We start from the raw sequence: 247,458 nt of genomic DNA, 5'->3' as shown, positions 1-247,458 counted from the left end.
AAAGCAGCAGCGAGCCCTCGCCCCTCTTGGCAGGGGCTACAGATGCTTCTTGTTCTCATCTAGCGTGTTTCAGACAGGTAAGGTACTATATTGACCTGACTATAGGCCCCACTTCCACAAAATATTCGCATTAATATAGCAGGTAAAGGCCGGGGGAGGGGTGTGCTTCGAAAGGAGAAGGGTGGCGATTGGAGAAGGACGCTTGTTATTCTTCGCTGCTCCTCTTAGGCTTAAGGGTTTCGGTTTTTCTCTTGTCCGGGAGCGAGCAGAGGAGGCGCCCTGACAGGGAGGGAGGGCAGGCAAGGCCAGGCCTCCACTTTTGTGCTTCAGAAACAAGCATGCGAACTCAGCAGGAAGACTCCTCTGCGCCCCCCCCCCCCATTTTCTGCCCATTTCCACAGCTTTGCAAAAAGCCTTTCAGCAGCAGCAGCCTGTCTTTCCCGCCTCCCCGCCCTTTTCCCTTGGGTTCGGTCTACTCGCGGAGGCGTGCTGCATTTCTGCGCCTGCGCGCGGATCTGGAAGTTCTCGGGGCGCCAGCCCCTTGCCGCTCTCTTGTGGGCCGTTTTAGCTTAGCAGCTCCCATTTTGGTGCTCAGTTACTAAATCAATCTTGACTACACCCGTAATTGCTTCTTTCCCTCCGCCAGTCCTTATTCGGTTGATTGCCAGCTCAACTAATTGCTCTTCGCTTATTGCAGTCAAGCTGTTAAGTTTGTCTCGCTCTTCCCAACTAGGGTTGCCACCTGTCCTATATAATACAGGATCGTCCCATATTTCAATGTAAAATGCTGCGTCCTGTATTGTTGGGAACTACTGAACTATAGAATTTTTGATTCCCATTTCTCATAGGATTCTAATATATGGCCCTCTGTATAGGGTAGCATTTCTAGTTCATTGTTGTTTGCATTTGATTCAGCGTTAGACTGTTGATATCCATAAACCACAATCCAGTAACATTTCATAGGCAGAATTCCAAGTATATAGTTCTCATTGATTTTAACAGGACAGGATCACTGGCCATTTAAAAAATGTTCTAATAAATAAGCAACACTTTGCATATATTTGTAAGAATGTTACTGCAAAGGTGCCAGTGGCTTTTTACGTATTTGTTAACATCCGGGAACTTCTTTGACCAAAGATGGTCAATTAAACTATTCAAAAAGAGTTCTGGCCACTTTTATTTCATTTATTTTAGAGAGTTATATGTCACATCTTTATCAAAATGATGCCAGGGTGATTTACAATAATTAAAATAAAATTATTAGGAAAATAAATTTAAACATAAATTATTAATCTCTTATGGTTCTTCACTCCCCCCCCCAGGAGTCATGGTTCTGGAAATGAAATCTCTTCATTGATGGGACTTTCCTTGACTTAAAAACAAATAAACATCGGCATTGTGTTATAAAGTGCTTAGAAAACAGAACTCAAAAGAGGCAGTCAAAAATTACCACAAAACCAATATCTGGAATTCAAACATTACACTCCTAATGCTTTGCTGGTTAAGCTTAACATGTTGTGAACCCCCTAGAGAACAGGCAGTTGAATAGGTGATATAAAAGTATGAACAAAAAAACCCAAACAGTTTTTAGTTTCGAAGTATTTAATCTTTATTTGAACAGTACTTGTAAACAGTACCTTGCAGCATGTTGCATTTGAATCCGGCTTCCCATCCATATTCTCATACAACTAGCCAGGTGTTACTACTTTTTTTGAAGTGCAGTGAGAGAGGAATCATGGCACTTCAACATTTGACATTTCAAAATTTTCAGAGTAATTGAAAAAAGGTGGAGCATTTGTCTTATGTAGAGAAACTAGACTAAAGGAAAAACAATTGAAAGCCATTTCCCCCTCAAACTGAGGACTGAAATCAGTGCTTCAGAAAGAGTGATGATGGCTCTGCTACTGTATGGAAACTCAATACAAATGGAAGACTGTGATCCATAATTTACTACCACACAAGCAGCGGTGGAGAAATTACAGTGGGGAAGAGAACTTGGAAGATATGGTTCAACATTGCCAAAATACACAGAACTATTGGCACCAGAAACAACATCAGATGAGAAGTGTGTGCTTTCCACAGGAGGTCATCTAAGGATGAGATAATACAATTTTAGAAGCTACAGAAACAAGTAAAAATATTATTCCAGTAAAGCAAACATAGTCTTGATAAGAACTTGGAACCACAAAACCCCTAATTCACTGTGCAATTATAATTGTACATTATGTGACGTGCAGAACTCCTTTTCTAACCAATGGGATGAATTCCATGTTAAAGTTACAAATTTAAAAGCTGTACAAGAAGAAGGAATGAAAATCAGCAACAGAGAACAGATGATTTATAGCTGGCAAATCTGACCCTGTCTAATACGGCCTCTGCCATCCTGGTGCCCTCCAGATGTTTTGGTTACAACCCCCATCATCCCCAGTTAGGTGGTAGTACAAAACATCTGGAGAGCATCAGGTTGGAGAAGGCTGGTCTAATACATAAGTGATCAGAGGACTTGATGACTGTAGAATCCACTGCAGACTACAATACAGTGTTTGTGACTTGCCTGCTTCTTGTCTATTTGCCCCAAGCTCCCTAGACCTCCATCCAGGTTGCTATAAAAATGTACACCTGCTCAAGGCCCAGGACTTTGCTTTTCTACAGCTATGAACATCCAATAACTGATGAGATGCAAACCGTTTTTAGAATGCACTGATGATGAAAAGAAACCATCCAATGATGTGTCACAGGTGACAAGGGTATTGAGATGAAGGTCTCATCCAGTTCACAATTGTAGGACAAGATTACAAGTTTGTAGATAAGGAGGACTAGAAGAGTTGGCTTACAGAGTCTCTGTGTTTATTCACTTCCTACTTTGTGCATATAGGACCAAAAGCATGTTGGAAGCCTACTATGTGCAAGTAGCATACAGCAATATGTGATTTAGTTAGTATAAAATTTAAAGTGGAGTACACACATAAAACCACGTGGTGTCACCCTAGTTTACAATATAGAAGCCAGAAGCTGCAAGGCAGGAGGTATCTAGTAGTGCCAAAGGCAGGATCTAATATTTGGCCTGCGTGTATTTTAACTTCTTGTTTTTGTGGGGGTGAAGGCATCAGACTTAATACGTTTGATAGAAAACCCCCCCACTATTGCTAAAAGCTGTTGAAGCTGTAGCAATTCAACATGAATAAATATATTTTAGCAGTAGTCACACTTAAAGCCTGCCTTTCTCTCAAGGTGGTATTTAAGACAGTTTACAACATTTAAAAACATAAAATACAAAATAATAAAAGCAAGCTGCTTAAAAACAATACTTAAAATACATCAAAACACATTTTAAGCATCATTGAAATACAGTTTGCCCTGACAGCAGCCAATGTCTGCAACTTACGTAGTTTCCAAAGGCTTGTCTGAATAAAGACAGTAGTTCTGGACTACCAGTTACATAACTGAGCAAAACCAGTGGCGTAGCGTGGGGGGTGCAGGGGGGGCCGGCCGCACCGGGCGCAACATCTGGGGGTTAGGGTTAGGGGGCGCAAATCCACGGGTTAGGGGGCGCAAATTACTTGCCTTGCCCCGGGTGCTGACAACCCACGCTACACCACTGAGCAAAACAGATGCTTAAAAACACAGTATCACCTCTGCAAAGTGTGAAGCTCTGCTCACACAGCTATGCCAGGAGAGTGCTGTAGCTCAGTGGTAGAGCATCTGCTTTGCATTTAGAAAGCTCTTGGTTCCACCTTCAGCATCTCCCAGCAAGGCTGGGAATGGTCCCCCATCTTACACCTGAAGAGCTACTACCAGTAAGCAAAGACAATACTGAGCTAGATTGACCAATGGTCTGTGTCTGTGTAAGGCAGAAACCTACGTGGCTTAAATATATAGCAGTTCTCAGATAGACCATCTGCATGCTAGGAGATACTCCATTGTGTGCAAACTAAGCATTAATGAGTTTAGATGAAACTATTTTTAAAGAGAACATGGTTGCTGTGGCCCTTGCATGCTAAATTAGTGCTAGAGGATTACGTGCGATGAAAGGGATTTTCTGTCAAAGGTGCAGATCAGTCATCTAAAATGGCTCTGGATCTAGACATATTCCTGGAAGTACACGTCATAGAGCAGGTAGCTACTCAGACTTTCTGTAAGGGAAGCAGGTGGCGCTGTGGGTTAAACCACAGAGCCTAGGGCTTGCCAATCAGAAGGTCGGCGGTTCGAATCCCCGCGACTGGGTGAGCTCCCGTTGCTCGGTCCCTGCTCCTGTCAACCTAGCAGTTCGAAAACACGTCAAAGTGCAAGTAGATAAATAGGTACCGCTCTGGCGGGAAGGTAAACAGCATTTCCGTGCACTGCTCTGGCTCATCAGAAGCGGTTTAGTCATGCTGGCCACATGACCCGGAAGCTGTCTGTGGACAAACGCTGGCTCCCTTGGCCTATGGAGTGAGATGAGCATGCAACCCCAGAGTCGTCCATGACTGGACCTAATGGTAAGGGGTACCTTTACCTTTACCTATTTGTGAATGGCCACTATATTTATCCATCTGTTATTATGCCATCCTTCAATTATATTCCTAGAATGGCTTACAAAAATATATATAAATTAAAATTTTAATCTAATAAACCAAGAGGCCACAAAATCATAAAAGCCACACAGAACATTCAGCAGGGTTAAAAAACAATGATGTTGGGATGGTGCCAAAAAGATGATAAGGAAGATGTGAGGCCAATCTCTCTGAAGAGAGCATCCCACAGTGTGCAGTGGGACTCCTGTTCTGTTTTGCTTGCTCTAGCGCTGCAGTGACCCCAGTGCAGTGCTGTGGCACCTTCCCATTAATTTAAGCAGGGTGAACAGGTAAAGAAAAAGACTGGCAAAACCACGTTCACTGTCAAGTAGCATGTGAAACAGCCCTTGGTTTGTATCTGCAGAAAAGAAGCTTCTGACAGAAGCTAATCTTGGGAGAAAGTGGGTTATTAAGTTTTGGAGATGGCCCAAGACATTTTGTTGGCTGATGATGGTGTCCCCACCTCATTCCCCATACAAGAGGGTACCAGACAGGCAGCTGATTTTTACTTCAACTCTTGAAATGCCAGTGTCCTTATACCACACGTAAAGTAGTGGCTGCATGACAGGCTACATGGTACATTTACCTTACTGATGCTCCCCATTCGGCAGAAACTGCCTAACTGTAGGATCTGATTCACTTTATTGAATAAACCAATCACATGAGATTATGAAAATAAATGGGCAAAAAGCACAGCGAGCCACCTCAAGCTAGACCCATCTCCTGGTTTACTGTTGTATGGAATTGGTGATCCTGATCTTAAGCCACACCAGTCTTTGAACTGGAACTGCAGGTTGTAGTTTTCTTGGGGTAGAGTGGGAAGTAGCATGGAGCCAAGGCGTTCCCAGGTTCCGAGAGCCAGGAATTTGAATGTGTCCCCCCCCCCACCTCTCCTTTCCCAGCCTCTCAGCTGGCTGATCTGGCAGCAAGGGAATGCAAGGCCAGGTTTTCTTTGGCGGTCCTACCTCAGTCAGAAACAGATGGTGCCAACATGGAGGGGAGGGGAGGCCAGAGTTAGTGTTGACACTCCACAGCCAGAAATATCAGCCTGGCACCTGGAAGAAACACCTCCCTCCCTCTTCTTGCACAGGCATTCCCAAAGCCTGAAAATCTTTGAAAACACATTTCAAATGCTATATAAAACAATGTATATACCCTTTGAAGACAATGGCTACAGTCATGTGCCTACTTAAAGGGAAGCAGGGGTTCAGCTGGGCTTACCTTTCAGAGTAAAGAAACAGAGGACTAGGCTATGAGAAGCCTAAGAAGACCAAATTAACTATTTGCCAAGTGCAACAATTTGACAAACTTCAATGTGTAAGCTAATTTAAAAAAATAAACAAACAAGCCATTCTACAAATAAATTGTGTGTTTCAAACACTAGTATGAATAGCAAACTAAATAAAGTTTAAACTAAACTTTAATAAACTAAATTCAGGAAGTGACACCCATTTGGGACTTCTGCTTGCCTCATGGGACTTCCCCTTCTCCTCCCCTTTGCACCCCCTCAGAGGGTTGAGGAAAAGATCTGGGAGGTTGCAGGGGATAAAAGCGTATGTTGGTACTTACTGTGATAAGTTCCTTCTCTGTAGGGAGAAATACAATCCTGTGTGGGTTATCACTGCCCATCTCACCACTGACAGGAAGTAACTTTTTTTTTTAAAGCATATACCTGGGGCTGGGACAACCCATTTATCTGCAGTTCAATTTGTGCTTAAACAAGTAACTGCAGTCAGGAATGAACAGAAGGAAACCAAATAGTTAGAAGCAGGAAATTCAGCGGTCCCAGTGGGGCATGCCTCTCTCTTCCCTGGACCCCCGTCCCAAGCTTGCCCTAATGGCCCCTTTAGATAGTACAGGTGAAGGGGAGAAGGGGGGACCCCCCGTTATGTGCTAAAGAGCAAGAGGGGCACGGAGATAGGAAACACCCCGAACATTGGGGGAAGGCATGTCTGGCCCCCTGGGCAACCCCCCTATGCTCTGTGTCTGATGACCTCTCCCATGCACACAGCAGTACCTGGGAGGGCCGGATCATATTTCTTCCTACAGAGAAGGAACTTTCATGGTAAGTACCAAGGTACATGTCTGCAGGGAGGGAAATACGATTCTGTGTGGGATGTATCTCAGCAGTTCTCAAATCGAGTGAGAGTCGCTGTGGGCCCTACCTCTTTGGTGTTAAACACTTGTTGAACCACTTGTCTCCCAACGATACCTCTGCTGAGGAGTAAGTATCTAGCTTGTAATGACTCACAAAGGTGGAAGGCGAAGGTCAAATCGTCGCCCTGCCACCATAGGTAGCTCCTGCAAGGTTTAAGCCAAGGGTCCACCACTGATAGAGCCATGAGTTCTGCAAACCATGTCCTCCTTAACCAGAAGGGACCCCCTACAATGATCTGCCCTGGGGTCAATCTGACCCACTTGACAAATCTCTGAATAGGTACTGTGTTAGTAAAGGCTTACAGTCCCGTCCCCCCCACTGACCAGGTAGGAGTCAGGGAACCCTAGCCCATTGCTCCACCTTTTGGTTCTCTGGACTTGCCAACAGGACCTTGGAGGGTCGAAGCGATCTACCATTTGCTTGAGTGCCTGTGGAATTCCATTCCACCCGACAGAGCAACAGCTGAGCCCAACTGCTCAAGTGTTGGAGGCTGTGCTGTGCTCTGCTGACAGGGATTCTGGGTGTTTACCCACCCAAGGCAGAAGAATGGTGGCCTCCTACATGAGGGTCTGAGCCTTGCTGCCACCCTCCTTGCATCTATATGCCTTGGTTGTCAGGGCAGATAGGCATCAGCCTCCTGAAGTGGTGGAAGACCTGTCTGATCACTCTGAGCACCAGCCAGTTGATGGGTTGGATGGCTTCCTCCTTGAACCAGGTCCCTTGAGCCTACTGGGCCTCTGTGTACCCACCCCATGGCTGCTTTCCTGTGGCCCTTCACCTGCTGTTGCCCCTGGTGAAGGGGCCCTGATGGGCCTGTGGCAGGCAGAGGAAGGCTGTGGGGCTGCAGGTAAGCCCAGAACCTGCCCCAGACAGGTCAGCCCTTCAAGAGCAAAAGGGGGGCATCCTGCAAGGGGTGGACAGGCATGAGTGGTCCCCTTCCCCCTTTTCCCGGCTTACCAGAACCTCTGGGAGTGCTGGAGCAGGCTTTTCAGGTCCCTCATACCTGCGTGGCTGAGGAACTCGCTGCTACTGGAGTCGGGGTGATCGCAGGAGCTCTTACTCAGGCACCCAGTGACTCCATCTCCAAAAACAACTCTTCTCCTGAGAGAAGACCTTTTCATCCGTTTAAGCTCTTTCCAATGCTCCCCACCCCTCACCCCACCAAGAACATCCAGAAAGCCTCCCAGGCTGTAGGCCCAAAACAAAAGGCCCAGACAATGGATGCCATGCAGGAGGAGATCTATAGAGCCTGGAGAAAACAAAAACCCTGTAGGAGTAGCAGAAGGAAGCGGAAGTAGGATCAAGGAGTAAACAAAAGAAAAATCCCTTCCAATATGGCATTCCTGCCTCTTCTCTTTTGCTGTGCCTAGAGAAGCTGGAACTGGAGATAAAGGGGTTGTCCCTGCCCCAGGTATACACTCTCTCAAAAAAGTTATTTTCTGCCAGTGGCGAGATGGGCAGGGACAACCCACACAAGACTGTATTTCCCTCCCTACAGAAGGGAAAATCCACTCACAGCAGGTAGAATTCACAGAAACATCATTTGACACAAGATGTAAACTTTCAGTGCATTAGCAGTGCCATTACAACATTTCATTCACAATACTCCCAAATGCTTTTAGTTTAGGCAGTTATATTGTCCATATAAGCTACATGTTTGCAATTCTCTTGAGCTTCTTCTCAGCACTTGAAAATCACGCTAATTAGGACTCTGCTAGCACTTACCACAAGGCTGGGCCTGACCCTGTCTGAGGAAAATCCTTGCCTACATGAAACACCACTATTTTGCACAGAAAGGCTTTTGGATACCCATGCATATATGTTTGTGCTGTAAAAGTTGGCAACTCCAAAGATAAACAGAGTCCAGATTGAAGGATCAATGGTGAGCCAAAGGATTATCTTGGGGTTTGTTCAGGATGTCCATTTGCATCAGTTTGCTACCCTCAGTTACACAAAGCAGCAGTTCATTTTGCACCAGATTCAGTTGTTTAGTGTACCACTTCTATTTTTTTTTTAAGAAACATGGAGATTTGTGCTTCATTTTAAAAGCGCTAAAACTCCTGAAGTGGTTTGGACAAACCTCACTATGGGTCGTATAGTAGAACTGATTTGAAACTGCAAGTTAAAAGTGTCATTCCAGATTCTAGCATTAAAGGGCAATATTACCTAATATCCATAGGAAAGCTTAAGGGATTGCAGTAGAAAAACTGAAAATCTTGCATTGGTCATAAATAGTCTATAAATTCTTTGAAGAAAAGCAACAGCTGTCTCATCATCATCTATGCATTCCTCTTCTCAGAAGCAGAAATGTTAAGTGTATCTCAGAGGTTCCTATCTTCACAAGATGTTTACACTCTTCAATTATTATTTGGCTGAATTTATAGCTGGACTACTAGGTTAAAAAGACACAAAACCATAGGTTACAATATATTTTTTTTAATTTTTATAAATAACTTATCTGTTACAAAGACAGTTTACCCAGCTAAATCACAAAACCATCAACTCAAGATATCCAAATTAGGTTTTATTAATAAAACAGGTAAAAATTGATTTGTCAATCTTCACATAGAACTGCAGATGAAGCTGAAAAACAAGGCTTCTTTTTTTAATAAACAAAATGCATTCAATGCAAGTACTTTGGTTCTACTGACTAATTACTTGGGACAGTCATTTTATTCCCATATTTTAAAAAATTCAAAGCCTTTAAAACAAAGGCCTTTGTATTCATAGATCACTTGTAAAATTCCTGTTAAAAATGTCCACTGGAAATTATTTACAGTGGGTGACAGTCTACTTTGTCTCTTGCTACATTTAAGCACTCTCTCCTGTCTTATCCTAAGAGATGCTACATCTTTTTTGTGGTATGCAAGAGAGCATTAAAAAAACCATTTGTGGTTTCAGTTATGTGCTCCTTGTCACCTGAATGCTTTCCTTTAGATCAAAGAGCAAGGACTATGAAAATAAGAGAGATGCTTAGTATTGCTTCAGTGTTCAAGTCTGCTTGATTTCTCTTTTCCTGTATTTCACACTATTGCTATTCTCTACCAAATCGGGTTTAGAAACTGGCTGCCAAGATATTGATAGCATTGATGTTTTATGCTACTGCTACTGTTTTGTGTACTGTATGTACTTCCCCAGTAATAATCCCTTAAAGAATTTGCAAGATATCCAGCAGATGAAGCAAGCATATTAAGATGCTGATCCATTGGTGGGTTGAACATACTTTAAACTTCTGTTTCCTTGTGCCAGACAAAAATATTACATTGTGTCACCCACCGTAAAAATCAGTGTACAGAGTGAACTATATGCATATACTCCAACTTTTCCTGCATTTTCACCATGCTGCATCTGCAGATCTTCACAGATCATCAGCATTTACAAGAGCAACGTACAGAACAGGCAGTGGAGAGCTATTTGTGCATTGTTTATTATTGCTCTTATTTTAAGGCACCGCTTCTCTCAGATCAAAAGCTTTTTAAAAAAAGGGTCATGATCGTGCATAATCACTTAAAGGGAAAAAGAAAGTTAACAAAAACTATTACACTATACATTAAGAAGTACAAGAAATAATAAAAGGTGAAGAAAAGAAAGGCACTTAAAGCAGCTCTAGAGCTATGTACAGTAGGAAAAGCTTTGGGGGTATTCACTGTGAGTATTGTACAGACAAAGCATGCAGTTTCTTTTTCATCTTCAGACATGATTGTACTGATTTGCGTCTTCACAGAGCAGAGCTGTGTTTTTGCTGGGAAGACAAGGCGAAGAGTACCACTGATTTGTGAAGTTCTACAATTCACGATCCCTATGCGGCAGCAAACAGTTTAACACACTTTCAGCTTGTTCCTTTCCATTTCCTCGGTGAATGTAGTGTTTCACTGAAAGCTTTACAAACAACCCAAAAGCCATCAATCTAATCCCTTCCCCTGTCAAAATTCAGTAGTGACATCTGTGGAGGAAGGCGGTTGGGGAACACCCAAGCACTGAACATGATGAGAGTTACTCTTACTGGGGTTCTGGTAATACTGTACATGATTCAGGCAGCTGGCAACCAAGTCTTTCAGGAGATTACCTTCCAGCTGATGAATTTCAGCTGCCTGCAGCACAACACTGAGGTATTATCTCTGTAGCATGACATTTAACATTAGTAATAAACCTTGTCACACGTTCAGTTTTACAAAATCCTATGCATAAATGATTATTTATCCCAAGGAAATGACACAATAGTCAAAAGGTTGGATTTACAGAAGATAAGTGAGCCTCCCTGGCTCAGAAATGCCTGGGCATTTCACACTGTTCACAACGGTTTAAGGCTGGGTGATTTAAAAAAGTACAAGCAGTACAACTCCAATGATTTCCTTCGTATTCCTCCGCATCAGGTACAGTCTTTGGTGTTTTGACAATGGACCTCTGATCTGCTGAAGAGAAAGAGAACAATTTTTAAATACAAACAACAGGAGAGATGAAATTCTGTGAAGCTTTTCCCACCCACCCCCTGCAGTATTACCGGTATTACACAGTAGAATGAGTTGATTATTTCCACTGCTGTGTTATTAAAAGTTCAGTCTACTACTCAATTGCAAAAAAGGCCTCATCTTCCATATACTTAAAGCTAGACAATCCTCTCAGTCTCTAAAAATGAACAAAAATTAAGCAATTTCAGCACATGGACAGAGCAGAACTGATCCACCTGTCTGCATGCAACAGAGAACAGTAAATGGATACGGTGATTACATGTACGCTGCAGACCTCAAATAACTTTATGATGAAGAACTGACAGTATATATTACAATAAATGGGCTCAATGTTTCGATTTCAGGGATGCTAACAGATAGAAAATTTAGCAGCAGTACCTTTAGGCTTTGGTGCCACAGGACCTAGAAATCCAATATTATCATAAAAATTATGAATGGCACTGGGATTAAAATGTGGTCCTGGAAAACAGGAAAAAAACACAACACAATGAAAGAAAGAGTTAGTACAAAAAGGCAGCTAAAGCAGAAGCATTACAGAATGTGTAAGACAAGATCTTCACTGATGTTGAAGGAAAAATTCTGAGGTCACCTAATGCAATCTACCAATTTTGTGCCTCCATATAGGGCTCACTAAAAAGCATTCAAAGGTGGCATTTTCTAATTGAAAATATGGAGTGGGGGCAGGGAAAGCTGAAGACAGTCAAAACAGTCCAATGGAAAGATGAGCAAGCCAGGCTGCAGCAACCTTCAGCTTTTACATTAAACCTCAGGTGAAGCATCAATAATATTAGGTTTTGCTTTTCTAAATCAAGACAATAAACATGTTTTGGATATCACCAAAAGTACACCCACTGAAATCAATGGACTTAAGTTCATTGGTTTTAGTGGGCCTATTCAGACATAACTAACATTGAAGTTCACCAATAGAATAAGACAAACTAAACTAAAATATGTTTGTGTTCATGTAGAATATTGTGGATTTTATCACAGAACCATAGAATTGTATAACTAGATTAAAACAAGCTTGGAGCTCTCTAAATAATCCAGAATATAGATATAGTAATAGGAAGTCTTACCCTAAGTGTCTTGTTTGTCTTATTCAGGTTTAATTTAGTCTACTGATTTTAAGAATTTTTTTTTTCAAATAATGTTTACCTGGTGAGAGCTCAGCTGGATATTCAGAACTGTTTGTAATCCCTGAACCATGTATTTTTTTTGTATTATTTTGAACTGCAAATATGAAAAACACCAAGCTAATGTTTGTCTATTTGTGCTCCGATTGCTAAAATGATAAGAACAAGTCTGTTAACATGTCCTTTTTTTCAAACCTAGCCCTGCCCTATTCTTCTGAAGAACTAAACATAGCTTTTAGGCTTTGAAGAAGAGGAAATGGAATAACAGCCACCACCACCCCTGCCATTCTGAATCAGGAATGGGGGAAAGGGCTGATTTTGCATTGTCTTCCTGCTTTCTATTCTATGCTAAACTTATTTTATTTGCAGGGTGAGAGAGTAACTTTAGAAATTATATTTTGTATGTAAGCTTATCTAAATCCTTGTTTTATTTTCATCATTATCTGAAAATATGTAGACTTGATCTTTTACAAACAAAGAATCCCAGATAAACAGTGACAAGGTTGGGCATTTTGTTTGTTATGAAAATGCTCAATAAAATGTTAGCAACAACTGAATTACATAATGCATTAATCAATTATTTACATGTTCTATAAACCTCAAACCTTCAATGTTTAGCTAAATGGGCAAAATTATTATTTATACTGATAGTACAGTACCTCTTGCTTGAAAAAGATCAATCTCTTTGGTTAGGCAATCTATGTCTATCTGAAGTTGTCTGTTACAACTTCTTAACTGTTGCATTTCTTCAAGCTGAAAAACACAGAACAATGCTGTCTATTAGATTACTAACTTTATACGTGGGACAACAAAACTTAGTGATGACTGTGATATAAGCGTAATCATGCCATCTTCAACCAAAAACTGTTAAAGAACAATCCCATCAGATCTTGAGAGGAGGGTATTTATTCCCATGAGGTGTCTAGTCACTGAATTTTGAATTCAGATTATTACTGAAATTACAAAAGCACCAGCTGATACACAGAAATCAGTGATAACTTTTCCTTGTTGACAGTCCTAAAAAAATCATTTTGGAAATACTTTTGGAAGTATTTTTTCTTTCACATCACAAAATAATTCTAAGTGTATCACATAAGCACAGTCAAGCAAATAACTGGCTTGCCAGAGTCAGTACTTCTCCTTTAGACCATTCAGAACAGATGACTGAAAATGCGACTGTGTTTTTAAAGTTGTCTTCTCGGTCTCCTGGTTCATGCATCATGGTAAGCTAAATGGGTTCACATTGTTCCTCCCTGGCTTTTTGTTTTTACTTCTGTGCCACACTGAGCTAAGCCAAAGTTTTATACAAACCTGGGCTCATGGTTAAGTCCTGGTTACAGCTTGTGGTTTAGAGAGGAGATAATGTAACCACGAGCTCAGGTTTGGAAACACAAAAACGAACTTTATCTTAGCTCAGTACAGGGAGGAGCAAAGTGGCTGTAAGCTCACTTCCATGAGCCTGCACATTTCCAGTGAGCCATAGTTTGCCTTTCCATGATGTATGAACCAGGTGACAGGTAAGCAAAGTATATTTTACATATCATTACCATTTTTAAACTGAAATTCTATTTCAGACTTATCATACATGTTTAAAACCTCCAGAAATTATGACTTACTGAAGGAATTTGGGAAGCAGAATTTGATCTTTTCAGGCGCCTTCGTGTTAGATTATTCTCCATTTCATTGACTTCTGTTTTTAGTTTATCTAGCTTTTTCTTCTGAATCTCAAGTTCTCGTTGAAGCCGTTCCATTCTAGCCTTCTGATGTACTAGCAAAGCTGAAGGACATAAAGGTATCTCTTTAATCAGTGTATTGTTCTCTTCACAGCATCATTTGATATAATGCAGGGCACCCCTAGGTCAAACAATTTCATGAGAATTCCCACTTTACCAAAACTGAATTATATACAGATTGTGTGTACCATACAGTTGCTTTGAAATATGAATGATAATTCAGATGATTGCCTATAATAGTCATACCTGTATGATAATTACAGATGTGCAGCTAAAGGTCTGAAAATTGACATGTGAAGTTTAGACGCCTCCCATGTGGCCTCCTTAGTTCACTTCCTGGCTCAAAATTACCATACCTCCCCACTCCCTAGGTCAAGGACTCCCCATCATCCCTGACCATTGGCCATACTGACTGAGGCTGATGGGAACTGTAGCCCACAACATCTTTAAGGAACCACACAAGCTACAATTGCCTTATCTTCTGATAATCAGCCAGTGTTAGAAACTGAAAGATGAAAGCTAGAATCTAAATGGCACCTCAAACCTAGGTTATGGGCGCACAATGGAATGTCTAGCCTTGCTTTTTTATAACAAGAATACAAAGCTGAAAATGCATTCATTGCAGCTACTGCAGCTAAAATATTATGTTCATTTTACACATGGTCTAGTCCTTCCTTTGCTCACCCCCCTAATATTCTTAAGAGGGTCTCTTCTCAAGTTTTCAGAGAGTAGCTGCAAGTGGGGAGGCAAAAGAAGCTGCTCCTTTCCTTCCTCTCGGAGTTTTAGTTGGAAATATTAGGCGCAGTACTGCGCCGAGCTCAGAAACTGCTTGCACTAATCAAATTCCCTGTCGCAAAATGAGCCTAGAATGGGAGTTTCAAACACTGTAATCAGCCTGCGTAAGTCCTCTTTCTCTACACCCCTCTTATTTTCTTAAACTCCTGACATTCCTTTCAGTTTTCTGCATCTTCCACCCTTGCTTCCTTATTCAGTTTCTGAGTCTATTCACTCTTCATGGACCCAATGTCTCTTAACTATACCATCTAATGGTGTTCCCACTATGTTTCTAAGCCTACAATCTCTCCTCCCCCCCCCCCACCTGCCCAATCCCAATCTTATCCACAGTGCAGAACTGTTTTTGCTGCTATGTCTTGTGCAAAGCTCTCTCAGTCAAAATGGCCTATGAATTCTGCATACAAAAATAAAACTGATTTTCAATAATCTTACACTCTTCCCGTAAGCCGTCACAGATTTAGTTACAGCCAAAGGTGGCATTGCAGGTGACAGGTTGTTCTTAAACTTATTACATGTAGACACTATTTTCTTGTGCTGTTCTTACATTATATATGGTAAGATGTTCAGCAAATTCATTCATTTGGTGGAACGGAGAGATTTAAAGGAAAACAATTTATTCAAAACCATGTTAAATTAGTTTCAAAGAAATACTGGCATTCAGTTTTAAACTGCTTCTGGTTTAAAGCATCAGTCCAAGCCTGGGGTGAACAACAGACAGCTTTGAGAATCATATCCTAGTTAAGGCTTCAGAATTAGACCTATCAAAAGCTTTCAATCACAGATCTAGACAATTTAAAATTCAATTATATTAAAGTTTGAAATAATCCAAAACAAATTGGTATGTCAACTCATTAGTTCAACGGGATAGTTGGGGTTTCATTTTTTTAAATGAAACCTGATAATTTTTTATTCAACTGAATGGTTGTTGCTTTTGACTTCAAATGTCATTTCAGAATATATTGTAAAAATAACTGTATACACAAACCAAGTTTAGAATAGATAACATCATAATTATAGATATAAAACTTGGTTATTCAGCAATTATGGCTCAATGAAGAAAATCTGAAGCCCAAATTGCAACTAGCTGGAATCTGGCCAGAATCTTATAAAGACATGTATGGTAGACACAGCACATTCTGATTGCTTTGTATGCCATGGTTCAGAATCATGGCCATACAAATCAAGATGCAGTGTAGTAGGGGAAGAAGTTCCAAGAGATATACCGAAAGTCAAACCTGTACTAAACACACATACCAGATTACTAAATAAAGCTTTGAAAATGTTTTATACAGCTTTCTGCATAATTTAAGACCCCATTAGCAATCAAGTCTATTTGAGACATACATTTTCTTTAAGTGGCATAAATAACAACATGCTTAAGGAAGATATTTTATTGGTCCTATGTCCACAACTTATTTTAAAGCTAATCTAAATACCTCAGTTAAACAGGAAACACATTGCTCAAGCCTTTCTGTACCAGAAATACTGCCACAGGCACTTCAATGCAGTTAAAAAGCTCATTAAAATGTCTGTCCTTCTCAACTTTTATTTGAATAAATAAACATTCTTGCTCTTACAGATACATAGAAGCATACAGAGCTTGAAAATAAGATGGGAAAGTTCTTAAGACTCAAATATGTCTGGTCTGATAGATTTTAAAGCTTTCTCATGATTTTTGATAGGATGCTATAGAATTTAGGGTTAGGTCTCAACCACTGGGAATTGGGTTGACATCAATGCCAGAATCAATATCTGGAATTAAATTGGGATGGGAGAGAAAAGATAGGATTAAAAAAAACCTGGGAGCATTTTTTATGTAAGGGGAAGATGCATTTCTTTAAAAAAAAAATAATGGAAGGCTTATTGCTGGCTTCAAGGCAGGACAAGGCCCTCTTACTCTCTTTTTTTAATTAAAATTTGACAGACCTCCTTTCAGCAGGTGCCTGTTTCCTTCACTAGGACACCTCGGATGCAGTACAGTTCTGTGCTGGGAGCATTATGGAAAGCCTGAAAAATGCTTGGGGCATTCTAGAGAAATGGTGGCCACTGAGAGAAAACCATCCTAATAGAAGTATTTTAAAAGAATGAAAAGCCACTACTGTGCATGGGTGGCCACCACCCCGTTGTCAGCTAATGAATCCTTTGAAGAAGAAAAAATTGCCTCTGAAAAATCACCAAAATGGCTTTCCAAACTACCCACAAATGGAGTGTCAAGCAGGCATTTTCTTTCAACACAGGCATCGCCCCCCCTCACCCCAAGTCCAAACTTATGCACAACCACATATACATACAGCCCCAGGAAATCAATCAATTGGCCGCTTCTACCTGCGGATCAGATCCCCGCTGACAGCACTGTGGGCTGCATGTCTTTCCCACCACATGCCAGTCTGGTCCCAGCTGCAAGCAGGCAGTCAGTCAGCGTCACCATCCCCTGTGTGCACTCACCCATGCGCTGTGCAAGCCATGCATCCCTGCCCAGGCTACCACCACTGCTGGGTTGCTCAGCCTCAGACAAGAGATAGGCAGGCAGAAGGGACCGGAGCATATGGGATCAGTACCTGCCTGCTGTGCTGCTGGGTCCTGAAGCAACTCTCAAGGGCACACTAGAGGATGAGCGACCCAGTGCCTTACTAGCTATGCCGCCCAGGGCCAGTGGGAGAGGTGCAAATACATCTCCAAGTAAGGTGGGGCCAGAGTGCAAAAGAGAAGGGGGGGGCAGAGGGAGAGTGCAAATAGTTGAGTCAATCAGGTAGGCTGAGGGCAACAAGAGCAGATGGGTGAAAATGTGAAGGGGAGGGAAGGAGGAAATCAAAGAAAGTGAACTACTGCTGCCTGGAAGTTGTTTGGGGCCGTTGCTCGAGAGGCATTGGAGAGAAGGTGTGGCAGAAAGCAGCCCTGGTGCACATGAGTCTCCCTCCCTCCCTCCCTCACCAGATATTCTATTATGCTCCCAATGTTACATGATTTCACTTATGTTCGTAGATGCCTGGAATGTAACCCCTGCGCAAGTGTGGTGGGGGGCACCTGTACTATCTAGAACAACTGGCTCACTATAACAGATTGTTTCATATACTTTGGCATTGTGAACATTATTGAGCAAGTGCACATTTTCATAGCTCAAGTGTCGCGATAGTGACCCCTCCAAAAACACCCTATCCATTTCTCATCTCCCACAAAAAAACTGCAGAAGTTAAACCCAAGAAGTGCATCATGTCCTTTGGAGCAGAGTAGCTCAACTGAGATTTCTTCAGAAATTATTAAGGATACCTAAATAAGAAAAATTCAGCAATAAAAATTCAGTTGTCAAGTTGCCTTGAAAAGAAAACTTGCCGAGCACCACCAATCTTGCTCTGCAATGTGCACAGTTTTAGTATGTTACACTCAGTTCATACGAGGCAACAGTGAAATTCAGCACATCAGAACAATCAGTGCATTCCATGAGTATGCTGCGGAATCCTTTGTGTGATGCTTGATACTTCTGGCAGTCAAGTCAAGTGGAAACTTCTCATTGAAAACAGAAAGCCTGAAAATCACTGTTTAGAATTATTTATTATATCCAAGTGAGAATTATGTAATGAGACTAATTATATTAATAATTATATCCATATGATGTTTTCAACTTGTAGAACTGGCCCTTTACAAGGTGCCACATGACATTTATTTTGTACTTTCCAGGAATCTATCCTGCAGTGTGGCAGTATTTTCTCTATGGAACTCTCTGCCTATTTGTTGTATTGTTTTCAGCAACTGCTAAGAACCGTTTTTATTTAGATAAACCTACCCAGACATGCCCACTGAAATTCTGAAATATGGGACCAAGTTCCAGATCTATTTTTAGAATTTCATCACAAAATGACCATGACTTCCCAAAGCTTCTTCCACAACTACAAGGGGTAGCAACTTGTGCTTCCCCTACCCTTCTAATAAAAGCAGTTATTCTCAAGGGGCTAGATTCCTTGCTAGAAGCAGCAGTCTTGTGCACAATAATCTTTCCTAAAGGAAGAGGGAAATTTTCAAAAGCACATATAGTGTTGGGGGTGGGGGTCAAAAAATTCCACACAGCCAGCAGCGTGAGTCTAAGTAGCATTTTGCACCCTGACATTTGCCTCCTACTTAAGGTAAGCAGGAAAGACAACTCTGAAAATGAACTATTAGCAACAGCATTCAGAAAGAACATAGATTCCCACTTCCTGCTTTTGAATGGATTTGGTTAATTCAATTATTCTTTTTTGTCATGGCTATTATTTTTTATCTTACCCTTCCCTTGGTGTCAAAGAGAAATATAATCTTTTTAAAAATATGCTAATTGATCAACATTTCAGTTTATTCAAACACAACGCTTTGGTCGTTCTTCAGCCCTCAGTTTTGTGCGATCACGCATTTGTAAGTCGCCTTTTTGTTACTTTTAAATTTCTATTATTGTGATAATCATTCTTAGTGTTACTATATGTGTAGATATGTAAATATATGAAAACTTGTAATTAAAATATATTTAAAAAACAGCATTCATAAAGAAAATGGCAACTCAACTACACTCTCTTCTGAAACATATTTTGATTAACATCCACATCAAAGTATGAGGTCCATAAATGCACTCATCAGGTTACCAGTAGCATGTGTATATGTATATGTATATGTATATATATATGTATATGTGTGAGCCCAGTATATGTACAGTGGTGAGCCCAGTAAGTTGAATCCAGAATTATTGCCCTGGGTTTCAAAGGCACTAATGAGAAATTGCTTCTGAAGCACTGCACAATATCAGAGAAGACTCCACCCATTTGACACATAAATGATGATGAGTTTGGCAGCTACAAGTTGGCCTGCCAAAACTTGTGCAACTTTGATCAGATCAGAACTCATCTGCTGATTTAATTACATTTATTTTAATAAGCTAATAAATGAATAAAGCAGTTCAAGGAAAAAAAGGTATTATCGCATTGCTGACGCATCAACGTATTTATGGTTAACCTAATTTGCAAGACAACCTCCAATCAATATGGCGCTGAACAAAATGGAGGGTTCATATTCAACAGCCAAATTACTTAAGGCTTTGCTATCAATGGGAGAGAATAGCCATGTGCTGTTCATCTATCCTAGCTTCCTTAATGTACTCAAAAGAAAACAATCTATTCACTGTTCTTTATCCAGCAACAGACTTGAAAAGAATTTTACAGAAAATCCAGTTTCAAATATAGCCCTTTGTTGTTGTTTTTGATGGAAACTCATATCCCTCACATTGTACTTTTCTAGTACTTGGAGCATCTGTTTCTTATTAACAAGTAATCTGAAGCTGACAGAGTATATCAACTGTCATCGGTAAATCTGAAGATGTCTTCTAAGCCTCAAGAAATGTGAGGATATTTGCCAGCTGTCACACCTGCCTGTATTCAGCACATGCCACACAGTGCAGAAGTTGCAATCTGTGCTACAGATTAAATCCCTATTAAATCATTTTGAGTCCTGATGGTTGCACTGAAGAGACTATATGAAGGCATTCAGTACATCTGTGTAAGGTTCAAACAACACAGTTCTACACATCTTCCATACATGAGCTGCTGTCTGCTATCAGCTTTGTTAGGCAATTCTCATCTCTGACATTTTCATTATCAGGGCTCTCCAATAACAACATTATCAAGTTAAATCTTTACACGGTGCTGAGAACCCCCATTGTGAGTTTAAATTAGGTGACTGTAAAAGAAACAAAACAAAAAACCCAGCAACAACTGGTTAACATTCTAAGTAAAAGAGCGTCTTTTAAGAAACAGTATACTAAGCAGGCTTCTACACGGCTGCTTGAAAAGTACACCTAACATCTTGCTAGCACAAGGGATGGTATGGTACAAAGGTTTAGAATGAACCTCAGATTAAAGCTTAGTTTATTTGTGATATTGAGTGGTAGTCTTGGGCAAATAATTATTTCCAATGCCATATCCTAATGTAAGGGACTCGGGTGGCGCTGTGGGTTAAACCACAGAGCCTAGGACTTGCCGATCAGAAGGCCGGCAGTTCGAATCCCTGCGATGGGGTGAGCTCCCATTCTTCAGTCCCTGCTCCTGCCAACCTAGCAGTTTGAAAGCACGTCAAAGTGCAAGTAGATAAATAGGTACCGCTCCGGTGGGAAGGTAAACGGCGTTTCCGTGCGCTGCTCTGGTTCGCCAGAAGCAGCTTAGTCATGCTGGCCACATGACCCGGAAGCTGTATGCCGGCTCCCTCGGCCAATAAAGCGAGATGAGCACCGCAACCCCAGAGTCGGTCATAACTGGACCTAATGGCCAGGGGTCCCTTTACCTTTACTATCCTAATGTGAAATGACAATAGTTACCTCAATCACTCAATTACAAGGGTGTGCAATAAAGAAATGGCTTGTCATATCTTGATATCCAAGGGCAGAGGGTATACATAAATATAATCAAACACGCATGAGGATATACCAATGTCTTATTTGAGATAATAGGGCAAGGTAAACATGCACCTAAATTACCAGAGAAAATGCCAGAGAAAGCAATTTTAACTTTCTTAGCTGAGCTCTACAGCCAGCAATTTCCTCAACTCTGCTTCCCTATCCTAGCCTTTGATGGCCATAAAATGGCTAGGATGCTGTCAGAGCTGCCCAAGGTCCCAGCTCACAAAGGACCAATGCTGCTTCGTTGTTAAGTACAAAAGTCTTTATTGAAGTTCAGTTTCACTTCCAGAGCCGCAGCGCACAGCTCTACGTCTCACTGTCAGACCGCTGATGATCCCTCTGAATCTCCTCCCCCTGTACACCAGTTTAAGACCCTCGCCTTGCTCCACCTTTTCCGCTGCTCTTTCCTCCTCTGGGTCTGCCTGCCCGCCAGGGTCTCACCCTTTCTAGCCTCTTCTGATGCTGATTCCCCTGAGCCTTCTCCCTCCCTCCGGCGGGCTTTAGGAGCTGGTTCCCCATCCGGGTCTCCTGCTGTCCCCCGCGCCTGCACATTTGAACTTGGCGCGTGCGCCCAGCCAGCAGCTTTCCTCCTGACCGTTTCACTGCTGCTGTCACTGCTTCCCCCTTCGGGGGGGCTAGCTGCAACTGACCTCCCCTCCATTCCCCCACTCTCCGATGGAGGCGTGGTCAGCCCTGACTCACCTCCTCTGCCGGCTGGAGGGGACGCTGGCCCTGACACATGTGACTCTTCCCCCCCACTACGCTCTGGTGGGGAAACTGGTCCCGATCCTCCACTGCTGCTTTGGGGTTCCCCTCTGGCTCCTTGTTTCTGGTGCATCCCCTCTGGGACCCCCCTTGCTCTGACCATCGGCGCCCCCTTCTGGGAATCTTCTGATTCGCTGGAGAAGCTCATGGAATCTCTCGGGCCACTGTCATACTCCCCTACGCTTCCCTCGGATTCTTCCCCTTCGCTCTCCAATTCCTCTCTCCCCAGTGCTCCTGCTCCTGATTCCCTGACAGATGCATATATTATCCCAAGAGCAGCAATTCATTGGCATAATGTAAAACCAAATGACATTTCAGGATTTATACTTAATACAGTTCAGTTTTGAATTTCTTATGGCTATTCTGTATTTTAAATAGGCACATTAACTCTTACAATTTTCAGTTTATTGTTCAGTATAAATATACTACTAGAGATGGGAATTTCCTTAATATATATAGTTGTCAAACTATCTTCTGGCAGCTCTAATACACTTTTGATAGTACTCGACCGTCTTATGTTTTATTGTTACGCATCAATTCAGCTCTCATGGGATATCCAACTAAGTCATACTCAGAGGAGACCCGTTAAAATAAATGGACAAGCAGACCATTGTAATGGCTCTACTCTGAGTATGACTAACACTGGACAACCATGCTTAAAATTGAAGGTTGTGAATTTTCAAGGATGGGAATACTGAATACTGAATGCATAATCTGACTGACTAAATTATGAATTGTTCTGAAAACCATGGTAGTGAATACATTAGAAACTGCAAACGACTACTCTTTTTATATTAAACATAAATGCATACACTGACTGAAAAACAACTTCCAAAACCCAACCAGGAATTTAGATACCTATTAGAAAAGAGGTTAACTTAACAGAATTACTTTAATAACACAAATCTACCTTCACACTAATAAATTTTGCTGGAGGCATAGAAGGACAGTGAAAGTGAAAGTTTAAACATTTAGGATGATAAACCGATAGCATGGAAGTTCCATAAGTATCTCACAGCTAATTCCTTGTGGTTATTTCAGTTTTTAAGTCTTAGGCTGAACTCCTTGGCACCCTTAGGATACGCAGGAGAAGGCTGCTGAAAAGAGATGTCTAGAGCAACAGGATGTAGGGGCCGCTGAGAAACTAAAAGGAAGCACTATTTTAAAACCCTTCAACATTTTGGTCCACAATGGGGCAGATATGTCAACTACACAATCCGGTTACAGAATGACTACCTTGATTGGTAAGAAATGTGATGGAAAAAATGTAGAGTGCTTGAAATCAAAGTAGTATGTTTCCCCCTGTCCATAAGAGTTGAACAATGTGCTTTCCTACTGCATCAGTTCTGCAATCCTCTCAGTCCCTGGATTCTTTAAGAGATCTTTGCACTAGATTTCCACTTGCTACCATTCTCCTCTCCTACAAAACCATTTCCAGAGTGCTAAAAAGGAAATAATCATTTGTTAGTTCCACATGTTTCAAGTCTTTTATATTTAACCTATTGTCCTAGCAAATTAAATCCTCATCAATCCACGTGAATCAAGTGACTTTTTAAAAATTGTGCTAACCTCTTTGGCATAAATACCCTATTATGTGTTTACAAAAGGAACACACATTTTTTAAAAAATCATTTACTCTAAGACATGCATAAGGCACTGTGACTTAAAAGGATAAATTTCCAAAGCAAGTCTTCTTCATCAAATGGCAACAGAGTATTACTAAGATGTACCTGTCCATTATTTGTTTACTGCCCATTCTGACATACTTAAAATAAATAAAAGTGTAGAAGCCACCACTATTTCAGTATTGTGTTCGTTAATTCATGGACCAAAACAAGGCAGAAATCTCTACAACTTACATAAAAATATTACCTTGTGTATAGGCAGCATCATCAGATCCCATACTCAGTTTTCGCGCCTCACTAATCCTATCGACATGTGGGTACTGAACAGGGTCAGTAAGGTGTTGGATACCTTCCGTCTCTGCAAAGTGATCTGGAAGGTTTAGAAGATTTGTAGGTTCAAAGGTTGGGGACACCACACCAGGTGAAACCGCAGGGGGTTTATTTGGAGAAACAGTAATTTTAAAAGTGTATTTTGTGTTAGGCTGTGTAACAACCACTCGGGGAGAGGTGGCAGCGGCATTGTTGCCCACTGTTCTGCTCTTGGGAGGGTGGTGGTGAATAAACGCAGGTCCCATGCTTACTTGACCAGACATATTCCTAGACGTGGCAGTAACTCCTGGATTTGTTGATATGAAGAGTGTGGGTTGATTCCGAACAAGTTGTTCATCTCCTGTAGAAGGATTGGCTGAAATGTAGACCTTAGGCTGACTTCGGGTGGTCATTTCATCAGTATTTGGTGGACTGGCAGCTATGTAAACAGTGGGCTGACTTCTACTTAGAGTCTGACTGTTGAGGGAAGAGGAGTTAGAGGATGAGCGGGGGCCAGTTGAACGCAGTTTCGACGAACTGTTTCTTTGTGGTGGTTCAAGTTTGATTTCAATTTGGTTTTTACGAGGTCCTGTAGAGATATTTTGAATATTGTATTGGCTCTGGGTGGAAGAAGATTGCGAGCTACCAGATGAATGAATTGTAGGTGCTTGTGGAGTAGTAGGAGAACTTATGGGCATATAGACATGGGAGGTCTGATGGCCTTGCTGGTTTGGCTGTGTTGATTGTTGCGATGAGGTATGCGACGAGGAACTGGTTGTGGGAAGGGTTGTCCAGGGATTTGTATGTGAAGGCTGGTAGTTTTGTTGAGAATGCATAGGATTATACTGAGACGTCCAGCCTGGATTTTGCTGAGTTTGGCGAGCTGTACCACTTGGATTTGTGATATAAGGCCTAATATAGATAGAATTGCCTTGTGGACTATTTATTGGAGGTACACCATGTATGTGCAAAGATGTAGGGGTATTCCGTCCGGGCTGAATATTTGGGGCTAAAGTTACCATAATGGGGTTGAATCTAGGTGTTTGCTGAGCCAAGCCAGGTGTTCCTTTGCTGCCCAAGTGAAATCCAAAATGCTGCCCTGGATTAGAAGTACTAACAGTATTAGATATGCCAAAGAATCCCTGTGGAACCTGGACTGGAGCTGTCTGTGGTTCCTGATGAAACAGTTCACTGTTGGACTGGCTGGTTTGAAGGTGCCCATCACTAATGCTATGAGCTAAAGTCCTACTTCCATTCATTCTACTTCCTTCTCTTCCATGGAGAATCACATTCTGAGACTGCAAATCCAAATTAAGGGATGTCATGTGATTTCGCAGACCAGGAATCCCAGAATCATCTGAAAAACCAATGTCTCCTTCACCGTAGAGATATTTTGTGCTCTCTTTAGAGAGAACTGCGCAACAGGCATCCAGGTTATTATTATTCTATAAGAAATTACAAAAATGGGTATCAATAAAAATAATATGGTTTCATCACATTTAATTTAACAACTTAATTAAACACTGGCTTTCACAAATATTGTGCTGTGTGAAAAAGGAATAAAAAACCGGATAGAATGCAATACAAAATTAAAAGTAGGTTCTACTTTGCTGGTTAGCATTAAAAGAGAATTCTGAACCTAAAAATACTTAAGACTATGAAATGTATTATGTAGGGTGTTTCTTAAAATTTTGTTTTAATGCCCAATATCAATATTACTGAAATGATTAATCAGCAATGAAATCCCAAACAACTGTTTGTATTTGAGAGGTATCATTTGATAAGGCTTTGCAGCCAACTGTCTTTGCTGAGGAAAGGAAGAGGGAAGATAGGGTGGACCTGGCATGAATCTGCAAGACAAATATGTTGTTGGTTATCAAATGAGAAAAGTGCTCCAGGGCATGTATCTTCAAAACCCAGTAACTCTTCCTCCAATTCCTTTCAGAATGAAAGGACAGTTCCTTGCTTGGAGGATAGAAAAATGGACTCAGAGGATACATGCAACAGGGTATACTTGGGTCACCTTTCAGTAGTGAAAGGAAAGAATACTTCGATGTTCAAAAAAACCTAGTAGGCTGAGATCTGTGTTTGGAATATGTGTTATCCTCAGAGGTCAATCTCCCTTCCCACATTTTTTCAGTGGCAAAGGAACTACAAAGAGCTTATCCACTAAGCCCAATTACCTCCTCCATTATGTAACTGTTTCTTCTTGGTTTTGTATACTTAGGCAGATTTTGAAGGTGATCAATGAAACCAAAATATCCATTTTCTGTGAGGATGTTAGGTTAACAGAGGAAGCAGGATAGCATCATTAAACCTTTGCACTATGTAATATAGTATAGAAAAAATTGTTTAGCAATTGCATGTTACTGGAAGGAAGTGTTTTGAACACACCTGGCTCTGGCCAGCTAATGAATGCCAGTTAGGTTAGAAGCAGCCAAGAGGTTTCTGAAACTTAGCTTTTGAGTTTACTCATGGGACCCAGAGCAGACAAAATGCTGCCTGACTCAGAGTCAGGAAGCACTGAGCACCCTATAGATCTAATACTTCTCTCCTGCTGAGTGCATAGGATTGCAGTTTTAGAATTGAAGTAAGCAATTCAGTTTATTATCCTTGTATGTATACAAAAAGAACAAGCGAAACTTTGTATCTTGTACCATATGGACAACTCTGAAGTGCTACAAGACCAAAAGATATATTGCAAACCAATACACTTTATTCCAAAAACAAGTTAGTTTAATAACCAACACTAATAACTAGTTTCCATCCAGTCTATCCTATCCTAACCACCCATTCCATCCTTCTATATCTATCCTTCCATCCCACCCATCCAATCTATATTTGTGTATGTACTGGAAGTACTGCAAGTTATGTAGTTAATGTGCATGATAACCAGCCACTGTGCATACTTCTCCATCAATATGCATACTTCCCAACAGGCCTTGGGAAATGTGCATACCTCCTGCATTTTGTACACTCTCTGGGCAACATGCACATTCTCCATCTGTATACTTAAATGTTCAGAATAATGCAATTTGTGGTCTCCTGCCTAATCTTACATGGCCCACAAAACATCTTCCCACTGATCAGCCAAGCAGAGGAGGAAAAGGTGGCTCCAGATAAAGATTATTTCCCCCTGCTGCAGTCCAGCCTCCTTTTCTCCACTCTCAGCAATTCCTCAGTCAGCTGAGCAGCACAGGGGTAGCAAAGGGAGAGGAGTATTTATTCATTCCCTCCTCCTTCCATAATCCTGATAAACATTATCCTCCATGTTGCTCAATGGCAGCATGAGATCAGTCATATTAGAGTTGTGGAAAGGGAAAGGGAAACAAACTGAGGAATCAGAGAAAATCAGGCTGGGAGAGAAACAGTGTGATGGTCCCAACCACTGCCATTTTTTTACCACATCCACTGTAGACAGATTACCTCCAAGGCAATTTGGTTCTGGAAGTAATAAGGGTTGCCCACTGACGTAGTCTTTTCAAGACTCTAGGATTAGATGATATAGAAATGAATCCATGTAATAAAATTTGAACTTTGTGCAAAAATGTTCAAGGCACCTACCCATTGTTCCTGTTGTGGTGTGGGCAGTGGGAATGTGACCACTGCTTTACCCAAAGGCAGCCTCACTAAGCCACTTCAAAAGCCTCATGTGTGGTATACAATGATGTTTTACTCAGAGCAGATCCATTGAAATTAATAGACCTAACTTAGTCTTGTTCTTTAATTTTGATGTGTCTAGCTCGAGTAAAATTTAGTTGAATACCACCATATATTATCCAACCAAGTGGCAGCTATAAGAAATGAGAGTTAATTTGAAATGCCTCTTAAAATCCCCATTTCCCTGGCAGATTAGGACACCGCAAGTACAATACAATCAAGTGATGGAAGTGATAACAGCTTTATATGAAATCCTTATAAAAGTAATACGCTTTAAACCTTAAACTGAGGATATGACAAGTTAAGATTCAAAAGGTTAGGCAACATGGAAAGGGAAAAACTGCAATATCTAAAAGCAAATTAAAAGAAAAGAAAAAATAGCAAAAAAACTGGGATGGGGAAGGGTCTACTAGAGGAAATCTACACTTAAGTAGGTTAGTGGGGAAAGACTTTGTAAGTACTTTTAATTATTGGCACTAAAGTGCCTACGTAAACAGAAACAACATAGCACTGACCTGTAACATGCATCTGGACACAACAACTTCAGGTACCTCAGGAAATTTTTGGCGCAGGTCATGTAAAACCTGAAAATTTATTTGTTGGCTTCCTTGGGCCATTCGTATGTTGCCTGGTCAGGACTTTTGTTCAATAGGCAGTTCCAAGCCTTAGTGCAAATGAACAATCATCTCTTCTGCCTCAGCATCCTGTGGTAGACAAGATTTAAAAAGTCAGCTACAATAAATTGATCACATGCTTTCGAATACAGTTTTTTTAAATACAAGATTAGTGACATTTTCTTTTAAAACATATTGCTTAATGCTCCCTTCATCACAGCCTCTAAAGATATCTCTCTTCACTCTACAAAGTGTATAAGCCCATTTTCAGGGTGCGTGCTTTAGGACAAATTTTAATAGGAACTGTTTACGGGCTTAAAGCCTACCAAGAATTGCATATTCACAACAACAGTATAAAGCAGGGGTAGTCATCTGTATCCATCCCCTAAAGAGGCTTTTTGTCCCCCTCCCAAAAAGAAGCTAAAAACTCTGTAATTTATTTTTTTAATGACTTTTTAAAGTTTTTTTTTTGTTTAAATGCCCACTGTTATGGGTCTCATGCTGTACTGCAATGATGCAAGGTTTTCTGTGCCTGCCAAATTTGCCATTAATTCTTTAAATAAATTAAAAAGCTGACTGATCCTATACATACCCCACTATGGTACCAAAAGGTTTTGTGTCCCCCATAAATAAATAAATAAATAAATAAATTGTCCTTTTGGGGGAAAAATGGCCATACCTTCACACTTCAGCTAAATCTACCTTGATAAAGGGCCCCTGGAGGGTTGACCATGGGTCAACATGGTTCTTCTATAAGCCAGTATAGCCTATACATTTAGTTATGATTTCCGAGATTGAGATAGTTTTAAAGATAGCTGTCATGATTATTGCAATTGCAGTAGCCATATAATAGGCCCAACATGGATTCATATCCTTGGATGTCCTGCTGAGCATTCCAGCAGCATTGCAGTATCTGAGAAGAAATTGTTTTAAGTGCTTCCAAGAGTCCATTGAATAAGACCAATGTGCATCTAAGTTCAATTTGAAACAAGTCAACACTTCTGCCAATTAATACATTGTGGAACAACTCTGCTATGAACCAAAAACTCACCACAATGAAGTTTCAGGATAAAATAAGAAAGCATATCTGCATATTGTTTTACACATTTCTCTGTGTGGGGCAGGCATACAACTAAAGCACTAAAACTCTGTGTACCACACATTCCGTACCATATATTATCCTCTAATTGACAACAAAATTACTTCCAGCTGTCATATCACTGTTCCAAGCTAGCTACCCCATCCTATACATATGGTTTCTACTGACAATGAATTTTATAGTATTCTTTCTTTACCTAGGAGCAATTTTATTATCCCAAGTAGTTTCTGCATATCTTTTCCTTTTTTATAATATTTTTAAATTAATTTTAACATATAAATTATAAAATGTACCACAAAACTTATCACTTATACAATCTTTTTAGACTTCCATCAGCACCTCTGATGATCCACCATTTTAACCACTTCTTATGCATTTCTTAACTTTATATTGCCTTTACATCTCTTAACAAATCATCCTCCCCCTTGTCCATTTTTACAATACTTCTAATAATACTCCTCACAAAACTTCTTGCAACCCTACAAACTGTTCTTCACAGTTACTTTTCAAATAGTCCGTAAATTTACTCCGCATATCTTTTCCAATGATCTTAGCAAAGGCCAATTGAATGGCTTACTGGGGAATGGATAGCCTTGAGCAGCACAAATTCAGGACAGATCTCCACATTTAGGAAGACAGAACTTACACCTTCCACTTTAGCAACAACTGAAACACAATTACATTTTTATAGATATGACAATGCATGTTAGACCTGTGACCTACAATATACAACATAAAATAAATATCAACTACCGTATTTTTCGCCCCATAGGACGCACCAGCCCATAGGACGCACCAAGTTTTTTGGGGGGGAAATAAAGAAAAAAAATTATTCCGCCCCCCAGGCGCTTGTGGGGCCGGCAGCGGGGAGACGCACTGTGCCTCCCAGCTGCCCTCGGAGCTTGCGGGGTAGGCAGCGGGGAGAAGCGCTCTTCTCCCCACTGCCCGCCTGCAGACCAGGTCCGGGGACAGCGGGAAGACGCGCTGCGCCTCCCAGCTGTCCCCGGAGCTTGTGGGGCAGGAAGCGGGGAGAAGCGCTCTTCTCCCCACCGCCCGCCTGCAGACCAGGTCCGGGGACAGCGGGAAGACGCGCTGCGCCTCCCAGCTGTCCCCGGAGCTTGTGGGGCAGGAAGCGGGGAGAAGCGCTCTTCTCCCCACCGCCCGCCTGCAGACCAGGTCCGGGGACAGCGGGAAGACGCGCTGCGCCTCCCAGCTGTCCCCGGAACTTGCGGGGCAGGCAGCGGGGAGAAGCGCTCTTCTCCCTGCCGTCCGCCTGCAGACCAGGTCCAGGGACAGCGGGAAGACGCGCTGCGCCTCCCAGCTGTCCCCGGAGCTTGCGGAGCAGGCAGCGGGGAGAAGCGCTCTTCTCCCCGCCGCCCACCTGCAGACCAGGTCCGGGGACAGCGGGAAGACGCGCTGCGCCTCCCCACTGTCCCCGGAGCTTGTGGGGCTGGCGGCGGGGAGAAGCACGCGTCTCCCCGCCGTCAGCCTCCAAACCACATCAGGAGACAGCGGGATGGCGGCGTTCCGCCTCCCCGCTGTCCCCCGACCTTGTGGGGCTGGCGCTGCGGCTCTCCTGAAGCCTGGAGAGCGAGAGGGGTCGGTGCACACCAACCCCTCTCGCTCTCCAGGCTTCAGCGAAAGCCTGCATTCGCCCCATAGGACGCACACACATTTCCCCTTCATTTTTGGAGGGGAAAAGTGCGTCCTATAGGGCGAAAAATACGGTAAGTGACTAGGCAAGGACTGAGAAAGCATTGTTTTCCTCATCAGCAGTTCTGACTTCTTACCTCTAAGAATATAAGCACGCATTCCCCCTTTAATATATAATAATGCCTTAGGCAAAACTATCCTACTCTACGCCCACCAACCGACCCACACCCTGCAAAAGAATTAGAAAAAACTATGTAGACCATTTTGGAATCTTAAAAGACAAAAGCATTAATATTATAGCCATTTCATGATATAATCCAGAATTACCCTATTTCCTTGAAGAAGGTTAGGAACTATCTGATATTCAAATGCCATGCAACATGGAATTACACTTTGCAACTTTTATGCTTTAATTCTTAAATTGCAAAAGAAGTGTAGCTGGACAAAAATGAAACTCAACCAAACTGAAACAAAAATATTAAAATAAACTGAAATCTAAGCAAAAAAAGTCTTTTAGAAATAAGAAATGTTTGAGAACTATATAACTTAGTTAAATGGGTCAAACCAAGAAAAGGCAGCTGTCACATTCTGTGACTGGACAAATCATAGAGATGAAGACTGAGCAGGGATTAATAGCCAGCAAGTATTTGTTGTCACACTGACTCCTGCAGCCAAAGAAAAGAGAAAGAAACCACGCCTTCCTTAATTTTGCAGGTGCAGAGAATTCAGGAAGAGAAGGGTTTTCTCAGTCTTCATGATGGGCTTTTCTAGAAAGTACAGGTAGTGCCACACTGCTTATGCAAAAGCCAGTGAAAACGAAGAAGCTACCTTTTACATCCCCAAGTCCTTGAACTTGGGAGGCATCTGTGTTGTAGTAACCCAACCCTTCTCCAATCAGAGACAGGATGCCAATGGAAACCCACTGAGTAAATTTCTAGAACTGTAAAACTGAGTGAAACTTGTCTTGCCAATGGGGAAATGAGTACTTCCACAAATTTCGATAGCACTTAATTGCATCAACTTTCAGTGCCACTGAGCAATCAATTTTCTCATTATCAGTATCTGGAGTGCATTTCAAGGTTCTAATCTATCCTGGAGGACAGGTCTCTGAAGATAGTATTACACATTTCTGTTTGTCCACATGAGAGTTGACTTCTGAGGTCCTGCAGGGGAGCTCATCACAGCCTATTCCCCCTGCCCCCAGCAGCTTTTAAATCTCACTTTAAGTAACCCGTGAAGCTCTTGTATTTGAAATCAGTGAAAGGCTGGACATGGGCCAACAAACTGAAGCTTAATCCAAATAAGATGAAGGTAGTGAGGACAGCAGACCCTATGACAACCTGTTCTAGAGTCGGAGGAGCAGGTACATCATCTGGGAGTATTGAAGTGGTGGCTTTGGTCAAGACAGCTTTTGACCAACTTTATTGGTTCTCGTAACAAATTAACATATACCGAGTTTGGGTACAAAGACACATAAATCATTTTTCTGAAGGTATCTTACTAAATTTCTAATTCATGGTGTTTTATATTTTATACCACTTTGATATTCTTTATGATTAACCACATACAAATTTGCACAAATAAATAAATGTTCACTCTGCTGTCATTTGGTTTTTGTGCTGCTGTTGCAATATTGTTAATTTATTAAATCTGCTTACTGTTTCAATATATTTACTGAAAGCTGCTGCAGGTATAAACACAATGCAGATATATCAATAAATGTGTAACAAATTGTGTACTGGACACCACAGAGCTAGTGTGGCATGTCTCCAAAGGAAGAAAAGACACAGGGGCAAATACAACAACTATGCGCGCAGACATAACTTTGCTTTCTCCTTTTGCTGCAGTATGAAGCACTGCCAAAAAGAGATTAGCTGAAGAAGCAATTTGTCTTTTCAATACCGAGAACTGCTGCAGTAAAACAAGGTCTGGCCAGGTATGCAGGGGGTTTTTCCTGCATCACATGCATCTTTGCTGGATTTTTCCGGCCTCAGATTTCTAGGTGTCTATATGATAGAAATGTATGGACTTCACACAAATAAAATGCAACTATTTATATAACCTTGTAATAAAACATAAGATAGAATATTCTAAGTCCATGGCTCAGTTATACATTTGATTTTTTTAGACTTTATCACCCATAGAAAAGACTGGCCAATAACAGCAGCAACAACTATAAAAAGGGATGGGTGGGGAGAACTACTCTTGGCAACAATACCATTCATGACAAATTGTTATACAAATTGTTCAGCAACTTTTAAAATGTAAACTTTTTGCGGAATTGCTTACGAATATAAAAATTATAGCACAACCGTGTTGTAGCAAATGTTTTAATTTCCAAGAAGCCCTGTTTGTGAGGTCACAGATAGGGACAATTGTAAATTTACCGTAAACAACAACAAGAAGAACAGAACACATAGTTCTTCAGTTGTACCAATCTCTGAAATTCAGTAAAGAGAAATGTTTGTTCTTGGATAATTTAAACTTCCCCAAACCACCAATAAGTAATATGAATAAGTGTGCTGATCTTTTTACCATATTCTTATTCATATTCATATTCTTATTCCAGATTCTAATGTGCCCATAATTGCACCAACCTGTTCAGATTCTGTTAAATAAATTCACCGTCTAAAATCTCATAAATATCTGCATGTTTTTCACAAAGCACTCAATATACTCACTTTTTCTAAATGCTAGGCAATTGAGCAGATACGAATTGACTGTCTTCATGCTGAATGAACCATTAGCGAAGTCATGCATAGTGTAAGCATGGTGTTAAGTATGTTCTATGTTTGCAGGAGACTATATTCATCGTTCCCTTATTTAATGGCCCTGTTCAGGAGAACTTGCAACACAGCTTAGCTCAGGCAGTCTACAACTGTCATTTGCTGCACAATTCTATTCCTTGATTGAAGACGCATTTGGGTAGCTGAAAAGGATAGATTATCTGCATGTCATACTGGTCTATTTCAATTAAGCATGCCAAACCTGTGCAAAACTGCACAATCTGACCACATACCTTGCCCTGCCTCCACCTCTTAAGGACATGCAGCAACATGTTCCATGTGTGTAGATTAAGCCCTGAGCCAGAAGTGACCATACAGTCTGGCAGTACCAGCTACCAAAAAAAAAAGTTTCTTCACTCCAAAACTAGCCTGTCCCTATCAACATGTGTGTGCACTAATGACTTTTATCTGAAGTGGGGGGAAATGTTAATTCCACTCACCATCCAATCAAGGGATATAATTTCTTATTGGCAAAGGAACAGTAACAGGAAGGATACACCTGAGGGCAATGTAAGCTTGGCATCAGTATTTTCAGAACCAGAAGGCTTAAATTGTTTCTCTCTGTGTATTTAACAGTCCTTATTTTTATCTGTAAGCTACCTTTAGGTAGGGTACAACAACAACAGCATGGTTTCTAAAGAGCTAATGGGTATGTGCCATTAGGTACCTTAAATGTAGGTTACGGTCACTACACGGAATGTTTATTCGTCAGGGGTTGGACTACATGATCTTCAGGGTACCTTCCAAGGCTACAATTCTTCGATATGAACTACATTGCTTGACTGTATCTTGCTCTTGCAACAATTCACTTGTCCCAGTATGCAAGGAGGAGAAACACACACAGTGGGAATGGAACTGGTTTAACTACGGACTAAGGCAGAGGTTTTTAAATTGTGGTCGCCAACTTGGCGCCCAGAAATCTTCACATAGTCACAATTGGGCCCATGCCAGTAGCAAAACGTGCTAGGCTAATTTCTAACAATGGCTTGCTGATGAGTAAGCTAGTGTGTGTGCCCCTTATTCCCTGCTTTGTTTTTTAGTTTTCTGAATAATCTTTCAGTTAGGAAACAGTATTGAAGGGGATGGGGAAGAAGGAAAAAACTGCATGTTAAGAAGAGAGGAACTAATGTCTTTTTTCTGCATTTGCTGGTATGAATCTTTATATTAACTTTCTTAACCTGCCACTTTTGGAGAAAGAAGTTTGAAAATACAGCCAACTAATTAAATGACAAATTAGAAATAAAACTGTATGAACAATTTGTATTTGTTCACTTGGTATCTATTATAAAACTTTTTACAGTGCTCAACCATTTCCAGGCCTCAAACTGCAAACACTGCTGCTTGAAGCAGCCTCCAGAAGTTGGTGGAAAATATGAGAATGAATTGTGTGTTTGTTTTTTGTTCTTATTCTACATGTCCTTTCAGAATGTAGTCAAACAATACTGCGACCTACCCAAGCTTCCTGCAAACTAGATTTTCACAATTTCAGAATATTCAGTATGCAAGTTTAGGCCAGTAAGATATTCCCACAACGCCTACTTCTGTTTCTTTTCACATGTCCTACTTGGGGATATACAACTCACATCATAATCTTCAGTGTTTTACTATTCATTCAGGATTATTAAGATTGTGATAGTTTGCCCAACTCCCCTCCTATACAAAGGTACAAGCGTCTTAAAAGATGCAGTGTTCAATTTTATTTTCAATATCACCTATGCAATTTTTCATAAATGAAAACCAGAATTAAAAAGTACAGTATGATCACATCTTGCATTGGGCTTATATTCCAGGGATGGTGCATATAAACAAAAATGTATGTACCCAATGCATGTACCTTGGAACTGCCCCCACATGACCATCCTCACCTTCGGCTCTGGAATGCTCTAACACAGGGGTCTCCAAGCTTTCCTTGCCTCGGGCCGGAGGGTGAGGGAGCGTGTGCCTGTACGCGCGCGCGCACACACACATGCTATTTTCGGTGCACATCCAGATCGGAGGAGGCCCGTGTGCATGTGCAAGCTATTTCCGGTGCTCCTCTGACCTGGAAATGGGTCCCCACACTACACCACACTGCATCGGTAAGAGCGGGCGGCAGTCGCTGCAGGCTGGATAAACGAGTCCCTCCGGCCTTATCCGACCCCTGGGCCATAGGCTGGTGACCCCTGCTCTACCAAGATTTCATGGGGCTGTCTGAGTTCCTGCAAGATCTTACAAGAGCATCCCTGAGCCTGGTAAGCAAGGAAAACCTGGTCCTCTGTCTTGCATGCAATGACAGCTTTCAACTGTGCATGGTTGAAATTGCACAAGTTAACTGCATGCAATATGTGATTGTACTGTATAGTACTATATTATACTAAATAAAAGAAGAAAGATAAATCCTACACTGATTGTAGCCAAGGATCTGGTTTTTATTTTGCTAGCCTTGGTAACTAGCCAAACTTTGGTTATCAGGAACCATTGAATGCCATCACACTGAGCTTCAGAGGTGGTGAGTGCTTCTAAGGCATGACACAAGGTTAGGAACAATTCCTTTCCCCATCTCTAATTTCAGGAAGAGAACTGGAGCACATGTTTGTTGTACTGTACTTCCAAGGTCTATTGGTGTGACTCTAAAACACAGCCCAACTCAGACTAAGTCCAGCCTTTCACCTAAATCTGGAATGAATGGGGAACTTGTAGCCGGGCTGTTCTTAGAGGGTGCTCCAAGCAACCTCAAATACAGTGGTACCTCGGTTTAAGAACAGTCCGGTTTAAGAACAATTCGGTTTACAAGCTCTGCGAAACCGGAAATAGTGTCCCAGTTTGAGAATTTTACCTCGGTCTAAGAACGGAATCCGAACAGTGGAAGGGCACCAGCAGTGGGAGACCTCATTAGGGAAAGTGTTCCTTGCTTTAAGAACAGTTTTGGTTTAAGAACGGACTTCCAGAACATTCGTAAACCGAGGTACCACTGTACAGCATAACGCAGACAAACTGCACCACTCCTTCTGAACCAGGAGGTGGCAGTGAGAATAGTCATACACACTTAAGAGGCAGGAAGGACCAGCACCATGGTCATTGTCAACAGCATTGACACCTAATCATATCCCTATTGTCCACAAATACAACACTTTTTAATACATCTCTTTTTCAGGAGCAGTATCTGTTTTCTATACTATAGAAAAAGCAGTGTTCCAAATTTCATTATTGTTTCATATTATATGTTGCTTTCAGCTGCAGTGTGCTTTTTCTTGAGCTACTCTATTTGCACATGTATTCGCAAATACATTTTAAAAAGCCTGGACACTTCAGTATTTGTGAAGTTACTTAAATATTGCTTAATCTGAAATGCTGCAGGTGAAAAACAAGAAACTTACAGCAGAAATTGCTTATGCCTCTCTCACACAGCAAGTCACAGAAACAGCCTACAGCCCTGCCAAGTGGGCTGCAGTTTCTTCCAACCTGGATGCATGCTGGAGGACTACCCATTGACTGCACAGGCTGCAGAAAGAAACAATATCACAGTATTTACTCACAGATCTAAAACATTTGTCCATGTAGCCCTCAGATAGGAAGGCATACCCCCTCTTCTTACATTGGAGATGCTAAAACCATGGGAATATCACTCAGACTTATGAAACCCCAAGCAAACATACTTGAGGGAACAACAAGAGAACAGTCCTATCTTCAAATACAGATCATCTGCACTGTTTCTTCCAACATGCAGAGCCAAAACAGTTGTGATGTTGAAATGCGTGAGGTGAAATGTTGCTCCTTTGTAATCCTTATAGTCCCTCCAAAAGTATCCCCTTGAAAGGATATTAGTCTTGGTTGGGAGAGATGCTTCCATTGGTACCAAATAAACTTCCTTCCAGGGCTAATAGCAGTGTCAGGGTGTTTAGTGGAATCACAAGGTGGAGGTGGTAAAAAGATTTAACACCTCTCCTCATTGTTCCTTTGCTACTCACTCACTTCCCACAGTGTCTACTGTTAAAAGGTTGAAAAAAAATGATCTGTGAATGCATTAGCCTTCTAGTACACTAGTCTCTTGTAACTCCCGATTCTTTTTAGAAGAGGTTGTTGTTGTTTAGTCGTTTAGTCGTGTCCGACTCTTTGTGATCCCATGGACCAGAGCACGCCAGGCACTCCTGTCTTCCACTGCCTCCCGCAGTTTGGTCAGACTCATGTTTGTAGCTTCAATGACACTGTCCAACCATCTTGTCCTCTGTCGTCCCCTTCTCCTTGTGCCCTCTATCTTTCCCAACATCAGGGTCTTTTCCAGGGAGTCTTCTCTTCTCATGAGGTGGCCAAAGTATTGGAGCCTCAGCTTCACGATCTGTCCTTCCATTTAGAAGAGGTAGTATATATCAAAAAACCTTTGATGGAGGAAATGTGATAAGGCAGGGGTGTCACTTTTTCCCAAATCCACCAAGCTAGTACAGTGAGAAGAAATTCACAAGACAATTTTTCAAGATCATTTGGGAATTTGGGTGGGCTTTATATTCAAATGAAATGCTCCCGTACATTAGGCTAGGGGTCAGCAAACTTTTTCAGCAGGGGGCCAGTTCACTGTGTCCCTCAGACCGTGTGGGGGGCCGGAATATATTTTGGGTGGGGAAATGAACAAATTCCTATGCCCCACAAATAACCCAGAGATGTATTTTAAATAAAAGCACACATTCTACTCATGTAAAAACGCCAGGCAGTCCCCACAAATAACCCAGAGATGCATTTTAAATAAAAGGACATATTCTACTCATGTAAAAACACGCTGATTCCCAGACCGTCTGTGGGCCAGATTTAGAAGGTGATTGGGCCAGATCCGGCCCCCGGGCCGGTTTGCCTACCCATGGATTAGGCAGCAACAGTCATGCTAAGTAGCAGCGGGTAGTAGGAAATATTTTGAATACTTACATTCTACAGAAGATTTTGAGAAACCATTTTATTGAAACATTTCAACAAGAAGAGCAAGTTAAGACCAACAAACATTATCAGATCACAGTGAGAACGAGTTTACGGGTCATTAATCCTGCCTAACAATTTGAAATGAAGAGGGGAAAATAAACTACATATCTGGTATAGTGTTTTTCTGTTAACAGTAGAACTTAATGTATTCACAAAACTAGTATTTACCAAACGTGGCTCATAGATCAAGTTATACTTTCTCTGGCTTCTCAACAAGCAGAAATACAGAATGCACGTGTTCCAATATAAGAAGCCACAAGGGTTCTTATAATAGTTTGAAAGAAAAATCACATCCTCTCTTTACTCACAATTTTAAAAAATACCCTTTAAAACTCACTAGGTTGTTTGTTTGCTTTTTACCCAAAGGTCTTGAATTGCTTTGGGAAGATGCCTGGCTTTGGTTTTAGGCATGTCACCAATGGGAACATAGCCTACATTTTGGGGCAACCACCAAGAATGTCTTTCCACTTCTTTGTCATATGAACTTGGCAGAGATGGTATAGGTCAAAAGCATACATGCTGCTGATCTTGGAAATTAAAGCAGCAAACAAGGAAGAGAGAGTTATTGTAGGCACACAGTGCCCAAGCTACTTAATGCTTTGCACACCAAAATCAGCACCCTGAGTTGTAACTTTAAGTCTGAAAAGCCAATGGCTGGAGAACATTTTTGTCAACATGATTCTAAGAACCCACCTCTGACAGAGGAAGTAACACTGCATTCAGTATCAGCTGTGGCATCCAAAAAGCACACTAGGGGAGATCCTATCTAAGGGCATGAGAAAGGGTTGTCAGCTCTGAACCTGAAAGGAAGGATCAAAAGCAGCTTTCTTCTTGCATTGCTTTAAAAAAAACACTTCTTACCACTCTAAATTTTAAGTGTAGTTGCTCCATTATATAGCAGTTGTCATTTTAATGGTCAAAATTGCTCTTTCTATATTAGCACCCCTTACGCATCTGGCCATTGCCTTTTTCCAAAAAGCAAAGAGGCCTTGACTGAAGAGGGTGTCTGGGACCACTGTTATAGTGCTAGAGTTTGAAGTGTTGGTGCTCTGCACTGCAACCCTTCAATAGCCATGACCACTTCTAAAATTATACAACAAAAGGGAATTTTTGTCAGGTGCATTCTCTCCCTACCCCCTTTGTTTGACATTCATCCTGGGGGATTCAAAAGTTATCATTTTGTGGCATTCTGGTTGGTCATAATAAAATGATTTTTGACTTTTCAAAACAAAAGTAGTAGTTAATATAATCTGCCTCGGCCTGGTTTGTTGTTGGTTTCTCATGCTGAGAAATGGCAAAAAGCACCCAGGAGATGATATCATTAACTGCTTTAAAAAGTGGCAGCACATCACCCTTGTTTATCCTTGCTCTTGCTATACCACTGTCTGGGAGAAAGTGAACTAATAGCCAGGATCAATTCACTGCTCCATAGGTTTATTCAGGTAATCAGGAGAGGTCTATTTGGCATTAGTGTTTTGGAATAATTTAATATAGTGAAACCTCACAGCTCTTGTAATTAATTGATACAGTGGTACCTCAGGTTAAGTACTTAATTCGTTCCAGAAGTCTGTACTTAACCTGAAACTGTTCTTAACCTGAAGCACCACTTTAGCTAATGGGGCCTCCTGCTGCACGATTTCTGTTCTTAACCTGAAGCACTATTTCTGGGTTAGTGGAGTCTGTAACCTGAAGCGTATGTAACCTGAAGCGTATGTAACCCAAGGTACCACTGTAGTAGGTTGCAATTACTGACTATTGGAAACTGTAGTCTTGTGACAAGATCAGGAAATTTTTGTAATATCCAAATGAAAATATGTGTGCCCATTTTACCAGATTCATTAAAATGAAGTACTCTTTTAATCCACTCAGCAGGAAGTCTATCTAAAAATGTAAAAGGATATACCAAGAAGATTCTAGCCAGGGAGAAACTATCAGAATCTTTATTCTGTATAACATCCACTAATGTGTTCAGCCTGTAACTGTCCAACCATGTTCTTTGACATAGGTTGCTTCCAGACAACTTGTTTAGTAAGCATTCATCCTGATTTGTTTGAAAAGACATTAGATGATATTTTCTATTTAATGAGTATGCATCCTAGTTTGTCTGAGGGACAAACTCCATTGCATCAAAGCAAGTCTTATCACACACTTTCCAATGAAGTTCCACATCTCTTTCCTTATTATAAAAAGTCCAGTCTTCTGTGGAAGTGGATGCAGGAGCTCCAAGTCAAGTTAACTGCACAACCTGAATCTGCCAGTATGTGACAAAATCCCATCCGAAAACAACAACAGACTGGAATCACTATTATCTAACATGCAATTCTGCATTGTCTTTTTAATTGTAAACCATATTGAGGAATTTTTTACAAGCTTGTGTGATATGAATATGAGAATGAAATGAAAAACGACATTTTGAAACAGAATGACACCCCATTGGTTATTAAACACCCATAGCAGTAAATGCAGAAACAGTTGTAATTGGATAGAAAAATAAATTTCAATCAGTAACAGTAAAACAGAAGTTTTATTAGAAACAACCAAAATTCAAGCAGTTTGTGAGTTTTTGAATTCCACAGAACACTACTTCCACTAGGAAGGGAAAGGGAAAATAAATATTTCTGTAGAGAGCCATAAAAGTAATCTACATGGGGCAAGTAATCCACACTGTTTCTGGCAACAACATTCCAAGCTACACAATGTTGAGGTAGACTTAAAAATTTCATTTCCTATCCTCTTTCCCTTTTAAAGTAAATCTCTTTCCAATAAGGAATGAAAATTGCTATTCTTTCCATAAAATAAGTCACCACCATGTTGAAAATGAACAGTTGGTTACATTAAATGAGGTGGTATAGTTAATTCCTGGTGTGGAAAGAAATTATTTCAAACATTTGAAATACTGTGGTTTTCTTTATCCGACAAAGCTTTGAGAGTCTACACTGGCTCATCTAGAAGAAAACTAGCAAATGAACAAGCTTAAGATCTGCACACAAAACACCTCTAACTTCAAATTGACAGGCACTAAAGATTTCAAGCAGGAAGCTCACTTGCATGTAAAATGTAAAATGCTAACTTTGCACTAACATGATTTCATCCAATCATTCCTTCTGTACAAATGTAACTTTCCACTTGAAAACACTATAACCATAGTTCCAGAGTACCATTTTACAAGCAGAAAGAACTATAATGGAGCTTCAATAATTTACTCTCTCTAAAACTTAGCTACCACAGATTTGTGCATTTTGATTTTCACTGGCAAAGTTTTGAATTAAGACTGCACTTGGCTGTTGCACCATATGTTTCCATATGTTCCTTGAGAGGAGACCAGGAAAGAGAATATACGCCCATTTCCCAGCAAGCAAAGCAAAATTACCTTGTAATGTGGGCAGTTTTCATGTTTCACCAATGTGAATATATATTGACCTTAAGGGCCCTCCCTCCCATGGCGGCATTAGAGAACATCTGATGAGGTCCCTGCACCAAATTCTGTTTTATGGTGATGTTAGGCAAATACTCAGTGACACAACTAGGAAATGGGTTAATCTACCCATCTGCCCTGATGATATCAGGGTTTGCTGCTTCTCAGCTCATGTTGAAACCTGTGTACTTTGTCCCACTGAACTTAATAGATGACCCTGAGACTCGAGCCAGCCTCTACCTGCAAAATTCTGCACTGGATTCTGATTTTGAGTCATGCCTGATTGTGATGTGATGAAATAAATCAAGTATTGTTATTTCTTCTGTATAACTATGTATCTACATATAAATCTAAAAGCCAGCTTCCAATATTCGCCTACTCCCAAAACAATCATATACTGTATAAACCGAATTCTAATAATCTGACAAAGTGTACAGTGAATACATCTGCAAACCGTCCACAAGATCTTTCTACATCTAAAGGTCTGTTAAACTGTTAACTACAGCTTTCTTGCATGATTTGGTAAACGCTTCTGGCAATGGCATGAATTGTATCTGGCAAGAAGAAAAGACATATTCCAAATGGTAATTGCGAATCCAGAAGAAGTGCCAAGATGTGCAACTTACATAGGTCATCAGGAAACTGTGCATGCTACTGAACACCAGTCTGCCAAACAATTTCAACAGTCACCATTGTAGCAAAACATTGTTCATTTTTATTTTCAAAAACTTTATTTATAAAAGTAGAAAATGAGGTAGAAAACAAAACAAATGGAACAAAACTAAGTGCATGAAAAACAAAACATAGTTCTTGATGCAGATGTACTATTTTTACAATCATGATAAACACAGCTTAACTTTTTTATCACTCTGTGGCACCAATGTTCATGGTTGTTGAAGAAAACAAAACAATGGAGAAGCAGTAGGGGTTAAAAGGCACAGAAAACAGCGTCTGGACAAGAGGCTTGTGGGGACCCAGATAAGCTTTTATAAAGGTTTGTTTTAAGCATTCATGACTAAAAAAAAATTGGAAAACATGGTTGCAAAACCAGATAAAAACATTTAGTTTTCTGAAACTCTCCAGTTAAGTCCAAATGGACTTCATCTAGCCCATGGTATGCACAGTTCTCCTGTCCTCAGGGACCCCGTAATAGAGCCCAGTTTTCCCAATCCCCATTTGGTGGGTGCACTTTTGACAGTTGCCACCAAGCTGCTACAACTTGTGTGTATGGTCCAAATGCCTACTCATGGCACTCCAAGAGGAATGCAAGGCTAAAGAAGAAGCCCATTACATTAAAAAAACCCCATGCTTTAGGGTAACAATTTCAAAGGAAGAGATTTAAAAACAGTAACTGTCGTGCTCTCAACCCCCTTCCCAGTTCCAGTCCTTGGACACACACAGAAGAAGAGAAGGTGCTCAGACTTTCATGTTAGGCCTTGCTTTACAGACACTTGGAAGTAGAAGCAAGGTGCTTCCAAGGTGCTTTACAGCACATTGTGGCCCAAATCATTTGACACATTCTAAAAGATTCAAGGGGAGGTTATGGTTCTATCTGCACTTTGTCTCAGCTTTGGTGTGGTCAGAAGCAGTAAGAATATCTCTCACCACTTCTAACAACCCTCAAAATCCAAAGTGATCTAAAAGAATAATTCCACTCTTCAGAAAAAGTGGCAGGGCCATTCACTCACTTTGCACCAGGCTTCACAGTCGCTTCAACACAGTAAGTATTATTCCATGTCTGGCCATAAATTACAGCACAAAACTGAGGTTATTTTGCTAGCTGCTGAGGGCAACAACTCCTAAATTAGGTACTTACTTGGTTTCTGATTTAAATGCAAAATTAAAACATTACTGCTGAATATAAAATAGGATATACCGTATTTTTCGCTCTATAACACGCAGCCGACCATAACATGCACATAGTTTTTAGAGGAGGAAAACAAGAAAAAAAATATTCTAAACGAAACAGCGGATGTATGATTTTTGTGGTTCATGCTGTGGCCACAGACATGTGATCTGACGGTGAGTTTGGGGTAGCCCAATGCAAAAATCCTGAGAATCCATGTGGATCCATGCTTTGTAACCACGTTTTTGCACCACTGCGGCCCCAGGCAACAGTGGGTGCGTGATTTTTTTGGTGCAAGCTGTAGCCATGGACATACTATGTGATCTGATGGTGAATTTGGGGTGACCCAGTGCAAAAATCCTGAGGATCCATGTGGATCTGTGCTTTGTAACCACGTTTTAAGTGGGGAGGGAAGGAAAAGCACTCAAGGGACAAGGGACACGCATGGGGTGGGTGGAGAAGGATGCTGTTAATAATGCAGAAGAGGGGTATAAGAGGAGAAGGCTCCTCTCCTCTCCCGCTTTGCTCCTTTAAAGCAAGCAGGCTCTCTGTCCCTCTCTCCTCCCCACTCAGCTGCTCTTCTCCCGCTTTGCTGTTTCAAAGTGAGCCACGGAGGAGGGAAGGAAGGGGAACCATGGATCCTCTGCTCACGACTGCAGCAGATCGCCCCGCCATCCGTAGGCATTCGCTCCATAACACGCACAGACATTTCCCCTTACTTTCTAGGAGGAAAAAAGTGAGTGTTGTGGTGCAAAAAATACGGTATGTATTTCCAAGTGATGAACACTACTAATACCATGCACTACAACTCTTCTGCATTTCCCGTGGTTTATACATTAACATTAAACCATGGCTAATGATAAATGTAGTTAACATTAACCATGGTTAACAAGCCATGGTTAAATCTGAGGCATCTGGCAGATGATATTTAAACCTTTGTTTATTACATCATAGGATAGTTAGAACTACTTGCAAGAGCAGCAGAACTTTGTGGGTGGTTTGAATTTTCTACTGATCTTCATTTGCACCTCTATATTTTTGGGTGGTGATGGCTTCTTAACCATAGTCTAGATTCAAAGGTAACACTAAGATATGGTCAACATTAACAAAGATAAATAAACCAACTATAAACCTTGGTTACTGAGCAACCTTTAACCATAGTTAAACTCCTGGGCGGGATTCACACATAACATTAAGCCATGGTTTAATTAATGTCATATGCAAACCAGACGACTGAATGTGAGGAAAGTGTGCAAGGAAGCTCTCTGCTGACAATGATTATGCTTCGCAATCTGAACAAAATACTACCTTGCTCACAACTCCTAGTCTATCACAATGAAATGCTGGCTCCTTAAACTATGAGAAAGAACAGTATCACAATCGATATGAAAGTCTTATTACACAAAATGGAAAATGACACAAGCCAGCAAAAGTGACCATCAAGCTTCTAGCTCTATTTTCCATCCACATTGAGACTTCATTGGACATTACATGAACAAACCTTGCAATTTGTATATTCCAGCCACCCTTCCTACCCTTCCGTTTTTATCTCTCAGCAAGCCATTGTTTGCTATTACAACCAAACTCGTCAAACTATGAGTTGTGCAAACCAAAGTTTGCCTAGATCACCTTTAATGGCAAACCATGGAACTGAGCTCCTTATGCTTCAAACTATGACTTGGAGACACAACAACATTATGTCTATATAAATGCTTAGCCTGTGGTTTGGTTTAAAAGGCTTAATAATGTAGCCACGTAAACATGCACTACTCCCAAGCTTTTCAGCAGTACCTTCGGCTTGAATTCAGAAACAGAATATCTACCCAATATATACAAGGTATTCTGAGATAATGATGATACACCAACAGAAATGCAGGGAAATAATCTTCTTTGCAAAATGCATCAGGACAAGGGAAACTACTTACCAGTTTTCTGCACCCTACCTGTACCCACAACTGCTGCCAGTTGCTGAAGCTATCTGCCCCCATATGAAAAAGTAATTAGTGTGCAACTGAAAGTTGTGCAAGTGTGTATATAACATAACAGTAATGACAGGGAGTGGTATTCAATGATGTTTTACTCAGAGAAGACCTAATGGGCTACCAATTTCAAGTGGGTCTACTCTGAGTAAAATTTAGTTGAACACCACCCAAGTTAAGAAATTTTCAACAATTTAAAAGTTTGGTTTAATATAAGTTTTTCCAATCCTTTCATGAACCCCATGAATCCTTTCATGAACTTCAGCTATCAAAGGATTTCATGAATCCTTTCATGAACTTCAGCTATCAAAGGATTTCATGAATCCTTTCATGAACTTCAGCTATCAAAGTAGAAGTAGTAGCAATTTTATTTGTTTAGCTATAAACCACAGCAAGGATAACAAACACTCAAAGATGAGCCACAAATATGACTCTTCAATTTCCTAGGAGCTAGCACAACAGACACAAGGTAACGCAATTTAAACTTTCTCTAACAGCAAAAAGCACACAAACTCACTTGGTGTAACAAAATTATTTCTGTGAGTAAACTCACAGCAAGTATTCTTCATCAGGATCTTACATAGAGGGCACTGAGTAATATGGTGAACAACCTCCTCAATGCTATTTTACACCTCACACAGAAATGCTGTTCCAAGGAGAATTTCTCCCAGCTGCCATCCAAAAAGGCAGAGCATAAAACACCAAGTCTTAATTCCGTAAAAGCAATTTTATGGGGAGCCAGAGTAATTAACTCCAAATAGATAGCTTTTGCATGGTCTACCTTGAAACATGGATCCAGTCTAAAAAATCTCAAAGAAAGGATAGTTAACACATCAGTCAAAGAAGCTCTCTCATATGCAAGGAAATTCAACAGAGATTGATATATGTCACTGGATTGTAGGTGTAAAGCAGAATTTAAGGGGGTGAGCCATAAACTATAGAAACCAAGTGTGAAGATGGCATAGTTAGCATTCTCTTCTGAAAATTTAAGAGCTGAACTGGCTTTTTTGCCTGATCAGAAGGCCAACCCACTTCTGCATGGATATACGCAATAGGAATACCAGCAGGGAGGGCCAATACTTTCTTTAGAAAATAATTTTGAACATTCTGCAACTCCTGGACTAATGGTCAGTTGAGACCCCAAAGTTCTAAATCGTGTAACATGCAGAAAACAATCTCAGTCAAGAAAAATATAGGGAATAATAATAATAATAATAATAATAATAATAATAAGCCACCCATCTGACTGGGTTCCCCCGGCCACTCTGGGTGGCTTCCAACAAATTAAAACACAATACAACATCAAATATTAAAAACTTCCCTAGCTCAGGGTTGGAGTGCTATCGAAATATATTTCTTCAATTTATAACTGCCTATTTTGCACATGGTTATACATGGTCATTTCTGATTAAACACCTGTGAAAAGTTACAGTCAACATTTTAAAATACATCATTTCCAGGGGAAAATCTGAAGTCACAAACAAAGGCCAAATGTCTGAAAAATGGATGATATACTGAGTGTACGCTGGAAGTTTGGGGTGTATGGGGTGTTAGGGGAGGGGTAGTACCCCTGGCAGGAGACAAGTCATATTCCTTCTGTGGTAGTTTGTCCACCTTTGGTTCCCACCCTGCACTCAGCTCTCAGCTCTGGCTCCTAAAAACTGTCAGCATGTGACAGCAGCCACAGCCTGGAAATGGCCTTGAATAGCTGCCTGAACCATGAGAGGGTAGCTGACGGCTCTCCTAAGGGTTGGAGGGCTTAAAGAGGAAGCTTGGGATATGGCTCAGAAGCTACACTGCAAAGGAGGAACTGGAGAAAAATCAGCCACAAATAGGCTCAGAACTATAGGCTGAAACATACATATTATATACACCACCATGTCAGAAAGAAAATTGACAGTCACCTTTGTGAAGAGCCCTAAGTAATTTTTAGAGGAGATAAGCTGTAGAGAATGTTTATTCTCTACAGATAAGCTGTAGAGAGAACTATTATTCTATCTCAAACACAAGGTTAACATTCCAAATCTCACCAATTCCAATTTCCTAATGCTTTCCCAGCAAAAATACTAAATTGTGGGTTTTAAAAGGACCAATTTAAAAATGCAGATGTGGGCTTTTCCACAGAAACTGGCAAAAATAAAACTACAGCTTCAAGACAAAATTTTCTATAGTAAAAAGGAGAACAACTATAGACCCTTAAGAGTATCTGTGCTGGATCAAAGAAAAGCTCCACTTAGCCCCAACATCCTGTTTGCCTACAGTGGCCAATCACATCCCTCTAGAAAGCCCACAAGAAGGATTTGAAAACAGTAACCATATCCCCCTGCTGCTCCCCCTGCAAGTGGTACGAAGATACACATTGCCTCTACAGCTCAAGTTCAATAGATTTATCAGTATTGACAGACTTATCCTAATCACTTGATCCATATCATGCATAATTTTATAACCTCTGCCGTGTCTCATTCCCCTTTAACCAGCTTTTGAACTAAAATGCCCAAATGTTGTTGCTTTTCCTTACAATTATCCAAGGCTAACTCAGCCAGTCATCCCAATGTTGCACTCTGATGAAAGATGCTAGTGTCTTTCCTCAGAGTGGAGTGGGGGCACTAAGACAGCTGAACCCCTCCACAATTTTTTCCCATACTCTAACAGATCTCAAAGATCGCCATTCTTTAGAATGCTGAAGGAGGAGCACTGCAGCGCACCATATATACAAACCAACTGTAACAACCCCTGCTTTAAAGAAAAAGAATCCTGTCTTAGGCCATGATCACCCACAACCAAGTGAGAATTTTTACTTAGATATCCCACATCAAAGCCCAACCCTTTAGTTTCCATTATGTTTTTGACTTATAAAAAAACCACCCGTGGCCAGGCTAGAGCTGAAGAAGAAACTGGCAACGTCTGCCATAGAGCAAGAGAAGGCGTGGGCCTGAGATTTCTAGAATGCAAATGAAGAACAGGAAGTTAATAAAAAATACAGAGCACACTGCTAGACTAGATGAGAACCCACTCATCAAATATGGTTCTAGGCCAGGCATCCCCAACCTTCGGCCCTCCAGATGTTTTGGACTACAATTCCCATCATCCCTGACCACTGGTCCTGCTAGCTAGGGATCATGGGAGTTGTAGGCCAAAACATCTGGAGGGCTGCAGGTTGGGGATGGAAGTCCACTCACATGGAAGGAAGTCCAATTGAACTTACAAGTGCACATGCACATATTGTGGATATCCAAAGAAAGCAAAGCTTTGTCTGAATAACAGCAAAAGAGATATGGGAAAGAACTTCTTCTTTGGTGATTACTAGAAACACAACAAAATGTTTAGAATTTACTAAAATGGTATAAATTTATGTAGCCTTAGTATCATTAAACTAAGGCAGTAGCCCTAAACAGTACTGCATACATTCACCTCTCCCTTAACCCCACTAGATCTGCCTGTGTGCATTACAGACAAGATTGCAATTTCACAGATTAAACAAACTAAATTCAAAGGAAGCATCACTGATTCTATTTTAACTGATCTGCATAAGAAAAAGGCATGTTCCTTTATAGATATATGAATCTGGAAATGTTAAATACACATTTCAATCTGGAAATGTTAAATACATATTAGCAGTTAATGTAGAAGTTAGAACTTGAATGTTGTCTTTTATCGCTGACTTTTTAAAAAGGATGCCATGCCCTGCAGCTCCAAAACAGAAGTTTTACTCTCAACTACTAAGCACAACAACAGACGTACTGTTCTGAAGCATTTATTTCCTTGCAGTAAAAGCTGACTGAATTCCACACATGCTCTTAACAGGATTGAGTAAGTTTTAAATTGCTTATCACTAAAGAAAGTGAAATTTGATCTGTATGCATGCTCAGAATAGTATGGGTACAATTTTCCATATTCCCATAAAAAATGACCATGCACAGCCATTTTATAGAAGGGCCATGTTTATCACAAAGTGACTTTCCTTGTATCTGACTTAATTATTTCTAGAACTGTTAAAACACTGTGTCCTGCAAGAAAAACATCCCCCCCATACCCCATTCAGATTTTCTGGTGGGAAACTTTATACAGGTACAGCAACAAAACATTCTCTAGAAATCATTTCATCAATTGTCGGGGACATAGTCACTGAAAACTGAATTTTAATGGAATTGTACCTTGCATTTCATATTTTTCAAAAATAATAATATATTTAGTTGCCTAGGTTTATTTTTCTGCCATAAAATATATGAAGTATGGATTAACTTGATTTTTCAAGATCTTCGCTGACTTTGCTTTTTTTACAACAAATTTACTGAAGTAATTATTATATGTAACATAGATAGTACCAATGAAGTAATAAAAGTTTCAAAGAAAGTTTATGCTTTGCTGAAAGAAACAAATTTCAGTTTGGCTATTTAAATATTTGTACTTTGAGTACAACTGAAAATAACAAACTTTGAATCAATATGTATTTCTTTCTTGTAAAAAAGAAAAAGGAACTACTATGACAACGACGACAGTGATTGAATGTTAAATGCTGCTGAAACATTCAAAGGAGTTGGATTGCTCAGCCATGAATTTGTAGAGAGTTCAGAAACTCTACTTTATTTGGAATGCAGACTCTTTCCATTATTCTTAACCACAATGCTTGATGGCAGATGGTACCCTATGTATTCAGTTATTTAGACTTCTGCCTTAAAAATACTCTCTCTTTACCAAAGTTTTACTTCACTATCACAAAATGGAAACTGGACTTCTAAAAAATGTAAGTCATACTCAGAGTAGATCTATAGAAATCAATCAGCTTTAAGCATCTCACAACTAACTTAATCCGTTCATACGAATGGGTCTTTTCTAAATATGACTGGGGCTGCAACCCTCTTCCTGGGGGTCAGCCCCATTGAATTCAACAGGAGTTATGTCTGAGTATACATGGTTACTGTTGCATTGTCAAATAGATGCAATTTACCCTTTTCCACTGACAAATATTTAATAAAGTAGGCTTAAATATCCCAGCAATGATTTTCCAGGCCAAAAACCACTTACGGGAGATGGGAGGCCTCCCAATTTCTAGGACAATTTTCTGATCCACACCTATCACCAAAGTAGTATTGCAGTGAAATTCCTTGCAAGGTGCTCTCTATTAGCCCTAACAATAAATTAATCTTATGGATCAGCTAGAACTAGATATGACAAATAGAAATCTCTCCACTTAAAGTGGCTCTTGCTGATGAATATGAAGGGGAAACAGAATATTCTCAGCACAAAAGAGTAACAGAGTAAACACTACATTCTACTTCTGAAATATCGGCATAACTGGATATCTTTCCTCTAACTAATATTAAAGTTAGGATGGGTTACACTACACTTTTCCAACAAAATGTGGTCTGGACAGGTACAACTTCTTTATGTGTGTCATTTTTGTATGTAGGGTTCATTCCCATATAGGGAAATGCTATGTATGAAACAGCGGCTAGATCATCTCCATGTAGAGAAAAGGCAAATATGAAGAACTTGTACCGCTCCAGCGTACGGTTTATGGCGGAAGTGTAGATTATTTATGTGAAAAAAATCGATCTCTAGTTCCAAGGAGACCCTAAATAACAACAAACAAAATACTTAAACCCCCAACATACATTCAAGTTATTAACAGCATAGCACATTAACAACAGCATGTGGGGGAAACACCACATGTAAAGCATGCACATATACAAAGAAACAATGAATGTCCAAGAACCAACATAGTGCCATGTCACTTGTGGGCTGTTTTTTTCTTTTTAATTTTTTAAAGATAAAGAGATATAACAACTATCTATAATAACATCATAAAACACCCCAGTAAAAATGGTAATTTACCCCACCCCCAAGAACTACAGCTTTTTTATAAAAGTGCATGCTGATAGCTTTCATTATGACAAAGACACATTTGAAAGCATGATAGCTAAGATGCTAAAAGAAATGGGGAAAAGGAGGTATACAAAAGGACAAAAAAAATCACTTTTTAAAACTATTATATCTGTAAGATTTTTGAAAAACAATTAACAGTATATTTCAAAAACTAAATGTATTTCAGCTACAGTGCAGTACTGACCAAGATCAGAAAGTGATACAATGACATTATATACAGAGATCAAATTCTCCAGAAAGCGACAGATTCTGACTTGAAAACTTATCCTAAAATGTAGAAACTGGCTGCAAGAATTCAATACCAAGAAAAATATGCTATGTACATCCTCAAAGGTATTGTTTATACTGTTTCACATGTTCTAGGTATATAGGTAAAACTTGGGAGGGCTTCTGCAGGTCCACATACTCACTCAAACTAAGGCCTGAAATTAGCTTATGACAGATTTCTGGGGTGCCCCACAGAGTACAGTAAGGGGCACACTTCTTTGCTAGCCCTAATCTAAACCTATGACAGCTAAGAGTTGAAACGTTTGCCCCTTCCAGTGTCAATACTCAACTACTTAACTCATTCAGTAAAATAGTAAAATTTACACTGAGCAAATGAGGCTGAACCATGTACATTAAGTGATGACAATTTAAACTTTTCATCATATCATCATTGAAGAAAGATATGAAATGCAGCTGAGGCAACAATTAATTTTTTATAGACTCAAGATAGCCATACTACATTTCCATTCGAAATTCAGAACGTAAGATGCTTTGCCTTTTTGATAAGTATTACTTAAATGAAAATTGACAGCAACTAATTAAAATGATTTCTGACGTTTCAGCAACTGAGTGTAATGGAAGGTACTAAGGTTTCTATGAAAATTCAAAATATTGTTATTGAACTCTTAACAACTGTATTAAAATTATTACTTTAACAGCAATCCCAGCTGTCAAGTGCTGACAGGATTAGAACCAAAACAGCACCAATTAGAAAAAGTGGGAGCTATCAGAGTGCTCGGCGGAAACCCAAGGTTTGTAGACACACAAACAATATTTAGGAAAAAATGCTAAGACGCAAGACATGAACATGCTCTGTGGCCACAGAATGCTGAGTATCAGGTGAAGGGGTATGGCAAAGTCAGAGAAAGGAAGATGGCTGTGGAAAAAGGGCTTAACTCTCTGAACTGGAGCACTCTACACTGCAACATTTTCAAGCAGATCTCACCTGTTGCTATTACTCAATACAGTATACATATTAAAGTATTATCCAATGCTTTTGTATTTCATATTTCTACCACCAAATGCCTAGAGCTCCAGCAGTTATTGCATGTCTACTCAACAAACATTCCACTAGTGGCACTAACTTTTTGAAGATTATAAATGTAGATGACACACATTATATTCTTAGTTAACACCCAATATTTGCATGCCATAGCCAATATGCACTAGACCAGGATCTAAACATTGCTTTACAGTGTGTACAGCCTCAAAGGGCTGGATTCACCACATCAGCCCCATCAGGGGAATCCCGGTGCAAGAATTTCTGCTTACACAACAGGGCTCCCTTTCCCCTCCAAGAAATGGCTCTTGGAGATTGGGAGAAATCCCAGAGCAGCACATGGGACCGGGGAGAGGGTGGATCATTCCACAGAATCATAGAATCATAGAGTTGGAAGAGACCACAAGGGCCATCGAGTCCAACCCACTGCCAAGCAGGAAACACCATCAGAGCACTCCTGACATATGGTTGTCAAGCCTCTGCTTAAAGACCTCCAAAGAAGGAGACTCCACCACACTCCTTGGCAGCAAATTCCACTGTCGAACAGCTCTTACTGTCAGGAATTTCTTCCTAATGTTTAGGTGGAATCTTCTTTCTTGTAGTTTGGATCCATTGCTCCGTGTCCGCTTCTCTGGAGCAGCAGAAAACAACCTTTCTCCCTCCTCTATGTGACATCCTTTTATATATTTGAACATGGCTATCATATCACCCCTTAACCTCCTCTTCTCCAGGCTAAACATGCCCAGCTCCCTTAGCCGTTCCTCATAAGGCATCGCTTCCAGGCCTTTGACCATTTTGGTTGCCCTCCTCTGGACACGTTCCATCTAGCAAGCTGCAGTGCTTGTGCAGACAGAACAATTTTAAGAGCACAACACTGAATTCTATTCGAAGAGTACAGCATTCACTACTGCTTCCTTCATAAAATTCTGTCCCTTAGTAAAGTGACTTCCAAATACTTGCACAGTTTAGAAAAAGAAAACTAGTGTTCACTCTTTATCAATGGCAGTCCCAGTTTTACCCATCCTGTCTCAAACTCAAAAAGGGATATCTTAACTATGGTTCATCAAAAGTAACTGTTGAGAAGTTTACTTATATGGCTTTTAACAACTGCTGAGCTCTTCCAAAAAATACACTTGATCTAGCAGCATGATAAAAGCAGCAAACCAGCTGTTCCAACAAACAGAAATTGCTTTTAGCTAACTAAAATTAACCCAAACAAAAGAAAATACTATCATCCAAAAATATAGGCACAAACCCAATATATATTTGCAGCAAAGCTTTTTACTCTTAAGTACCACTGCCAAATTTGGTAAATACACAATGAAGGATTTCATACAATGGAGCATCTCCTACCCTAGACCTACTCCCCCCCCCCCCAATACCATAAACTCTTTTCTCATTGTTCTGAGATTTAACAAGGTGAGGGAGAGTTGTCCAATGCTGCTGGCTGCAAACCTTTTAAAAAAACTAGTTAGTACATAGATTTAATGGGCTACTTCACATGTGACACAAGGATGGTTTAACACTATGTGCAAGAGCTAATGTGAGTCACAGCAAAGCCTCAGGCTTGCTTACACATACACACTTGCTCTCACACGACAAGAAGAAACCTTGAAGTTTCATTTTCAAATAATCCTTGCTTGGTATTATATACAAACCAGAGGTTGTGGCTTAAAACAAACTGATTTAAAAAGCCAGCTTCATTAACCATGGCTTGAAGTTGGTTTATCTGGAAACTGGTAGCAGCCTTGATGATGATGATGATGATGATGATGGTATTTTTTATATGCCTCCTATCTGAATCGGTTGTCCCAGTCACTCTGGGCGGCTTCCAACAAAATATTAAAACATTAAAAACTTCAAACATGTAAAACTTCCCCGTATAAGGCTGCCTTCAGATGTCTTCTAAAAGCCAGATAGATATTTATTTCCTTGGCATCTGATGGGAGAGCATTCCTCCCATCTTTGAAAGTGAACATTACTGAAGCCCTTCTCCTGGCAAAATGGGTAGAGGAAAGGGAAGGGAACGCCATGTTAGCCAGACACCTCAACACAGCTCATTCTAACTCATACACATAGAACTAAAGCAAGTTTATCTTTATGAAAACCCATTGAAAAGAAGGAAAAAACCTGCTATATATTGGACAGAGGAAGCACAACATTCTGGGTTTCACGGGACCTCTCAGTTGCTTTCAGTACCATGACTGTGGTATCATTCTCTACTGTCAGGATGGAGCGGGACCTGGGACACAATTTTCTGGTAGTCCTAGTCCTCATTGACAGTAGGTTCCAGGTGGTGGTACAGGGTGGGGGAACAAATGCTCAGCCCCATTACTTCCATTCTGTAAGATTCAGAAGAGTTCCATTCTGCCCTCTATAGTATTTAACATCTACATTAAACTGCTAGGAAGAGTTATTCAGGAATTTGGGGGCACCGTTGCTGTGATGACACCCAATTCTATATCTCCTTTTGGTTCCAAGTCCAAGGAACCCGTGGAGGCTCTTAGCTGGTGTTTAGCAGTAAATGAATGCGTATGATCTAATAAGAGGGATTGCTACTGGTCAATAGGAGAGCTGATCCAAGAATAGGAATATAACCTGGACAGGGTTTTGCTCCTCTTAAAAAAAAATAAGTGCCAAAGTTATTTGCTCCTGGATGCCAATATAGCAATCATGGCCAACAATGCTTTTGCTCAGGTTAGGTTCCTGGGAAAAGATGGTCTGGCAAGGGTCACACGTGTCTTAGTGACATCCAGCTTGGATGACTGAAACACTCTACACAGGGCAGCCCTTGAACAGTGCTTGCAACCTTTAGTTTGTGCAGAATGCAACAGTAAGAATTTTTACTATGGAAAGTGCTAGAGACTATGTGACCACTATTAGCTTCCGCTGTTTTGGCTGGTTCATTTAACATGACAATTTAAGATGCTGATCATTACCTCTAAAGTTCAGTGAATTAGAACCAGAAGTACATCTAGTGGGAACCTGGAAACGAGCCTTTCCACTGTTCAGTGGTGTTCAGACATTGGAATTCCCTGCTTGTATGCCCCCATCCTTGATGACTTTCCAGGGCTTAATAAATACTATTCTGTTTTGCAGAATTTTAGGCTATGACTAAATACTGTCCAAATTAGTTGTCTGAATCTTTTAATTTTTGTACTGTATTTGCTTTTTAAATAATCTATCATTGTTTTAATTGAAATATTATTACACAACTTGAATGCTCTTTCAAAGGAACGGGAAATGTGGAATATAAATATTTTAATAAATAACTAACCCAAACTTTCTAGATCAAATCCAGATAGTGGAAGTCAATGGAAGGAACTGTTTGTTGCAAAAGAAAGGGGAAAACACATCAAGCATTAACTAAAAAAGACCTTCAAGTTCATGAAGGGAAAGTTTTCTATCACCTCTCCAAGAACTCCTCAGTGGCTGGTCCGAGTACATGCCTTCATACATGGCAAGTAACTCCAATATTACATCCTCTGAAAGGGTTCTGGATTCTAGACTGAAGTGCAAATCCCAGCTCATCCACAAACAGATTAGGTGGCCAAGCTCAAGCCTCCCCTCTTCATTTACATCTCACCACATATCACACACTGAGGCAGTGACATATATTTTTCAGTACAGGTCAACCAATATTTCATGTACTGTTGGTCACACTTTTGAACCCTTTTAGTAATTGTACCATCTCTTTGATTTCTGGGGGTTTTCTCCTCAGAGAAGCCTGTGGTTAATATTGAGCAGAGAGCAAATCACAAATCACTGTTATGTTTGCATTTTCTTACAAAAAATGGTCTTTCTATCACTTTCTTGATTTCTGTAACTTTCACTACCACCTTTCCTCCTGTCACTGGCTGGTGCTTTTTTATTTACCTACCTGCTTGCACATTTTGTCCACCACCACCTGTCATTCCTTTATTTTTCTCTCCACTGACCTTATGCCTTATTATTGTCTCCTCCATCCACTTTTTTAGTCCTTTCTCGGTTACTTGTTCTCATCTCATCCTCTTTTACAATCCTTTCTATCACCAGCTAATCCACCTTCTTCCACATTCTCTTCACCTTCTCAAACATCTCTATCCTTCCCTGCTCACCTTCCTTCTATTTCCTTTCACCTGCTGGTGTTGCCTCTGTCTCCCTCTCACTTCCCTTTTTATGCTGTTCACTTTCTTCCACCTTGCGTCACCTTCTCTGTCACTTCAATCCACTTCTCTAACTCTTCCTCCTTCCTAATGTCAACTTGCCTGAAATCAAAATGAAGAGGATTTGGGGGAAAGGTTCAGCACCCTCAGAACCTAATATAGGCAGCAGTTCTTCTTTGTTGCCCCGTTGTTGATGAAGTTTGAAGAAACTCCCTAGATTTGCCCACACTGAAGCAACATAGAGTAGTAGTTCTAAAGTGAATAGCTTTCTTTCTTTTTAATTTGCAAAGTCTTGTCATTTTACTTTTTTTTTAAACTAAATAAAACTAATGTTCATTCCAAATCGACACTGAAACATAAAAGTTCCAGTGTTGTGCATACTTACTTGAGAGTTAATCCCATTAAAATAAGTGGGCCTTGCTTCTAAATAGAAATCCATAGGATTTGCTTATTAATTTAATTAAGGTTAACTAAGGTTCTCCCTCTCTGAGCAGCCAAATCTCCTCTTCCTTTTGTGCAGTTTCCCCCCTTTTCTGTTATCTTCTATGGATGTTTTTCTTTCCATCTCACACCAGTTTATCGGCCCTCTCCTTGTGTCCACTTGCCTGAAATCTAATGTATAGAAAATAAATCTGAAGTTTCAGTATCATCAGAACCTTATATGGGCATCAATTGTTTGCTGGTGTCCAAACCCACTTAATTTTGAGTAAGCTTCATTTAAATGAATGGACCCTACTTCTGACTACGTCTTCTAAGCAATGGAGTTACAGACCTGAGCAAACAGGATTGCTGGGTGTTCAGTGTGTAAACATGCATCATAGCATAACTCTAACCATGTCTAACCAGAAGGAAGTCCTACTTAGTTCAATGTGGCTTACTCCCAGGTAAATGGGATTAGGACTGGAATCCTGCTCCTGAATGAAAAAAAAATATTTCACTGAAAAGCTGCAATAATCCTCTGAGACTCATAGCAATCCCAAGCACACATCTACCTACAAGTAAAACCACATTTATGGTTGAACCCAATGAAACTTACTCCCAATGAAGAATACAAAGGTTTAGGCATTAAAGTTGCCACAATCCCACCAGGAACATTTACCTGGTCTCATAACTGAATAATGGCACAACACCTATGCACATACCGTACTTTAAGTAAGAAGGAAAAAAGCTGTCCTATATGGCTAACCCAAAGAATCCTTACTCTTCCAGTAAACCTGGAATATAACAGAACAGAAGTAACAGTAACAGAAGTCCTATTCACACCAGTAATCAGAGGAATAGAGGCAGAGGTATAAAAACCCCAAGGGGGCTGGACCAAGAGAGACACCACAACTCCACCTCTATTTAAGGCACGTTTGCACATTAAGTTCAACAGGGATTACCCCACCACGACCACTGCCCTTCTATTCCAAGTGAAGTGTGTACTGGAATTGTAGTCCTTACTCGTGAATAAACCCTCACCTTGTGAGGCTTACTCTGCAGATCTGAGAGGGCGCCTGGATCCGCTGCCCGCGTTCCTGCGCCCCACCAGCAGCAAAAGTGACCCCATCCCTCGTTTCCATGGAGAGGAGAGATGCCCCCTGACTTGTAGGCCTCCCGCCACAACCCGCTCCCCGTGACACAGTGGCACACGTGATCCAGGGAGACCACCGAGATCGGATGGATAGCCTCTTCCCAAGACCAGCAGCAGCGTGATCCCGTCAGGGGGTTGGTGGGGAGGAGGCAGCAGCCGCCAGGCTGGGCTGGGCCAAAGGGGGAAGGAAACCCTCTCGCGTAAGAAAAGGGAATAAAAAAGTCGCAGCCTCCGGGCTCAGCTGGGGAGTTCGCGTGGTGGTGACAGCTTTGCCTGGGGGGATCCTGACCCTGGGGCTGAACACACACCTCTGCCTGGCTCAGCACCGCACTGCCAGCAAAGGCACTCTGCAGAAGCGACCCCGCAGGGCTGTCACCCCTCGGAAAAGGAGGCTGACTGGAGTTGTTCCCGCCTGTAACCTCCGGATTCTCCGGCCGCCTCTTCCCTCCGCCGGGGGGGCTGAAAGAAGAAGGCCGGAGTGGGCCCGAGCAGGGGAGGGGGATGCCCAGTCCCTCTCAGGCCTCTGAGGGCCGAGCGTTTTGCAGGAAAAAGGAGCCAGTCGACGCCAGGCCCGCTCCGGCCGCGGAGTCCAGTCTTACCCTTCTTCGACACCGGCTCCGCCTCCGCCTCCCACAGCCGCCGCCACTACCGCCCGCGCTGCCGCCGCCGCCTCCAACCGGCGAGGCGGACACCTCCGAGCCCCTCCTGAGCCGCCGCCGCCGCCTCCTCCTCCCGCCGCCACCGGGGGAGGGAGGAAGGGGGGTTCCGTGACTGGTGCTGCTGTGGCGGCGGGCAGAGGAAGGGAGGGCTCGGCTGGGCGGGTGGGTGGGTGTCTTGCAGGCGCCGCTCCCGACCTCGCTTGGAACGGTTCCGGCTTCCCAGTCGCTCCCGTCCCTCCCCCCTCGTCCACCTCCTTCTTCTCTCGCTGCGCGTCTCAGCCAGCCGAGTCCAAATCAAAATAGTGTCACACAATATGGCGGCCACTCCAGTTGGCAAGCATCGCGAGATCTTGCCCCGAGTGCTAACGGGATAGCAGTGGGAGAGGAGGAGGAGCGAGATGCGAGATGCGAGGCGAAAAAAAGAAGGGAAGGGCAGGCGGGGGCGGGGAATCTCCTCTCGTTGCCTAGGCGACGGCTAGTAATGCTGAGCAGAGCAGAGGTCAGTTTGACAGAAGTGTGGCCTCTTGCAGCCATCGGCTTCAACTGCCCACTCTGTTCCTCACTAGGAGCAGCGCAAAAGTGCCAAAGCTGAGCGCTTCTTGCAAGAGAAATGAGGAGAAACGTGTTTTCTTCCCACTTCACTGTTCTGTGAACTCTCATGGCTTTACCAGAAATCTTTCTCTGTCTTTTAATTTATCTGCTTTCCCCCAGTTCCTCCTCCTGGCCAAATTCGCATTTGCTCTTCAAGTAATTGAAATCTAGAGTGTAAAGGATGTGGAGCTTGAATAACTTCAGCAGAGTGTGCTTCATAAAAACAAAATCAGCAAAAATAGAATCATACATCTGTAAAGTTGGAAGGGACCCCGGGGTCATCTAGTCCAATCCCCTGCCGTGCAGGAATTTGAACTAAAGGATCCATGACAGATGGCCATCCACCTTCCTTTGGAGACCACTGTACTGCCAAACAGTACTACCAACAAAAAGTTCTTTGTGATGTTTAGTCGGCATCTCCTTTCTTGTAACTTGAACTCATAGTTCAGGTCCTAGCCTCCAGAGCAGGAGAAAACAAGCTTGCTCCCCCACATTTGAGAGCCCTTTAGATATTTGAAGATGGCTATGTCTCCTCTCAGTTTCTTCTTTTCCAGGCTAAACGTACCCAGTTTCCTCAACTGTTCCTCATAAAGCTTAGCTTCCAGACTCTTTATCTTCTTGGTCATCCGCCTCTGCACATATTCCAGCTTGTCAATATCCTTCTTAAACTGTGGCACCTAGAACTGGACACAGTACTCCAGGCGTGGTCTGACTAAGGCAGAATAGAGCAGGGTTATTACTTCCCTTGACCAGGACACAAGATTTCTGTTGATGCCGCCTCAGATAGCATTAGCTTTCTTGCTGCTGTTAAGCTTGTGGTCTATTAAGACCCCTCAATCCTTTTCAAATTTACTACTCACAATCCACGTGTCTTCCATCTTATATTTGTACATCTGGTTCTTCTTGCCTAAGTGCAGAACCTTACATTTGTCCCTATTGAAATTTATTTTGTTAGTTTTGACTCAGTTCTCCAATCCTGATCCTGTCTTCTGCAGTATTGACTACTCCTCCCAGTTTGGTGTCATCTGCAGATTTGATGAGCATCCCCTCAATACACTCATCCAAGTGTCCAACAACTTGCATACTCACAGGCACACTTGCTTTGTTTGAAGTAAATAAGGAATTCACAAGTATGATAGAGCAAACCCATTGAGATAAGGAGGAAGCCATTTCCAGGTTCTTCCAAGTAATTTTTGACAGCTTTAAATAAACATTTATTTTCAAGTATTTCTGAAATATTTAGTATTGGCACAAACTAAAATGAAGAGCAGAGAAGGACCATTGGTTTAAAAAATAATTATTATCATACATCATTTATATGTTGCCCAGTAATTAACCTGCCTTTTGAGTATAAGTCTCTGCGACACCTATCAAGACATACTCAAATCATATAAACAAATTTTTAAAAGCACAATAAATACTAATTATGAACAATAACAATCATTCTCTGCAATCTCAATGCACCATGTAAAATTTTACATTATTCTTATGGAGGTGAGGATAAAAATATGAAATCCAGAGCTCTGCTAAGAGAGAGATAGCACTCAGCCACTCTGAGTCATCTCCGGGTATCACAGATTGACTGCCAACTTGGTTGTGCACACACCATATCTGTAAAGCACATTCAAAGCTGATTATTTCCCTCCAAGAATTCCGGGCACTGTAGTTTACCCCTCAGAGTTATAATTTTCATAAGCCCTTAAGAAACTTCAATGCCCAGAATTATTTGAGGAAAATAATGTGCTTTGGATGTGCTTTAAAGGTGTAGTGTGTAACAGCTGAAATCAGTTGGAAGAAAACCCAGAGCCTTCTGGTAACCTTGAGGATACACCTGCTATTAGCCTAAACCTCAACAGAGAACTGGCAAGGCAATCAATGTAAAATCCCTCATTTGCAGACTACCATCTTCCCACCCAATCAATAAAACCAAGTCTAATGTGCACTCTGCCACATGTATTGGGCCAATTACAGCCTCATGGGACAGCCTCATGGTGGTGATGCTGATCACGACGTCCTGAGCTGCCCCCCAACCTGGTGTCCTTTGCATGGATATTGACATCTTCCACTGCTAAGAATGTGGGGCTCCTAAACACCATATCTAAGACCATATTGATCAGCTCAGATAGGGAGACTGCTGGGCAGCAGGGGATTGCCAGTACACCAGCAGAATCTTTTATCTGTCCCACTTAGCCAACACAATTTGCAAACACCCTAGACATGTACAGTACTTGTCTAGACAAGGAGACTGGAAAGAGAGACTGAATTCCTAACACACACCCTTCTGATTTCACTCTGATGCTGGCTTGGATTATGACATTAAAGGAACAGAGAAATTGTGGTCACTTTATTGCTATGAAAGATTTGCTCCTAGCTCTTTGAGTTGCACACTGTTAGTGACAGGAGAGAGTTTAAGCAGGAAATACAACTATTCCTGATAGCAGATGAATTGACTTGATAAGCCACATCTGCTAAGTACACAACTTTTGCTGAACATAGTTACTTAAATTAGTTTACATGTTTGTGATTCCTTCGAGCCATCTTCCAAAGAAAGAATCAGCTATCTCCCAAATAAAGAATTGGTTACTGATACAACAATTTCAGACTTTGAGGAGAGCACTTTGAATGGAAATGTACCTATTTGGATCCCAATGTCAGGGGAAGGAGATTAATTTTTGGAATGTTACTGTCAAAGTTGGAAGTCATGGCATTTGCATAACAGCACCGCTATAAAAGTGGAAGGGATGATGGGATAACCTGCACATATTGTGCAGAACAGGTGCACATGGCAATGCAATCAGCCCTGAAGACTAAAATGTTATTGCAGGGCTAGCAAGGGGTCATGTGTGGGAATGTCTGAGAAACAAACTATCACAACCTGAGTCCAAAGTACTACCCAAATACTGTGCTCCCATGGTAACTTTTGCCTTGTGCCCCTCAAGTTTATTTTCAATATGAGAGGGACCTTGCAAAGTGCAGTTTGTGATGTGGCACAGCAGGCTGCTTCTGTTCAGGAAAGAGAAGAAGTCTAAAATTGTACCCAGCTCTTTGGGTCCTGGCCCATATTACCAGGGCAAAAGTGCAGAATTACAATGTCAGATATATATTTGGAGTACACTTTTTATACTTTTTCTAATATTATTATTTCATCTACCATATCCACTGCGTTTGAAGTAAAGTCTTTTGTTAAAAGCTTTGTAGCTATTGTTTAGCTGACCCCAAATAGAAGGCAGGGCAAAACAAGACTTGCTAATACAGTATTTCATTCAAAATGGTTTCAGATTTAGAACTAGCCAGGCCATTTCCCCTCTAAAGTTTTGTTATTATTCTACAGTGGCCTTCAAGTGGAAACATATGCTTATTTAACTGTCATATCATATAGCATCAATTACAATTTTTTATGAAAGCGATTTTACTGGGCAAAACCTGCATTATGAGACTTTGAAAGTTATACTTGTTGCACCAAGTTTAACTTGCAGGATTAGACTTCTGTACCTTTGATTATAGTTGATTGATGTAGAAATGTCAGCAACGCTGCAATTTCAGGATCCTAAATCACATATTAATAGTGTAATACTAGAAACGTTTACTCAGAATTAAATCCCATTTAGTGGAATGGGAAGTTCTTTCCAGCGTTATGGGTTTGCAGGGGGCAAGGATCCCTAAAATTCCTGGGTGCCAAGTTCTCTTCATAGTTTATGAAATTAGTAAATGTGGGGTTTGATCAATGGATTTAGCAAGGCCTTAAAAAGGCAGTTTCCTCAGAAGAGTGCCATAGAGAGGTGCTATGAAAGTACAAAGGTGATGGGAGCTTCCGGGTCGGCGCCAACGACGAATGGCAGAGTTCCTCCGATCGGAGGAACGGGCTCTGTGGAAATTGGGTCTTCCCGACGCGGCGAAGGCGGGGGCCCGCTAGAAATCCCAGGCGGAGAAGCCTGGGAACGTGGGGTTCGGCAGAGCACCAAGAGCGCCTCCCCTACTCACGAGGAAACCCCTTTTCGGGGCTCCGGAGTGAAGCGGGGTGAGCAGCGCGGTGCTGCGAACCGATCGCTATTTCCATGGAGGGAAGCCGCGCAGCCATCGCTGGAGAGCGCTGACTTTCTCCTGATGACATTTGGACTCTAAATCAAGTACCTGTGAGTAAAAACGGAGAATTGGATTAAGAAATTTGCAAAACTTATGAATTAGACACGAAGCGGGAAGGTTTAAACAGGACGTCCACCTTCCGCTTTTTGTATATAGACTGAAGCAAAGACCTTGCAACCTAATAGCCTGGAAAACTGCTTTAAAGTTGGAAATTTCCTGCATCCACAACCAATAAAACCCCCTTGGAAGCAGGAGAAAAGGGGGGGGGATTTGACTGTTTAATCCTGCAAGAGGAGAGTAAAGGAATTTAAGTTTCCATCGTCCCAAACCTGGGGACGGGGTGTCGGGACAGAAATTGTTTGAGACGTCCATTGATTGAAAGCGGAGTACTTTTGACAGATAGTTAAAAAAAAGAGAAACAAATTAACTTCAATGCTACTTTCTGCATTTTTGCATTTCAAAGAAACAAAGTATCTGAAAATCGAAAGGATTTGAAATCGAAAGTAATCTCCTTTGTTGGATACATTTAAAAAATGGATACAAATAGAAATTGTGTCCCCTAGAGGGAGCCTGTCAGTTTGTTGTTGCAGCTTACTGGAAGACTCTACAGCTGCGAGATTTGGATCGTGGGACCAGCCGTTTGACTTTGACAGAAATGTGTTGGAAGGAAGGTTTGGTGTCTGCCCTTGGCATGACAAATGTTTTGCTGGAGCAGCTGCATGAGAAAATGAACTTGATGCATGAAAAATTGGACTTGATGAGTGCTGTGGCCAGTGAATATGATTTAACAGAGAATAAGGATAAAGAAGTTATACAGCGATCAATTCAGGAATCTGGTTTAACAAGGCAAGACCAAGGGCAGATGAAGAAGGAAGAGGCAGTGATTACTCCTCAAACAACACAAATGGAGAGATCCAAAGTCCTGCAGGAACAAAAGCCACTGCGTTGGAAGATTGAACTTGGAGAGTGCTGAGAAGTGTTTGAAGTCAAGGAAGCTTTTAACTCTAGTGGGACTATGAAACAGGTGAATAACTATCTTTTGGATAAATATTTTTTGGATTACAAAGATGACGACGGGGAGTGGGACGGGGGGGGGAGGGGCCAGTCTGACGAAGGAAAATGGAAACTATTACCTGATGGAACCCTCCGGAGACCCACTCCCCAAGAAACCAACAATAGACAAAGAAGTGCATAAGCAGAAACAAGAACAAGAAAATTTGCAGAAGGGGCCTAGAAGAGATTTAAGGGCCTCGGACATAAGAACACCAGATTGATGGACTGGATGTAATGGACAGAAAGGACTGACATAACCCGAAACCAGGAAGAAGGGACGTTGGATAAAAATTAGAGATATCAAGGGAAATTCTTTTGTTAATTTTGGAATTAGTGCAACATTAATGAAATATCAGGGAATATGCTGGAAAGGAACTAAATTGGCTTTAGCAGAAATGATTTAAGGAGATATGTATGAATATGATGTAAACTTTGAAATTTTAAGATTTTTAAGATAAGATAAGGTTAAAGAGATTAAGGTAAATTGAATAACAGATTATATTAAAAGATGGAAAGGTTATGCTGAATCAATAAATAAGATAGATTGTGAAGATTAATCATTTAAATTAAAATTGAGAAACATGGGAAGAATTTGCTGGAATAACAAATTAAACTAGAATACAAAAAGGGAGGTGTGAGGAGGTTCAAGAAATAAGCAAATGAAAAGTTGTAATCTGAGATTTGTATTTTTCTTCTTTCTTTTTTGGTTTTTTCTTTTTGTTTTATTTTTTTGCTGTATTTTTCTGTTTTTCTTGTTGTTGTTTTTTGTGTTTATGTATTGATGAAATTTTGAATAAATATAATTTAAAAAAAACAACCAAAAATAAATAGTTTCAACTTACAACTGGTGCCATATACTACAATAAAGTCTTGTGAAACTAATCATCACAAAAAAGAAAGAAAGTACAAAGGTGATAGCAGGGTCACCATCAGACAAGAAGTGGGGTGTGTGTGAGAGAGAAGTTCCTCCTGAGGCTGTGTGTTAGTTAGCAAAAGGCAATTGAAGATGTGAGGGGAAAGTTGCAAGGGTAACTGGGTGTGTGGTGTCACCACAGGAAAAATGTGTCTTTTGCAAGAGGCTTTTGAAACAGAGGTTGTCAAGGGGACACTGGGGATGATGTAATGGATGGAGGAGTTGTGTTTGGCAAGGGGTTCTGGGGGAAAGCAGCAGGAAGTGGAGGAGGAAGTCTCCATGAGGGGACTGAAGGGCGGCAGCCATATTGGCTGGCTGGAGCGGGCTGTTACAGAGGCACGGGGATGATGCTTAGGATGCATCTGAGTCCAGTGCTGTGCTGCTGGGAAGGACAAGCCCACTTGCTGTGAATGCCCTCTCCATCTGAACTCAGGTGTAAATATGCATAAATAAACAGTATTTAGAAGACACTGCAGACACCCTGGGTGAACACCTGGAATCCCTGGAATCATGCTACCACTCAGCAGAGGTTGTGGGTGGCGTGGAACTCTAGTTATGTAAGTACTTGGTATAAGGCTGCATATACACAAAGCCATTTGCAGCACAAAAATTAAGTTTTCCTCAATCCCAAATTGTTGATGATCGTCCTGAACATGGTGCTTCAATCTAGATCCATCTGCCATCCACACAGGTGGCTATGCTTACTTGAAAGCTTTTCTCTTGAGTAGGTTATCCATGCCATTCCCCCCCTGCACATGCCCCAGGTGAATGAAGAAATAATAATAATAATAATAATAATAATAATAATTTATTTATACTCCCGCCCATCTGGCTGAGTTTCCCCAGCCACTCTGGGTGGCTTCCAATCAAGTGTTAAAAACAATACACCATTAAATATTAAAAACTTCGCTAAACTGGGAAAGAAAGAAGTAGTGATGGCGATGTTAGTGTATACAGTATACCCACCCAGAATGTAATAGGGCAGCTGTGGACACTCCCCAACCCCATTGCCACGGCTGCCTACATCTGTTTTAACCTGTTTTCAAATGGACATACTGCAGGGTAATGCAGAATCAATCTGCAGTAAATTTCTATTCTTTAAATGAAACCGGTTTCTCAAGTACTTTTCAGTGGCAAAAAATATGCAGTAGAACTAGATTGTGCATAGAATAAAATGCTGTGTGTATGCAACCTAAGTCACTTTCCTTCTTATTAGAGATTTCAGTTTACAAAACATCATATAAACACAAGCTAAGTTCATATGTATTTATTGTACCCCAACCAGCATGAGCATGTTGTTTAGTCGTTCAGTCGTGTCCGACTCTTCGTGACCCCATGGACCAGAGCACGCCAGGCACTCCTGTCTTCCACTGCCTCCCGCAGTTTGGTCAAACTCATGTTTGTAGCTTCGAGAACACTGTCCAACCATCTCGTCCTCTGTCGTCCCCTTCTCCTTGTGCCCTCCATCTTTCCCAACATCAGGGTCTTTTCCAGGGAGTCTTCTCTTCTCATGAGGTGGCCAAAGTATTGGAGCCTCAGCTTCACGATCTGTCCTTCCAGTGAGCACTCAGGGCTGATTTCCTTAAGAATGGATAGGTTTGATCTTCTTGCAGTCCATGGGACTCTCAAGAGTCTCCTCCAGCACCATAATTCAAAAGCATCAATTCTTCGGCGACCAGCCTTCTTTATGGTCCAGCTCTCACTTCCATACATCACTACTGGGAAAACCATAGCTTTTACTATATGGACCTTTGTTGGCAAGGTGATGTCTCTCCTTTTTAAGATGCTGTCTAGGTTTGTCATTGGTTTTCTCCCATAAAGCAGGCGTCTTTTAATTTCGTGGCTGCTGTCACCATGAGCATATATTGTTAAAAAAAATTTTTTTAATTGATTTTTTATGCACAGGTTCAAAATCTTTTGATAGTTAAAATCTGTGAGACATTGCAAAAACTGCCAAATCTTTTGAAACAATTTATAAAGGCCCATCCATCAGATAGCACTGTTTGTGTGCCTGGCTGTTGTTAACCTGTAGGTGTGGTAGTGTATATTCCAGTAACATGTACATCTGCAAATAGGAAAGGATGAAAGTTCTGTGGAACTGGGGTAAGGCAGACCTGTGGGGAGAAAAGAGAACAGATCAGACACAAAGTACTTTTCCAACTACGTATGCAGTATTCTACTAGTATTTGGGTCCGTCCCCCCCCCGCAGTGTGTTGTTTTGGCAACGGTTAGGAAACATATTGAACAATTATTCGGAACAGCACAAATAAAATACAAACTTACTGGCACAGAACTAAGTTTACAGCTTTATGTCTAGAAAGAGCAATGGAATAATTTAGAGCAATTTCGACACTATCAAGTGACACATTATTTTTAGATTTTAATATTGTGGGTTTTGACCCAAATGCAGTAAAATATATTCTCTAAACTTGGATGTACCATACAAAGAGCCATCAGGACCAGACATTATAAACTAGGATTGGCATATAATTTCAGGGAGAAGAGACTGTAATGGAGACGGTATTGTTGCCTACTTTTATGAGGAGAATGAAGTGTTATAAATGCTGAAGATCCTTTCAACTAGAACTGAACATACTTCAAAAATATTCCCAATTTCTTGATATGCCATAATCAATATAAGAATTCTTTATTGGCAAAAAGAATGTTTTCCCTGCACGTTACCTATTTATTCCAATATTAGATCCATACCTGCTTTTAAATCAGATGATTAATGTAATGTGCAGCTAGCAATTGCAGATTTAATGAGCGCATTTCCCACATGTTATGAATGATGCCACCTCTTTTCAGCAAGGAGTTGTTTTGTTACTTTATCGGTGTGACATCTGCATGACATCTGTTTTATTTTGGTACCGGAGGCTCCTGCTATCTACTCAAATACTCAGCAAGAGAAAGTTCTATGAATAAATCCCAAACTCCCTTCTGCCTACCCTAGAACTAGCCCGATTTAAAATGCAAATTAAGAAAACTAAGAGAAGCAACCCCTGTTAATCTAGCATATGCTATTGCCCGGTGTGGGATCTTTGAGGATGAGAAAGTGCAATTTTCCAAAACCACTCAATGAGTCAATTGCCAGGGGTTCCTAACTGAGCATGAAAACTTGTAATTCCATTAAGATGGGGAAAACAGTGGGTCTGGCTGGATCACTAGGATGTCTGTGAGGGAAGAAGACGGAACGGGGAAAGTCAATGACTCCCAGCAACAAATCTTCTGCTGCATAGTCTACATACACATTAGTGGCTTAAAATGCAGCAAGGCCATTTCCCCCCACTGTGTTTCATGTGGCATTTGCACCCTATTCTACACACACACCAGAGAGGGGTAGGGGAAGCCTTCACCCAATGCACATTAACTGTTATCTGTGCCTGGCACTGTCATCCATATACAGTATGTGCAAAGGCTGTCTCAAACGTACATACCTCAGCTAAAATGCATCGTGAATGTGGCTGAAGTTTTACTTCCTGACTGAAGTTGATTTGAGAGAAAACGTTTCAAGCAGCGATATTTCTCGAGAAACTACAGGATAGTTCTGCATTGTGGGCAACGTTGGGCGTACATGGATTCAAAAAGCCAGAGGTGGGAGTGCATTGGGGCCAGAGTAAATGGTAATGTGTACAGAGCCATTTCCCTGTGTGGAGTGGAAAGGCTTGAAAGCCAATTTAGCTGGGAAGGGAGATGCCCAGTTCTGTGTTGGTTCAATGAAGAAATATTGAAAGGAGAATTCCCAGATGCTAAGAGGCAAGTTTGGGGCACGAATTATTTGGTGAGAGAACCCTAGCAGAAATTTAAAATCACGAAATAGGCAGCAAATACAGTCTGTTAGACCTTTAAAATATGCCCTTTACAGTGAATTCCAAAGTTTCTCTCTTACCCAGCATAGAAAAAGACCACACATTTGGTAAATAAAAAAATAATTTACTTACAAACTCTTCAAAGGTCAGGTTCATGCGCTTCAGAAAGTTGCACAGGCAGTAAAACTTAGCTTAATTACAAAATGTTGAAAGTTCCTAAATTATTGGTATAGGAATTCAAGAGTGACCTATGCTAAGCCTCTCAGGACAGCTTATTCTGTGGTATTATCCCCTTCATGCATTCATTAGACTTAACCATGCTGGTTATATGAGACTTGTTATCCCACATTCTGAAGGTCAAGCCACATCCTGGTCTTCCCACTCCAACTCAGGTCAAGTCCACATGCTACCTGGGCTGTTTCAAAACAGTGTCACAAACTCAGATACCACCACTTATTTGGACCTTGCCCTTCACAGTTCTGTTAGTGCTCATGGATGCCCTGAACACCTAAAATATTTTTCACAGGGAGAGAGAAAGAAAGAAAGAAAGAAAGAAAGAAAGAAAGAAAGAAAGAAAGAAAGAAAGAAAGGGATTCTCTCTCTCTCTCTCTCTCTCTCTCACACACACACACACACACACACACACAGAGAGAGAGAGAGAGAGAGGGAACCAACCAGCTACTGAACTGTTGAGGGTGGGGGAAAAACAACTTTTATTTCAGAAATCTAACCTGACCCCATCCAATGTTCATAGGAGAAGAAAGAACACTCAGCTTCAGCTGCCGGTTGCCCTGGGACTTGAGAACAGAAGAGAAGCACCCTGTGGCTTCTGCCATCAGCCAGGTGACTGGGTTGTTTGTGTTTAGGGTTTGTGCATATGGATCTGTGTGTATTTATTATAATCTGTTGTAAGCTACTCTGAGGATCATTCAGTCAAAAGGGTGGAGGAGATACAGAATCTTCTGAATTAGTAAAATAAATAAAAAATCTGAACATATGGAAAGCTTAGTGACCACTGCTGTATGAGAAGAGATAAGGCCCCCAAGAGCTAGAAGAATACAGTGTTTTAATGTGAGGAAAGGCTTCAGCACCATCATCGTTATCTTTTTGGTAGTGATGTTTGTTTTTTAAAGGAGTGGGTGTGGGTGCAGAGCAAAATCAATCCTTACTCCAGAAGCAAGGGAAATAATTGGAAAGTAAGTTGCATTTGTGTATTGCAGGAGCTGATTCTGAGTCTCCAACAGGTTCAGGCCATAGGAACATTGCTAAATATAGCAACCACTTTACTGAATGATGAGCCAACAGTTTTGCAAGATAATAGAAATACAGCTAGCTTCCTTTTTGCCATCCAAAATTCTTGCCTGCGATGCACAAAATGTATCTCATTCATTATCTTGTCTCCCAGAGCCCTTGGCTCAGTCGGCTTGTTCTACTCGCTACAGTTACAAGAACTAAGTAAATTTAAATCCCAGGGATCATGTACTGTACATACACGGTGAAAAGAGCACATCGTTGTCCTTTTGGGGTGTGGGGGAGGGTTGTGATGGTGGTGAAAGCTGGGCTTCCTCCAAAGGACACTTCTACATATCTTGCTACAATTAGACTATTTGGAGCCAAGCAATGTGGAGCCTTAACTAATTTCAGAATTCACTTCTGCTAAATTATTTACGACGCTTTCCATGCAGGCTCTGGCTTTTTAAAAAAGCCACACACACGCCTAATGCTCTATGTTAGGTTCCATATGAAAATAAAGGACTAATTCTGCATCCAGTGTCCAACTAGTACAGTAGTTTAAAACACAGTAACTGATGCTTAAGCCAAGCATTTGATATATTCAAAGAGACCAGAATGGAATTTCTGCCATGTACAGAGCTACTAAATCATGTTCATTAACGATGAGAATGCTTAATGTTTTCACATAAGCAGCTGAAACAACATTAGAAACATTTAATAAAAATACAGCCAGCCACTCCTATCAAAAACTCAGACACCTCAAATATAAAACAATGAAGATTTTAGAAACAGAGAAAGTCCCTCTGTTTTGCAACTGCAGAGTCAGCATTATACATCTATTGAAACTGTTTGCTGGGGGAATCTTCAGCCTGAACTTTGTAAAAGTGAAAATACAGAAAGGTAAAATAGATGGTTTGATAGTTTCTTCTCTTTCTTTTTTGGAAAAATTACAATGGACCAATGCATCTCAGACTTTTAAAAGTGGGGCCAACCTATTCAGTCCTTTTTGGGCCAATTTTAATCTAACGCTCTGCACATTGCTGGCTTAAAATGCAGCTAAGTTTTTCTTTGTCTCAGTTTGGATCAAAGCTGGTTTGGGGAGAACAATGTTAAATAAGAAATCACAGAATAGATACAGGATAGATATGGATTGTGGTTAATGCCATGCAAAACCAGCTGTGGGGAGCACGCTGTATGCAGACTAAATGGGAGTGTGTACACAGCCTGACACCACCTTTCAAGCCATACCTCTCTCTATAACAGGAAGCACAAAAATATCACACCAGTATTTAGCTATGAATCTTTTGTTTTTCTGTGTAAATATAGATATAGGCGACATGTATTTGAGTTGAATTAAAGCATAATTAGGGAGGGAGGGAGGGAGACTTTAAGTCATCACACTAACACATCACATCACACTGACAAGAATGGTGTGCTGTGAGCCTTGTAAAAGTCCCTCAAAATGTGTGTGTGTGTTGTGCAACCCACCCAGAAACACATTGTTACCCACGGTTTGAGAAGCTCTGCAGTAGGCAAAGTAAAGAGCAAAACACGCAGGTTTTGGGAAATTAGAGAACAAATAACTTCACTGATCAGTAGGTTGCCAAAATCAACAGCCGCAGAAACAGGGAATACAGAGGGAGACTTGTCACTGAATTCTATCCAAACCAAGAAAGGGAATTTTGTAGGTTCTTGTTTGGGTACTACATTAAAAAAATAATAATAGTTCAAGGATTGGGGGAGTTTTAATAAGAGTCGATCTAGACATGATGTGCGAGATCCATGCATCAAGAATCTCCCACAATTAAAAAGCTAAAAGGAGCCAGAAAGGAAAACTATGGTGTCAAGGGAGGAGTTTTCAGAGGTTTTAGCACAATCCTATGCATATTTATCTGCTGGGGCTTATATAGGTTATGTAGAATTATAGGCCAAAATCATTGACCACCTGAAAGATATAGGTACCATTATGATTTCCCTGGCTAAACAAATAGCTGATTTATATTGGGAAAATAGTGCAGCCCCAAACTGACCCTTACCCCCATACACACATACATACCAGTGGCTGCTTTTAACTTTTAAAAACAATAATAAGATCCTGATCTCAGATGTCCCATAGCTCACCTCGTTGCACTCTTAAGAGAGCTTTCAGACCTTCACTATTTTTGCATGAGATTCAGTCACATCCTGGCAAATTCAGGCTGCAGAATCAAAGTTGAACTGGAGCTCTTGCAAAGCAAACCTATTTTCCCCAAAGATCAGGCATCTTGCGATGAGGAAAGTGACCAGAAAATGCACTGGAAAGTGTGGGATAGCACTTGCTTTGATGCAGTGTGGTCCTTTTTGTTAAAGGGTTCGGCTGGAAGCAACCTAAGAAATGGGGTCCACACATCCCTATGTTGCTGCTGAATTTTGCTTGAGGAAAAAGGTCCAAGAAATCTAGACAGAATAAGAACCTCTCAGGCTAGTAGCCAGAGGGGGGATATGCATATCTTTATTCACATATTAGCTGCTTCTCTTCTTATGAAAAACTGATGTAAAATGAAAACTATTCACACACATTATATGCACATATAAAATTGTGTGCAATTTTTTATATTTGAGTCCTATATGCTTCATGTTTTATTTTAAAATGTGATCTTTTTAATATGGGCCTTGTGATTTATCGCACTTTTCCAAGCAAGCATAAGCAATTACGGTACTATTTTAAAAAATCCTGCAGGAATGGTAACACAACTCTCCTGTTCATTATCTACAAATCCCATTAAAAACTACTCCAAACAAGCCTAAGGAGACTCACAAATCATGAAGGGTTGCCATGGGGAGGATAAGAATCTCTTCTTCTCCTTACATAGCATAGTCAAGAGAAGAGATAAAAGTTCAAATGGCAACTCAAATGAGTTTGTCTTGATGTTAGGAATAAACTTTTTACTATATAAGTAATGCTGAACATTGAAACAGGTCGGCTAAAAATGCAGCGGCTTCTACAAAACTGGAGGCATCCAGAGTAGTTTAAACTATATATTACACTGAATGCATATCTGAATCTAATGTTGCAGGTTTTAAAAACTGCAGTAGCATCAGCTGGGGTGGTTTGATAATTAATAGTATCAGAGTAGGTGTGGAAAGGGAAAAGTCCTCCCTGTCCTCTACTGCAGTCCTGAGGAAAACATCTCTTCTGAAGCTAGTATTGTTTTGAAGGGAAATTCCCTCATTGGTGTCAGCCTTTCTCAACCTTGGCTCCCCAGATGTTTTTGGCCTACAACTCCCATCATCCCTGACCACTGGTCCTGTGAGCTAGGGATCATGGGAGTTGTAGGCCAAAAACATCTGGGGACCCAAGGTAGATATACAATAAATACAAATACTTTATAATGTCACTTTTAATTTGATCCACATTTTTATGGCACCACTTTTCATAGGAGGGATGTGTGTTTATATTTTGTTGTATGTACAGATTGCTTTCTCTTTTTGTTCCTTTTTGCATTGTAACCAGAGAATAAACACTGCAAATTACATTAAAAGAAGACCCATAGCAGCTAAAATCATAAGGAAAAATACTGTAGTCAATATCAGGAAAAAAAATCCGTATAACAATTTAGTTAAAAAGTGATTAAAAAATAACTAAGCAGTGTTATTATCTTGCATTAATATAAGCAATTCATACACTACAATGCAGCCAAGCAAACACAAGATGCAGACAGAAGACAAACCTTTTCACAGCCCTAAATGTGCACAGTGTGATACTGCAAAGCTGATTCTCTAAAGCTTCACGTTAAATTTGAAAAGTGAATTAGAAAGCAATTGCTCAGAAACATAAAGTCTTGCAAAATGTTATAGAATGTTTCCAATCTGCAGACCTGGCGTTTAATGATCTGTTTGTATAATCCCTTTATGCCATAAAGCAACAGAACCCTCCATAATTTTAATAGCTTGTCAATTACCTGTTTTTTTAAAAATGCAGTGGGTGGGAGAATAATCTAGAAACTTGAATGAATGGTGCTTCCACAGTGGTTGAATGGAGCTATAAATCATACAAAAATTAAGCAACAGTTTCTAGGATAATACTCCAAATTTACCTTGCATTTATTTCCATGATTGTAACAGGATTTCCCATGTCAATAATATCTCATCTTGGTAAGAAACAGCAGCTCAGTTTGATTGCCTCTGCTTCCATATCCAAGATGTGGATGCAAACTGAGCTTGATGTTGTTCAATAGCATTCTGGGAGACATAATTTATGGCATTATAATCGAATCATAGAGCTGTAGAGTTGGAAAGGGCAGCAAGGGTCATTTAGTGCAACCCCCTGCAATGCAGGAATCTTTTGCCCAACATGGGGCTTGAACACATGACCCTGAGATTAAAAGTCTCATGCTCTACTGCAGGGGTCAGCAAACTTTTTCCACAGTGGGCTGGCCCACTGTCCCTCAGACCTATATCTATCTATCTATCTATCTATCTATCTATCTATCTATCTATCTATGACGAATTCCTATGCACACTGCTGGGGGGGGGGCAAGTAGTCCTCCCCACCCACCCCCTGCCCCAGTCGCCTTCTTGGTTTGCCGCCTGCCTCATTCGCTGAAGGGCTGGTGGTGCGAAACGGGCTTCTTCCCTGCCTAGAGAAAGAAGGCACTGCGCTTACCTTCCCAGGGGCTGCCACCACCACCACCGCTGCTGCGGTGATGATGCAGGTAATTGTGAAGCAGGTAAGCAGAGCAAGCTCATCCGCTCCACTCTCTAGCCCACAGGAGCACCAGGGTGGCAGCGGCGGGAGGAAGAGGCCGAGCAGCGGTGGCTCTGTCAATCAAATGCCGCTGAGGTAAACCAGGCACGGCATTTGATTGGCAGAGACGTCCCCGTGCTGCGCTGAGGTAAACCAGGCGTGGCATTTGATTGGCAGAGCCGCCACCACTCGGCCTCTTCCTCCCGTCGCCATCGCCGGGAGTCTTGGCTTTGCGGTGGGTTCTGGCTTCGTGGTGCAGAGCGAGGTGAGCCTGATCTGGCCCAGGGGCCTTAGTTTGCCTACCCCTGCTCTACCGACTGAGCTATCCCAGGAAACACTGGCATTGGGTATACAGTATATTGCTAATCAACCAACAACCTATGTCCATTAACTGCTTTGAAGAATTTAGCAGAAAACCTAAATCTTTCACCCACCACATGTTATTCTTCCATTCAACTTGCAGCTTTATGTACAACATTAGCTTCTTCTCCTTCACAAGTATGGCATTATCTTGTCCAGTAGTGGATTTATAAGTATGTATGTATAGCATACTGTTGAGGAGGCCCCAGGTTATTAGTATATGCTGTTAACTGAGAGCATACCTCTGAAACTTGACTACAGAAAATGAACTGCCATTGTTGAATTCCAGCATTTTAGTTTGTTTCCACTCTTCATCTCTTCTGCTCCTTGTTTCAAGTCAGTGGATGGAGCTCCATAAAAGTGGGGGTCACCAAACCAGTGTCCGTGAAGGCCTTCACTGGTACTCTCAAATAGACATTTTATGTAACATAAGTTATTGAGTATTATTTTTAGCACAAAAGGGAAAAAAATATTTGCACCATCTCAGACTGCCAGTGTTTTCCATTTTAGTCTGAAGGGATGAGTATGGAAGTACATAGGTAGGATTCCCTCCGTACGATGGTTCAATGTGTTTTTTAAAAATGCATTTTCAGTCATGGCTAGCTAGCTTGCTGGGTCTTTCATCTAGATACCCCAAGCTATTTAAGTAACAGTTTTTGCTTTCCACATAGTATAGAAAAATGTGTAACACAATAGCAGAACCCAAAATATCACAAATTATTTTTGCTGTTGAAATCTGGTAATTGTAATGTTGAAAATCTTCAGGTAATGAAATGCACATGTACGCTTTAGAGGAAATCCAAAATAATCTGTGTCACATTAGAATTATCTCACTGATAAGATCACCTTTTCAAACCTTAACTCACACAGCATGCAATGTCTGGATTTAACCACACAATGTTATGCAGGTCACTCATAAACATTTCACTAGAGGGTCCATTTGTACAGGGACCTCCCTGTTCTGTACTCAGCTGTGCTATCGGTACTGAAATGTCAACAGGCCAAACTAGGTCTTTTGAAATTCAGCAAAGCTCCTTGGCCACATATATCTTAACTACAAATCATTACATGTAAAAGTGTAAGTTTTTCTCTTGATATTATTAAAATGCTAATAATGTTGGCCTTGCGGGCAGACAATATACCGTATTTTTCCGTGTATAAGACTAGGGTTTTTTTAACCAAAAAAATAGGTTTAAAACTGGGGCTTGTCTTATACAAGGGTAGTGCTGAGGGATGTTTTCTTAATTTGGAGTTCCCAAAAATAGGAGGCGTCTTATACAAAGGGGGGGGGGCTTATAAACGGAAAAATACGGTATTTTGCATTAATTACTCTCTCACTTAGCTCTACTTGGCATACGTTATCAAGGTTGCTTTGTGCACAGGGTGAGTTTGTTCACATTTTAACATGTTTTATTCTTATTCTTTTTACTCCACTGCAGCCAAAAAGGCTCCCAGAGCAGGTTACATAAGATCTTTTTAAAAGCAAGACAGTCCCTGCCTGGAGGCTGCTTTCTAAAAGTCGCAACACAAAAGGGATTGAGGGGAGGGGGAAGGGGAGCGAAACAAGCAGATTCTCATAGTAACCAGCTGCAGTTTACCCCTCACAGAACTATAGTTCCCAGAACACTTACCATATTACAGTACAGTGTCCAGTGTCTTTGGGGCATAGTAGCGGGGTGTTCTTTAAATGCATGGTGTGTATGCACCTTAGGCAGACAGAGACAGCAGCTTCAGGTAGCAAATGGGGAAGTGTTGGATGGTAGAGCTGTGAGTGCCATCATATGGTGTACTCTGTGCCTCCTAAAGTTGTCTGTTCCCCATTATGTGGTGGATACTGTATTGTCACCAGTACTGAAGTTACACTTTCAGTCCAGTTGTCTTCTGTATGTGGAATGGGGTTGGGCATCATGTCACCTCTTGCTTCAGGCAGCAAAATGTCTTAGGCCAGCAAAATGTCTGATTGGCAGTGGATCTCTGAGTGTCAAGCAAAAGACTCAGCACTTAATAACTGATCCTTCTCACTTTCTAGCAACTCTTCTGCCAACTGCCTCTGGGAGAATGACTCAGTCAAAAGTACTTGGAAGGATAGATGAGGTAAAACCTTTTTAATTGGAGATGCTGGAAACTAAACCTGGTCATTCAGAAATGTAACTATGATATTTAGAGGTGAAGTTGCTTACAGAGAATTAAGAAGTTGGCAAAAATAATAAGCATTATTGAATGGGCAGGATAATGCCTGAAGAGTAAAGCATCAACAATAAAATGTAGATGCACTGCCAAATTACAAAAGAGGGTTAGTAAATCTAGGTCTTTATGATACTCTGAGGCAGCCCAGATTTATTGGGTAGGCGATGGATGTTCCATGAGAAGTCAAACATTTGGTACAAACTGAAACAAGAGCTATTGGAATTTCCCAAGGATATCTTCCATTGGGGAGGTAAAAACCAAAAGCAAAGCTTTTAGACAGAGGGTAATTCCATGGCAGTCACAGAAATCACGAGAAAATACAGAAATAGATTGAGTCTGGGAATTTCAGAATTAGATTCAGTCAGGAGAGATTAAAAAAAATAAGCCTGGGAGGTAAATGAGATATGATATCACACAGAGACACACACACACAGAGAGACAGAAATGTTCATGTTTTAAACCATAAGATTATTTAGGCTTGTGGAAAGATTGACCAACACATGGAGAAAAGCAGGAGAAAATATGCCTTAAAGACTTTTGCGAGGGATCACTATACAGATGCTGAATAATTAACTTGTTCTCAGGCTCCTACACTTGCCATAAGGTACGCTGGGGCCGTGTAATTGCTTGCCAAGTCCTTAAGGCAATCACACTTCATGACACTCCCAAGGAAGATGCCAGATGCTGACGGAATGTTCTGAAGTTCCTATTTCAGCCTATACAAATTTTTCAAATAGTTCTAACTACAGATTTAGGCTGCCAATGTTCATTTATGTACACCATGCAATATAAGCCATGAGCCAAATTAGAAATTTCAGATCTTTCTGCTCTTGGAAGTAAAATATAGAATAAAATGTAACCCCCCCCCCAAAAAAAAGAAATCCTCTGCTGATTCTTAAATGAAACCACAAGTGTCGCAAATGCAAAACAATCCTTCAATTATTATAGAGCATCAGCAAGTGTTGATGAGTGGTTTAGAGGGATTTTGATGTTCAGTAAGGTATTTGAGCTTAGCAAAGAAAATAAACAGAACTTCTATTAACTGCCTTGTGAGTGGGCTAGAAGCACACATTGAATTTGTAGGCAAGGTTAATTATCTCCCTCCATAGCAAGTGATTAGTGCCTGCTGCGTCATTTAAAAAAAAGCCCAGCTGATGCTCCTTGGGTATTATATCCCAAATGTCTGAGACATATTTGGGTACTTAGGGTGAGCGGTCATAAGGTAAGCCTACACAAAGTCCATTATACAACTTATAGAGCCAGAAAAGGACTTTGTTCCAGTATCTGACATTTGGTTTAATGAGAGTTACTCTCAACTAATTGTGTATAAGATTGTACTTTGTAGTTGAATTGGCCAACTGTTCCCTCTCTTGGCTATAATATTTTGATGGTTACCACTTTCTGTCAAGCAGAATGATGTTCAGAATCCCACAAAGCCTTTCTATACGCACTTGTGACTGAGAGCAGGTGAAAAGGTCTGCTAGTGTAAGAAGAAAGGTGTGTTTGATCAAGAGGCAGATACAGAAGGGGTTTTTATATTGGGTATATTTTCTTTCATTTTTCTGAGGGAGGCAAATGGACCTTAGTGCCAGCATGATCTATGTATAAAAGGAACTAAAAATAAATACTATTGGGAACAGTCTGTGTTAGAAAAAGAACCTTGATATACATTCAGATGCAAAGCCTAAGATGTGAAAACTTACATGTCATTATTCAGATTCCACCTGTGTTCTAGTTTACATCTGTTGTATTTATAGGAAATCATCGGAAATTCAAAATATTTGTTTGCTTATATATGCAAACTAAAAAAAAGAATAAAATGAAAATACATCCTCAGCTGTGACGTAATCAAAATGACCAACCCTTCTTTTCTAGGTTCTCTTACAGCACATAAATAAGGAACCGACTGTATAGGAACATACACAAATAGAAAAAATGGGTTCGGGCCAGCATACAAAGACACAAAATATGGCAAGCAAAGTACAATGAATGTATTTGTCACAACGTACCCGCTATTACAAGGCATACAGTACATGCAAGCGGTACTCCAGAACCATCAAATGAGTACAGTATTAGAATTTATTATATATTTTCATTATCTTTGACGCAAGGGAGATGGCAGAGCAGCTGTAGCAAACAGGGCTGGAGCCCGGTGATCCCAGTTTCCAAGAGAAACTTCTTATTCAGCTGACAATATAAAAGAAAATGGTAGCAGCCCAAGCCAAACAATATAGTGTAAACTTTTCCAGACTGTGAGCAGGCTGACTCACCCTGTGAAGTTAACAAGGTCCCACATTGGGTACAAGCAGAGGCAACTGCTGTGTGCTGGCTAGCGGAAAACAGAGGAAGCCCACTAGGGGACATTTATGAGTAGAGGCTGTGAAACACCGAGGGTTTCTTAAAGAGGTACTACAAGAAACAGCCCAAATCAAAAGAAGTATTCAACCTATGGGGTGTGACTGTATTATGAAGATGTATAAACTTCATTTCTTGTCTCAAGAGTACCTTCTCAGTATTAATTCTGTTGTATGGGTCCCTGTCCTGTAGTATGAGGACTTTCTTTTATTTTCTTTCTTTTTTAAAAACCAGGGGAGGGAAACGCACTGTGTGAATATTCAGTTTTGCTTAAAAAAAGTAAATCATTAAGCTGACTCAAATAGTAGCCTGGAAAGAAGAAGCACACCTTCCATGAGTAGCACCAGGACATCAAGGGGTAAATAAAACAGGGAAATAGTTGTTGGCAGAGGGCATATTTTTAAGCTGGGGAAAACCCTTTTTCAGCCTGAGGGACACATTGCTTTCCAGGTAACTCTCCAAGGGCACTTTGCTAGTAAGTAGTGGGTGGGGCTAGAGGCAAAAGTGGGTGGAGCAACACATGTAAATTTTACCTTTTATACATGCACTCCACTCTCTCTATCCTCCATCCAGGCAAGCAAGAGGCATTATCAGAGTTCAAGGACAAGTTCCAGCCAGGCAAAAACATATGAGGCAAAAACAGCTCTAGTGAGTTGTATGGCCTGGGGAGAGTTCCAGGGCCCAGATAGACAGGTGTTGGGTGCCAGCTTGGCCCTGCAACTGTGGGTGCCCAAGGCTGTGGGGGCCATGCAACGTGCATGGCCCTGGCACCGAAATTTGTGGGTGTCTGGCCCCTTCATGGGGAATTTGGTGGGTCCTCGGGCACCCAGGGCCCCAGGGAGTTGGCACCTATGACAGGCATAGAGGGCCGCATTTGGCTTCCAGGCTGGAGGTTTCTCCTGCCTTCAGTGAAGAGTTTTATAGACTAAGGAAGCAGTAAGGCAGCAGCAGTAAAAATGCATGTGCCTTTTCATCAAGTCTTCTTTTTCTACTTAGCAGTTAACCGTTCAATTTTTCTCCCCCATGTCATATTTGAACGTGAAATATTCCCTGGAACCTTTCACTGCAATACAAATAGATATTCAGCTTTAGCAAAATAGCCAGTAGCTGTAGTGCAGAAAGTCTATTATTTGGAATTTAGATAAACCCCCAAAGCAAAAATAACTGTGAGGATTTAACCAAGGAGGAATTGGAATCTGACAGTTTAGCCAATCAAAACTCCTGAGTGTTGACATTAGGAAAAGACTTGCATATCCTGTTCTGCAACATGCTTGTATCTCCAGTCAGCACGAGTCTAATGCAAATGGATCCATTCATAAAAACCGTTTTCATGCTGCTTGCTCTTGCACTGCGTGCAAAATAACATGTTGCAAGACAATGTGCTGAGCCTGTAAATAGTACCTCCTCACCCCCTTAATGTTTACAGACCTTTTTTTTTTGTCTAGAAACCTTGCATTCTTTGCCAGACCCTTGTGAAAATGATACAGTGTGTGTAGTTCTCACTCTCTATCTCCTTAATTTTAAAGAGAGGGTGCCACTCAAAGTTAAGGGGGAATGGCTGGGCTATAGAAGAGAGTAGCTTTACATCTGTTTCCCTTCAAACATTTTCTGCCCCCACTTCCCTGTACTTTGAGTGGCATTAATTCTCCTTGGCACCCGCTTCTTACCCACAAAGAGAGAGAGACAGAGAGAGAAAGTGAGGAGGTGAATCTGAGTGAGGACGACATAAAGTGTTCCACTCTGTGATTTGGAGTTCCAGAATACAGTATTCAATTTTACACCAAGGTCACCAGTACGCTACAAAGCAAAAGTTCAAGTATATACTTGGCTCTGCTTCTCCCACCCCCCCTTAAAAAAGAATTTTGCATTGTTGAATTATTATAGAAAAGAATTACGGTCTCACTGTTTGTGTTAGCCAATCTGATTAAACCTGCATAAGAGAAAATCCATGCAAGTGACTTTTCTTACTGAGGGAGAGCCATTTTCTCGTAATGTCCCCATATCAGATTTTGTAGGAGATGGATGAAAAGGAAATGTTGGCAGAATAGAAATCCTATTAAAAAGTATCATTGCACGTGCAAGCCAGTACTGCCAGGCATGGAAAACTGGAGAGCCATTTCTGTTGACTCTGAATTGTGATTTTCTTCTGGATGTAGTTGCTGTATGATAGCTGTGTGTCGTGTGCTTCAGCATGTGAGCATTTAACTGCAAGCTACATCCTTTTGCTTGTAACCAAAATCCGACAGCTCTTTTTTGGGGGGAAAGCTGCTTTGGCAAGGGGAAGATTTAGGGCAGAGAGCAACATGGAGTAGCAGGGCTCAGGGCTGGCTCTGTCATGAAGCAAAATGAGGGAGCTGACAAATTTGCACCTCCAGGCCCCTTACCTCTCTGGTCGACACAACCATGCACCCATTCAAGACATTTAAACACAGGCTGTCTCATGGGCCACCCTGCCCAGAACGCCTCTCTCTGAAGGACACCTGGCTCTTGCACAGTGCCAGACAGCAGGGAGGGAAAGCCAGAAACTGAGGCCCAAGCATGGCTGGTGCAATTGACAAGTAAACTTGGGGAGGGGGTGTGAAGAGGTAGCTATGCTGAGGGTTATTAATCCTTTTCCCTTCGACCACATCTCTGCTCCCAGTTGCACCTATGTGCATTCAGCATAACAGTGGTCCAGAGCCTACATGCGCACAAATCATGCACATGATAAAGGAATTCATTTTTGCAAGCTTTCTTCTTGTGCAGGTTCATCTTCACCACACATTCAAAGCACAATTAGGAGACTTTAAATAGCCATGGCTTTCCCCCAAGAAATCCTGGGAACTGTATTTTGTTAATGGTGCAGACACCCCTATTCCCCTTGCAAAACTGCAATTCCCAGAGTTCCCTGGAAAGTGGGCTGTTTGTTAAACCACTCTGGGAAGTCATCATGCTGATGCTACGCTTAATGTGCTTGGGTAGAAAATAGGAGGAGGATGGCTTGACCCTGCTCTTCCTCATACATGTTCCACTGCTTACATGCAGATAACTTTTTACAGCACTTCTCTTTTGGGCGATGACCTTTGTGTTTCTAGACATTCAAGCTCATGGTCAGGTGTAAGTTCCACAGTAAAATGCTAAAGTAGTTATACCAACTGAGTAGACAGGTGGGTTTACACACACAGTTGTGGGCTCCTGCGTGCTGTTTCCCACTATGCACATCTGAACGAGTTATATGTGTTAATTTCAAGCAATGCAGTTATAAGCAACGCTGTATCCAGGTACAGGCCTGCCTGTATTTTGAGGAGTACCACACAAATTCAATCTCAGATTGCATGTGTGAATTCATCCACATATGCTACATAGCTTGGGTGGCTTTCAGATACTCAGAGTAAACCCAATGGAATTAATAGATCTAACCCATGCACATTCATTTCGATGGGTCTCCTCTGAGTAAAACTTAGTTGAATACCACCCCTTGTTTGGCGTTCTCTAATGAACGGAGGGGAATCTTGTCTTGATAACCCTAAAGTGTTTCTAATCTGTTGCTTATGGGTACTTCACAACCCTGACAAGAGTGGCAGAGTTTACTTGCTAAGAATAACTTCTTTTCTTTTTAGGTCAAAGGGAAATCTAAAGAGATTTGAACTTCCTTTGGGCATCCTAAAACCAAGGGGGGTGGGGAACAGAGCCCTGGCTCAGTGTGAAATAAATAAATAAATAAATAAATAGTAAACTCTGTCTAAGATGCCAATCAGATTAATGCAGTCCCTTTCATGTAAAATAATGGCAGGGTTCTGAACCTTGTTTTGAGGAAAGCAGATAACTGCAGATAAGATCAGAAAGCTCTGGCATTCAGTCAAAACAGGCAAGAGGGAGCTGAGCTAAGGAATGTGCTGTGCCTGGGGAAAGCACCCTGCAAGCTAAACAGTCTAGGACACACCTCTTCTCAGGGCATAAGCTTCATGGGTGGTACAGCTCACAAGCATCAGGAACTTGGGAAAGAGGGCTTGAGCCTTGCTTTTGAAATATTTTCTTTCCCCTTTCCCTTCTGCAGCCCTCTTCCACTTTGCTCCATTTCCTTAGGACAGCTCTACTTACACTGAGTAGACAACAGAGCATATGTTTGAACTAATGTAATATTCACAAGTGCAACTTAATTATTTTCCCCCATCATGTATTTTTTTTAAAAAAGAAAGTCTTTATATCCCTCCTCTTCCAAAAGGTTCAAGGCAGGATACCAGCATTTTAGAAACACATACGCATACACAGTTTTAAATTAGTAACTCTTAAGGCTAAAGCAGTTATCATCATCATCATTATTGTAAGGTAAAGGTAAAGGTACCCCTGCCCATACGGGCCAGTCGTGTCCGACTCTGGGGTTGCGCGCCCATCTCGATTAAGAGGCAGGGGGCCAGCGCTGTCCGAAGACACTTCCGGGTCATGTGGCCAGCGTGACAAGCTGCATCTGGCGAGCCAGCGCAGCACACGGAAACGCCGTTTACCTTCCCGCTAGTAAGCGGTCCCTATTTATCTACTTGCACCCGAAGGTGCTTTCGAACTGCTAGGTTGGCAGGCGCTGGGACTGAGCAACGGGAGCGCACCCCGCCGCGGGGAGTCGAACCGCTGACCTGACGATCGGCAAGTCCTAGGCGCTGAGGTTTTACCCACAGCGCCACCCGCGTCCCTATCATTATTGTAGCAACTCATAATACTTAAATGTGTTTAATTCTTACCAAGCTCCCTGGAACTCAGTTTGAATACTTAAAAGTTCCGATTCTGGAGATTGCATTGTAGAGTCTAAACTAGAGATAGTTGATCCATGGCCTGTGGGTCACATGTAGCCCCCGATATATTTTTTAGTGACGCCTCTAAGATCCCCCAAAATTCATAATTAAAAATTGTATATACGTATACACATACATATAATGTGTACTACTCCTATGAGTCCCCTGCTGTAATGCCATAATACCAGAAGTTTCAGTCACTTTCATTTGGGTTTCCAGTGGACTTTGGTTTATTGACACTTGGAATTCCAGATGTACATAGAATTTTCAGCAACCACATAGCAGAGACTTTATCACTACTTAATCCTCATAATGGAAAAGCAGCTCGGAAATTAAGAGCTTACTAAGCCTTTGAAAGGTATTTAGGCAATTTCTTGTGCAAGCAGCTATTGCCAACCATGCACAGAGGGTATGATAGGCTAAACTACATCCTGTGCTCTTGTTAAGCATGTGTGTTTGTGTGCCTATGTGTACAAACTCCCCCTGCATTGGCCTAGATGAGTGAGGTGTTGCTGAACCTTGTCCTGGACATGGTGCCATGCTTCTTTCTTCCTTAGAATAGTTACAACATAATCAGAAATGGTAGTGACTAGCCATGTAAAATACCTTGCCATCACATGGACGCCTCAGTTAAATAGTGAACTCAGTATGAAAAAGGTGCAGAAGGTACATTCTATGCTAGCAATTATAAGGAACTTAATAAAATTGCCAGAATATAAGTATGGCCATTATACAGGTCTATGATCTAGCCATACTTACATTCTAAGCAAACTGCTTTGGTGGCCCCATCTCCAAAAGAATATCGTCTATCTAGAAAAGATGCCAGAAAGAGCAAGCAAAATGACCAGAGAGCAGGATTCCCTTCCTGTATAATAATATGCTAAAGTGTTAGGAATTTTTAGTTTAGAAAAAAAGGTGATGGGGTTGCAGGCGGGGCTTACATACTATATATGGAGTGTAGAAAGTGATTGGATGTTTTTAAACCTCTCATATGATACAAGCATGCTGTATTCTCTCTCTCTCTCTCTCTCTCTCTCTCTCACTCACACACACACACACACTGATGCTGTTGCTTTCTCATAACAAACAGGGGGCATTATTCAGTACCAGGAAAAATATGCACAATTCTCATTCCACAGAAATAGCTTTCTTAGACAGTACCTGCACACTTTGTTTTTTAAAAAAATGAAAGCTCAGAGTTTGCGCACCTTGGGAAGCCTTCATGGACATCATGGCATGACATCATAGTGACCCAATTATAACATTACAAAATGAGATGGTATTGTAGAGAGGAACTGTAGTTTACCCCTCACAGAGCTACAGTTCCCAGCACCCTTAAGCTACTGTTCTCAGGATTCTTTGAGGAAAGCCATGTGCCTTTAATGTGTGGTGTGGTGTGACAACATCTACATTAAAGCATCAGTTAATAGATGCTCTAAGGCGGAGCAGAATGGGGAATCCGCAGCCATCCAGGTGTTGTTGGACTTCAACTCCCATCAGCCTCAGCATGACCAATATAGTCACATCTGATCACAGCTTCCCCATCCTTGCTCTGAGACAACACATACAGTGGTACCTCGGGTTACAGACGCTTCAGGTTACAGACTCCACTAACCCAGAAATATTACCTCGGGTTAAGAACTTTGCTTCAGGATGAGAACAGAAATCGTGCGGTGGCAGTGCGGCGGCAGCGGGATGCCCCATTAGCTAAAGTGGTGCTTCAGGTTAAGAACAGTTTCAGGTTAAGAACATACCTCCAGAACGAATTAAGTTCTTAACCCGAGGTACCACTGTACAGTATTGATTCATTGTGTACTCAGACCAGCCTCCTCAGAGAGGGGAATCCTTTTTAAATTTAAAGATTTTTTCCCCCTAGAACCTCTTGCCCTCTTCACCTTTTTTTTGTGTCTCAGGGCAGGGTCCTGGTTTATGTCTTCGGTTTCTGCCTCCCCCTCCTCCTGCTGCGCTCTCTCTCTCTCTCTCTCTCTCTCTCTCTCCAGACTCTGCAATTTTCCCTCACTATCAAACTTCTTCCCAATGTGACTTCTCAGAAAATATGGAAAAAGCTTGATGGTGAATTGCTTATTCTTTCTCTTTCTTTTGTTCATTTTTTCTTTCTTTCTTTTAAAAACCAAAGGAAGTGGAAGATAGTTATGCATAAAGCAATTTTCCTTAACTAGTCAATAGATTCTAGCTACTGCAATCTAGTTTCACTAGAATGGACTACTGGATAGCATTAATTAAAATACAATACAGAACTGGATAACATGGATTAAATTGCTATTCCAGCTGGTATCTCTCAGACATCTTACGAATAAAACAGTGACTTAATTCAGGAGGAACTACTCCAGAGAACTATGTTTGGTCTAATTTTTCTCTTTGTGGCAAAGGATAGATATTTTCCATCACAGTACTTCCCAAATATGTTCTTTGACAGCAGTTTGTGGTCTTTTGCTACTATATGGCCTTTAGTACTGCCAGAGTTTAGCTGTATATATTTAGCTCGGAATATTAGCACACAGTAGCAGCGCTACCACCACCAGGTTTTTGTCCTAAGTGGGAGACCTCTGGTCTCTCACAGATATGCACAGGTAGCTTTTCTCTCCTTCCTATGTGTGGGACAGCAGCAGCATCCTTTATGGTGGGCTCAGACAGAGGGCAAAGGAGTTGAGGCCAGTTCTAATTCCTGCAGGGCTGGGAATCAGTGCCCAATACCTGCACAGAAAAGAGGCCTCACACAACTGCTCCGACAACCACCAGCAATTTCTCAGCAGTTGCTGGGTTACATGCGACATAGCCTTGATCAACCAGGCACTCAGTCATCATCTAGGTGGTGGAGATGGAGATAACTCTTCATGTTAATGTAGGGTCATAATGTCCGGTGAGACTGATGGCTAGGACAAGGGAAAGCTCTCCCAGTGCAGCAGGCATCCATGGCACTGGGCAAGGAGCTGGAGGCAGAGACAAAAGGAAGATGTGCTACAAATAATTCCTGCCTGTTAAACTCAGGCCACTAACATGGGATCTATGAGCACAAAGGCACATCTTGCTTCAGCCCCACTTGGCTAGCCTCAGAGACATTTGATCCAGCCAGGATGTTCTGTGCCAGATTGCTCTTACTGTGTCACATAGGGGTGATAGGGATGGTGCAGTCAGGCTGAGTCATTCTGGGAGATTGTGTCTGTGGTAGCCAACCTCAAGAGCCAAGTTATCTCACAGCACATCTCAAACTTATTGCAGGAGGAAGCAAGCTCAGTGTTGGTTCCAATCAGTTAGCAGCTAGCTATCTGCCAGAGCAGCCAGTCTAGTCATGGCGATCTCTGAGGCTGGAGGGCAGGCCAGCCATTTGCAGGGCCAAACACAGTGCAGCTGTCATAAGCCAAGAAAAGCAAGAGACACTGCTCTACAAGTTGCCACACCAGTCTCAATGTTGGGTAGCAAGAGGTGGGGGGGGATGCACACAGGGCAGCACCTTCCCATTTTGCTTCAGGCAGCAAAACAGGACAGGCTGCTTCTGGCTGGAATGAGGCATTGGAGGGTAATTTATGAAGACAGCAGGTACAGAAAGACAGAAATTCCTAGAAGTAGCCCATCTCAATGACAAGATCATAGCCATGCCGGCAAGGTCCTGAGCCAAATAGAGCAGGAAGCTGATCAACATACACCAGAACTGAGTAAGCATACCTCTGCCAGGTAGCAACATTTATTCACATTTAACTTGCGATTCCCAAGAGGGAAAGACAGGCCAGACAGAATACATAAATTTTCTTCCTGTGTATGACAGACAGGAAATTAAGCAACTGCCCATACCAGTTAGGAATGAGTGTTTTGCTAGGCTTTCTTTTGCCCATATCCAAGTGGAATCTGTCAAATGACAGGAGCAGTGTCAAGCCCCACAGGTTCATTTTATGCTCTGCATCATTAAGCATGAGGCCTATAAAATTATTGTTTTTTCCCCTGCCCCTGATTGCTAGAACTTTTATTGTAACAAATGGCAGAGTGAATACTTTTGCTACCCCATTAGAGTAAAAACCAGCCAATCCCCAAATTGCCCCTTTTATGGTTGTTGTAGCCATCTATTCTTAAAACATAGTTGTTCAAATCTGCTATATTTTGGCGTAGAGTTAGTGAATTTATGACACAGTGGGAATATTGATAATCTGAGACAAAAGACAATTTCAATACCTCAAGAGATAATGAAAACCTTAAAATCTGTAAAGCTTAAATATGTTGAGGGTTTTTTTAAAAAAACAAATGAACATCCTCCTTTAAGATTCTTCCTTATGTTACTCTAATTAAGTAAGGGTGGCACTGATTACTTTTATTTTAATATGCAAATACTGTTTCATTTAATCCATGTACCTCCTAAAATTTAATTTCATTTAATCCATGTACCTCCTAAAATAAGGGACCCGGGTGGCGCTGTGGGTAAAACCTCAGCACCTAGGATTTGCCGATCGCATGGTCGGCGGTTCGAATCCCCGCGGTGGGGTGCGCTCCTGCTGCTCGGTCCCAGCGCCTGCCAACCTAGCAGTTCGAAAGCACCCCCGGGTGCAAGTAGATAAATAGGGACCGCTTACCAGCGGGAAGGTAAACGGCGTTCCGTGTGCTGTGCTGGCTCGCCAGATGCAGCTTGTCACGCTGGCCACGTGACCCGGAAGTGTCTGCGGACAGTGCTGGCTCCCGGCCTATAGAGTGAGATGAGCGCACAACCCTAGAGTCTGGCAAGACTGGCCCGTACGGGCAGGGGTACCTTTACCTTTACCTTTACCTCCTAAAATATCACCAATCTCTGTTCCATAACAGACATTCCTTGAGGTTGCTAAAAACTGAAAATAAGGTAGAACTTTGAGTCGCTATCTGTTCCAAACTCCACAGATCGCTCAGACTATGTCTGGATTGTCTCTTCCCATGCATTCTTTTTAGAGGTACCTGTGCACTGACATAAGAGGAAAAAATAAATTACTGTGCAAATGGTAGAATTTGATGATCAGGACAATCTAGAGCAACACATGCACTACAACACACTGATGCTCAACTACTCACAGATTTCTCTATTCACTACAATTGAAGAAAAAAATAGCTCTGTACCACCATTTCTTCGCATGCCTGGGATTTATCCTTCAATAAGCTTCTGTATGCATGTATGAACCCACTGTGTATGAACCCACATACTTTAAACGGATCAGTGGAATTATAGGAAAGGAAATTAATGTATTTGCATATTTGCATATTTAAGAAACTCTAGCATGTCTTATTTTTAGAAAATAAAATGTTTCAGTCTTAGTTTTACCACTTTTCCTATTAAATTAGAAACAAGTTATGCCTATAAATTTGGATCTTGCTGTTTGTCCTGATTCAAATTCCTTTTGGTTTTTCTGTTCAAGTTACTTTTGCAGTCCTTGTAGTATAGGAATCTTAAAAGCTGTTTACCCCGTATCCTCTTCTGTACGCTCCAGAAACTCTTTTAGACTGGAAAAATGACAAAGTGGAATCATCATTCCAGATGCATTTATTTCATAAAGTCTTCCTGCTCGAACAGAGAAGATGGTTCCCAGGGCCCTTGAACAATACAGTGGGATCCTTCCTGCTTTGCCTTTGAAGAGGAACAGCATGTGTCTTTTGGCTTTTGTGGGCCCACAGAACACAGCATACTTAACATTCAGAGAAACACATTGTGGGTCTAGCCTCATCCTGGAGCTGGCTGGCAGTTCTGTCACCCTGAGTGTCCCCAGAATAAGTGGAATGCTCAAAACTAATTTTGTGTTATTTTAAGATGTTTTCTTAAAACACAAACAGAAATATAAACTGGCTGTTGAGCAGCAGACTTCAGTTAACTTGCTGAGAGACACTCTGTGTGGGTTTGGCTTCACTTTGCGAATATGGATGAACTTTTGAGAACATCTGCATCATAAAGCAAACTACTTTGAACTTGAGGAGTAACAAGCCTCTCTAGTACAGACTTCTACTTCAGTAGTTTGTTAAGATCATGAGTATACTTGCAGATATCTATCTACCTACTTTTATACATATACAGTACTTTATGTACACATACAGACGCACACTTTATAAAAACGAAGTGTCATGGGGTAAAAATGTCAGTCTTTTTTGTTCCACGCTTACCTTTGGTCAAATGGGCTTTTGAAATACACTGGACTGTAAAGCCCATTTTCCAAAGGAGAAAGTTGTTTGACACTAAAAGCAGCACTCTTTCATTCAAACATCCCTCAATTATCTGAACAAATAATATTGTTTATGTCCATACAGAAATTTCTCCAGAGAGCTGCAGGGCTCTCTGCTATTTACCTGTATAGCCATTGTGAAGGTTGCCAGGATGTGTGTTTTCATAACTGCTTTAGATGGAGAGGTTTCTGTGAATTCTCAAATTGCTGACAATCATAGGGACACAATGGGAAAACGCTTTGCTTCAAATTGCAATCCACAAACCATGTGTAAAAGGCAATCTCATCAGCTGATACTCTATTTCCTAATAGACTGAGGTTTCTTTTCAGGCAAACTGAATTGCTTTGTCAAACCAAACCAAAGAGGCATTTTATTCAGTCCTCTTTTCTTCAGGAGTGGCCTGTCAAATGGTCCTTGTGAAGTTCAAAGGCAAAGCATTGTGAAGACTGCTGTGGACATAGTGTATCTAGATTTCAGTAATAATAAATAATATTTTAAAATTTTATATCCCGCCCATCTTGCTGGGTTTCCCCAGCCACTCTGGGCGGCTTACAACATATATAAAAACACAACAAAGCATCAAACATTAATAATCAAAATATCCCATACAAGCAACAAACAAACCAGTAAATCAATAGAAACCAATAATAGCAACAACAACAATAAATAGTTTGCAGTTATAACCACCAACCCCAACTAAACATTTAACCAACATCAGCCTGACAAAAACAAAACAAAGGAACCAAAATTAGAACTGTTTAAAACATTTTAAAACATTTTAGCCAGTTCCCCCAACCCAAGAGTTGTTCCAGCAATGTCCCTCCAGCCTCCCAGGAGCCTCTTTTGGGAAGGACAAAAAGTGGCTTCCAATCAGTGTGAAAGTAAGTACAAATATGCATCCATGAATACAAGGGAATAATAGAAAAATACAATTAAACAACAGTGTCAATGTAAAAAAAAAATGTACTGTGTATTTTGGGTTTATGGACCACAGTAAAGTTCTGTATGTGTGTGTAAATAAAAATACAGTGCCATTCATTTTAGCATAATAGGATGGTGGATTTTTACTGTGACCCTTATTGCTAACATAAAAAATAAGTGAGTGCAAAGACAAAACAATTTTTTTAAAAAATAGCATGAAGAAATATCATTTTGAGTCACTATTTCCATGAGGGCTAAATATCACACCTGTAGTCCAATGGCACACATTATAAGTCTCTCCAGTGTTTGGGCAATGTCAACCTGGCTGCAATGAACAAGCGGCCAATTAATCATTTAGCTTTAATTTTTGATTTCAGTATCCAAGTGCTGTTAGCTTGCTTGGACAAAGGGAAGTGAATGCTTCAGTAAATGGAAAGCCAGATGATTATCCCAGACAAAGCCACTAAAAGAACAAACTTAGTTGATAAACTTTAAAAGATACTAAATTTAAAAGATAGAAAACAAATCTTGTATGTATTGGTAACCTTGGAAGGCGTCGGGAGAAGGAAAGACATCACTTTGCTGCCAACTTTGGTAATCTTCAGGCGACATTTGTACAGTGGTACCTCAGGTTAAGTACTTAATTCGTTCCGGAGGTCCGTACTTAACCTGAAACTGTTCTTAACCTGAAGCACCACTTTAGCTAATGGGGCCTCCTGCTGCTGCTGCCATGCCACCGGAGCCTGATTTCTGTTCTCATCCTGAAGCAAAGTTTCTGGGTTAGCGGAGTCTGTAACCTGAAGCGTATGTAACCTGAAGCGTATGTAACCTGAGGTACCACTGTACTGTGTTTGCAGCTTGATAATCCCCATTGGCAGTCTGGCTCCTTTGTTCTGAAAAAAGGCTTTTGAAAGTAAGGCTTTTGACAAAGTCACCCTTGATATTCTTGCAGAGAATCTTTGCTTCTGGCCAGCCCAGGACCTCCATATACATTGCCTAGGCCTGTGTTCCCGGGAGGTCACTTCAGTGCTGCTAACACAGAGTTTGGCTTCACCCCCAGAGGCACACTCCATTGTCTCTCGAGACAGATGCCAGCAATAATACTATACAATATTAGTAATAGCCCCAGTTCTTTGAGCACTCTCTCTAGTTGAACATGCAGCTATCATAGATCCTCACTGATGTTCCAGAGAATGACGAAAGTTTATATGGGAAGAGACTCCTTCCTGCTCCAATTGGCTACTGTTAGTTCAACAAAATCAAACAAAGCATCCGAAATATATTCCTCAGATTCTCCATCACATTCCAGTTCTTAACTGCCAGTGTGTTTCAGGGGGAAGAACTCCAAAAATTATGTTGTTCTAATAGTCAAATTTTTGATCTGGCTTCTCAGTTTAAACCAGTAGCCAATCTCAATTTTCAGCTAATAGATATCCTGTAGCTTGTTTTATTTATTGTCTTTTTTTAGCCAAAATAGCTTGCTTCTCTTAGCTCTTCCTCATTTGATTTCTCCCCACCCCCTGCATTCCACTCATGGCCTTACAGATCTGTGTGTTTATAAATTGTAAGGGTGTTCATATTCTGCTTTCTGCTGCATTCTTTATATTTTTTATAAAGAATTTAACTTATTTATATGGTTAAGCCTGAGCATATTTTTCTGCTTTAGCATGTTCCAATGGTTCATATAGTAGAGTATTAAATTGCCACGAGCGGCATTAAACGTAACAGCTATGTTAAACTTGAATGAAGCAATGCAAATCGAGAACAGATTTCTGAAATGGGCAAGCAAACTTTCTTTGCCGAATCAGACATTCCATTGCAAGAACCAGTCATGTGGCGTTTAAAGCTACTGATAATTTAAAAAATTCTCTTGAAACTACTCACCCAGAAACATAAAAAGAGCTATGATTTCCCTCTTCCCCTCAGGCTGCAGAATTAAAAATCACATCAATATATTTCTGGTGAAGGAGCATTCCAGTAGGGAATTGTAGGACCGCAAGAAGTTGTCCCAGTTGCATTTGTACATAAAGACATTTAAGCACATTCCATGCATTTCAGATTTGAGGGTCCAAAAGGGCATCTGGCTACACTGGCTTTAGAATGAGCCTATTCATTTTGTGGGCCTCCTTTCATTCTGAGTGGCTATTCAGCCCTACCAGCTACCAGTGAGCAAGCAAGCTGCTCAAGGATCTCAAAGTCAGGAAGTACTTGTCAATATCTTCATCCAGCAACAGATCAGGAGTCACAATTTTGATTCAGACACTTCCCGATTTGTCACTTCTCCTGTAAATACCACCATTGCAAAAGAAACACAATAAACATTCCTTTTTGTATGCAGCAACCTTGTGGCGCTCATCAACAATGTCCCTCCCTCAGTTCATATTTCACCCCACTTTCTACATCTGTTGGATTAAAAGTGCACATTCATGAAAACTCTGAAGTAAAGCTGCAATATTACTTATATTCCTCCCATCCCATGTTTGTTCATGTATCTGAGCATATGTTCTTTCCCTTGTAAATAAACAGAATTAAAAGCAAAACACAAAATCAAAGATGTTCTGTGCATTTGCTCCTGCTTTCCCTCATATCACAAAACTGTAAGGAAGAAAAAATTTCTTAGCCTTTTCCAGTTCTGGTTTTCTTCAGCAAACAGAGTAATGGAGATTTATAGTGTCTAAAAATCCAATTATTTACACAACTACATGTTTAGAAGGAACAGCTAATTAGATTGTAAGGCTGCTGTGTTACCCCTTTGTTTATACCTAACTATTTTATCTTTTTATACCTTTTAGGACACTCCGTATTATATAGTGTTACTTCCCAAAAGCAAATCAGCAATGCAAAGAGTGTTCAAAACTGTTCTTGCCAAATCAGTTTAAAATGTACAGGTTTCTTTTCCATAGGCTCACGTGCTGCAGACCCCACGTTTTGAGTTCCAGGAAATACTGTACATGCCATACAGTTAGTTAGCAAAACGAATTTGGAGGGTTCCTTATCTAAGACAAATGCCCACTTCTTTGACTTGGGGTTGATATTATTCATCCATGTGTGTCACCTAGAATAATGAGTGACTTCCATTGCTCTTTGATGCCAGGGGTTAGCCTGCCTATGATACCAAATAGTAATAAACTACCTTGCATGTGATTCTCATCTGTGCAGGTGCCAAGACTTCCACTGCTGGCTGAGAAAGGTAGATATGCCTGTGAGCACAAGGGAGTGTTTTCCCTTTCCGTTATAAGCACTGCAATAGCCCTTGTCAGCTGCATCGCTGGATTACCAAAATAGTTACATTTACACTCGAGTAGAATTATATTCTCCATCCCAAATGGCTGTTCATAACATCTCATTAGGAAAATAGAGTTGCAAGAGGAAAATGTGGTTATCCTTATTAGGTTGCTTAATGATCAGGCAGAATAGTGTTAGTGTCAGCTGGAAATAGGGATGGATGAATCTGTCAGTTTCAGTTTCTCAGTCCCTAATTGTTCAAGTCTTAAACTCAGCTCTCCAGATTTCTGTTTCATAGAAAAATAGAATTGTAGTTTGTGATTATTAGTTTTAAGTCCTCATGAAAATATGTCAGCATTTTAGTGTACATTTGTACGGACGTATGCAACTTTGCCTAATATATACATATGTTCTTTTCTGAAATAGGCATTTTATGTGCACTTTCCCCTAATACAGATTTGGGCTGGGGTAGTGTTTGTTGTGGGGGAGGTTGTTGCTGTTACAGTACTGATAACGCTTTTTATCTTTATTTTAGATCTTATTCTAATTAATGTGGAAATTGCTTAATTTGGTTGTGTACTTTTTGATGTCTTTCTTATTTATTATTTATGACTACTTTTGTTACTTTTTGTAATGACATAGTGTGTTTTTTAATGTTGCAAGCCTCCTTGAGCATGGTTTGAACTATGGAAAGGCGGTATACAAATAAAATGCATGCGTACACACTATTTAGAGAATTTCATATCTCAAAGGAGACGTGCATTTCCATTCATGCAGTGAACTGGATTTCTCCCCATTGCTAGTTAGAAGTAACCGTTTAGCTAAAATTTAAGTACAGCCACCCTATCATGCCTTTCTTGTGATCACTTTCTCCCCTCAGCCACAACAAACTTAAATCGCCACAGGTGTAGAAAGCAGCTGGAAAGGATTACCTAGTAATCTGTGAAGAATGTAGTACTGTGGCATGCATTCATTCAACTTGCTCTCATTTGTGCCACAAAACAAGAGCTTAGAAAGTCGTAGTGTTGCTGCGTTCTATCGTAAATGATTGAATAAAAATACATAGTCTCTTGTAGGTGATCATTCTCCCACCTGATGTCACGTGGCAGTAAATTCACTTGCAGCATTTCAGCGTCACTTCCAAATTTCCAACAGTCATTTCACATCCATTTTGGTTCAGCGCCCCACCCCCCCCAGGTTCTGTCAACCTGTGGTCACTGTCAAATGTACCAGAAATTTTGGGTCACTGTGTGCATTAATGGATGCTCAGTGGCTGGGCAAACTAAATAGGCTCAAAGTAGATAGTTTATGCTAAATGTGTTGCATCCCAAAGTGATCTGGGTACATGAGCCATTCAACATAAATTAGTTGCAATCCAGATGGAGAGGGGTGGGGAAGCACTGGCCAACTTTGACAGGTGGGTGGAGCTATTTGTCCATCATCTGATATGAGTTGTCCTGCAATTGGGCGCTGCAGCACAAAGTGCTTTGCTGCTCCAACAACACCAAGCAGATTTCATTGAAACTAATAATAATAATAATAATAATAATAATAATAATAATAATAATAATTTATTATTTATACCGCGCCCATCTGGCTGAGTTTCCCCAGCCACTCTGGGCAGCTTCCAACAAAGCATTAAAATACAGTGGTCTGTTAAACATTAAAAGCTTCCCTAAACAGGGCTGCCTTCAGATGTCTTCTAAAAGGCTGGTAGTTGTTCTTCTCTTTGACATCTGGTGGGAGGGCGTTCTACAGGGTGGGTGCCACTACCGAGAAGGCCCTCTGCCTGGTTCCCTGTAACTTGGCTTCTCGCAGTGAGGGAACTGCCAGAAGGCCCTCGGCACTGGACCTCAGTGTCTGGGCAGAATGATGGGGGTGGAGATACTCCTTCAGGTATACTGGACTGAGGCCGTTTAGAGCTTTAAAGGTCAGCACCAACACTTTGAATTGTGCTAGGAAACATACAAATTGTGCTAGCCCCTTTGGAATGGAAACCTCTTGGTGTTATTCGAGAAGTAAGGCACGCTGGAGTGGACCACATTCACCTTAAGCTCCTGATGGTTCCTGTTCAGCCATGTACCTACTTTCCATATGACATCAGGTGTGGGGCAGGTGGCTGTGGTTTGGGGGAAATGAACTTGGGCGCCAAACAGGGTAGCCTGATGAGCTAAATTTGTGCAGCCACCCCTGCACTAAACAACATATTCTAATCACTCTGATGGCAGGTGATTCACTGATAACCTGTACCCAGTGAAACAACGTACACTAAGCAGTGGTGCAGCTAGCAATGTCAGACCCTGGATTTACCACCCAGCAAGAAATAGCCTCCTGGTTCCAGTGTTGCTGCCGCTTATCGGGATGGGTGAAATGGGGACGAGATTGCAGACGTGCAGGCACACCGCACAAGACAACCCAGGGGTCCTGTCGGTGTTCGTGTGCAGCGCTGGCCGCCTTGTCACCTCTCTCCCCACCCCAGGCATTAGCGACACCATTGCTGGGAGGCTGTTGCTATGGCTCCCAAAGATGCTACCTTCATTTTCTCTCCCCCCCCCCCCACCTGCAACCATTCCATGCTTAACAATTGCCCTTGCAGTCCTGGTATGTGAGGAAACTTTCTTTTTTTGCCAACGCTCACAAAAAGAAGAAACACTCTAATCACATGCAGGTCCAGATTCTGAACTCAAATCATAGCACCACCACCACTAAAGAAATAAAACAGGGCTGCTGCCGCTGATGCTAACTGCATAAGCTTATCAATAAACACCATTTTAATGTAGAAGAAAAATAAAATTAGCCTCTGTAACCATGAACAAATTTGGTTGTCCCTCCCCTTACTGTAAAATGTGTTTAAAAGTAAGCAAAATGCAAGGATGCTGTGGCAACCAGTTCCAGCCCCGGTGTGCCTTGGCGTGCCCATGCCAGCCCAGGGGCTTGTGGTGAGCCTGTTTGCTGCTGCCCCCATCATCTGCAGCTGGGCATGGGGGTAATCTGGGGAACCCCTGGGCTGCAGGACCTGGATTTTGGCCTGAGATCCAGTCCTAGCTTCACCACTGACTGTAAATAGGCAGTGAATCACCCTCTTGAGGCCTGTGTCGGCAGTGTGAGCAGAGTAGTAGCTACTATTTCCGAAGTCATTGTAAAGAAGCTGGGCCATTTTATTTTTATTTTATTTTTAATTGAGTCAGCCAACAGTCTGAACTCCGTTATGGAAAGGATTTTACACATTCTTTTCTAGTTTCCCTGACTTTATGTATCTTTAAAAATAAACTGTGGTGTAACATTACATGCATACTCATCAAGACACTTTTTCCATTCTTGTCCCTTCCAGCAAGATATATTCTTTCTGTGATTTTTTCAGCAACAGATCCATTGCTGCTGCTTTGTTTTGTCTACTCTTCTTTCTCAGAATTATCCCTCAGCTTCATCCTCTTACTTTAACACATACACATACCTGTCTCTACCTCTTTCACTGGATGTGGGCAAGACTGCAGACCACAATTGTACCATTAACTTCTTCCCTATTCGTCCATATGACTTCAAATCTGATAACCTTATTTTTTTCCACTGACCAAAACGAGCTCCATGGTTGTTCGTTCTTATTTTTTACTGAGGGGGTGAATCTCTGTTTGCCTTGCTCTTTGTGACTCAATCTCAGGTGACCCTGAAAAGGTCACCTGTAGTCACACTGTAACTTAGAATTGCAATCAGCCCCCACTGGGTATCTCAGTTAAATTCACATTCCTAAGATTTCCTACTCTCTTTCTGCCTAGAGCTGCCTGTCATATTAAATACACAATTCCTTTCAAAAAAACAAACAAATCTGTCATTCCTTCCCTGTAATGCCCTAGTTTATTTATTTCATTTCATTTAGTAATTGCTTTCCATTAAACGTGCTGAAGCTTTTCAACAATAAAACCCATGAACAGTAAAACCAGATATAAAAATAATGCCAAGTCCAATACAGATACAGACTGAATAGAAGGGCAGTAGTCAAAGTAGGACTAAGTCATCAATTGTGTAAACACAAGGATTTCCCATCAGCAGAAATCCTGCCCCTCTTAACTCCCTACATCTGTTCTAGGGGTTTCCCCAAACTCCAGAGCAGATTTGGAGCCAGCACATGCAGGAGAAAGAGAGGGCGGGGAAGTCTTGTTCTGTTAACCACAGCTATTCACTTCAACACCACCCTGTATCTCCACTTAAAAGGAAAGGAATATCTAGTTGTGTCCCAACATCATAGTAGGGTGCTTTTGTTCACTCTCTGCCAGTGTCCTGGCCCTTATTGCTGGATGAACTGAACTCCCAGTTTGGTTTAATTCATAAATCAGAGTGGTTCTTAGGCAAGGCAGATTGTAAAATGCAGCACATGGCTAATATGTTGCTCCAATAAGTGTCATGCCCCCTGCACCTTCCTTTCGAAGGATGGCATGTAGCCAGAGTCCTGGGACTGGGCAAGGAAACAGGCACTCTCCAAGCTCATCCCATTCCTCCTCAGGATCCAATCACCTCCTCCAAGACACCTTCATAGGACTAATGACAGCCAGTTATTTATAATGTCCTGCCATATTATAGGTAAGTTGTCCTAGACATTAGGGGACAAGCGAGTGGCGCTGTGGTCTAAACCACAGAGCCTAGGACTTGCCGATCAGAAGGTCAGCAGTTCAAATCCCCACGACGGGGTGAGCTCCCGTTGCTCGGTCCCAGCTCCTGCCAACCTAGCAGTTCGAAAGCACGTCAAAATGTAAGTAGATAAATAGGTGGGAAGGTAAACGGCGTTTCCGTATGCTGCTCTGGTTCACCAGAAGCAGCTTAGTCATGTTGGCCACATGACCCAGAAGCTGTACACCGGCTCCCTCGGCCAATAAAGCAAGATGAGCGCCACACCCAAGAGTCGGTCATGACTGGACCTAATGGTCAGGGGTCCCTTTACCTTTACTAACTCGTGGTTGCTGGTTTCAGTGGTGGCCATATAATGTAACATGCAATTTCACCTTCACACTCAAGACTATGTACACACATACCTTTAAAACCCATTCCTTCCCTCAAATAATTCTGGACAATGTCATTTGTCAAAGGTTTCTGGGAATTGTCACTCTGTGAGGGGTAAACTACAATGCCCAGAATTCTTTGAGGGAAATGATGTGTTTTCAATGTGCTTTAAAGGTATAGTGTGTACACGGCGCAAGCTACTCTACTGTTACATAAGGTACAACTTTGACCAAGAGGCTTTCATTATCATAAGGGAAAATTTGTATTTATCTAACTCATGAGTAGGCAAACTAAGGCCTGAGGGCCGGATCCAGCCCAATCGCCTTCTAAATCCGGCCAACGGGCGGTCTGGGAATCAGTGTGTTTTTACATGAGTAGAATGTGTGCTTTTATTTAAAATGCATCTCTGGGTTATTTGTGGGGCATAGGAATTCGTTCATTCCCCCCCCCTCCTCCAAGATATAGTCCAGCCCCACACAAGGTCTGAGGGACAGTGGACCGGCCCCCTGCTGAAAAAGTTTGCTGACCCCTGACTTAACTACTCTCTTCAGTGCCCTTCAATTCATCAGATTTAACCTCAACACCAGTCATCACTTGCAACCATGATTCCTGCTATCTTCTGTCCTTACAAAAGGAGAAAGAACAAGTTATGGTTTGGAACGGGGAGAAAGTTGTTGAGCCACTTCAAGCATCCTTGAACATTATCAGCTTTCTGAACTCCTGGCCAAATTTGGTACAGAAACCCTGATTGTCCTACTGGAAGATTAACATAAGAATTTTTGTTTTGCTTTATAACTTACAATACACACAGAAGGAGACATGGAGATAGAGACTGCCTTGTTTCCTATGTCCCATCACAAACGAAGTTCAACCAATAAAGCTTCCTTCAGGCCAAATTAGATGTGCAGGCAGCTATGTCCCTTGTTTTTCTTTAGCTAACTAGGAGAACCCAATTCTCACCACAAAGGCAGCATGCAGGTAGAGGAGCCTTATCTCTTCACTCCCCTGCCACAGTTGGAACTTAGTTTAGGTATTAGCTGCCTGGGGCCCCAATATTTGTTCTGATGGTGGTGGGTGAGTGAAAAGCCTTCCCTCCCAGTGCTGCCTTTGCAGTCAGAATCGGGCTCTCCCATGCCTGTAATTAGCTGAGGAAAAACAAGATACATGCTACATCCATATTAAACAAAAGTCTAGTTTGGCCCTTGGTTCCTCACCCAGCCACTGTGTTCATAAAAGTACAGAACACAAGAGGCAATGACTTGTGGGAGCCCATTCATGGTCAAGATTTAATCCTCTGCACGAGGACTGTAAGACAATACGATAGGAGCTCTCTCTTGGTGGCTGGGGTGTTTTCCTAAGCAACTGTGGAGTTTTAATTTGTTATACCAGCCTAGAGCCTTCAGGGAAGGTGGGGCAGAAATGAAAAGAAATCAAATGTCACAATTAAGCAGCAGGCTATGGGGCAAGCCAATTTTCTCATTAAATAAATGTAGTAATTTCCTAATTAAAATTTATCAGTGCTTATGAAGACATAAAGAGTGCTGTTTGCAGAGTTTCTGAAATATGTTTTCAATTATTGTTGTGATCAGGGCTCCCTCTAGTGTGCACAAAACCAGTTTAATATTTTTTAAAAAGGGAATTCTCATAATAAAATCAACATCTGTTTGATTTTTGACAGTCAAATGTACCTTATGTGCACTGTTCCCATCCACATCCTTCCCCCCACTCTCTGTATCCACTACATTAACAAACATTGTTGTGTGCAGTAGGCATTGTACAGATCAGAGAGTCATTTTTTCTTGACCAGAAAGACAATCTACATAGATCACAACTAAAGGTTGGGGAGATCAAGAGCAGGAAATGTAGGTGGGTTACAGAAGACCGCTCTGTGGTTACCAGTGAAAGGCTCTGTGGAAATATTTTAGAGGGCAAGTGTTTCAGGCTGGAAAAGAAGTTTACATTGATCAGAATCTCTAGAGATAAGAGCTTTGCAACATGGATCTGAAATGATGTACTTAGACTGGAATTCATAGTATCTGCTGCTGACATTAAACAAAAAGCTCTAAGATATGTTTGGTATATGACTGTGAAATAACTTGGTACTATATTGACACTGACAGTACATTATTTTCCAACAGTTCCATTTTTGGAAATAAATACAGTATGTGAATACATAACGGCAAAATAAAAATGGAGAAGGGATGAATTGTTCCCTTAGCCATCTTGCTGAAAATAATTGCTTCCCCTCTTAACAATCAAAGCCTCTGTGACCCATATTTGGGATGATCCTGCCTCCCCTCTGTACAGGATGTTGGAACACCAAGGGGTAATATAAACATACACTTCTCTTGAACTTTTGTACAGCATTTTCATGGAATGAAAATTCAGACTCTTAATTCTGAGATTGTATACCAAAGGTGGGAATGTGCATGGCAGGAGAAAGAAGAGCCCATCTTTAGGAGAGAGAAAAAAAGAAATAACATAATGACTACAGATCCCCCCCCCCAATGATTTAAAGTCATGGCAGTGGCTGAATTTTACTGCTCACTGTAAACACAGTGATCAAAGACAGAATTGCAAACTGCCATGTGGCTACGAAGACTCAAGAGCCCCTTTGTCTTTCATACTTGGCTACTGATTTGAGATAATGGGCACAATCCAGGCTTCACACCACAGTGCTGGGCTGTGCAGATGTGCACTAGCCCACATGCCAAACAAACCATAATCCCTAGTTACACAAGTTTATCCAACTTTGCACATTCACTGTAAACCATTAACTATGGTTTCCCGTGATGTGTGAATGCCATGCACTATGGCATGGTATAGAGAGCACTATTAGTTTGCATACAGTTTAACAGAAATCTACTTCCGTGTAATTACAATGCAATCCAAAGTTACTATAAAGTATTTGTTGCAAAATGTATATTTATTGTTAATACAAAACATTTCAGAAGGAAAATTGGACATTATTTAGGGAAATTAAAGACCTTAGCTATTTTCCTTTGACTCGAAGAGTATTGTTTTGGAAAAAGAGAGTTGGCTGGACAATTATTCCTTCTGCCTCCATGATGAGGAGACATATGCAATGCTGTTTGACACTGTGATATTTGTAAGACAAAGTTAAGGTCAAAGTTGCTGAAAAGTTTCCAAATTCCAGTGTGGTTTATCATAAAGAGCCTACTGCTGCTGAGGCTTTAGTCAGTTCAAGCTTCTGTCTCAGATCCATGAATCCAGTCATACACCCACACATATACACTCATTTGCCAATAAAATAAAAATCCAGAATATTTTTCAGGTTTTTAAAAAATGAAATAAAAGGTTTCTAACAAGTTATTCCTTTATATATAATCAATTTTCATCCCTACAAGGGACATGACTTTGGAACCATAAGCTCTACCATAGTTTTCAGGACAAATACATAAAGATAAATTTAAGACCATGCCCGAAAGGGAGATTGGCACCCATACTTTATTACTTCCCCCATTGCTCTTCAAGACGGCAGTGCTGTCTTCTGGGCTGAGCATAGAATTTGTTGCCAAGTTTGTTCTATTCTGTGTCCCACAGGGCTATATTCTTGATTAGGTTTATGCAAGGGGATTTCCTTTTTGTTTTTATACTGTTTGTACTGACATTCAGGTATTTGGAAAACCGTTCAATGGAAAGATTAGCAGAAATATCCATGGGTCACCAAGAAGCTTCCCTTTACTCCATCTCCTCTTTCACCCACTAATATCATCTCCCACTCCTTGCACTATAGGGACCTGGTCTGCTTGATTTCAGAAACTTATACTGTACTAAGACTGGGAATACTACAACTAGTGACAATTTAGCAATGTAAGAATTCTCAAACCAGATAAAAAGCAAACACAGACGTACCCCATTATTTATTTGCATTCTGAATGCAGGAATTAGTTTGTCTGCACAAACTCTGTGTCATATTTGAATAATCAATTACATTCAACAAAGATGCAGTTGTCTGTATTATATTTTTAAGTAAGGTGGTTTAAGCTATGTGTTATAATCAACAATTCATACACAAATTCTAATATCATGCAGCAGAGGAGCTGTTTTTTGAATGAATTTGAGTGTGCTGTGATAATTTCTATGAATAGAGGTGCACATGTTTATATTATAGATTGTGTTCAGGAGGAACATTTTTAGTTGAGAGTGCCCAAATGTTGACATTAATTGAAATGATATCTTCAGATGTTGAAGGGAATTAAAGCTCATTACAAATAAATTGAAAGAAGATAAAATGATTTTTAATTAAAACGAAGTCATAAAAAAAAAATCATACCCAGCAATTCTTGCATTATTCTTATTTCAAACAGATTACTGTAATTATTCTCCAGTGAATGGATCCATTTTTACTATTTAAGGCGTTTTGGGATTGGGATTACCTCCTTTGATGGTGTTGCCAATATAGTTTTACATGATGGATCAAACATGGGGTTTTTTTAAGTGATAAAAAGTGATTTATCACATGCATATCGAGTTGCCTATAAACATTTAGCCACTAATCTACACTTGCTCTGAAACTGGGCATTTTGCATCACTAAAAGCTGAAATAGCACATGTACCAGCTGAAGTCGCTAGAGAAAAATTCCTCAGGTACCAGAAACATCTGCCTGTACCTGTGAACCCTCAAAACCATTTCCTCCTTGAGTGCAGGCTGGTACAATATTGAAAAGTTATTTTGAATGTAGGTCAAGGCCAACTTAAGAGATGTTAGCAAGACTTGAACGCAAAAAGAATTATTTAACTATATAAAATTTCTAAAACTATTCATCAGCCACTCAGATTAAGACACAAACTAAGAAAACTTGTCATGTGTACTCCCACTGTTTTCATATTAAATCACCACGCAGGGTACGGTATTTAAAGACTGAAGAACTGATCATACAACTCTCATATTATAGAAAGACAAACACAAACAGAAGGAGAGAATGCACCATTCAACCTTGCATATTACAGGCCTTTATTAGTTTTCATGGCATTTAATTATTTTCAAATGTAATTTTGTAGGCAATAGGCAACAGTACAAGCCTAAATTCAATGTAGATTCTCGTTGCAAAAAAGGAATATGTATTACTCCTTTAAAAAATGCTGGAAGCCTGTCTTAACTGCTTTTATCAGTTGGAACCTGTTTATCTTTAAAGAGTACAGTTTTGATTTCTGGCCTGAGTTATTAAATTCTACCACAAATTAATGTAATTCATCACAAAAGCCATGTGGCACTCAAGACACTCATATAAACTAAAGTATTTCAGATGTACCTTTAAAAGAAACAAGGACATTCATGGGTTCACAAAGTGAGTGCATTTTGGAAAACTGCAATGCTATTGTATCTCTTCAAAATAAACATAAATAAATTACACAAAATGTACCATTTATTAATGTGATTTTGGAATTCAAAGGCATTTTACCACCATTACAGCATGTTATTTCTTGTGTGTTTGTGGTTTGACGCACACACTTCTTTAAAGTTTAGCAAGTTGCCTGAGAACTGTGGACAAGGGGAGCATTGAGCCTGGATATCAAATATCACCACACCCATGTCTATGTTAACTAGTAAAAAGCAATGCTTGGGTCAAAGCTGTTACCACTATGCATTAAAAATTATTCCACAACAGCAATAAAGCACATTGCCAGTGCAGTTCCAAATATTCACTGTAATTCTCATATAATTAGAAAAGGTTAACTTTTGGTGCCTTGTGCCTCAAAGTAATTCAAGGTGTAGCATAGTAATCTCAAAATAGCTTGCTTAAAGTAAGTGTGGCCTTCACCAATAAACAGTGCTTTATAAAATAATCTTTTCTAGGGCGATTCAAATGGAAAATGCTTTAACCTTTACATCCAGAAAAAAACCCCCACAGAAGGATTACTGGTTTTGTGAAGAACAGCACAGGTTCCAAATGGAAATATTGGTGGACTAAAAATAAAAAAAAAGTTTAGATGGATGTCTTATGGTTTAATATCAAAACGTCAGTGAATAAGTTAATGAATATTTAATTCAAACCCTGGTTGCTTTCATTTACAACTAACCTAATGTACATATATGCTCTGTTTTTTTCACATGTGCCCTGAACTGACCTTTTCTCTCTCACAGAGATTAACAAACAAGTATGGTGCTTCCTAAAAGGGTGTCATGGGCTGAAGGCTTTATAACAGTGATTTCATTCTAAAAAGAAAAAGAAAGAACCATCAAAATAAAATCATTTAAATGAACTCCTTTCCTGAGCAACTTAGAATTTGGAATGTGCTGAAAAGTCACAATAAATAAGTCAAACGATTAACAAACTTAAAGTGTGCTTTTAAGTCATTTAAAGTAAATTATAAAATCTATTTCATGACAGATAAATGACCTGTTGTGTTAGGAATCTTAAAAGCTTATGTGCCAAATAAATTTATGAAGTACCTTTCTGGGAGTAGAGGCCAAGTTGCTTTGTACAAAAAATATACAACACTGAAACCTAGCAAGTAAATTACCCGACAGCCTGTTCTTTTTAACATTGCAAAGTATTCATGAAGAAAAATATTAAATAGAACGATAAAAATAGATTTAAGCAGCAGTGAAATTGCAGAGAAAGTGAACATGTTAAGTGACCCAGGACTCTAGAGACACGGATAAAATCTGATCTTTTCTTTTTAAAAAAGATAAAAAAGAAACCCAATATGTGAATATTAATTTGCTTTTTTAAAAAAGAAAAGAAATCCACAGTGTGTAAACTAATCATTACTCTTTAAATGTAATTTCATAGAAACCACTTAAAATATACAATGCAGCATCTTGGTTAATTATTATTTACTGTATTTCTTGCTCCCACTGTGTTCCTTCAGAGTAGTGCACTGGAACCACAAAATTAGGACATAACTAGCAACAAGATAATTCATCCATGTTGTCATTGAGCCTTAACACAATTATGTTTGTTCAAATCCTGATAGAAGTAGTATAGTAAACAACAGAATGCAATAGATAATGGTGATTTACAATATTAGTTGATGCTCACAAGCTCTGAGAAGGGAATTTGAAAGATAAAACACTAGAAAAGAAGTAGAGCTCCTGGTAAACCAACAAACCAGTTCCATCCTATTTCATCCCAGCTCCCTATCAGAGATGCTGACTGTACTACTCTGGCCAGCACACATTTGAGTATGACCAAGACAACAGCAATTCCTTGCTCCTTTGCTTTAAGTCAGGCATGGCCAAACTTGGCCCTCCAGATGTTTTGGGACTACAACTCCCATCATCCCTAGCTAACAGGACCAGTGGTCAGGGATGATGGGAACTGTAGTCCCAAAACATCTGGAGGGCCGAGTTTGGCCATGCCTGCCTTAAGTTAAAGGAGAACCTGCCCATGCCTAGACAGTTGTTACTGTGAAACGGGGTCAGGGGTTAGAGTGGAATACACTTTGTAGGGAATGCAGTAAACTTTCTTCTGTATCTCTTCAATAAATGCATCATGGAATACACCCCAAATGTATTATGTACTATCTTATTTTCAACCGTCCAGAAGATATGAGGCACATTGAACAGAGACTTCTAACTTCAGCAAGAATCTCTCTCAGCTGGAACCAAATCATGCATTTATGACATAGCACGAATGTTCTTTCAACTAGAACAGCCCACATTTTTGAAAAGATGCCTGACTATTTGTGTTCCCCTCCTTTAGGGTCTCTGTGTAATAAAAGGACTGGGAATAATACACTAAGAAGGATTTCTCTTTCCAAAATCTGGAGTAAAGTTAAGTGCCTTCCCTGCAGCCTAGCTTCCTCTGTGAAACAAACACCAAATTCTGCAAACATCTGCCCTCCTAACTTTCATCAGTTTCAAAAGGTGTTGAACTTTGGTGTACCCATACATTTAACAAGATAAGCTTAATTTCCCCTGCAATTCTACTTGGTTTGTCAACAATGCCCTTATTAATTTCCATGGGGAAAACATAGCCTAAATAGTATCCAGAGTTAGTGTAGCGGTAATGCATTTCTTTCTTCTTTTAGCACAACAGAATTCCCTGTTCAGATGATAATACAAACCTCCAATACCCTGCTCTTAATTCCAAGTGATCAAATGTGACTGTAAAATATTCGGTATAAATGCTAACAAAGAAAAACAGGTTTTGAGAAAACTGCAGATGACCTATGCTGTGATCTACATCACTCTGCCAAATAGGTACCATATACAGCAATATTTTACAGTGACAACGTACTGTAATTTGTAATGAAATGGCACATTTAAAAGTATGTCCTAGCTACTATGATCCTATGGAGCCAAGGGAAACAAATATAAATTTAAAGAAATAGACCCTCTGAAAAAGAGGTCTCACAATCAGTTCATCCTGGGGGAAATGTCTTTTAAATGCTGTTGTGCAGTAACTCACTTCCTTGAGGATTTTTCTTAATAGTTTATGAAAAATCTGGGTGCTTCAGCCAGTAGAGAAGGTGATGTTTGCATCACCTTCTATAGATATCTTCCAACCACTTTTCATCATCTTGCTCCTCATCTTCTGTTACTGGCTCTTCAGTTTCCAAAGGAGAAGGAATGACAAATTCTGGTCTAGGAGAAGAGTTACTATTTGAAGATCGTAGTCCAAACTTGCGCTTTAATAGATGAAACTGCTCTTTGATGTAGTAGTAAAACTCATATTCATATCTCATGCGCTGGTACAGGATCTGAAGAGATTCTGGAGAAGGGACTGTCTTTTTCACTGTCACAGTTAGATTGCCGAGTTTCCTATGTTCTGTAAGAGAGTTACATAAAGAAGAATTTGGTCAAATATAGTCAGTTGAAATGTAAATACCCGTATATACTCGAGTATAAGCCGACCCGAATATAAGTCGAGGCACCTAATTTTACCACAAAAAACTGGGGAAACTTATTGACTCGAGTATAAGCCGGTTCACCACACCACAAACCTCCTGGTGGGCTGGAGTGTGCGCGCGCGCATGCACACATGGAAGAGGGGGCTTCTCTCTCCCCCCAGCCCCTCCAGTCCCCCTGCCTACCTAGGGTGCTGCCGAGAGGCAGAGGCTGATGGCGGCAGCGGAGGAGGAGGAAGGAGCAGCCCAAAAGGGCTGCTTTCGGGCTGCTCATTCCTCCTCCTCTGCCGCCGCTGGAAATGTGCTCAGCTGGGACCCTCACTCGAGTATAAGCCAAGGGGGGCCTTTTCAGCATTAAAAATGTGCTGAAAAAGTCGGCTTATACACGAGTACACACAGTAAGTTGTAAAAGCGTTTTATTTTTTTCATTATTATTTTTTTGAATTGCCAAAACTTCCTACCAGTTGCCTTCTCCTGGTCATAAATGTAGGCTCTCAAAACAAATAGCTAAGTATTCAATAGACTATGGATGCTTTGAAACTGAAATTTTGGCTTTGGCTACTGAATATAAGAAAGCAAGTACAGTGGTACCTCGGGTTAAGTACTTAATTTGTTCCGGAGGTCCGTTCTTAACCTGAAACTGTTCTTAACCTGAAGCACCACTTTAGTTAATGAGGACTCCTGCTGCCACCACGCCGCCAGAGCACAATTTCTGTTCTCATCCTGAAGCAAAGTTCTTAACCCGAGGTACCACTGTACTGAACCCAATGAGAGGATGAATTTAAGATGGTGGCTTGAAGAATCATTGGAGTGGGAAAGGCCCAAGAGCAGCAGAGCAGAAATACTGTAGCAGGTGTGCAGGGTTTGTCACTAGGCTTTGTTTGTTGAACTAATAAATGGCTCATTTTAACAGAACTACGGGTGTGACTCCCTTTCTTGAGGAAAAGCAGTATGCAGTTTTGTGACATGGATTATCACTGGATAGAAGAGTCCCACTGAAATCAATCTGAAAAGTTAATAATGATAACTTAACTGATATTAATAGGAACTAAGTGCAACTTACTTAATCTGGATCCGGCCAATAGTGGGAGTTGAGGGGAGATGGGGGAGATGATGGCCGGGTTTGTTGGCATTGTCTTGGGAGTCTCTATAGTTTGAGCATGCACTCTTTTTCTTTGAAGGCTGGCAAATTTTAGCAAAAAAGCCTGTATGAAGTGATTGGGAAATCCTTTCAATGCAGCAAACTGGACAAAGCTGGCATACACATTGGGGCTTTTCACCATGCGTGTTTAGCACATAGATTTCTATGTCCAACACCTGAATGTTTTGTGGTCCAAAGTTGAGAGATGTTATCTGATTTGCCAATGACATTTCCTTTCCTTAAAGGTAACACCGCAGAGAAAGGAGGGCATGAGGATCAAGGTTGTGCTTTTCTCCACACTGTTTCCACAGTTTAAGTCAAACTGTGCCCCCACCCCTGGATTTACAATAGAGTGGGGGCGTTTGTGATCTGGGGGAAAAGTACAAGGGAAAAGGCAAAACTTTACTTCCTCCAGAGCTGCAGCTCAATCCAAATTGCACAGCAAAGTGACTGTTTTTTTTACAAAAAGACAGGCAATGAGAGATCTGATCATGGATCCACTGTGCCATATCTAGTTTGGCCCTAGCTTTTTGCCACTGTGTGCAAGATTTTAAAGAAATAGCCTGTGTGGCATGGAAAGAGAGAGGAGACACGATGCCCCCACTGCAATTCTGTTTGGAATTCCAAACTCCTTTGCTCCCCTGCAACTTGCAATGGGAGGAAAGTTTCCATTGGCAGGCATGAGGTCCGATTCTGATTGGTAAGGGCAAAGGGTTAAAGTCCTTCCTCCTTCCACATTTTGGATCTGGTTTGACCCCCCTCCCTATTTATTATTCACTACACATGAATGTCATCAGCTAGTTGGGCCCTAAAATATTTCCATGGGAGCCATTTGAGAAATGAACTCTATATGACCATTTCCATGAAGTCTTTCCAATGAAAAGTTTCATTCCATTTTAATTATTAAGGGACATTTTAGCTCCCTCCCATTTTCCTCCAATTCATTCTCAATATTGATACCAATTTTTAAAAATTCCAACCCTCTCTTGAAGAATCAGGAGAACAATCAATATATAGGCAAACCTATATAGTTTATTTATTTTAAGAAAAAGTCAAAACTACACCCCCCTTAAGAAAAAACTCCCTGAACTGTGGGCAACATTCACTTGCCATTAGAGATCTAGTCATACCTTGTGGCCTTTTTATTTTGTTTACATTACTTTATATTCTCTTAAAAGACTCTTTTAATAAAAATCCAAAGTAACTCACAAATTTGCTCCTCCAAGTTACCACCCCCTGCTCCTCATCTATCAAATGCACATAATGGAAAAATTATGCATGGCTGGCTCTGGGCCAGACCAAACACTCGGAAAATGCTGTGTAAACCCAGCTGTTCCCCTAGAAAAAGGCTGGGCTGGGGGTGGGAGAAGAGAGAAGAACCACACTTTATGACCTTCTAGCCAGTGAGCCATATGGAGGGCAACAAACTGCACTATTTACTTTTGGAGATTTTGTTTTACAGTGTTTGCTTTGGCTTTGAGATTACTTAGGGAAAAGTATACTGTAGTACAGTGATCAGGAGGTCCTTAAAACCAACTGAAGCACAGTTTGTTTTTGTTTGTTTGTTTGTTTGTTTGTTGGAAACCAAGCCAAAAACAGGGGAGTGGGAAAAAATAAATAAAGCAGGATGGTGACAAACATTTGTCATGCAAAGCCAAACACAAACCTTCCTTTTCTATGTTACTAAAGTGCAAAACCGAAATTTATGCTATATTATATGCTATATATTTTGTCGAAAATGCAGCTAACTAAATGAACTTTGTAGAACTTTCCACAGCATGAGGGACTTTGCTTTAAGATTGGAGTGTCAGTGGGCTTCAATTTTATTTACTTTAATACCAAAGACATGCAATGGTGTGTGCTGCCATCAGGATAGTTCATCTTGTGCATTTATTGGTGCAGTCAGCACTTATGAGATAAAGGGAAGTTGCAGAAGCCTCACATTTATACAGGATTCCCAATGTTTATAGATGCTCTACTCTCAAGATGGGCAATCTTGCAAGAAACCTGTTTTGAGAGGGCAGAGAAAATCCAGTCGCTGAGCCTCACAGAAAAGCAGAATTATACAAAAAACATTTGTATAGCTGCCTTGCAAGATATCATCAGGAGAAGAAAATACTAAGGAGTAAACCCTATACAAATCCAGAATGGAGTCCCTAAGACAGTTGGATGGTGCCTCGCATGCCTTCTTCTGGCAACTCCTGCAGCCATGGTGGTGCCAAACGTATTGCTCTGCTTTAGATCACATCAGTGAGGCCGAGAGGGGGGTCTTGTTGCCTGGACAGCCCAGGATCTCCATACACACTGCCCTGGCCTATGCCCAGGGAGGTCACTTTGGTGCTGCTAACACAACAGTTTGGCTTCACCCCATCGTCTCTTGAGACAGACACATGCCACCAAAAGAACTTTATGGAAGAAGAGTTTAATTGACAATGCATCAATATCTAACTTGTTCAGAATGAATATTGGATATATCTATTCAGTATAAAGAAATTGCCCTGACCTTTCTAGTACTGTACATCAAAACTGGCATTCTGCTACAAAATACTGAATGTCATTTTCGATCTAGACAGGTGACTTGTGTTCCTTCAGGTTGCTTCAAAACTCCAAGAATTCTGCATTGTTGTGGCTAACCTAATCTGATGTTTTACTTTGGATTTGAAGAACTGAATATCTGGCCTGTTTTATCAGAAATCAAATGGAAGTGGGCATTCTAAACCGTTAAGTAGCTAATTACATCACTAGTTAGAGCTTATCTTCTTCTCTGACAACCTTGACCATAAACTGAATGTGAAACTGAACTCACCGTAACCCATTCCAATCTGTGGTGTAATAATGAATAAAATAGATGTTTAAAATACGGTCTTTGCTTCAAACAATGCCTGATAGTTTGGGCTAACATTTTAAGGCATTGCATTGCCTTGGATTTCCCAAGAAGGTAATACAGTGGTACCTCAGGTTAAGAACTTAATTCGTTCTGGAGGTCTGTTCTTAACCTGAAACTGTTCTTAACCTGAAGCACCGCTTTAGCTAATGGGGCCTCCTGCTGCTGCACTGCCGCACGATTTCTGCTCTCATCCTGAAGCAAAGTTCTTAACCCAAGGTAATATTTCTGGGTTAATGGAGTCTGTAACCTGAAGCGTATGTAACCTGAAGTGTATGTAACCTGAGGTACCACTGTATACCGGTTCATTTAGATTTAAAGAAATGTTCCTTTTTCACATGACTGTGTGAGCTAGAATTGTCTATGTGAAATACCTGAAGATGAAACAAATCCCAAAATTAAGTGAGTGTTTTGGAAAACTTTGGGATCTAACCATGCTGAGTAAACTTTATTCGATTATTATTATTTGATTTATTCAAGTCAAGTATTTTTAAAATTTATATCCCAGCCTTCCTCCCAAATATATCCAGGACAGCAAACTAGTGATTAAACAATAAAAATATCTTTAAAATACACACACAGACTGGTAAAGATCCCCACTTAAGAGGCTTGATAAAAGAGAAAGGTCTTCAAGCAGGTGCCGAAAATACACAAGAAATTATACCTGTCTAACACTCAAGAAGGAATTCTGAAGGGTAGGAGCCACAACACTACATTGTGCAGAACAGACCTCCTGATTGTTGGACTACAACGTTGTAGTCCCAACAATATCTAACTGGGGACTCAAGGTTGAGAAAGTCTGATCTATACAGTAACCTTCCAGTTATGTAATAAAAACAGGAAACAAATATATCAAGCAGTAAAATAAAGACAATTTATCAGGTGGAATTAGCTTAAAGCAGCAAACCATTGAACATAAGCAGTATGGGTAAGGGTTATCACTTTATGGCAAAGCATGTACTTTGCATGCAGAAGGTCCCCGGTTCAATCTTTGGCACCTCTCAGTAGGGCTGGAAGAAACTCTTGCCTGACACCTTGAGCCACAGCCAACAACTGTTGACAATATTGAGCTACAAAGCCCAATGCTACAAAGCAGCTTCCTACGTACCTAATCTGCAAATACAGTGGCCTGGTTTGCATGCTGTTGTAAATCATAGTTAGGCTAAACTATTATTTGAATGTGAAGGCAAATGTGCAGAATCCTTGTGCATGCTGCTGAAATCATGGGTGTTTTGCTCCTTCCTCCACTCCTGCCACCTAAAACAAATCTCAGTGGGTTGCAAAAACGAAACCCACAAGCCTGGGTTTGGATGTAGGACTAAGACAGACTATGGCTTACATCTCAGCAGCAGTACAGCAAGAAGAAGAGCGTAGGAGCAACGTGGCTGTGATTTCAGGTGCCTGCACCAGCAAGCTGCATGTTCACATTTAAAAAAGCATTTAGTGCATGCTCTAGTTATCTCTCGCTTGGACTACTGCAATGCGCTCTATGTGGGGCTACCTTTGAAGGTGACCCGGAAACTACAACTAATCCAGAATGCGGCAGCTAGACTGGTGACTGGGAGCGGCCGCCGAGACCACATAACACTGGTCTTGATAGACCTACATTGGCTCCCAGTACGTTTCCGGGCACAATTTAAAGTGTTGGTGCTGACCTGAAGGAGCGTCTCCACCCCCATCGTTCCGCCCGGACACTGCGGTCCAGTGACAAGGGCCTTCTAGTGGTTCCCTCGCTGTGAGAAGCCAAATTACAGGGAACGAGTCAGAGGGCCTTCTCGGTAGTTGCACCCACCTTGTGGAATGCCCTCTCCCCTGATGTCAAAGAGAAAAACAACTACCAGACTTTTAGAAGACACCTGAAGGCAGCCATGTTTAGGGAGACATTTAATGTTTGATGCACTGTTGTATTTTAATATTTTGTTGGAAGCAGCCCAGTGGCTGGGGAGGCCCAAATGGGGTGTTAATAAATTATTATTATTATTATTAGTTTAGCTATCATTTAAAGTAACATGGATTTGTTTTGCTGCTGGCAAATATATTGGCCCTGAAGATAAACCCAAGTGAACTCAAAAGAAACCTTATATTAGCATTGTAACAGAAAGATTACAGCTTGAAGTAAGTTTTAGATAGCAAAATTACCACTGTATCAAACAAAAAAAATTAGATGGCATATTTCTATAAAATACTGGTTTATAATATGAATAAATTAGTAGGAAAAACCCCTGACAAGTCAGCATTTGTTCAATTCTTTCACACATAAAAAACCTCTTGAGACGATCATGGCAGCAGGAGTTAATTTTCAACACAGAAACTACAGAATCCCCAAATCTCTTTATAAAGGGCTTGCAACTTCCAGGTCACCAGGGCAAGGCTCCTTCTGCCAGTTTTTTTGTTCAGCATCACAATACCATGGCGATGTAAGGCAGGACACCAAATTAATCACATGCTTTTATTTTGTTTTTCTCTTGTAAGTTCAGTGATTAACAGTAACATTACTGACAGTTACACATTAGGAAAAAAGCTCCCATTTCCCCTTCACTCAAGTTTGAACATTTCACAGCACTTATTATATATACTAAGTCTGAGGGTGGTCAAAGGCTGGGGACATCTGGCATTTTAAAAAGGAAAGGAGACAGACAGACAAAAGAATATCAGAATGGGAAATGAAACACTGTCTCTTTAAAGTACACTGCTTTTGACACGGAGCCTGACTGTTCTGGCCAACAGCCAAAAAGTTAGAATAAAGGCTTTCCTCAAACCAACCCTACAGGGAAAGAGTATCTACTGCTAAAAACTAAGGCGTGCTTCAGAAAAGTAAAGTAAGCAAACAAAACGAAAAGAGGTGGGGGGCGGGGAGATCCCAAAGTTTCAAAATTCCCAAGTGAAATCATTGCAGCTTTTTCCCAGGCTTCCTATGTCTTTTGGAAAGGGGATCCTTGGCTCCATTCCTCACCTAGACTAAGATGAAATAGGGAAAAGAGGATGGTGATGGTGTGTGTGTTTGGGTGTGTGTGTTTGTGTGTGTGCGAGAGAGAGAGAGAGATCACCAGAGTTCTCATAGTCTTTGTACATCTCCAATGCTCTCTCTAGACTGGTGACTTTCCTAATAGGAAGGAAAATTGGGTTTTATGAATTACCTTTACACAGATCTTTCCAAAGAAGAGAAGCTGCTGAATTGCAACTCATTACCAAACTTAAAACCATGGAGAGACCTGGTCTGAACAAAGACATTGGATTCTTATCTCATTATACATCACAAAGCCATTTTTCACCTTCTCACCCCTTGCTTTTTCCTGTAAGACCTATTGCAGTCGTTAAGAGTCGTCAACAGGCTCATCACAGCTATCTGCCAATCACCCATTCCCATCACCCTTCTGAGTAATACCCCTCCCACCTTCTCACTATATAGAAGGATCTGGCAACTTCTGTTTCAGTGTATCTGAAGAAGTGTGCATGCACACGAAAGCTCATACCAAGAACTAACTTAGTTGGTCTTTAAGGTGCTACTGGAAGGAAATTTTTTTTTTGTTTTGACAGATCTTTCCAGCCAGTAGTGTTAACTCCTATTCCAGCCACTCCTATATCTGGCCAGTAGGAGGCAAGTTTCTTTTTAAAAAACAACCCTAGGAGATGTTGCTTCTTGACACAATGGTGAAATTACAAATTTCCTTTCATAGCACACACATTGCCTTTGTTCATTTTAGTTGCAGGGCTAAACCATGTTTACAGTAATCATTAGAGAGGGCTGCTGAAAACACATCACTATCGGTGAGCACATCTACAGCCTATGCTTGGGCTTTGTACTGTGTGGGCTACCACCATTGCGAATCTTCACATCCAGGCAAACAGCCTCCGTCAATGTGAAGTGTGTGGATTGAGAGAGATACAAAAATATTCAGAAGTGACAATCTGAATATGGACAAGAAAGCTGGGGGGAGGGGTCGTCCATACAGCCAGTGCTTTGTTTCTGATCAACAGCTTGGATGGTGATGTCAATGGGCATTAAGACAGGAGTTTAACAAAATATTACTGTGGGGAGAAACCTTCATTTGACTGAGGAAGTTGTTAAGGGTTGGGGGTGATATACCCTTTGATCTGTACTATTTCAATCATCTCCTATCCCTGGTATTTGCTCTATGGCGGAGGGGAGACTAGAGGGGCCTGTATTTTTTACACCCATGTTACAAATGGGTGTGGCTATGTAGGGTGTGTGTGATTTAGATTAGTACATAAAGTGTGTATGATGGGAGTTTGAGAGAGACAATTGATCCCTAATGCCCCAACAGCTAAATCAAATTAGCAGCTCAATACTGCAGCTGTATTTAATTTTTAAAATGCAAAATGTTGTTGGCCCTTAGTCGGCTTTTCTATGGCTCACAGTTGTTTCTGGCAAAAATTGCTATGTGTAAGCTGGATGAAGCGATCATGTTGTGAATGCCTAGAACCTCTTCGGTAACTCTTACACAGTGTTAGAAACTGAGATATGAAAGCTAGGAGCTAAATGGCAACTTAAATCTAGGCTATGGGCACATTCTTATAACGAGAACACAAAGCTAAAAATGAATGAACTGCAGCTAAAATATAATGTTCATTTTTCTCATAGTCTAGTCCTTCCCCTGCCCACCCCCCTAATATTCTTAAGAGGGTCTCTTCTCCAGTCTTCAGAGAGTAGCTGGAAGTGAAGAGGCAGAAAAAGGTTCTCCTTTTCTTCCACTCTAAGTTTTAATTTGAAATCTTAGGCGCAGTACTGTGCCCAGAGCTCAGAAACTGCTTGCGCTAATCAAATTCCCTGTCACAAAATGTGTCTAGAACAATGGGAGTTTCGAACACTGCTCATACAGAGTTGAATCCAAAATTCCAAAGAATCCAGCTCCATAAACTGGGTGTAACATCTATGCCAGCCACCTTTTACATTTCTACGCATCAAGTTAATCGCACTCAGGAAGATGAATTAGTGCTGCCTTGACCCCACAGCAGGACTACCTGGAATTGAACCTGTCCATTGGATTTGCACAGCTAGCCCTCCCAACTACACACAGGTATATTGGAACTCAGTTGTTTATGTCCTCTATCCTTGCCTCCACAATAGCATTGTTATGTACTACTGAAAACCAGACGAAGAGAATCTACCCTTAGTTGGCTGCCATACAAGAAGAAACAACTTTTATTATTTCCAAATAAAAGGACTCTGGCCATTGGCCATAAAGTTTCTCAGACTAAACTTCTTGAGGTGGCTGTCGTTTGTCTGCAATGTTGCTGACCCAGTCAAAACTAGGTGAGACAAAAGATTAGTAGCATGAACAAAGGCATCAAGCCAAACTTGGGGCAGCGGGTGGGTGGGGGGAGAATAGCCAACAAGTTGCTGGTTGAACACATGGCTCTGCTTTAGTCATGCACTATTAACATGAGAAGGAAAAGTCAGACTAGAAAGCATCAGAGCTTCTTCCTGATACAAGGCATCAGCTTATTTGAGTTATTCCAAGGCACTGCGTACCAACAGCTTAAATGTATCCCATTTATGCACAAGACGCACAATAGTAGAGATCAACTATTCCAACAAGAGTGGATTTCCAAGCAGCTGATTATTTCAGAATAAAATTAATTTAAAGTGACATCCAATGATGTCCATCGGCTCACGCAACAGAAATCTGGTTGTGCAATGGGACTTCTATTTTTTATTTTATTAAAACAAAAAACATTTTCTCCTCAGCCCGCTGTACCCCAATCCTCCAAAGCATGTTTTGGGACATATAGTGGGCTGCAGGGGTAGTGAAGGAAAAACAAGGCCTGTTGTGTGAGTGGCTGGGTGCCTGCTTGTACTATATTACATCTCAGACTTTTTGCCACCTGCTGAAAATTCAGATAAAAAGTTAACCTAAGCTCACAATGAAGTGTTTTGAAAAGCCTGCATAGCTCTGTTGGTTAGAGTGTGATGCTGATGATGCCAAGGTTGCAGGTTTGGTCCCTGTATGGGACGGCTGCATATTCCTGCACTGCAGGAGGTTGGACTATGAATAATCTAGGAAGCTATTCTGAATCTCAAGCATGATATTCTGCAATCTCATATCACTGAAACATCACCTTGATTATATCATAAACAATAGCCAACAGTCAACTATAGTAGTCCATAAGCTTATTTGTTCTTAAACTTCATCCTACCTCCAGTCCCAATTACAACATATTAGCTAGAAATCAAGTACTGTAACTTGCCTACCAGTTGACTCACTCCAACTGCTTCCTTTTTGGCTGAGTAACACATCAAATGATATAAACTGCAAGCCCCTCCACAAGTCTTGTAGAGAATGGGCACATTTAGAAGCCATAAAGACAGCCCAAGTACAGCAACCAACGCAAAGATAAAGTACAAGATCCAGAAAACCCAATGCCAACAGCCACAGTCTCTCCAGAGCGACTATGAAGGAGGAAACAGAAAGAACAGGAACATAGGCTAGGAAGCATGGAAAAGTGACTGGACTACATAACCAGGTAGGCTAGTACATACCAGGATTAGAAATGTATTTGCAAAATGGATTGATCTTATCCCTTTCTTGTCAAGCCAAAATTTGTAGTTGCCTGCCTCCCCCACCTGGGGCATTTCCCGTGTGGTTGGGATCATGCTGCCTGAAGGCACGCTGCTTGTCACATAGGCACATGGGGCAGCCCATGTTCCCTCCCTGGCTTTCCCCAAGGGAACATGTGCTGTGTTGTGTGCTGCTGCCTTGAGAACATGACAACCAGCATTCCCCACTTGTTTGACTCTCCTTGGGCAAAGTGCTTTGGGCACCTTGGCTATGCAGCTGCCAAACAATCCCCAACCTTTCTCCCTACTTTGGAGCCAAATAGGTGGCAGGGATCACTGGGCAATACAATTCCACCTCAGCAGCTTCAAAATTGGGGAAAAGGCTGGGTGCTCATCATGCTTACTAGAGAATAGGACCACACCTGCTGCAGCAAACAGATTTATTTGTTAAAGCCTGATTGCTTATTATTAGCACCAATGTCAATGTAATACTAAACCATGATTAAAGCCAACAAAGGAATGAGAAAATCTGCACAAGATGGGTTGGAGAAGGAGTGCTCTGGCTCCCAATTTACAAAGTACAATTTGAGAGACCCAGGATTACATCTGCAAAGCCCCCAGGAAGCTAAATATTAACCCATCACCAGCATTAAGAGAAGTTTCACCTATTTCATTTCTGCATGCCAAACTGCTGTTAAAAAGCGTAGAGAAGGGTCAGGTTTTTAATAAAAATGTTAGCCGTACTAATTTGTCCCATGAGCAAATTTCCAAGCCCAGTAGCCTCGAAAAAACACATTCACATCAAATTTAAATGAAGGCCCCCATTAAGCTTACAGCAGGGGGGAAACAGAGTGCTTTTGCCTGTGCAATATTCATTAGTTGTGTGGAGATTGCACTTCTCCCTTTTTTAACAAAAGGGAGATCGAAACAAATACTCTCTACACACTACACCTTTAAAGCACATTTGAAGTGTATTTCCCATCCTTCGGAGAATTCTTGATATTGTTAGTTTGTGAAGAATTGTAACTCTGCGAAGAGTAAACTACAGGGCTCAGAATTCTTTGAGGGAAAGAATGTGCTTTAAAGGTGTGTATATGCAGCCATGTATGTATGGGCAGCGGTGACTAACCTGTGGCCTGCATCAGGCACACCATAGGTTTTTTATCTGTGTCCCTACTACCCACCCCAATTTGTTATTTAATTTTAAAAAATACTTTAAAAGTTTTACTGACTTCTCCTGTAGCTTCTGTCTTGTAGGTCCTGCACTGTGATACTTCAGTGCCAAGAAGGCTCCCCCCAAATAAATTTGTCACTTAAAAAAATAATAATACAGTGGAACCTTGGTTCTCGAGCAGTTTAGTTGATGAACAAATCGGCTCCCGAACACTGAAAGCCTGGAAGTAAGTGTTAGTGTTCTAGTTTTTGAACGTTTTTTGGAAGCCGAACGTCCGACAGTTTCTGCCTGAGTGCAGGAAGCTCCTGCAGCCAATTGGAAGCCGTGCCTTGGATTTTGAACATTCTGGGAGTCAAATGAACTTCCGGAACGGATTAAGTTCGAGAACCAAGGTACCACTGTACATATATTTACTGACTGCTTCTACAGGTCCCCTTTTGGAAAGCACCCTTGAAGACTGCAGTTCTCACCATACTTTACGCTTCAGCCATACCCACTTTTGATGTGTGTCCTCTATAGAGAGTTGGCCACAGGTCCAAAAGAGAGGTTAGTCATCCTTGATGTATGGTGTGGATACTAAAACATTAGATCTACTGGTATTTAGAAGATGACAAGGACATGTACCACATTTATTATCTCAATGAAGTTGAAATATAACCTTCCATAGGCAAGTTATCAAAATTATTTATATGTTTATATTTTATTATTAAATTTGTTTCTAGAAGCTGCCTTGAATATTGTGAATGAGGTGACACATTAAAAAAATACAAAATTAGATGCTTGTTTCAGCAATTCTAAGAGCCAGAAGTGACATCTGATTTCTACAATGTTTCTTTGTGCTTTGATTTATTACTTAATACCATAATTTGATGCTTTATAAAATAACGAGACATCTGCAACATGGAGAAATGAGGCATAATCATAAGAAGAAAATGCACCCATTCAAGTTAACTACAAAAAAGCTGAAGAATTCAAAGGACCAAAAATCAAAGGGGAGTGAGTTACATTAGAAAAGCAGTCACAAATACTTTTAGGACACTCCAGCTGTTCTTGCAGGGGGAAAAAGATTTGAACTTCTGGAATTTATTAAGCTTGGTAAGCTTATTGGAACAGGAAAAATGCCTAGGTATTTGCTTTTGCCAAATGAAATTTAAAGCAACTCTGAAACTATAAATCTGTTTTCAAGTCTTATTTTTTTCAAACTGTAATCCTAGACGTTCACATTTTAATATTTTAAAATAGAACTTCTCAGAACAATTTTAACCAAACAAACTAATGACAAGACTGAGAAAGTGGTCTGCCTCAGTATTTATCCAGTAAAGATCAGCATAATGTACTAGTGTGAACTTCAGTTTTGCTGTTTGTGCAATATCTAAATAAGGTAAACGTGTCAATCTCAGTTTGTAGGATACTAGTACTCTAGTATTCCTAACAGTTACCTAAGGTTCAAACATTTACCAATGACTCCTCCATTATGGGTGATCCAACTACTTTACATTTTATTTGGTGCAGAGTGGGCAGAGGGAGTACCGTATTTTTCCATCTATAAGATGCCCCCATGTATAAGGGGGACTCCGATTTAAGAAAATGAGGGAGATCTATCCATGTATAAGATGCCCCCAAATTCTGGACATTATTTTTAGGGGGGGAAACCTAGTCTTATACATGGAAAAATACGGTAATTAAAATGGCTGCCTGGAAACCACAAGATAAGGCGGTCCAACACGTAGCCCTCAACACCATTTTTGGCAGCCCTCAACAACACCGAAGCCTCCCCTCCCTGCAAGCCCTTGTGCTGCCTTCCCAAAGCTGGGTAAGGAGGCACTGGGCTTTGAGAAGGAGACAATGAAGGCTCTGACATGGTCCTAGAGTCCTCCCGCCTAGCAAGTGCTTTCTCAGGTTTAGGAAGGAGGTGAGAGGGTTCTAGGACCCTGTCATAGGACTGGGGGGAGTGTCAAATTTTGGCTGCCCCACCCCCAAAGTGTGCAGCCCATGGGTTCCATGTCAAAGTACTCTTGTGGTCCACTTGGTATGAAAAGTTGGAGTAATGTACTCCTCAGTTGTTTCACCACTGTAGAATGATAAAGGGCTAGTAACAGAGAGGCAGGAAGAGCCATTCCACCCTGCTTCCTAAAAATGAAATGCTTTAATAGGTCCTAAGTTTGTTGTAAAATCCTGTCCCAACTGCCCAAGTTATTAAAATATAGCAAGTTTGCAGCTAACCCACTACTTGGCTGCAAAAGAGAGACGGTATCATCAGTGCAACTTTAAGTCACCTGAATTGAAGTTTGAACAAAACACACAATGGGAAAAAATAGCTGAAGCCACCAAAGTTTGAACTGTCTCAAGTTACAACCATGAAAAATCTGCTGAGTATGATTTCTAACAAAACACTAACATGTGGAGAGGGAGTTTGCTTGCAATTCAGCTCAGATTTGCAAACACCAGCAAGCTTTTGGTGAATCACAATGGAGACTCAGACTTATGAAAATATTTTAAACCATTACAGCTTTGTACAGATTTAATGGTTATTTAATAGGTTGTTGAATGTTTATAAACCTGAGTTCTTCTCTGATCGCATAAAGTGATAACACAAGCATGAATAACTGAGTTTTCAATACCACATGACTATTAATGTACGAGGAAGAGAGGGGTCATACAGACACATCCTGTCTGTACTGATGCACTCTGTGTCAGCCCCTTTCCAAGGCTCTCCTGCAATAGGACAGCCTACCAAAAACGCCTAGGCTGTCCCTGTAAGCTGGGACCCTGATCTCATTTGGCAGGCTTCCTTACTGCAGACATTCCTCCAACCCCAGGGAGCCTTGAAGAGGAGCTGGAATGGGATGCAGGAGCACACATGGATAAACATATGCAGTCCTGCTCTCCTGCCTGGCACATGGTCCTGGAGGCCCAAATAGTGCTACAGGCTACAATCCAAAACATAAATACCTTAAAACAATAAAATGCAAATAACAACCAGAACTAACACTGCAGCTCACAGTTGATCTCATCTAGATTAACCCCCTTCAAAGGGTTGGGTGAAGAGGACTTCAAAAACCAGTTAGCAAAAGTGCCAGTTGTATCTTGGAGGGAAGTTCTATAAATGAGGTGTCACCACAAAGAAGGCCCTACCTTGTGTCACTGTAGGCTTTACCCAGCGGTTAGACAACAGAAGGACCTCTCCTGCAGATCTCAATACAGAGGTGCTCCTTTAAGTATTTGGGTCCCACGTTATTTAGAGCCTTAAACTGTAATCCTAATCTCAATTACCTGGGAGTAAATCTAAGATAGCAGCAGTCTCCTGAAATACAACACCTAAAAAAAACCCCAACCATATTTTTAAGCATGTCTTGGGGCATCTTTGAAAGAAAAATCACAAAGAACCCCCTTTGGTCTTCAACAGGAATACGATGCAACCTCAAGTGCCTACAGCTGGGGATGTAATTTATGTTTTCATTGTCTATTCTGTACTTGGTATCTATTCCTCCTTTTGTTATACAAATAGTTTATTTATTTGATAAGAAACTCTGGCAACTACTGTTGACTCTCAAAACTGCTAAAACCAATTCCTCCTGAAAATGATGCTTGAAGCTTAAAATCCTACATCTCCTATGCACTAATTTCCATCTCACATTTTGGAATAAGTTATGTTCATACATCATTTTCTCCACAATAATTTCCTCACTTTGTCCTTTATCTGCTGCACAAACCACCTTAGAATTCCTAATATAGAAATCCAATAGTTTAAGGGAAGAACTGTGTTACGTGTAGATGTTGTTCCACCCTTTAATTGTATTTTTTCAGAAAAGAAACATTCCCTTCCCCCTGGTGTCTATGATATATTAGCACAAGCTACTTAATGAACAGAGGAAATAGGCAAGAGAATGGGGGGTGGGATGGGACTTTCGGGTGTCAAACTTTTACAGGTTAACTTCTTTTCCCAAAATGATAGTAAAAAGACTCTACTGTATGTTTACTTTACATATTAGAATACATGGAGACACATTGCAGTGATTAATATGTTCCCAAATGTCTTTTCATGCTTGCCCTGGTTTGCTCCTAAATGAGGTTTAACCCCCAATGGAATTCAAGTATTCCAGAACTTTTTTGAGTCTGCTTGCATAAAGAAGCATTCTAAAGAGCGTATTTGAACTCTGCTTCAAAGCCAACCCCTTGTGCTGAAATTCATATACAGAAGTTATTCTTAGGAATTCATTTCTAGGTATTCATTCGTTCTTCCTTCACCAATTACAAACCAAAACATTAATCTGCCATTATCAAATGCTAGCAAAATATACCAAAGTACTGTGTGGCATCTGTCTGTGAATTACTGAAAGGCACGTAATATACGGCATATGCAAGTTCTTCTCTGCACAGGAGAAAAAATTGCTTTGTGCTCGTTTCAGATTAATGTATTAAAATTATTTTTCTTTAACAAGTGGAATATGCAATAGCATACAGCGAGATCAACACATCTCTTCTCTGAAATATACTTATTTTATACTAAATTAGAACTTGCCAGAGATTTCATTCTGTAAACTCCTTTGAAAAGAACAAACAAATGCTTCACCTCTGCTGATGGAAAGCAATACTATCCCCCTCGACTTTCTGCTAAAAAGCTGCTATGTAGAGAGTTGGGGGCTCCTCCAGAGTAGATTTGGAAGTGAGGGTGTAGGAGGAGATGGGGTTACCAAAAATGGTCTGCCTCTTCCATTTCACTGACAGGTTCAGTGAAAGGGAAGTGTTAGTTATCACGCAGGGTTTTTTGTTCCTGCAGAATAAAACCATTATTAAAATGAGTAGAAGACTTACAAGTTGTGCTACAAGTTAAAGAGAACTCACAACACTGAGATTTCACGAAGAGAACATGCTATATGCCATCAGTCAATTCCTAAAACAGGCAAAATTTGTGCTGGAATTTCTTTTATTAAAAGCACAAAGAGTGCTTGCTAAAGAGTGTATTAAAATTTCAGTCAATAGAGCATAACTGGCCAAACTGATGCAAACTCATGGATAATCCTTCTATAAATCTTAATTTGTACAACAGAATGTTCAACATTTATTGAAGTCTATCATCTTGATCCTGAGTGTATTTAGCCCAAACCAGAATTTTATTGTGTTACTGAAATAAGATTTCACTCCTTTTCCAACATCTCTAGCAACTGATTCATACAGCTTTTTTCTGATTTCAACTTCTTTTTGTCAACCTGGTTTAACAGTTGCATGACTGCCATGAAAACAAGTTTGACAAACACTTATGCTCACTAATGCACTCAGTGTCATCAGGTTGCAGTATGTGAAACACTGCATAGCCATTGATAGGTTTGCTGGCATAATCAGTGCTTAATTTCTAGGAAGAAAGATACCAGGGTCAAGTTGGGCTGCAGAAGTCACCCTCTGATCTGGAAGTCTGTTCCCTTCTTCTTGTTGTGTGTGAACTCTCTGTAATTATGCACAGGTAAAGGAAATGAATTCTGCACCCCCTCAAGAGAACATGAGGTTTTAGTAGTGAAAGCAGATGCCCAATGCTGACCGTGGAACAAATTAAGACATGACCATAGCAAATTTATCAACACAACCAACAATTTTGAACAAATAAACCCTAGTTTAAAACGAGTCCCCCAAGGCCATGTTTAGACATCTTAATAAACTGTAAACAAGCCTAAGTGAGCCTTGGGCACATATGGCTGAGGGAAGAATTCAGAAGCTTTAGTGTCCATTGACACTTTACCATAGTTTATTGTTTCATCAAAGAAGAATAAGAGTTTGGATTTGATATCCCGCTTTATCACTACCCGAAGGAGTCTCAAAGCGGCTAACATCCTACTTTCCCTTCCTCTCCCACAACAAACACTCTGTGAGGTGAGTGGGGCTGAGAGATTTCAGAGAAGTGTGACTGGTCCAAGGTCACCCAGCAGCTGCATGTGGAGGAGCGGAGACGCGAACCTGGTTCCCCAGATTACGAGACTACTGCTCTTAACCACTACACCACACTGGCTCTCAGCAACGAATGATACTTAATGCCTGAAAAAAACATGAAACCATAAGCCAGGGGTGGAGAACCCACCCATAGGCCAATCCTGGCCTGCCAAGGCATCCAGTTTGGCTCACAAGGCTTTCCCCCAAAAAACTATGCCCAGACCCATCAACTGATGTTAACAGGATGGGAGGACAGGGTTTAATTCTGAATTGGCTACATGATCTTGTTCCCAGGAACAAGACTAAACAGCCAAGGCAACACAATTTGCATCACATTCATCAGCTGAGTGACAATTAAATCCCTAAAATTCATTTCAAAATAGGTGTCTCATGCAATCTTCTTCAGAGAGGCTTTAAAACTGCTCAAACAGAAGCGTGAGGCCTGTTTAAAGCCTTTTGCAAGTTTCCCCCTTCATTCTTGGAGGCTTAAATTGGAAGAGAGACTTGGTACAGGCTTTGTGACTCTCCTCCTGCTCCTCTTTTAAGCCTCCAAGATCAGGGACTTAAAGGGGGAAGACTTGGAGAACCCTTTGCTAGTTTCACTATATTCCCTTTTTGAAGCCTCTTGAGAATGGGGGACTTAAAAAAGGCGCACAAGGAGACTTGAAGCACAAAAGATTTTGATAGGTGGGTGGCCTCATGGGGCAGATCCTGATAATGGTATTATGGCCCACGGAGCCAAAACGTTTTCCCACTCCTACCATAGGCTAAACCTTTTGGCACTGACCAAGCAGGCTGGCAATTACTACTTTTATCTGTTGAAATAGCTGCTCACCCTATAATTGGGCCATGCTGGAATGAAACACTGATACTTTATGTATCTTGTGTACAGGCTTGCAATTTATCATATTTCTTGCAAGAGACACAGACCAAGATTACCTACAAAGGTCTTTACAACAGGCATCACATGGCTTTAAAATAATGCATGCACATACCTGTACTTTTGCTCACCTTGCACCTACATTTTATATGCAGTTATAATTTCATACTTTGTACCAGTTTCAGCTGGTGAATCAAAAACATCTTGGGGGCAAGTCAAGGAGAAATCAACAGACAAGGCCCTGGTACTCATACGGAATGTATTTCGAGAACTGGGGTGGCGGGGGGAGAACGACTCACATTGAACAGCTATGTTATTTTAAATTGGTTTTATGTTTTATGCGTACAAGGCAGTGCTGGAATTTCAAAGTTGGCTTTTGCTTGCATTCATCATAAAACATGTTATATGAGGAGCTGCTGCTGCTGCTACCACTAGCAAAACAGCTGCTGCTAGAAAATAAGAGGCCAGTGGTCTTAACAATTTATTTTTCCTCTGGTAAGTATGCCTGATAAATGGGGTTCAGTATTTTATGGAAAAATTAACATTGTTTTCAGTCATTCTGCAGACGCAGGCTTTTGAAACAGACTTCTGAAATCTATTTTTATATTTTAAAATCCTGCTGATGTGTTCATTGTATCTAGAGATGGTGTCAATAGCTGGATAATGCCTTTTTGTTTGCTAAGAGATTGCCCTTATTTTGATGAATGACAGCTAAGAACTTGAAATTCAAAACAACAATCTATTCCTGCTTCTTAGACTTTTGCAAAGTGAAAAGCCACATTTGGCACCGATCAATACCAAATTCTTTGCCACAGGCCATGCACTATTAGGCTTTGGTAATTGAGTGGGACATTACTTCTCGAAACAGAAGCAATTAACAGACCTACCATTTCCTGGCAAAGCCCTTGTAGGGTTGCACTCAGGTTTTTTTGTGTGTACTTGGCTATGATACCTGAGTACAAAATACATGAGCTGCACATCAGCTATGAAGTGTATTACATGAATTGTGTGCCTTGTTTCTTTACAATACAGTATATGCAAATAGACACCTGATCTTATTCACTTTGCTTTTGAGTTATGTTTTGATACACAAGCTTTGGCCTAGCTGTTGAATGAAGTCCTGATTCACACCAAAAAAAGAATGAATAATCATCCATTTGTTTTCTCTCAAACTTTAAAAAACAGAAACAGGAATGGAGAATTTGTCACTGTTACAGAATACAGGTGAAAAACAGTGTTGATTACCATTAAATCTGGATACAGTTTGGCCATGAGCCCATCCTCAGAGTGAAATGAGTCCATTATATCACTTACAAGCATCCTTTCAGCAGGGCAGAGGGAGGTAAAAGGAACAAGCAGGCAGGTCTCTATCCTGTCACCAGGGAAGAGACCCTGACAAAAACCTAGGACACAAGTGCTCTGCAAGCTGTGGATACCTTGGGAACATTACTCAGTGCAACATAAGACCTCTCCCCTGTTGCTCTCCTAAGCAGCACATCAAGAAAGTGTCGGGGAGGGGTTGTGTGGTTTTTCCTGCTTCCTCCAAAAGCTAAAATGAAACTCCATCTCCTTCCAGAACTTCTTTAACATATATGTAGAATGGAAAAGAGCAAGGTTGGTGATGGCCACAAAAAACTGGGAGGGAAATGGCTTAGGCTTGGGATCCCTTTTGATGGTCATCTGTGGCTTAGGTGTTAATCCCAGGAAGCTTCTTTCTCCTGTGATCTCATTCCGGCTGGCTGGTCAGTAGGGAGATTGGAGCTCTCTAATTCTGGCGGAAAGCAAGCCAGAGGTTCTCAAGGTTCTCTACTGTTTCTGATGATTCCATCTTACGCAGGCTCCCTACAGCTGTTTATAAGCTCAAGAGAGATGTGCAGAGACCACAATCAACTTGGGAGTATGTTCAGATTAAAACAAACAAACAAAAACCTCTGTGCTCAGAGGCCTTTCTGCTTATTAGGAAAAAGTTGTCATCACAGTTGAGCATAGTTGAGCTTCTTAAGAATAATCTTCTGGCACATGAATGAATATATATATATATATATATATATATATATATATATATATATATACACACACACACACACACACACACACACACACACATATACATACATACATACATACATACATACAGAGAGAGAGAGATACTGGATGTAAGATGTTAGCTTGCTGATCCCTTGTGAATCTAGGGACTCACATACATTTCTTTTACTACATTTGAGCATAAAATTTCATCTATGTAACTTTATTATTTAGATTTCTTAGTGATTTTTGTGGAAAGCAAGCTGTGCATACCATACAATTTAAAAGGTGAAGTCAAACAGAAGACATATTTTACATATTGTCATAACACAGGGAAAATAAAAACTTTAACTTCTTATATTTTTATGCATGGTTTTAAACACCTAATAGGTGGATTGAGGAAGATTTACAGTATCTTTCGCCCTATACGGTGCACTGGCCCATAGGGCGCACCTAGTTTTTTGGGGGGGAAATAAAAAAAATATATTTCCCCCCCAGCCGCGGGACTGGGGTGGGGGAAGCCCGAGCTTCCCCCGACCCCAGCCCCCAGAACAGGCTGCTGCCCGCAAGCCTTGCAAGGACTTGCAAGGCTTGCAGACATCTGCCCGAAGCACGGGGCGTGCTCTGGAGCGCTTCCCGTGCTTTGGGCTGCAGGCTGCCGCCCGCAAGCCTTGCGCGCCCGGCAGGACCTCTCGCCGGGCTCGCTAGGCTTGCGGATAGCTTCCTGAAGCCTGGAGAGCAAGAGGGGTCGGTGCGCACTGACGCCTCTTGCTCTCCAGGCTTCAGCGAAAGCCTGCATTCGCCCCATAGGACGCACACACATTTCCCCTTCATTTTTGGAGGGGAAAAAGTGCGTCATATAGGGTGAAAAATACGGTACCAATTCACTATGGAGTAGTTGAGGCTTGAGTACAGCAAGGAAGTGTGTGAACTTGTTTCTGGCAATAATGGAGATGCAGTAGCACGTATATGGCTGCAGATACTAATCAAATTCATGCATCAGATCATTCCTTGCTTTTTCTGCTCTAAGGGGAGATCAACCTTTTTCTCTGTAAGCAGCTGAAAAATGAGTTTGAAAGCAAGTCCAGGGAATGAATATGGTGGAAGAGAAACAAAGCAGCCCATCAGCAAGCTGACCCCAAGAGAGGCTCCCTAAACTAACGCTGTAACAAAGTAACTGCTGTGCCAAGAAACCAGATGTGATCACTGAAAGAACAGCTCCACAGCTTGGTGCCCTCAAAAGACTATAAAATGTCAACAACATAATGCAAAGTCAAGGAGAAATAAAGTAAGCCTATCTAACATCTGAAATTAAGGCTAAAATCCTATGTGGAATGCACATCTCTAATAATGCGTAACACATTGGATGCAACATTGTGTGAGTGCAAGTTCATTCCCCTATCTCACAGGCAATTTGCATCTCTTAAATATTTGTATTTGGGAAATGAGCGTTTTACTGCAGAGTCTTTTACCTCTTTAGTTTTTGGTTTTATTCAAAGCTGGTTTATCCTCAGATTCAGGATAGTCATACAGCTACTGAACTCAGCTGCAAGCAACAGAGATCAGCTGTGGGTATTGTAAAGCTATATTTCCACCTACAAAGTTACTGGAGAAAGAGCCTGTGCAACTAGGAAAGATAATGGATTAATTCTGCCTCCCAAATGTTCAGAATGTGGTGTGGCCCAATCATTTTATGATATCTACGGCAGAGAAAAGTATGTTTGATTTAAATAATTAAATGATTTTATGAGGGAAAAAACAACCCACACTCTCAGCTTGGAACCTATACTGTTTGTTTTGTGCTCCATCTGCTAGTACTTTATAGAATTTCAACCAAACACAACTCATCATTTATTTGCCAAAGAAAAGCCAGTTCAAGAGCAGAAACTGGTAACACCAAGAAATTGGCTCTCTGGTCTAGCTCACTCTGCATTCCAGACTCAGCTTCTGACTCTACTAGTAGCCGTGGTCTAAACCATTGAGATCAGAAGGTCAGCGGTTCGAATCCCCGCAATGGGGTGAGCTCCCGTTGCTCTGTCCCAGTTCCTGTCAACCTAGCAGTTCAAAAGCACACCAGTGCAAGTAGATAAACAAGTACTGCTGCGGTAGGAAGGGAAACAGCATTTCCGTGCGCTCTGGTTTCTGTCAGGGTGTTCCGTTGCACCAGAAGCGGTTTAGCCCTGCTGGCCACATGACCTGGAAAGCTGTCTGTGGACAAACGCCAGCTCCCTCGGCCGGAAAGCGAGATGAGCGCTGCAACCCCATAGTCGCCTTTGAGTGGCCTTAACCCTCCAGGGGTGTCCTTTTCCTTTTTTACCTTTACACTGCACTGATTTTCTGATTTCAACTAAGCTCCCTCTATCTACACAACTGCTTATATTTCCAGACAAGGAATGGGCTCTGTTTATATCTACAGTTTTGAGCAACCAATGTGAAGAAGGCTGTGTGTGCTCAGGAGAGCCTCTTGCACCCGTTTTCTTGTCCTACAGTGCTGTCAGTCAGGTCTTACTGCCTGGTAGTTGCTGCCACCACCCTTCCACTCACTCTCACAGCCCAGATGGGAACCCGATGATGCATTAAAACACCTTGAGCTTGTGCATCCTGCATTCCTTGGTACAACCTGCTCACAACTTGTTTGGGGAAGCGAGGCTAGCTTTCAGGGGGCTTGTTCTGCCCAAGATCAAAGCAGCTTGCTTGGTTCCCTGGCAGATCTCCCTCAGCTTCCTAAAACCCAGGCCAGGAACTCTGAAACCCATGCACATTGCATTTCCCAGGGGGTAGAGGCAGCCCATGCTCCCCTAGTCTTTCCCAGTGTTCCGAAGAACACACTGGTCTCTTAGGACTCTGATCCTAAACTTTCAGTAAAATGGATTCCAAAATGTCTATTTGTCGGGATCCCAGATTCTCCTTCGTCTCTCAGTTGCCTTCCAGACCATCAGCCATGGTATCCCTTCTGGAGTGGCACTACTTGCATTTGAATAGTTGATTCACTCATGATTATCCAACTCTTGGTAATTCTGCTGCCCCTGAACATTTGTGTGTATGTGTGTTTGTGACCTAGGAGAGGGCATTCTTTGTGGCAGTTGCTAAGCTGTGGAATTCCCTTTTAGAAAGGCGTTTTAGAAAGGGGAGGCTTTTTGAGTAATTTTAATTTTTACTTGCTGTGCTATTTTTGGTGTCTTACTGTTTTCTGCTGCTATTTTAATGTTTTCATGCTTTTGTATTAAATCAAAAGTGACATTTTGAATTGTTAAGTTGTGGTTTTATTTTTGCTGCTAGGTGCCTTGAGCTTTTTTGAGGAAAGGCAGGCTATAATAAACAAAATAAATGATAAATAATTGTGAGAGTGGAGACAGATGATTGCTGCTTTCCATGGATTACCAGCTGAGGTGTGGCAGATTTTCAAGCAATCATTGCACTGTTAGTGGTTGTCTGCTTCAGTCCACAGATTGCAAAAATATAGCCTATAGGCTTGCTCTTGGGCCCAGGCGAGCTGTACGCCAGCACGGTCCTAGACTATGTGCAGCCATCACAGGGAAGAGGTGATCATCCTACAAATGCCTGTTAACTAATCTGTGAATTGGATCTTAGCTCAAGACACCTTTTTCATGCTTCAGGTTGAGATGTGATGGGACAAACCTTTCTGCTTCTGTCCTTGATTCACAGAACCCTCATTTTAGGGAACATAAAATTATTTTCAATCTGAACATCTTCAAAATAATCCTTGAAATGCAAAAGTCCACCAGAAAGTCCATTCCCATGATAAAAATACATATGGTGGGATTCACCTAATAAGTACCAACAGGAGACATTCAGTGGGGCTTGCCTCCCTCTACCCCTAAAACTGACTTGGAATAACCCTCTGAATGATGCATAGCAGGAGGAGAAGGGGGATAGGCCTGTCTGGGAAGACTCACCTTAGCACAGTGCTGAATTCCTCCTATATAAATCTAAATATTTTTTGTATAAGTTAAAAGTGAATGGTTATATATTGCAAACCTTCTCCAAAGATTACTATGACCATCATAAATTATACATTTATTTTAGAAGGCAAACTTCATATATAACACACAAAAACTATCAGTTTTAGGCACACTTGTTTAAGCAGTGGTTTATAAAACATGGTTCTGTTCCAATCAAAGCATTTTTCAGAGTAGATCTGAATCTTACAGGCTCAAGATGGTTTTGCCTACTAATTCTCTCTTCACTGATCAGAATATAAAATGTGAGCAGTTGAGAGACAGAATGTATGTAACTGTTCTTTCAAGTTTCATGTTTTATAATTGTATGAGAAAATAAGAGGGACAATGCCATCTTCTGGCCAAATCAAGTTAGCATGGAATAAAGATATTAATTAACTTCCATACTTAATACATGTTTGGCTCTTCAAAGTTTAAATTTCCCTTTCTCATGAGTTTTGGCATTATATGAAAAGAAATGTGCTTATTTACCAGAAGCAGAAGCTTACTCTTAAAATGAAAATAATTAACATAGCATTTGTCTCACTGACTGTTACACAAAAAGATTTAGCATTATTTATGCTAGATTTAGTTGAAACCAGGACCAAGCAGAAAAAAAGAAAGAAAAAACATTTCTTGTTATTGCACATGCAGACTTTTCTTCAGGAGAAGAGGCATAAGACAAATAAAAAAATCTATGATCCAAATTCAGAGGTGTATCCAGCCAGGTCACTCATCTGACAGAATGGGGAAGGGGATTTAGAGAGGAGACAGATTAGCTTCCCTCCCCATTCTTCTGATAGAAGCCTTACCATCAGCTGAGTGACACTGTTGATACAACCCATTGCAAGTTTGCAGCAGAAGCTAGCTGTGGGTGGCACTAACTGACAAGACCCTCTGATGTCTCCAAGAACTGCCCCCCCCCCAAAGATACCAAGCAAAATCTTTCATGTATAAAAAGAGCATTTCCTTGAAAAATGATGACAGTAAAGAAACAACAGGAAAATGTACATTGGTGTTGTGCTTCTAAAAAGAAAAAAGACCGCCAACCTACGTATATAGTGGGAGGGGTAAGCTGGCATTCACTGGGCACCTGGCATTTCAGCTGCAGAGCTGCGAGGAAGCCTTGCTTATTCCGCAGCTAAGGGATGTGCTAGGAGTTATCTTTTTATGTTACATCTGTTTTCCCCTGTTTTAGAAGTGGGTTCTGTTGGTAACTGGATCAATGAGGAAGCCTCTTCTGAGACATATGCTCTCCCTGCCACTTCTCTGTTAGCTACAGCAGGACACTCCAAACATCTCTAAATCATAGTTTCCATACTGTGTTTCTGGGGGGCCTTAGTTACTTGAAAGCAATAGCTGAACAGAAGGTGCAAAGAATATGGAAACATTTTTTTTGCATTTTAATCCAATGAACGCACTTTTAAAAAGAAGAGTGAACACCAGAGTTACAGCTGTCTTATTGCTTCTTCAGCATTTAATATGTGACATTTAAGAATATTACATTTATTTATTTATTAAAAAAGAAAAACCAATCAGGGATATATCAGAAGACATTTACCTGGGTTTTTGTAGATACTGAGTACATCCTTGAAATAATGAGGTAAAAATCTTTCTAGTAAAAGCAGCACATCCTCCAATTCCTCCAGAATCCCCACAAGTAGGAAATTTTCATTCACATTCACTTTTGCTCTTTCAAGGGCCCATTCCCCAGGCTCCCTTCAAGAACATAAAAGAAAAGAATCTTTAAACTGAATTTGCAAACAAAAGTTTTACTCTGTAATAAAAACTGAGTTTAGAACAATTCACAGTATTAAGGCTGCTAGGCAGCTAGAATATTTCACCAACTGCAGAATATCAATCATTTTTTAATGTTTGCTATCTAAGTTTCTGTGACATATTTTAAGTCTTTCAAATAATCTTGTTTATAAGCCATCAATATACCAAGAAGCTGACATATGACTTGCCCTGCACAGCACAGCCCAGCTTTCACTAACCTCATGCCCTCCAGAGGTTTGGACTATAACTCCCATCAGCCTCAGACAGCACCTGAGTTGTAATCTAAAATTTCTGGACCGCACCAGGTGAGTAAAAGGTAGCATAACCTCGTTAGGTTTAGCAACTTAAAGCAACAAAGGATCTGCCTAATCAAGGGATCGAAGCCGTCAATAGTGGCCTATTTCTGGTTGGGAATGTTATATGGGCAGCAGGCCAAATCCTTATCTTCCCTACCCAAATTAGACAGCACTCACCCATCAATCACTTGGTGTCACTATGACACCAGGAGATGGTCACTGGAATTCAAGGCAACATGCAAGGTTTCCAAAGAGCCTTTGCGTGGTAGTTTAAAGTGAAATCACCACATATCAGCTGATAGACAGTGACTTCAAGTCTACTTCTGGCAGGGAATTGGCTGTGTCATCAGGTTCAGTTGCATCTCCACCTGCCCCACATCTGATGTCACAGATGGGGCAGGTGTCTATATTCTGGCAAAACCTGGATATTGAATTCTGGATATATTGGTGCTTTTTGAGGTGTGAAAAGAAGAGGCTTATTAGAGCCATCTTATTTTTGCATTCCTACTATTCAGTATTTTAGAAAGGAAAGGTTGATTGATCTGTCCTCTCCTTTTTTTGGCCAGTCCTTTAGCATTTGGCACAGCTTGCTTTCTAATGCAATCTGTGAACTGGTATTCTGCACAACTCTTTGACTTTCAGATTAATTACCAGCATGATGCATTTTGGGCTCTCTGCTGTTTTCTGTGGAACATTCCAAAACTGAAATCACCCCAGCTCCAGTAGGTGGTAAGAAATAACTTTGAAAAGGGAGATAACATAGTTACCTGCATCTTGGATGCTGTCCACAAAAATATGGAATAATATAAAATAACCTGGGATTGGAACATTCAGGGTAGTTCTCAAGAATGCATACGTTAATATCCTAAAAGAAGGGGAGGGGGGAAGAAAAGAAAATGTTGTAAATGAACTATGAAGTTCTCTGTTGTCTTCCAGTGATGGAGCACAGATCTAAGGCCCGAATTGTCGAACAAACCGTTGCATCAACATGATTTACTACATTCAGAAGGGAATCCTCATGTTTTACTTATATTTCTTTTGAAACTTACAGGTGTATGGGTGTGCATATGCCCTTTAAAAACAAAACAAGATCCACTTATATCTGCTTCCTTGCGTAACAGAAATCTGTTTGTGCAATGGAACTTCTTATTTCTTTTCTCCCCTTTCCAGCCACACCTGCAATCCCAAAATCTGATATGGAGGATCTCTCCAAACTTTTGAAGCAGATTTGGGATGTACGGGCAGCTGCAGGGAGATGGAGAAGGAAAGGCACCGCTGTGCGAGCAGACAGCTGCTCACGCTACACTGAATCTCACCCATAATTTTAAGCTCAGCACGAGTATTGGAAATATCAGTTCCTTTACAAAATATTCAGCTACAAGTTATCCAACTACAGAAAGATTTGTCAAGTTATGCATCCCTTCAAAATGCAATGTTTTATAGTATACACTTATGCAGCTAGAGAGGCTGAAATCTGGAACTTGTCCAGTGAACACCTTTCCACCATACCCTCAAATTGGCTGGGAAGGTTCTGGGAGTAAACCTGTGGGGGTGGGGAAGCCATTATTGTTTTTGAAATTTTCCCGCATGCAAGTTAACAGTTCCTTCAGCTCATGAATATAGTCTTTAAAATGGACAAAATGAATATAGATAGTGGGTTAGTGATAATTTATCAAGAACCTGATTAAATTTCCAAAAGTGAGTAACAATGCATTTAGTCTCAGACCAGAAATTATACAGATGTATGTCAGAGGCACAGTTTGCTGCAACAAATCTTCTCAAGTTTGTTTTTTTCCTTTTAAATCTTTAACTGTTTCAAAATCAAATGTATAAATCTGGCACGGTCTTCACATTCATGTAACAATTCCAATAGCACACACTGTGCTGAACAAATTTGTGGAGGTATTCCAAAAATGAAGCATAAATATTCACAACCATATTTGAGGAATTATGTATTAGCAAATTAGAATACAGTGGTACCTCAGGTTACAGACGCTTCAGGTTACAGACTCCACTAACCCAGAAATAGTACCTTGGGTTAAGAACTTTGCTTCAGGATGAGAACAGAAATCGCGCGGCGGCAACAGGAGGCCCCATTAGCTAAAGTGGTACCTCAGGTTAAGAACAGTTTCAGGTTAAGAACGGACCTCTAGAATGAATTACCATAAGTTCTTAACCCGAGGTACCACTGTACTGTGTTTGTAAAATGTGTTAAGGCTAAACCTTAAATGGAAAAAGTTTTAAATACCACTAATCTAATGGCTCCAACAATGCACACTTAAAAGCATATTACTCAACAGTGCATATTTGTGTAATCCTTACTACAGAACTAAAATAATTATATTGTTTTTAAAAGCATGAATCTTAATTTAATTGATTTCAGCTCTGATATGTTGTTGTTGAAGGAATGTTAGCAAGCTATTGACTACAAAACCTTATCCCCTCAAATGTTTGTCCCAGTATTTTGCCTGCTCAACCCTTTAAAGCCTAGGGGCTTCTCTCAGCTAATGAAAATCTACTTTATCTTCTGGCTTTGGTTAAGAAAACTAAGCTTTAAGAAGACCTGTTAAAATCTGCGTTTGCATAACATATTTTGAAAACTACTAAGAGGATTAAAAAAAAAAAGCTAAAAATTATAAGCCTTAAAGCAGAAAGGTTTATATAAGAGCATATTCAAGTATAAGCTATCACAATGTATACTAAAATCATCTGCAATTGCATATTACTTCCCATGCTAACTGATGATATTCAGGTTGCCATCTAATAAACTGGAAGTATCACATGAATAATATAAATGCATGTGTACACCATCAGCATGGCAACTGAAGACAGAACTACAAATGGACATTTTTCTGGACCTTTTCTGCTTTTTCAAATGAAATAAGCTATTAAAGTTTCTATAAAATTTGTAAGTCAGAGGACGCATCTAGAAGTTCTTATAAATCATAATACAGGAAATAATAATATCTTGATATGCATGATTTCCTGGTCCAGTGCCTACAGATATTACAATGGATGTAAGCATACAAACCTGCACCACCCTTTCAGAGAAATGGATTTTGTTAAAACAGAAGAGCCAGGCTTTAGGTACATCATAAGATTTCAAATTAGATACCATTCCATTCCCTAAATAGCTTGATGTTAGAACTGAAGATAAACAAGGGCAATCCTCTCTCTACATGTCTATTTAGAAGTATGCCCACCTCAGCTCAATATGAATTATTCAGAGGGAAGCAAGTATAGGATTGTAGCCTGATTCTTTTAGAGAGCCAGGGTTCTGATTTGTGGACCATAGCTTTCCCACTATAAATAGTGTGTGTTTAACACCACCAATTTTAGTGCAGTTATAAGGAAATATCATGGAGAGAGCACATACGAAAATAACTTCTGAATCCTGACCCCATTTATATTAACAGACAGTACTTGCATCTACAAATTTAAGTACTGTCCCTCCCAACAGAAATGCATCTGAAGTAATATATACAAAATGTGATATATAAAACAGTGTTCGAAACTCCCATTGTTCTAGGCACATTTTGCGACAGGGAATTTCATTAGCACGAGCAGTTTCTGAGCTCTGGGCGCAGTACTGCACCTAAGATTTCAGATTAAAACCGCAGAGTGGAAGGAAAGGAGGACCTCTTTCTGCCTCCCCACTTCCAGCTGCTCCCTGAAGACTGCAGAAGAGACCCTTTTAAGAATATTTGGAGGGTGGACAGGGGAAGGACTAGACTATGAGAAAAATGAACATAATATTTTAGCTGCAGTTCATTCATTTTCACTTTGTATTCTTGTTATAGAAAAGTGCACCTAGACAGTCCATTGTTGCACCCATAACCTCAATTTAAGCTGCCATTTAGTTCCTAGCTTTCATATCTCAGTTTCTAACACTGATATAAAATGCTCACATACAGCATTTTTGTACTGTCCTTAATGCACCTGTATGGTTTGAAATAAAATCACACAAAGTTAAAAACAGTCGCAATACAGAAATGGCTAATAAAAGCAACAGATTAAAAGCAGGGTTAAAAAGAGAGAGCTGTAGTAGCTCTTACTTGTTCTTAGCCTTTTAAGCACTTAATCATGCATTTCCAGATACTAGCCAAATCTAGTTCATCATTATTAAACAATATAACCAAAGGCATCTCATTTTTTTCACCAAATATTTTGCCCTAGCTTTCCATTAGATTTAATTGGTTTTTCTACTTTCATATATATTCCCTAATGAAGATGAAGAGAGATGTCAACTGAAATCATATCACAAGAGCTGCAGAGGAAGTGGTGAACTAAATGAATGGTTTTCAACTAGAAAACAAAACTAAAAAGAAGAAAATGAATTAAAAATATGAAAAAATCAATGTGTGAGCCTAGTGAGGGGTGAACTCTCCTTCTAGAAGGGTTTCCCTTTCTAACATAACAGCTTGTGTCAACAGTGCTCATCATTGAAAGCCAAAGAAAATTTCCTTGCTCTAGTGAGAATCCTCAAAACCACTTGCCAAACTTCTAATACTCCCCCACCCCCAAAATGCTTATTTACATTACATTATTATTTACAAACAGAGCAAGCTGGTCGTCATACAGGAAACTAGACTTCTTCCATCCTGTCTGGCATGACCCCAGACCACCTTCTCTCCTCTGCATTTATGGCTAAATTTATCATTCATTTCCAGTCTACACTTCTGAACCATCTTCCTCTAGATTTTTAAAGAAACCAAAGAGCTGATAGGAAAACAAACAAAGCTAAAAGGCAAAGCACATGACCCAAACAGACTTTGGAAAATTAAGACCCCATTAAAGTCTACATAGATATCTGAAAAAAACTATTATATTTTACACCATATTTCTGCTCATTAGGGCTCTCAATAATACAGTCACTTAGGTGCTTCTCTCTTCTGCTCATTTTAAAGTGGAGAGAGGAGTGTTGAATCCCATTATCTATAGGGAACCATTATCAAAATTAAGTTAAACAGATCTGAAGCCTGCTTGTCCAGCTACCTTATTTAGGAGTCATGATGGCTTGAGCAGAGTGGCACATCTGGAAGTTTCTTGACCAAGAAGGCACTATAAGACTGTAACAAAATTATCTGTGGAAATTACTCAAATAGCCCAGAGCATGAGTCAAAAACAGTTCTGCTTATAAGGGGAAGGGGTTGCTGGTACTATCCCGATATTTAGGAATACACTTGGAGGGAAAGGAAGGGAAGCTGGGGTGAAGATTCCTGTTGAATGCCTCCATTTAATATTTACAAACATACCTGTTAAAAATGAAATCAACAAACATACTCTTAGGTTACCTTCATCATCAACCATATATAAGATGAGGGACATCTGGCTTGCCAGCAGTACATGTAAAAACGATCTAGGGGTTTTAGTAGATGACAAGCTTAACATGAGTCAATAGTGTGATGCAGCAGCAAAAAAACCTAATGCTAGTCTTGGCTGCATCAACCAAAGTTTAAGGTCCAGATCAAAGGAAGTAATAGTACTGCTCTATTCTGCCTTGGTCAGACCAACCTAAGTTCTGGGCACCAAAATTTAAGGAGGGCATTGACAAGCTGGAACATGTGCAGAGGAGGGCAACCAAGATGATCAAGGGTCTGGAAACCAAGTCTTATGAAGGACAGTTAGGGGAGTTGGGCATGTTTAGCCTGGATAAGAGGAGATGGGAGGGGAGATATGATAGCCATCTTCAAATATTTCAAGGGCTGTCATATGGAAGATGGAGCAAGCTGGTTTTCTCCTGCTCCAGAAGGCAGGACCCAAACCAATAAATCAAGTTATGAGAAAGGGGATTCTGACTAAAAATCAGGAAGAACTTTCTGAATGTAAGAGTTGTTTGACAGTGGAACAGACTCCCTCGGAAGCTGGTGGACTCTCCTTCCTTGGAGGTTTTTAAGCAGAGGTTGGATGCCCAACCTCTTGCATTGCAGGGGGTTGGACTAGATGACCCTTGGGGTCCCTTCCAACGCCACAATCCTCTGATTCTATGATATATAAAAATGCATTATTAAAACATTTTCCAGAGAAGTACATTATCAGCTTGTTTAAATTTCCATTTTTTAATGTTAGTAGAACTTGATCTTGCTTATGAATGCAGGGGGATGGCTAAAGGAAACCATATGCTTAGCAGATGTGGTGCAAAACTGCATGCACAGGCTGCCAATGCTATTTGAGCCAAAGGTTTGCAGCCAATACTATTCCACCATGGGGCCCGTTGCAAGGAGATGTGCCAGTGATAATGCACTATGCCAGATTGTGTGGGTGTTTCAAGAAAGGGTAAGAGTCCACCAGAGACTACAATAAGGCCAACAGCATTATTTCAATGTCCACACAAGACTGCTGGGGTAACAAGCTACAGTTTCCAGTCCATAAACCTATGCATGGCCACAGTTACCGCCAAAGGAAAAATGATTTAATCAAAAACAAAACAAAACAAAACAAAAAAACCCAGAATCCTCTTACTCCTCTTTATCTTCCAGAAATTGGTAACATGATGAAGGATTCCAAGGAACAAGATTACTGTCACAGGAAGCAATGTGACTCATGAGTCAGGACTGGACAAAAAAATTGTTGCAAGCGTGTTGTGCTAGCTATGAAGTACATCATAAAATTGGATAGTAGCAAAGCCATGATAAATCTGTGATTGTCAGGAAAGAGGGAGGCCACTTTTACACATTAGGAGGGAAAAGTATAGTAAGGAGATGCACCTTTGCCTTTGTCCCCACTCATCATGAGTTAAGCATGGACAGGGGTGAAACTAGGCTTTTTTTCACCCAGGTCAAAGACCCAGTTTGGCAACACCCCCATGTCCATTTGCGCGCGCACACACACACAGACTGGGAGCCTCAATGGCACCCCTCTGGAGGCTTCACCTGGGGCAAAAAAACTGTCTAGCCCCCACCCCCTGTAGCTATGGCTCTGAGCATGGATACTGAAGTGGGAAAGCCATTGTGCACAGAACTTTGTGGAATCAGGGTTCCAGGATCTATTGAAAGTCTACAGACAGAGAGGTATACCCATGCAGGCTTCCCTAGCTCAGTGGTCTATGCTAATGTATGTGCGCTGGGGAATCAGGTGTAGTCCTATGACAGAGGTGTGGTCATGCAGCCCATTTCTACACCATGCCATAACTAATGTGAGAGGGGGGCTGGAGTGTTGACTGAAAGGTGCTATTAGTCACGCTGATGGGCTCATTTCTCTGGGACGATTGCAGAGCATACCGCTGAAAGGGACTCAAGTGGAGGTTAACATTGGGTAGCTCTTCACTACAGGAAAGAGGCTGCAGACACACCTTGGGATCATGTGCTCACAGTGTGCAAACCCTTCCTTCCTCAGAGCAAATACCAGCTTTAATCATAGTTAAGTGATACATCATAACTGAAAAGGCAGTAAACGTCCCAGGGTAGAAGTATAGAAATATAAGCCCCCTCTCCCTGCCTGCTTTAACAGCATAGTATGCCATAGGAGAAGCAGCCAGAAAAACGGATGGACGTTCTCTAACTGGAGAAGAACACATTTTTAAAAGGGAAGCATACCAAGTTGCTAAGTTCATTTGCTGAACCAAGGAATTATGAGGCATATTTCTAACTCACAGCCAGACCTCAGTAATAAGCCTGCAAACTGTAGCTGTTCCCAAAGAACAAATATTGCCCCTTTGACAAATATTTTCACATAATCTGTCTTCTTCATGCAGTTGTAGTGCTGCATCCAAAGATCTTTGGCTACTGTACAGTTTTTGCTGCTGGGATGACTTTACTGAAATCACATTATTTAGTTGCTAATGCACATTTCCCCCAAACCAGCTAGCACCAGTATATGTAAGCATTTCAAGCAAACACCAGATACCGTGTCTGTGATGTGACCGGTTACAAGTGCCACAACTCACCCAGATTTATTGAGTGCATGTCCCTTCAGTTTCCAGAAGGCACAATTGATTGCAAAATCTTCATGCAACCTAGTGCATTCTGACTTGATTATGTCTTCCTTGGCTTAGCCTTTTAATCCATAGGCTTGAGAGACAATTTACTGCTATGAACCACACTCTGTTTTCAATGGATTTTTAATACTATATAAACATTTATCTAGAAGGCATGGAGCCCTCCCTTGAAGGACTTCACGGTCTGCATTCAGATTGGTTTTCATTGTGCTGTACTTATTTGCTGTAAAAAATGCAAACTGCATTTTAAAATGCATAAAATTGAATCAATGCATTTTCAGTTCTAAATGTGCTTTTGTGTGTGTGTGTGCTGTAAGCTATTGATGCAAAACATTTTATTCCAGCTGGGTATCCATATCCATATTTTCCTTATTAGATCAGTTTATACTAGTTTGCCTTAACTTTAGGCCTTTAAGAAATTTAAATTCCTAATTTTAAAATGTCTCTGGCATTTATCATAGACTTAAGGACTATATTTTTGCATTTTTAATGCATTTGCTGTAGCAAGCAGTTTCTTGTGTACCTTCAGGCAGTTGTTCAAAGACTATGATCAATAATTTGCAAATTAGTCTCTTCTTCAAACACATCAGAAGAAGCAATGTTCTTCTGCCTTTGATTTTCTCTGATCAATGTTTTCAACAGAGATCTCTAAAGTGGTGCTGTATCATGAGTTCTTATTGACAACCTGCCAATACCTAGTTGAAAGTCATGCTGAAGCTGCCAATTTTCATGCTTCCAATGGGAAATTGAGAAATCAGCACGCTCTCCCTATAATGGCCAAATAAAATGGCATGAAGACTAATTTACAGTAAATCTCTTACTCTGTTGCCTTGAAGCTAGGTTTGAAATAAAAGATTCTATCCAGGGCTCACACAAAGGTGCTCATGCCTGGGGAATTCTCCACCCTTCCTCCAAAGCTAGGCACATTTTCTGGAGCTAACCTACAATAAAAGGGCAGTGGAAAGTGGCCCTAGAACAGCGTGTTTCAGTAACTTGTCAATTAACCAACAACTTCACCAGCTTCCATGACAGCATCTCACCTGGAACATTTTAGTGGGTGGAGCTAAAAGGTCCTTGTCCTTATTTTACAATAAGCAACAGCAAATTGTGTTACATGCAATCTGTATTTAGCTGACTTAGCCCATATTACCTTGAATCTGTTCAAATGAAGGGCAATAATTCATTGGGGAAGAGCATGGCATTTACACATAACCACAGCAGCCCATGCGATGGTACAATGCAGACTGCCAAATCACACTGGGAGAGAACCTGGTTTACTTTCCTATTTCTATTTGTACTTGTAATTTATATTTTCCAAACACTTGACTGTAGGTAACTTTTTTTGTTAAATAAAAGTGAGGAAAGTCTTTTTCCATCTCTCTATTATTTTGGAATAGTAACAAGTTGTTTTATTAGTTTATCCTGCCAAAAGCTTCCATGGTATTTACATTCTACTATGAATAGTTACAATAAGTTTCCTTTATTTTAATATTTCTAGCAATATCAGAGTTCTCTGGGAGTGTTCATAAGCAAGTAGAGAGGGATGATCTGGTAGACACCAAATTCCATGGACTTGCAAAAGTTTGTCACAAAGTCCCTCACTGCAGGTTCCCGAGTAAAGTTTGTAGTTGTTGGGAAAGAGACAGGTCCTCTTGTAGATCAGCATCTGGATAAAGAAGGAGTAGTAGAGAGCAGGAATGGCCAGTTATCACAATGAAGAGTTGTAAGAAGTGGGGTCCTGCAAGGACCTGTAGTGGTCATAAATGATCTGGAGTTAGGGATGGATCAGTGAGGCAGCCAAGTCTGCTGAAATCCAAATCACATATACTTCACATATACACTGTGGGGGTCTGAGTTGGCAGTGACTGACCAGGAGAGAGATCTTGGTATCATGATATATAAAGATATGAGCTATGATGGTCATGTACTACCCTCCACTGTCAGAGCCAGTATGTTTGTGAAGACCTGGGGAATTCCAGATGGATGGCTTCACATAGGCATCTGGTTGGCTACTGTGAGAACAGGTTGCTGAATTAAAAGGTCTGAGACGTTAAGAGCTCTTCTTGTGTTTTTATGGATAGCAGATTGATGGTGTTGACCCAGTGTATAATAACTGTGAGAAGGATGAATCCCATAGAGAACATGAGGAAAGGGGTAGAAATTTATGGTGCAAGCACATAAATTTCAGTTCCTGCATCTTGAAAAGGTTACTAGAAAGCTGGAAAACATGCAGAAAATGGCAACAAAAATGACCAAGGGGCAAAGGGCTGGTACTGACTTATAAAGCAGCCTGTTTTAATTTCAGTAGCTGGGAGATAGAAAGGCAGACAGCACTTTAACTTTTCCCAATGTCAATTCAAGTAGCAAAGTTGTGCACACACCATGCAGCAGCTGCTTATACTGTATCTGGCTTTGGATAAAAGACTTGCTGGCTTTAAGTAAAGTCTTGATAAACACAGACATTCACCAAAACACTTAAAACAGCTTATCCAACATTTTGTACAAATTGCTGTTTTCTTTGGAGCAGGCTCAAGGCATGAAGCTATATTTACACTAAGATTCCAAATGGTCAGTGGAATTTTCCACAAACATTTTTGATATTTCAAAGGCCAAAACCTTGGTACTTTGAGGCAGTAGCACATCACATTTGGTAACATAGTCACTGGTGAGAAGTTTAATCCTTTGTTTCTTACAGAGCACAGGGGGCAAGCATAAGGAGACAATGAACATTTTGATAGGTCAAAAAGCTAAAACACAGCTCTGAAGTTTAAGTTATACCTCAAGGGTGAAGTTAACAGCCCCCAAGAATTTCACTTATTAAGCTTACATCTTCACATAGGTGCCAAGAGGTCCATTTGGCTCTAACAAACCAAACAATATCTACAACAACCCAATAAATAATTGTAGTTCTGTATTTTTAAAAAAATCAAGAATAAACCTTTCCTCCTAGCAGCCATGCTTACAGCTGTCATTTTCAGAAACTAAAAAGACCTGATCTAAACTACTTCCTGTGAATGTTTGAAATAGTTTTATTATCTACTACCAGTTTCCCATGAAATTTTCGTGCTATTATATTGGTGGGCACGTACTCCAACCTGAGCAAGGAGAAGTTCTGAAACTTTGTGTTTTGCCTTCAGTTTTAAACTAGTGGCTACAAAGTTTATTTTCCTTGCTGTTTCAAAGTAAGGTATGATTTTATAATTTAGTTGCATTTTGTTTGGTTGTAAATTTTCTATTATTTAAACCCTGTAAGCTATCCAGAGACCTGTCATTATATAGGGTGGCTATAAACATTTGTGTGGAAGACATTACACTGCAAAGGGTGTTGTTACCACTAGAAAGTCCAGTTCTATGTTACTATGCTTCTCACTACTGAAGAATCGAGTGTTTGGAGCAAGGCTCCCCTGATGTTCTTAAGAATAGCAGGGTATGTTTGTTTCAGTAACATTGTTCACATATAAAAGACAGAGAACACAATCAAAAGACCACATGGGTTTACCATCAAATATATGGGATGTTCTTCAACAAACATAAAGCTGTATGAAGCTGACATGCCAAGATCATCTAATCAAGTGGGTCCCAGATATATGGAGCAGAATACGAACAGAAACTAGCACAGTGTCTAGCATTAATACAGCATGACCTATTCACTTCCCCTGTCAAAAAGGGCAGGTTGCCATGTTTTGCACCAGCTGCAACCTTGAACAATCTTCAAGGGGAGTGTCACAAAACATGTAGCATAGTGGCAGCCTTCGTTTTCCTCATAGTTGGTTGAAACAACCAATTCACAACTGGATCTGCTTTAATATATCTTTTGCACTGCAAAGAACATTTGGTTGGAAATCACGACCATTGGGGCGGGGGGAAACCCACACCAAAAAAAAGCACACACATCTTTACCATTGAGAACAACTGACTTGTTGTAACACATTTTATTGGCAGCCAGCCAGTACTTTCCTCAAATACAAATAACAGTGTTCTTTGAGGAGGACAACTGTCAAGCAAAGACTGCCAAAAAAGACGATAATCCAAGAAAACGATTAGGCCTTTCTATACAAAACAGAAGAAACAGTAAGTGTTTATAATGAGAAAGCTTTCAGTTCACCCAACAATATTTTAGGCCACAGGGCTATCTTAAAGATATTTAAATCCACTATGTTGTAACTGAACATAGTTCTGAAGTTACGCACAATAGGTAACCTCAAAGACTTTAAAACTAGCCTGGAAGGCCTAAATGCTACCTAGTTTTTCATTTTCAAGAGAACACTTGAGAGACAGCCAGCACTTGACTCCTACGTCACATGAAAGCAGAGCGCATGAAACACTTAGCAAAAGTCTTGAGGTACAAAGTGTACTAGAAACGTTTCACATTTTCTACAGTGATGTTCCCAAAGACTTTGGCATAAATACGCTTTTCCATACTCTTCTGTCTCCTGCACATATCAAAGAACATAAACACATGCAAACCGCACACATAATGGAAAGCTATTAATATGCTCTCAGAAAAAGCTCGCATTAAAATTCCCTGTCCCAACAGACTCTTTAAAATATATACTGTGACATTCAGAAATATTTACAATGAGTTTGTAATTATTAAGTAGATGGAACACAAGTTTAAAGGAATTGGTGTAACAGGCCTAACAGAATATCCAGTCAACTAATCTACATTTATTTACTGGCAAACAAGTGTTATACCAAATATAAACTATGATTGTTCATAAGATTCCTAGTTTATAATAGACAGAGGCGGAGGAGAGATGGAGAAACAACTGCTTTCGGACAAAGCAGAAATGGCAGCAACGCTCTAAGAAAATAGATGTTCTATCAGGCCAAAGACCCATCTAGACCAGCATCCTGTTCTCACATGGGCCATCCAGATGCCTGTGGGAAACTCACAAGAAGCATTAGAACACAACAGCACTCTGCCCTCCAGTGGTTTCCAGCAAGTGGCATTCAGAAGCATGACTAACTGTGGAGGCAGAGCACAGTTATCATGGCCACAGCTATCCTAGCTCTCTCCTCCATAAATTTGTCAATGCTATTTTGAAATTATGCAAGTTGGTGGCCACTACTGCTTCCTGTGGGAGTGAGTTCCATAGTTTAACTATGTGTCGTGTGAATAAGTACTTTCTTTTATCTGTCCTGAATCTTCCAATGTTCACCTTTATGCTGAATGTCCAAGAGTTCTAGTAGACAATGAGACATTCAGTTCACTGAAGCCTGCTAATTTCATTAAGCTATAGGTTGTAAACATAAGCAATCATAAACATAATGGAACTCACTTCTGAGTAAATCTGTTTAGAATTGCATTGTAAATTTGTGGTATGTGGCCACAAAGGAGGATTCTTCTGTCAAAAGATTCTGCCATCTATCTATCATCCATCTATCTATCTATCTATCTATCTATCTATCTATCTATCATCTATCTATCTATCTAATGCACATACTGTAATGAATAACAAAAGGAATAAACTACAGAACTGCGGGCAAATGACTATTAATTTTCACTTTTACAAACTCAAGATATATTTTTATTTAAATTAGATATTGATTTACTTCCCTTTTTATGTTCAAGACAGCTTGTATCAAAAATACCACAAGCTAAAAACAAAACAAATGCAACTAGAAAAGGCCAAACCACTAAAAACATTCAGCCACCAAAAAAATTCCATAGCCTCATCAAATCAGCATCCAAAAGCCATTTAAACCAGCAAGTCTTACAGTCTCAATGGAAATCTGGCGTAATTGCAACAAATGGTCTGCTTCCAGGTTACTTGAGAGAGCACCTTATCCTTTATATAACTAGTAGTTCACTGTGGTCTGCAAGAGATTTTCTTCTAAGGTTCAAAACTGATCACAAACTAACTCCACAGTAATACAGAGCAGAGCTTGTAGTGTGGCTGCCCCTGCTCTACGAAACAGTGTTTCTGCCATATGACATAGACATCCACTACCTGCATTTTCCAGAAAGAATTGAAGACATTTTGTTCTGGCAAGCTTTCCTGGCTGGAAGCACAGGTCTCTGTCACAGTTCCCTCCTTTTATTGTTTTTCAGTTCATTTGCTGTTATTTTCTATGCTGTTTCAATTTTTTTTATATTGCGTGCATCACCTTGAAACATATATGTGGAAGGCTACTGATTAATCATTATTATCTCCATTGCAACTGAACTGGAATGTTTTACACATAAGCATTTCATTTTTTAAAAAAACTCATTATAACATTTTATGCCTGTTGTTAGATTTCTATCTAAATATTTAGAAATTTTGCAACATGCCAGCATTGAGGTAATTTTCTTTCCCAATAAATTATGTGCATTTCCTGGGCCAAAGTAAGCATATAGTGCAAGGGGCAGAGTAGCCTAAACATCAACATATCATTAAGGGGTTCCTAGAAATGGTCCCTCATTGTAACCACATAATCCTGTGAAGTAGGTTGGGAAGAGAGATAGTAGCCAGCCCAAGATGACTCTGGCTGAGTAGGGATTGGAGTGTGCGTCTCCTTGCTTCAACTCCCATATTCTAAGAATGCTTTGACTATACAGTGGTACCTCGGGTTACAGATGCTTCAGGTTACAGACTCCACTAACCCAGAAATAGTACCTCGGGTTAAGAACTTTGCTTCAGGGTGAGAACAGAAATCGCGCAGCAGCGGGAGGCCCCATTAGCTAAAGTGGTACCTCAGGTTAAGAACAGCATCAGGTTAAGAACGGACCTCCAGAATGAATTAAATTCTTAACCCAAGGTAGCACTGTATGTCCAGTTACTATATGTCCTTAGCTGATTTACGGTATAGTAATGCAGCCCAAGTACCACTATGTGTTATTTTAGAAACCACTTGATACTCCATATTCAAAATCTACTAAAACAGAGATTGGGATGGGTCAGAGAAATCAAGACTGTTAAACCACAACTACCCAAATGCTTCTGAACAACTTTGTCTCACTTTAAATGCCAGGGTTAACTAATTCATTTCTGACTTAACACATCTACAGTGGTACCTCTGGTTACCTACAGTGGAACGCTCTGGTTACGAGCTCCGCTAACCCAGAAGTAGCTGCTCCTGGTTGGGAACTTTGCCCAAGGATGCGAATGGAAATCTCGTGCTAGGGGCACACGTGCGCGCAACAGGAGACTCCATTAGCGAAAGCGCACCTCAGGTTAAGAACGGTTTTGTGTTAAGAACGGACCTCCAGAACGAATTAAGTTCGTAACCAGAAGTATCACTGCATTTGTATTTACAGTGGTACCTCAGGTTACAGACGCTTCAGGTTACAGACTCCGCTAACCCAGAAATAGTACCTCGGGTTAATAACTTTGCTTCAGGATAAGAACAGAAATTGTGCGGTGGTGGTGCAGCGGCAGCGGGAGGCCTCATTAGCTAAAGTGGTGCTTCAGGTTAAGAACAGTTTCAGGTTAAGAACGGACCTTCAGAACGAATTACGTTCTTAACCCGACGTACCACTGTATTTTGAATGCTTATATCCAGCTTTATAGCCTGAGTGGCTCCCAAAGATTATAAAAATAAAAATCACACCTAAATCTAGTACAGGAACATAAATTATATGGTGTTCACAGAGAAACAGGATTATTCAGGCAGCATTTTGCATCCTGCTCTTCCAGGCAACTCCTATCAAAGTCTGCTGGCACAAAGGATCTCGTTCAGCAGTCTGGCCTTTCTGGTAGATGCCAGGCAAGAGCTTTCACCAAGGGCCTCTGAGAAGGTAGTGGGGCAGAGCCACTTAGGAACAAAATGTCATCAAAACATAAACATAAAATGTAACATCCAGCTCCAGGTAAGAGAATGTGGAAGTACAATATATCTGCAGAGAGTCTGAAATCTGGCAGAAGCAAAGCTATGAAGTTCAATAGATTGACTTTATGAAAGACTTAAGAATTCAGAACTTACTAAGTATCTCTCTTCTTGTCTCATGCTTGGGGTGCGGATCATGTGGTTCTGCTCCCCTCTCCAATCTCCAAAGCGGCGGAAAAAGTAGTTGGATAAAAAACGGTTGATGGGATCTCTAATAATATTGATGTATACTGGTTGGTCTCCTCCAAACCTGGACAACAGAAACAAAGAAAAATCAAATCACAGACAGCCATGTCAAAAAATGTAAAACTTCAGTGTCTGAGGAGGTTGTTTCTTGCATTTTTTTTAAAAAATGAAAATTACAACTACAATATTATTTCTGAAGCCACAAGTATAAGGCTTTTCTGTCCCTTAAAGCATGGGTTAAATATTACACATTAGAAAAAGCACACTGTAATCTGGCATCTTAGTATTAGAAAAGCACACTGTAATCAACAAAATTTATTTTACTGAAGCTTACTAGGGAATCTCATCTTACTGATGATAAATCACATGGTTGTCAGTTTGACTTTAATCAAGTTTCTGTGTACCTCATATTATACAGCAGTATTCAAAGGCACTATCTATTTTATTTTTAAAACTGTACATCAAAGAAAGTGTTTACTGTATTTATATTCTGCTTTTATGTAGGACTCCCAGTGGTTTTGATAGTCAGGTCCATCCACATCTACTTAGTTTCAATAATAATACTGTGTCTGGCATTCCTAGACCATCCACCAGGCTTGTAGTGACAATAGTTAAAATCACAAGTGTGTTTCATTGAAAAATGGGAGGGAGGTTGTTAATGCTTGTGCTTTCAAAGAAAGTATTTTCCTTATCCTTTTGTGTGTTGGAAGAATAAATGTACTTTTCAATGAACCAGTTCTAGTTGAAGGGAATCATTGAACTGTTAGCACGAAGAATTGTCAGCATTCCTCCTCCTAAAAAACAGCAGCCCATATGCATCAAGATAAAATATAAGGAAACGGCTAAGAATGAGAGCAATATTGAAATCCCAAGACCTGAGACATCCTGCAGAATATGACAATAAAATCTCAAACTGCTGAAAATCTCAAGTTCAATATCACACTTAAGCCAGGACAGCGACAGTCTGAAAATATAACACCAATTCTGGCACAACTGCACTGGCTACCAATTGGTTCCCAAGCTCCATGCAAAGTGCTGGTTTTGACCTTATTATCATCTGTACTAAAAGGATAAGGCTGCAATCTAGGGCTATCATATTACAAGACCAACCTTGGTTTCTCCATTCCCAGTTATGGAGTATAAACACTTCCCTGTGAGCATACAAGACTTTCCCACCCTGCACCCAGCACTGGGAACCCCACAGATGCATAGGACACCATTCAATTTAATTTTCACATCTGTTTTCTGTCCACCAGGAGCACTTCATACTGTTATTCCATCACAACAATGTCACGAGGAAAGTTAGCTGGAGAGCCATGACTTCCCCAGTACAGGAAGCATCATATATGTTATGCCTATGGCTATCATGCATTTAAACCAGCCAACCAGGTTTGGACGATAGCTTAGTCGTTCCATAGCTAGAGATGGGAAGAAGGAACATGGATTTGCTCTACAATTCCTTGTTTTGTTTTCCTAGGCCTGCTGCTGCTATGCCCAGTTCTTCTCTTCTCACACTTTTTCAGCCAAGCTCACCGCTTCCAAGCTGAGTCACATACTTGCTTCTCCACTAAAGCAGTCTGTGTAGCAAAGAGGTATAGACCTTGTGTCCACATAATTCAGCACCTTGGCAGGGCTTTACAAGTAATGATGGGTGTGCAAACCACTATTTTAAGTTTTCCACCATGTTCCAGAGCAACTCCCTGCTGGTGATATTGTGGGAAGCTTATGATGGCAGCTTTGTAGCTACTTGCAGCTGCTACTACTAGGCATGCTTACTAACTGATGTAGGAAAGGGCTCACCAGAGGGCACTTTCCCATGGGAATACTCAAACCTAGAGCCAAGAAGAGTGATCCCTATCTGTAGAAGATTTCCATACAAACCTGCAGCACCCTGTGGCCTTCAATGAAGCTTATTCCAAATTTATGTGCTGCATTTGCAGCTGACTTAGAACCATGTACTGTAGTAGCACACCCCTAAATGAAATGGTAGCAATATGTGTGGGTTTTTTTAAAAAAGAGTACTGATCACTAGTTAATCTGCTTTTCTTCAAACAGCGAAACTATTTTAAGAAGGCTGGAGCATTAGTTAAACATTGCACAGGTGTGACAAGTTATCCTTGGAAAGAAAGTCTTAAGTGCAACCCAAGAATTCTTATTTATTTGAATGGAAGCACTGTTAAAATTTAGCCACAATATCCAAATTACAGTACCAATTAAATGAGTGAAAAGTAACACAGTGCTGGTTTGCTTGTATTTTCCACAAAGGGCGACTCCTTTACCCACTAAGTAAAGTGTTTTTTCTTGTAGTGAAATTAAAAAATAACTTGTGGGAACTAACTCAGCCAATGTATGTACATTTTGTATGCAAGACCAAGAACTGAAGTTAAGCAAAAACAACTTAACTTAGTTTTTGCAGCCAAATGTGTCCTTAAGATAAAACAATTTGCACTCTAATTTGTCTATTGGGTTATGCTTTAAATGATTTTAATGTAAACTATATGTTTACCTGTACAAAACCACAAAAAATGAAAAACACACACCCATATGTGGCCAAATTCACTAGTTTGGCTCCCCTCTCCTCCTTTTGTATACTACAAGAGTAGGTTCAAAGCATCCACTTTCATATGCAGGCTACAATTTCCTATGACATATGGACTGTAGGTGCTATGGTATTTTAAAATTATCCTTAGTGATCACAAGTCAGGATCAAACTGCTTCTTCAGATCTTGGTTGTTTTTACTAACTGTAGTTTAAACAAACTATAATTCTTGAGTTTGATAATCTCAGGATACTACAGTGAGTTTAAAATGGAAAGAAAGTGCTTTCCATCTCTGTTCACATAGCAGAAAACAATGGTTTTCCCTTGTGCCTGAACCCAGCCCACTAAGTGATACTTAGTGATTTTTTAAAAGGATGATCAGAACCGTTTTTTTGGCTTTGTTTTACCAATAATTAAAAATGTTAACATGCTTACTAGAAAATGCCCTGTAGACTGAATTAAATTGAACCATGAGAGGTAACTGAACTAATTGATGTGAAAGTGCTCTTCTTCCTGCCTTGTTGAAGTCAATTGCTGCAATAAACTGAGTTGATTAACTTAGCAGAAAAATCTAATGAAGGCAATCCTACAATTTTACAACACTAGCAATATACAAGATGTGCTTTATAGTGCTAAACCTCTATTTTTGGCAAAGTACCACATCTCCCAACCCAACAGAACCAAAGGGGTAGAAGAATTCGCCTGTAGTGTTATGCCAAGGACACACCCCAGAGGATTCTATTTCTACATTCCAGAAGATTAAGTAATTCTTCTGAGCACAACAACACAGCATATTTATCTTAAGACTGACATTTGACATGAACTAAAGTAGGGTACCTTGGTTAATATAATTTTATTTTATTTCATGTCAATGGTATTGATAACACCCCAATGATTGCACTTACTGGTTGGACTAAGCTATCATGAAGTAACATAGTAAATGTCCACTTTGCTTACATCAAACTAAGAGCCTTGGTACTGACTCCTGCAGTATCCATATTTCCAGAGTAGAGCCTTCCCCTCAGTGGGGGGCAGAGTTCCATGGTAGAGTTTATCCTCTGAATGCAGAAGGGGCATGAATTAAAAACCCCAACAACTCCAATGAAACTGATATCAGGAACAGGACACAGATACACCTCTGCTGAAAACTTTGGAAAGCTGCTGCCAGTGAGGATGGACAGTGCTGGACTGGGTGGACAAATGGACCAATTCAGCATGAAGCATTCCTCATTCTTCATGTTTGAGGCCCTTCCTGAAGGTTCACTTGAGGACTGCTTCACTCCAGATGTGGCTACCCATGCAGGTCTTCAGTAGAGGGCATTGTTTTGGTGCCCCTACTATCAAAAGTGAGGACAGTGGCTACAAAGGTGAGAGGGCTTCTCAGTGGTGAAGTTCCATTTGTGGAATGCTCTCAACTGAGAGACTAACCTAGCACCAAGTTTTAAAATATGAATTCATTTCTCTTGAAAATTTTACGTTGCTTCGAGATCCTCTGCTGTTAGTTCTCATGTTAATTTAACAATGCTGCTACATTTCTCTATTTTTAGTTACCTGATCATCTTTGAACGGACTGACCCAACGTTGTGTTCCTGAAAAGCTCAAAGTCCGGCTTCTTTTCAATTCCTTCACATGCCCAGATTCCCCATTTCCACCTAAACATTTCTCCCTTCTCTCCATATCCTTATGCATTATTGTTAATTTTTATTGTTAACACTTCTATCCTGTTTTGGTCCTGTCAGGGCTTAGTCACACTTCCTCTTGTCCCACTGCAGTACCCCAGGGAAAGCCGCTCTTTAGCATTCAATTAGAGCAAATGAAAATTCTGGTTTCCCCAAATGGATTGCCGTTTGTTCCATTTTTTCCTCTAAAGAGCAAGTTTTCCCTTGGAAAGGAATGGGTCAAGGGGAAAACCGCTCAGATCTATGCCTAGAAAGCGCGGGTCAAGTGGCAAACCGTTTGGACCCTTGCTTTCTAGGCATGGCACAAGTGAAAGAGTAGATGATCCCTAAGTCACTCTCTTCAGTTGCTCCTTCTACCTATCACAGGCACTATAAATATTGCTGTCCCCCTGCAGCAAAATAGGCTTCAGCGTGATCATTATGCATTCCAATGTACACATGCTGGGTGTTTTTTCACCCAAGCATTAATGCTCGATAAAATTAAAGCATTTATTATGTTTGAAAGTTCTCACTTCTTGCAATCCAAAAACCTCTAGGCTCTCTGAAGTAATTTGAAGAACATAATTGATTTAGGATACACATATGTAGTTACATCAATCATCTCTACACACCACAAAAACTGGGATAATTTAGTTCAAAGTCTCTATCCCCAAAGCACTGCTTAAAGTATGGCTCCAAAATTTGGAAGAGGGGAAATAGAGGTTCCCATATTAGTATATGCTGCTTATTCCCCTCTTAAATTCAAAACGCCTAGTGTTAAAAAAAAAGAAAAGCCAAAATGGTAGCCCTTCTACCCCTTCTATATGCTGTGTTGTTACCTAATGTGGCTCAAATTATGTCAGGTTCAAAACTGAGGCAAGTTTTTAAAAGTCCTTTACATAGCTTAGTGTCTGCTGAACTAAGTAAGGGGATGAGGAAGTTTGCCCAAATCTTTGGTAAATGCAAAACTTAGCTGATGGTGGAAAGAGCAATACTGGCTGCAGTAGAGTCAGTGACAAGCCTCCCATTGGCATAAAGGGGATTAGAATTTCATTGACAGTGAGCAATGAGCCCAGGAGTTCTAAACATCTTTCCAGAGCATACATCATTTTATCATGACACATTCAGATTGTATTGTAGGCACCTCCACCCTTCTCCTATTTACATTTACATAACATGGTAACTAAAGCAACTGCCTAAGCTAAAAAGTATTTATTGTATTCCCCTCCCCCCAAAGGCCAAACAACGTTTAAGACCATTTAAACAGCTGGGGGAAGTTGAGAGCTAGAATCTTTCTTTCTAAAGCTTAGGGCACATAAGCCGTACCTCAACTGCACATACCCTGACATTTCAGTTGATGGTTTAGTCAGGTACAGGCCCATTGCCAAGGAAATGAATCATGGGAAGGTTAAATGCCTTACTTATGAATTTCTTTTCCCCTCCCATAATTTCTCTACTCCATAGTTTGAATTTTGCTCCTTTGAGGACAAGCCTTTCTTAGTGCCTATTTGTTGAAGGGTTAACTTTCCTTTCTGTTTAAAAATGGCAAACATTTTTAAAATTATTGTTCTTGTTATTGTTCTTTAACAATGCAAAACCATCTTTATTAGGCTAACTAGTAAATGTGTGGCCTCTCAATTGCTGCATAGAATTCTTCCTCAGGCAAAATGGAAAGTGTCAGTTTATAGAATGCAGGGCTGATTAAAAGGTCAGAAACTTTTATTCATCTGAGCTATATAGCTGCTTAATTAGGGTGGGGGATAATCGAGGGGGGGGGAGTGTGCTTCAAATAAGTAATTGAATATGAGCTATAAATTATTATAATGACCCAATGATCCACTGCAGCAAACTGAAATGTGGAATTTTAAAGATTATACTTTCCATCTATGTAGCTCTCTCACATAAGAACTCAGACCGCATTACTGCCATTCTTTTGTGCATCCACTGCATAAGTGTAGTATCATTGTGGTGTCAGGTTCTACCTACAATCTTACATATCAACTAAACACCCATAGTAGTTCCCTGCACATAAAGCTACAGTGGTACCTCGGGTTAAGTACTTAATTCGTTCCGGAGGTCCGTTCTTAACCTGAAACTGTTCTTAACCTGAAGCACCACTTTAGCTAATGCGGCCTCCTGCTGCTGCCGTGCCGCCGGAGCACGATTTCTGTTCTCATCCTAAAGCAAAGCTCTTAACCCGAGGTACTATTTCTGGGTTAGCGGAGTCTGTAACCTGAAGCGTATGTAACTCGAGGTACCACCGTATAAGCTCAGGGGTGCTGCTCAGATGATCAACAAGTACACTGAGACTGTAAAAATATTTAGGCTACATAATTTATTCCATTCTCTAACTTCCAATATTTAAGAAAATATATTCTGTTAAAGCTAGGAATATAACTTTTACACACTTTCTTCTCATGCTTGGGTGGCAGGACTATACTTCCACCCAGCTCACCCCAGCCACTCTAAAACAGCTACACAAAAAGGCACACAACAGTGATATAGACACTGGAACCAGACCCTGTGTTTGACCCAAATACCACCTCTGTCCACATATCTTCTCTGGCAGTACTATTACAGGACCTCCTATTATCATCCACAACATCGGGGGTTCTCTCACTTGCTCATATTTCACTGCAATTATGTGCCATCATCTTCTAATAGTGTCTTTCTCCATAAGGCAAACAATAGCAGTATCTAAGCAATAAGAATAAATGGACAAAAATCTGACATCAGAAATGGCAATGAAGCCAGTGAGGGGACATACCAGCCTTCCAAGATACAAGACAGACCTTATGGTGACTACCCTTGAACAAAGGAACTTCAGAAGGAGACTAAAGCATGAAACAGTTGAACTGCAATATGCCAAGAAGTTTAGGGCTATATTTCAGAGTAAACTGACACAATGGATTTTTACCACACTATATGCGATCACGGGTGTCCCCATTTCAGGGTGTTTGTGTTACCAACTACTGATTTTGTATGCATATGAAACTAATGAGTTTCATTTCCTTCTGATCTGATTGTTTATACACTTCCTACCCCTTCCCTGTGAAAAAACCCTACAAATGTACCTGCAGTTCAAGACAACACGTATCTGATTAAGCATTCTGTAGTCAATGAAAGTTTATCTGCTTAGTCTTGGGTACCACAGGAAGATACTAACACAGCTACCACTCTGGATATTGACATTTAGTAATTCACTATTCTTCAGCTCAATAGTGTTTTCTAAAGTTGCATCTGATGTAACATCACAAGCATATGTGGTCATAATTTGAAACCTCTTCTCCCAAGAGTTTGTATTTTAAAGTGGGGGGGGGGGGAGGGGAGAGACTGAACAGCTAATGCATATAAAATTACACTGGCAGAGGGAAATAAAAATAAAATGGAATTCTGGCAGGAGATTCTTTTTGACATAATGCAACACAGAGTTTTTCAGCTGAAAAGGTTATAAACTCAAGTGACCTATAAAAAAGGATGAAGTGTACACAGACAATTGGAAACACAGACAGGATGTATATTGTATTATATCATTTACTGCTTTAGCCAGTGGTGCAGGAATCTTCCATAAAGTGAGGAGGAGAAAAGATGGTGGATCCCTGCATCACACATATCTTTCATGCTCATATGGAAACCAGTTCATCGTGGTGCAATCTTATGCTGCTGCATATGTGTATACATACCAGAATATACAAACAGATACCAGAGCATACAGGTGGATGTTTCCTAGGTTATTGTTGCCCAGTCAGGATAGGAAGAGGAGGAGGAGCATTGGCTAAGTAAATATTGCACATTTTGCTCTGCCCACAAGGTTCTGGAGATACACACATATTGCAGTGACTGCACACTAAACTGAAAATGAAAGCTTTAAATAAATCAATTGTCTGTTAAATTAAACATACCATATAAAACACTGTAAGTGAGGAACTATCTTACCTTGAGAAATTGAGGAAGTGAACATGTCTAGTGAATAAATAGGGCTGTTCGGCAGTGCTTATATTTTTAATCAATTCCATCTAAAAACAAGAACACACTGAATTTAAAATCAAGCTTGTCAAAATGTGGCACCCAAACAGCAGCCTTCAGAAGAGATTTGTTTCTTTGAGGTACTGATACATTAGATCCCAGCCACTGGCACCAAATATATGGGGGCCTGGGCACCCACAAAAAATTGTTGTGGGTGCTCGGCACCCGCACTGCAGGGCCTCTGACATGACTCCTGGGGCCTTGCAAAGCACTGTAAGTCACATCCAAGGCCTCATGGGGGCCTTGGGGATGGTGTCCAAGGTGTTATGCAGCCTCTGACACAAATTCCGGGGCTCCCAGGCGGCACGTGTGATGTAATGTGACGTCATGATACAACGTGACGTCATTATGGTATGGCGTGATGTCATGATGTCACGCTACATTTCATGTGCCGCTGGGCACCCATAATCTGGGGTCAAGTCAGTGCCCCTGACCCCAGCACTGTCTATCAAGAGTAATGGGAAGGAACAGAGATGGTCTATGCTACACTAAGATGGGAGAAAATAAGGCCACTTCTGTGACCTCCTAGCCTGCAAAAGTTCTAAATGTCAATATACTTTGCTTCACCAATTCACATGCTTGTTACATCAATTTTGTGGGATAAGCAGGAAGGTAGTTTTCTTCTCTTCCGACTGGCAGTTGCTGTGCCTGACTTTTGCTCTATTTACTGTGGTGCTTCGGAAAGTAACAACTTCATAAAGCAGTACGTGCAAGGAGCAGTGTATTTCTAAGGTCAACCTTTTTAATGTTGAATGAAAGGTTCCTTGGGACCAGTGACAGCATGGCCACATACATTTCTTGGAGCCTGCAGGGGATGTCCGAGACTTTGCACTTAATTGGAAGATCTGCTCTAATGTTAAAAACCCATCGCATTCAATCACCTGCCCATCAGAGGATGTGCATGAAATTCACACATATTGTTCAAAAATATTATACCTCCTATATTTATTTAATGTAGGAATGTATTGCTTCTCTTAACAAAATTATGCACAACTTTGCAGTGTATACCAGGAGACAGATGTGCCTACAAGAACATAAATGAATAAGTCAAAGTCTAAAAAAAATAACGTAATTCTACCACATAGAACTTGCATTGCAATGGTGTGATACAGTGCTTTTTCCCCCGAGAAAAAGAGGTGCAGCAACTCCCACCTTTTTTTGATGGACAAACCTAAGTTGTTGAGTTTCTTTCAGGAAGGGCTTTTTAAGGGGGCGCCCAGAGTGTTCCAGCTGAAAAAAAAGCCCTGGTGTGATGTCATGTAAAATTGTTTGGTTACTACTGTACATTCTATTTGCCACCAACCACAGACCTAATTTTTGGTAACTTAAAAAAATTCTTTCATACCCATGTGAGAGAAATAAAAGGTGTTTATTTACTGTAGGCCCTGACTTTATTCTTTCATTTGTATCTACTGACTGGTCAGGCATTAAGTCGTAATCTACCTTTTCCATTATTTAAGAAAGCCTATGCTATTGTTTCCATGGAGATCACTTTTCAAAAGCTGGTCTCAACTATCAGGATAGTTTTTCCTCTCCCCTCACTATTTTGGCCTGGTTGTGTTTAAGTCATTTTAGAATGCAGTTCCAAGACTTAATAATGCAAAGCTAGATTTTACTTTTAATTTCAGAATATATTTGGTTAAAAAGGGGGGTGAAATACAGTTCTCAGCACTCACTTTCAGCTTTTAGAGTGTTCTGTAATATGTCAGGCTCCTGAAAGTGTTAAGAGAGATGTGTGCAAAAGAATTCCAGACATTCTTGCAGCTCTGATTTCCTGACTTCTGCTCTGCGCAGATTATTCTAATTGGCTTTAGAAAAACTTCTAGTTGTATTTGGGGGTGGGGGGGTGGACTTGACTGTTACCATTCCTTTAACTTGAGGGCTACAGTAACTGAGCAAGATTACATACAGATTTGTCCAATTAGACAATATAAAGCAATGCACAAATTGGAAATAAATATGTTTGTAGAAGGTGGTAATATGCGTGTTTCTTCACTCTAGTTTAGTGGGGCTTACTCCCAAGTAAATATGCACAGGATTGCAGCCTACGTTAAACTGCTGGAAATGCTGTTCTAGTTTGGATGTATTTACTTGTTATAGCATAAATACCACTATATACCGTTTTCCATCATACTACTGGAAACTTCTCGGCTAGCCAAAAGCAAGGCAGACTACCCAAGCTGTTCTCCAGTGCACCTGTTTCATATGCCTACCAAGTCTACTCTGAGGCTCCTCTCTCCCCAGCTCAACAGAAGATTCATGTGAGGAGGAGGAGGGGGAGGAGGAGGAGGAGGAGGAGAACTGCAGTAAAGACAAGAAAAGGGTTAGCTCAACCATATAGGCAGACTGTGCAGGTCCCTTGGTTGGAACAAATCAAAGGGCATTCTCATGCTGATCACTCTACATACAGTCTGTGCACCCTGGAATCCTCTAGAATGCAGGCATAGTCTCAGGTTCTACAGTGAGCAGGGCCTGACTTCAACAGCAATCTTCCCTTCTGCAGAAGCCCAAAGCTAGATCTAGTCAAACTAGCTGAAGAATTAATACTGCCATGTGTCTCCGCAAAAGAAAATCCCACCACACTGACTAAACAACTCATATTAGGTATAGGAAATGTGGAATGACACCTCCCTGACCCAGCCAATGCTTGCATTTCTTTTGATGCTTTCGTCCAGAAAGGTATAAAAACTGGTCTAATGGAGCCATTTTTTGTTCTGGCTTTGGCTAGTTCCACTATGAAAATCAATTGCTCAGTCACCTATGTGGTTTTGTGCTCCCCAGATCCACTCTGCTGAATATCACTGGGCCTGAAATCACTTAGCTAGCGAGAACCAGGGATCAGATTCTCCTGCTTTTTCCTTTACTGTCTCTTTACTGTCCCAGCTTGGTGTGGCTGCTTCAACAACCCATTCCTGGGCTTCACAACTTTTCATCCCTTTCCTTGGATCTTTGCTAGCTGAATCTGAGATCCATAAAGCTTTTTTCAGGGTCTGTTTGCTGCCTTTGCTGTTTTTCCTGCCTCACCTAGGCAGGGGACGCAGGTTATGTAGTCAACATCTAGGACTGCTCAGCAGGGCACATGTTTCTCCCCATACTGTCTCTCAGAGCCTTCACAACTGTTCCATCTTCCTATCTTTGAGTGTGTGTGACTGGATTTTAGAAGCCACCCTCTAGTCAGAAGAACAGACAAGCCAGCGGAATCAGGCCAATAGACCATCTAGCCCTTTTTCTCACATGGCAGGACCTGGATGCAACAGCACTCTGCTCACATGAAGCTCCCAGAAGCTGGTATTCAGGGGCCTCCTTTGCCCAGAAGAATCCTCCTGCTCAGTTGTGCATGAATGAGGCCTGGTCTACAAGATGAGCCCAGATAGACAGTGCAGGCTGAACTCATCCCCCATCTCCTCCAATGCCTTGTGCGCTTGTTCCTTCTTGTGTGCGTGCATTTAGTTGTTCTGTAGTTAGCTAATCCCCTGAAACCGTAGAAATGTATGCATATTGTTACTGCCCACTGATGTTAATAGATATGAATTGTTGTGGAGCTATACCCCACTGAAATGTTAAATGTGTATATTTTGATTCTCAATAGAGATCTGCATCTTTAAGACCTGTGTGAGTATAAATTACTGGGTAAATCTGCCAAGATGCACGAATGCCAATGTCTAACATGTGTCTACTGAGGAGGCTTGATAACAGCAGCCTGTTTATTCTATCACAATTTTGACTTACTTCCATTTCTGTACATTATAGAAAGGGCAACTCCATAAGACTATAGGAGAGTGACGGAATTATTAAACCTAGCACACCCAACTGTAGGGCTTATTTCTGCCTTTCAATTTTTGAAATCACAGAGCAAAGGTTAATACTGTATTGACAGCACAATCTATACATGTTTACTCAGAAGGAAGTTAAACTGTGTCCAACGGGTCTTACATTCTAATAAGTATTTTTAGTACTGAAGCCTGAGAAAAATTTTGCTCCTTAATATCATCTTGGATCTCCCAATAAGGGTGTACAAGATTGTTTAGTATAACACTGAGCTGCGTTTTCAGCAGCATTCCACTTGGTGGCGTAGAGAAATGGTTGATTCATGACAGGTTAAGAGAAAGGCCACTCATATGAAGGATGCAAACAAAATTCAGTTTCATCCAAAGGAAGTGTAATTGGTTACCTGGAACTAAAATAACCTTTTACTGTATCAACACTAAACATATAAGTTCTTCAAATCATTCCTTTTCATTTTTTAAAAGGAAAACAAAAATGTTGATCCACTTTAGATAAAATCCAGAGAACTTTAACTTAGATTATAAACCAACAGGTACAACGTTTTCACTGCACAAGAATATTTTAGTAAGCAACACATTTTCATATTCTACAATGATTTTTTGTTTTAAATCTGCAAGATTTGGGAAATAATAAAAATAAACAGTGGCTTTAAATTATACATATATTGCTGTGAGAAAATTATTTTTAAATTAAAGTCAGGTCATTTACATCACAATAATGTGCATCTCAAATCTGAAGTAAGCCCCACCAAGTTCAATGGAGCTTAGGTATTCAGATGTTTATAATCTTAATCATGGCCAATCCTACTTTCTTATAAAATGATAGTGTGTATGGGGTGACGCTAACATCATAAAATGGCTCAATTTACACAAGCCTTTAAGAATGGCTTCAAAGGATGGAGCTAGGAGGACCCAGAATAAACTGAGGGTTGCGAGAAATTCTAGAGACAATGGCAAGGGCTTCCCAGGCTGTGTTTGGGGCCGGATGCAGCCCAATCGCTTTCTAAATCCGGTGCGTGGACAGTCTGGGAATCAGACTGGGAATTACATGAGTAGAATGTGTGCTTTTATTTAAAATGCATCTCTGGGTTATTTGTGGGGCCTGCCTGGTGTTTTTACATGAGCAGAATGTGTGCTTTTATTTAAAATGCATCTCTGGGTTATTTGTGGGGCATAGGAATTTGTTCATTATTTTTTTCAAAATACAGTCCAGCCCACCACATGGTCTGAGGGACAGTGGACCGGCCCATGGCTGAAAAAGGTTGCTGACCCCTGGTTTGGAGCAACACAGGGAAAACAAGGAAGCAGCAAGTCTGCTGCTTGGGGAAGGTGGCAAAGTGTGGAATTAAAATAGACTTACTATGTGGCAAAGTGGGTTTCATGACAATAGTATCTAGTTAATCTAGCCCAAGAGTATGGAGTCTTAAAGCAACAGGCACTAAGCAAACCACAAAGTAAGCTGTATATACATAGCAGGAGTCTATGGGCCAAAAGGAAACTGATTAGCCAGTAGCAGTTTGAAAGTCCATTCCCCTTTAAATTACAGAAGCTCATGAAAACTCCACTGCATGTGGATCTAGTCAGCTTGCTAATAATTGAAATAGAATTCCTGCTTATTTTCCCATTCTCAATTGCCGCTGCTGTCCCTCCAGGGCCAGCCCACCCATGAGGCAAGGAGAAGTGACCACTTCAGGCAGCAGGATCCACAGAGGCAGCTGATCCGGCCTCCAAGGAATGCATTGGCGGTGGCTGCCGCATGGCAGCAACAGCTATGGCATGCTCTTTGGAGTCCAAATCTGTCACCTCCTCGGCAGCACACACACACACACACACACACACACACACACACACACACCCCAATGTCACAGCGGCCTCTCAGTGAATAGGAGGCTCTGCTGGTCTCCTCCACCCCCCCCAGGGAGGAATTGGTGGGTGCTGCCCTCTGTGGTTTCCTGGGCTCTGCATCTGAACGGCATAATTCAGAGTGGGTGCCTTCACATCTGTGACAGGTTTTGATTCCCTCTTCAACCACCACTGTTTGATTTTTATGCCCCCCCTCTGTTCTTGATTTAGATCTTCATTTACCCCTTCTTCCCTGGTTGTGGGGGGGAAGGACCATTTTGTGGTTTGCTCCAGGAGCCAAAATGTATTGGGCCAGTCCCACTGGCCTCCAATATTCTCTCCCCTATCTGCAGCTTTCACTGCAAAACCCATTTACCCCATTCCTTGCCTCAAACCTTTTTGATGTTCTGCTTCCACTTGGAAAATTCTGAACTCCCAGTCCTTACTGCAAGATCTGTCTCTGATTATTATTTTTGGACAACTACTATATACAGGGTTAATTGATCCTCATAGCATGCAGCAGCAGCTTTGATCCTAAAAGTAAGCATCAGTATCTTACACTGGATAATTTCATGGCTTGTTTTCAGGCTGCAATGACTGATTAGCCTTTTCGGCTTTCAGTGCAAAAGAAGAGCTTTTAGAGCAGGGCCCAGAAAGAAAAACAACCAACCTCTGAAAATGTTTGCCTTTCTCCATACTATTTGCTGCCATTGTTTCCCCAATCTGCTGCTGCTTCAGTGCCCATTTCCTTCCTTGGTTAGGAATTCTCTCTCTTTCAAACAGTATTCTCAGACCATCCCAGAAAATTCAATGACCTCACAATGCTATATAGCCAATGAAATTTGGCTATGCACCAACATCACTGAAGGTTAAGGAAGCTGATTTAGACTGCAATCTTGACCTCATTTACCTGGGAGTAAGTCTCGCTGAATTTAATAGGACTTTGACTAAGAGCAATAATTCCTGGTTTCAAATGAATGATCCTGACCATTAAAAATCTAGGAGCAAATGAAGTCTATTCAATGCAACATTTCCGGAATAAGTGAACACTTTCACGTCGCTTACAGTTTAATTCCCCACAAATTGCCAAAAGCAGGGCCCCCTTAAATACTGATAAAACAGTAGCAAAAATGAACTTAATTATCAGCTCAGCTATAATTTACTTATGATACCATTTGCCAGAATGATCAAAAAATATATGCAGTTAACAGCTTGTTAGCTAAGAAAGTGATAATTTTTAATATAAAAATATTTCTAATTCTACTGAAAAATAATTTACTGCAATGCCCTATCAAAAATACTCAGAATTAAATTACTCTAAAAATGAAAACCATAACATACAAAAAGGCACAAACAACTTACCTGTTCATTCTTGGTTAGCCTGGTTTTATTATGAATATCTGATGTAACCAAGTTGAACCCGTGTCTCTCAGACAGAATTCGCAACAGCAAAACCACAGTTCGACTCCCACACTTTCCAACCCTGTTATACACCACTTGGCTAGGGAATGGAAGTACCTAGACAAAGAGATACACATTAGCCTTCCTATTTAGAAATCTTTAAATACACAGAATAATTTTGTTGTAACTCAAGAGATGAGTGTTTCAAAATTAAATGCACATATTTCAGAGATTGAAAGAAAGCACTGCCTCAAAATCCAGGAAGTATTTCTTCTCTGTGTTAAGCTATTACAGTGGTACCTCAGGTTACATATGCTTCAGGTTAAGAACTTTGCTTCAGGATGAGAACAGAAATCGTGCTCCGGCGGCGCAGCAGCAGCAGGAGGCCCCATTAGCTAAAGTGGTGCTTCAGGTTAAGAACAGTTTCAGGTTAAGTACGGACCTCCGGAACGAATTAAGTACTTAATCTGAGGTACCACTGTATAGCAATATAATAAATCACATCTAAGATTTAACCCCTTCATGGATCACTGCCTTGCCGTGGCGAAGGGGCTTGAATAACTCAGAGAAGCTATGAACTATGCCGAGCAGGGCACCCAAGATGAACAGGTCATAGTGGAGAGTTTGGACCAAACGTGATCCACCTGGAGGAGGAACCGGCAAGCCACTCCAGTATCCCTGCCAAGAAAACTCCATGGACAAAGACAACAGGCATATAAAAGTTATGACGCTGGAAGATGAGCCCCTCAGGTCGGAAGGCGTCCAACATGCTACTGGGGAAGAGCGGAGGACAAGTACAAGTAGATCCAGAGCTGATGAAGCAGCTGGGCCAAAGCTGAAAGGACGCTCAGTTGCGGATATGCATGGAAGTGAAAGGAAAGTCCAATGCTGTAAAGAAAAATATTGCATAGGAACCTGGAATGTAAGAACCATGAACCTGGGTAAGTTGGATGTGGTCAAAAATGAGATGGCAAGAATAAATATTGACATCCTGGGAATCAGTGAACTGAAATGGACGGGAATGGGCGAATTCAGTTCGGATGACTATCATATCTACTACTGTGGGCAAGAAACCCGTAAAAGAAATGGAGTGGCCCTCATAGTCAACAAAAGAGTGGCGAAAGCTGTACTGGGATGCAATCTCAAAAATGATACAATGATCTCGATACGAATCCAAGGCAGACCTTTTAACATCACAGTAATCCAAGTTTATGCACCAACTACTGGTGCTGAAGAAACTGAAATTGACCAATTCTATGAAGACTTACAAGACCTTATAGAAGTGACACCAAAGAAGGATGTTCTTCTCATTATAGGGGATTGGAATGCTAAAGTAGGGAATCGAGATAAAAGGAACAACTGGCAAGTTTGGCCTTGGAGATCAAAACGAAGCAGGGCAAAGGCTAATAGAGTTCTGTCAAGAGAACAAGCTGGTCATCACAAACACGCTTTTCCAACAACACAAGAGACGACTCTACACATGGACATCACCAGATGGGCAACATCGAAATCAGATTGATTATATTCTCTGCAGCCAAAGATGGAGAAGCTCTATACAGTCAGCAAAAACAAGACCTGGAGCTGACTGTGGCTCAGATCATCAGCTTCTTATAGCAAAATTCAAGCTTAAACTGAAGAAAGTAGGAAAAACCACTGGGCTGGTAAGATACAATCTAAACCAAATCCCTTATGAATACACAGTGGAAGTGAGGAACAGGTTTAAGGATTTAGATTTGCTGGACAGAGTGCCTGAAGAACTATGGGTGGAGGTTCGCAACATTATACAGGAGACAGCAACTAAAACCATCCCAATGAAAAAGAAATGCAAGAAAGCAAAGTGGCTGTCCAACAAGGCCTTACAAATAGCGGGGGAGAGAAGGCAAGCAAAATGCGAGGGAGATAGTGAAAGATACAGGAAATTGAATGCAGATTTCCAAAGAATAGCAAGGAGAGACAAGAAGGCCTTCTTAAACGAGCAATGCAAAGAAATAGAGGAAAACAACAGAATGGGAAGAACCAGAGATCTGTTCAAGAAAATCGGATATATGAAAGGAACATTTCGTACAAAGATTACCATAATAAAGGACAAAAGTGGTAAGGACCTAACAGAAGCAGAAGACATCAAGAAGAGGTGGCAAGAATACACAGAGGAATTATACCAGAAAGATACGGATGTCTCATACACCCCAGGTAGTGTGATTGCTGACCTTGAGCCAGACATCCTGGAGAGTGAAGTCAAATGGGCCTTAGAAAGCACTGCAAATAACAAGGCCAGTGGAAGTGATGGTATTCCAGCTGAACTATTTAAAATTTTAAAAGATGATGCTGTTAAGGTGCTACACTCAATATGCCAGCAAGTTTGGAAAACTCAGCAGTGGCCAGAGGATTGGAGAAGATCAGTCTACATCCCAATCCCAAAGAAGGGCAGTGCCAAAGAATGCTCCAACTACCGCACAATTGCACTCATTTCACACGCTAGCAAGGTTATGCTTAAAATTCTACAAGGAAGGCTCATACTGCTGTATGTGGACTGAGAACTCCCAGAAGTGCAAGCTGGATTTAGAAGAGGCAGAGGAACCAGAGACCAAATTGCAAACATGCGCTGGATTATGGAGAAAGCTAGAGAGTTCCAGAAAGACATCCACTTCTGCTTCATTGACTATGCAAAAGCCTTTGACTGTGTCGACCACAGCAAACTATGGCAAGTTCTTAAAGAAATGGGAGTGCCTGATCACCTCATCTGTCTCCTGAGAAATCTCTATGTGGGACAAGAAGCTACAGTTAGAACTGGATATGGAACAACTGATTGGTTCAAAATTGGGAAAGGAGTACGACAAGGCTGTATATTGTCTCCCTGCTTATTTAACTTATATGCAGAATTCATCATGCGAAAGGCTGGGCTGGATGAATCCGAAGCCGGAATTAAGATTGCTGGAAGAAATATCAACAACCTCAGATATGCAGATGACACAACCTTGATGGCAGAAAGTGAGGAGGAATTAAAGAACCTTTTATTGAGGGTGAAAGAGGAGAGCGCAAAATATGGTCTGAAGCTCAACATCAAAAAAACGAAGATCATGGCCACTGGTCCCATCACCTCCTGGCAAATAGAAGGGGAAGAAATGGAGGCAATAAGAGATTTTACTTTCTTGGGCTCCATGATCACTGCAGATGGTGACAGCAGTCACAAAATTAAAAGACGCCTGCTTCTTGGGAGAAAAGCAATGACAAACCTAGACAGCATCTTAAAAAGTAGAGACATCACCTTGCCAACAAAGGTCCGTATAGTAAAAGCTATGGTTTTCCCAGTAGTGATGTATGGAAGTGAGAGCTGGACCATAAAGAAGGCTGATCGCCGAAGAATTGATGCTTTTGAATTATGGTGCTGGAGGATACTCTTGAGAGTCCCATGGACTGCAAGAAGATCAAACGTATCCATTCTTAAGGAAATCAGCCCTGAGTGCTCACTGGAAGGACAGATCGTGAAGCTGAGGCTCCAATACTTTGGCCACCTCATGAGAAGAGAAGACTCCCTGGAAAAGACCCTGATGTTGGGAAAGTTGGAGGGCACAAGGAGAAGGGGACAACAGAGGATGAGATGGTTGGATGGTGTTCTTGAAGCTACCAGCATGAGTTTGACCAAACTGCGGGAGGCAGTGGAGGACAGAAGTGCCTGGCGTGCTCTGGTCCATGGGGTCACGAAGAGTCGGACACGACTAAACGACTAAACAACAACAAGATTTAACAGAATTATTGTGGACTTAAGTATTAGCCTACAAAAAGTTTATGTCACAATAAATGTTAGCCTTAAAGGTAAAAAGGTAAAGGTACCCCTGCCCGTACGGGCCAGTCGTGTCTGACTCTAGGGTTGTGCGCCCATCTCACTTAAGAGGCCGGAGACACTTCCGGGTCACGTGGCCAGCGTGACGAAGCTGCTCTGGCGAGCCAGCACCAGCGCAGCACACGGAAACGCCGTTTACCTTCCCGCTATAAAGCGGTACCTATTTATCTACTTGCACTTAGGGGTGCTTTCGAACTGCTAGGTGGGCAGGAGCTGGGACCGAAAGACGGGAGCTCACCCTGCCGCGGGGATTCGAACCGCCGACCATGCGATCGGCAAGCCCTAGGTGCTGAGGTTTTACCCACAGCGCCACCCGCGTCCCTAATGTTAGCCTTAAAATGCCACAAACCCTTTCCCCCCAATTCTTCGTCAAATGTACTAGCAATAAGATTCAATTAGTTATTGTTTCTATTACCTGAGAAGAACAATGAGCTGACTGCACTTTTCAATCAAGAGAGATCTATTTGCATCCTTGCCACTTCCTTCCCCTGTCTGGTTGTTACTCAGGTAGAGTTTCAAAATATGCATAGTGTGTTTCAATTCTAACAAGTTTAATGTCCAACTTCAGAGTTGCACCCCCTTAGAAAGAACTGAGCAATGAGAATGAATAATCTTTGATGAAGAAATTTTAATTCCAATTAATTCCCATCTGAATAAATGCCAGTGTAGATATCAGGACAGCATTCTTTTTGGGGAGTAGCACTGGTTCATTGATTCATTGATTCATTGATTCATTCAAGCCACTTATTAGTCAATGCAAAAATGTTTACTTCTGCATGCAGTCTTCAGCTGTACTGCTTACTTCACTAAACCAGCCTTACTTCAAGTGCATATCACTTTAAAATCTTATTAATGCAGCTTCTATAGGACAGACTGAGAAGGTAATAAGATTTTTCATTCACAAAGCTTGCCTTTGGAAATCACAGCTTTCATTTAGTTTTCAATTTAATTTTTAATATTTTGAATTATTACTACTTCATTTCTGTTGACTGTCTGACACAAAGTGATATGGCTGTTATCTGAATTACATCTTCATGACTAGCCGCAGGAAATGTTATTTATTCATGAGTAACATTTTGCATATTTTAAAAGTGCTTTAATAGTGCTATGCAACCACTGTGCTTTATATCAAATATTTATCACAAACTTTAAATAACTACCAATAAACTAACTGTGTACCTAAAAAATGTTGACTGCTTAATATTCTAATTTGTCTGAAACTGTCAAAAGTACAACAGGTGAAGGTTTTATAAAAATACAACATGCGGAAATAAGACCTCAGAGGCTGAAAATCTCTCACCAGTTTTGACTGGATAATTCCTATTCTGTCGATGCTAAATTGCATTGTTTTGTGCAATTTATTCAGTTGGATCCTTCACTTACGTGGCTAGACTTGCATATCAATTTGTGCAAGAAGCATAGCTTTCATTAAGCACCTAAATCTGCTGTAGTCGTATGAAAATCAACTAGACTTGTCTGAAAAATGAATGTTGCAGACCTATTTCATCCCCAAGGTGTGGGAGAGTTCTCATCTTCCTACTCATGAGCCATCTCTGTTGCTTTAAATGTTTTTACTCTTTTCATCATTTCCGAAACATTCACACAAGATATGTATAGGATTCAACTATAAATCTAAATATTATATGTTTACTTAAATCCAAACAGATATAGGAACATAGTTACTCCCACTCCTTCCTCCACTGTGCCTGCAAGGAGATTTAAAGCTTTCATTCCTGCTTTTGTTTTGCCTTGGCCTGCCTTTGTGTTCAAACAGGGACAAACTGTAGTTGGTCTTAACTATGGTTACTGAAACAAGGCAATTTCTAACTATAGGGTATGAACTGGGTTTAACTGAACAGGCTGTGGTTAAGATTAGTCACAGTGTAGAGCTCAAACATAACACTAAACACTAAACTGACTAAGGTCTGGACTCTGAGGAGTAGGAGTAGGATTGGAAGCCTTCTCCACTGCCTCACCCCCAAGTTAACTCCTCATTTCTCAATGAGGATATTAAGACAGAAGGTGGAAGGTAGGTAATGCAGATCAATTGGGGACTCTGTGCAAGCTTAAATTATTTAATTTAGGCTCAATTAGTAGTCAATTTCTACAATGTGACATACAGTATAGAAAACCAAAATCCTCCTTACTGAACCCAAAACCAAAAATGTCACCATCAGCAATGCCACATGAAAACCAGAGTAAAGAGAAAGGTTTTGGCTTGAGAAGGAAGGCAAACATCAACAAATCTCCCTAAGTAGGGATTTCCATAGATTGGGGCCACTACAAAAAAGGTTGCCTTGTGCACCCCAGACACTACCACTTTAAGGATAGCGGGTGGTATTCAACTAGATTTTACTTAGAACAGCCCTACTAAAATGAATGACCATGACTTTAAGTCCATTAATTTCATTAGGTCTATTCTAAATAAAATTCAGTTAAATGACACACATAATGAGAAGCAGAATCTCACTGGCTGATCTTTAACCTTTTTCTTTATTAAAATATTTATGCCTTAAAGGGCCAAGTTTTTATCATCTGGCATCTCAAGTACTGTATGTACATTTCCTTGGCTTTAACCAACCTCCCAAAAAGTGCAATTGCTCTCTGGAGAGAAAGGAGGTTATCAAGTGAGTGAATATCATTTCTCATCAGCTTACAAATATCCCCCTTGTAAGTTTTCTGTGAAAATCCATGTTTATGAATCATAGGAACAGATGGGATGGTCCTGGCCTATACCAAGTCAGATCCCTGCTCCATCTCAGTAGTTCAGTATCACCTGCAGTGGTTATTTACGGTCTCAAACAGGGATCTTTGGTAGCTGTGCTATCTGACATCCTTTAACTGGAAATTGGAAGGTTCGAACCTAGCACACACATCCAAAGCTTGTGTCCTGCTTCTCCACCACTTTACACACTGAAAAACTTAGATTGTCTTAGGCAGCAATGTCTTCTTGTTTTCAGCAAATGGACATTTCAAAGGATACAACTGTTGCCATTATTGGACACTTACCAAATGTATGCCTAATTTGCATAGAAACATTTACAGTTGATTGCACTTGTAGCCTAGCTCCATTCATTAGTATAAACTCATTGGCTTAATTTATTCCAGTCACTGATCGCTGTGTGCTACAAGAATCCTACTAGCACCACCCATTTCCAAAAGAGTTCTCCAATCAAGTTATAATCAGTTTTAACAGAAAGTTACTTCTAACTCCTCTCAATCCTTTTTGAAGTGATTCCCTTTCTTTTAGAATATGCTGTAATTTCCACTGATATATCATATGCATTTATAAAACTGACTTTCCATAACAGAGCCCATTAGACTAACTACAGATAAGCTACGTAACAAAACAAAACAAAACAAAAAAGCGAGGGGTAAAACCCTGCACAAAATACCACCAGGGATTCTGAGATGATAGGAGAAAAGTGTTTACTCAACTCAACAAATATGTATCTTTACAAAAAATAATAAAAATTAGTTCAGTTTTAATGTTATCACTTATTTATTTCCTTTATGAATCCCATGAGGCATCCCAAAGTGATCTGCATTTTAACAGTTAAAGAGGTCCACATTATTTGAGGTTGCTACCAACACAACTCTTATTTCAAGTCGGCCAACACACTTGAAAGATTCAGAGGAGGAGTTAGGTCAGCCTTAAGCTCCATGATAGGCATAGAAGACCATCAGAAGTGAGATTCCTGCTGCTTTACAGTATTCAGAGTGATAGTGTGGTGTAGCAGTTAAAGCGTTAGACCATGGTTCAAAACCCCACTCAGCTATGAAGCTCATGTCATGGCATGGGCCAGTCACAGTCTCTCAGTCCAACCTACCTCACAGGGGTGTTGTGAGAATAAAATGGAGAGGAGAACCATCCATGGCACACTGAGTTCCTTGGCAGAAACATGGCGATATAAATAAAATAGTAAAGAAAAAAGAAAAAAATTGCAAATATTCTGTCTTCCACACATCTCCTAAAATCCACACAGTGAATCAAAGGATTTTTCTTTTTTGTTATTAATGCTATGTATTTTGTGTTTTTATGTTGTAATTTTTGAAAGAAGGGCGGCCCTTTAATTTTTGAAAGAAGGGCGGCATATAAATTTGATGATGATGAATCTCATGCTATGTTGCAATTTTGGTTCTAAACAAATAAATATTTCCAAATGTTGATGAGATGAAACAGTGATCCACAATAAAATAAGTTATTTGAGTGTACTGCTGAAATCAGGAGACAGATAGGAGTCTTGCTCCCATTCTGCATGAAGCAAGATTCTCTACAATGTATGTAGCAGGTAAGGTATCTCTCATTTTGCGCTGAGCATCTGGGGACAGGTGGTAATCAAATAAAGATGAATCAGGTAGTAGCTGGTTTTGGTGACTACATTTATGGATCCCTAAGTATGGAAATATTTGAAAAAGAAATAAACACCCCACTCTTTAATTGATGTAGATCCCAATCAAAACATTTACTGAACACTGAATACTACATTTTCATAGCAATCTTATGTGCTGATCATCTGTAATCCTTTGTAAACCTATTGAAAGCAAGGGATACTGAACTTAGTGAGAGGTTAAATCTTAGTAAAAATTTAGTAAAAATATGCAGGATCAAGCTGAGTGTCTTAAAATAATGTGGCTTATATCAATCTTGCAATCAAACCCTCAAAACTATTATCACTAGTCACTGGGATCGCTTCTGAGCACTGCATAGAATTGTACCGTGTGGGGCAGGAAGAGCTAGTTCTCTCTCAATTTACAGAAAAGTTGGTGCCTAGTTGACTTGCTATAGGCAAGCAGTTATTTATAAGCCAAGATTACAAAAGACAATCTGCTGGTAGATTTTTAAGTGTTATTTATTTTTATACCCTTTAGGGCAATCCTATCTGGATTTTGGTCTTGATATTTTTTTTTCTATAACTGAAACAGAGGCAACAGATGGTAAGACAATTGACTTAGTGAGTAAATAAGGAAATAAAAATAAAAGGGACCATGTGCCTCTGCTTGTGCAGTTAATGTGGATAATCTCCCATTTTTCAGCTCTCACAATTCTTTTTACACAAACGTTTGAGAAATGTCTCAAAGCTGAAGAGTGACACTTGGCACTTCCCACTACCCTCTTGCATGGTTCAGTAGGCTATTAGCAGCCAGATTAAGTGGGAGGCAAGGAGCAGAATTCTTTGTGCATTTCATGGGCCATCAGCTCAACGTGATTCTTCAACTCTGGCATCTCAGAACATCTGGTTCACACTGTGAAGATCAAAGTTATAGCACACCAATTTGCAGGCTAGATGGATTTGGTCTTAAAAGACCAAAATGGATAGCAGAAGCATTTGGTACAACAATCCCTACTGTTCTGACCTGGATTTTTGTTGTTGTTTACAAATCAAGACTCTCTTAAAGTTGTAGGAGAATGTTGACAAAAATTAGGTTGTAAAAGAAAAGGGAATTGAAAATTTGAAACTGAAACACAACATTCCTTATATTGATAGCTTCTAGTTTGGGGGCTGGGGGCAGGGATGGCAATACAAAACACAAAATAAATCAAACCAAACATTTATGTGAGCTACCTTTCAGAATACTCAAGATTCCAAAGATTTGACCACTGATTTATGGTGCTTTCCCCCAGTGACACACAAAAAACCCTCTTGAGTGCTATAGCAGACATGAAAACATTGTGGCAGCCAAGACAAAACCACTGATTTAGCCAGAAGATCAAATTTATGGCCAGAAATGTGCAATTCTTTATTCACTGATGCCACAGCAGTTGCAGATAGAGGTTGTGACCTCTATTCAACTAGGGAATTACTTTCAGAATAAGCAGGCATATATAATTTTTTTTTGTAAAGCAGTACAGTGGTACCTCAGTTTAAGAACAGCCCTGTTTACGAACGATTCAGCTTACAAACTCCGCAAAACCGGAAGTAGTGTCCCCATTTGTGAACTTTACCTCAGTCTAACAACGGAATCCGAACGGTGGAAGGGCATCGGCATCGGGAGGCATCATTAGGGAAAACGCGCCTTGGTTTAAGAACGGTTTTGGTTTAAGAACGGACTTCCAGAACGGATTAAACCATTCTTACTTAATTTACACATCAACCCTTTAATGTTTATAAATTAATCAGAAGTAACAATGTTCAGAGACATAAATAATACTGGGATAAAGCCCTGGGTATATACATTCTATTTAGTTGTTAAAAAAAAAAAAAGGTACAGTTTGTGCAGCAAGTGTTTTCAAACACACCTACTGACCATTTTATGCAAGTAGGCTCTTGCTAATGGATGTCTAACGATCAATGTGTATTGCAGTTTTAAAACAAATCTAACCCCCCCCCCCACGTCTGACTACCCTATTTGGAAGATATGTCTAAATAGGAGAAAATTACTCACACAATACAAAGCTTTGCAATCCTTTCCTTTCCTTTTTGGCTTTCCCCCTTTTTAAACTTCTTTATTTTTCACTTTCAAACAATCCCCACATACCCCCAGCCCTCAAGAAAGTCTGGGCATATACAATGTAAATAATACTATAATGTAATTCTTTTGAAGATACAGGATTCACCTTACTGTTTTAGGCTAAACTATTGATATGTAAGCCAAATCTGCTCAATCTGGTGTAGATCCACCTCGAATTCCTTCTCACAATCATTTGAGCTTCCCAGGGGCAAAGGAAGAACACCCTAGCATTAGGCACAATCTGTCCACATCTTAGATGTCTTTTCCTACAGTGTCTCTTATCATGAATAAGGTAAGTTTGGAAAGTGATGGCAGAAGTGAAGGGAATAATAGGGTCCAGATTGGACTGGAAGGAGTCGATGGGAGGGGGAGTCTGAACTAAGGGAACTTGTTCAAAAGCTCACAACCATCCCAGGTTGAAGCTGAAAATCAACAAGTTTTACTGCTGCCTTTTGTGTCTTCCCATTCAGAAGGGAAAGAGCTTGCATCACCATACTTTCCACAGAGACATTTATTTCATATGTAAATAACCCTGTAATCTAAACCCATGACAGGCTGTGGTGGGCTTCCTGGAGCAGCAGGACCACCACAAAAGATGCAAGCCCTGCTGCTCATGCTGGCTGAAACAAAAGACAGGGAAATGTGGGAGAGGCAAATCACTGTGCTAGGTTGGAATCCAGAAGATCTCTGGTAAGCCAAGCCTTTCCCCTGGAATGCCTTGTTTTGGGGCTTTCCACATGTTGCTGCCGCTTGGATTCCCATTTGTAGCACATCCATCGGCTTGCGTGAATGGCAGCTGTAATGGGGATCTCCTTGCCACTCCATGAATAGAGGCTGGCAGGGCTGGGATAGAGTTGTCCTTCTGCCCAATGCACACCCAACCAACCTGGTGCAAATATAGCAGCTTACAACAGAATTTTGGCTGAAGTGAAAGTAGCTCACCTTACGAGGGGGTGGCCCATGGTCATCCAAGTAAGTGGAATTTCCTACAAAGAAAGAAAAGTGAAATGTAAAATAATTTTTAATGGGTCAGAAATTAAGCAGGTAATGTACATCAGATAATCAACTTCTAACACTGCTTTATATAAAATTAAAACACAATACTTCTTTGCAAAGGGATTTCTGTAACTGATAAGTAAGAGGTCTGAAGAACCTCTGCACTTCTCAAATTATGATAATAAAAATAAGACACCTGACAAATGCAATTTCTATTATCATTTCATTTTTCATCTGCTTTATACAAAAGAAAAAAGTCTTGAAGAGACTCAAGGTGAAATACAGCAAATTAAAACTATTTAAAAACAGGAATTTACAACAATGAATGAAATACATGAAAAACTAATCCACTAACATATGCTACAGACAAGCCCTACCCACACCACCAAATGATGAGTGCCACCATTGGAGGTGGTACCGGAGTACACAAAAAGATCTTAGCCTTAAACAGAGTTAATAGTTCCGTACATAGATTGTCTCAGTAAGAGACTGATATAGAGTGAATGCTCATGTGCATGGAACCTCCTGGGAGCCATTAATGATCTGCCAAGAGCTGTTGGTATTCTACTTTCTGAAGCATATATTTTGTTTTCAAACTTTTTATAACACTTGAAAAATAAATTAGTAGTGGCAAGTATTTTGTGGTCAAGAAGCATGCCATGCACTGGAATCACATATAAAAGATGCCATATATCTTATACAGGATGAGATTTTAATGGCTTTTACGTTACCTTCATAATTTCTAAATGAACTTTAAACTGAATTGGTTTGAACAATTTTTCCCTAGACCATGGCTTCTTTTCAAAGCTTAAAATGCATCAGCTATTATTATTGACATGAAAGGAATAGCTCTTTCATTCTATTCCAATTTTATAGTAAGCACTTGTCCTTGTGTGACTAATTCGTTCTGTATTTGTTATTTAAGCTGGTGAATTCTTTTTCTCTATTCCAAAAAATAACCTTGTAATCCAAGGTTTCAAGGCTGAATCCAGAGTAATGCTATTTGAAGTAAACAAAGAACTCCTGTAAAACATATACAATACATACAGGAACTTTGCAAAAATAGGTAAACTACATGACATTTACAATAGCTATTGTATATTCTGGATGTGTACAGACATTTTAAAATATTAATGTTAGAAGTCTGGCAAAATCACAGTATTTTAAAAGAAAAAGATGGAACAGAGCCATTTTACACTGTGATAAGCCAATTAATGTATTTAAATAACTCTTTTAAAATATATATTCTAACAATAGGAAGGCCATACCTTCCTGAGCTGTATTTGTACAATAAAAATCTTTATAGATGGCATTCAACTAATGAGTCCCATCAGTGGAAGCCAGCACAAATACTTCTTCTTGTGCAATGGGACTCCCTGCAAAAACAAACAAACAAACCTTTGGGAAGTGGGGGGGGGGGGAGAGAGGAGGTAGGATCATTCCATCTGGCAAGCTGAAATGCTTACTCTGGCAGAACAATCTCTACATAGTGCAACGTTCAATTCCTCCTTGTGCTATTTTTAGACTTTGTTTTTCACCCCCTTTCTCTTTTGCCACAGGGGATCACAGTTTTTGTAGTTTAAAACCACAATCAATCTTCAGGTAGCAGAAGATGCTCCAACATAATTCTTAGGAGCTCTCAGCTGCCTGCTACCGCCCCCCCCCCTTCCATTGTGAATCTTCCCATCTTGAGGAAGAGTCAAGTAAGTGGCAGAGGGCCTGTGTCAATCAGGCTACTCAAGCAGTTTTTCTGAACATTTGATGGGCCCAATTCATTTTGGGACAAGTATCAGACTGCTTACTTCATCCACTTTCAGACAGAGGTGAAGATAAATTCATAAAAATTGTGATAATTTCTGTTATATTAGTTACATTTACTTGTAACATATAGAAATTGTTCATAGTAAGGAATATAGGTTTATTGTGTGCCTCTGAATATTATGTGTCTTCTCTCTTCCCCGTGTTCTGACAGTGGAGCTAAATTTATGTTAACAGCACCTCTTTCCAACATTAGCAAAAGCCTAAGTTTCCCCATGATCCAGCTGTTAGCACATACCAGTTTTCCTTAACAATGAGAAGTCTGTATGAAGAAGCAACCCTCTCTGTAATTAAGACAGCCAGCAGAATGCAGCTATTGATATAAAAAGAATGATCCTAGCATTCTCTTAGTTTCATGACAAGTATTCCTTACTCTGTGTTAAAACAAGTGATCTTTTGGTCTACACGTATAAAGAAAATAGTTTTTTAGATCTGGCACAAACATAGCTACATTTTAGGATACTGAGATTTTTTCAATAGTATGAAATAAGTATATGTGCCTTTCAGTGGTGTTTCATGTAGCCATAGGAAGAACAGCATAGCGTCATAATATAGGTTTAGTGTTAGCTTTCATTATATGAAGGACTGTTTCCTGCTTATAGTTTAAATATAAGAGGTAAACTATGTGCAGAAAAATAGTGTAATATACTGAGTGAGTTAAAATATTTGCCCCTGAACTGAATCCAGCCTCCAGGGATGCTACCTAGCCCATCAATCAGCAAACCTATAATTCAAGTGTATGAGTACATATAATCTCCCTTCATACATTTCATGGAAAGCAGGTCTGCATCACTTCCCCCTCCCATAAGAGGCCAGGGAGGCACACAGACATTGCGGGTGGACAAGCGGTGAGGCTGCAGGAGAAAGGGGGGAATCAGCAGACCACCCCCACCCCCATTTCTAGTGAGAACCTCAGCTGGATTGGAATCACTTTTGCAAATGGAATGAGCCCTTCTATCCACAGAAGAGCAGGTCCAGATCAAACCCAGTGATACTGGATCTGTACTTTTAGTATGTTTATAGGATATTTATTTTTAAAAATTTTAAGAAAGAGTTCTACTACTTATTTTAGTTACTGATCTTTGGTGCCTTGATGTATTTCTATTTTTAAAATGGAAAGCGTCTTCTTATAGAAATGCAGTGGAGATAATAAAAGCATCCCACCCTAAACAATAGGGAGGAGAGCTTCTAAGTAGATGCTAAGCTTCAGCATCTCCCTTATTATAGAAAAGTATTTCTTGCCTTCCTCAGTTTTTCTTCACTATAGTTATATACAGCCTTCTCACAGCAGTTTTGCATTTCAGTTTGTGCACACGTTTTCCAGTGGGCAGAAATGGGTAAGGAGAAATGAAAGCTGCTAGCCTTTATTCCCTTGGATTTTTCAGAATATCAATTTTTAAGAATGTAAACAAGGTAAAATAGTTGCTCACAGAGACACTATGTACACAGTACAGCTCTTATGTACAAGTTGCTGCTAGGTCAGGGTTATACAACCTAATTCTGTTAATCTGCAAGCATAGCTTCTATTCTAAATTATCTGCTGGGCCACAGCGCATTGACACTCACAGGATATGTTGCTGGCAACCACCACTATGTAGAAAATATGAGGTAAAACACCACCACCACCACTTAATTCACACACATAGACACACACACACACACACACGTGTACGTACATAAATACGTGTACGTGTGTGTGTGTGTGTGTGTGTGTGTGTAATCTCAAGGATACAACTGCTTAAACATTTTTGTTTAGGCAAGGCTATCCAGACACATAGGCAGTGATATGCTTTCATTTCTTTTTCTTTCAATTGTTTTTAAATGCTTATTTTTAACTTTTTGTTGATAATTTTAATATTTATTATAAACTGCTACAATCAAGCAGTGGTATATAAATTTTGTTAAGGTCACAGTAAGCATCATTACATGGTAAGGAGAGAGAGAAACCCAAACCCCATGTAATTGTGGACAACACAGTATAGTTTTTTCTCAGTATCATTCCCCAATTTACTACATAAATCCTACACACACGGCAGTGAGTCAAAAAAATTCTTTTCTCTTTTTTTGGGGGGGGGGGGCTCTGGTCTTGACTCTTGGAAATCACACAGGAAGGGCAGAGGGATTAAATAAACTTTTTTTCAAAAGCTACTTTTTGTTTAATAAGTGCTTTGAAATACACTTGAATTCAGCTCTAGATTTCCTACTGCTGACAATCTTTTTAGGACAAAACTTTTTTTTAAAGTCTTACACACAGATGGATTATGCTAGATCCATCTGCCTATGCCAATGCTCGATTAACTCAATAAAAATGTGACTGCTCAGCATCTTTACAAACCTGGCTAGGAAGCAGCTTTACCAAAATCGACACACCCGATATTTTAGACAAGACAAGGCCTTTCTAGGCAACCAATTTCTAATGTTAACAAAAGCACAGTTGTGAGCCGTAATTTGTTACTTGGGATTCAGACATCTTCCCTTGAGAAATCACTTTTCTGTTCTGGAGATTGTTTCCCCCCAACATTCATAACTTAACTGTTAACAGGAAACTCCACATATTTGGAATATAACTGCTCAACTATCATGAGCATATAACCAGGCAGTGTGCATGACTTCTGATGAGCAGCCACTATTCTAACCTATGCTATGCTGTACTCCTTCCAATGCCAACACTCAGCCACCAAAGCCCCAGTGCGGCGAAGCTCCTGGACAGAATGCATCCCAGAAGCCAGTCTTCATATTCTGTTCTGAGACTCTAGCTGGACTTAGTGCTGGAAGTGAAACAGTGAACAGCACTCACATCTTAAGACAATGTACAATTATTTTCCATAATTCACTGCCACAAGGTCCTAAAGAAAAAAACAGGCAGGATGGTTATTGATAAACTTATTAGCCATTATGGCTAAATTGATGCTCCATATTCAATGGCAACATGGCTCTGGATACTTGCTTCTGCATTGTGGGTGCGTTCACAGCACTATAGGGGACGGCTTCATGCCTTTCCCATCATGCCTTTCTCATAGGCTTTTCAGAACCATCTTGTTAACCATCTTGCTGCAGGTCTAGATGAACCCTTGGTGCAATATAGCAAAGCTCTTGGCCTTGTATTCCATATGGCACAACCCTTGTGTGCAGGCTTTACACTCATCTCACAAACTGCAGTTTGCATAATCCAGTCCTTTTTAAAAGAGGTGAAAAGTGCAGAGGACAGCGGCATGGCGATTGCAGAGCTCCAGACTCAACCTATACCTCTCTACATTCATTTTGCCAACAGAAAAATATATGCACAGTCTCTACTTCTACTCTCATCCTAACTGAGAAACATCAAGCAGGTTGGTGTATGATTTTAAAAGGTAAAGGGACCCCTGACAGTTAAGTCCAGTCACAAACGACTCTGAGGTTGTGGCGTTCATCTCGCTTTACTGGCCGAGGGAGCCGATGTTTGTCAGGAGACAGTTTTTCCGGGTCATGTGGCCAGCATGACTAAGCCACTTCTGGAGAAACCAAAGCAGCGAACAGAAATGCCATTTACCTTCCCGCCGGAGCGGTACCTATTTATCTACTTGTACTTTGACGTTATTTCAAACTGCTAGGTTGACAGGAGCTGGGACCGAGCAACGGGAGCTCACCCCGTCGCAGGGATTCAAACCACCGACCTTCTGATCAGCAAGCCCTAGGTTCTGTGGTTTAGACCACAGCGCCACCCGCGTCCCATATGATTTTAAACTAGGAGTTAATTAATCCTTACTAGAAGGAAAGTCTCTATTGCTTTTAATTGTTATGGGCTGCTTATATATCTATTACTTTTCATTCTTTATTGCTGGTTTGGTAGTTTCCATGTTCCTGAGGCAGGCTTTTAATTTCAGTATGTTCGGCTACAAAGTCAATTAGCTTTGTAATGTACTTATGGGAAATTTGCTAACAGGCATCAAAACTTTATCTTCATCAATTAGGATTATACTCATCATCCACTGAACAGACTTTTTTGCATCACAAGTTCTCTGTTCAGTTTGAGTTCTGTGTGAGAGGCACATACGTAAGCTATTCATGCTTGTATGAGTTTCCTTTTTCTGTATTTTGAAATGGTCAAGACTAGAAAACCATTGGAAAAATGAAGAGTAGAAGAGAGAGTTAAATAATTTAGATTGCTCTTAAAAAGAACAAATTACTCTAACAGTTTGTCATCTGGATGTATCCTCCCATAAAGTAATGTATTTTGATGAGAAGAACAGGCACTCTGCTCAAGTACTTTAAATATAAAGATGTTTTTAAACTAACCATGCCAAGTTTTAAGTAGGCATAACAAACCAAAACAGAGTATAAAATGGCTTGCTAGCCTTCCTCTCCCTTTGAAATGTGTCCACTGATAAGCTGCGGTTTCATCCATTACCCTCTCCAAATGAAATGAGGTATCGACTTTTTCCCCACAAAGGAAGGCCCTACCCAACCATTACCTCCTTAAAAGTATACAAGTTCCTTCAGCTTCCATAGCATATGAGTGGCCAAGTCATGTATCTCCCACCTCCTCTGATTACATATTGTAAGCTTCCTTGACAGGATCTTGCCTGGCAAGGACAGCCCAGCCAATCTCCTTGTAATCAATACCTGCACTGCTTTATCCTATACTGCCCCCCAAGGTGTCTAGTGCACTTCCCAGAGTACTTGCACTAACATACAACTTCATCTACCTCACTGGTCCTTGTTCCTTATCCTTCAACCAAATACAAAGGCTAGCACAGTACAGGTGACCATAAAAGCAAGTTTTGCTAGTACAGAACTAGACAGACCAACTGACTGATTCTGTTGCTGATTCTTCTCCTGCTTTCTGCGATTGCATTTGCTTGCTACTTTTCAATACTTGCTGTTTTGTTTTTTAAAATGGTCACACACTACTATGAGGTCCCCTTTTGGTCAGGAAGTTTTGTGAGTTCTAGTCCAATAACATTTGGAGGGCCTGCTCTAGGGAATGTACCCTGGCATTTTAATTTGACAGTGCTATGCATAATTTTAAAATTGTGTGCAAATACAAAATTTAACAAATAATCTTGGAAGGCTTGTGTTTAAAGATTAGCCGCTACTTCTGTATTTTCATTATATTGGATCCAGATGAAGGCTGCAATCCAAACAAATACTTATGAGGGAGTAAACCTCACTGAACACAGCAAATACCTACTTCTGAATAAATATGCATAGGACCGCACTGTTAAAACTTTCCTCTATTTTCCTGCATGTTATCCAGACCACCAAAGTAAGAGCTTTAATAAAACAGCTAGAGAGTGGGAGAAGATAAGAAAAACTGCATGTCTCTCTAATTTGGCAATAAAGCAGCATCATGAAGATGACAAATGAAGGCCAGATAGTATCATATGGATATAGTCAGTCAAGTTAGTGAGTCAAGACAAATATATTCAGTTGGAGAAAAAAACGCATTCCATTTCATGGTAATTACAAAAAATATCCGGGCTAGTCTTATCTATAATAATTACCAGCATTGTTATGACTATTTAAAACCAGAATGCTTTTTAGCTATGCATGGGAAGAAGATAAATATGTGAATGCAAGTTGAAAGCAAGTAATCCTCAAACACATGTTTTGTTTTCACTCTAATGTACTGCTACTATGAAGTCAGTATTAGGGTTGCCATATTTCAAAATGTGAAAATCCGGACACAAATGTTTTTCCAAAGTTGTTGAGCCCCCCCAAAAAACAACAACAACAACAACAACAAAAAACTCACCCCCAAAATGAAGTTTTTAAGCGATTTGCTACTTGGGTTGCCATGCGTACTTGACTTTCCCATACATTTCCACCAGAGACTGTTTCCAACTGCCATATGCTGGCTATGTCCGGGACGTATGGCAGCCCTAGTCAGTACTGAACCAATGCTGAGCTTTGCTAAAGAAGCTGCTTTTATTCGCCTGTGCTCTGCCCCCATCCCCTTGCCACATATGCTAAGCACACAGTGGCTCTCTTGTCCTCCACCTTAAACAGCTCCTAGATAACTGCCTTTTAAGTTAAGAGAAGGCACCCTAATGAGTAGTCTACATAGCACTACCATCTGATAAAGGTCTCCTAACTTTTTAACCCTCTGTCAATAGTTGGGATCAAATGCACACCAACACCACTGTAAAGGTAAAGGTAAGGTAAAGGTACCCCTGCCCATACGGGCCAGTCTTGACAGACTCTAGGGTTGTGTGCTCATCTCACTCTAGAGGCCGGGAGCCAGCGCTGTCCGCAGACACTTCTGGGTCACGTGGCCAGCGTGACGAAGCTGCTCCGGCAAACTGGCACCAGAGCAGCACACGGAAACGCTGTTTACCTTCCCGCTATACAGCGGTACCTACCTATTTATCTACTTGCACTTATGGGTGCTTTCGAACTGCTAGGTGGGCAGGAGCTGGGACCAAACGACGGGAGCTCACCCCGCCGCGGGGATTCGAACCGCCAACCATGCGATCGGCAAGTCCTAGGCACTGAGGTTTTACCCACAGCGCCACCCGCATCCCCAATAACACCACTGTAGGAAGAAATCAAACTATTTGTGTCAGTCTTCCACAAATCTTTGTTCCAGGAGGACCTCTGCTATAAAATGGTATGACCATATATTGTTTCACCTACCCATTAATATGATGAATCTATTTTTACTTTTTTGGACTTGCCTTTACTCCTTCTGAAACTATTGAATAAACTGAAGAAACATGCACCTATGATGCCAGAGGCCAAAATGACCCAATGAAATAGTGTTTAATATACCGGTAAGTCTACAGGTGCTTAGTCCATAACCTGTTCTGTCCATTTCATGTGAGAAAGGAGTACAGGGGGTGAAGTCCCAACATTTATCCATTTCCATAAAAGACAAACCATTCACTCCCCTTAACACCACCACAAATGAGACTAGGTCACAAATCATTTGGAGATTTATATGTTGCCAACATCACCCTGAATTGTGTCCAGTAATGTATAGACAGCCAGTGCAGATCCCGCAGGACAAAAGTTTTGTGATATCATAGGAAAATGCCAACCAGTACTATAACAGCAGTATTCTACACTAGATGCCGTTTCCAGACCATCTTTATAGATAACACAAAATAGAATTTATTACAGTAATCTGGATGAGAGGGTACTAAAGTATGAATAATGTAGCACAGTTATCTTTGTCCAGGGATGGCCTTGGGTAGCAAACCAGCTGTACAGTATCTGGAAATAGATGTTCCTTGCCACTGAAGCCAACTAGGCCTCTAGTGACAAATAGGTCCAGAAGAACCTTCAGACTTCAGGGAGATTAACAGAATATTTACTGAAGCACCGAGTTCATTTAAAAAAATCTGCTGGTGGGGTAACCTATATATGCGGGTTTACGTATGCGCGCTCTCTCTCTCTCTCTCTGTGTGTGTGTGTGTACGTGTGTGTGTTGCATGGGGCCCTAAGAGCATTAGTCAACCCTTAATGTGGTTCTGAAGCCAAAAAAGGTTAGCCATCTCTATTTTAAAATCTTTATATAGGCTGCTTCACAGAATCATCTGGAGGGCTTTTTACCTGCTGTGACTAAAATTCACCCAGGGGTGAGGGCGCCCAGGGGTGAATTCACCCAGGGGTGATGTTGCAGGTAGCCCAGAAAAACAATCCACACTATCAAGGCTGAATCTTCTGCAAAGACCAGTATATTTAGAGTAAAATGATGTAATTGCCATGTATCAGTCAACTCTGAATGTACCATGCATGCACAATTGCCACACAGTTGGTGTGTGGTATGCAGACTGCATAGTAGCATCTGGATTGGGATAAACATTAATAGAACCAGCTGCAGATCCTGGAACATGCACACCTGCATTCCAAAATCCACAGTGAGCACTACTCAGTAGGAACCCAGCTACTGACTAGAACTTCATTGAAGTATTTCTTGATAAATCTAGTGAACACTTTTGTTTTGTTTTATAATGTGTATTATTATGAAGATACATTTCTAAATATTTAAAACTGGAATGTTTTTGTTATGCTTAGGATGAAGAGAATTATCTGCATTACCAACAGGAAATTTGGAAGTAGATAATTTCAGGAGCCCTTGCTTTATTCAGGGCTTGTTTGCACATCCTTGCCAGTTGCATTAGTTTTGATAATGGTACTTCAGGGTAATTAAGGTTAATGTAGGATGACAGATATTTGCTTTGATCTGCAGACACTGAAGATCTTACTGAAAAAATATATTTATTTCACTGCATTTAAATCCTGCCTTTCTTTTGCCATTGTTGTAAACAAATTAGAAATGATTTTCATTCAAGTTCTCTTTAAATGGCAGTATGGTGTAAGCCTTGGAAGAATTTGATAGTTTCTTATATGGGAACCTGTTTCTTTTATGTTGCTGACAGATCGGTGAGTAAAATTTCATCAAGAGATTAGACAGACAGATGCACTTGGATCCAGTCAAGTTTAGCTGCTTGCTTTATTTTGGGGATTTGGAAGTGCTCAAGCCAGCCTTAACATTTCACAATGCAAACAATAATTACTTAGACAGGCTCTCTATTTCTTTCTGCCTCTCTTTCCTGTTTTTGTTTAGTTTGAAGAACCACAGAAGTATGTCATTGCTATGCCAGAATCCTTCAGTAAACCTTTAACACAGAGACAGTACTCAAACTCTGCCACTGATCATACCCTTTGTAAGAAACCTCTTCAAGTATGCAAACATCAGTATTAAGTAGGCCATCTCCACATAGCAAGCGGAGCGCAAGCTCAGCTTCTTGTGACCATCGTGCACACTTACAGTGAAGACATTAGCTAACTTGCTTAGAAGGCTCAGTGGCCTACAATAACAACTCTAACTTCTGAGCTGTCTATACATAGAAATTAACTACAACCTAAGAGCTCATCCACACTTTTACATGTCCCGCCACTTTCCCCCAAGAAAACCCACCATTTACCACTGAATCAGAATAAATGCAATTCGGTTTTTCTGCAGAATAAGAAGAAGGAGGAGGAGTTTGGATTTGATATCCCGCTTTATCACTACCCGAAGGAGACTCAAAGCGGCTAACATTCTCCTTTCCCTTTATCCCCCACAACAAACACTCTGTGGGGTGAGTGGGGCTGAGAGACTTCAAAGAAGTGTGTCTGACCCAAGGTCACCCAGCAGCTGCAGGTGGAGAAGTGGAGGCGCGAACCCGGTTCCCCAGATTACGAGTCTACCGCTCTTAACCACAACACCACACTGGCTCACACTGCAGACTGACATTTGTTCCAATTCAGCAGTAAACAGTGGGTTTTCCTGCGGAAAGAGGTGGAATAAATGAAAAACTGCTCAGACAGCAGGGGACAAGCCGAAAACCTCTCGTAAGTGTGGACTAAACCTAAAGCAAATGAAGAGATTGAAACAGGAAATGTTGGTCTCCCAGAATGAGGGGCAAAGAGGAGAAAAGATCCTGGGTGGAGCTGGGGTTGCCATATGTCATCTTTTTCCAGGACACGTCCTCTTTTTCATAGTTAAAACTAGAAGTTGGCAAATGTGTCCTCTTTTTTGCTATTCGAAATATGGCAACCCTACCTTCCTTGGGTGGGTGGTAAGAGTTCAGAACTACCTTTAAGAAAGGACTCTTTCTGTAGCTTTTGGTTTTTTATTTACATTAGTTTTCTATATGTTATTGCATCATGAAAAAACTTGAATAAAAATCTTAATGCTAAAATAAAGATTGAAACATGAAGTGATAGAAGGAGCTTCATCTCACTTCTCTTTCAACATCTTACTAAATAAGAAACAGATTCTGTGATTCTGCTATACCAATAGCATCACCTGCTCCATATACACCTGTTCATTCCTACCTGCCTTGTTTCCTCTTTGCACATATCCACTAGAGTGGGAACAACAGGGGAGGGGAATAGTGATGGGAGATGAAGAGGTCTGTATGACCCACACACTACTTATTTAGGCACAACCATGTAAATACTTTTGGGGTATTAATCTAGTATTTTTATATGGACAAAGTTCCTCTTTCCCAGCAAAGCACCTTAAGTCTGTCTGAGTAATACCAGAGTAAAACAAAGAAGGCAGACCATGAGCAAACATGGGAAAAAACCCAAACAAATATTTTAAAGAAATCCCCGTACTTGAAACACAAAAGAAATTCCTTGCTAAAGTCAGGATTTTATATTTTTAATTTCCTGTTTGGCACAGGCATACTTTTTTTGGATGACCATTATTTATACAAGGATTATCTAAAGAAAGAAGAGAACCACTCTCATAATCTCCTTGCCACTCCACATAATTGTTTGACTCATATTGACAAAAACATCAGTGGTCTTCAGCTAAAATTAGACTTTTCTGAATTTATTTGGATTTTCAAAAGAAAATCCACTGTTGGGTCCACATTTATTATAACAATTATTAATTACTATAATTATTATTATTAGTTGTTGTTCTAATCTATGGAATTTAGTCGCTGAAACTGCTGATATAGAATATTCTGGTAGTCAGTAGTAGAAGAAGAAATGCAGACTACCAAGATAGTCTACCATAATGAGAACTTTCAACAACTGCATAAGTGCCAAAAAATATTTTTTTTATGCAATTGATGTTGGTGCAGGGAGGGGGAAGCACCTGTCGTTCAACAGTTGCATGTAGGTCTTATAATTAGATTATATTGCAATTACTGAAATAACATAGGTCAACTAGAGCAACAAAAGCAGCCCAAAATAGAGGTAGTCCATAAGGTCCACAGGCTACCTTTGGCCAACAGAAGTGTTTCCCCAAACCCTTGGGTCTTCTGTAATCCAGGAAATCCTTTCTTCCTAGAATTCAGTGGAAACTATGGTATGTTTTAAATTAAACAACAAGCAGACTGACCTTGTGCAACCTTATTCAGCTTGTACCTTCCAGATCCATTTTGCCCACTTATAAAGCACTCTGTTGTCTGCATATTATGGCCCAATCGAATGTATTCTGCATGAATTTACTAAACACATACTGGGTATCACAGTACCACACTGGCATCATGTCACACATTACTCAATACTTCTAAGTTTGTCCATGTTTCCCAAAAATTGAGTATTAATATATGCAACTGGAAAATTTAAACATTAAACAGCTCTTAAAGTGGATTCACTAAACAGCTCTTTCCCAACTGAACTGCCAATGAGCAAGCCAGTGTATGGACCACTTCAGTCACTACAAACATGGTTGTTTCATATACTAGGATCAGTCAGGGAGTCTGTAGCAAAAAGAAGATGTGGCAGATGGCTAAAGAAGGTGAACTAGGAACAAGCATGCTGGGGCAAGGAACAAGCATGCTGCTGGCAAGGCCATTTGTAGCTGTCCATTACAGCTGCCCATTGTTTAACTTCTGCAAGGCACCATCACTCAGGACAATAAGTCTGGGGCCAGATTATCTGCTTTGGTTGCTACTAGCTCTCCACTGGCACAAGAAGAGGGCTACCTCTTAGCCTAAACCAGGCCGGTCCAACATGTGACCCAAGGTCCACAAGGATTCAAAGCCTTTTGGGTGGCCCTCAGCAACATTTGAAACACACACCTGCTGCCCTCCCAAAGCCAGGTAAGGAGGTACGCTGGGCTTTGGGAAGGAGGAGTGAGGGATCCAACAGGGTCCTAAAGTCCTCCCGCCTCCTTCCCAAAACGTAGTTGGTGCTTTCCCTGCCAGAGCTTCGTGCCTCCTTCCCAAAGTCCGGCAGCTCGGTCAGCCAGCTTTGAGAAGACAGCACAAGGGCTGGAATGTGTGTCAAATTTTGGGCTCTGCCACAAAAGCAGTGTGCGGACCGCAGATTCCACATAAGAGTACTCTTGTGGCCCACTTGGCATGAAAAGTTGGACCGACCTGGCCTAAACCCATGAGGACTTAAATGGGCTGCTGAGACAGTGGCTGATGTTTTAACCAAAACTCTGAGGTTACAGAGTGTTAGTTCCCTTCCCCGCCAAATTCACTTCCACCACTTGCAAAACAAGAACTGCAGTGGCATCCAAACTGATTTGGAATACTACTTATGCAGGTGCAAAAGCATAAATAAAAGGGAAATGTGAAGCTGTAGGGAAAGGAACCAACAGTCTTCCTTCCCTAGGAAAGTGAGAGAGAATGAGTACCGGTATGTATAAGAGATAGAGTGTATATGTTTTCAGTACATGCAGTTGAGGGTAGAAGAAAACCTTTTATCCTCCCCCATTCAGGATGGTTTATAGCATATTAAAAACCACAAAATACACATGAGGGGAAGAAGCAGTTAAACTGTCTGCCTCCTCATGAGTAGTCCAACCAGCAATCAGACAGGATTGGCTGCACCTGAATAAGGGTAAGGCTGGTAGGGGCTATAAGCTGTCATGGTGGGGTTGATGTTGGTTATAAGTCTCCCGGGAAACGGGTGAAAAAAGGAAACCCCTGAGGAAGGCAGAGTACTATAAATAAAGTGGAGTGTTGGGTGGCTTTGCTTACTTTCTCCTCACGCCCACCCCCACCCCCACGAGCAGGGCTTCCCTATTCTGAGGAGAAGATGGGAGGAAAGGTAGTATGTGCTTGTCAGAAACAAGGACAGCTGCCTAAACACTGTGGGGTCTGAGACCCCGGGTCTGTAAGACACATATAAAATAGAACTGAACAAGAGACTGTTGAAAGCAGATAACACAATCTAGAAAACAAGGCATCTATTCAGTAAATCTCAGCCTGGAAGGCCGAATGCTTGCCAAAAATGAAACCTCTTAACAAGCTGGCAGAAGGCCAAGAGGACCTCTCCAGGTGGGGACTTCCAGTGCCTGGGCACAGCCACAGAGAACGTCCTCAGTCACATCCAAACCAGTAGTTCTCTGCCATGACCCGTACAGAACTGGTATACTTATGTAAAGTAATATATTTCTGTTTTCAAGAGTCTTCCTTGCACAACAAAAATTGGTACTTTTCTTTCCACTGGGAAAATACTGCTAACACATTTCTGACCTCTTAGCCTATTTCTACAACTTTGCTTCGCTTTTACCCCTACTACTCCCAAATTTCTCCCAGATGATGCCTTCTTTTCTCATTAGTTTCACATACACTTTTCAGTGCTCTGCTACCTGTTGGCTATTTTCAGTGGCATAAATTTCCCTTTTTATATATTATTAATTTTGTTGTGATTCAAACAGTACAGTAGCACCTCGGCTTAAACTTCAGGTTGTGAAAGCGGCAAACCCGGAAGTGTTCCGCCATGCATGCATGCTCAGAAGCAGTCTACGGCCGCGCACACATGCGCAGAAGCAGTCCCTCCGGTTGCGGAAACCTCAGGATCTGACCAGAGCTCCAGAACGGATCCCGTCCACAACCGGAGGTACCACTGTACACCATTCAATCTTCCTGGAACTTAATAAGCTATGAAACTACAGTCTCTTAGTAGATCACATTAAGGATTGCATACAGATTTACAGTACTACCAAGAATTATCTTCAAAACAACTCAGCCACAGGAATTTGTTTGTAATAAGGCCTCTGGCATAATAGTATCCTAGCACAGAGTCATAGAACTGTAGAGTTAGAGTGGACCCCGAGGGTCATCTAGTCCAACCCCCTGCAACAGGAATATCACTAAAGTATCCATGACAGATGGCCATCCAATCTATGCTTTAAAACATCAAAGAAGTAGAGTCCACCATCTCTCACAGGAGTCTGTTTCACTGTCAGTTCTTCCTGATGTTTAGTCAGAATCTCATTTCTCGTAACTTGAATCCATTTGTTTGGGTCCTACTCTCCAGAGCAGGAGAAAACAAGCTATTACCCCATAGGACAGCTATTTGGATATCTGACTATATCTCCTCTCAGTCTCCTGTTTTCCAGACTAAATGTACACAACTCCCTCAACCGTTCCTCAAAAGGCTTGGTTTCCAGACCCTTGTTCATCTTGGTCCTCTGCACATGTTCCAGATTGTCACTGTCCTTAAATTGTGCTGCCCAGAACTGGACATAGGGTGGTCTGACTAAGGCAAGAATAGAATGGTACTATTACTTCCCTTTAACTGGGATACTATATTTCTGTTGATGTGGTCTAGAATCAACAGAAATACAGCTTTTTCCCCCTGCTGCTGTATCACACTGTTGATTCATGTTAAGTTTGTGATCTACTAAGATCCCTAGATCCTTTGAATAATTTGTTTCCCTCTGATACATTAGAAGCTGAACGCACTTTCTGGGACTGATCATTAAGGCATGCCTCATCCGTTTGCTCTAGTGCTGGGATTGTAACACAACGGATGAACCATAAATTCACAGGTGTTTTTTAAAAAACAACAACACATTCTAGTCTTACAGTCACAAGATTAAAAATAATTAACTTATATGCAAAAGTATATTAGTTGCTCTTCCACTATTTGCTCAATATTAAAAAAAGAATAAAACCTAAAAATGCAATAACCATCATAATCACATAGATGTTTTATAGCAAAAGAAGCCGTGAAGATGTAATTAGAAAGTCTTTGAAGGAAAAGCCAGCAATGGCGCAAAGTAAGAATCCACTGGAGGCTACCGAACTGCCTTGTGTACTACTTGCCAACCTTACTTTACATATAGATGGCACACAGAGAACATCATATCATTTAATATCACAACATCCTGATTTATTACTGTATCAAAGATACTAAGCAAATTTTTGCCATTAAAAAACAAATTATAATATAAGTTAGTTATAACAGAAGAAGCATAAGTAAAATGATTCACAGGATAAGGCTCCTTTGTTTCTGCCTTTAGCATAATTTAAGAACGATTTAAATAACTGAAAATATTAAACTTTGAATGGTTTCATAAAGAGCTAAGTAGAATGAAATAGAATTCAGTCCTGAACACCCTACTTGGAATCACATCTTGCTAGTTTTATTGCTAGTTTTAATGAGTTCCACTAAAATTTATAATGTATTTAGGATCAAAGAGGAAAATCTCCAAAAACGGTTGGCAGGTATGTAAACAGACAAACAGAATTTGCATGAAACTGCAGGGCACAATTTGCTTTGGAATATGTTCCACTGAGGATGCTTTCTATGAGAAGCTTTGATCTTTGGTACTTCAGCCACACACATAAATCATCCATGTGTCTACAAAAAGGATAATCTGAAACCTTAGAAGTGCTTCCCAGCTTTAATGAGCATAAAGCATATAGATCATAACGAAGCCTTTACAAAAATTCATATATGTATGTACAATGTACGCATGTTGATGAACTGTGACAAGTCAACTTGGGGTACAGAATTCTTTCCATCTAGGTTTTTTAAGAAAACAAAAACAAAAAAATGTATGAAACAAGACTACAATATTGCTTTATTTATCTGTTTGGCTACCTGCCCAAAGTCCCACCTCTTCTCCTGAAAAGCATGGCCTGAGCCACCCACCACTGAAACTTTTATGTCTGAATACCCAATTTGCTTGCCACCCACCAAGAGTTTCTGAAGAGAGCTACTAGCAAACATTCCTTGGTCATTTAATCAAGGGAGAGTAATCTCACTGCCAACACTTAAAAGTAGCAACTAGTCATCAAATGGAGTTGAACGTCTGCTTAATCCTCATGCCTACTTCTTAATAAGGAAAATACAGTCCTTACGTAAATCAACAGTAACTGCAGATAAAAGCAGTTTTGTGTCACTGGTTAATACACACACCCCACTGAATATTCATCCTTCTGTATTAATGCATTTTCTATCACATCTTTTTACAGCATAAAGACATTTCAAATTACTTCAGGTACAGACTATGCAAACTGAAGTGCTATTTTATCTTGCACACATTTAAAGTGTGTGTGTGTGTTAGAGTGGAGAGTGAGCTGGGCAACTGCTTTTGCTGGACTTCCCTTTCCTTACCCAAAAGGCCATCCAACACCACTTTCTCTGTGGGAAACAACAAGAGAGGCAGGCAGGCAGTTGACTTCTGAGTAGCCCTCCCTAACCTGGTGCCCTCAAGAATCTGAAGGTTTGGACTACAACTCCCATCCTCTCTGGCCATTGAGCTATACTAGCTGGGAGTGAAGGGAGTTGGAATCCAACAACATTTGAACGGCCATAGGATTCCCATCCCTATACTAGGGAAACAGTCATTTCTGGTTTGGCTCTACCATCATAGAAACACTTCCCAATGAAGTCCACTACAAAATTGTTAAGTGATCTGCTGAAACATTTTTCCTAGTCTCCACTATTTTTCTTTTAATTTTTGAATCAACTTCTACATGTGTCTTGAGAATGGTTCAGCCAACCTTATAGTAGAGCCTTTGGGTTTCTAATGCAATTTCTAGAAATACAGGTTCTTTCCAACCTTCAACTATAAGCTAACTGTTATTTCAATGAGATTTTATGGCAATTTTAGGTAAAATGAACTGTAAGGAGGATGAGCTATTAAAACCTAAAATAAATGTTAAAAAACAAAACATGACAAGCCGGACTGTCTCACAATAAGGAAGTCACCCAGAACATTAATTAATTACTCAATTATCTTTTTTTGTTTTTTTCTATTACCTGCCTCCTCTTACTTTTCAAGGGGGTGGGCACAGAATGAAATTGCTTCCCATTATTCAGAGTGACTAAAGGGAAAACACACAAAAACTCCTCTAAGTAATCACATTCAGATGAAAATGCAGAACACAGATGATATGGAAAGTGAATTGGTTATTACCGAAGCTAATATAGCAGGAGCATATTTTGCATTTATGAAGTACGGTACATGTAAAAAATAAAATAAAAACCTAATCACAAACCCCGCTCTCTCCCTCCATTCCTGAATAGCAGGGTGTTTTCTCAAATGTATTCCAGCATTCTCTGTGCCAGATATTGATGGAAGACTTGTTTATCATTGTTTCTCTTTACTATTCCGCAAACTTCTCAAAAAATTGCCATATGAACATATTTTCTCTACAGCAAAAAAGTTGTTACCAGTGCCCCAGCTTTGCCTTGCTTTTACTTTAACAAGGCAGTTTTAGTACCTGTTAAAACAAGACCATGTCATACCTATCTTTCACATAAGAATGCAGAAATTGGCTTCTGTTTGAATAGTGTAGGAGATGATAAGTCACCAATTACTCCTTCCCCTGCAGTGCCCTGTACCTATTGCTAAGCTGCTCTGCTGGGTTGGGAAAGACGGGAGTAGCAGGAATCCTTCCATCTATTAGACCCCTCACAGCCAGGGGACTGAGGCCGACAGAACAGTAGTTTTTCTAAGGCCAGGTCATGACAGCAAAGGTGCACTTTGAGCAGACAGAACACCTCACTATGCCAGCTCATAGTTCAGCTTATCATTTTGGCCAATAGTAAATTTGGGAAATGGCTGAACCATTCAGATAATAATTTCATGAAGTGAACTTTCGCAAACATGTTGATTAATAGCTAGGGATAAATGAATCTGTCAATTTCAGTTTCTCTCATATTCTCTTTTCCCCGGTCTTCAGTTTGCCACATTTCAGTCTGTGAAAAGTCCTCAAAAATGTGTCAGCATTTCAGTGCACATATCTTCTAATATACCCATTTTTGCAAGCAATTTGCACTTACATAAATGCATTTTTGTATTCACTAATATGTGGATTTTTATGTGCACTTCCTAAATATACACATTCTGTGGATGGATCACAACTGCATCACAAAGTTAAGATGTGCATATAGTTTGGGGAAATGCAAATTAGGTAGATTCACACTGAAATCTCAACCAAACCAAATTTCTCCCTCATCATTACTCAGAGCTATATGTTATGAACAAGTGTGCTAGTGCTATCTTTGTTTGAAAGGTTGATGTAGTTCTAGTTAAGTTTTATGGGGGGAAATAAACAAATCATTAAAAGAAAACCCAGTACTCTGCCAAGGTCCTGTACGTCAAATACCATAATGCTATTAAAAAAAATTTAAAAGGTGTACAAATAAGCCCCAATTGTTTGGATAAGAGTTATCAAGTGAAGTCAACCACTTTCTTAATCTACTGGAGCTCTTTTGACAGCAAGAGTGATCTTTTAGTCTGAATAGCACATCAGAACTACTTCCTAAACAGTGCATGGCTCCTGTTTTCCCATTAAAGAAAGGACAAGATTAGTACATATTTCTACATGCTTTGCGTGGATGAAAGCATGCTTACGTGTGCATGAGCACATGCACACAAACTGAGAGTAGAGTGTGTAGATCTTTAAAAGTGAGATATCAAGAAATGCCCCTCCCTGAAACCTTGATCATTTGATGATCAAAGACTACCAATAAAATAATTTGCTGTGACAAAGCACTGCATCAAACTAGGAACAGCTTGGGACCAGTTTACTTGTGGGATCACCTTTCCCACTCAACCTTTTCAATCTACAGAACTGGCACTATTAAAGATGCCACACAATACAGTGTGGCATGCAGTTGTCAGAAACTGAACTTGTAGCATGGCAGGACCTATACTTCGGAACTCTCTGCCCATTTACATCAGGCTGTACCTTCACTGTACTCTTCTCAACATCTTGCTTTTGTTTAGACAAGCCTATCCAGAAATGCAGATGCTGATGTGTTTTAGTATTATTATTTTTTTGCTGTTAACATTAATCATCTCTAAGTATTTTCAATTAATTTTAATGGCTTTTAAGAATAATTTTAATATTTCTTGTTAAACTGCTTAGTGGTTTCTCTACAATCAAGTAGCATATAAATTACTACAAAACTAAACTACAAAACTTAAAATATGAAGTAGCTATCTCAATGCATATTTAACTGATCAGCCAGTCGTATGAACACAAACACTTAAATGCTGTTACAAAGCAACAACTTATGAACAAATCATAATAAGCAAACATTTAAAACACTATTTATAGAAGTGGTTTCCATTCCTTTCCCCCGCCCAAGTCAACACACAGTGAAAATATTGCAGCTTTGCCTTATTATGTAGGTCTACACCTTGCCTTCATGCCACTTTAGGAAGGTGTAGTCAAAAAACATTTTCCTTTTTCAATCAAACACTATGTGTGTGTATTTTGGCACCACAAGGAATTTTTGAAGAAAGAAGGAGACCACCTGTGAGTTATTTTCATTAAACAGGCTCCTAATCCTCTCATGCATGTTAGAAACATTGGTCTACTTTAATAGCTGCTATAGTACACAGAAAACAGAGTTTAAGCCTATTCTATTTTGACAGGTGACAAAACTAAGATCAGATACATAATGGATTACATCAAAATATGATAAAAAGACAATTAGGTCACTGCAGGGGAAAATAACTCATTATTTTTAAAAGATAATAAATACTTTTAGCAGACAGCCAATACAGCCCCCAGATTGGTTGTGTTTTATATCTATCACACATTAAAAGGAAAGTTATACCACTTACACCCATGCAAAAAAACATATATTTGTGGTTTTCACTTATAAAAAAATTCAATAGTTTCATAGAATATAACAGCTGCTGAAACAGCCACAAACATCAATGGTGCCTTTTAAATGTATTTTACCACAGAATATTTCAATCCCTATCTTTGAATCATGACTACTGTATGCCAAGAATGTATCATAAAATAAGGAAGCCCCACATACCAAAGCCTAGGCGTCTTGACATTTTAATACTGTGATTTCATGGGATGGTTTACCACGAAAACTACGTTGTGTTTTCTCCATATGCAGCTTGTCAAGATGATAGAGAACTTTCCACCCTATTCCATTAGCATGATAATCAGAGCCATTTCACATGCTACAATTTCAACATGTATATGTTACAGACCAGTGACATGTACCTACTAAAACTATAACATTTTGCTTCCCACTGCTTCAGGTGCACAGCACAAACATGAACTGTGGATCTGAACTAATCATGGATTCCTGCATCCTGTTTTTGCAGGGTACATTAGGTGAAATGAATGTGTGCTACAATGTCAGTAAATATGCAATGTGTAACGTATTCTCTCTAAAATTTGAATGTGAAAAACAGCCCTGCGAATGAAGCTGCTGGCAGAACCTAATGAGAGGTTACTATTAACTCTTTTTGTTTTGAAATATGGATGGTTTTATCAGATAAGCTTGCTGCATTATTTGATTTCAGTCCATAACCTGAGTCATTTTATGGAGACGAGAACCAGCTAGAGTATGAAAGTATGTTGACTGAAAACACAGTGTCCTGTTTTCATTTTCAAGTAACTTTACTTGTTATGTTATGGTTTTGTCTTTTTAAAATAGCTTCCATAGTATAATTGCTTTATGCCCCTGCACATAATTACCAGAAAAGCCACCATAATCAAACTGTACTTTTTTGGTACTGTATGAGTCAGCTCAAGGCTGCAGAACATTTAAACAACACTGAGCAGCTAAGGGCCCTGATGTAACACAAGGTTTTTCTTTAAAAGTTCGATATTGCAGATAGAAACAAACAAAAATCTGGGAGAAGGTATACAATATCGGGGGGGGGAGTTGTGTGCATTATTGTATATGAAACTGCACTGTGCGCAAACTAGTTCAATAAGACCCTAAAATTGCTATAAATGTTGTGGAATATTGGCTCAGTGGAGAAACAGACTACCTTGATTATCAGATACAGTATAGACTTGCAACTGTTATGTTTCTGCAATAAAATGGACAGTTTCTGATTTAAAAGAATCAAAGTCTATTTGCTGTTTTACAAGTTTTTTTTTTAATGTTAACACTTACAAAACTGCAAAGCAGCCAAATGTTCTTTAAATATCTTTCCAAATTCAATGGGGACATAGCAGATAAAAGCAATTTTAAAAACAGAAATATTTGGAATATATGCTGTAGTATCAAGATAGAAAAGATTGAGGATAAACGGTAATCCTGTGCACACCTTCCTGGAAATAAGTCACACTGAACACAATGGGACTTACTAATAAAACATGAGAAACTGTGGTAGCTTTGGGAGGGCTTTGTTGATCTCATGCAGGAAGAAGTGGAAGAGCTAATTGAGGGCCAACAGGTATTGACTGTTGAAGAGCTGGAGGAACTGGTCAGATTAAATTCAAATGTGAGGATGAGGATGGCAAACACGAGCCAGCCAGCTGGAATCTGAATTATTATTATTTTCCAACTTTTCCAAGTCATAAAACATGCAAATGATCTGACTGCAGAGTTTTACACAGTCTCAAAATAATCCATGGGATTACAGGCACTCTGAGACCACACTCTGAGATTAAATGTTTAATGAACTCTAGAAATAACAGCAGCTGCCAATTACCATGTTCCTCACAAAGAAACCAGCAGAAGCGCCAGCAGCAGATGTGCCCAGGCAACTCATGTCTGGATCTGAACCACAGCCAAGCACTGCTGGATACTGGTCAAATCTCCTGGTCCTCATATCATCTGCAGCAGTGAAGAACAGAAGGAAGAAGACTAAGAAGACTGAGAACTACATTTGTCCCTCACCAGTAAGTGCAGCAATTTTTAACATGTTTTTAAAATTGTTTTCAAGAGGAGGGGTGGTTACACAATTTTGCTTATATGTGCAATGGCCAGGAACGTAACCCCCATGTAAGATGCAAGTTACCTGTACTGCTATTGTTATATTAAATTACCGGTAACCTATCATTAAAAGGGGGGCAAGACTTATTTTGGTCTTGTTTCCAGTTGTTTTAATCTCAAACTTCCATGTTTATTGCCCAGTGCAGGTAGCATGGCCTGAATTATAGACAACTTGCAAAAGCAATCTGTTTCACCACATAAATCTACATCACCATTTCCATGAAAACAAATTAGAGAATGCCTGGCCTGTTAGAACTACACTGGAGGGAGAAAAAAAAAAGATAACCAAGCCTGTAGCATTCTATCCTGGAAAAGTAAAGAGGGCAAGGATAGTATCACACAAGGTCATGCCATTTAGACATAATCATATTCCTTTCTAATTGGATCCTGCAGGGTCTTGAAAAAGTCAGCTTTTGTTTAAAATCCTCCAACTATTGCAGCTGCAGAAATAAGCCTGGAAACTTAATGGGATATACCCTAAAGGTACAACACACAGACAGCAAATAAAAATTAAGAGCACCAGATTTATTGTGTTTTCAAGCATTTTTGTAAGAATTGGAGTTAAGCAATATCAAAATATTTGCTTGCAGCTCTTTGAATTCTACTGGGCTTATTTAGAAATAATAATACCTGCAAACAATTCTGAAACAGAAAAGTAAGCTCGCTTTACAGAAGTGGTGTAAATTAAATGCTCATTAAAACAATGAGCAATTTTAAAAGAATTCCCTTTGGTCAATTTCAAAAATGTCACCACAAAGCTCCCATCAGCCATGCCCATATTATACTTACACTATTTTTAAAAGGGCTCAGATGAAATAATGCTTTCTGATTTTGTACTCTCTCAGATTTACAACTCAAAAGTTACAAGCACGTCAGTTCCTTGGCCACCCTTCCTTTCAATCCTTTAGCCTCCTCTCTCAACTCTTTATGGTTAAGAGCACACAGCCCTCTATATTGAAGACGTGTGACCCTTTCTGACAATCCCTGGCCTCACACTTTCCTGTATTAGCAGGCCTGGATTCAAGTAGCTGTTCAACTACGATGCCCACTGAATGGTTTTCAGCCAGCCACCACATCCATCTACTCTTGACTAAAAACACTGAATTTGCCATTTCTGTTACTGACAGAGCACAATGAGTTGACATTTCTACTAAACTTTCCTCTGTCGGCCCCCAACCCCCAATGATTAATAGCCAACTTACAACCTCTGAAAAGTTAGGGTTTTTCTACTACAATATGTACTGTTTTGCCAATTTAATTACATGCTGTTCTGTCTGCAATTTGTTAAGGCATTTGCCTAAATATAAGAACACTCAAAGTGAGAATAGAGGCAGAGGTTGCACACACAAGCTCTTCCCCTAACATCCTTGTGTTCATCATGATCCTTCTTAGTCCTCAACCTTCCCCATGTTGCTTTGAGTGACTTCTATTTGTGTTCACTTCAAAGCATGCAATCAAGAACCTTGTTAAAGCAGGGTCCCTCGTCATGGGGAAGAGTCTACTTCTGTTCAAGCGAATGTGAGTAGAAACACCCCTGCAGTCTATGCAGCAAAGGTCAGTGGGGCGAGGGGGGGGACAATGACTGTAAGACATACAAGGAGGCTTGGGCCATGCAGGCACAACACTGCCCCCACCCACACTTTGAGTGTTTCCGTGTTCAGGTGAAAGTCTAAACATGCCTATCATCTACAAGCCATTCACTCCTGCCTCCAGATCATCTGATCCACACTGAGCCCAGTATATATCCTCGGGGAGGATCAAATTAAAAATTGTTTTTGACCATTCTTGAATGTGAAACATGGAAATACTGATTTTCATAATTTCCCCATTTCATTTATCAATAAATAAAAATATGAGAACACCTAAACTTTAGCTATTAAGTGTAGGGTTAAACCCTGCTGCATTGGCTAAGCACACTTTTCCCTGTGAGGAACGAGTGTGCACAGCCAACATAAAACCTCTGCTATATAGCTAATCTCAATCTTATAACATGACATATGAAAGGGAAAACATCAAAATAAAACTGGTAAAATATACTATATCTCAAATCCAATCACAGTTTTACTAACGCAGATGCTATCTGCACTAAGACATCATTTCTGCTTCTGACTCTTTTATATAGTTCGTCATAATCTGTGCTATTCAATTGTCAGTACCTTCACTACAGGACTCCTGTAACTACCATAGAACTGTCAAGGGTGAATCCAGTTAAAAATTACTGCTATTCCAATTTAAAACTCTTCCACTTTCTCCCAGCCTGCTCATCCTTAATTAAAGTTAATGCAGTAAAATGAACAGTTAGAGGAAGACTTTCTTCTGACAAGTTTAATTCCATTTTTCAGATTTCCATTTTGTAGACTCAAAAAGAACACTGGTGTCTTAAACACAAGTTCACAGGAGGAGGCAAACTATAAAGGTCAAACTATCCTCAGGGACTGCAGTTTAGAAGGTCTTGTACAATACAACAAGCCTAAATTCCAGGGAAAATAAACCCAAGACAAAGCTGGATAAGTATTAAAATAATGAAATGTATAGCCAATGGTTTTAGGGGGAAACTGCCAAATACATATTTCGGGTTAATTCGGGTGAAAAATAAAGAAAAGACTTACTTGCTGTCTCAGTTGGAAGCCAACATATCAGAATTAGAAAAGTGAAGGCTGCATTAACATCTTATTAAGAAAAATAAATTATTAGTTATAACAAGCACCTTGCCAAAATCAAATTTAACTGGGACTAAATTAAGACTAGAGATGAGAATTATTTTCGTTTCAGACACCCTGGAACAAAATCAGGAGCCTTAAAACTACTTTATGAGGTTGCTCATTGTTATACAGTATGCTTTGTGGTTAATCCCTGAATGAATATAGTTGTTGGCATCCATCTGTCTCAAGAGACAATGAAGTGAAGCTCGAGGAGGTGAAGTCCGACTGATGGAGAACCACAGTGCCTGCTGTGGTAGCAGAGACCTCATACCTGCTGCCTCTTGCAATTTTTTTTGCTGAATTTAGCACCAAAGTGACCTTCCTGGGATGCTGCAAGCCTGGACAGTGTGTATGGAGGTCCTGGGTTGCCCAGATGACAATACCACCACCCCCCGGCCTCGCTGATGTGGTCCCAAAGGAAAGTGGAGCAATACGTTTGGCACGAGCTTGGCTGCAGTACAAGATGCCATCCAACCATCTTCAGGACTCCACTCCAGATTTGTGTGGGGTTTACTCCCTAGCCTTTTCGTCTCCAGAAGAGGTCTCGCAAGGCAGCGGGTACAGATTTTTCCTCAGGGTTTACTCCCAAAACCTCTCACACAAATGAGTATAGCTGTAAGGCAGTGGAGGGTTAGGATAAGAGTTTCATTCTCATAGATGGTCTCATCCCTGGTTGACAAGCCCCATCTGCCCCTCATTTCCCTCTACAAGATGTAGAGGGACCATTGGACCCATTATGTGTCTTGTCTGCTCAATCCGCGGGCAATGTAGCTGCATTGTTTCATACTTTCCACATGCCCAATTATCATATTATAAAGTAATTGTGTTCTATGTTATAAATCAAGCACTGCTAGGATTTGTTCCTGTTTGTTTTCCAATGTATTTCTTATGAATAAAAATATTCAGCATTTTTTTAATTATGAAAGTGTGGCCCAGAGAAAAAAATTGAGACTCACTGTCCTAAGCCATTGCTTTTGACTCCAGTCTCCAGGGTTCTCAGGCAGAAGTCTTCTCTATCACCTGACACTTGAACCTTTCAATAGGAGTTGAACCTGAGACCATCCACATGCTAAATGTGTGGTATAGCATTGAGTTATGGACCTTCCCCATTAGTTTATGCCTGTCAAATTCCCAAGCTTATTATCGCAACTGGAAAGGACAAACATTTTAAGCAGAAGCAGAGATTTTCTGGATGTCCACTTCTAATCAAGAGATAGTAATCCCAGGAGTATTTAACTTTCTATAACATTACTGTTTGCTGGGAATTAAGGGCAGCTGGGAAACCCCTTTAGCGACTAACAGACTAAGTGCATCCTCCTGCCAAGTTAAAAATGGTGGCATCTCTCCGTCTTCACCCGGGTAAAGAACAGAAATATTTGTATGGAATAAAAAGAACTATGCTATAACCACAGGTCTGTCTGGAACAGCGTTAAAGGTCACATGCCTATGAGATCAAGCACACAAGGGCTTAGATTTTGTTTCGTTTCTGAAGTTAAAGCAGAGATGTTAAGAGAAAAGGGGAAGGAATACATGTTATTTTTTATTTGCAGAACTAATTTGGAGCGCTTCCCTGAGCAAGAGCCAAACGGAACTACTAAGACTGTCATACTGGCACTTTCTTTGAAAATACAGACCATAAATTTTGGTTTGTGATGCCAACCATAATTTTCAGAGGAATTAGTAACTACTTTCAAAAACAAAACTGTTAGGCTTCAGTTAGGGTTCTTTTAACACTTCTTCCATGGAAACAAACTCCCAGTTATGAAGTTGAATAATATATTTTGCCAACATGCCCATTGTATTATGCTTGTAATCCAAGATTAGCAACAAGCATGGATGAAATATTTTGCCAGTAGTTCACATTTGTCCATCCCTAGTGGCAAATGTAAAACCAGGCTGGGGCCAGATGTATTAGACTGAGAAAACTTCTTTCTCTAGCTCCTGCACTTTGGTTTCTTTCTTCAATCCAGTCTTCTCTGGGGAAGAAAGAAAGAGAGGCACTGGAAGAATGGAAAGAAGACTATCATGGCACATGAGGAGAGCCTTTAACAGTGATGTATCAGCTCACTGCCTGTTAGTTACTGAAGTTCTTGTGCACATTAATAAGACATGTAAGCCTCTGATGATACACAGCTATGTTCAAAGAACACTGCCCTATCTGTGAGTGCTTGCTTCTCCTACTGGCTGGCATAACGCAGAGAGGGTGAGTCACTTTCACCAATTGTTCTCTGCACTTCTGTGTAACTTTTGAAAAGCATTTTCATACCACCCTACACCAGTTAGCTTCTGGACTATTGCTAATTTTGGGTGCAAATGAATTACATAACCGCAGTTCCCATGCTGCAACCCTCCAGACCTCTCATGGAGGGGACACCCAAAGAAGGGCCTCAAGTAATGATCAAAGAGTCCACGTTGGTTCATATGGGGAGAAGTGGTCCTTGAGGTATTATAGTCCTGAGCTGCTAAGGTTCATAACATCATCTACTTAATGCAACATTGCCCTAGCTCCCCGCAGACAAGCCAGAATGAGTGATAATGAACCTACCCTCAAATTCATGCAAACAAATTGGCCAAAAATGCTTGGTAAACAAGTCATCTGGAAGCAAACTAAGATGCAGAAATCATTCCTGCCCTCACAAGCCTTGAACACTTCAGAAAGGTGATATGGCAAAGTTCCACTTTGAATATTACAAAAAAGAGAGGAGATAGAGCAAGAAACAAACATTTCTGGACTGCCTAGTAAGACTGAAAGGTGTGTACAAAGCGGAAACTCTGGACTTCCAGTAACTGGACATCGTGGTTTTCACTTTGCAATGTGGTGTCAAGTAAAGACATGAAGACTGCATAGCAGTGTTTCATCTCATTTTATAATCATTTTCACTTCAATTATCCTCATGCCTATTCCAAATATTACATGTTCTTGCTACCCAGATGTTATGACACTAAACAGCTCCTACTCTCTCATCTGATGGAGAAGCTGTGTCGTTTGCTATAAGCAAGTTAATTTTTAACAGAACAATTAACTAATTAAATACTATGGCAGGTGTGACAAGTTAATTTATTATATTTACATATCACTTCACACATTCAGAGGAGTCCTGGATTGATTTACAATAACAGAAAAAGGGAAAGAGCAATTCAAATGTTGACACTGTTTTTATGATATCATGCTACATAAAGAAACCTAATTATTATACTCAACATGTATTTCATTTATATATAGACTGCTATGGCTGGAGTTTATAAGAACATAACAAGAGCATGCTGTATCAGGCCAATAGCCCATTGTGTTCTCACTGTGTCCAACCAGATGCCTGTAGGAAACCCAGATGCAGGACCCAAGCACAAGAGCTCTCTTCTCTCCTGGGGTTTCCTGCAACTGGTATTCAGAAGCCTTGCTGCCTCCAACTGTAAAAGCAGAGCACAACCACAACAGATAATAGCCTCCAAGAATTTATCTAACTGACCGACTGACCGGTGAGAAGTCTTAAAAGGCACATATCACATTTATTCTTTTTCTGACTTTGTGGAAAAGGAGGGAGGGATTCAACTTGGTAACAGGTGAGCAAGAGGAGGAGAGAAAACGATGGATGCTGATCTGCGGCTGCCTGCTTTGTGCCTGGCTGATTGACAGCCGCAGGCCCACCCCCTAGCCGTCTCCATTTCTTGTCCGACATTGCATCTTGCCATACTACAAGTGCCATTTTGGTGGTGAATTCTCATTGTTGTGCTCTTTGATTGGTCTACCTTCATATCACCTGACCATTTCTCCTACTGCTCAGCTCCCAGTTCTTGTCTAAACTCACAACTGGAGACAGATTTCTGGGGTGATGCACATGTGCCCCCAAGCCTGTACCTCTGTTTCAACAAACCCTAGGTCCGCCTCTGACAATACCATTTTTGGCACTCTGCAGAATCACAGTATACAACATAAGGACGAGAATAGGGACCAATATGTGGGTCAACTTCACAAGCTGTATCAGAGTCAGAAACTGTCTTTCTGGAGAATATCTGACGTTGTAGGTGTGGTAAAGATTAGAAAGAAGGCATGTGGGGTAAGGAGCATCAGTTCTGCAGAAGTAAAACCGCTGGTGACCTTTAAAAAACATTTAATATCTGAAGTCAATGAAGGAAAGCAAAACTGGGAAAACAGAGCAGACCCTAATTAAAATTAAAAACCAGAAACAAGATTTATGTTAGGGGGCAGGCTTTATGTTGGGAGGGCAGAAAGACTGTACCTTTCATTTTCAGTTAAAATAATAACCCCTGTACAACACTCAAGAGGGAAGAGAAATGTATTCCAATCATTCTGATCAATCAGCCAGGAATAACACAGGGAAACCCACCCATATATTTGGCATAGCATGCTATTCTACCATTAAGTAAATTCAACAGGACATTAATACTGCAAGCCTTGCATTCTAAGGCACATGTTCTGCCAACTTGAGATCTGTGCCAGGACAGGAACACCTAATAACTTATCTAAACATACTTCATTTCCATTCAGGCTATACTCAAATCAATCAGTCCTAACACTTTTCATTTTACATGGAATTTTAAGATAGATGATACATTTCTGGATTATCTTGTGCAAATAGAAACATGCCAAGATTCATCCCAAATTCATAGTATAAACCACAGGCAGCCAAAACTTTAATCAAGGTTACAATTCTCTCAGGGATTTCAATATGAAAATAATTTTTAAAATAAACTACTATCTTTTCTAGTGCTTATGTTTGGTTTTTTTGCTGTTTAAATCACTAAACTACTATATTTTTTAAAGTACTACAAGGGGAACCCACAAATTTATTACTGAGCAGGCACCAAAATATCCAAATGGTTTTGTGTCTTATACTTTTGAGATGGTTTGATCTTAGTCATCTTTAATAATTAGTTTTATGGAGGCTATGATTTTGTATTTTACACTCTTCATTTTGTTTTTCTTGGCTGGTTGACCACAAAAAACATCTGAATGACTGACAACTAAGGCAATATCTATTAAAATGTGAAAACTTAGAGAATGAACTGGTCTCTATCTGTCATGTACATTGTCCCTAAAGCATCTGAGCAAAATACTGAATGGTAAATTTACATTTGCACAGAACCGAACCTTTTCCAAAATTCATTGGATGAACTGAAAAACTGGAAAGTGATGAGCATTATCTGCTGCCCCCAGTCCATGATATATGTAAACACCATCACAGCAAAACATGGCAGTGAGCAGTGTGCATGTGGTAGTATTCTAAGTTGCCCTGGACATTTTCCTGTAGAACAGCTTTAAAGTATTTTGAATAAATAAAATTTTAAAATGTGAATCACTTTGAAAATTCAGGATTCATTCAATAACCATGGTTTCCCACTAATTCATAAACCAGTAAGTCCTCTGACACCCAAACTCTGTAAACTGATTTGTTTGAACTATGATTTGAGGAAAAAGAAGGAAACAACAGTGACAGACCTTGGCTTGTTATCTCCTCCTCTCCTGTGATGAGATGTGTGGAGTGAAAAAGCATGCAAGCAAAAGGCTTATATATGTAGGCTCATTTATATACTTGGAAACCATTTCCCAGTATGTCTGAACCAGGCCAATAGCACCACACAGAATAAAAATAATTAGGCATGAGCAGTGAGGAAGCCAAGTTTGGTGTCTACACCAAATTGTTCAGGGAGGTTAAAATAAAAATGGATTATGAAAAGTTCCAAAATGATATTTCTAAATTGGGTGAATGGGTAGTAAAATGGCCAGTGTAATTCAGTGTAAGTAAGTGTAAAGTGATGCACATTGGGACAAAAATCATAATGCTACTTATATACTAATGAGGTCTGAAGTGGCAGTCACTGTACAGAAATCTTGGGGTCATAGTGGATACGGATATATCAATGAAGATGACCCAGTGTGCAACAACTATGAAAAAGGGAAATTCCATGTTAGCACTCATTAAGAAAGGGATTTAAATGAAAGCTGCCAATATAATGCCATTCTGTATAATGTCATATGGTGCGACCACACTTAGATACTGTGTACAGTTCTAGTCGCCTCACCTCATTAAAGGATACTGTATGTTCCAAAAAGAGCACCCAAAACAACCAAGAGGCTGAAGAAAACCACCATGGGTAAAAGCTGGAGCTTTCTAGTTTAGCAAAATGACAAATAATGCAGTACAGTGGTACCTCGGGTTGCACACGCTTCAGGTTACAGACGCTTCAGGTTACAAACTCCGCTAACCCAGAAATAGTACCTCGGGTTAAGAACTTTGCTTCAGGATGAGAACAGAAATCGTGCTCTGGTGGCGCGGTGGCAGTGGGAGGCCCCATTAGCTAAAGTGGTGCTTCAGGTTAAGAACAGACCTCCGGAACGAATTAAGTACTTAACCCGAGGTACCACTGTATACAATACAGACGATACAGATCCAAAAATGAACGACAGACGAGAGAAAGCACGTATTCATGTAACACATGGCTAAAACTATGGCATCTGCTCCCACAGGATGGAAGGGTGGCCACCAACTTGGATAACTTTAAAAGAAGATTTGACAAATCCATGGAGCATAAGGCAATCAATATCTACTCTTTGAATGCAGTATGCCTCTGTATACCATTTGCTGGGAATCACTAGTGGGAAATGACTGTTGCATTTATATTCTGCTTGTGGGATTCCCATAAGCATCTGGAACAGGATGCGACACAAGATGAGCTTTTTGGTCTGATCCAGCAGGACTCTTATGTTCAAAGTATTATTTATATAATGATGTTGCCTGGTAACATTTGGCACTACTTCCCAAGCTGCTTTAAATTTAAATCTTCTATAGCTATTCCATTTCCCCCCTTATGTTCCATAGGTTTTTAAAAGAAATATAAACAATTGTGTGAGCCTGATAACCCACCAGGGCACCTCTTCTACACTCCAGCCCATGCAATAGATAACGGTGGGGGTGGGGCAGTAGGTGACAAGAGCAAGCAGCCAGACAAAGGAAGTGATAGGAAAGCAAAAACCTGAGTAAAATGGGAAAAATAGTGAAACGGGTTACAGGAGAAATAAAAGGTACAGCAGGAGAGGAATGTAGCTAACACAGAAACTCACTGCCCAAGGTGGCAGAGAAAATCATGCCATATAAATGTAAAGGTGTCTGGAGTGCCACGCTGTTTATAAGGTAATTACATCTCTTCTTGCTTAAACAGGCACAGCTGAGCAAAATACAACCAAAATAACTTTACATATAAAAATTCTAATGTCACCGGGAGGAGCATAAAAAGGCATACACTGGAGAAAGCAGTTTTGGTGTACTGCAGGTTGGATGCACATCTTTACTACTCCGTACTTAGAGAAATTGAAGTGCCAAGAAAACCAAAGAGCTTCCTACACATTATATGACAACAGTACCACAACACATTAAAAAAGAAAAGCCATTTGGGGAAGGGAGAATTTAGATCAGAGAAATGACTCTTTTCAGACCCAATGCTTTTTCTGGCCAATTCCATCAGCAGTCATAAGTGATTTCAAATGTGTGGTTTGTACACTTGGGAGGGGGGATGTCAAGCAGTGAAACAGAAGGCAGGCACATATAGAGCTAGGCATTCCCTCCCTCCCCAAACACTTCTTTAGTCTAAAATCTACAGTCACTATCTGCTTCTGAACAGATGTTTCTATTGCGTAATTACTTCCTGCAGATTATGTGTGCACAACTACTCACTTGCAGTATCTTTTGGCATGCAAATATATGTGGACTAAGTGGGGTGCATTCTTAAGGCTGATTGAACCGGAAGCCCAGAGGCAGAGTTTGTTGTACAGCACAAGTGGTTTTAGTCACTTTTATATATATCTGACACCTCCAATAAATAATGCTTTGAAATGTAAGCCTAGAATTCCCCCAGATATACAGAGAAATTAATCAACCCGAAAAGAGGTTCAGCACAGAAAAAGCAGAAAACAACAACATGCTTTGGGCAGTGAAAATTTGCTGCAGCTCTTCTCACCCTAGATATCTTTCTGAAGAGGTTGTAGACTTATTTCTCAATGACACCTTGATTGGAGCAAATGATTGTAATGTATTACTCACATTTAAAGCTGGAGTTTTAAAGCCTCTAGCTTCCTAGTGTCTTAAATTTCCTTCTCTAGCAACCGTACAGGATAAAAATGCATCTACAAAAAGTGATGGGAAGAGATTTCCTTACAGGTATAACTAACTTCAACCATCAGTTTCCACACAATGAATTTCCATGAAGGAGGAGGAGGAGGAGGAGGAGGAGGAGGAGGAGGAGGAGGAGGAGGAGGAGGAGGAGTCCAATAAGGATCAAGATGCAGTGGTACCTCTGGTTAAGAACTTAAGTCGTTCTGGAGGTCCATTCTTAACCTGAAACTGTTCTTAACCTGAGGTACCACTTTAGCTAATGGGGCCTCCCACCGCCGCCGCCGCACAATTTCTGTTCTCATCCTGAAGCAAAGTTTTTAACCCGAGGTACTATTTCTGGGTTAGCGGAGTCTGTAACCTGAAGCGTCTGTAACCCGAGGTACCACTGTGGTTAAAAACAAACAAACAGAAGACACTGTTCTTACACTGTGCAACTAACAGAAAATCAGTCCTTGTAGTTTTCAGATCATCTATGTGCTAAAGCCTGCTTTCAAGAGTACTGTGGACGTTTAATATGTCTCTCTTTTAAGTAACACATAAGTGAGGGACAAACCCTTACCTTCAGGCAAGAATATGAAATCCTGTAGGTGACTGGGGGTAAGAATGCACTTTTTCTTCTGTATCTGTGATTTGAATATGCATATTTTTTATTCAGCAAACTCTTACTGCTCTATTTAAGGCAGGTGAAAGGACCTATAGTAACAGACTGAATCAAAGTTTTTTTTTCTTTACCAAAATAATAGTACAGAGAAATCTATAGAGGACTGATGCATACTACAACTTGACTGATGTTCGTTCCAAGTATGACCTCAGATGAACAATACACATCTCTGCAAACTCAGGAAGGCAGTGAGAGAACAAAAATGTACATACCATCCCAAAAAACAGACACTTCACATACGGTTTCATAGATGTAGGAACCATGTGATTTTTACAAGGAGCAAAGAGTAAAGCACCAAATGCTGGTATGTATGAACCGATGCATGTACATGATGCACATCTTGTTGGGCCTTAAATAATTATGGCCTCATGGCCCTCCACAGAGGTCACTTGTAGGAAGCTGGAAACAAGCAGCCCCTTTCAGATTGAGATTTAATAATTTTCATACCAAGGACAATTTGGGTCTGGCAGCCAATGAGGCACTCTCTCTGCAGAAGCAAAGTGAAGATTTTGCAGGGAATAAGAGGTATATGTTGCAGCCTCTCTCTTCCAACCTTCAGCATTCATGGACATGTACACACCTCACAAAAGACACAGCCTGCTCTGCTGTTTGCCTTTCATTACTCCTGTGAGGTTTCCCCACTGGTTACCAGAATTAAATTTCTGACCACATCCAGCAACCAATTTATGGCCTAAATTAGCTAGGCTCAATTCAAATTTAAGTTTGTTTGTTAGTGTTTATAACTTGCATCCTAAGCTCCAACTGTCTGCATGTCAGCTAAAAATGGAGGGGGGGAGAGACATATTTAACTAGATGACACTCAGGTTCCCTTCCAACTCTACAATTCTATAAATTTGAATTTCTACAGCTTGCATCACTGATATATTGTTTTCACCTGTGCAACAAAATGTTATGCTTCTACTATGCAGCTTTTAAAATAGTTTTGGAACCAACATGTTTCAGACTGACATTACACAATACATCTTATTTCAATGCCAATTCCCATTTCCTGATTTTAACTGATCACCATTCTATTTTCTTGCTTCTTATTACCAATTAGCACAGTATGTTGCCGTTTCATTGCACAAAACCAGAAGAAAACCCAAAGCACATTTTTACTTCCAAGTATTTCATAATCCCTTCTTCCCCCCTGCCCTGCTCTCAACTCTTTTGCTTGCAGTCTTCAAGCCAGAAGTCTGGATTGCACTGTTTTGATTGGGTATCACTTATTTCTGCTTCAGGAAACTAGAAGTTCAGTCCCTGCAACCCCCTGTGGTTTTCCCAGCCACATACTTTAGAGAGATTCACATTCCTTCAATAAAGTCTTCAGTGTTAAATGCATTCAGGAGGCACAGTGATTTGGAAACTACCAAAAGTCACAATTCGGGGCAACAAATAAAGAGAAGCTTTAATCATTTTAGTTGGTGTTTACCTAGATTGTCATTTTTAATTACTGTTAGATAACCTTGGGAGCAGAAAGGCAATTCATAAATACTTTCAATAAAATAAAATACATGTTATTTCCATTGCTGAAGGAGGGGAGGGACAGAGCTTATTGAAAAAATGTCTTAGCAGAAAAACTATTACAGGCACAAAGATGTGATAACTGGTCCTGACAATGCACCCACCAAATCCGAAACAACCCTATTGAGAATAAAGTAATTCAGAAATAGGTACTACAACATGGGCACATACAAAACAACTATCAGTAAATGGAGCTGCAAGTGAAACAGAGGCTACTGGAATTCGAAATGAAGATAGAAGATAGTGGGGTGTGTTCTATATACTGTGAAGACACAATGGTGTCTATATTAACTCAGAGCAATCCTACCTCCCAGCCATAGTTAATGAACAGAATAGCAGAGCCACAATTGCAACTGTAGCCCTGCCACTTGTGCGGGTCAAGGCAGAAAGTAGGGGGAGGGCAGTAAAATTGCCTCCAAAATTTGCTGCACCAACATTGGGCTGGAACAGCAGAGAAGCCTGGATCACGCTCCACACCCTTGCAAATAACAGGATTGGATTATGTTCCAGCAGACCCTTGGCCAGCCCAGCTCACCCCCCTTCTGCTCCCTGAAACAACCCATTTTGAGGACTTACACTGGCTACCGCCAATGACAATACCACCACTGGTAGGTTCCACCTATGCTTTCAGTGGACACACCACCTTCCCCCCACCTTCAGAAACTGCAACCACATTCCAACTTCCTCCAGCAGAGCAGTTTGAGGGTTAGGATTGTGCTACCCATTACAATACAGGATGGTAGACACAAGATTTGCAAGGAAGCCCAACAACAAAATGCAAGAGAAAGCATGGCAAAGAGAAAGGAAGTGAGCAGTTGAAAGCTGGGCATGTAAGGTTTTGAAGGACTATTTAAAATGCAGAGATTTTCTAAAATAAATTTCAGAAAGAAAGAACCATATAAACTGTGATGTGTCTGCATCTTCTCAATGCACGTGCCAGTGATACAGTTAAAAAGCACCAGTGTGGTGTTAGCAGTTAGAATGTTGAACTAGAACTCGGAAGATCAGAGATCAAATCCCCACTTGGCCATGAAGCTAGGTGGGTGAGCTTGGGCCCATCTCTCACAAGTAGCCTACCTCACAGGGTTTTTGTGACGGTAAAATGGAGAATAGGGGAAACCATGTATGACCCATTAAAGAAAATGTGGGAAACAAATGTAATAAGTTAAGTAGCATACAGAAGGCTTGTTTACACATAAGTAAAATCCCAGGAAGCTGCTATGTGCAAAATATTCCTTAATAAATATATGAGAGCTCATGTTGGAGAAGAAATGAAGCAGCAATGTAGCTGCTGTCCTGCTATAGCCAGTTCAGCCCAATTGTAATATGTTGTGCTCACCACCTTTCACTGTGCTCTTGTAAAATTCTTTTTTTAATATTCATTGTAGCCAACTTCATCCAGCAATACTGTCATTTGAATTGCCAGCAGTCTCTTAATTTTAACTGTCAGTCCACAGCTCACATTTATTTTACCACTGGGACTGGCTGTGAACCACAATGATTTATTTTGTGGTCAGGCCAAGGGTGACCTTAAGGACACCCTCCTCCTCCTCCTCCTTTCTCCAACACACATGCAGGCAGCTCCTCCAACACTCAAATAGAAAGTCCCCACATGGAAGATAAGAAGAGTGCAAATGAACAAGCATGCCAGCTGCTCCTGCTAAATAAATGGGTTCATTTAGGCTGGGGGGGGGGGATAACCATTGTCAATTTTCAAGCATTTAAAAGACTAGGGGGGGGCAGATGGGGAGAACTTTTATACCTACTGCTGGAGGAAGTATTTTGTCCTAGAAGAGCATTTTGTCAGTGGAACATGCCTAAGGAGACAATGGAACTTGATGCCTTGAATTAAAAGGCTAGGCAGACATCTGCAGTGAATGTCTGGAGTACAGTGGTACCTCGGGAGGTCCGTTCTTAACCTGAAACTGTTCTTAACCTGAAGCACCACTTACTCCCCCCACCCCACTCCCTAGTTTGACTGCTGGCCATGTTATGATGAGGGTTGGAGTCCGACAGCTGGGGGGCCACGGGTTCCTCATCCCTGGACTTGACACTACCGGACTATATAACTGCAAAGCAAGTGCCCCTTCAATGCCTTGACCAAAAGCATCATTTTCTGTACTATTTGCAGCAGCAGCTATAATAAAAGGGACCCCCACTTCCTCCTTCATACGGTCTAATGGAATACGAGAGGGACGAAGGGGCATGCAACCGAAATACTCCAAGCCACTCTTCCCAGCTGCAAAAGTTTCAAACATTTCGATTCAAATGCGACCATTTACCAACGCAACCGACCGCGGCAGGCGCACAGCTACTCGATAAGGCGGCAACGCTTCCCTAGTGAGGAAAAACATGCCACTTGCTCTTGCATGTCTCTGTGTTGGGAACAAACGCCCCTCCAACCCTTACCAGTAGAACTTAGACCCTTTCACTAGGCAGAATGGTAAAGACGCCAATTAAGAAGTTGGTTAGATGTCTCCTGACAGCGGACAGCAGTACCAACTTTGGAGAACTATAGCACACACACCGGCCAGCAAGGGTGGGGAGAAGCCAGACCTCTCTACCCTTTAAGGAAGACGGCTCGCTTCACAACTCGCCACACAAGCCCACGGGGCGCTACCGGTTTGCTCTTCACCCCCACCCCCCTTTATCCGGAGTCCTCCTCCTTCCTCGGGCAGCAGAAGCAGCCCCCCTCCCTCCCCTGCGCCCTCCTTACCCAGATAGTGCCTCAGGTCCAGCAGAAAGCGAGGGGCGCCCCCGTTGAGCTGGTAGAAAAGGGAGCCCAGGCAGAAGAGCAGCAAGGCGGCCATGCAGAAGCCGTAGTCGCGCAGGGAGAGGAAGGGCAGCAGCGAGAGGGGCCTCCGCCGCCGCCAGCCCGCTCCCTGCCCGGGAGCCCCCGCGGCGGGCGGCGGGGCCACATGAGGACGGGGCTCCGGGAAACCCGCGCTGTAGCGCGGCGGCGGCAGAGGCAGCGGCGGCGCAAGCAGCAGCTTCTTCATCGTCGTCGTCGGCGCCCCCGTCGCTTCCTTCGCCGCCGCCTCCTGCTCAGACAGCCCGCCGGGCAGAGCGCATCCTCCATCCGCCTGCTCCGCTCCGACTGCCCGGCGTGAAGGTGGGGGAAAGTTCGCCGGAGGCTCAGGCGGCTTCCCTCCTGCCCATTGCCGGCTTCGCCCGGGTGCCGGACGCCCCTAGGAGCGGCTGGAGGAGCCGGAGGCGGCAACCACCATCCCCCTCGGAGGCTCCTTGGCGGGGCTTCCTCTTCTCCGCTTCTTCTTCTCCTTCTCCTTCTCCTCCTCCTCCGCTGCTTCGCTCCCTTTCTCTTCGCTTCAGTGTCAGGTTACAGTTCATGCACGACGGGCCGGTGCCTGCAACTCGCTGCGAAAAAGTTGTTTGCGTCTCTCGGCCTCAGCCCCGCCGCCACCTTCCTCGCCTTCTCCTCAGCCCGCCCACCTCCCTCTCTTGTTCCCGAGAGGCGGCCTTTATTCGCCGCACCAGCGACCCCTAGAGGCGGCCTTCTGGCGCCGACATCCCGGAGGAGCCCGGAAACAAGCGCATGTACAGAGTGCAGAGCTCGAACTCCTTCTCCCCGAGTGAACTTCCCCACTTGGCGCCACAGGCGGGCCTCTCAGACGCCCGCGGTTCTTTCTCTCCCTACTTGCCGCTATATCACGTTCGTAGCTCTCCTCCCTAGTGCCCTTAACTTAGCACTGCCTGCAAAGCCCCTAAAGCCAAAACAAGGGTTTGAAACTGGACTGTACCCAAACGCTATTAATCCATGCGAAAACTTTACTGCAGTTCACATTGGGAACTTTCACACATGACACTAATAGTGTGAGTGCCATGGGGGGTGCCTTATAGTGTAGGTTTATAGCAATGTAGGCCAGGCAGGCAGCATATGTTGGAGGAACTTCAATCATCACAGTATCTGCATAACTATAAAAAAAGCAAATGTTCAGTTTTTATACAGCTACTTAGTGCCACGTGCCATGGTACAGATTTCAGGGTCCTGAACTGCAAAAGAATCCATTTTATGGCCTTTATGTGAGATTAGTTATGTGAGAGTTATATCTCTATAGAGCCAATGTGTAAGTAGAGTGTTGAACTGGGGCCTCAGAGACCCAGGGTTCAAATCCCCATTCACTTAGGAAGCTCACTCTCACCCTAACCCACCTCTCAGGGTCCCTACCTGCTTCTACCCCTTAAAAAGTGGTTCATGGGTGTTGGGAGACCAACAACAGCACAGGATATCATTCAGGGAGGGTTGCAGAATATCTGGAAGATTTCCATAACAATGCAAACGACAGTGCTTTCTGCTAGCTCAAATCCATGACTGTATTCAATCCAAGGTGAAAACCTTTACTTGATTTTTCTGCAAATACCGCCACTGCTAATTCCATAGGAGCAGGCCGTGGCAGCTTTTTCTGGACAGTTGCTATTTGGTTACTATGGTGATATCCAACCAAGTCATACTCATAGTAAACCCACTGAAATTAATGAACTTACTCATGTTTGATTATTTAAATGGGTCTATTCTAATTAGCACTGGATAGCAGGCTATATTTGCATTCATTCTTGTACATATAACCTTGACTGCAGGTAATTGCCTTGACAAATGCCGATGTGAATCTGAATGTTCTTAAGCTGCAAATACAATTCTGTTCAAAACAATTTTGTATAAAACTGTGGAACTTATATAGGAGCAGGGTGTGTTTTTTAGAAAAGCTTGTTTTTATTTTTGATTAATGTTTTGAATGCTCCCTTTCATTTTAAATCCACCACTCTCATGCTTCAAGCTATTTTTTCAGACATTTAATACTAAAACAATAAGGGAAACTGTAGTTATCATTTTTGTTAACTCCTATTCCTGAGATATCAAAGCAAACACTTAAATCCTCTTCTCCAGTAGAAGATGATAAACATCTGGAAGAAAATTTATAGGAAATTGCCCATTAGACTCTGGCAGCAACACTGAAATTATGCAGGAACTCTAAAACAAAACAAGAACTTAAACAGGATGAAACAAAAAGATGAAATGCAATTGGCATAAAGAATAAAGCTTATTTATAGTAAAATATCTGACAAACACTTTGAAGTGGTAGAATACGATCATTTTGTTTACCTACCTATAATGCTCTGTTAATTTTGTTCTTAATCGACATCCAAGCTCTCATTCTGGCCTGTTTTATTTTTGTACAGCCTTTGTCCAGAGTCAAATATTTGGAGCAAAAATTACTACTTGCCTTAATCATTAGCAGATGCTTGACTTGAACACTTTAACTGTAGAACTTAAAGTCCAAATCATCCTTTAATAAAGGAGGGGCAGCATAATGTGGCTTTTCTTTTCCTTGGTAGATATCTGAAAACCTCTATCATACTGATACAAGTTTCTAATTAAGGTACAGTGGTACCTTGGGTTACAAACGCTTCAGGTTACAAACTTTTTGGGTTACAAACTCTGCTAAGCCGCAAGTAGTTACCTTGGGTTGCGAACTTTGCCCCAGGATGAGAACGGAAATTGAGCGCTGGTGGCATGATATTGGACTTGAGCCATTAGCACCTAGCCTTTGGAACTCCCTCCCAGTACATACCAGGCAGGCACTGTCTCTATTGTGTATTTAGCATCTGCTGAAAACTTTCCCCTTTCAACAAGCCTTGTAAGTGGAGGTTTTTTATCTCAGACTGTATCAATTGGGTTAGAAATTACTTTTCATAGAATCATAAAGTTGTAGAGTTAGAAGGGATCCCGGGGGTCATCTAGTCCAACCCCGCTGCAATGCATAAATCTGAGCATGCGGTCCTTCATCCAGTCTGAAACCATACCAGACCCTGCTTAGCTTTGCAAATGTGCTAGCAGTTTTATTGCTGCACCACTATAAATAAATGTTTTTAAATGTTTTGGTATACATAATTGTTTTAGATACATTTTATTGTACTGTGCAATTGCTTCATAAGAAGTGGTTCATAAATTAATTAAGTAAATGAATAAAAACACAGCAGGCCGCAAGCAGTCTTCTAATCAGGAGTGCAATGAACCACTCTGAGTCACAAGCCTAATTTAACCACTTGAACAATAAGATATTATTAAGGAAAATACATCTGAAAATATGCAATAAACTATGGCCACTACACTGTTCCACCTCTGAATGCCTGCAGATGAAAATAGCTAAAGCAGAGTATAAAAATGTATTGGAGTGATTTTTTTTTTATTTAAAATGTTGCTCATCATTTTTATCTGTGTACAGCCCAGCCACCTCTTGGTGAGGCCTTAATCAATACACTGTCTACATGATCCCTTCTAGACTACAGCTCTCGTTATCCCTAACCACTGACCATGCTATCTAGGGCTCAAAATCAAGGTCCAATGTTGGCTAGTTATACACCCTCTATCCACCATCATTTGAAAATAAAGCCATTTGACCAATTTATAGCTTTCCAGTTAATGAGCTTTAACAGCTGTTTATCTAGTAGTCATTCATAACGTAATACCAAATTGTAAATTAACATACCCTTGGGATCAGTCAGGTCCACACTGAGGTGTCAGTTCTTTTGGGAAACCTGTTTATCTTTCATATTAAAAACAACAACAACAACTTCCAAATCTCTGGGATATGTTCATTACTGGAGATGACTGCAGATCTCTATGATAGTTCTCAATTATTTTTTAAATACGGGCCTTTTACCTGATAGTGAGACATAACTTTGTCCTCTCAATTTCTGTATGATATGTAGGCTTTTACATGACTACTCAAAAGTAAGTCCAGGTAAGTGAGTATAGAATTTCAGCCTATGCACATTTACTGAGTAGTCCCTTCTTCAGCAGGAGTTGTGTCTGAGTAGACATGCATGGGAATATGCTGTGTAGGACAGTTTCTATCTATTTGAGCAGCTGAGGCGGCACTTTGCAGCACATTTTGCAACCACATTGGCTGAGCTTTACTAGGACATTTAATTTTCACCTGAAACCTCTGAAAAAAATAATTTTGAATTTCTGTTGACTATCATGTGAGGTTTGCTACTCATTTAATTATTATATTGCACCATTACAGAAGCTGATTTTAGCGGTGGAAATTGAAGTGAGAAACTGTACTTTATGCTGACATTTTAATCAGGAAGACGTACTACTCTTTTGGACAGTTCTGATTTGTAAAATCCATGATTACATCATTTGCAGAGCCTGACATCTGGGGATAATTGGCTAATTTATTACACATTTCTGGGTCATTGGTTTTTCTGTGGAAGGAGGAAATTAGAATGAAACTAGCATCTATTACTTTCTTCCAATCAATCATTTTGGCTGTCATAAACGTACCATTTTATATTCATTTTCTGCTCCACATTTTCTATTAAAGGAGGGGGGCAATGAAATCTTTATTATACAGATAAAACTGCCTCGGGCCTTAGAATTTGGCTCAGGTGGTTTATTCACAAATGCAAATTTCATTCTGGTGCATTTGCAGGAATACTTCTGGCCAACAAAATTTGATTGACAAATGGCTGGTAATTTTATCTTCTATTCCTCTCAATTCCTGTGACACCATAATAGCATCTAAAACTCTTGTTTTGTTTTTAAATTGTTCCAAATTAATAGCTAGTTGATCTGGGCCTACAAGTTTCCATCCAGAGCCTCCTTTTCCAGTATTGTAAATGATAATGCCTTGATAATGGCAGCATGCACATGGTAGGGGGTGGAGAGACGATGAGTATGATCCAGCAAGAGAAAAACCCTGCAAACGAACCAAATCCCATTTCTTGCAAGACAGATGGTTTCCAGCATTTAAGTAAATTGAAGCCTATGTGTGTTTACTCAAAAACAAGTCCTGGTGTGTTCAGTGGGGGTTACTCTCAAGTAAATGTGCCTTAGAATAAAGGTTAGTGTGCAATCCTAGTCCCCCCCCCATGAAGGGGGAGTTAGGGTGGTGTGTAGATGTCTCTTCTCTGCTGGGGTTCTTTCATGATGGCGGCCTAGCTGTGCCTTGGAATGAGGAGTAGGAAGCTGGTAGTTTTTCTGTTGGCAGCAGCAAGCAGAAAGCCCTGAAACAGGTGGGGCTCTGGTGATTTTGGATTAACTGGGCCCAAAGGTATGCTGTTCCCCAAGGGTCCAATTCTCGGGTCCCTCAGCTATGCCAGGCTAGAGCTGGCATAGCAAAATGGGGGAACTGCTCCCTCACCTTCTGTTCCAGCAAGTGAAAGACAGGAGGGCTTGGAGCACAGCCCTTGAATCCACCACTTTGCTCCTCCCCAGCTCCTGTTAGGATTGCTCTGCCTGTGTCCTATAGGATCAAAATGCTCAAAACTTTAAATAAGTTTTAATTTCACTCTTAAGGAGTGGCAAGTAGTTCACTCCATGACCTCTCCTGCAGAAAACTATCTCTTGACAGATAGATGTATTAGGCACACATTACAAAGTTGGTAGGACTAAGCTACCAGTAAAAGGCAAGGTACGTTTGTTTTTGCCATTCCTTTATAACAAAGAGTCAGGATTTGCCCACAGCTCTTCTTAATCGTCCACCTAATGTATTAGGAAATATGCTCCTGGATTTATGTGTTCCAGTTCAGCAGAGCTTGGAGAAGTTCCAGTCCAGGTTTTAATCGAAGCTCAAGAGAGCCGGCCCAACCCCAGAGAACTGCCCTTCTCTGTTCCTCTCGCGCTGGGCTTAGGAGATGCTGGGATGCTGCTCTCAGGTGTCTCCCATTACGCCTAAAATGCTGCGGGACCCGCTGAGGGCCCTTCTGCCTCTGACCTGGAAAGAGGAAGTAGTCCTTCCTGAGAGAGGAAGGGAAGGGAAAGGAGGCAGAGAGACTTTGTGTGTGTATATATATATATTTAAAAGTACAACGGACCTAGAGCTGCAGCTTAGAAGCCGCCTGTGAGGACTGGTGGTGAAGCACCGCAGTTGGGATGGAAGCAGCTGCTCGGCACCTGGGGAGCCAAGGTAAGTCTGGTGTTACTCGTACGCAAACTGGCTGCATTGGGAAGGCCCTGGAAAAAGGGCCCCGAGTCTGTCTGGGCCTGCTTTCGGACTGGCAGAAGGTTAAAAGTTTAGCTTCTTTCGTTTTGGCACCCGTCCTACTCGGCCCCTCTTTCGGTGCCAGTGAGCCTCTCTGTTCCTGCCTTGCATCCCTGAGAGCCGCTGGAACCCCCGAGTGAGTAGGGAGGTTGCTAATCCCGCAGTGTCTGCAGCACTTGCCTCCAATCCTCGTTGGCACAACACAGGGTCCTTTCCTTCGCTCCACCCAGCCTTCCTCTTTGGCTCGTGTAACAGTGAATATGGCATGGGCTGTGCTTCTCTGTCAGGTCCTGTTGCTGCTGACCAGGAGGCTTGGCTTCTAAAACTTTGTGTTGATTATAATAGTGTGGATAACAAGTTATTATTGCTTCAGTATTTCTTACTCTAAGCTCTTTGGGAGGATCTAGGATCCTGGAAAGTAGCACAAAAGCTATTTGAATAAATGAGCTAGAACTTTCCGGAAAATCTGTGCTAGCCTTCTATGGCCACTGTTACTTGTATTCCTGGAGAGGGTTTGGGCTACTGGCTCCCATTTTCCTGAGGAAGTATATACCAAAGGTTGTCTTATCAATTCTCCCCATTATAGCTATGTTTCCATTACTTTCATTGTAACCTTACTCCTTTTTTTCTGGATACCTTTGTGTAGATTTGGGTAACCTTTGACCACATAGTGGCCCCTAGGGCTTTTTTCCCAGCCAGAACTTACTGAAACTTAGTTCTGGCACCTCTCAGGTGGGCGCCATTGCAACTCTTAAAGAGAACAAGGGAGGCGTTCATGGTGAGTTCCGGCACTTTTTTAAAATAAAAAATAACACTGGTGTCCCTTATCATGTGGTGACTTTAACCATGTAGAGAAGCAACCCACTACAGCTAATGCCATAGGGTCAAGTGGTTTCTACAACACTGCCACACCTGATGAAAATCTGGGGAAATGAGAGGGTTGGACAAAGGAGCTTGGTAAAAATAGGTTACTACTCGACTAGGGCTGAACAAAGCAATATCCTAACCCATTCCAAGCTGTCATACAGTAAGTTTTTAAGAAGCTGCCACATAATGATCTGACAATCAAACCTGCTTTCTGAATGTTAGCTACTTCACACAATGAGCACAAGTGCAAAAAAGTGTGAAAGAGTGTGCACATTTTTATTCATATAGCTTAAGTATTCTGTACACAGAAACACCGATTGTATGTTTGTTGAATATTGCCTGTGAATAACTATGTGAGGGTGCACACATCTCAACTATTTGTGTACACAGGTTGTACACTTGTTGAATGAATGTAAAGTCTGAATACTATCTCTTGAGTCCAGGCTTAGGGAAAACCTGCCTATTTTCCATGTCAGATAAAATCCAGAGCAGAGCCTTATAGGAAGACCTTGGACTTTTATCTGTTACCATCTGACTTACATTCATGGCAAGAACTTTAGGCAGGGTGTGAAGGCCTGTGACAGCGGCCAATTTGTTACAGCCAGATTATTCAATTGCTCATAATCTTAATTCCATATTTTCAAGACCGCATTAAAAAAATATTATCTCACTGTTCCATACACTCAGGACAGACAGGCAGATACACCCACACACCATAGCCTGGTTCACATGCTACATTGAGCCACAGTAAAAAATAAGCTCTGGTTTAATGTGAAGAAGCAATGTGGTAGTACATGCTGTTCAGTTGTACTTGCTTCAATCCTCTCCTACTCCAGCCTTTCCCCCAGCCGGGAGAAAACAAACAGTGCTGAGTTAGCAGTGCATGCAAGCCAGTGCTCATGGCTTGTATCTCTCCAAGAAATCAGGGGTGCTGGTTTGTATGTAACACTAAATCAGCACTGTGATTTGTTTCTTCCTGACTGGAAAAAGTCAGGAGCAGGTGAGGAACAAAGCAAGCATGAGTGAGCGGCATCCACCAGCTTGTTCATGCTAAACTATAGTTAAAAATATAGTTTAAGGTGACACGTGAACTGTTCTGTCAGGTTTTAATTAAACTACAGTCTAAAACTACAATATGTGATCATAGTTCACATGAGGCACCAAACCTAATATCTTGTTTTACAACCATTTAAACTGAAATACTGAGATTAGCCCTATTAACTCAGTCCAATGTTAATAAAGTGTCTGCCAGACTGTAAGAACCAGATTTTGGGAACTACTGGACATGTCTCTTTTTAACGTTTTGTGTAACAGGATATCCAGAGACCCAATATCAGTTCACGCATCTCAAGATCCTTTGTGTGATGGTCACATGGGGCTTCAGGTGGTTAAAAACTGTTGATCTGATAGTAGGGAAGGAATCAAGCAGTGATAAAAATAGCTCTGAACAGTGGAATAACAATGATCAGCAGACTAGAAAGGAGACGGTGAAGAAATCTGTTTGAATAGAACCCCCAAATCGTGCATGTAACAAGTTCTTTTCAGGAAGCTTCCAATTTGAATATATCCACAATCCAATGCATGAAATGAATTATGAAGAATGAGAAAACAAGAAACACATGTTTGCACTCTGTTAGCCTTGGCCAGTACAAGAAAAATAGCCACTGCCAGTACTGTGCTAAGTTCTTACAAAGAGAAATTGGACATGATAGAAAGAAGAGCAGTAATTTAATGGAATGATCCAGAATGGAGCAATGAGAAAACTAGGCTAGGCTTTCAACAGGTCTTAACAATGAAGTTCAAATATGGACAAATAATTGACATGATTAATATGAACAGAGTTGAGCTGCATGTTATTGGAATGTGACAAAATTGTGATATTTCAAAAGCACTATATATATACCAGAAGTAGGAAAAGTCACTTCAGGGTATAATTAAAGAATCATGTCTAACAAGCAGTTTGTTGTTGGCATGGGGACCTTGGTGCAGAGAACAGGCTTCATTGCATGCAAAGGCTTTCCCATTCACTTCGCATTCTCTCTCTCCCTCTCTCCCTGTGTGTGTGTGTGTGTGTGTGTGGAATTGTCATTCTTTCCGGTCTCACAAAAATCTTTATACGTGGCATTGTCTTCTAAAGTTATGAAGTGATGAGAACTTGGATTGCAGTGTTTTCTATGGGATTAAGAGCTTGGCTTCATTTTCCAGCTGTATGAAATATGTGATTGGCTGAGCAACATTTTTCATGTTATATCTTATACTTCTGATTCAGTACCTGCATATGGAATAGATACACATAGCATCATTTAAGAATAGCGGGCATGGATAGAAATTAGATTCTTCTTTCAAAATACACGTAAGCAGGAACCAAGGAAGGATCAAGTTTCTATCTGTATCAAACCCACCCACCCACAAGTACAAAGGCATTTATTATTAATAATAATTATTGAACTTATATACTGCCCTATACCAGAAGGTCTCAGGGCAGTTCACAGAACATTTGATCTGATTTATTGTATTTCTGTGCAGCTTTTTATTCAAATGAATCTCAGAGCGGCTTACAAACAATAAAAATGTAATAAAACATAATAGAGTATTACAAATACAACATAGAATCATAGAATTGTAGAGTTGGAAGTGATCACAATGGTCAATAATAATAATAATAATAATAATAATAATAATTTTATTATTTATACCCCACCCATCTGGCTGGGTTTCCCCAGCCACTCTGGGCGGCTTCCAACAAAGATTAAAAATACATTAAAACATCAGTCATTAAAAACTTCCCTAAACAAGGCTGTTTATGAATATGAAATAATTAGGAAATCAGCTCCAGGTGAACTGCCCACATTGCTCTCAATAATCAGGAGGTCCATTCCCATTTGAGGAAGTCTGAGAACGGATTGTAAGTTGTTCCCTTTGCTTGCCAAAGGGGAGGGGGCTTTAGCTTGGGATTCGAGCCAATAATTACCGTATTTTTCGCACCATAGGACGCTCCGTCCCATAGGACGCACCTAGTTTTTTGGGGGGGAAATAAAGGAAAAAATTTTTCCCTTTATTTCCCCCCCAAAAGCAGGTCAGGGAAACCGAACCAGGTCGAGGAACAGCGGGATGGTGGCGCTGCGCCTCCCTGCTGTCCCCCGAGCTTGTGGGGCTGGCTGATGTCTGCCTGGCGCACGGGGCGCTCTGCTTCAGCGGGCCCCACCCGCCAGGCAGCAGGCTGCTATCCGCAGCGTGGGAAGCCCTGCGGGGAACTCCTGCAGGGCTCCGCACGCTGCGGATGTCTGCCCGGCGTGAGGGGCGCTCTGATTCAGGGCGCCCTGCCCGCCGGGCGGCAGGCTGCTATCCGCAGCTTGGGGAGCCTTGCGGGGAACTCCTGCAGGGCTCCCCACGCTGCGGATGTATGCCCGGCGCGAGGGGCGCTCTGATTCAGGGCGCCCCGCCCGCAGGGTGGCAGGCTGCTATCCGCAGCTTGGGGAGCCTTGCGGGGAACTCCTGCAGGGCTCCGCATGCTGCGGATGTCTGCCCGGCGCGAGGGGCGCTCTGATTCAGGGCGCTGCACCCGCCGGGCGGCAGGCTGCTATCCGCAGCGTGGGAAGCCCTGTGGGGAACTCCTGCAGGGCTCCGCACGCTGCGGATGTCTGCCCGGCAGGAGGGGCGCTCTGCTTCAGGGCGCCCCTCGCGCCGGGCGGCAGGCTGCTGTCCGCAGCGTGGGGAGCCCTGCGGGGAACTCCTGCAGGGCTCCCCACGCTGCGGATGTATGCCCGGCGCGAGGGGCGCTCTGATTCAGGGCGCCCCGCCCGCCGGGCGGCAGGCTGCTATCCGCAGCTTGGGGAGCCTTGCGGGGAACTCCTGCAGGGCTCCCCACGCTGCGGATGTATGCCCGGCGCGAGGGGCGCTCTGATTCAGGGCGCCCCGCCCGCAGGGTGGCAGGCTGCTATCCGCAGCTTGGGGAGCCTTGCGGGGAACTCCTGCAGGGCTCCCCATGCTGCGGATGTATGCCTGGCGCGAGGGGCGCTCTGCTTCAGGGCGCCCCTCTCGCCGGGCGGCAGGCTGCTATCCGCAGCGTGGGGAGCCCTGCGGGGAACTCCTGCAAGGCTCCCCACGCTGCGGATGTGTTCCCGAAGCGCCGGGCGCTCTGCTTTCAGGGCGCCCGATGCTCCGGGAAACAGGCTACTATCCGCAGCCTAGACACGGCTAGCGGAGTGCTGCGCTAATCCCAAAGCTTGGGGTGTGCGGAGCTCAGCGCGCCCCAAGCTTCTGGGTGCCGGCAAGGTCTCCGCTAGACAGCTAGCGGAGACCTTGCTGGCACCCAGAAGCTTGGGGCGAGCTGAGCTCCGCGCGCCCCAAGCTTCGGGATTAATGCAGCGCTCCGCTAGCCGTGGGAGAGCTGGGTCTCCCACGGCTAGCGAATAGCTTCCTGAAGCCTGGAGAGCGAGAGGGGTCGGTGCGCACCGACCCCTCTCGGTCTCCAGGCTTCAGCGAAAGCCTGCATTCGCTCCATAGGACGCACACAAATTTTCCCTTGCTTTTTAGGAGGGAAAAAGTGTGTCCTATGGTGCGAAAAATACAGTAAGTCATGGACAGTGACTTTCAGCCATTAAGTGAAGCCAATTAAATACTGCCCAGGACCAAAGGTGATTGCTGTGGAGAACAAAGTCGTTAAAATGCTGCAGCGAGATCCTCTCATCAGGATGTAAATATACCTGACAAGAAATATGTGCAGTCCAATATCAAAGCTTCCCCTTAAACAATACCCCAGCTTGAGTCTGTACAGCAGCCTTAGCTTTTGCAGCTGGAGTCAGTCAGGGCCCTTCCAAGCCAGGTGGGAAAAGGCCTACAAAGTAGGGAGCAGGTCTTCCAGGACCGACAGCTAATCGAGGACATGTACAAAAGGTTAAAATTGCTAAAGGTAACATAGTGTTATGAGTTTGGGAAGGGGGTAAGCTGTATGCCCGAGCTGAGCCCCCTTCTAATTCCTGGATCCAGCCCAGATTCAGTTTCTGGAATAGCCACCTTAGTTTGCTGGTGAGGTAATACTCCTCTAAGTATGGGCCTTTAAGGTAACAAAGGAAATGGCTCTGTGCCACACAACAAACTCTCTAATAGTTAGAAAGACAAAGGCCAGAGTTGAGAGTTCAGTTATGTGAGCTGGAAGCTGATAAGGCTGAAGGCTGGGAGACAGAGTTACGCTTGATTTCTGTTGGAATCCAAGGCTGTGGCTATGAGAGAAGCAAGACCCTCATGGGGTGTTAATGCTGTGAATCCTTCCATCGTAGGCTCAGGTTGTATGTATGTGTAAATAAACCATATGCTGTAAACACACCACAGTCTCCGCTGACCCTCATTCTGAGGAAACCAAACCCTGGATAAGCCTCTGGATTCTTGCACCGCTTGGAGATTGGGATGACATGCAACAATATAAAGTGGCCTGTAGTCAGCTGACCTGACTCAAGTATGTGAAACAAAATGATAGCTTGCAAAATTGCAATGAGAATGTCCAGTGCCTTGCCTGGCAACACCTATAACTTTAATTCATAAAGAAATTGGGGACAGACTTCAATAAGAATCTAGTCCAAGGGAACTAAACTTGCAGATAACTCTGGCACCGTAGTCTTCAAATTTGGGGTCCAGAAAGTTACCGGTAAGTTCTGTTGCCTTGAGAGGCGTTCTTCAAGACATGATAATCTTGTTTAAATATTTTCTGTCTTTATGAACTTGAAAAGTTGGCAGTTTTTAAACCAAGGAATAGGAGGAAAGCTTGTTCCTTTGCGTAAGCTAAAAGGTGGTGTGGCTGGACTCCAGGAAAACAATTCCAGCCATTAAAGAAGCTGAAAAATGTAACAGACGCAGACTGTACTGTGGATGCTGTCTCTTCTAAGAGGTATAGGCTACGTATTAATTGCTATTAGCTGGAGAGAACAGCCAAGGCCATCATAATAAATTCTTACTTGGAGGACACCGTATGCAGAACAAAATGGAATGTTAAATATGTTTAGAAGTTACTTCACAAGAGATCTTGCTGCCTTTGGTGCTAATGGAATTTATTTTTGGCACATGCATACATAGGTCAGAAATGCATAAAAATTATAGGTTTAATTAAAGCCAGGCTTAATTGCTACCTCTGCCTCATTAGGAGAATGGAATAACTTGTGGTGGTGTTTTGGTATCCCCAGCACAGGGGTTGATAGACTTCAGGGCTGCAGGATCTACGTTGTTTTTGACTAGAACCTGGAGATCCACCAGATGGAACCTGGTGCAAAAGATAGACACATAAATTAAATAATTCTGAGCCAAGGAATCTGTTTTTAGTACTAAAACTGAATGGATCTGACAGTCCTTCGACACAAAAATCTGTTCCTGCCTCCTGCCCTCTTGAAGCTTTCTTTATTTCCTCACTACAATTTGGGACGCGGGTGGCGCTGTGGGTAAAACCTCAGTGCCTAAGACTTGCTGATCGTAAGGTCGGTGGTTCGAATCCCCGCGGCGGGGTGAGCTCCCGTTGTTCGGTCCCAGCTCCTGCCCACCTAGCAGTTCGAAAGCACCCCTAAAGTGCAAGTAGATAAATAGGTACCGCTTTATAGCGGCGGTAAACGGCGTTTCCGTGTGCGGCACTGGTGCTGGCTCGCCAGTTGCAGCTTCGTCACGCTGGCCACGTGACCCGGAAGTGTCTTCGGACGGCGCCGGCTCCCGGCCTCTTGAGCGAGATGAGCGCGCAACCCTAGAGTCGGTCACGACTGGCCTGTACGGGCAGGGGTACCTTTACCTTTACCTTACAATTTGTGGGTGGGGGAAGAGTCTTTTGGTTACCTTTGTTAAATGATTGAGAGTCAGGAATTCTTACCGATCTAATATAAACTATCCAGATATCCTGATCTACCTTGTGCCTGCCCTTGCCCCAGTAAACCTGGGAGATGAAGATGACTCAGAAGCTTAGGTGATGCTAATACACTAGAAGAGCTGCCAACGTGAAATGTGGCGGTAGAAGGCTGCAATCCTATATTCACATTTAAACCGAGAGTTAGCCCTCATTGGATTTAAAGGGACTTACTTCTGAGTAGACATGCAAATAATTGTGCTGCAAGTCCCTAAACCTCTTTTAGGTATGGAGGTCAAATTCTTAGAGAAATTAAAGCCATTCTTTACCTGCTCGAACACCCTTTTCATTTAAATGGATAAGTCGGCTCTGCGAATGGATTCCTTTGTAAGAGCCAAGAGTTATCCTTTCTGTTGAACTTGATGGAGGAGGCTTCCATTCATGGAATTGCAGAGACATACAGATCAGAGCATGAATTTAAGTTACATGATGGCACCAACGCAAACAGGTGTAAAATCAAGATCAGCTGGAACTTAATGACTATAAGAAATGCTTCAACAGATGTGTGGCATGTCATGAAATTCCTCCTCTCTCCTGGCTTTCTCTACCTCTGCCCCAGTGTTCAGTCAGCCTAGTGTGCCCTTTGAGCATGCTTAGTCCTCAGTGGGCTGTTTTTGAACAGAACGTGGACACATTGATGCCTGCTAAAAACTTTCATTTCTCCCTCGACTTCTGTGGGCACCATCCCTGGGAATATTGAAAATAAATAGCTTTCTCAGAGTGAACCAGGTAGATCACCATCAAGACAACTAGATGATTCTACCCTTTTTTGTTTTCTTTTCTTCACTGTTCTCTTCCTTTTCTCTTCCTTTTCTCTTCCTTTTCAGCTGTGTCCCTTACAATAGTCAGAAAGCATTCTATGAGCACTGAGGGTACTCAGTCTTCATCCAGCTGTTTTTAGACTCTTCTCCCCTTAAGGTTATTTCTTTTTTAAAAGATTTACTTTCACATACCACAGGGGTATTCTGAGTCTTTGCTCCCTCTTGCACATGGGTGGTGCGGTTTTGGCTATGTAAGCGCAAACATGTGAAGACTTCATATCCTATGAAGCTGCCTTTACACCAAGTCACACCATTGGCCCATTTATCTCACTATTGTCTACAATGTCTTGCAGTGGCTCTCCAGGTTTTTAGGTCTGTTGATGACTTCTGCATGCAAAGCTGAGGCACCGTCCTTCCCTGTAATAGATTTGGAAACAAAATTGCTTTAGCTATTTCAGTGAAGCTAACCACAGGAGCATACAAATGTGTTTAATGAAGGCCCAGTGTTTTTTTAGAAAATGGAAAAGCTTTGGGAGGTTGCAGAGTTGAGAAGTAGCAGGGGTAGTAGGAGTACAGTGGTACCTCGGCTTACATACACTTCAGGTTACATACGCCTCAGGTTACAGACTCCGCTAACCCATAAATATTACCTCGGGTTAAGAACATTGCTTCAGGATGAGAACAGAAATCATGCTCCGGCGGCGCAGCAGCAGCAGGAGACCCCATTAGCTAAAGTGGTGCTTCAGGTTAAGAACAGTTTCAGGTTAAGAACAGACCTCCGGAACGAATTAAGTATTTAACTCGAGGTACCACTGTATCTGCAAATGTAAATACAGTACAAAAACTCGTAATGTTGGGGAAACTGCTTTGGGAGATTTTGAGCAGATAAATGGGAGCCAAAGTGTTAAATATCTCCCTCTCCCCCAGCTACATCCACTTAGAATTTAAGCCTCCTTTCATTTTTAGAACTATTGGGGCTTTATTTTATGCATTTGCATGTAATGTTTAGTTTTGCTCTACAGACTTATGCTAGAAAGCCATAAAGTGGGAAAACAAAATTCCAACATTATTTTGAGGTCAAGCTAGTATATAAATCCAAAATATTTGGTGGGTTGGCAACAGAGCAGTTTGGCATCTGAGATGGTAAGTGTCAAGCCAATCCTGAAGGTACACATAAATAATTTATTTTAAAACTTTCAAATGTAAATTTGATCAATTTTATGGAAGGTTTTGACTTATTGTGAACAGGCAATCAAAGGACCGTATCAAGAAAAACAATTAATGAATGAATGCTATCAGCACATTCAGACAAGCATCCTTGGGGGCTGGGAGTGGGTTTTGGTAACTCAAAAGTAGGCCATGCATGAAAACTGGTATCCCCGCGCCAAATGGGATTGTGCTGAGATTTCCTGGCAGGTTTCTACTTGCAAATATACAACACTGAAAGAATCAAATGAAAAAATGAAGCAATTTGATAAACACAGCCAGATCAATTATCCTGCCAAAAATTTGTAGAAAAGATGTCCCTGCAGATAGAATGTGTACTTATCTGTGCCTTATCAGTATTAAGTGCTAGGAAGCTGAGTTTCAAGCATGTTGCTAAGCACTTGAACACACTTTAATGACTTGTCCAAACAGATTGTGCTACTTGCACTAACCTTATGACTTAAGCACATTTAAGCCTTAAGGTTACTATAAAGTATTTAAGTGGAGTGTGATTAATGGAGATTGTAAGGGAAAGTAGGGAAAGTGCTCAAGGGAGGAAAACAGGAATACACTGAATGAAAACATATACCCAGTGAAAGTGGAAGACTGAAAGGAGAAAAAGTACATACATACATAATTTTATTTGCCACGTTTCCACATTTCAAACCATGCTTAAGACGGCTTGCAACATGAAAAATACATAACTGCAACATAACAAAAGCTGTCATGAACAATAAATAAAACATTAAAATACAGAATCAAACAGAACAGTTTCCATATAAATCACAACAAAATCTAAAATAAAAATACAAAAAACCCAACAGCAGCAACACTCCCAACAAAAAACCTCAAATAAAACCCCAACCAAAGAGTAAGGAAATGGAATCTAGGATGTCAGAGCTATTGGGTTGGTAACTTTTCTTTTTGGTTAATGTTTATGTCTCTGATTAATTCTCACATTGCTATGCAGATAGACATTTTAGAGCAAGGCTTAAGTGCTGACAAAGACAACAAGTGGTTATGATACTAGTTTAGTAGTGATTAATGATAGATGGCTAGAGGCCTGCAGCAGAGTTTTTGGCTGGTGATTTCAGATCAACAGAGGAGCACCAGCCATAGCCACACCTGCATAGCCTCTCATCTCTGCTTGTTCTCTCTCTTAGTTTTCTTACATTCTCAGGCTCTTCCCTTTGGCCTTCTCCACCCTCCCAGGCTTTTGCTTCCCAGGCCCTGCTTTTGCTTTGTTTTCCTCCAGGCTTGCCTGTCCAGCCAGCGGCAGCAAAAGACCACAAGCAACTTCTGTGACATTAGAGCGACTCTGCCAGTCATTGTCTGAGACTTTATTGGGCACCGTCACTAAAAACACGCTATCACTTAATGTATGGCCACATACAGATCGTAGCTTCTATGCTACTGAGAGAGAAGCACAGCCATTCTAGACAAGTCAAATGTATTCCATATAACCTGTGTGCAAACACATGACCATGGACTAATCGACCACGGACCATTGGGCTGCTGATTTTGGGTTGTTTCTTTCTGCAGCTGGTTTGCTTTGGACAGCACAACTGAATGAAATTTCATGTGTGTATACTTATGTATACTTGGCAATCTTCACACGGTGCTTTTGTGGCGCTTAATTTATTCCTTTGACTTTCCTATGACATTCCCCCCCCCCCCAATCTTCTGGATGCCATGCTCCTTCCTCATGGTTAGGATTGAATGAAAGGTCGATCTTCATTTTAGCATAGGATGACTGAGAAGCATTAGGGAAAAGGTTGATTGCTCTCACTGATGATAATGAAGTGATATTTTCCAGCAGGGATCTTCTCCCTCCTGCAGGAGAAAAGAAATGTGTGATGATGATGCTCTAAACCCTCCACAAATCAGATATTTTTCTGTTGTGCTGATAGAAAACCATTCCAACCAAAACAGGCAATTAAAGTGCTTGTAATCCACACATTGTCTGGTTTAAGGAAATAAATCATTGACTTGCTTTCCATAGGGGGTGAACTCCAGGTTTTTGTTTATCATAATGTACATGGGGTTGCATGTCTCAAATATGTTTAGAATAGGCATTTATCAGTGGATAGAATATGGCAAGTGGACCAGGAAGTCGAACCCATATTTTGGAGAATCTAACTGTTGCGATTCTACAGGATGTCCTGCACTGCCAACATTCATTGGAATAGTTTTGCTTCTGATCTGTTGAGCCAGCATGCAGTAAACTGGAGCATGGAAGAGGCAGAGCCAAGGCTTGACTTATAGCCAGGCTCGTGCACTGTCCTGCTCAGGAATGCCACAGACTGTTTTTGTGTGTGTCACGTGGCTCCTATTGTGGCATAGGTTGGCCACCCACCTGTTTCAGTCACTGACTCACCAACATTGTCCAGAGGGGAGAGAGTAGTTGAATCTGGTGGCTATAGATCTTAGCTGCTGCTGTCTTCCTGCCTTCCTGCCCACTTCGTTCACTGCTGCTCCTAGCAGCTCTTGTCATTTGCCTGCATTTTGGGCAGCTAGGTGCTTGGTAGCTGGAGACAGCAACTGGCACACAAGGAAGATGGGGAGGAGGAAACGAGAACAATGGTGGTAGCCTCAAACTTTGGGAGGAAAGTGTTAGATGTCATCTTGCTGAGCCCACTCCCCAGACAAAGCCACTGCCTTACACCAAGTCAGGCCACTGATCTTTCTACCTCAGAAGTGATAGGATGAGCTGGGTGCTCCATCATCCCCATGACTAATGTCGGTCACTCTGAACCTAGTCCCTGGGCCTCAGGTACCCTGGGCACCAAACCTCGGTATGGAGAGATGGGGGCTGCTCGTGATCCTGCGCTGGAAGGGAGGTTACTTGCAGCATCTCTGTCACAGTGCCTCATTGGCTAGATGGTATTCATACTTTATACCTCTACTGTATGAATTAATGCTATTTTTTATTGTGTATTGCTACCGGGAGCTCGACTGAGAATATATTTTTTTATAAAAGCAAATCACCCCCAATTAAATTGTGATGTATCATTTCTCAGAAAGCTTGTGCTAATGTTTGGGGGTGTGAGCGCTCTGTCAAAATTGCTTTAAATATTATTTATATATTGTATACTGCTATTCCCAGAAGCAGCATTAATTGATAAATGATATAATTCTAGCCTTGAGAACCAACAACAGAAAAATAGTGTATATTTTCTGTATTTAAATAAAATACTAATGTATGTATTGGCCATGCAGTTTCTTTGCATGCATCACTTAAAAGCTATTTATAACTGCTGACTAATGTCCAGTGTTAGTCATAAAATATTTCCATTACCTACGATCATCCATTTCAATATAGCCATGTTAGCAATGTTTTCCCAAAATTAAAACAACCCCCACAGCCCTGACAAATGTCAAAAAGAATAATTGCTTTTGAACTTGATCCCATGGATTCACATGATTTTCATTTTTTCAAGCTTGACTCTTTGAACACAGAAATGCAGTTACTCAGCATACCAGGGTTTTTTGCTCTTGGAAATAAGTAACACATTTACTCAAACTGGAAAAATGAGTAATCACACCAGCTTATGCACTCTTTGATTGCAAAGAAATTCTTTTGTTAACAACTGAAGAGAGTTGCTAGCCTCTCCTAGTAACCAGGTGTGTGTCCCTCCAGACTTTCCTTACTGGTCTGCTCTCTCTGCCTCTGGTAGCAGATATGTCCAAGATAGGATACATCAGGCCCAGGGACCAAATATGGTCCCAGCTCCTGCCAACCTAGTAGTTCGAAAGTACGCCCAAAAGTGCAAGTAGATAAATAGGTACCGCTGTGGCGGGAAGGTAAACGGCGTTTCCGTGTGCTGCTCTGGTTTCGGTGTTCTGTTGTACCAGAAGCGGCTTAGTCATGCTGGCCACATGACCTGAAAAAACTGTCTGTGGACAAACGCCGGCTCCCTCAGCCTGTAAAGCGAGATGAGCGCCGCAACCCCAGAGTTGTCTGCAACTGGACTTAACTGTCAGGGGTTCTTTGCCTTTATCGTTTACATAAATTGGCATGTGCAAATTTTATGCAGTTTGTGCCCCAAGGCTTTTAAGTAGACAATGAGGCATGGGGAAAAAGCTGATCTGACCTAAGCAGCTACATTTACCGTATTTTGCTCTATAAGACGCACATTTTCCCCTCCAAAAATTAAGGGGAAATGTGTGTGCGTCTTATGGAGTGAACACAGGCTCCTTGGCTTCAGCGATAGCAACGCGAAGCCTCTGAAGCACAGTGGGAGCGCTCCCGCCGCACTCCGGAGGCTTCGCATTGCCTTCCGCTGAAGCCTGGAGAGTGAGAGGGGTTGGTGCGCACCGACCCCTCTCGCTTTCCAGGCTTCAAAGATAGCCGCCTGAAACCTCTGGAGCACAGCGGGAGCCCCCGCTGCACTCCGGAGGCTTCGGGTTCCTTTCGCTGAAGGGTAGGTGCCCCTTCAGCTAAGGTGCAGCGCCCCTTCAGCTAAGCGGGAGGAGAAATGGAAGGGGCTCCGTTTCTCCTGACGCTTCACTGAAGGAGCACTGTGCAGAGAGGGGGAGATTCCCCCCCTTGTTCTCCCCCTCTAAAACAAGGTGCGTCCTATGGTCGGGTGCGTCCTACAGAGCGAAAAATACGGTAAAATTTTTGGCAACCACCCTCATTGAGCATGAGAAACTGGAATGATGAGGGATGGTTGCAGTTTGGGATCTTGCCTAGCCTCTCCAGCCTCCAATGGTGGTAGTGGTAGCTCTTGTCCTTGGAAAGACACAGTTCCTATTACAATCAGCTGAAGTTGGTTAGCAAGGTGGAGGCCACCCCACCTTCAAGGTGAGCTGCAGTGGTGTCTTAAGGTATCCAGTCTTGATCTTAATTGAAGAATTTTAAGTAGACTCCTAAAATTCAATCTTAATGTAGAAGCCAATGTTCTATCAAGCTAGTGAGGTGTAGTGGTCAGAATGTTGAACTGGGACCTCAGAAACCCAGGGTTCAAATTCTCACTCAGACATGAAGCTCATTGGGCCAGTCCCCATCTCTCAGCCTAACCTACCTCACAGTGTTGCTGTAAGGGTAAAATGGGGAGGGGAAGAGACATATATACCACCTTGAGTTCCTAAGAAGAAATATGGGAATATAAATATAATAATAAATAATCAAAAAATGTCTTCCAACAGCAAAGCCACAGATTGGATAAGAACTTTTAATTATTATAAGCCACATGTTGAATCAGAACTTTATTATTATTATTATTATTATTATTAGGAACCCTACAATATGTTGGAATCTTGGTTCTGCCTAATACTGAATGCCCCGGAGTCCTCCAATGAAGTACTGAAAAATGTGCTTCCATCCATAAATATGAATAGCCTTTTTATTCCTTTGAGGTTACTCATGTGGATAAATGTTTGCATTGACTGGAACTAAGTGATGGCAGGACATAAATTTTATTTGTCTTTAGACCTAAATTATAAGATAGCCATAGAGAAAACTATAACCGAGCTGAGGTAAGTTAGCTTAGAGTTGATTTTGGCAGTAGAGGGAGCCAAGAACTAAGACAGGGTCGGTGTTGTTGTTCATGGAGTTGTGGAGGAGAGATGGGGCTGGCTAAAAATGCAAGGGCCAAAGACCTAAAGTTCCTTTACCCACCATTCTGCTACCAGCAGAAATTCCTGTTTTTCTGTTGCCTTTTTCTGAAACTTTTCCAGCTCTACAGTGTCACATTTGAATCAGTTAGCCAGAAATTCACAAATATTTCATATATGCACCATAATTTATCCACTGTTAAACTGTTTCGGATTAATTCCCTTTCTTTATGATTCTTAACACTGAATTTTTCTTTACTACTGCTCCAGTGCAGTAGCTATCTATTATGACCCCAAGATCAGTTTCTAGCTGATTTAGAACAGAAGTGTACATGTGGATTTCTGATTTAAAAATGAAACAAAACCCAGTGTGCGTGCACTCTTAATAGGCCATTTTTTGCAGCCTGTTTTGCAGATCTCCACAGTTTACCTAGGATTTTATATTCCTGTGTAATTTGATGTCATCTGCAAATTTAGGCTGCATTATACTAGCCACACCTGACTCATGATCATTTATGAGTTAAGTAGCACTGGTGCTAATACACATCCTTTGGGGAGCTTGCTATTAACATCACCATTCCAATTGTCGGTGTATCCTTGGTTTTTTTTAACCAGCTGTTGTTCTATAAAAGGGCCTCTTTTAGTATCACTTGACTTCAAAGTTCCCTTAAGACTCTTTGATTTGTGGCTTTGTCAAAGGTTTTCTGAAGGTCAAGTATATGGTAGGGATGCTCAAGAAATTTGATTTCTGTGAATTCCAGTGCTAACAGACCCATACCTCCTAGATTAATGTGCAGATCAGAACATAATTATCCCTCAGATTTTCCACCTATCTAAATTTTGCTGTGTAGTTCTTGGCTCCTAAAACATACCAAAATATATTTAAAATGTGAATTTTAGTGTAGATTAGATTTAGAAATTTGTATATTGGGACAAAATATTAATTAAATATGTATTTTTATTAAATATATACATATTTAAATATCTTTTTTGGAGATTAAAACAACATTTGCAGAAACAGCACTGGAGTGGGCTTATAAATGAGCACATGTGTAATTGACAACATTAGGAACTGGTGCAGAGGGGTGCTCTTAGCACTGGTGTCACCTCTGCTGACTATAAACAGGAGGGATGAGATGGCTGGGAGGTCAGTGCTAAACTCCCTGTTGCCTTGCCTTTCTCAATCTCAATTAGCTTCAATGACTGGGATGCCAGGAGGTGAGGTGTACTCTGTTGTCCTTGCTTGCTGGCTGATCCTGATTGACAGGGACTGAGAACTGCCTGATCATTCCATCCCTCTTATACAGCAGGATAGCAGTATCCCTAGTACAGTGGTACCTCGGGTTAAGAACTTAATTCGTTCTGGAGGTCCGTTCTTAACCTGAAACTGTTCTTAACCTGAGGTACCACTTTAGCTAATGTGGTCTCCTGCTGCTGCCGCACGATTTCTGTTCTCATCCTGAAGCAAAGTTCTTAACCCGAGGTACTATTTCTGTGTTAGCGGAGTCTGTAACCTGAAGCGTCTGCAACCTGAGGTACCACTGTATATACAGTACAGAGCACTTCACACAACGGCTCTGCTAATAGAATTTTATTCATAATCATTCCATCACAGCAAGAACATGGAATAATAGCCTGCTGTCTGGTAGGTCGTCCCATCAAATATTAAGTTCCAAGTTTTGGAAATGTTAGCATTTCATTTGTGCCTTGTGCCTGTTCTTTCTGGGAGCTTGAAAATATGGTAGCTGTGGGGCAGAACAGCATCAGTAGTAGCACTGCTTCAAAGTGCCTTCAGGCCTGTGTTTCCTACACAGTTCATTTTAGATATGGAATTTAGAAAGGTGTCACTTCTCTAATTTCATTAGAGTGATATGTTACAGTTTCTGAAATGTGATCTTAATCATACAGTGGGAAAGAGTGTCCAAAGTTCAAAAGCCAAAAAGAAAACTGAAAGCACAAAATTGTCCATAGAAATTATGAAAAATCCACATCCTCCAGTTTACATTCATGTGGCTCCTCCTGCGTGAATGAAACTCAAGAAATACCTGTGGCACAGTTCCGAATTCCCTTTTAGGAACCCTCATTTCAGCTTTTATAGGTTACTTTTTGCCACTCTGTGGTTTCTGGACTGTTCCAGCAACTTCCACAGCAAAAGCAAGTTTTCTGTTAACATGCTAGGACAGCATATGCAACCTGGAGCTGAAAGGCAAGCTATGTTCTCTCTGGCACATGCACACACTCCTATGCTCCTGACTAAGCAAGTTACATTGCAGTTATATTTGAAGTGGACTATTTGATTTGTGAGCAGGAAATAACGGGTTTCCGTGGTAGGATCACTGGCTGCAAACTCTCAAATCTCTTAAACCTTGAATAAGCCAGGCTATGACCCCTCAAAACATCACCTAAACCTTGTAACAGAGCTATACTGTATATCATCATCATCATCATCATCATCATCAAACCTTTTATTGGCATCACATACAAATATCCATAGTAAATCAATGCAGAATTACCACCTCCCCAATGTAGCAGAACATTTGTCAAATGAAAAGAGGCAAAAAAGTCTAACGTTACAACCATACTGTATATGAGACTGTCTGGTCAGTCTTTTGCTTACCTGGTAAACTAGCACCAGAAGTAGCCCTAAGACCTGTGAGAAAGGGGAAAGAGGCTGCTGACAGAACAACTGGTTTCCTGATTATCCTATCCATGTGTCTCTTAGCTAGGATGGAGAAGACAGACAGGACTCCCTGAGTGTCTGATACACTCCCTTCTCTGGGGATTGAGGGAAACAAGGCTTTGCAGGCCAAGTGGGTGGAGGAATTGAAGGCCAATGGATGGAGAATCTGAGCACTAGAACCCATGGAAAAGAAGGGCAGCCCTCATAGGTCTTCCCTGTAGTCTGCCATGGGCTGTCTGCTCCTACCATAGGTGCCACTACCAAATTCTCCTTAGCCCACTAGACAGCTGACTACTCTTCCTGTGCACCTGAGAGGAGCACTATTCCCAATGAGTCATCTAGTCCAACTCCTGCAGAATCTCAACTAAAGCATCCATGACAGATGGCCATCGAAACTCAGCTTAAAAACCTCCAGTGGAGGAGAGTCCACCACCTTCCAATGGAATCTGGTCTACTGTTAAACAGCTTTTATTACCAGGAAGTTCTTTCTAGTTTTTGGCTGCAATCTCCTTTCTTGTAACTTGAATCCATTGGTTCAGGTCCTGCCTTCTGGAGCAGGAGAAAACAAGCTTTCTCCATCCCACATGTGACAGCCCTTTAGGTAGTTGATGATGGCCATCATATCTCTTCCCTGTCTCCTCTTTTCCAGACTAAATATACCCAACTCCCTCAACTGTTTCTAATAAGGCCAAGTGTCCAGACCCTTGACCATCATATCCAATGCAGATCTAAGACCAACTCCATATCCTTTTTTTGTACATTGTGGCTCATTCTAGACAACCACAGGTAATGAGTTTGTTGGACCTGCTTCCTCGAACGTTTTCAGGCAGCTGGTTGGTCAGGCATCCATTATGGATGTATTTAAATATAGTAAAGTGTCTCCTGATCCAGAGGAGGGAATTGGATCAGCTGTCCTGAAGGTTCTTTATGAGCTTCTCTATGAACCCTAAATATTATCTAGAAACATCAAACATTAATCCAGTTAAGGTTTTCTTCTGTGCTTTAGGGGGGGAAAATGATAGTAGAGGATGTGAGGAACATGAATCAAATAGCTCCAGCAATGCAGCTAAAATGATCAGGAACATATGGGGCCAACGCTGCTCAAAGAGATCCAAGTTTAGTGGGACAACTGCTTGATGACTAATGCATTTTCTTAAAAAAAAAAAAAAGCTCTTGGTGCTTCTGCACCACAACAACAGATTTTGCAGTGCTAGAAACCTTCTGCCAGATGGATTGCTCAACCCTTGGAAGGAGCTTTTATCCCCACACATAGTCAATCATTGCAGGCACTGTTTGCAGGACAGCCACATGGAATGTAGCAGTAAGGGTTTTTTTTAGTATGCTTTTCTGAAGAAACATGGCAAGGAACATTGAATACTCTAAGGTATAAGGCATGAATTCACTGGCCTATGATTAGGGTCAGTATTTTTGAATCATATAGCACACACAGGATTAGATCACTGATGGAGACAGAGCAAATGAGAAAAGCATAAACTTATTTTGGATCTCTAAGACTCTAAGACAGCAGTCACAAAATTAAAAGACGCCTGCTCCTTGGGAGAAGGACAGCAAACCTAGACAGCATCTTAAAAAGCAGAGACATCACCTTGCTAACAAAGGTCCGTATAGTTAAAGCCATGGTTTTCCCAGTAGTGATGTATGGAAGTGAGAGCTGGACCATCAAGAAGGCTGATCACCGAAGAATTTATGCTTTTTAATTATGGTGTTGGAGGAGACTCTTGAGAGTCCCATGGACTGCAAGAAGATCAAACGTATCCATTCTTAAGGAAATCTGTCCTGAGTGCTCACTGGAAGGACAGATCGTGAAGCTAAGGCTCCAATACTTTGGCCACCTCATGAGAAGAGAAGACTCCCTGGAAAAGACCCTGATGTTGGGAAAGATTGAGGGCACAAGGAGAAGGGGACGACAGAGGACAAGATGGTTGGATAGTGTTCTCGAAGCTACAAACATGAGCCTGACCAAACTGCGGGAGGCGGTGGAAGACAGGAGTGCCTGGCGTGCTCTGGTCCATGGGGTCACGAAGAGTCGGACATGACTAAACGACTAAACAACAACAACAAGACTACGCTGTTGGCCTATCCAAACAGCAAGTGCTACTCTTCAAAATGCAAGGTGTCTTTCTTTCCTGCATGCTGATGCTAGTTTACTTTTCTGTCTTGGATCTGGTAGCTGATTTGACCTTGCTCAGATTCTGCCTAGATTCTGCCTCTTGGCCACCCAGGGCTTGGAACTGAAAAAGGGTCCCAGGTAGAAGCAGACGTTTTGCACAAGCAAGAATCCTCTCAAATGCGCTACTAAGTTTCTGCCCTTCAGTTTGAAGGGAAATGGTGTGGAGATTCCTCTCTTTCTTACTTGTGGATCCCAAGTTCCTCAATGTGTGCTGGCTCCGCCCCCCCTTTTAGCTGCCAGAGCGGATCTGAGTGAAGCCTGCACATTCATGGTCCACTCCTGAGGCCCCACCCCCAATGGCACCGTGGATTGGTTCATTTAAATGATGGGTTTGGTGGGAACCCCCAACGCTCCACGGTGCCGGGAAGGCAGGCAAGCCAGGGCAACCCAGCATGTCTCCAAGAAGATCAGGGGTGCCCGTGCCGGTCCACAAATGGCACCCATCTCAGATGGATGAGCCAAGTTCTTTACCAAGTTGGAGGCACATGTCTAAAACCTGTGGAATCTGGCAAAAGTTTGTTTTTCTTTGTAGCTGATAATTCAGCTGCCCCCCCTCTAAAAAATGTTGAAAAGAGTTATTATCTGTTTTCTGCTATCAAATAAAATATTAAAAAGCTGGTGGGTTCTCAAGACAGTCTCTCTCAGGCTAGCCTGCCTCACAGCGTTGAGTTCACTTAGATGCTAAGTAATTATACTGCTGTGTTGCTTAAGTGTCCTCAGGACCCCTTGACTGCCACACCAGCTTTAGTGGTCACTAATTGCCACTGATCCCTGGAGTAAAATCTAAATGTCTACTCTCGAAATGCTTATTAGACAAACAGAACAACATTTAAGTATGGTAATAATTGTGCTTCCCATTCAATTTTACTCAAGTTTTGGTATAGGAATTATGGGGGGAAATCCTATAAACATTACCTTTTCTATTTCCTTTGCCCACTGGTGAGTTCCAATAGCTGGGAAAGATGTAGTTAATAGCAAAATAATTTATACAAATTGTATTCCAGACTTCGGTTGTCATATTAAATATGTGGAAATAGATTTTTAAATGAACTATCAATAAAGCATTGTAGTTCACAATGACTTGCCCAAAGATAACCAAGCGCTTTTCTCCTTGTGTTTTCAGAAGTAGAGTTGCTGTAGTGGGATTTACCAGAGTATTCTGTTTTTTTGTTCTGTGTGTGCTTGACTGTCCTCCAAGTGTAAAGATTCACAGTTGTTTTCTTGTAACAATTGGTTATCCCATAGGGTGAGAATGTGAGGAGGGAGGACAAACTCCAGTTGTGCTTGTGCTGGACATGGTTCCACCATATAAAACGAGGGGTGGGGGTGGGGAGGTTAGCACGGGGAAGTGCTAATTCCAGTCATAAAAGTGGCATCAAAAGTGAAGTGCAGTCAAAATAAGTGTACTGAGTCTGGGTGGTGAATATGATTGGTGAGAGCTCTCAGATTTCTGGAATCATTCCATATTATGCAAAACACGTAAGAGGGTTTTTTCACAGTGAAGATGATTTATTGTATATCTTTGTGGTTTATAAGTCACTTCCTGTGTGTTGAAAAATAAAATTTACTTGCTACAACTTTTAGTTCTGCAGGAAACATATTCTACTGTTGCCTGCCGTACTGTCCTGTCATGTGCAAATCCTGAACAATGAAATCAATGGGTTTTAGAGCCTTTTAACTTTGCATTGGATGTTTTGCAATGCTAAAGACAGATTCTCACCATCTTCCCATAAATGGACGTAAGATGCAATCTCCTTGTTGGGGTACAAGATCAGATACATATTTTAATGAGGAAGGTCAGGAAAACAACAGAGGAAAGCCAATCTGCAGAGAGCAACCATAGGCTATACTATTAAACTTATAAATCTAGGTATATTCTAAATAGCTTGGAGCATGATGACATAATATAATTTTAAACAATTAAAACTGGTTACTAATTGATGTGTGGGAAGGATCAAACAACAGGGAAAGGAGTATTGAGTGGCATATATAACAAATGAGGGATGCAGGTGGCACTGTGGTCTAAACCACTGAACCTCTTGGGCTTGCTGATTGGAAGGTCAGCAGTTCGAATTCGCTCCTGCCAGCCTAGCAGTTCAAATGTATACCAGTAGATAAATAGGTACTGCTGTGGCAGGAAGCTAAACAGTATTTCTGTGTGCTCTGGATTCCGTCACGGTGTTTCATTGCGCCAGAAGCAGTTTAGTCCTGCTGGCCACATGACCCGGAAAGCTGTCTGTGGACAAACGGCGGCTCCCTCGATCTGAAAGCGAGATGAGCGCTACATCCCATAGTCGCCTTTGACTGGACTTTACCATCCAGGGGTCCTTTACTTTATATAACAAATGTTGTCACTGAAAAGCTGATGTAGATAATTCTTCTGGAGTTGCCAGCAACAGAATTGAGTTAACAAGATGCAGAAATGGGAGGCTAACTTTAGAAGGAATAATCATTTAACCTCACAACATGTGGGGGGAGTAGACCTGACAATTATAAGTTAGGATATTTGACAACCTCCATGCAGGATGTTTCTTAACCGCTGGCAATATGACGCAAGTTGACTTGACGTGGGGTGATTGCCTAAAATCCATCTTCAGCTTTGCCAGTGTAAGGGCTACCATGTTTTCCTTTACTTTTGTTCTCTGCCTTGCAGGGGACCTGTGTCCTTTCTCAGTGCTGAACCCAGTAGCAGCTGCCTTCCATGGGGAATGAGCCCACCCTTTTCTCCTCCTGCAGCATTTGGTGCAACCTGGTGCCAAGGTTGGTACCAAGCATGACCTGCCCTAGTTAGGTTTTACACAGCACCTCTCCCATTCCTTTAACCCTGTTGGCATTTTTGGATTGTAATGCACCAGCAACGCTACCTAAAATTCAAGATAAATAGTTCTCTCTTGTGTGTTTATAGTGCTTGATTCCTCTGGTCACCAGTAGATGGCTGTATGCACTTGGGTAAGAAACTGCTTTGTTGCCTTTACAAGGCACAGCTGCTTTTCTTTACTTTCATGCAGTAAACTGAAAATAGGACTCAGGGGTCTCATTGAATATCACTTTAGTTTAAGTGTATTATCATATTATACAGTGTGTCTGAGGAAACCCTTAAGCATTCATTGTTTGGCTAATGATGCATGGAAGCATATTCAGAACCCCCTAATGAGTTTAATGTCACATTCTGATAATAATGTTGGAGCATCTCTGGCACTTGGTCTGATTCCTGCTATACAGATGTTAACTTTGCAGCTCTGTAGTGCCTCTCTTTTCAGGTTTCACATTATAACAGCGATTGAATTTCTGAAGTTAAAGGTGGTTTAATGAAGGATTCAGAAATAAGGGGC

The 247,458-nt window shown here is 41.1% G+C and overlaps 2 protein-coding genes and 2 long non-coding RNA genes across 8 annotated transcripts in view; 2 read left to right on the top strand and 2 right to left on the bottom strand.

Moving 5' to 3' along the window:
- Positions 1–9,131: 9,131 nt before the first annotated feature.
- On the bottom strand, positions 9,132–59,814 carry TAB2 (TGF-beta activated kinase 1 (MAP3K7) binding protein 2). Of its 3 annotated transcripts, none has more exons than XM_083606219.1 (7): positions 59,416–59,814; positions 28,125–28,313; positions 23,888–25,394; positions 13,930–14,090; positions 12,973–13,066; positions 11,559–11,639; positions 9,132–11,123 (listed from the first exon to the last, which is right to left on the bottom strand). In XM_083606219.1, exons 2-7 carry the CDS (start codon positions 28,224–28,226, stop codon positions 10,975–10,977), a joined length of 2,094 nt encoding a protein of 697 aa, XP_083462345.1. In that variant the 5' UTR covers positions 28,227–28,313; positions 59,416–59,814; the 3' UTR covers positions 9,132–10,974. The 3 variants fall into 3 exon arrangements, with proteins under 3 accessions (XP_083462345.1, XP_083462347.1, XP_083462346.1); XM_083606221.1 differs by having other exon boundaries at positions 9,132–11,120; XM_083606220.1 differs by lacking the exon at positions 59,416–59,814 and adding an exon at positions 37,118–37,232.
- Positions 59,815–66,364: 6,550 nt separating this feature from the next.
- On the top strand, positions 66,365–132,272 carry LOC310760084. Of its 3 annotated transcripts, none has more exons than XR_014546745.1 (4): positions 66,365–66,672; positions 70,679–70,767; positions 78,273–78,337; positions 121,841–127,155. It is a non-coding gene; the product is annotated as an uncharacterized lncRNA (long non-coding RNA). The 3 variants fall into 3 exon arrangements; XR_014546746.1 differs by lacking the exon at positions 121,841–127,155 and adding an exon at positions 90,480–90,712; XR_014546744.1 differs by lacking the exon at positions 121,841–127,155 and adding an exon at positions 131,269–132,272 and having other exon boundaries at positions 66,366–66,672.
- On the bottom strand, positions 105,827–218,437 carry UST (uronyl 2-sulfotransferase). The gene is made up of 8 exons (XM_083608021.1): positions 217,694–218,437; positions 178,694–178,737; positions 167,419–167,574; positions 160,340–160,419; positions 152,117–152,270; positions 137,040–137,137; positions 135,759–135,916; positions 105,827–109,613 (listed from the first exon to the last, which is right to left on the bottom strand). Exons 1-8 carry the CDS (start codon positions 217,974–217,976, stop codon positions 109,327–109,329), a joined length of 1,260 nt encoding a protein of 419 aa, XP_083464147.1. The 5' UTR covers positions 217,977–218,437; the 3' UTR covers positions 105,827–109,326.
- Positions 218,438–222,668: 4,231 nt separating this feature from the next.
- Positions 222,669–247,458, top strand: part of LOC310760083 — a 37,040-nt gene continuing 12,250 nt past the window's right edge. The window contains exon 1 of the long non-coding RNA XR_014546743.1: positions 222,669–223,910. This is a non-coding gene — a long non-coding RNA (uncharacterized lncRNA). The remainder of the gene's footprint in view (positions 223,911–247,458) is intronic.

Source organism: Podarcis filfolensis (genome assembly GCF_964270895.1).
Source record: "Podarcis filfolensis genome assembly, chromosome: 3".
NCBI lineage: Eukaryota > Metazoa > Chordata > Lepidosauria > Squamata > Lacertidae > Podarcis > Podarcis filfolensis.
Note: the sequence above shows the minus strand (reverse complement) of the source record. Positions and strands in the feature narration are given on the sequence as shown.

Coding starts and splice junctions, on each gene's coding strand:
- TAB2 (XM_083606219.1), bottom strand. CDS start 28,226: ATGGCCCAAGGAAGCCAACAAATAAATTTTCAGGTTTTACATGACCTG. Junction 25,395..28,124: donor TGTCCAGATGCATGTTACAG/GTCAGTGCTATG, acceptor AATTTCTTATAG/AATAATAATAACCTGGATGC. Junction 14,091..23,887: donor TGATGCTGCCTATACACAAG/GTAATATTTTTA, acceptor TATGTCCTTCAG/CTTTGCTAGTACATCAGAAG.
- UST (XM_083608021.1), bottom strand. CDS start 217,976: ATGAAGAAGCTGCTGCTTGCGCCGCCGCTGCCTCTGCCGCCGCCGCGC. Junction 178,738..217,693: donor GGACCTGAGGCACTATCTGG/GTAAGGAGGGCG, acceptor CTTTCTTTGTAG/GAAATTCCACTTACTTGGAT. Junction 137,138..152,116: donor GACAAGAAGAGAGATACTTA/GTAAGTTCTGAA, acceptor CCCTTCTTTTAG/GATATTAACGTATGCATTCT.